We start from the raw sequence: 287,791 nt of genomic DNA, 5'->3' as shown, positions 1-287,791 counted from the left end.
GCAATGGCCCACTCCTACAGACACACATGCAACACACACAGACATGCACTGAAGGGTCATTCTGATAATGGTTGACATAGGTTTTTAAGTGGTTGATAATATGTGAATGATCATGAATTACATTAACAAACTCATTAAACTCATTTCCATAACTTTTCATGACCTTACAAACCCGAATTTGACCATTTGGAACAGCGCTTCATGCGCATTCAGGCTGGAACCTTTTCAATGTGTGCAATCTTGAACAGCCTACTGTCACGCATAGATTCACAGACTAGCGGCAAATAAACTTGAACAAAGCAGAATCAGGAAATGAATGCCCACTCTCCATTGCTATTCAATGCAGATCCCACCTTCATTCCGCTTTGATCAACTTTTTTTGTCTCTGTGTGTGAACCTGGGCCGGCAATAGGCTACTTTGTTTTATAGAGGAGCCGGCATGCACCTCAAAACATTTGAGATGCCGGTCCGACGCTCCGGACAGCTCCGGCCCAAGTCAAGCACTGGTTACGAATTCCAATTTGTTGTGGCTAGTGTTAGCTAGGTGGCTAGGTGTCTAATGCTAACGTTAACTAGGTGGTTAACGTTAGCTAGGTTACAGGTTAGGGGTTAAGGTTAGGGTTAAAGTTGCTAATTAGCTAAAATACTAACGTTGTCCGTGATGAGATTCATGTTGTATGGCCACCCACCCATCCAACCACACAATACCTTAAACCAAGTCTAAGCCGTTGGGGGGGTACTAAGCTAACATATGGAATTGTTTTAAGATGGTCATACTGTGGATCATTTAGTTATTTGATTTAGATTTTATGACCCCTTTAGGTATCCGCCCCAAAAATCACAAAATTATTTGATAAAAATATTGAGTTTAGCCTTTACTACTATAGCCCATAGAAACATATTGTTTAATACATTCATAAATGGCAAAAAATACAGTAAAAAATACATCATAAGGAATATGGTTTTGAAGTGTCTGTCCCTTTCCAGTACACGACACACTGGCGTTAGGCGAGACTCTAGGCTACAGTAAGAAAGCCATTGCCATCTGCACCCATTCAACATAGCCTAGATTTAAGTTTTTATTACTTGTAAACAAAATAACTTTTTGGTGTTCTCATACGCTTACAATGATGTTCTGATTATTGCATGAACAGTCGCTAAGATTATATTTGGTTGTGATCTTTGCAAAATAACTATTTTGGATGCAGCAGTTGTTAGCTAGAATGCTAACACTCATTGACATAGATGTAGCAAAAGCTAGCCAAGAGACATTTTACTGGTTGAAGTTGAAGTGTTTTCTAAGTATAATGCAGTTGATTTGCGATGATAACAAAAACATTATATTAAGCAGAACATTCATATGAGCCTTAAAATCCAATTATAATCCAAAAGTAGTGTGAAATGCACTCATAAGCAACATGTAAATAGAGGCTTTTTCTGCTGGCGTTTTATAAGAACTCCCCTGTGTTCTTCCACCAACTTGCATGCATCCCCCTCATGCGGCAATGTTTGCAAACACAGAAAGAGGTCTATATCTAGGAGATATAAGAAAGCCCAGGAAATATATATATATTTTCTTATATTTTTGTGGGGGACACATATTTAACCCTTTATTTTTGTTGGCACAAAACTACTGTACCTCCATACTTCCATTTGTTTGTATGGGCTACCTTCAGACAAGTCCTGTGACACTTGTGGGGGACGTAGAATAAAACGGAGAACACCATCTTGTTATTGAGTCATTTGTTGGCCGCTCGGATGCTACAGACGTTTTCGTGAGAAGACCGATTTGCGGGATGTCTCATGTTCTGACAAACACCGCTGTAGCTCAGCCACCTCCCACCGTACAGTAGATGCAGAAGGCCGACATAAGTGGATGCAATGGATTGAGCTGCAGCCCATATAAAAAAAAACTTGATATCTCTAGTTTAAACTGACAGATTTTGATGGGGATTTTAAAAATTGTTAGTTAGATTCACGGTCAATAGACTCAAGATTTCTTAAGTAACCTTCTGTCTTCTGTAACCATACCAAACGTAACATATCATACTAATTTGAGACCAGGCTGTGCGTTTGTGTACTGCATCATCCCGGATTTACATTTACTATGTTACATCTGGTCTGAGACCAGGCTGTGCGTTTGTGTACTACATCATCGCATCTGCGCGACAGGACTCCCTTTGCAGGGGACAGTAACAAGCCGAAGAAGCGGTGCATACACTGATACGATGGATTTCAATCTCAAAAAGCTTACTTCTGATGCAGGAGTCTTCTTCACCCGTGCAGTCCAGGTATTTAGTAAATGTGTTATTTGAAATCCCATGAATAATAGTTTTTGTCGTGCTCTGACCGAGGTGCGTAGTCTGTAATTATCTTATTCCGAGGCGGATTGTAATGGGTCGTCTTTCTCATAACGCTGCAAACACCAAATATAAACGGTTACTTCAAAAATATTTAAGAATAGGGAATGTTTTTCGTTTAGGTTTTTCTCACCGTTAACGTCATTGTAAACCGATAATTCTGGTTAAGCCCTTCTCCATTATTTATGTCTGTTTTCGACCGTAGCGCCGAGGGGTGCATGTGACGGTCACCAGGATACGGGGCGGCGACTCCTCTAACCGCTACTTTCCACTCCTGTTAGAGAATTGTAGGGCTAGGTTACTAGACCTGTCTGCTATACATTTCTATGCACCATGCCACTGGTTGTCATTGCAGTCCTCACTGAAAAAAGGCGACATTTTTGTATTATGCTGTATTGAGTGGGGACTAATAATGGTGTGTGTAGCAGCCTATGTCTTATTTCTCAGTCATTGGTCCAATTCTAATCATAGGATTGACCTGTTTCCCTGTCAGCCGGCAGGTACAGTAGCTTAGCGATTAGAGGCGCGAGCCCGGAGGCTTGCCAGTTTGAATCCCAGGACCGACGGGAAAAATCTGTTGGGAAGTGAGCTGGCAACCGGAGGGTTGCTGGTATCAAATCCTAGATGCAATTGCCTGCTATTGTGCCCTTGACCAAGGCACTTAACCCCCCCACAACAACAGCCCCCTCTCCAAAACCTGTATGAATGTGTGTGCATTCGGTAGTTATTCAGACCCTTTCCATTTTTCCTCATTTTGTTACATTACAGCCTTATTCTAAATGGATTTCCCTCACCAATCTACACATAGTACCACATAATGACAAAGCAAAACATTGTTTTTTTGTTGTTGCAAATTTATTAAAAAGAACACAGAAATACCTTATTTACATAAGTATTCAGACCCTTTGCTATGAGACTCGAAATTGAGCTCAGCTGCATCCTGTTTTCAATGATCATCCTTGAGATGTTTATACAACTTTATTGGAGTCCACATGTGGTAAATTCAATTGATTGGACATGATTTGAAAAGGCACATACCTGTCTATATAAGGTCCCACAGTTGACAGTGCATGTCAGAGCAAACACCAAGCCATGAGGTCGAAGGAATTGTCCGTAGAGCGCCGAGACAGAATTGTGTCGGCACAGATCTGGGGAAGGGTACCAAAATATTTATGCAGCATTGAAGGTCCCCAAGAACACAGAGACCTCCATCATTCTTAAATTGTAGAAGTTTGGAACCGCCAAGACTCTTCCTAGAGCTGGCCGCCAGGCCAAACTGAGCAATCGGGGGGGGAGAAGGGTGACCAAGAACCTGATAGTCACTCTAATAAAGCTCCAGAGTTCCTCTGCGGAGATGGCAGAACCTTCCAGAAGGACAACCATCTGTGCAGTACTCCACCAATCAGGCCTTTTATGGTAGAGACTGAAACCACTCCTCAGTAAAAGGCATTATGGGGCATTGTGTGTAGAATGATGAGGAAAAGCAACAATTTAATCCATTTTAGAGTAAGGCTGTAATGTAACAAAATGTGGAAAAGTCAAGGTGTCTGAATACTTTCTGAATGCACTGTATATATACACTGAGTGTACAAAACATTAAGGAAGCCTGCTCTTTCCATGACATAGACTGACCATGTGAATTCAATGATCCCTTATTGATGTCAATTGTTAAATCCACTTCAATCAGTCTATGTGAGGGGGAGGAGACGGGTTAAAAAACTTTTTTTTTTTTAGGCTTGAGCGTTGTTCACGCTCAACAGTTTTCCATGTGTGTGCCAGCATCCCTGTGTGGAATGTTTTCAGCACATTACTTTGTTTAGTCCATGCCCTGACGAATTGAGGCTGTTCTGGGGGCAAAAGGGGGAGGGGGTGCAACTCAACATTAGGAAGGTGTTCTTAATGTTTAGTACACTGTGTATGTGTGTCTTTCAGAGAGGTTGGGTTAAGTCAAATTTCAGTTGGACCTTGTGTGCAATTGACCATTAAACCGATCCCACTGTGTTGCTCAGTTGGTAGAGCATGGCTGTTGCAGCGCCAGGGTTGTGAGTTAGATTATAAAAAAGTCAAAAAAATGTCTCTGTTAAATGACAAAGAATGTAAAATATATTATCATTAGGCCTATCAACAACGGGACTAGTATGCTACCACTCTCAGTACTTTTTCAACTTGGAGTGGTATAAAGTAGGCCTATTTGGAATTTAGTGTTTCTCTGGCTTCTAGGAATTGGATGTTTTCACAGGGCTTACATGGCTGCCAATGGATTGAATAGCCTGCAATGTAGGCCTTCAATGGTCAAACAAGTCCACACTGTACAGGTTTTGGTAAAGCACGTGAACAATACAGCATCATGTGACCGTATACCACAAGTATGAGAAAACAACATTTATTTTTACTGCTCTAATTACAATGGTAACCAGTTTATAATAGCAATAAGGCACCTCAGGGTTGTGGTATATGGCCAATATACCACGCTAAGAACTGTATCCAGGTACTCTTAGCTGTGGTATATTGGCCATATATCACCCCCCCCCCCCCCCCCCCCCCCCCCCCCATTTCTGCTTCTGTAACTTTCTCTCTTATCATTATCCACGATTCACTCAGGACTATCCATAATCATGGTAGCATCCACATTAATGTAGAATCCACGATTCATTCAGGACTATCCATAATCATGGTAGCATCCACATTAATGTAGAATCCACGATTCATTCAGGACTATCCATAATCATGGTAGCATCCACATTAATGTAGAATCCACGATTCATTCAGGACTATCCATAATCATGGTAGCATCCACATTAATGTAGAAGTGTTTAGAAACATATTATATTCTTATTTACAATAAAAGTGACTCCAAAATAACACAATACATTATTTACCATTCATTTCTGTTGGACACAAACTAATCTGTAACGCAACCAAAACAAACAGCAAATGCATCCAACAAGTTTGTAGAGTCACAAGCTTGATGTAGTCATTGCATGCTAGGAATATGGGACTAAATACTAAACTTTGGACTACTTTAATACACATATAAGTTAATTGGTCCCAAAACTTTTTGTCCCCTGAAATGAGGGGACTATGTACAAAAAGGGCTGTAATTTCTAAACGTTTTGCACGATATGGATGAAAAAACCCTCAAATTAAAGCTGACAGTCTTCACTTCATAGTCATTGTTTCATTTCAAATCCAAAGTGCTGGAGTACAGAGCCAAAACAACTATGTCACAATACTTTTAGAGCTCACTTTAGATGGCTAGTAGTAGTATTGTCTTTTTACTGTGTGAAATGCTAGGGGCAGGCTTTCTCCACGAATCAGTAACTGTGATTCAACCTAAAGTGCAGGGTCACTCGAGAGGAAACAGATGTTTCGCTCCCACCAGTCCTCTGTTGACGACCACATGTGATCCAAAAACAGGAAAATATGGCCAAATATTACCATTCCGTTAGAATGGTAATCACTGAAGCATTTTCCAGTGTTCGGATGGTTTGGATTTGGGTTACCAGGAACAGTCATTTTAACAGCCCTTTTATACCATTTCCAGCTCCTATCTTCACATCCTAAAATCCCCCTGTGAGAATAAACCTTACCGCATCACTGCATAGAAAGAAAGTCTGATGTAGTCCTACTGTGCTGCGAGACTAGCTCTGTGGCTGATAGCAAACCACATTATGCGCTTAGTAGCCAAAAAAAATATCGATTTTGAAATGGCTTGATATTGTCAGCACATTATTAGGGATGTGGTTGTAGTACTTTTTAGGAGTAGATATGGCATGTATTTCAATGTACTGCGTATGAAATGGGTTGGGTGTTATATTCACGCCAGATAAGGTGGTATTTCAAGCAAAGGTACATTTATTATAGCCTTATGATAGGCTTCTTCTTGTTGCCATTTTTCAGTGGAGCAGAAGGGAAAGTCCTCAAGTGATTGGTTAATCATGAGTCATAATGAGGGAGCTCAAGATGTCTTGTGATGCCAGATGGAATGAGGGAGCTCAAGACATGTTGTGATGCCGGATGGACTACCAGTGTGGCTGCTGCACAATTATACAGCAGTCACTCAGGGAGCTTCTGCGCTCTGCTATCCTCACAGTTCTCTGTCTGTCTGTCTGTTCCGCTCTCCCTCCCTCCCTCCCTCCCTCCCTCCCTCCCTCCCTCCCTCCCTCCCTCCCTCCCTCCCTCCCTCCCTCCCTCCCTCCCTCCCTCCCTCCCTCCACAGACACAACGTGGTGGTTGAGCTTAGGTTCATTTTGTAGCTTAGCTTTGTGTTGTAGTTCGAGAGGTTAGGCTTAGAGGGCCTTAGCAGTCACAAGCTGCTCAAAATGGGCCTTTCACGGAAACATTTCAGAGCCAGACAGAACCGTTTCGGCTGGTCACAATTTGCCCAGCTGCCACTGACTTACAGAACAATGTTGTTTTTTGCCAGTCATAACGTATGCTGTCTTAGCCTACATTATTTAGGTGTATGTTTTTGTCAGTAAATATGATTTATTCCTTTTTGTCTCCAAGTTCACAGAAGAGAAGTTGGGCTCTGCGGAGAAGACTGAGCTTGATGCCCACTTGGAGAATCTGATCGCCCGGGCCGACTGCACCAAGAACTGGACTGAGAAGATCTTCAGGCAAACAGAGGTCTTGTTGCAGCCCAATCCAAGTAAGACCCAGTCCTAAAGCAACCTATAGCTGGGTCCCAAACCTGTTTGTGCTGTCCTGTCAACTCCCATGGTCATTGCCAATGCCAAACAAGACAGCACAAACAGATCTGGGACCAGGCTGAAAGGAGCCTTCATGGTTATGCCATTCTGTTTGTGTTTTGGGTTCTGTGCCCTAGCTAGCGTTTTTCTCTGGCTGTGTTTTGCCTACATGCATATGTCCAAAGAAGTACTATTGAAGTATACAGTACATTGTGCCATTGGTCCCTTTGAGAGAAAGAAACCTAGTATGTTAGAAAACTAACCATTGACTTTCTGACCCTCCATGCTACAGTTGACCACACTGGTAAGTCTGTCTCCACTCTCAGTATGCAGTAGTAGCAGTAGAAGCAGTAGTAGCAGTAGTAGCAGTAGTAGCAGTAGTAGTAGCAGTAGTAGTAGTAGTAGCAGTAGCAGCAGTAGTAGCAGTAGTAGCAGTAGTAGCAGTAGTAGCAGTAGCAGCAGTAGTAGCAGCAGTAGCAGCAGTCTTAGTAGCAGTGTACTTGCGGCTCCCCACCCCCATAAGACTTCCTATGGGGGTCAGTTGGAACGTGTGGGATGATTATATTTTGGACCTAAACCCTTAACATACTGCACCCCCCCAGTGATCACAGATCTGAAGGAGCTGGATAGGTCAATGCCATGCTCTACTTTATCATATGGTTCACAACTTTTGCTTAGTCGTTTAGCATCTTTGAACTGTGAAGAGGAAGGGACTAGGTGCTGAAATAGGACTAGGCCCTTGTACTCACATGATTGCCCATGATGGCTGGTTATAGATAGCTAATAACTCCATTGGTCCTTCTTTCTCTGCAAAATTTCACTCCGTAAGGGACTTTCATTCTTAAGGTGACTTTCCATGCAAGGCCAAGTCCAACGCCTGTTTGATTGCTCTGACTTGAGATATGCATACACAAGGGAAACTTCAGCATAAATCATGTCATCAATGTCAAATTCAGTTGAGGTGTTGCATGAAAGTTAGTTGAGTAATCTCTCATGGACAGATTAAACGGGAAGTTACAACTTTTGCAAGAATTTTACTTCTGGGTAACCAAGATTAATTGAAGAGACTTATGTGTTCAAATCAGATTTGCGACGGTAATGATTTAGGCAAGGTAAACTGGAGTAGGAGGGCAATTGTGTTTAGTGCCCATCTGTGCAGAGGAGGATGGGCCCAAATGGCACCCTATTTCCTACAAAGTGCACTACTTTTTTTTTACCAGAGACCTACGAGTAGACACAGTGTACAAAACATTAGGAACACCTTCCTAATATTGGGTTGCCCTCAGAACAGCCTCAATTCTTCAGGGCATGGCCTCTACAAGGTGTCAAAAGCTTTCCACAGGGATGCTGGCCCATGTCAACTCCAATGCTTCCCACAGTTGTGTCAAGTTGGCTGGTACACACAGGAAACTGTTGCGAGCGTGAATCCCAGCAGCGTTGCAGCTCTTGACACACTCAAACCGGTGCGCCTGGCACCTACTACCAATACCCCGCTCAAAGGTACTTAAATATTTTGTCTTGCCCATTAACCCTCTGAATGGCAGACATACAAAATACATGTCTCAAGGCTTAAAAATGGATTTAACAAGTGACATCAATAAGGGATCATAGCTTTCACCTGGATTGATCTGGTCAGTCCATGTCATGGAAGAGCAGGTGTTCCTAGTGTTTTGTACAATCAGTGTATAGGGAATAGGGTGCCATTTGGGACAAATCTGTGAAGGAACCACCAACCTCTCCTCTACCCTTATTCTCATCAAGAAGCACATACACAAAGGAGTGTGTGTCATCGTGTGTGTGTACTTGTTGATGTGCTTTTCCCGTTGTGTATCCTGTAAAAGTGTTTGGATGGGGTAAAAAAGAAGCCTTTGTTTATCTGCTAAATGTTGTGTGTAGAAAGCTGGATAGGTTCCAGAGAGAACTGCTACCCCCTCCATTTCACCCCCATGCTGTCTTCTTCTGTAGTGCATTGATCAATGTTGCCTTTCACTTCCCAACGACTAGCAGTATAACATTGTAGATAGCAATTGTCAACTGTTAAGTCTTGTTATTCATTGTCTGTCCATATGTACGTTATTACGTTCATAATCAATAACTCGTACATTTCGGAATTGTTATGGCTCAGTAGTTGTTTTGGTGTATGGTTTTGAAACTCAGCGCTTTGAAAATGGAAGAGACATTTAGGTCATTTCATTGTACCTGAAGGGCTTTTCTCTACTGATAAATTATGTAGGCTAATTATTGAATGCCTCTGTTGAAAGGGCATAGATAAAAGCTGAGAAGACAGGTGATTCATGTTTTTCGAGGGGGTTGGGTTGAGGTGTTACATCATATTACTTGTGCCTATTTGTACCTTGTAATTGGTCGTTTTTTCTAGCATCTTTTTTTATTTATTGGGTTTTTGGCACAAAGGAAAAGCACTACATTTACTGATTGCGGTACCTAATTGCTGTCGTGTGTGAACTATCTTATTCTTTACTTTTACACAGGTGCGCGTATAGAGGAGTTTTTCTATGAGAAGTTAGATAAGAAGATCCCATCCAGGACAACCAATGGAGAGCTGCTGGGACAATATATGCTGGATGCTGCTAAAGACTTTGGCCCAGGGACCCCATATGGTAGGTGGAACTAGTGGAGGTCTGGGTCTTTTGCCATTTTGTCACTTGCGTTTGACGGCCGCAGGAGGTGCCGTAACACTCTATTCTGCTATTTGTTCTGCAACATTCTCTTGTTTTTGAAAGTCATTATTCCTGAACCTTAGTATTCATTGAAATCTACATAATGTATTGATGCCAATGTGTCTGGGCGGGCTGGCAATGCTGCCCACACTGTACCAGGTGCTCAGCTGTCTGTGTGTGGTTGGCACAGAAACAAACAACATGGCAGTACTCAGTGTTCTAACTGCCATCAGCCTCCATCAGCTGCCCAGGCCTCCATTTTATTCAGAACATAATGGCCGCGTTTCAGGCCCACTATATTGCAGTCGCTTGCCAGATCTCATAACGCCTGAATAGGTGTTTAGTATATCAGATATCCTCATCTATGACATAGCAATCTGATGCCCAACTGCAATGTATGATGTGGGCCATGGCCAAAGTGACTCAAGTTGTCTAAATGTGTTCAGCCTGAACACGATATGAGCATTCTTGCAGTGAAGTGGAATCTCTTAATGGTTCTCTTTCTAGGCACATTTTTAAGGGATTTTCTCTCAACAATCTAAGTAATGGTTGGACACATTGTACTGTATGTTAGAGTAGGGTTTCTTAAACTCTGCTCTAGGCATGTGAGATGTGGGTCGTGAGTTATGAGAATACAATATAATCACACACTATTTCTTCTTAATTTGGGTCTTTGGAGAAGGAATTTGGTCACGGAAGGACGCTCATTTTGTAATTTGTTTCTTTAGCTGAAAAGGTTTAAGAACCCCTGACAGAGCATTGTGGGTCAGTATATCAATGAGGATCTTTGGGTGCTGCAGCCCAGGAGTAATCCAACTTGAATGGAAATGCAGCTTGCGACTGTGAGCCAGTGTCAGGGGCCTAGACAGAGTTTTATAGCTCTGATGCTGACTTTGATTACCTAGGAAGCTGGTGGGATACCCACTCCTCTCACAACCAATCTGACTCTTTACACAGCGGTTTGATGATACCATGCCTCATGACTTAGCAGCTTGGCTTAGCACGCTGTGTGTGTGTGTGTGCGTGTGTGTGTGTGTGTGTGTGCGTGCGTGCGTGGTCCCCAGAAATTCCCTCCAGCAGCAGTTTCTTACTGAAAATCCCCAGTCTCTCAAAACGATTATATGTCCGTCTATCTATCCATCCATCCATCCTTTATAACAGCAGTAAAGATGGAGAGATGATGAGTTCTGACTTGTAAATATCCTTATTCATGTCACTGCGGGAGAGAGGGGAATGCAGAACGTTTACATTCTGTCAGAACATGTTCATGTTAGACATCAGGTATCCTATGGAAAGGAGAAGGGCCACAGTCTGGTTTCAGTTGTTGGGTTGTAATTTGAAATACTTGCTCCACCAGAAGTTAATGGCTATCTGTAGGAGTAATGTATATGGTGGGGTCAGTTAAGGTTGCATATGAGCCAGGGGCTTGGAATGTTACTGAGTAAGGGAAAGGCAATCAGATGGTTGCGGTCACTGATAAGGGTGGATAGCTGTGGATTAGTGAGGAATGGGAGCCGAGGTCAGGTCAGGTCACTGATAAGGGTGGATAGCTGTGGATTAGTGAGGAATGGGGGCCGAGGTCAGGTCACTGATAAGGGTGGAGAGCTGTGGATTAGTGAGGAATGGGGGCCGAGGTCAGGTCAGGTCACTGATAAGGGTGGAGAGCTGTGGATTAGTGAGGAATGGGGGCCGAGGTCAGGTCAGGTCACTGATAAGGGTGCATAGCTGTGGATTAGTGAGGAATGGGGGCCGAGGTCAGGTCAGGTCACTGATAAGGGTGGAGAGCTGTGGATTAGTGAGGAATGGGGGCCGAGGTCAGGTCAGGTCACTGATAAGGGTGGATAGCTGTGGATTAGTGAGGAATGGGGGCCGAGGTCAGGTCAGGTCACTGATAAGGGTGGAGAGCTGTGGATTAGTGAGGAATGGGGGCCGAGGTCAGGCCAGGTCACTGATAAGGGTGGAGAGCTGTGGATTAGTGAGGAATGGGGGCCGAGGTCAGGTCAGGTCACTGATAAGGGTGGATAGCTGTGGATTAGTGAGGAATGGGGGCCGAGGTCAGGTCACTGATAAGGGTGGAGAGCTGTGGATTAGTGAGGAATGGGGGCCGAGGTCAGGTCAGGTCACTGATAAGGGTGGAGAAGCTGTGGATTAGTGAGAAATGGGGGCCGAGGTCAGGTCACTGATAAGGGTGGAGAGCTGTGGATTAGTGAGGAATGGGGGCCGAGGTCAGGTCAGGTCACTGATAAGGGTGGAGAGCTGTGGATTAGTGAGGAATGGGGGCCGAGGTCAGGTCAGGTCACTGATAAGGGTGGAGAGCTGTGGATTAGTGAGGAATGGGGGCCGAGGTCAGGTCAGGTCACTGATAAGGGTGGAGAGCTGTGGATTAGTGAGGAATGGGGGCCGAGGTCAGGTCACATTAAGGGAGAAGGAACAATTTATTACTACTTCCTGCCTAACAATAAAGATGTAATGTTTAGAGAAAAGGAGGAGACTTCTTCTTAAGTGGGGTATATATACTTGTGATGGTGGGAACATGTCTTTGTCTGTTCAGCTGTCTGACCCATTGGGTGAATAAACTTGGTTTGAGCTTGTCCTAGTTGTCTGGTATTTTTTACTCTGTTTATTTAAAACCTAACAAGGGGGAAGGTTGATATAATGCATGGCTATAATGATTTATGTTTATACCATTGTAATGTTTATACCATTGTTGAGTACTTGTTTCTGATTGGCTTGAAGGGCATTCTAGAGTGTACATTATATCCCTATAACGTACAGTATATCAGCACGGTAGAATTCAATGGCTGTTGTTCATTCTTACATGTTCTATGTTTGTGTTGCTTTTGAAAGCAAAAGTTGAATTGAAAACATTATTATTGGCATTGTTGAATTTCATTACTGTACTGGAAGGTTTTTTTCACTGAGAGTGGAGGGGACGGAGTCACTGACCTGGCTCCCTCTCTCTCTCTCCTCCTCCTTCCACTGAGTCAATGGCTGGGCAGTTCTGATCTGATGAGTTGGGCTCAGTTTCATTCTAACTCCCTGGTAATTTAGGAAACTGAACGAATGTCATGGAATTCAATGTCCCGGTCCGGTATGTCCCTTTGTCTCCTGAATGGACTGGAACTAAAAAGGAATTGGCCATATTATTAATGCCCAGTCATGCATATTCACTGTCATCAACCTAATCATCCACTTCTGTCATCAACCTAAGTGTGTGTGTGTGTGTGTGTGTGTGTGTGTGTGTGTGTGTGTGTGTGTGTGTGTGTGTGTGTGTGTGTGTGTGTGTGTGTGTGTGTGTGTGTGTGTGTGTGTGTGTGTGTGTGTGTGTGTGTGTGTGTGTGTGTGTGTGTGTGTGTGTGTGTGTGTGAGACAGGCAGTACCCTGATCACGGTCGGGGAGTACCAGAGTAGACTGGGTGGGGCGGAGCGGGAGTTCCTCCAGACCTCGGCTATCAACTTCCTCACTCCTCTCCGCAACTTCCTGGAGGGAGACTGGAGAACCATATCTGTGAGTATACTGTGAAATCCTAAATCAACTCCTAGCCCCTCATCCCTAGCCCCTACCCCTTAGGCACTTCAAGCTGAAGATAAGTGTAAGTGTTCGCGGAGTTAAGAACGTACCTTAACCCTTAGCCTACAGTGGTCATCCACCGCAGAAATCTAATTAACATTTTAAAAAATCCCCATCGAAATCTGTCTGTTTTAGCTAGAGATATTTGTTTTTTGCATGGACTGCGCCTCAATCAACCGCATCTGCAGATATCGCCCTTCCGCATTTGCGGTGAAAGGTGGCAGAGCTAGAGCGGTGTTTGTCAGACCATGAGACATCCCGAAAATTGGTCTTCTCACAAAATCGTATGTAGCGTCCGAACGGTTTGGCCTCTGTTTTGCTCTAGGACGCTCACAAGACTCGTCTGAAGTTGCTACAGCCTCTTCTGCCAACTTCTGTCTGTAGCGTCCGAACGGTTTGGGCTACACACTAATATGAACCAAGAGGAAAGCTGAGTCACTCACGAACACGATGGTGTTTTACGTTTTGCTTTAGGACGCTCACAAGACTCATCTGAGGGTCCCCGGTACCAGTTTTAAAAATGAATAGAAGTATATATTGAGATAGTTTAGTGCCTAAAATAAGGGGATAAATACATTATCTTTCTTATATCGCTCAGATATAGGACAGACACTTCAGAACAAACTTTCTTAGATTTTTTGGGGGACAAAATCTGATATTCAATGCATTTCTGTTGGCTAATAGCAGTAAGGGGTCTTAAAATTCAAAGTCAAATAGCTAAATAATCCTTGGTATGATCATCTTAAAACAATTCCATATGTTAGCAACCCTCCCATTAGCCCACCCCCTGGCTTAGACAGGGCTTAGAGTCTAGATGGTTAAGCTCACTCCACAGCTAGCTTGAAATATTGAGGTGGACAGTGGCGTGTATTCATGGAAGCCAGGCTTCCCCAAATATTTGACCAATAAAAAATTATAATATATAAAATCATTTCGCTTTCGTCTCTGTGTTTTCATAATTTTCTGTCAATTCGCAAGGGGCTGAATCTCACCAAAGAAATCATCCGAGCGAGAGAAACAGCGCCCCTCTGTCTCAGTGTGTGGAGCCCATGTATCTGATGCTGTCTGGAACAAAAGAGTATTACATGTTGCAGCCGTAGCATTTGATTGATTGATGCCAACAAGCATTTCAAATCAAATCAGATTTTATCTGTCACATGTGCCTAATTCAACAGGTATTACACCTTGAAATGCTTACTATCAAGCCCTTAACCAACAATGCAGTTTTAAGAAAATACCCCCCAAAACGTAAACGATAAGAATAGCAAATAATTAATGAGCAGCAGTAAATAACAATAGCGAGGCTATATACAAGTGGTACCTGTACAGAGTCAATGTGCGGGGGCACCGGTGTCGAGGTAATTGAGGTAATATGTACATGTAGGCAGAGTTATTAAAGTGACGATACATAGATAATAACAGAGTAGTAGCAGCGTCGAAGAGGGGGTTAAGGGGCGGCAATGCAAATAGTCTGGGTAGTCATTTGATTAGAGAGAACAGTCTATGACTGGGGTGGCTGGAGTCTCTGACAATGTTTAGGGCCTTCCTCTGACACCGCCTGGTATAGAGGTCCTGGATGGCAGGAAGCTTGGCTCCGGTGATGTACTGGGCCGTACGCGTTACCCTCTGTAGTGCCTTGCGGTCGGAGGCCGAGCAGTTGCCATACCAGGCAGTGATGCAACCCGTCAGGATGCTCTCGATGGTGCAGCTGTAAAACCTTTTGAGAATCTGAGGACCCATGCCAAATCTTTTCAGTCTCCTGAGGGGGAATAGGTTTTGTTGTGCCTTCTTCACGACTGTCTTGGTGTGCTTGGACCATGTTAGTTTGTTGGTGATGTGGACACCAAGGAACTTGAAGCTCTCAACCTGCTCCACTCCAGCCCGTCGATGAGAATGGGGGTGTGCTCGGTTCTCCTTTTCCTGTAGTCCACAATCATCTCCTTTGTCTTTATCACGTTGCACCACACTGCCAGGTCTCTGACTTTCTCCTTATAGGCTGTCTCATCGTTGTCGGTGATCAGACATACCACTGTTGTGTTATCGGCAAACTTAATGACGGTGTTGGAGTTGTGCCTGGCCATGCAGTCATGAGTGATCAGGGAGTACAGGAGGGGACCGAGAACGCACCCCTGAGGGGCCCCTGTGTTGTTACCTACCCTTACCACCTGGGGGTGGCCCACCAGGAATTCCATGATGCAGTTGCAGAGGGAGGTGTTTAGTCCCAGGGTCCTTAGCTTAGTGATGACCTTTGATGGCACTAAGGTGTTGAATGCTGAGCTGTAATCAATGAATAGCATTCTCACATAGGTGTTCCTTTTGTCCAGGTGGGAAAGGGCAGTGTGGAGTGCAATAGAGAGTGCATCATCTGTGGATCTGTTGGGGCGGTATGCAAATTGGAGGGGGTCTAGGGTTTCTGGGATAATTGTGTTAATGTGAGCCATGACCAGCCTTTCAGAGCATTTCATGGCTACAGACGTGAGTGCTATGGATCGGTAGTCATTTAGGCAGGTGTGGTAAACCGTGGGGTGTTGGGTTGAGTGTGCAGAGATTGACACAGAGACAGGGAGGCTTTAGTCCGAAAAACAACTTTACTTAAACTGTTGGGGATAGGGGGCAGTATTGACACGGCTGGATAAAAAAGGTACCCTATTTAATCTGGTTACTACTCCTGCCCAGTAACTAGAATATGCATATAATTATTGGCTTTGGATAGAAAACACCCTAAAGTTTCTAAAACTGTTTGAATGGTGTCTGTGAGTATAACAGAACTCCTATGGCAGGCCAAAACCTGAGAAGATTTCAAGCAGGAAGTGGCCTGTCTGAGAAGTAGTGTTTCATCTTGGCTCTTTTTATTGAAGACTCAGGATCTGTGCAATAACGTGACACTTCCTACGTCTTCCATAGGGTCTCAGAGCCTGGGAAAACGTTGAACGATATCGAGGCAGGCTCTGGCTGAAATACTTTATCGCTTTTGGCAAGTGGCCACTCAGAGTACTATGGGCTTAGGCGCGTGCCCGCCATTCGACCGAATGCTTTGTTTTCCTTTGTCTGTTTATCTAAACGCAGATTCCCGGTCGGAATATTATCGCTTTTTTATGAGAAAAATTGCATAAAAATTGATTTTAAACAGCGGTTGACATGCTTCGAAGTACGGTAATGGAATATTTAGAATTCTTTTGTCACGAATTGCGCCATGCTCGTCACCCTTATTTAGCCTTTAGGATAGTGTCTAGAACGCACGAACAAAACGCCGCTGTTTGGATATAACGATGGATTATTTTGGACCAAACCAACATTTGTTATTGAAGTAGAAGTCCTGGGAGTGCATTCTGACGAAGACAACAAAGGTAAGAACATTTTTCTTATAGTAAATCTGACTTTGATGAGTGCTAAACCTGCTGGGTGTCTAAATAGCTAGCCCTGTGATGCCGGGCTATCTACTGAGAATATTGCAAAATGTGCTTTCACCGAAAAGCTATTTTAAAATCGGACATATCGAGTGCATAGAGGAGTTCTGTATCTATAATTCTTAAAATAATTGTTATGCTTTTTGTGAACGTTTATCGTGAGTAATTTAGTAAATTCACCGGCAGTGTTCGGTGGGAATGCTAGTCACATGCTAGTCACATGCTAATGTAAAAAGCTGGTTTTTGATATAAATATGAACTTGATTGAACAAAACATGCATGTATTGTATAACATAATGTCCTAGGGTTGTCATCTGATGAAGATCATCAAAGGTTAGTGCTACATTTAGCTGTGGTTTGGGTTTATGTGACATTATATGCTATCTTGAAAAATGGGTGTCTGATTATTTCTGGCTCGGTACTCTGCTGACATAATCTAATGTTTTGCTTTCGTTGTAAAGCGTCCCACCTAGCCCATAGAGGTTAAGACAGAAAATAAATATATCAAAGAAATAACTTTAGGTTTTGCTCGGTCTTCCTTCGCTCTCATGGGCAGGTGGGACGGTAGCGTCCCACCTGGCCAACATCCGGTGAAATTGCAGAGCGCGAAATTCAAACTACAGAATTATAAATATTTAATTTTCATAAAATCACAAGTGTAATACATCAAAATAAAGCTTAACTTCTTGTTAATCCAGCCGCTGTGTCAGATTTCAAAAAGCCTTTACGGTGAAAGCACACCATGCGATTATTTGAGGACAGCGCCCTGCATACAAAAGCATGAAAACATATTTCAACCAGGCAGGTGCGCCACGAAAGTCAGAAATAGCGATATAATAAATGCCTTACCTTTGATGATCTTTTTCTGTTGGCACTCCAAAAGGTCCCAGATACATCACAAATGGTCCTTTTGGTCGATAATGTCCTTTATATACATAAAAAATCTGTTTCGCTGGCGCGCTTCAGTCAATAATCCACCCAGTTTCCCTCCATCAAAATGCATACAAAATGCATCCCAAACGTTACTAATAAACTCTTCCAAACAAGTCAAACAACGTTTATAATCAAACCTTAGGTACCCTAATACTTAAATAAACAATGAAATTTAAGACGGAGAATCATTATTGTCTTTACTGGAGAAAAATACCAAAGAACGCGCTCTCTTCCACTCGCTTGGAAACACTACGGCCAAAATGGGAGCCACCAAGAAAAACTACAATTTCTGGCTAATTTTTCCAAAAACCAGCATGAAACTCTTTCTAAAGACTGTTGTCATCTAGTGGAAGCCCTAGGAACTGTAATCTGGGAGGATCTTGCACTTATAATAAAAGTGACAGCCATTTTTTTGGGGGGGGGTGGTTTTCCTCGGGGTTTCGCCTGCCATATCAGTTCTGTTATACTCACAGACATAATTTTAACAGTTTTTTCTATATAGTGTTGTCTATCCAAATCTACCAATTATGTGCATATCCTAGCTTCTGGGCCTGAGTAACAGGCAGTTTACTTTGGGCACGCTTTTCATCCGGATGTGAAAATACTGCCCCCTACCCAAGAGAGGTTAACTGGTGTCCGTCTCTCTCCCTTCTCTCCCGCGGTGTTCCATCGTGCTCCTTTTATTTAGCCTCCACGGCTGGTTGGCACTTTCCTCTAATTACCTCCACTTAGCTGTCCGTGTCGGGTGCCCAGCTCCCTTATTCCCAGCAGAGGGAGCCAACGTTGCCTCATGTACCTCCCCTTTATTACCATCCCCCGGGGTAGACATCCTGGGATACCACACAGGTTACATGGTGTTCTTGGGCACAGGGACGGTGGTCTGCTTGAAACATGTTGGTATTACAGACTCAATCAGGGACATGTTGAAAATGTCAGTGAAGACACTTGCCAGTTGGACAGCGCATGCTCGGAGTACACGTCCTGGTAATCCGTCTGGCCCTGCAGCCTTGTGAATGTTGACCGGTTCCAAGGTCTTACTCACATCGGCTGCGGGGAGCGTGATCACACAGTCGTCCTGAATAGCTGATGCTCTCATGCATGTTTCAGTGTTACTTGCCCTGAAGTGAGCATAGAAGGGATTTAGCTCGTCTGGTAGGCTCGTGTCACTGGGCAGCTCTCGGCTGTTTTTCCCTTTGTAGTCTGTAATAGTTTGCAAGCCCTGCCACATCCGACGAGCGTCAGAGTCGGTGTAGTACGATTCGATCTTAGTCCTGTATTGACGCTTTGCCTGTTTGATGGTTCGTCGGAGGGCATAGTGGGATTTCTTATTAGCTTCCGGGTTAGAGTCCCGCTCCTTGAAGCGGCAGCTCTACCCTTTAGCTCAGTGCGAATATTGCCTGTAATCCATGGCTTCTGGTTGGGGTATGTACGTACAGTCACTGTGGGGACGATGTCATCGATGCACTTATTGATGAAGTCAGTGACTGATGTGGTGTACTCCTCAATGCCATCGGAAGAATCCCGGAACATATTCCAGTCTGTGCTAGCAAAACAGTGTTATGTTGTGCCACTGGCCTCAGATGATTGAAGTTCAATATGTAGCCTAGTAAGCTCACATTAACTAACGTTAGCTAGCTAACTTATCTGGTTCATTGTTGCCCATACGAGGAAGTTAAGCTAGCAAGCATTTTAGCTAGGGAGCCAATGAAAACAAAAACTAAAAGCGTACTGTTTGACAGGACCATATACTGTTTTGCCAACATGAAAGAGCGAAGGATGGCATTGGCGTTCAACTAGTCTACAGTTATTCTCTAAAACAACATTGGGAGGTGGCTTATCGTAGAGAAATTAAGATGTCTCAACTTGAGACATCTGTCATTGTCTTGTGACAAAACTGTACATTTTAGGGTGGCCTTTTATTGTCCCCAGCACAAGGTGCGCCTGTGTAATGCTCATGCTGTTTAATCAGCTTCTTGATATGCCACACCTGTCAGGTGGATGGATTATCTTGGCAAAGGAGAAATGCTCACTAACAGGGATGTAACATTTGAGAGAAATACGATTTTTGTGCGTATGGAACATTTCTGGGATCTTTTATTTCAACTCATAAAACATGGGACCAACACTTTACATGTTGCATTTATATTTTTGTTCAGTGTATATCAATAGAAGTTTAGTAAACTGTCAAACATTAACTTGCTTGACCATGCTGCAGGTCATATAACTATTTGCTTTGAGGTTTTCACAGGACAGATGTTGCTCTTGGGTTTGTGATGACACAAACGTATGTGTAGTTCAATTTATTCCGCCGCTGTTACTGTCTTTTTGTTGTGACGGCCTTAATGTACAGTACCAGTCAAAGTTTTGGACACACCTACTCATTCAAGGGTTTTTCTTAATTTTTTACTATTTTCTACATTGTAGAATAATAGTGAAGACATCAAAACGATGAAATAACACATATGGAATCATGTAATAACCAACAAAGTGTCAAACAAATCAAAATATATTTGAGATTCTTCAAAGTAGCCACCCTTTGCCTTGATGACAGCTTTGCACACTCTTGGCATTCTCTAAACCATCTTTATGAGGTAGTCACCTGGAATGCATTTCAATTAACAGGTGTGCCTTGTTAAAAGTTCATTTGTGGAATTGCAGCACAACTAAATGCTTCAGAGTTCAAGTAACAGACACATCTCGTCATCAACTGTTCAGAGGAGACTGCTTGAATCAGGCCTTCATGGTCGAATTGCTGCAAAGAAACCACTACTAAAGGACTCCAATAAGAAGAAGAGACTTGCTTGGGCCAAGAAACACGAGCAATGGACATTAGACCGGTGGAAATCTGTTCTTTGGTCTGATGAGTCCAAATTTGAGGTTGTTGGTTCCAACCGTCTTTATGAGACGCAGAGTAAGTGAACGGATGATCTCTGCATGTGTGGAGGAGGGGGTGTGATGATGTGGGGTTGCTTTGCTTGTGACACTGACACTGATTTATTTAGAATTCAAGGCACACTTAACCAGCATGGCTACCACAGCATTCTGCATTCTGCTGTGGTAGCCATCCCATGTGGTTTGCTCCATCCCATGTGGTTTGCGCTTAGTGGGACTATCATTTGTTTTTCAACAGTACCCAAAACACACCTCCAGGCTGTGTAAGGGCTATTTGACCAAAAAGGAGAGTGATGGCGTGCTGCATCAGATGTCCTGGCCTCCACAATCACCCGACCTCAACCCAATTGAGATGGTTTGGGATGAGTTGGACCGCGGAGTGAAGGAAAAGCAGCCAACAAGTGCTCAGCGTATGTGGGAAGTCCTTCAAGACTCTTGGAAAAGCATTCCAGGTGAAGCTGGTTAAGAGAATGCCAAGAGCATGCAAAGGTGTCATCAAGGCAAAGAAGGGTGGCAACTTTGAAAAATCTAAATATATTTTGATTTGTTTAACACTTTTTTTGTCAATATATGATTCCATATGTGTTATTTTATAGGCTCAAACTGTTGTAATGTTGTCAAGGAGGGCGGTCACATGCTGAGTTCAAGCCAGGCATGAGCCCAATTGGTGGGGGGGTACTCGCTAAGCAAGCAACATGACGTCCGTAATACAAGCAACAGGGCAAAAATGTCACCCAGCAATATCAGAGGGCAAAGTGGAGCTGTTACCAAGTGGATACAAGTGGCTCTGGGGTAGCACAGAGGAGAAGTATTGGGAGAGTGGTGGTGGTCTGGTTTTGTGTCACTCACTTCCTCCTTGTCTTCCTCCCCTGTGCAGAAAGAGAGACGTCTCCTGGAGAACCGGCGGTTGGACCTGGACATCTGTAAAGCACGTGTCAAGAAAGCCAAGCAGGCCGAGGCTAAAGCGGCGGTGAGTCTTCCTCATCCTCAGACACCCCGCCCCTTATGACTGGTGGTCCCAGTTTGATTGATTTCAGGCCTGACATGGGACATACAATTCCTGACATACAGTTCTAGAGTTGATGAAAATGATTTGAGTTCTCTTGGCTCTGTTTACTTCCCTGTCTACTTCCCTGTCTATCTATTGACTGTATTACTGGGGGGGGGTTACTTTGACTCAAAGGTGATTGTAAAGCAGTTTAGTTATTCAACAGCTACTACCTCCAATCACTGTATGCTTTTGATTAGATACTCTGGTCTATAAGTGGAGAATGAACACAACACAGTTTAACTCACATAATATGAGCTCACTGTTTGTCCTTCCCCCAAGCTTTCTTAAATGTGCTGTCAACTTAGATCAACTCCAACTGGGACATCAACAGAAATCCATAGACCATTAAGACAGCTACACCAATAGAAATGGCCATAGGGGTGGGCAGGGGTGGAGGATTTTCATCAATGTCTAGGGGTCTACCTTTGACTCACCTTCTCTGCAAACCTTACATGGGGCATGGCAATTGTCTCTCCCAAACTAGAATCCCCCTTCACCCTCCAACCTCTCTCATGCTCTTCAGTTTTGCACCTGGAGACCAACGGTGCCCTCTGTTGACTAACTTTGGACTAACATGTTTCTCTGTTATCATTTGCGCAGTGTGAGGGAGATGTAAGTATTGACGAGTGTTGTATTTTCAGCGATCTCGCTTGCCTCTTTTTCTCCCATTTTATTTTTGTCATTGAGTGCTGTTCGGGGCATCCTCCCTCTCTTCTTTCAGACCATCCATGCACCACAATATACTGTGTAGTCCCAAAGAAAAGTTGAATGGGATTGTTTCAGTAATGACATCTAGAGATGGTCATATGAGAGGTGGAACATTTTTTTATTTATTTTTCAGTTGACTTCACCAAACAAAATGTTTTGGATGGTACACTGGTGCAACAAAGTTGATGATGTGGAACTGAGACTGTACATTTTTATACTGTTGTTTTAAGTGGCCTCAGTGTTTCCACTACCATCTCCAAGGTCTACCCGCCTCATTGTCTGGGGCCCTGAAAGCTGATTCAGGGGCCTCTGGACCCTTTGAACAATACTCCATTGTCCCCTCAGTTGGAAAGCCCTGCTCATTCCCACATTCATACATCCTGAAGACTGATGGGGGGTATCCAGCCAGTCTGCTGTCCATTCCACAGGTTCAATGGTCAGGTTTGAACAGAAGACAATGCAAAACCAAGATGTCTGCCACCATTATAATGATACCTGAATATTGGACCTTGACTTTGAAAACGTGCATGGCGCTTGATGCAAATAAATATTTGTCTAAGCTCTTCTAATCCATTCATGCCTCATGGTGTGGAGGTAGTATTTTATTCTCATCACTGGCTCTGCGTGACAAAAGACAAGTTAATCATACCATCCAAGTTCCTCTTAACATCATAAAACACAAATAGGCTGCGCACCGCACTGCTACTTGCACTGCACAGTCCTGGGCCAATATCCACAAAGCATCTCAGAGTAGAAGTGCTGATCTAGGATCTGTCCATATAATCATATTCATTATGATCTAAAATGATAAACTGATCCTAGATCAGCACTCCTACTCTGAGACACTTTATGTATATAGGCCCTGAGCTGAGGCCTTCTGTATGGGAGAACGCTCATGCCCTCAAGTGGATGCTACTGTCAGAGCCAGGTCTGTAGAACTCTGGGAGCAGCTGTATGTAGCCATAATTAGCTTAGCATGCTAAGGCAGCTTCTGTCTGTATAGAGGACACATTGGAGCCCCCCATATTCCATGAACTGCAGCTTTGCTTCTCCATCTCAGACTCCTGTGGGAACTGACCGTTTGCTTCTTCTTCTCATTTCTTCTCCCTTTCATTCTTCTTCTTCCTCAGTGTGCTGTTTGTTGGAGCTGCTTGTGTTAATGCGATGCATGACTGTATGACTTTGTTACCCCCTCCTCTGCCTGTAGGCCGAGCCCGATTTTCAGGAGACTAGGCCTCGAAATTATGTTCTGTCTGCGAGCGCATCTGCGGTAAGACGCCCACAGACGAAGGAGACTCATGTTGAGAGATGCATACACACAAAAACACACAGGCTACACTCCATAGAATATGTACAATGGCGCGCGCACACAAACACACAGCATTAGATGTACAAATTCTGGTTTAGTTGAGTCTTTCAACACAAGTTTAGTGCACTTCATGGACTACGTCACAAGTTAGCTTTTCTGAATATATCTAGTCTTTGTGGATAATAACTTGGGTGAGACTGTTAGGAAGAGACAGACATGTAGAAGGAGACAGAGACTAAGCTATCCTCAAACTAATTCTCTATCAGATACAGAGGTACCATACTCTGGAATTCTTATCTTCACATTGCCAAAACTCCATCGTCCCTCAATAACTTCAAGCGAAGACTGGGGGTCAGCCTGATGAACCAAACTATTCAGTAATCTCCTCCATATAGTTAAATAATATATATATATACATATATATTTTTTTTAAATATAGCCCATCTCTCTCACACTCACATCCACACACATGTTTAAACAAAACATATACTGTTTATTATTTTTTGTGATTTCTGATCAGTTAATTTGTACTTTTATGGTTAGGTTTTGTTATCTGTTTTAACAAACTTTTAAAAATATTTTTTAGACTTGTATATATTTTTTTGTGGTATTGTTTTTATATAAGCCCTTGGTCTTCCAACCTGCACACTGTTTTTTATTTATTTGGTTTTATCTGTATTGTTGTCTATCACTTATTTTCTTTGGTGCAAATAAATGAAACCCTAAAATGTAACTTAAAAACAGCAAAGCAGTGGTGGCTGGGATAGTTGGGATCTGGAAGATTCCAAAGAGTCGGCCAATGTGATGGATCAGAGGAAGGTATATATAAATAGGTTTACACTGTTCATAGCCTATATCAACAATACTAGATGGGATACAACCTCCGCCCTACACTGCTAGAAGAAATGGTGCTATACAGAACCAAAAAGCGTTCCATGGCTTGCTTCATACAGATCAGTGTGGTTCAGTTGGTAGAGCTTGGCACTTGCAACACCAAGGGTATTGGGTTTAATCCCTGCTGGAGCCACCCATACATAAAATGTATGCACGCATGACTGTAAGTCGCTTTGGATAAAAGCGTCTGCTAAATGGCTTATATTATTATATATGGCTATATAAAACCGCAATGAAGCACCTTTTATTTTCAGCAGTATAGGTACTAGCTCAATGGTACTGTGGTATAGTAGGGCGTTACTTGCCCCATCGCCTGTTCTCGAGGCCCTTACAGGGTGTGTATGTATTGGAGCCCCTCCCCCTCCAAATGTGACAGATCCCCCCCCCCCCCCAATCACCTCAACGCTCTGATGGAATCCAGCCAAACTTCAGCACCTGATTTGACTGACCACAGACTTGATTAATTAGTTCAATCATGGAGAGGCCTAACTGAATGAACAATAGACTGAATGCAAATACAAAGTTTTATTTAATTAGAATTGGGGGATGGCCTCGTCTCTGAGGGATGCCCCCCGGAGACAGATATCAGGATAGCAGGTAGCCCTTTGGTGGACAACTGACCAGAAGATGGCAGGTGTTAGGATCTCTTATCTACCTCATTTTTGCCACCATGCAGTTAGCCAAACAAAAATAATGGTCCCTTGTTACACTTTCATAGGTCTGTTTTGCTCCTGATGTTGTCACTGTCTTTGTTATCGCTACTGGCTAGGTAACTCTGTCACGTTCGTCAGTCTGTATTGGAGGAGAAGGGTTTGTTCGTGGTAGTCGTGTTTAGGCTGAATGCAAGCGCGAAGACGTGCCTGGCCATGCTCTTTTCAGTCCAACACGTTGGACTATATTATTTGTTTTGTCAGTTGTTGTGTCACATAGTTGTGTGTCTGTCTATAATGAGAGATTCTGTTGTTGTAATTGTCAAACAGATGGTTGTGTATAGTAGGCCGTTGTTGTTGAAAAAGCAAAAAATGTGAATCCTCTTCGTGACCTAAACGCTGTGTGTTCACATCCTCCCACGTTTGCCCTTATTGAGATTTGTATTTCTCCTTCGAGAATCAATTCCTTAGCTGCTTAGAATTCCAGGGGCATGTTTCCCATAGAAATATAATCTAATGAATTATATTCCTATGATGTTTCCCGTCAGTTTGGCTGAACCCTCAATAGAGCACTTCCCAGGGCTTTGTCATGCCGTCTGTGTACTGTCCACACAAACTACGTGTCCTCCTATCATTTTAATTCTGCCAGTCCCACAGAAATGTCATTTGGCTATACTTATCGTAGAGTAAGGAGCAGTCTAATACCATGTGTAATAAATACCCTGTAACAGGACTATTACAGTTGATAAGTACATGCAGTTAGGGAATAGCTAGTTACTAATGCCTGTGTCCAGTGTGAACTGCTGCGCTACATTTAAAAGTGACTCTTGACTCACATCACCTACCTAACAGTGGTTTCAACAAAATAATCTGATTACTTACTCATGTTTTTAAGTCATTGGCCTCTTCCAGACATGACTAGACTTTTATTGTTATAGGGGGATTCCTCCCATCTTACTACATGGCTAGTGTTTCATCATATCAATGAGTCAGAAAGGCAATGGGGCCATTGCCCCTGAGACAGACTCATGAGACTGCTCTGGGGAGATATGATTATGTGGATGTAGAACCCCACAAGGTCTGTTGTGTGCTGTCATTGTTGTTCTGAGAATTGCTCTTATCTCCCTTGTTGTCATGCTGCTTATTCTAGCTGTGGAGTGAGGAAGTAGACAAAGTAAGTATCACTTAGTAAGATTGGTGTTTAATAACACAGCCTAAAAATGTCATAGACTGCTTTAGGTGTGTGTGTGTCCGTGTGTGTGTCCGTGTCCATGTCCGTCCAGTGAACTCAAAGTATTTGGACAGTGAAACATGTTTTGGTTTGTTTTGGCTCTGTCAACTAAAACACTTTGGATTTGAAATAATACAATGACGGAGGTTAAAGTACAGACTGTCAGCTTTCATTTGAGGGTATTATCATCCATATAGGTTTAAATGAATGTTAAATAATGTATTGGGTCATTTTGGAGTGACTTTTATTGTAAATCAGAATAGAGTGTTTAGAAACATATTCTATTTTTATTTACAATAAAAGTGACTCCAATGCATTATCTACCATTAATTAATATTGGGCACAAAATCTGAAACACAACCAAAACAAACAGCAAATGCATCCAACAAATGTGTAGAGTCACAAGCTTAATGTAGTCATTGCGTGCTATGAATATGGGACCAAATACATAACTTTTTACTACTTTAGTACACATTAGTGAATTTGTCCCAATGCTTTTGGTCCCCTAAAATGGGGGGACTATGTACAAAAAGTGCTGTAGTTTCTAAACGGTTCACCTGATATGGATGAAAATACCCTGAAATTAAAGCTGGAGTACAGACCCAAAAACTTAATAAATGTAATTGTTCCAATACTTTTGGAGCTCACTGTACATGCATGTGTGTGCATATACACTGAGTGGACAAAACATTAAGAACATCTGCCCTTTTCATGTCGTAGACTGACAAGGTGAATCCAGGTGAAAGCTATGGTCCCTTTATTGAAGTATCTTGTTAAATCCACTTCAATCAGTAGATGAAGGGGAGGAGACGGGTTAAAGAAGGATTTTTAAGCCTTGAGACAATTGATATATGGATTGTGTATGTGTGCCATTCAGAGGGTGAATGGGCAAGACAAAAGATGTAGGTTCCTTTGAACGGGTAATGATAGTAGGTCAAATTTATTTCAATCAATCAAATTTATTTATAAAGCCCTTCTTACATCAGCTGATGTCACAAAGTGCTGTACAGAAACCCAGCCTAAAACCCCAAACAGCAAGCAATGCTGGTGTAGAAGCACGGTGGCTAGGAAAAACTCCCTAGAAAGGCCGAGAACCTAGGAAGAAACCTAGAGAGGAACCAGACTATGAGGGGTGGCCAATCCTCTTCTGGCTGTGCCGGGTGGAGATTATAACAGATAATGGCCAAGATGTTCAAATGTTCATAGGTGACCAGCAAGGTCAAATAATAATAATCACAGTAGTTGTCGAGGGTGCAACAGGTCAGCACCTCAGGAGTAAATGTCAGTTGGCTTTTCATAGCTGATCATTCAGAGTATCTCTACCGCTCTTGCTGTCTCTAGAGAGTTGAAAACAGCAGGTCTGGGACAGGTAGCACGTCCGGTGAACAGGTCGGTGTTCCATAGCCGCAGGCAGAACAGTTGAAACTGGAGCAGCAGCACGGCCAGGTGGACTGGGGACAGCAAGGAGTCATCAGGCCAGGTAGTCCTGAGGCATGGTCCTAGGGCTCAGGTCGAGAGAGAGAGAGAGAGAGAGAGGGGTCGAGAGAGAGGGGTCGAGAGAGAGAGGGGTCGAGAGAGAGAGGGGTCGAGAGAGAGAGGGGTCGAGAGAGAGAGGTCGAGAGGGAGAGGTCGAGAGAGGGAGAGGTCGAGAGAGGGAGAGGTCGAGAGAGGGAGAGGTCGAGAGAGGGAGAGGTCGAGAGAGGGAGAGGTCGAGAGAGGGAGAGGTCGAGAGAGGGAGAGGTCGAGAGAGGGAGAGGTCGAGAGAGGGAGAGGTCGAGAGAGGGAGAGGTCGAGAGAGGGAGAGGTCGAGAGAGGGAGAGGTCGAGAGAGGGAGAGGTCGAGAGAGGGAGAGGTCGAGAGAGGGAGAGGTCGAGAGAGGGAGAGGTCGAGAGAGGGAGAGAGGTCGAGAGAGAGAGGTCGAGAGAGAGGTCGAGAGAGAGGAGAGGTAGAGAGAGGTAGAGAGAGAGAGAGGTAGAGAGAGAGAGAGGTAGAGAGAGAGAGAGGTAGAGAGAGAGAGAGGTCGAGGTAGAGAGAGGTCGAGGTAGAGAGAGAGGTAGAGAGAGAGGTAGAGAGAGAGAGAGGTAGAGAGAGAGAGGTAGAGAGAGAGAGAGAGAGAGAGAGAGAGAGAGAGAGAGACTTAAATTCACACAGGACATCGGATAAGACAGGAGAAATACTCCAGATATAACAGACTGACCCTAGCCCTCCGACACAAACTACTGCAGCATAAATACTGGAGGTTGAGACAGGACGGGTCGGGAGACACTGTGGCCCCGTCCGACGATACCCCCGGACAGGGCCAAACAGGAAGGATATAACCCCACCCACTTTGCCAAAGCACAGAAGATCTCTTTGTTTCTTGGGACCTAGAACAAGCATCTTCGTTTTGTCCGAGTTTAAAAGTAGAACATTTGCAGCCATCCACTTCCTTATGTCTGAAACACTTACAGGGAAGGCAATTTTGGGGCTTCACTATGTTTCATCGAAATGTACAGCTGTGTCATCCGCATAGCAGTGAAAGTTAACATTATGTTCCCAAATGACATCACCAAAAATATATAGTGAAAACAATAGTGGTCCTAAAACGGAACCTTGAGGAACACCAAAATGTACAGTTGATTTGTCAGAGGACAAACCATCCACAGAGACAAACTGATATCTTTCCAACAGATAAGATCTAAACCAGGCCAGAACTTGTCCGTGTAGACCAATTTGGGTTTCCAATCTCTCCAAAAGAATGTGGTCATCGATGGTATCAAAAGCAGCACTAAGGTCTAGGAGCACGAGGACAGATGCAGAGCCTCAGTCTGACGCCATTAAAAGGTAATTTACCACCTTCACAAGTGCAGTCTCAGTGCTATGATGGGGTCTAAAACCAGACTGAAGTGTTTCGTATACATTGTTTGTCTTCAGGAAGGCAGTGAGTTGCTGCGCAACAGCTTTTTCTAACATTTTTGTAGAAGAATGGGAGATTCGATATAGGCTGATAGTATTTTGGATATTTTCTGGGTCAAGGTTTGGCTTTTTCAAGAGAGGCTTTATTACTGCCACTTTTAGTGAGTTTGGTACACATCCGGTGGATAGAGAGCCGTTTATTATGTTCAACATAGGAGGGCCAAGCACAGGAAGCAGCTCTTCAGGTAGTTTAGTTGGAATAGGGTCCAGAATGCAGCTTGAAGGTTTAGAGGCCATGATTATTTTCATTATTGTGTCAAGAGATATAGTACTAAAACACTTGAGTGTCTCCCTTGATCCTAGGTCCTGGCAGAGTTGTGCAGACTCAGGACAACTGAGCTTTGGAGGAATATGCAGATTTAAAGAGGAGTCCGTAATTTGCTTTCTAATGATCATGATCTTTTCCTCAAAGAAGTTCATGAATTTATCACTGCTGAAATGAAAGCCATCCTTTCTTGGGGAATGCTGCTTTTTAGTTAGCTTTACAACAGTATCAAAAATAAATTTTGAATTGTTCTTAATTTCCTCAATTAAGTTGGAAAAATAGGGTGATCGAGCAGCAGTGAGGGCTCTTCGATACTGCACGGTATTGTCTTTCCATGCTAGTCGGAATATTTCCAGTTTGGTGTGGCACCATTGCCGTTCCAATTTTCTGGAAGCTTGCTTCTTAGCTCGGGTATTTTCTGTATACCAGGGAGCTAGTTTCTCATGACAAATGTTTTTGTTTTTAGGGGTGCAACTGCATCTAGGGTATTGCGCAAGGTTAAATTGAGTTCCTCAGTTAGGTGGTTAACTGATTTTTGTACTCTGGCGTCCTTGGGTAGGCGGAGGGTGTCTGGAAGGGCATCTAGGAATCTTTGGGTTGTCAGAGAATTTATAGCACGACTTTTGATGATTCTTGGTTGGGGTCTGAGCAGATTATTTGTTGCGATTGCAAATGTAATAAAATGGTGGTCCGATAGTCCAGGATTATGAGGAAAAACATTAAGATCCACAACATTTATTCCACAGGACAAAACTAGGTCCAGAGTATGACTGTGGCAGTGAGTAGGTCCGGAGACATGTTGGACAAAACCCACTGAGTCGATGATGGCTCCGAAAGCCTTTTGGAGTGGGTCTGTGGACTTTTCCATGTGAATATTAAAGTCACCAAAAATTTGAATATTGTCTGCCATGACTACAAGGTCCGATAGGAATTCAGGGAACTCAGTGAGGAACGCTGTATATGGCCCAGGAGGCCTGTAAACAGTAGCTATAAAAAGTGATTGAGTAGGCTGCATAGATTTCATGACTAGAAGCTCAAAAGACGAAAACGTCTTTTTTTTTTTGTAAATTGACATTTGTTATCATAAACGTTAGCAACACCTCCACCTTTGCGGGATGCGCGGGAGATATGGTCACTAGTGTAACCAGGAGGTGAGGCCTCATTTAACACAGTAAATTCATCAGGCTTAAGCCATGTTTCAGTCAGGCCAATCACATCAAAATTATGATCAGTGATTTAGTTCATTGACTATAACTGCCTTGGAAGTGAGGGATCTAACATTAAGTAGCCCTATTTGGAGATAGGGCTACTTTCAATAATGGCAGGAATGGAGGAGGTCTTTATTCCAGTGAGATTGCTAAGGCGAACACCGCCATGTTTAGTTTTGCCAAACCTAGGTCGAGGCACAGACACGGTCTCAATGGGGATAGCTGAGCTGACTACACTGACTGTGCTAGTGGCAGACTCCACTAAGCTGGCAGGCTGGTTAACAGCCTGCTGCCTGGTGCAGTAGGTGCCAGGTGCACCGGTTTGTGTCAAGAACTGCAACGCTGCTGGGCTTTTCACGCTCTGTTTCCCATGTGTATCAAGAATGGTCCACCACCCAATGAACATCAAGCCTACTTGACACAACTGTGGGAAGCATTGGAGTCAACATGGGCCAGCATCCCTGTGGAGTCAACATGGGCCAGTAGTTTCCTGTGTGTATCAAGAATCCAGCCAACTTGACACAACTGTGGGATGCATTGGAGCTAACATGGGCCAGCATCCCTGTGGAACACTTTCGACACCTTGTAGAGTCCACGCCCTGACGAATTGAGGCTGTTCTGAGGTCAAAAGGGGGTGCAACTCAATATTAGGAAGGTGTTCCTAATGTTTTGTACACTGTCTACTGTAGGACTCCGGTAAAAAGTAGTGCACATCGTAGGAAATAGGGTGCCATTTGGGTCCCTCCTCCTCTGCACAGATGGGCACTAAACACAATTAGCCCTCCTACCCCAGTTTACCTTTCCTAAATCATTACCGTCCCATATATGATTTGAGACGTGCAGACAAGTCTCTTCAACTAATCTTGGTTACTCAGAAGTAAAATTATTGTAAAAAGTTGTCACTTCCAGTTTAATCTGTCCGAGAGATTACTCAACTAACCTTCGTGCAACACCTCAATTGAATATGACATCAATGACATCAATGACCTTTTGTTCAATCATTTGCTTCTTTATATCCCCAAAATGTCCATTTATTTGGCACGTTTGATTCAGAAAAACACCGGTTCCATCTCGCCCAACATGCCTACAAAGTATCTAATAAGTTACCTGTAAACTTTGTCCAAACATTTCAAACAACGTTCAATTTTATGTATCCTAAAACGTAAATAATCGATACAATTAAAGACGGGAAATACTGTGCTCAATACCGGATGAAAACAAAGTGAAGCACATTCCAGGTCATGCGCACCAAAACATTAGTGACACATGAAAATAACAGGGCTACTTCTTCATTTCTCAAAGGGAAAACATCAACCAATTTCTAAAGACTGTTGACATCTAGTGGAAGCCATAGGAAATGCACGCGTATTTCTATTGAAAAGGGATTGCCATAGAAAACTAATGGAAAACAGATTGAGCTCAAAATAAATTTTCCCTGGGTGGATTGTGCTCGGGGTTTCGCCTGCCAAATCAGTTCTGTTATACTCACAGACATTATTCAAACAGTTTTAGAAACTTCAGTGTTTTCTCTTTTCCAAATCTACTAATAATATGGATATCCTAGCTTCTGGGCCTGAGTAGCAGGCAGTTTACTTTGGGCACACTTTTCATCCGGATGTGAAAATACTGCCCCCTAGCCCAAAGAGGTTTAATGTTTTGTACACTCAGTGTATGTGGGTGTTCATGTGGTCTCTCCCCCCTTCTCTTATAGGCGGAGCAGGAGCTGCGTGTGGCTCAGACAGAGTTTGACAGACAGGCCGAGGTCACCCGACTGCTACTGGAGGGCATCAGCAGTACACACGTGAGTCCAGAGACATCACACACACACTAGTCACGGAAAGCCCAGACCTAGGGAAACAGCACTAGGTCTGGGGAGGATGCTGGATCGGGGTAGAGATCAGGGGTAGCACTACTCCATTAAAGCAGTCAAACAAACAAAAAAGCATGTTCTAACCAGTTCTCACAACCTATGTGTCTAAGATGGGTGAGTGATTAGATCTTTAGAGCCTAAACAGATGGGAGAAGTATTCAGACAATTTTGCTCCAACAAATATAAACTGTAACGTTGCGGTTTAGTAACAATCATTGTGAAAACCATTGAATGTGTGAAACCAGGCTTTTGGAGGTACAACTTGTTTCTTGTCTTTCACCCTGTCCCCCCTTTCCCTGGTAGGTCAACCACCTTCGCTGCCTGCATGAGTTTGTGGAGGCCCAGGCGACATACTATGCCCAGTGCCACCAGTACATGCAGGAGCTGCAGAAAGAACTGAGCAGGTGAGCACTTTACTACGGAGGTATAGTTGGATGAATCATCACCCTTATGAGTGTGTTAAAGTGGCTTTGTTTACATACATGGGAAAATTCTTCAACATTTCTCTTTTTTCTCTCTGCTGGCAGTGCTAACAGCGATACGTAAGTAACTAGTGTTGTTGTTGATGATAGTGTTTGTAGTGTTGAGTTTGTGTTTTAAGAGTGATTTGTGCGTATTTGTGTATACAGTGCCTTCAGAAAGTATTCACACCCCTTGATTTTTTTCTACAAATTTGTTGTGTTACAGCCTGAATTTAAAATGATTACATTTTTTTTATTTTTATGTGTCACTAGCCTACATACAATACCCCCATAATGTCAAAGTGGAATTATATTTTTCAACATTTTTACAAATTAATTAAAAATGAAAAGCTGAAATGTCTTTAGTCTAAGTATTCAACCCCTTTGTTATAGCAAGCGTAAATAAGTTCAGGAGTAAAAATGTCACATAATAAATTGCATGGACACACTCTGTGTGCAATAATAGTGTTTAATATGATTTTGACTACCTCATCTCTGTACACCACACATACAATTGTCTGTAAGGTCCCCAAGTCAAGCAGTGAATTTCAAACACAGATTTAGCCACAAAGATCAGGGAGGTTTTCCAAAGCCACGCAATGAAGGGCACTTTTTGGTAGATGGGGAAAAAATACAAAAATAAACAGACATTGAATATCCCTTTGAGCATGGTGAAGTTATTAATTACACTTTGGCTGGTGTATTAACACACCCAGTCACTACAAAGATACAGGCGTCTTTCCTATCTCCGTTGCCTGAGAAGAAGAAACTGCTCAGGAATTTCCCCATGAGGCCATGGTGACTTTAAAACAGTTAGTGTTCAATGGCTGTGATAGGAGAAAACTGAGGATGGCTCAACACCATTGTAGTTACTCCACAATACTAACCTAATTAACAGAGGGAAAAGAAGGAAGCTTATTCAGAATAAAAATATTCCAAAACATGCATCCTGTTTGCAACAAGGCACTAAAGTAATAATGAAAAAAATGTGGCAAATCAATTAACTTTTTGTCCTGAATACAAAATGTTATGTTTCGGGCAAATCCAATACAACACTTTACTAAGTACCAGTGGCGGTCGGTGCCGTTTAAGATGAGGGAGGACAATCATTTTTTTAATGAGCATGGCCTTATTTCTATTACAGCATATTGGATTATGGTCATTCATATTCCATTCACCCAGATCAATGTAACATCTATAGGTTTAGGCTACTACCTGTATAAAATGGCGCCGGGAAGAAATGGCAGCAGTTTTACGGGCACCTAACCAATTGTGCTATTATGTGTATTTATTTGCGTTATTTGTAACTTATTTTGTACAAAATGTTTCTGCCACCGTATCTCACGACAGAAAAGAGCTAATGGATATCAGGACAGCGATCACTCACCTCGGATTAGACAAAGATTTTTTTCTTCAACAAGCAGGACACACAGGATGTACTTCAAACAACCGATAAGTCCAACATCCCTGTCATTGGCAAGAGATAGAGATGCAGATACAGAGGACACAGAGCGGGGTGCCTCGTAAGGATCCGCAGACGGCTAGTGGGAAAGCTGCCGTTACCGTCAGTATTACTTGGACAATAAGTTAGACGAGGTACGATCACGAATATCCTATCAACGGGACATCAGAAACTGTAACATGTTTCATGGAATCGTGACTGAATGATGACATGGATATTCAGCTAGTGGGATATATGCTGCACCGGCAAGATGGAACAGCACACTCCATCAAGAGGAGGGGGGCAGTCTGTGCATATTTATGAACAACAGCTGGTGCATGAAATCTAAGGAAGTCTCTAGAGAGTATTTATGATAAGTTGTAGACCACACTATTTGCCAAGAGTTTTCATCTATACTTTTTGTGGCTGTTTATTTACCACCACAGACGGATGCTGGCACTAAGACCTCACTCAGCTGTATAAGGATATAAGCAAACAGGAAACCACTTACCCAGAGGCGGCGCTCCTAGTGGCCGGGGACTTTAATGCAGGGAAACTTAAATCAGCTTTACCTAACCTTCTATCAACATGTTAAATGCGCAACCAGAGGGAAAACAATTCTAGATCATCAGTAATCCACACACAGGGACGCATACAAGCTCTCCCTCGCCCTCCATTTGGTAAATCTGACCACAATTCTATCCTCCTGATTCCTGCTTACAAGCAAAAATGAAAGCAGGAAGCACCAGTGACTCAGTCTATAAAAGAAAGTGGTCAGATGAAGCAGATGCTAAACTACAGGACTGTTTTGCTAGCACAGACTGGAACATGTTCTGGGATTCTTCCCATGGCATTGAGAAGTACACCACATCAGTCACTGGCTTTATCAATAAGTGCATCGAGGACGTCGTTCCCACAGTGACTGTACGTACATACCCCAACCAGAAACCATGGATTACAGGCAACATTCGCACTGAGCTAAAGGGTAGAGCTGCTGCTTTCAAGGTGCGGGACTCTAACCCAGAAGCTAATAAGAAATCCTGCTATGCCCTCCAACGAACCATCAAACAGGCAAAGCGACAATACCGGGCTATGATTGAATCATACTACATCGGCTCCGACGCTCGTCTTATGTGGCAGGGCTTGCAAACTATTACAGACTACAAAAGGAAGCACAGCCGTGAGCTGCCCAGTGACACGAGCCTACCACAGGAGCTAAATCACTTTTATGCTCACTTCGATGCAAGTAACACTGAAACATGCATGAGAGCATCAGCTGTTCCGGACGACTGTGTGATCACACTCTCCGTAGCTGACGTGAGTAAGACCTTTAAACTGGTCAACAATCACAAGGCCGCGGGGCCAGACGGATCACCAGGACGTGTGCTCCGGGCATGTGCTGACCAACTGGCAGGTGTCTTCACTGACATTTTCAACATGTCCCTGATTGAGTCTGTAATACCAACATGTTTCAAGCAGACCACCATAGTCCCTGTGCTCAAGAACACTAAGGCAACCTGTCTAAATGACTACCGACCCGGGGCACTCACGTTTGTAGCCATGAAGTGCCACTCCAATTTGCATACCGCCCAAACAGATCCACAGATGATGGAATCTCTATTGAACTCCACACTGCCCTTTCCCACCTGGACAAAAAGAACACCTACGTGAGAATGCTATTCAATGACTACAGCTCAGCGTTCAACACCATAGTACCATCAAAGCTCATCACTAAGCTAAGGACCCTGGGAGTAAACACCTCCCTCTGCAACTGGATCCTGGACTTTCTGACGGACCGCCCCCAGGTGGTAAGGGTAGGTAGCAACACATCCACCACGGAGATCGTCAACACTGGAGCCCCTCAGGGGTGCGTGCTCAGTCCCCTCCTGTACTCCCTGTTCACCCATGACTGCATGGCCAGGCACGACTCCAACACCATCATTAAGTTTGCAGACGAGACAGCATGTAGGGAGGTCCGAGACCTGGCTGGGTGGGGCCAGAATAACAACCTATCCCTCAACGTAATCAAGACAAAGGAGATGATTGTGGACTACAGGAAAAGGAGGACCAAGCACGCCCCCATTCTCATCGATGGGGCTGTAGTGGAGCAGGTTGATGTCCACATCACCAACAAACTAGAATGGTCCAAACACACCAAGACAGTTGTGAAGAGGGCCCGACAAAGCCTATTCCCCCTCAGGAAACTAAAAAGATTTGGCATGGGTCCTCTAGATCCTCAAAAGGTTCTACAGCTGCAACATCGAGAGCATCCTGACTGGTTGCATCACCGCCTGGAATGGCAACTGCTTGGCCTCCGACTGCAAGGCACTACAGAGGGTAGTGAGTACAGCCCAGTACATCACTGGGGCTAAGCTGCCTGCCATCCAGGACCTCTACACCAGGTGGTGTCAGAGGAAGGCCCGAAAAATTGTCAAAGACCCCAGCCATCCCAGTCATAGACTGTTCTCTCTACTACCGCATGGCAAGCGGTACCGGAGCGCCAAGTCTAGGACCAAAAGGCTTCTCAACAGCTTTTACCCCCAAGCCATAAGACTCCTGAACAGGCAATCAAGTGTTTACCCGGACTATTTGCGTTGTCCTGCACCCCCCCCCCCCCCCCCAACCCCTCTTTTACGCTGCTGCTGCTCTCTGTTTATCATATATGCGTAGTCACTTTAACCATACCTACATGTACATACTACATCAATTAGCATGACTAACTGGTGCCCACGCACTTTGGCTACCCGGACTATCTGCATTGTGTCCCGCCACCCGCCAACCCCTCTTTTACGCTACTGCTACTCTCTGTTTATCATATATGCATAGTCAATTTAACCATACCTACATGTACATACTACCTCAATTAGCCCGACTAACCGGTGTCTGTATATAGCTTCGCTACTGTTATTTTTCACTGTCTTTTTACTATTGTTTTTATTTCTTTACTTATCTATTGTTCACCTAATACCTTTTTTTTACTTAAAAATTGCACTGGTGGTTAGGGCCTGTAAGTAAGCATTTCACTGTAAGGTCTACGTCGTATTCGGCGCACGTGAAAAATAAACTTTTGATTTGATTTACTTGATACAAAAATGTTCCCTATACCCATCATGAGGTTGCTGAAACCTAGCCTATCAATGAAAGTTTACAACGTAGATGCACAGGTCGAGAGACATTTTTGTAATCAAGGTGACACACATTCAATACCGCCTTGCACAATATTGCCTGCATCTAGCTGATCTAGGGTGTAATCATTAGTCCAACAGTTGCAAAATTAGAGTTTCTATTGGACACATTCAGTTATGTTTATCCCCATTTCGTTCCGTTTGCTTCCATTTTAGAAAGGTTTTTCAACAGAATCGGGGGAATGAATACACCCCTGATCACACGCAAACACTGTTCACTTTCATAGCAGCCATATACAAACAGCATGATCCCTTTGATCATTGGATAATTCCTGCTCGCATCTATGCGCTCTCCTCCGATCACCTTTTCCATTCACTTATGGACTTCAGTGCACAACACATAAGCTGTCTGTGGCCAAACTTTCATATCATAACGGCTAACTGTTACACACAGCCTACATCGTTGTCACAATATTAGCTAAGGTTAAGTCAACATAGCTACTAGAACTAACGTGTTAGTAAACCCGTTACAATCATGCAGTACAGTGTATAGTTAGCAAGCAGTTTAGCAGTTACACCGGCGGGCACCGGTGGCAATAAATTAATAAAACCAAAAGGTTACCTTGACTTGGAAGAGTTCCAGTGTTGGATAACCATAGCCAGCTAGGTAACATAGCATGACCTTTATTACAAATCAGTGCGTTTTCATCAATTATTTGGTGACGTGAATATATTTAGCATAGTTTTATCTAAAATGCATATTTTGTTTTATGTTTCACTATTTAAAAATTTCTGAAATTCACTGAGGAGGAACCTCCACTCCTGAGTACCACTCTCCTTATTTTCAAGCATAGTGGTGGCTGCATCATGTAATGGGTATGCTTGTAATCGTTAAGGACAGGGGAGTTTTTCAGGATAAAAAAGAAATTGAATGTTGAGTTAAGAGCTAAGCACAGGCAAAATCCTAGAGGAAAAGTCAGTCTGGATCAGTCTGCTTTCCACCAGACACTGGGAGATGAATTGACCTTTCAGTAGGACAATATTCTAAAACACAAGGACAAATCTACACTTGAGTTTCTTACTAAGAAGATAGTGAATGTTCCTGAGTGGCTGAGTTACAGTTTTGACTTAAATCTACTTGAAAATCTATGGCAATACCTGAAAATGGTTGTCTAGCAACAATCAACAACCAATTTGACAAAGCTTGAATAATTTGTTTAAGAATAATGGCAAATGTTGCACAATCCAGGTTTGGAAAGCTCTTAGACCTACCCAGAAAGACTCACAGCTGTAATCGCTGCCAAAGGTGCTTCTAAAAAGTATTTACACAGGGGGTTGAATACTTAGGTAAATTAGATATTTCTGTATTTCATTTTCAAAACATTTGCTAAGATTTCAACAACAAAAAGTGTAACTTTGCAATTATGGGCTATTGTGTATAGATGGGTAAAACAAAACATCCTTAATCCAATTTGAATTCAGGCTGTAAGACAAATTGTGGAATAAGTGAAGGGGTATGAATACTTTCTGGAGGTATTGTACATTCTAAATATGTACATGCTTGGGAAATAATATTCCTTTATCACCTTAGCACCCTAATTTATCATTTATGACCCCCTCTTCTTCCCCTCTCCTGTAACCCGACCGCAGGTACCCAAACTCTTTTGCCTCGAATGCCAACCCCTCTACCTCTGCCACATGCCCCTCCCCCGTCTCCTCTGCCACCCTGCCAGGGGTTTCACCCCCATGCCTGGCCTCCTCCTCCACCCCTGGCATTGCTCAGGAGCCTTCTGGCCCGCTGAAAATCCCGGATGTGCAGCAGCCTTCCACAGGCCACCGCAAGGCCAAGGTCCTGTATGACTACGACGCCCACGACACTAGTGAGCTCTCCCTACTGGCCGACGAGGTAGGAGCAGCCATGGGTCACCACATCTGCTATGGGGAACCATTTGGAACATGCTGTATTATGTAAAAAATATAAATTCCGTGCCACAAAATACAAACATTGCAATCTTTTGTCTACAAAATGCCAATTGGTAATGGTATGAAATTGGGGAGAAAAAAGGGGTAAAAAGTAAATAATCAAATTAAAATAAAGGTCTAAACTGGTGTTTTTGGTTTGAGTCATTAGACCATGCCATTTTCAAGCTTATCTTTCTAAGTAATAAAAAAGTTATTTCAGAATATTTAGGCAAGTTAGCTGGATAACTACTTGATCCTACTTTGTAGTATTACCCCTCTGATGTAATGCCTGCTCTGTTTCAGCTCATCACTGTCTACACAGTGCCAGGCATGGACCCAGACTGGCTCGTGGGAGAGCGGGGCAACCAGAAGGGAAAGGTGCCCGTCACCTACCTGGAGTTGCTGAGCTAGATGGACCCATGTAGGGACACACACATGTACACACACGTCCTCAAACGCGCACACACACACACACACACGCACACATGCCTCTACTCTATGGTCTCATGGCACAGGAGGTTGGTGGCACCTTAACTGAGGAGGATGGGCTTGTGGTAATGGCTGGAGTGGAGTAAGTAGAATGGTATCAAACATGGAAAGATGCCATTCCATTTAGTCCATTCCAACCATTATTATGAGCCGTCTTCCCCTCAGCAGCCTCTGCTGTCTCATGGTGCGCAACACACTTATTTGGTCTCTGGCCAATTCAAACGCATATGCAAAAGGATTCAAAAGCTAAATGAGTATGGATCTATAGCGCATCAGAAGGGGAACAGTCGTAAAAATACAGTGAATAGTCTATATTCTAGCTCTATAGTTGCTCTTTTCCACTAGCTATTTGGAATCCATCCACCTTGCATGCTCTATCTTTCTCATTGAGAAATGACAGGAGCTGCTCGAATAAGGTGGCATATCTGGGTATATAGTTGTAACGGCTGTCTATGGAAGAAGTGGACCAAAATGCGGCGGAGTTAGGGTTCGTCATATTTCATTAAACGAACACTACGCAATTTACAAAAACAACAAAACTGACAGCCAACACAGTCCTGTCAGGTGCAACCACAGTGACAAGCACAATTACCCACGAAACACAAAGGAAACGTAGGCAACTTATGTGTGACTCCCAATCAACCACAACCCTCTACAGCTGTGCCTGATTGGAAGTCACACGGCCAAAATCAATGAAACAATAAAACACACACTCCCTTCTGCCACGTCCTGACCCAACTACACCCTCTACTGGTCAGGACGTGACAATAGTGTATATAATAGACCGGGTTTGGACTCTCAATATATAGAGGAAAGGTCCTTCTTGTTTTATTTAGTTTTTCAACCAAGCTAATTTAGTCATAGTTAGTCACCATTACTTTGACATTTCAAAGCCATGAAAAAAAGAAGTTAAATAGCCAATAAAATCCCCCAGCTGTAGGCCTGTAATGCAAACATAATCCAGGGTGTTATTAGCCATTAGCTATCACAACATAAAAAATGAATCTTGATAGAAAGAGACCGCTGTACAGTATGCTAACAGAAGGTGACTCATATTGACTGAGTCATAAACGGGTGATGAAAGACTAGAGGAATAGTTGAATTTCAGTTCTTATGTTTTCTGACTGGTTGCATTCTGTTTATGTACATACTGTGGCTTTTTTTTCTTAGGTATCACTGTTTTACTTTTTTGAGAGTGTTTCCCCCATATTTTGCCCTATTTGTGAGGAAAAGGACAAAACCATGGTAACTTTATTAAACTAACAAAGGTTTATGCAAATCAAAGAATTGAGTTGCTCTCTCAGTGGGTTGGTCTGTTGTTGATGTTTGCGTGTCATTTTTGTTTTTGTTTATCCACTCTGGTTGCTGAAAAATGTGTATTTTTCTCCAGGATGTTTGTCGAGTTTCGGGTGTGTTTTACTAGCTATCAGGTCTTAATGTTTGTCTTTTTGAATTTGTAGATGTTTTGAAATGGGTGTAGTTGTATGTAATAAGTTCAGACCTGTGGTTTCCTTTCCTCCCTGATCTCCCTTTACCCCTGTGTGGGTCGCCATCTCTCCCTGAACCCCTCAACATTTCCTCCTGTCAGTGTGACCAATATGCTGTTGTATGATTATTGTATGAATGGAACTTGAAGAAAATAAACGACAGCTTGTTTAAACTGATAAAAAAATAAGCACTGGATAATCTGACTCATTAAAACAAAACAACTTTTTATTTATAACATCGTACAACTGAATAAAAATGTACATTTCAACATTGTTTTTTTTGTGATGAGGCAGACCCACTCCTCTGATATTTTGTGTTTATTGGATAGATGTAGGAAAGAGTATACTGAAATAGAAGTGGACCAGATTCAAACCCATGTTTCAGCGGAGGCAGGGGCTTAGACTGCTAGACCAACCTAGGTCACATGTAATGTTTTTAAAAGACAGTGGGATGATCTGTGACTCACTGGAACCTTACCCAGATTGAGGAATTAATGCAGCCTCAGAGTTACACACAGACAGGGTAATACATAGGGATAGACAGTGTCTGCCCTGAGATTGGCACGTTGGGGGTCAGATTCCCGGTCGAGTCGTACCAAAGACTCTAAAAATGGGACCTGATACCGCTAGAGAAACAGGGCCGTGCTGGCTGGTTACTCCATCCTACATGTGTAACAGTTTTATTTCATTAAACAAAAGGGTTTAACAATAAAAAATTACTAATTCGAGGCTGTAAGGATTTGAAGCCCACAACAAAAGTGATGAATTTCTTATTTGCTCACTTTAATCCATTGGATAAATACAAACCAGAAACCTTTGGGTACTAGCCCAATGCTCTAACCCCCCCTCCACAAAACCTATTTTCAGTTACTCGTGTTTCATTTTCCGTCTACAACACATTCTGAAGCATAAACACCTGATGAAAGCAACAGTAGTCAGCAGAATCCGTAGCACAGAAGCTAGAAGGAACGTCATGACATCCAGAGAGTGGTAGGAGTACCAGGGCATTCTGTAGGACTCTGTACGCAGGTGAGCAGTACCTTTGTGTCTCATGACATACTCGATCCAGAACATGGCGAGGTCCAGGGGGTTCATTGGCTGATCCCTGTGCAGCTTGGAGAGCCTCTGCATGTTCTCCCTGTAGGACGGCTCCTGAAGAACTTCCTGTAAGGCCTTGAGGAAGTCATTGTCTAATGTGGCTATGGTCACAATCTTTGCTCCTCCTCTTGCTTGCAGACGAAGGAGGTTGTCATATTGGTCGAAAAACAGAGGTAGGCCCACAACGGGGACTCCATGGTAGATGGCCTCTTGAACTCCATTGGTTCCTCCATGAGCTACAAACAGCCTCATCTTAGGATGTCCTAGTAGGTCATTCTGCGGCATCCAGTCAACTAGTAAGGTGTTGTTGCCCAGAGTCGCTGGCCTGTCCCCAATGTGCCTCCAGATGATCTTCTGAGGCAATTGGGCAAAAGCAGTCGCTATCTCATCTGTTATGTCACTCGGGAGTTCCTTGACAAAAGTCCCCAAAGACATGATAATGACACCGTGTTCTCCAGAACTCTGAATAAAGTCCTCCAGGTCTTGGGGAAGGGGCTTGGCCGGTTTGCACTGAAACCCTCCCATGTAGATAACGTTAGGCATGGTGGGACGAGGGAACTCAAACACAAAGTCGACTCTCATGAGCCATAAGTCAGCCCCCTGTATTAACTCATTAAAGTCCACACCCGGTTGGAAATACTCATCACAAACTGCTTGGTAATAGGGTCGCACTAAGAACCTGTCCTGAACTTGTCCAAGCAATTTAATAAGCATATTCTTCACTCTCTCTGTGAAGGTAATTTTGTCCGTCAGCCCAGATCCAGTCATTGGAATGTAAGACATGGGGGATGGTGCGATGACCTGATGTCCCTCTCCAAAGGTGACCCAGTGGTCATACTGGGTTTCCTTTATGTCCTTCATTAACTCCTTGTCTTCAATTATATTGTTCACCATTTCAGCCATCATCTTAGGAACTTTAGACATGAATGGCAAGGCCTCCACCTGCAAACTGAAGAAATTTAAAGCTGAACTTTTACCTCTTTCTATATCGAGGACTTTGTTGAGAATTGGCTTCACAAAGCCCTCGTCTACTCCATCAGTGACGTGTACTGTAATAGAGCTGTAATACGAAGACTCTTCTTTAATGTACCAGCTTTTGTTTGTTCGTACCACGGTCACGGAGTGTCCTTGAGCGTGAAGGGCCTTGATCAGAATGTCCATGTGAAGCCAATGGCTTCCTTCCAGAGGAAAGACCAGCACCTTCCCACTATGGCAAGCTGGCAAAGACACCATGAAGCATGTCACAAGAAGACATGAGAATATGCTCCAAAGATGGTACGCCATCCTTCTGAAGGAGAAGGAAAACATTATCAAATGTATATTTCATATTTAAAGCTAGAATCTGTATTTGGTGAAACCGACATGATTGTTTGGGGTATTACAACAACAAAGAAGTTACTTTAAACTAAGATCACTGTTCTTTTCCCCTCGGACATCATTGCACGCCCGATAGAACAGCAGAATATGTACTGCAATTTTGTTTTACCACGCTGCCGGATGCTTCTCCTCTGTTTCATCATGAAAAATAATAACAAAGGAGCTGGGGAAAACAGTGGTGCTATTTCACCAAATGTGGATTGTTGCTTTAAGACAACATAATTAAAAGCTTCCCTTATTTGGCCTTACGATAAGAACTAGGCCAGGATTCAATCTGATCGCGTTTTGTCTGATATGCACCTTTTTAAAGGCAATGTAATCACATTTGTGGAGACTGTATTCACGGTAAATGCTGTATATATTGTCTCAATCTCAAATTAGCTTTAAATATCATATAAAGCTGATCTACCACTGATCGGATTGAATCCCGGAACTGAAGTGGTCTATAGGATTGTGGTTGAATATTGATCATTTTGGATAGAGGGTCACCGGGCATTAAATGTCACAGAAACACTTCAGTCCATAGAAGAAAACTTCAGATTTACTCATAGACAAATCCGCCAATGTTTGAAAATATATCCGTTTCATTGAACTTGAATGAATCCTAATGTGTAAAATGTGTTTGGAGGAAAAAGGGGGAGGCTTGTAAGCTGAAGAACACCATCCCAACCGTGAAGCACAGGGGTGGCAGCATCATGTTGTGGGGGTGCTTTGCTGCAGGAAGGACTGGTGAACTTCACAAAATAGATGGTCTCATGAGTAAGGAAAATAGTGGATATAGAGGCAACATCTCAAGACATCAGTCAGGAAGTTAAAGCTTGATCGCAAATGGGTCTTCCAAATGGACAATGACCCCAAGCATACTTCCAAAGTTGTGGCAAAATGGCTTAAGGACAACAAAGTCAAGGTATTGGACTGGCCATCACAAAACCCTGACTTCAATCCTATAGAACATTTTTGGGCAGAACTGAAAAAGCGTGTGTGAGCAAGTAGGCCTACAAACCTGACTCAGTTACAACAGATCTGTCAGGAAGAATGGGCCAAATTTCACCCAGCCTATTGTGGGAAGCTTGTGGAAGGCTACCCAAAACGTTTGACCCAAGTTAAACAATTTAAAAGCAATGCTACCAAATACTAATTGAGTGTAAGTAAACTTCTGACCCACTGGGAATGTGATGAAAGAAATAACAGCTGAAATAAATAATTCTCTCGACTATTTTTCTGACATTTCACATTCTTAAAATGAAGTGGTGATCCTAACTGATCTAAGACAGGGAATTGTTACTGGGATTAAATGTCAGGAATTGTGAAAAACTGAGTTTACATGTATTTGGCCAAGGTGTATGTAAACATCCAACTTCAACTGTTGTTCCTGAGTTCTTTAAAATGTCTGTAATTATACCATGTTTAAAGAAACCAAACCTCAATCCCCTTTCCAACATACTAGAGAATAATGTAGCCCAGTAGATAACATTATTTTAAAATTCAAACAATATCTCTGAAACATTCCAGTATGGTTTTAGACCGTGTCACAGCACTGACACTGCACTTGTCAAGGTATTAAATGACCTACTGCTGTCCTAAGACCGTGGTCGTGTCTCTATTCTCGTTCTTTTAGAACTAAGTTCTCCCTTTTACACTATTGATCATACTATTCTTATTAAGGGACCAGAAGGCTTAGTTGTTCTGCGAAGACAGGTTCTTAACTGGTTTAAATCATACCTCTATGAGCACTATTAATTAGTTCAGCTGGGTAACAAATCATCGGAACGTTCCAAGGTTGAATTTGGCATTCCTCACGGTTCTGCGGTAGAACCCTTTTTATTTTCCTTATACATGCTACCCTGGCCTTGGTTATGTCATCCGTAAGCACAGACATACTCCACTATTAAAAACCTACAACTGCAGCCCACATTTTAACCAACTCTATAAGGTACATCACTCCATTTTTATCTGCACTACACTGCCAGCATGTAAAGTATCAGTCAGATTTTTTAAATATTCATGTAATATAATCAGCCCTCATAACACCCACATATCAGCAGTGCATCACTGGCTGATGCTGTTAAAACTAGTTTTTTTCTATCAGGTTTCCTCTCTTTGCGTCACTCAAAACCAATGGATTTCTATTTAAGAACCACGTGCCATACCCTGGAGAGAATCCCTGTCACTCAAACTCTTTCATCATGAACATAAATCACCGGCTGATACTGTTAAAACCTGTTTTTTTCTGTCAGGTTTCCTCTCTTTGCGTCACTCAAAACCAATGGATTTCTATTTCAGAACCATGTGTCATACCCTGGAGAGGATCCCTCTCACTCAAACGCTTTCATCATAAACATCCCACGGTCTTTCCTCAAGATTCCAAAAAGGTCAGAGCAATTTCACTTCGCCCCCACATTACTCATGTCTGGGCTAGTCCTGCCAACTGTTGTGCAAGCAAGATAATGTGCAAGCAAGAAATTCCCTGCATTCCCTTGTGGAATACTGGGGATTGAGAAAAAAAAACGATGGCTGTAGTTAATGTGCTACAGGCATCGCTATGCTTGCAACCAGATCAAATGATGAAAATATTACAACCAAAATATGCCATCATTTCCAGTCTAGTCTGATGGAAAAACACCTTTGGCTGAAGTTTGTCATGCGAAATTGTTCGCTTGAAAATACTTCCACCAATTGATGTAACCTAACATATTCTTAGACGTTAACTGTGAACTGTAAGCAGTTGTTTCCCATTGTTTTCTCTCTAGTTTTAAATTGTCACACCTCAAGAAAAAGATGTGACCTCTACCAATCTACAGTATATTGAAATCCCATTCCCCTTACATATGTTGTTTTTTGAATTATTGGAATTGTTAGAGACATGTAAAAATGTGCTGAATTCAAGGATTGTACTTGGGAACGTCTCATTTTTTCCACCCCTGAGTAGATTGGTGACAATCACAGTGACAGACTCTATCTCTGTTGACTAAGACGATTGACTTTGTGTTGTGTAGAAAGTTGCTAGTTTGATCCCCACTCAGGGCAGAAAATAAAGCCTTCTGTTACAATGGAACCAGTTTTAGAATCCCTGGCCAACTGTCAGCTAAAAACAGTTTAACTTCTCACTCTGTTTCTAATGTGCACCAATAGAGTTTTAGACCTGGAAATAGTACAGTTTCAGCTGCCACACAACTTCTGACCACACAACTACTGAACACAACCACACAACTTCTGTCCACACAACTACTGACCACAATTACTGACCACAACCACACAACTTCCGACGACACAACTAGTGACCACACAACTACTGACCACAACCACACAACTACACTACCGTTCAAAAGTTTGGGGTCACTTAGAAATGTCCTTGTTTTTGAAAGAAAAGCAAGTTTTTTGTCCCTTCAAATAAATTGTAATTGATCAGAAATACAGTGTAGACATTGTTAATGTTGTAAATGACTATTCTAGCTGTTTAATGGAATATCTACATATGCGTACGGAGGCCCATTATCAGCAACCATCACTCCTGTGTTCCAATGGCACATTGTGTTAGCTAATCCAAGTTTATCAATTTAAAAGGCTAATTGATCATTAGAAAACCCTTTTGCAATTATGTTAGCACAGCTACAAACTGTTGTTCTGATTAAAGAAGCAATAAAACTGGCCTTCTTTAGACTAGTTGAGTATCTGGAGCATCAGCATTTGTGGGTTCGATTACAGGTTCAAAATGGCCAGAAACAAAGAACTTTCTTCTGAAACTCATCAGTCTATTCTTGTTCTGAGAAATGAAGGCTATTCCATGCAAGAAATTTCCAAGAAACTGAAGATCTTGTACAACCCTGTGTACTACTCCCTTCACAGAACAGCGCAAACTGGCTTTAACCAGAATAGAAAGAGGAGTGGGAGGCCCCGGTCTCAACGTCAACCGTGAAGAGGCGACTCCGGGATGCTGGCCAATAAAAATAAAATATTAAGATGGGCAAAAGAACACAGACACTGAACAGAGGAACTCTGCCTAGAAGGCCAGCATCCCGGCGTCACCTCTTCACTGTTGACTACTGACCACAACCACACAACTACAGACAAAAACCACACAACTACTGACCAAAACCACACAACTTCTGACCACAACCACACAACTTCTGACCACAACCACACAACTACAGACAAAAACCACACGACTACTGACCAAAACCACACAACTACTGACCTCAACCACATAACTTCTGACCACAACCACACAACTTCTGACCATGGCACACAACTACTGACCACAGCTACTAACCATAACACAACTAGACCACAACCACAGAACTACTGACCACACAACTCTTTGTCCCCATGTGCAGTTGTAAACTGTAGGGGGGGGGGGTCACACCCAGTGTAAATCTTAAGGCAGCAGACTAATCCTTTGTCCTCTCAGTGTGGAGGATTGGAATGTTTGTGTGGGCCTATGGATAATCTACCTCAGAACAGTAACATGCACTAAATGGACTTTGGGACAATATATTTCATTAGCCAAAATGGTGGTAATAACGATAGATGTAATATGAAAATTTTTGTCATTTTTGTTATGTTATTAAAAGTTAAATGACAATGTTATAACGAAAACATTGTAACTTGAAGAGTTTTCATAATATTTACTTGACGTTTGCATACTGTGCATTGTGTGGAAAATGTCCAGATCAAAGAGAATGTTTTTGTAAAAGTGAACTGTGAAATTTTGTTGTCTATTGAGATCAAAGTACATTGTGATACCTTGCCTCGTAACTAGATACACCCCAGAGAACTTGCCATGAAGAAAGAAATGGCCCTTTCTGACCCGAGGGTATAAAACTTGTGAGTTGTGGTTGCTAATTTCTGTATTACCAAATGAGGAGAGACAAACTTCACACACCAGTCAGAGTTATACTTAAACTACATCTTTAATTATAAGAGTTTTGCATTAGCACTTGACTTTCAACAATTCACCATTTCTAATGAACCGTTGAGAGTGTCAACACAATGGCTACTGAGATCTTTTATAGCAAAGATCCACCCCCCTTTGACATGACAAACCACAGTGTAACGGCCGTCGTTCAAATGAGACCAAGGTGCAGCGGAGGATGTGTTCATCTTCAGGAATATATTAAAGAAAGAACACGTTAGACAAAAACAAGAAACCGACAGCCAAACAGTCCTGTCAGGTGCAAACACTAAACAGAAACAATTACCCACAAAACCCAAAGGAAAAACATGCTCCTTATGTGTGACTCCCAATCAGCAACAACGAGCTTCAGCTGTGCCTGATTGGGAGCCACACACGGCCCAAAACAAAGAAATACAAAAACATAGAGAAAGGAACATAGAACGCCCACCCAATGTAACACCCTGGCCTAACCAAAATAAAGAACAAAAAACCCCTCTCTATGGCCAGGGCGTTACAGTACCCCCCCAAAGGTGCGGACTCCGGCCGCAAAACCTGACTCTGAAGGGGAGGGTCCGGGTGGGCCTTCTTACGGCGGCGGCTCAGGTGCGGGACGTGGCCTCTGCTCCGCCCTTGGCGTCACCCTCTTAGGTGGCGCACCTGGCCGCGCCAAAGGTCTGGTGGGCGACCCTGACTGCGCCCGGCTGGCGGGCGGCGATGGCTGCGCCCGGCTGGCGGGCGACCCTGGTTGCGCCCGGCTGGCGGGCAGTGATGGTTGCGCCTGGCTGGCGGGCGACCCTGGTTGCGCCCAGCTGGCGGGCGGTGATGGTTGCGCCTGGCTGGCGGGCGACCCTGGTTGCGCCCGGCTGGCGGGCGGCGATGGCTGCGCCCGGCTGGCGGGCGTCCCTGGCGGCTCCGGCGGCACTGACCCAGGATTCACCAGGCTGGGGAGATATGAAGGAGGCCTGGCCCTGGGCGCAGGCACAGGACTCACCAGGCTGGGGAGACATTGGGCGAACTGGTCTCCCAGCGCTCTGGAGACACAGTGCGCAACGCCGGCGCAGGATAACCTGGACCGAGGAGGCGCACTGGAGACCAGACGCACTGAGCTGGCACCATCCGCCCTGGCTCGATGCCTGCACTCGCATGGCACTTGCGGGGGGCTTGTATGTAGCGCACCGGGCTTTGAACGCGCACTGGGGACACCGTGCGCTCCACAGCATAACACGGTGTCTTACCAGTACCACACTGCTTCCGGTAAGCACGGGGAGTTGGCTCAGGTCTACCGCCTGACTCCGCCAATCTCCCCGTGTGCCCCCCCCAAAAAATGTTTTGGGGCTGCCTCGTGTCTGCTGCGCTCCCTTTTCTCATACCAGCGCCTCTCAGCTCTCACCGCCTCGATCTCCCACTGCGGGCGGCGATAATCCCCAGCTTGAGCCCATGGTCTTTCCGTCCGGGATATCCTCCCAAGTCCATGAATCCTGAACGCTCCTCTCCTGGCGCTTCTCCTTCCTCCGCTGCTTGGTCCGTTGTTGGTGGGTAATTCTGTAATGGCTGTCGTCGCAAGAAAACCAAGATGCAGCGGAGGTTGTGGATTCATTATAAATATTGAATTAAATGAACCACTATAAACAAAACATCAAACAGCAACGATAGCTAACAGTCACAGCCAGGTTCCCCATTAATCACGCCATCCCTTCACATGGTTTAAGAATAGGTAAAGACACATTCACATATGAAGACAATGTTCCATTCTGACCTCTCCCCTCTCTGGGCCCCAAGTGACTGAGCCCCAGCTGAGGGAAGAAGTACAACTGCCAACACCAAAGTCCAAAGGGATACATTCTAATGACAAGTATCTCACATAAGCATATTATACAAATAAATCATCTTAATTATCTATGTTACCAAACTAATTCTGATTCATCCGCCACAGAGTTAAGAATTTACAATTCAGACTAGATGACCACGCGCTGCAGACAAGGTGTACGATTAGTCGCAACCCCAAAACGCAACACGAGGTTGAAGAAGACAAAGGAACCTCTTAACAATCAATGCTACGGTTGAGTAGATGTATCTGTATCTAAGAAGGTTGAGTAGATGTATCTGTATCTAAGAAGATGAATTCAAGCAGGACCACCCGGTTATTCTCTCCAAGGAATCTTGTGTCTACACTGCTTTCATTCCCACGCTGGAACCATTTACATGGCTGATTAGCCGTCCTCAGAAGACCCCTCTTACAGAACAAGGGCGAGGAAACAGACCACGAAGAGACAGGACACTGACATCGTGTGGACAATCAAAGACTTACACCCGGTGACAAAAGATGTGCCGCCATTAGAGGAGAAAAGAGACCCCAACGGAGACCTTCGACAAGTAATTATATCATTATATTCTGACCCATAAGAGCGACATTTCGGGGCAAGGTGTTAGGGCTAAACTAAGCAAAGTTTACAAATGTATCCAAGTATGCTTTTCTCTCGTGCACTCTCTCTTTCTAAATCCCCATTTTGTGTAACACGTGTCATAATGTGTTGGCCCACTAGGGACCTGTTTCATTGTACTAAGTTCTAATCAATAGCCTAGACTGTATGTTTGTGTATGGGTGTCTTATATTATCATTTAGCTTGTTAGTAAATAAATAATCAACTCAATTGGTGTGGTATGGAATTATTTAGTGAGACCCGAGTTTGTGCAGATTTATGAATTATGCGACTTTCAGGATGAGACTGTAGAGGAAATAAATTAATTAGTGACTGCTGTAAAATCGATATTCTGATATTCTTTGAGTTCATTTGGGAAATGGAAACTCATTAAAACAAACTTTACCCATGGTGCCCCAGGTTACTGAGTTAATTATTACCTGATTAATTGAATCACTTAATTATAAACATGGTTCATTATTTGATAAACCTTTGGATGCCGTCTACCATAGCGCCCTTCACTTTATCACAGGTGACAGTTTTAATACTCGTCACTGCATCCTGTATCAAAAGGTTGGTTAGTCCTCATTAAAGTCCCGTAGATCACGTCACTATTCCCTTTTTGTTTACAACGCTCTACTACACAAGCTTCCTATTTACCTATCTTCATTGTTGAAGTATAAAAATAGAGTTGGTTAACTCTTGAGGATCCTCAGGTCCCCACTGAATTAGGTAAATCCGTATTTAGTTTTAATGTGCCTCACTGCTGGAACAATTTGCAGGACTCATTACAATTAGATGTTCTGGTGCCACTCGGGCAGTTAACCTGTTTAGGATAGGGGGCAGTATTTTCACGGCCGGATAAAAAACGTACCCGATTTAATCTGGTTATTACTCCTGCCCAGAAACTAGAATATGCATATAATTATTTTATTTGGATAGAAAACACCCTAAAGTTTCTAAAACTGTTTGAATGGTGTCTGTAAGTATAACAGAACTCATATGGCAGGCCAAAACCTGAGAAGATTCCATACAGGAAGTGCCCTGTCTGACCATTTCTTGTCCTTCTATAGCCTCTTTATCGAAAATAGAGGATCTCTGCTGTAACGTGACATTTTCTAAGGCTCCCATAGGCTCTCAGAAGGCGCCAGAATGGGGAATGATGACTCTGCAGTCCCTGGCTGAAAAACAGTAGGGGTTTTGGAAAGTGGTCGATCTGAGAACAATGACACGGGTGCACGCGTGCATGTGAAGACTCCATTTTCTATTTTCAGTGTTTGAACGAAAACAAGGTCTCCCGGTCGGAATATTATCGCTATTTTATGAGAAAAATCGCATAAAAATTGATTTTAAACAGCGTTTGACATGCTTCGAAGTACGGTAATGGAATATTTGGAAATTTTTTGTCACGATACGCGCCGGCGCGTCACCCTTCGGATAGTGTCTTGAACGCAAGAACAAAACGCAGCTATTTGGATATAACTATGGATTATTTGGAACCAAAACAACATTGGGTGTTGAAGTAGAAGTCCTGGGAGTGCATTCTGACGAAGAACAGCAAAGGTAATCCAATTTTTCTTATAGTAAATCTGAGTTTGGTGAGTGCCAAACTTGGTGGGTGTCAAAATAGCTAGCCATGATGGCCGGGCTATCTACTCAGAATATTGCAAAATGTGCTTTCACCGAAAAACTATTTTAAAATCGGACACCGCGATTGCATAAAGGAGTTCTGTATCTATAATTCTTAAAATAATTGTTTTGTTTTTTGTGAACGTTTATCGTGAGTAATTTAGTAAATTCACCGGAAGTTTTCAGTGGGTATGCTAGTTCTGAACGTCACATGCTAATGTAAAAAGCTGGTTTTTGATATAAATATGAACTTGATTGAACAAAACATGCATGTATTGTATAACATAATGTCCTAGGAGTGTCATCTGATGAAGATCATCAAAGGTTAGTGCTGCATTTAGCTGTGGTTTTGGTTTTTGTGACATTATATGCTAGCTTGAAAAATGGGTGTATGATTATTTCTGGCTGGGTACTCTCCTAACATAATCTAATGTTTTGCTTTCGTTGTAAAGCCTTTTTAAAATCGGACAATGTGGTTAGATAAAGGAGAGTCTTGTCTTTAAAATTGTGTAAAATAGTCATATGTTTGAAAAATTGAAGTTTGGGGATTTTTGAGGTGTTTGTAATTCGCGCCACGCCCTATCATTGGATATTGGAGCAGGTGTTCTGCTAGCGGAACATCTAGATGTAAGAGGTTTTAAGGGTGTTAATTGAGGACCTAGTAGCTGTGGACTGTAAATGTTTTTCATAAATGTTGTTGTTTTGTTTTACATTGTATTGTTGTGATCAGGGCACCCTTTGGAATAAGACCATGCTCTCAATGTTGTTGTCCCCTGATTAAATAAAGAATAATAAAAAACACCAACAATTAAGACCCTGCCCGGCCGCGGAGGTTCAGAGGAATAGGAGGACGTCAAAGAGCGGTGAATGTAGTGGAGGTGAAACAATAGCGTGTTGGCTAGAGTACATCAGTGATATCAACTTCCCTGAGATCTTAAGCCAACTGTCGTTCGCGGCATTGAGTTGCAGTGTTATTGCAGAAAGTTGTTAGTCTAGCTTTCTCTATAAGACTAATAGTCACAAGGTGCTGCTGACATTCTTAACTGTGCATATATCAAACCATTATGTCAGCAATGACTGATGAGAATTAAGAGATGATGTTGTCTGTAGCGACCTAGTGTGCTGTACACCAGAGGGGAACACCCTTTTCCATGCTGGAGTAGAGACACAGGCAGACATACCTGCCCACCAGCGTGTCTTCACCCACGCAACCCTGTTATAACCACACTGGGCTATTTTTAACAACAAGGCTCTTCATTTGCCTTCCGTGTTAATTATTTAACACTGGGAAAGGTATAATGGTCAGATGTCAGCCAACTGTCACTTCCTTTGGACAACTGTGGCTAAGTTAATTAAACAGTATTTTTCCATCACACTACGATCATTAATAACAATCACCTCTGACGTTGTCCACTTCAACTGGTCCTTAGGGTGTAGTTAAGATTCACGTTTGGAACGGCAAGTGCTGTTTGTATTTCCATTGTACAAGTGATGTCATTAGTTCAAATTCCCTTTTGACATACAGAGTTATTATTAAAGTGAAATATACAGATAGATACATGTATTTACTGTATGTTTTTCTTTGCTACTATGACCCAGATAAAGATATATGATCTGATACCCAGCCAGCTGGCCCAGGCAAAACTCAATATGCAACCGATTTAGCAAAACTCTAGTCTAGAATATAACTGGCTTACAGAAAAAGATGTACAAAATTAAACATGTTTTTAGATAACTTTAGATAACACATAAAAAATGCAACCCATTTTAGTTTGACAATCCTGTGACAAGGATATGGATTTCATAGCATAGGGGTCCAAAATGGGTCACCTTTGTCTATAAATGGTTTTTCATACAGGTCTAAAAATCACATTCACATGAACCATTTCTCTACACATTAAATGTTTTTAAAATGAACAGGGGTTGTGTGGGAATGTGGCTCAGTGGTAGCTAGCACTGTAGTCCAATAAGCACACATTGTTATTCTCCTTAAAGTCTAAATGATCCTTTTTTGCATACAGAATGGAATGACCCTGGCCAGCAGCATCCCACCCTGCATCCCACTGCTGGCTTGCTTCTGAAGCTAAGCAGGGTTGGTCCTGGTCAGTCACTGGATGGGAGACTAGATGCTGCTGGAAGTGGTGTTGGAGGGCCAGAAGGAGGCAACCTTTTCTCTAGTCTAAAAATAATATCCCAAAGCCCCAGGTCAGTGATTGGGATATTGCCCTGTGTATGGTGCTGTCTTTTGGATGGGATGTTAAATGGGTGTCCTGACTCTCTGTGGTTACTAAAGATCCCATGTCACTTATTGTAAGAGTAGGGGTGTTAACCCTGGTGTCCTGGCTAAATTCCTGATCTGGCTTTCATGCTATTGCATCATCCCCAGCTTACAATTGGCTCTTTCCTCTCCTCTCACCTGTAACTATTCCCCAGGTTGTTGCTGTAAATGAGAATGTGTTCTCAGTCAACTTACCAGGTTAAATAAAAGACCCTACAGCAAACTAAACAGCAAGGAACCTACTAAAAAGAACAACATTTGAATCACACTGATACAAAAGCTGGAAAACATAAGTGACATAAAATGTTAATACTAAATCAAATAGCATAAACCAGGATGACACCTTTGGCTATTGCGTCACCCATTCCCTAACGTAGGAGTTAAACAAATTCCCAAACCGGTACTAGGTAGCTGTTTAAACAGATATCTTTCTCCCACACAACCTCCTTATAACCACAAACAGAAGATATTCATTGACACAACATGCAGGCTACATTCACACCCACATAAAACCTCCATGTAAACACTTTCTCTTGCCATGGGTACTGTGATCAGTAGGTGGAGGAAATCAGTTATTTGCTTGTGTCTCAGGAGCTGTCATCGAACAAAACATGAAATATATTGAGTTGCCATGTGTGTATATTTCCCTTACGAAACAGCCCAACGATTTACTTCTGTTTTCTATACCCAATTACCTTAGTAGACCACTAACCTTTTTGCTCCTAGTATTCAACGACACTGATCAGAAATATTGATAAAATGTTGCACAGTGCAATAACATACAATTAGGTTAAACCCAGTAGCTCTTTTGCCATGGTCAAATAAAATCCCAGTTGGTTTTGGGTACTGTAAAAACCTGACAAAAAACGGATTGCAACTTGCAAAACATGCGCGAAGAAAATGACAGACTTCCAATTTTGTTCGACATTTGAAGCTGCACAAAGAATGGTAAATCGTGGCTAATACAGCCGAGAGCTATATAATTTATATATTTGCTAGTGTAGCATGTAGGCTAACGTAACGTTAAATCAATGAGCCTCCACACAGTCAGTCAGTGCGGGAACGTGAACATTGCACCCAAGATTGAGCTACAAAATTGGAAGCCGGTCATTTTCTTCGCGCATGTTTTGCAAGTTGCAATCCGTTTTTTTGTTTATAAAGCGTAGTCTTTATATCCGAAAATAATCATTTGGGGTATCATCTTTCCAAGGGCTCCATCTGAATTCACCCTATTTTTTAATAACATCATTTTTAATATCTGGGCTTGGGGAGGGTATCAAGTCAGTTCGAGTCAAAAGGCTCAAGTCCAAGTTAAGTCGCGAGTTATTGATGTTAAAGTTGAGTTGCAAGTCATCATATTTGTGACTGAGTTCACACCTCTGTGTATATGCGACTTGCATCCTTGGCACAAAGTTATATTACATTCTACTCAATCCATAGGCTTCATTAATGTCATTCAGACTGTTTTGAAGTTGATACAACTGGCTATGATAGCTGAGGTTCATAGCTAGGTTCTGAACTAATATGTATATCAAACGTTTAGGGTCCTACACAGATCGGCTACATAGCTAGCTACGCATCCATAGGCATACAGGTATTTTTATCAGGAAACTCTCTATTAATAGAAGATAAAAGAGCGTCATTCATCTTTTGTCTACATTGAACTGCCTTCATTTGCGCATGATAAAATACTACCTTCACACCCACAGCTCTGTCGATTAATTTGAGAGTGGTCATTTATACCAGCATGAGGGATAGTCTGTTAATGCAAGACTGGGATTTTCCCGGGGCACATGTGCAGGGAAAGGCACTGAGAGCCGAGTCGCGTAGGCGGTAGCAGAACTATAAATTCGGATGTATTTCATTAAGAAGATAAAACGTTACTTTAGACTTCGTAGTGGTGGTTTGATATGGATAAGTGCGCAAGGAACAGCGAGATTCCTCACGATACCGTGATTTCAATGGCGCAGCAAGAGTCTGTTGTTCTTTTGGTCAAACACTGTCAAGAAATGAAGCGACAGGAGAGTCGCTTGCGTCTTGTCACGTTATTCTTGGTTCTGGGTTGTGCAGCTGTATTTGTCTTTACCCAGCGTGTGAATAGAGACTGTAATGAGAAGGTAAGCAATGCGACATCCATATGTTTTTAACGGGGCAGACAGATGCCGGAGAGCTTTAGCATTAGATTTTAATGGAACTTTAACTTTCATTACTGTGGGTGACCATTAATAATTAACTTGTGTTTGTAGCATTCACTCAAACCTGCAGAATACTCACGACAGCAAGCTATAGGTATGTAACTATTTCGTATGATATGTCTTCCATAGTACATTCCTTTGATTTCATGATTTAAGCCTCGAGAGGCGCGTCTATCAGCAGCGTAAAGCAAGCATGCGCTGATCGTTTTTTTCTTTTTCCTACCAGATCGGCAAGGACAGAACCTGAAGCCAAGCGCTCACCTGACAAGTATGTCTTAGTAAAGCCTGTTTTTATATATATATATATATATATATATATATATATATATATATATATATATATATATATATATATATATATATATATATATATATATGCCTGCGTGTGAATGGACCGGATGTGTAGGTTTGCAACTTTGTAAAAAGAAATGTTATATTGTTATACAATTGTATTATCTCATGTAGCCTAGATGTGCCTTTATGATTCTCTTTAAGGAACCACATGCTTTTTGGATATCACTGAGAAATCCCAAGTGTATGGGTATGGTGTTATTCACATGCCTAATCAAACTTCCTGCTTAGTTTGCAAATAGGCTATATTGTGCACATTGAGCTGTGGTAATATTGTGCAAGGGCAGCTGTCAGGAATGTTGGCTTTTTGTGTGTTGAATATCAAGTGGATATATTTCCTCTGATCCTCTCCATCTTCTCCTACCTCCAGCATCATCAAGGTGCAACTCAGTGCCTGAAGATTACATCCAATGGGAACACAAGGCCATTGGCTTGGTGCACATGCAAAATTTCACCTATGATGAGAAAAAGCATGCTCTGGTTGTCCCTCAGGGAGGCCGATACTTTGTCTACGTAGGGGTCAACTTTCGAATGCCGGATAAAGACAAGGTATCTGGCGAGATCCATTTTCTTAGCCTGAAAGTCCTGAAATTCTCCAATAGCTACCAAGATAATTGTCTTATCATGGAAGTCAAGGATAGCATACCAGACAATAGGAGAGGAGCGAGGACTGTGTACACGGGACAGGTGGTTGCTCTGGAGGAAGGGGACCTCCTGAGGGTGTCCATTAATGAAGACAATTATGAACTGATTGACTGTTCAACAGAGACTACCATGTATATTGGTGCTTTTCTCCTCTAGACAAGGAGTACGTGTCTATTCCAAAAATATGCAGTCTGTGTGGATTTATATTATTTATTTCCATGCTTACTTTTAGTAGGACCAGTGCATGTTTCAAGGCACATTTTAAAATCCTTGTGGATACAATACTCCTGTAACATGCAGGTATTAGTTAAGGCTTTCCTTCTGACAAAGCTGACCTTATTTCAGGGTGGCAGGTAGCCTAGTGGTTAGACCATTGGACCAGTAACTGAAAGGTTGCTAGATCAAATCCCAAAGCTGTCAAGGTAAAAATCTGTTGTTCTGCTCCTGAACAAGGCAGTTAACCCACTGTTCGTAGGCTGTCATTGTAAGTAAGAATTTGTTCTTAGCTGACTTGCCTAGTTAAATAAAGGTACAATATGAATGTATTCATACATTAATTTCATAGTATGTACTGTTTGCTACACATTCCTTTCTTGATCAAAATGAATTCAATTGTTGTTCAATAATTGTTGTTAAATGAAATAACTTATTATGATTTTATAGAGTGGGGTCAATTCCTAACTCAAACATTTGCCTAATTCTTTAACGCATGAGTTTTGTGCAAGAGTCAAGGTAGGATTTGACTGTCACGTCCTGACCATTGAGTGCTCTTATTTTCTATGGTAGAGTAGGTCAGGTCATGACTGGGGGGGTTTTATCTACTTACATTTTTCTATGTTGGGTTCTAGTTTCTTTTTTCTATGTTGGTTTTTTTGTATAATGCCCAATTAGAAGCAGCTGGTCATCGTTGTCTCTAATTGGGGATCATATTTAAGTACTTGTTTTCCCCACCTGTGTTGGTGGGAGATTATTTTGAGTTAGTGCATGGTGCACCGCTTTTGTTGTGGTTTGTTTGTAATTTATTGTTTGTTTGGATAAGTTTCACAATATAATAAAGATGTGGAATGATACGCACACTGTGCTTTGGTCTCCTTCCTACGACGTACGTGACATTGACCCTTGGGCTACAGCCGCTACAGGCATATGTTGTTTTTATTTTTGTGTCCCTCAAAAACTCAAGTAAATAATTTTCAGACGAGTTGCATACACTTCTCTGTTGTCCATCACCTGTCAATGGATTACTCCCATACAAACCCATTGGCTCAATAAGCAATTTTCTAACACAAAATCTCTGTGTGGCCGTAGCCCTAGGGAAAGGTATTACACTCCATTTACTGTATGTTATTCTGTCTGGAAGCACCACTTCATAGGTTTTATGTTATTCTGTCTGGATGCACCATTTGGTAGATTTTATGTTAAAACTGCTCCTCAAAGGGATAGTTCACCCAAATTACAAAATTGCACATTCGTTTCCTTCCCCTGTAGGCAATCTTACCTTGTCCATAGACTGCTTACATGGTAAGGACACCAATATGTCATTTTGTAATTTAGGTGAACTATCCTTTTAAATATGTTACCAAGTAACATATACTTTATATTGGCCTTTCTGTGAATAAAGTATTTAATTTCTGTAAAAAACAGATTTCTACTTTGGGATTCTTCCTTGAATGAAAGAGAAACCTGAGGTAAAGCAGTGAAAGTTGGATAGATGACAATTGAACTATCCCTGTGCGTGGGTTCCTAAGTGTGAATCCTGGCCTAAAAAGGTTGTGTCATTATCCCTGGAAGTTTTCTATTTCTTTGTCAGTGGATGTGGTCACAGTGTGTGTAATGGAAAGATGTTTCTACACTGCAGTTAAATGGATTACTCTTTCCCCTCTGATCTTAAACATAATGAATCACTCCACATGGTTTACCTAACTACTGAGGGGTATATTACAAAGCATGATCAACAAGTTAGCCAGCTAACTTTGATAAGCAACCAGAAATAACTATAGATTTTCTGGTTCATTAAAACAGCTAGACTTCGGTATGTGTTCTTGCTTGTTGAAACAATTAGACTATGCCCATTTCAAGCTTATCTTTAAAGTTATATCAGAATATTTAGGCAAGTTAGCTGGCAAACTCCTTTATCCTGCTTTGTAGTATACCCCTCTGGTCTCCCCTTGATGATAAGCTCTAAAATGGGAAATCTGCTATTGCTTCATCCATTTTTGGACTTTTAAATTAGTGATATATACCCATTGAGTCTTGTAGAATATAACGGTTGAGTGTTCGAATCTCATCACGGACAACCTTGTCATTTTAGCTAATTAGCAACTACTTACTACTTTTTAGTTACTTTGCAACTACTTAACATGTTAGCTAAACCTTTCCCCAACTCTAACCTTAACCTATCTCCTAAGCCTAACCTTAACCTAGCTAACGTTAGCCACAACAAATTGGAATTCGTAACATATCAAACGCTTTGTAAATTCGGAACATAATGTATGAAATGTAATTCGGAACATATCATATGAAATGGATGATGGACATCCACAAATGAATGCATACCTTACCAAACGTAACATATTCTAATTGGAGTGTCCCGGATTTATGTTTACTATGTTATGTCTACCCCTGAGTCCAGGTTGTGGTGGTAGGTTTTTACAGTACCCAAAACCAACTGGGATTTTATTTGACCATGGCAAAAGAGCTACTGGGTTTAACCTAATTGTATGTTATTGCACTGTGCAACATTTTATCAATATTTCTGATCAGTGGCGTTGAATACTAGGAGCAAAAAGGTTAGTGGTCTACTAAGGTAATTGGGTATAGAAAACAGAAGTAAATCGTTGGGCTGTTTCGTAAGGGAAATGTACACACATGGCAACTCAATATATTTCATGTTTTGTTCGATGACAGCTCCTGAGACACAAGCAAATAACTGATTTCCTCCACCTACTGATCACAGTACCCATGGCAAGAGAAAGTGTTTACATGGAGGTTTTATGTGGGTGTGAATGTAGCCTGCATGTTGTGTCAATGAATATCTTCTGTTTGTGGTTATAAGGAGAGTGTGTGGTTGTGTGGGAGAAAGATATCTGTTTAAACAGCTACCTAGTACCGGTTTGGGAATTTGTTTAACTCCTACGTTAGGGAATGGGTGACGCAATAGCCAAAGGTGTCATCCTGGTTTATGCTATTTGATTTAGTATTAACATTTTATGTCACTTATGTTTTCCAGCTTTTGTATCGGTGTGATTCAAATGTTGTTCTTTTTAGTAGGTTCCTTGCTGTTTAGTTTGCTGTAGGGTCTTTTATTTAACCTGGTAAGTTGACTGAGAACACATTCTCATTTACAGCAACAACCTGGGGAATAGTTACAGGTGAGAGGAGAGGAAAGAGCCAATTGTAAGCTGGGGATGATGCAGTAGCATGAAAGCCAGATCAGGAATTTAGCCAGGACACCAGGGTTAACACCCCTACTCTTACAATAAGTGACATGGGATCTTTAGTAACCACAGAGAGTCAGGACACCCATTTAACATCCCATCCAAAAGACAGCACCATACACAGGGCAATATCCCAATCACTGACCTGGGGCTTTGGGATATTATTTTTAGACTAGAGAAAAGGTTGCCTCCTTCTGGCCCTCCAACACCACTTCCAGCAGCATCTAGTCTCCCATCCAGTGACTGACCAGGACCAACCCTGCTTAGCTTCAGAAGCAAGCCAGCAGTGGGATGCAGGGTGGGATGCTGCTGGCCAGGGTCATTGCATTCTGTATGCAAAAAAGGATAATTTAGACTTTAAGGAGAATAACAATGTGTGCTTATTGGACTATAGTGCTAGCTACCACTGAGCCACATTCCCACACAACCCCTTTTCATTTTAAAAACATTTCATGTGTAGAGAAATGGTTCATGTGAATGTGATTTTTAGACCTGTATGAAAAACCATTTATAGACAAAGGTGACCCATTTTGGACCCCTATGCTATGAAATCCATATCCTTGTCACAGGATTGTCAAACTAAAATGGGTTTCATTTTTTATGTGTTATCTAAAGTTATCTAAAAACATGTTTAATTTTGTACATCTATTTCTGTAAGCCAGTTATATTCTAGACTAGAGTTTTGCTAAATCGGTTGCATATTGAGTTTTGCCTGGGCCAGCTGGCTGGGTATCAGATCATATATCTTTATCTGGATCATAGTAGCAAAGAAAAACATACAGTAAATATATGTATCTATCTGTATATTTCACTTTAATAATAACTCTGTATGTCAAAAGGGAATTTGAACTAATGACATCACTTGTACAATGGAAATACAAACAGCACTTGCCGTTCCAAACGTGAATCTTAACTACACCCTAAGGACCAGTTGAAGTGGACAACGTCAGAGGTGATTGTTATTAATGATCGTAGTGTGATGGAAAAATACTGTTTAATTAACTTAGCCACAGTTGTCCAAAGGAAGTGACAGTTGGCTGACATCTGACCATCATACCTTTCCCAGTGTTAAATAATTAACGCGGAAGGCAAATGAAGAGCCTTGTTGTTAAAAATAGCCCAGTGTGGTTATAACAGGGTTGCGTGGGTGAAGACACGCTGGTGGGCAGGTATGTCTGCCTGTGTCTCTACTCCAGCATGGAAAAGGGTGTTCCCCTCTGGTGTACAGCACACTAGGTCGCTACAGACAACATCATCTCTTAATTCTCATCAGTCATTGCTGACATAATGGTTTGATATATGCACAGTTAAGAATGTCAGCAGCACCTTGTGACTATTAGTCTTATAGAGAAAGCTAGACTAACAACTTTCTGCAATAACACTGCAACTCAATGCCGCGAACGACAGTTGGCTTAAGATCTCAGGGAAGTTGATATCACTGATGTACTCTAGCCAACACGCTATTGTTTCACCTCCACTACATTCACCGCTCTTTGACGTCCTCCTATTCCTCTGAACCTCCGCGGCCGGGCAGGGTCTTAATTGTTGGTGTTTTTTATTATTCTTTATTTATTCAGGGGACAACAACATTGAGAGCATGGTCTTATTCCAAAGGGTGCCCTGATCACAACAATACAATGTAAAACAAAACAACAACATTTATGAAAAACATTTACAGTCCACAGCTACTAGGTCCTCAATTAACACCCTTAAAACCTCTTACATCTAGATGTTCCGCTAGCAGAACACCTGCTCCAATATCCAATGATAGGGCGTGGCGCGAATTACAAACACCTCAAAAATCCCCAAACTTCAATTTTTCAAACATATGACTATTTTACACCATTTTAAAGACAAGACTCTCCTTTATCTAACCACATTGTCCGATTTCAAAAAGGCTTTACAACGAAAGCAAAACATTAGATTATGTTAGGAGAGTACCCAGCCAGAAATAATCATACACCCATTTTTCAAGCTAGCATATAATGTCACAAAAACCAAAACCACAGCTAAATGCAGCACTAACCTTTGATGATCTTCATCAGATGACACTCCTAGGACATTATGTTATACAATACATGCATGTTTTGTTCAATCAAGTTCATATTTATATCAAAAACCAGCTTTTTACATTAGCATGTGACGTTCAGAACTAGCATACCCACTGAAAACTTCCGGTGAATTTACTAAATTACTCACGATAAACGTTCACAAAAAACAAAACAATTATTTTAAGAATTATAGATACAGAACTCCTTTATGCAATCGCGGTGTCCGATTTTAAAATAGTTTTTCGGTGAAAGCACATTTTGCAATATTCTGAGTAGATAGCCCGGCCATCATGGCTAGCTATTTTGACACCCACCAAGTTTGGCACTCACCAAACTCAGATTTACTATAAGAAAAATTGGATTACCTTTGCTGTTCTTCGTCAGAATGCACTCCCAGGACTTCTACTTCAACACCCAATGTTGTTTTGGTTCCAAATAATCCATAGTTATATCCAAATAGCTGCGTTTTGTTCTTGCGTTCAAGACACTATCCGAAGGGTGACGCGCCGGCGCGTATCGTGACAAAAAATTTCCAAATATTCCATTACCGTACTTCGAAGCATGTCAAACGCTGTTTAAAATCAATTTTTATGCGATTTTTCTCATAAAATAGCGATAATATTCCGACCGGGAGACCTTGTTTTCGTTCAAACACTGAAAATAGAAAATGGAGTCTTCACATGCACGCGTGCACCCGTGTCATTGTTCTCAGATCGACCACTTTCCAAAACCCCTACTGTTTTTCGGCCAGGGACTGCAGAGTCATCATTCCCCATTCTGGCGCCTTCTGGGAGCCTATGGGAGCCTTAGAAAATGTCACGTTACAGCAGAGATCCTCTATTTTCGATAAAGAGGCTATAGAAGGACAAGAAATGGTCAGACAGGGCACTTCCTGTATGGAATCTTCTCAGGTTTTGGCCTGCCATATGAGTTCTGTTATACTTACAGACACCATTCAAACAGTTTTAGAAACTTTAGGGTGTTTTCTATCCAAATAAAATAATTATATGCATATTCTAGTTTCTGGGCAGGAGTAATAACCAGATTAAATCGGGTACGTTTTTTATCCGGCCGTGAAAATACTGCCCCCTATCCTAAACAGGTTAACTGCCCGAGTGGCACCAGAACATCTAATTGTAATGAGTCCTGCAAATTGTTCCAGCAGTGAGGCACATTAAAACTAAATACGGATTTACCTAATTCAGTGGGGACCTGAGGATCCTCAAGAGTTAACCAACTCTATTTTTATACTTCAACAATGAAGATAGGTAAATAGGAAGCTTGTGTAGTAGAGCGTTGTAAACAAAAAGGAAATAGTGACGTGATCTACGGGACTTTAATGAGGATTAACCAACCTTTTGATACAGGATGCAGTGACGAGTATTAAAACTGTCACCTGTGATAAAGCGAAGGGCGCTATGGTAGACGGCATCCAAAGGTTTAAGAGTAGTGGCCGCTGCATTCTGGTAAATTGTGTCACCATAGTCAAGAACTGGCAGGAAAGTTGACTGTACAATCTGCTTCCTGCTGTTCAGGGAGAGGCAAGACCTATTTCTAAAAAAGCCCACTTTAAATCATATCTTTTTAAGTAGCTCATCAGTATGTTTAAAAAAAAGTTAAATCCTTGTCAATCCAAAAGCCCAGATATTTATAGACTGGAACCCAATTGATTGGAGAACCATTCAATTAATAAATAGGTAGTCCATCAACAATTTTGCCAGAATTTGAGAACATATATTTAGTCTTGCCCACTGTCGTAATGTTGGTATCATTAATGTGACGACTGCTGTTTATCAAATAATGAACCATGTTTATAATTAAGTGATTCAATTAATCAGGTAATAATTAACTCAGTAACCTGGGGCACCATGGGTAAAGTTTGTTTTAATCTTTTGTCACCGGGTGTAAGTCTTTGATTGTCCACACGATGTCAGTGTCCTGTCTCTTCGTGGTCTGTTTCCTCGCCCTTGTTCTGTAAGAGGGGTCTTCTGAGGACGGCTAATCAGCCATGTAAATGGTTCCAGCGTGGGAATGAAAGCAGTGTAGACACAAGATTCCTTGGAGAGAATAACCGGGTGGTCCTGCTTGAATTCATCTTCTTAGATACAGATACATCTACTCAACCTTCTTAGATACAGATACATCTACTCAACCGTAGCATTGATTGTTAAGAGGTTCCTTTGTCTTCTTCAACCTCGTGTTGCGTTTTGGGGTTGCTACTAATCGTAGACCTTGCCTGCAGCGCGTGGTCATCTAGTCTGAATTGTAAATTCTTAACTCACAAGTTTTATACCTTCGGGTCAGAAAGGGCCTTTTCTTTCTTCATGGCAAGTTCTCTGGGGTGTATCTAGTTACGAGGCAAGGTATCACAATGTACTTTGATCTCAATAGACAACAAAATTTCACAGTTCACTTTTACAAAAACATTCTCTTTGATCTGGACATTTTCCACACAATGCACAGTATGCAAACGTCAAGTAAATATTATGAAAACTCTTGAAGTTACAATGTTTACGTTATAACATTGTCATTTAACTTTTAATAACATAACAAACATGACAAAAATGTTCATATTACATCTATCGTTATTACCACCATTTTGGCTAATGAAATATATTGTCCCAAAGTCCATTTAATGCATGTTACTGTTCTGAGGTAGATTCTCCATAGGCTCAAACAAACATTCCAATCCTCCACACTGAGAGGACAAAGGATTCGTCTGCTGCCTTAAGATTTACAATGGGTGTGACCCCCCCCCCCCCCCTACAGTTTACAACTGCACATGGGGACAAAGAGTTGTGTGGTCAGTAGTTCTGTGGTTGTGGTCTAGTTGTGTTATGGTTAGTAGCTGTGGTCAGTAGTTGTGTGCCATGGTCAGAAGTTGTGTGGTTGTGGTCAGAAGTTGTGTGGTTTTGGTCAGTGGTTGTGTGGTTTTTGTCTGTAGTTGTGTGGTTGTGGTCAGTAGTCAACAGTGAAGAGGCGATGCCGGGATGCTGGCCTTCTAGGCAGAGTTCCTCTGTTCAGTGTCTGTGTACTTTTGCCCATCTTAATATTTTATTTTTATTGGCCAGGATCGCGGAGTCGCCTCTTCACGGTTGACGTTGAGACTGGTGTTTTGTGGGTACTGTTTAATGAAGCTGCCAGTTGAGGAATTGTGAGGCGTCCATTTCTCAAACTAGACACTCTAATGTACTTGTCCTCTTGCTCAGTTGTGCACCGGGGCCTCCCACTCCTTTTTCTATTCTGGTTAAAGCCAGATTGCGCTGTTCTGTGAAGGGAGTAGTACACAGCGTTGTACAAGATCTTCAGTTTCTTGGAAATTTCTCGCATGGAATAGCCTTCATTTCTCAGAACAAGAATAGACTGATGAGTTTCAGAAGAAAGTTCTTTGTTTCTGGCCATTTTGAACCTGTAATCGAACCCACAAATGCTGATGCTCCAGATACTCAACTAGTCTAAAGAAGGCCAGTTTTATTGCTTCTTCAATCAGAACAACAGTTTTTAGCTGTGCTAACATAATTGCAAAAGGGTTTTTTAATGATCAATTAGCCTTTTAAATTGATAAACTTGGATTAGCTAACACAACATGCCATTGGAACACAGGAGTGATGGTTGCTGATAATGGGCCTCCGTACGCATATGTAGATATTCCATTAAACAGCTAGAATAGTCATTTACAACATTAACAAGAAATTTGTGGAGTGGTTGAAAAACGAGTTTTAATGACTCCAACCTAAGTGTATGTAACCTTCCAACTTCAACTGTACATTGGCACATGGTTAACAGTGCATCTGTATCGTTCAGTGCACTCAGACTGTTGTTACATTGGCGTCGGTTCAGCTAAACCCTAGGGTATGGCAAAGTGGAGTGTGTAGAAATATTGCCACTAGTTGTAGCTCACTGTTGAAGCTCACTGTAAACAAACACAATGCCAAGAGTGCAAAGCTTTCATCAAGGCAAAGGGTGGCTACTTTGAAGAATCTCAAATATAAAATATATTTTGATTTATGTAACTTTTTTTAGTTACTACATGATTCCATATGTGTTATTTCATAGTTTTGATCTATTCACTATTATTCTACAATGTAGAAAATAGTACAAATAAAGAAAAACCCTGGAATGAGTAGGTGTGTCAAAACTTTTAACTGGTACTGTATACCCAATTGATTCTTGAAGAATATCACTTATCGATGCCTCATGAGCCTACCCCATCAGAATCTAAAATATAAGCTTGTTTTACTGTTTTGTAAACAAACACTATAGCCTCAAATCCTAGTTAAAACTATAAATGTTATATCATTGATGGTCTGTCCTTGTATCCATAGCTCTGTCCATGAGTTTGGGAGTGGTTACATTTCTCCAGCCCCATCCCTCAGCTGTTTACCAAATCAGTGGTGGGGTGTTCACTTTGTTATTGTTCGAACTGCTGATTTCCCTTTTAATGGAAATTGAATTGTTTCAGAAAACAAATGAATGTGATTTAAATTCAATAAGAACATATGAAAACCCTGAACTCGTTACAGCCCTGTCGATCTCTGTAGCATATGATATCTAAGGAGTTGTGTGTTGGTGAGTGATTTGTTGTAAGTGTGTGCACATGAGGCCTTGCCCAGGCCTGAGGGTTATACTACAAAGCAGGTTCACTGAGTTAGCTAGCGAACTTCGATAACTGTTGATTTTCTTACTCCATAAGAAGTCTAAACTGAGCCTCCCGGGTGGCGCAGTGGTCTAAGGCACTGCATCGCAGTGCTAGCTGTGCCACCAGAGATTCTGGGTTTGAGCCCAGGCTCTGTCGCAGCCGGCCACGACTGGGAGGCCCATGGGGCGGCGCACAATTGGCCCAGCTTCATCCGGGTTAGGGAGGGTTATCCTTGTCTCATCGCGCACTAGCGACTCCTGTGGCGGGCCAGGCGCAGTGCATGCTGACCAGGTCGCCAGGTGTACGGTGTTTCCTCTGACACATTGGTGCGGCTGGCTTCTGGGTTGAATGTGCATTGTGTCAAGAAGCAGTGCGACTAGGTTTGAATGTGTTTCGGAGGACGCATGGCTCTCGACTTTTGCCTCTCCCGAGTCCATACAGGAGTTGCAGTGATGAGACAAGACTAACTACTACCAATTGGATACCATGAAATTGGGGAGAAAAAAGGGGTAAAAAAATCTAATTAAAATAAAGGTCTAAACTGGTGTTTTTGGTTTGAGTCATTAGACCATGCCATTTTCAAGCTTATCTTTCTAAGTAATAAAAAAGTTATTTCAGAATATTTAGGCAAGTTAGCTGGCTAACTACTTGATCCTACTTTGTAGTATTACCCCTCTGATGTGATGCCTGCTCTGTTTCAGCTCATCACTGTCTACACAGTGCCAGGCATGGACCCAGACTGGCTCGTGGGAGAGCGGGGCAACCAGAAGGGCAAGGTGCCCGTCACCTACCTGGAGTTGCTGAGCTAGATGGACCCATGTAGGGACACACACGTCCTCAAACGCGCACACACACACACACACACGCACACATGCCTCTACTCTATGGTCTCATGGCACAGGAGGTTGGTGGCACCTTAACTGAGGAGGATGGGCTTGTGGTAATGGCTGGAGTGGAGTAAGTAGAATGGTATCAAACATGGAAAGATGCCATTCCATTTAGTCCATTCCAACCATTATTATGAGCCATCTTCCCCTCAGCAGCCTCTGCTGTCTCATGGTGCGCAACACACTTATTTGGTCTCTGGCCAATTCAAACGCATATGCAAAAGGATTCAAAAGCTAAATGAGTATGGATCTATAGCGCATCAGAAGGGGAACAGTCGTAAAAATACAGTGAATAGTCTATATTCTAGCTCTATAGTTGCTCTTTTCCACTAGCTATTTGGAATCCATCCACCTTGCATGCTCTATCTTTCTCATTGAGAAATGACAGGAGCTGCTCGAATAAGGTGGCATATCTGGGTATATAGTTGTAACGGCTGTCTATGGAAGAAGTGGACCAAAATGCAGCGGAGTTAGGGTTCGTCATATTTCATTAAACGAACACTACGCAATTTACAAAAACAACAAAACTGACAGCCAACACAGTCCTGTCAGGTGCAACCACAGTGACAAGCACAATTACCCACGAAACACAAAGGAAACGTAGGCAACTTATGTGTGACTCCCAATCAACCACAACCCTCTACAGCTGTGCCTGATTGGAAGTCACACGGCCAAAATCAATGAAACAATAAAACACACACTCCCTTCTGCCACGTCCTGACCCAACTACACCCTCTACTGGTCAGGACGTGACAATAGTGTATATAATAGACCGGGTTTGGACTCTCAATATATAGAGGAAAGGTCCTTCTTGTTTTATTTAGTTTTTCAACCAAGCTAATTTAGTCATAGTTAGTCACCATTACTTTGACATTTCAAAGCCATGAAAAAAAGAAGTTAAATAGCCAATAAAATCCCCCAGCTGTAGGCCTGTAATGCAAACATAATCCAGGGTGTTATTAGCCATTAGCTATCACAACATAAAAAATGAATCTTGATAGAAAGAGACCGCTGTACAGTATGCTAACAGAAGGTGACTCATATTGACTGAGTCATAAACGGGTGATGAAAGACTAGAGGAATAGTTGAATTTCAGTTCTTATGTTTTCTGACTGGTTGCATTCTGTTTATGTACATACTGTGGCTTTTTTTTCTTAGGTATCACTGTTTTACTTTTTTGAGAGTGTTTCCCCCATATTTTGCCCTATTTGTGAGGAAAAGGACAAAACCATGGTAACTTTATTAAACTAACAAAGGTTTATGCAAATCAAAGAATTGAGTTGCTCTCTCAGTGGGTTGGTCTGTTGTTGATGTTTGCGTGTCATTTTTGTTTTTGTTTATCCACTCTGGTTGCTGAAAAATGTGTATTTTTCTCCAGGATGTTTGTCGAGTTTCGGGTGTGTTTTACTAGCTATCAGGTCTTAATGTTTGTCTTTTTGAATTTGTAGATGTTTTGAAATGGGTGTAGTTGTATGTAATAAGTTCAGACCTGTGGTTTCCTTTCCTCCCTGATCTCCCTTTACCCCTGTGTGGGTCGCCATCTCTCCCTGAACCCCTCAACATTTCCTCCTGTCAGTGTGACCAATATGCTGTTGTATGATTATTGTATGAATGGAACTTGAAGAAAATAAACGACAGCTTGTTTAAACTGATAAAAAAATAAGCACTGGATAATCTGACTCATTAAAACAAAACAACTTTTTATTTATAACATCGTACAACTGAATAAAAATGTACATTTCAACATTGTTTTTTTTGTGATGAGGCAGACCCACTCCTCTGATATTTTGTGTTTATTGGATAGATGTAGGAAAGAGTATACTGAAATAGAAGTGGACCAGATTCAAACCCATGTTTCAGCGGAGGCAGGGGCTTAGACTGCTAGACCAACCTAGGTCACATGTAATGTTTTTAAAAGACAGTGGGATGATCTGTGACTCACTGGAACCTTACCCAGATTGAGGAATTAATGCAGCCTCAGAGTTACACACAGACAGGGTAATACATAGGGATAGACAGTGTCTGCCCTGAGATTGGCACGTTGGGGGTCAGATTCCCGGTCGAGTCGTACCAAAGACTCTAAAAATGGGACCTGATACCGCTAGAGAAACAGGGCCGTGCTGGCTGGTTACTCCATCCTACATGTGTAACAGTTTTATTTCATTAAACAAAAGGGTTTAACAATAAAAAATTACTAATTCGAGGCTGTAAGGATTTGAAGCCCACAACAAAAGTGATGAATTTCTTATTTGCTCACTTTAATCCATTGGATAAATACAAACCAGAAACCTTTGGGTACTAGCCCAATGCTCTAACCCCCCCTCCACAAAACCTATTTTCAGTTACTCGTGTTTCATTTTCCGTCTACAACACATTCTGAAGCATAAACACCTGATGAAAGCAACAGTAGTCAGCAGAATCAGTAGCACAGAAGCTAGAAGGAACGTCATGACATCCAGAGAGTGGTAGGAGTACCAGGGCATTCTGTAGGACTCTGTACGCAGGTGAGCAGTACCTTTGTGTCTCATGACATACTCGATCCAGAACATGGCGAGGTCCAGGGGGTTCATTGGCTGATCCCTGTGCAGCTTGGAGAGCCTCTGCATGTTCTCCCTGTAGGACGGCTCCTGAAGAGCTTCCTGTAAGGCCTTGAGGAAGTCATTGTCTAACGTGGCTATGGTCACAATCTTTGCTCCTCCTCTTGCTTGCAGACGAAGGAGGTTGTCATATTGGTCGAAAAACAGAGGTAGGCCCACAACGGGGACTCCATGGTAGATGGCCTCTTGAACTCCATTGGTTCCTCCATGAGCTACAAACAGCCTCATCTTAGGATGTCCTAGTAGGTCATTCTGCGGCATCCAGTCAACTAGTAAGGTGTTGTTGCCCAGAGTCGCTGGCCTGTCCCCAATGTGCCTCCAGATGATCTTCTGAGGCAATTGGGCAAAAGCAGTCGCTATCTCGTCTGTTATGTCACTCGGGAGTTCCTTGACAAAAGTCCCCAAAGACATGATAATGACACCGTGTTCTCCAGAACTCTGAATAAAGTCCTCCAGGTCTTGGGGAAGGGGCTTGGCCGGTTTGCACTGAAACCCTCCCATGTAGATAACGTTAGGCATGGTGGGACGAGGGAACTCAAACACAAAGTCGACTCTCATGAGCCATAAGTCAGCCCCCTGTATTAACTCATTAAAGTCCACACCCGGTTGGAAATACTCATCACAAACTGCTTGGTAATAGGGTCGCACTAAGAACCTGTCCTGAACTTGTCCAAGCAATTTAATAAGCATATTCTTTACTCTCTCTGTGAAGGTCATTTTGTCCGTCAGCCCAGATCCAGTCATTGGAATGTAAGGCATGGGGGATGGTGCGATGACCTGATGTCCCTCTCCAAAGGTGACCCAGCGGACATTGTAGACGAGAGGTAGCTGAAGATAGTGGGCCATCAGAACACCTGCTCCCCAGGCCGGGTCAGTCAAGACAAGGTCATACTGGGTTTCCTTTATGTCCTTCATTAACTCCTTGTCTTCAATTATATTGGTCACCATTTCAGCCATCATCTTAGGAACTTTAGACATGAATGACAAGGCCTCCACCTGCAAACTGAAGAAATTTAAAGCTGAACTTTTACCTCTTTCTATATCGAGGACTTTGTTGAGAATTGGCTTTACAAAGCCCTCGTCTACTCCATCAGTGATGTGTACTGTAATAGAGCTGTAATACGAAGACTCTTCTTTAATGTACCAGCTTTTGTTTGTTCGTACCACGGTCACGGAGTGTCCTTGAGCGTGAAGGGCCTTGATCAGAATGTCCATGTGAAGCCAATGGCTTCCTTCCAGAGGAAAGACCAGCACCTTCCCACTGTGGCAAGCTGGCAAAGACACCATGAAGCATGTCACAAGAAGACATGAGAATATGCTCCAAAGATGGTACGCCATCCTTCTGAAGGAGAAGGAAAACATTATCAAATGTATATTTCATATTTAAAGCTAGAATCTGTATTTGGTGAAACCGACATGATTGTTTGGGATATTACAACAACAAAGAAGTTACTTTAAACTAAGATCACTGTTCTTTTCCCCTCGGACATCATTGCACGCCCGATAGAACAGCAGAATATGTACTGCAATTTTGTTTTACCACGCTGCCGGATGCTTCTCATCTGTTTCATCATGAAAAATAATAACAAAGGAGCTGGGGAAAACAGTGATGCTATTTCACCAAATGTGGATTGTTGCTTTAAGACAACATAATTAAAAACTTCCCTTATTTGGCCTTACGATAAGACCTAGGCCAGGATTCAATCTGATCGCGTTTTGTCTGATATGCACCTTTTTAAAGGCAATGTAATCACATTTGTGGAGACTGTATTCACGGGAAAATGCTGTATATATTGTCTCAATCAGAAATTAGCTTTAAATATCATATAAAGCTGATCTACCACTGATCGGATTGAATCCCGGGACTGAAGTGGCCTATAGGATTGTGGTTGAATATTGATCATTTTTGGATAGAGGGTCACCGGGCATTAAATGTCACAGAAACACTTCAGTCCATAGAAGAAAACTTCAGATTTACTCACAGACAAATCCGCCAATGTTTGAAAAGAAATCCGTTTGATTGAACTTGAATGAATCCTAATGTATAAACTGAGTCTGAGCTTGTGTGTGTGGTTCTTATCTCTTTTTAGTACAGTAAGTTCAAAGTCCTTCCCCAGTCAGGACCTTGTCATTCTGTTAAAGTGACAGGCCTGTTTTGCATAATTATATCAAGTACCTGTCCTGTTAGTCTAAGATTCAGACCATGTGGTACAATGCGACTATTACTTAACCAATGGTCTGACAAAGCTTGGCCATAATGACCATCATTATGTTTGGAGGAAAAAAGGGGAGGCTTGTAAGCTGAAGAACACCATCCCAACTGTGAAGCACGGGGGTGGCAGCATCATGTTGTGGGGGTGCTTTGCTGCAGGATGGACTGGTGAACTTCACAAAATAGATGGTCTCATGAGTAAGGACAATTGTGGATATATTGAAGCAACATCTCAAGACATCAGTCAGGAAGTTAAAGCTTGATCGCAAATGGGTCTTCCAAATGGACAATGACCCCAAGCATACTTCCAAAGTTGTGGCAAAATGGCTTAAGGACAACAAAGTCAAGGTATTGGAGTGGCCATCACAAAGCCCTGACTTCAACCCTATAGAAAATTTGTGGGCAGAACTGAAAAAGCGTGTGCGAGCAAGTAGGCCTACAAACCTGACTCAGTTACAACAGTTCTGTCAGAAGGAATGGGCCAAATTTCACCAAACTTATTGTGGGAAGCTTGTGGAAGGCTACCCAAAAAGTTTTGAGTGTAAGTAAACTTCTGACCCACTGGGAATGTGATGAAAGAAATAACAGCTGAAATAAATAATTCTCTCGACTATTTTTCTGACATTTCACATTCTTAAAATGAAGTGGTGATCCTAACTGATCTAAGACAGGGAATTGTTACTGGGATTAAATGTCAGGAATTGTGAAAAACTGAGTTTACATGTATTTGGCCAAGGTGTATGTAAACATCCAACTTCAACTGTTGTTCCTGAGTTCTTTAAAATGTCTGTAATTATACCATGTTTAAAGAAACCAAACCTCAATCCCCTTTCCAACATACTAGAGAATAATGTAGCCCAGTAGATAACATTATTTTAAAATTCAAACAATATCTCTGAAACATTCCAGTATGGTTTTAGACCGTGTCACAGCACTGACACTGCACTTGTCAAGGTATTAAATGACCTACTGCTGTCCTAAGACCGTGGTCGTGTCTCTATTCTCGTTCTTTTAGAACTAAGTTCTCCCTTTTACACTATTGATCATACTATTCTTATTAAGGGACCAGAAGGCTTAGTTGTTCTGCGAAGACAGGTTCTTAACTGGTTTAAATCATACCTCTATGAGCACTATTAATTAGTTCAGCTGGGTAACAAATCATCGGAACGTTCCAAGGTTGAATTTGGCATTCCTCACGGTTCTGTGGTAGAACCCCTTTTATTTTCCTTATACATGCTACCCTGGCCTTGGTTATGTCATCCGTAAGCACAGACATACTCCACTATTAAAAACCTACAACTGCAGCCCACATTTTAACCAACTCTAAAAGGTACATCACTCCATTTTTATCTGCACTGCCAGCCTGTAAAGTATCAGTCAGATTATAATCAGCCCTCATAACACCCACATATCAGCAGTGCATCACTGGCTGATGCTTTTAAAACTTGTTTTTTTTCTGTCAGGTTTCCTCTCTGCGTCACTCAAAACCAATGGATTTCTATTTCAGAACCACGTGTCATACCCTGGAGAGAATCCCTGTGACTCAAACTCTTTCATCATGAACATAAATCACTGGCTGATGCTGTTAAAACTTGTTTTTTTTCTGTCAGGTTTCCTCTCTGCGTCACTCAAAACCAATGGATTTCTATTTCAGAACCATGTGCCATACCCTGGAGAGAATCCCTCTCACTCAAACTCTTTCATCACAAACATCCCACCGTCTTTCCTCAAGATTCCAAAAAGGTCAAATCAATTTCACTTCGCCCCCACATTACTCATGTCTGGGCTAGTCCTGCCAACTGTTGTGTAAGCAAGATAATGTGCAAGCAAGAACTTCCCTGCATTCCCTTGTGGAATACTGGGGATTGAGAGAAAAAAAACGATGGCTGTGTTGATGATTAGTTATTTGAGAAGGAGACCAAGTCAAGACGCTGGACCGGGTGGATTCAGTTTATAGTAAGGCAGTTTATTATGAGACAAAGATATTTGGCAAAGCGTTCACGGACTCCTTCGTTTAGCTCATAGGGAACTAGCAGAAGAGAGCGCCGAAACATAGTGTACATCCAATTTATACAATGAAATAACAGTGTGTTGACGTTGAGTCTAGTAGGTTCGCTCTCCTGACTGGTCGATGAGTGGAGGGACGGTCCATTCTCCAGGTGGTGTCGACTTCCCATTGGCCCTTGGCAGTGTCCTTTGTCCTCGGAGTCCAACACACCTAAGTGTGTGTGTGTGTGTGTGTGTGTGTGTGTGTGTGTGTGTGTGTGTGTGTGTGTGTGTGTGTATTTCTGGTAATTCGTGTCTGGGTGCTTGCGATATTCATGGAATGTTGTTCTTTACACCAGTGGTCTGTTCGTGTGGCTAGGGTGCTTTCATGTCTTGACATTTTTGTGTGAGTGCTTAGTCCGCCATCAGTCTCTGGGTGTGGTCGTGATTGGTATCAGTTGGTTGCTCAATATGTCTCTGGAATTTTGTTGTGTGCTGTTGTGAAACATGTTGTGCAAATGCCCTCCTTATATATCATTAGGTAAAACGTTAGATTATCTTTATTACAGCTGTAGTTAATGTGCTACAGGCATCGCTATGCTTGCAACCAGATCAAATGATGAAAATATTACTGTCACGAAGTCTACCGAAGGTGGCTCCTCTCCCTGTTCGGGCGGCGCTCGGCGGTCGTCGTCGCCGGCCTACTAGCTGCCACCGATCCTCTTTTCCTTTGGTTTTGTCTGGTTTTGTGTTACACCTGTTTTGAGTTAGGTAATTAGCGGGGTATTTAGTCTTGCTGCCTGGGTTTAGGTTTTTGTGCGGGATTGTTCGTTTGTTGCTTTTCGTGGGGTTTATGTGGGGTGTTTTAGTTTTCTACAGTATTTTTGTAGAGGACGTGATTTCTGTTACTGGACTGCGCTCCAACCGCTTTATGTGGACATTGTTATTTTTGTCGTACGGTTTTTCCTTGTTTATTTTTCACATTTGGATTTTTGTGTGGAATTAGGCAAATAAACACCCTACTCCGTATATGTGGTCTCCTGCGCCTGACTTCACCCCCATCACTCTAGTGAGCCGTGACAATTACAACCAAAATATGCCATCATTTCCAGTCTAGTCTGATGGAAAAACACCTTTGGCTGAAGTTTGTCATGCGAAATTGTTCGCTTGAAAATACTTCCACAAATAGATGTAACCTAACATATTCTTAGACGTTAACTGTGAACTGTAAGCAGTTGTTTCCCATTGTTTTCTCTCTAGTTTTAAATTGTCACACCTCAAGAAAAAGATGTGACCTCTACCAATCTACAGTATATTGAAATCCCATTCCCCTTACATATGTTGTTTTTTGAATTATTGGAATTGTTAGAGACATGTAAAAATGTGCTGAATTCAAGGATTGTACTTGGGAACGTCTCATTTTTTCCACCCCTGAGTAGATTGGTGACAATCACAGTGACAGACTCTATCTCTGTTGACTAAGACGATTGACTTTGTGTTGTGTAGAAAGTTGCTAGTTTGATCCCCACTCAGGGCAGAAAATAAAGCCTTCTGTTACAATGGAACCAGTTTTAGAATCCCTGGCCAACTGTCAGCTAAAAACTGTTTAACTTCTCACTCTGTTTCTAATGTGCACCAATAGAGTTTTAGACCTGGAAATAGTACAGTTTCAGCTGCCACGCTTGTTTTAGATTTAGTTTGGTATTTTTTTGTGTATTTTATTTGGATCCCCGTAAGCTGTTGCAAAAGCAGCAGCTACTCTTCCTGTAGTCCACACAAAACATGAAACATGACATAATACAGAACATTAATAGACAAGAACAGCTCAAGGACAGAACTACATATAATAATAAAAAACTACTGACACCATAACTACTGACCACAACCACACAACTTCTGACCACACAACTACTGAACACAACTACTGACCACAACCACACAACTTCTGACCACACAACTACTGACCACAACCACACAACTTCTGACCACACAACTACTGAACACAACTAATGACCACAACCACACAACTTCTGACCAGACAACTACTGAACACAACTACTGACCACAACCACACAACTTCTGACCACACAACTACTGAACACAACTAATGACCACAACCACACAACTTCTGACCAGACAACTATTGAAGACAACCACACAACCTCTGACCAGACAACTACTGAACACAACTACTGACCACAACCACACAACTTCTGTCCACACAACTACTGAACACAACTACTGACCAGAACCACACAACTTCTGACCACACAACTACTGAACACAACTACTGAACACAGCCACACAGCTTCCGACCAGACAACTACTGAACACAACTACTGACCACAACCACACAACTTCTGACCACACAACTACTGACCACAACCACACAACTTCTGACCAGACAACTACTGAACACAACTACTGACCACCACACAACTTCTGACCACACAACTACTGAACACAACCACACAACTTCTGACCACACAACTACTGAACACAACCACACAACTTCTGACCACACAACTACTGACCACAACCACACAACTACACTACCGTTCAAAAGTTTGGGGTCACTTAGAAATGTCCTTGTTTTTGAAAGAAAAGCACGTTTTTTGTCCCTTCAAATAAATTATAATTGATCAGAAATACAGTGTAGACATTGTTAACAAACTATAGTTTTGGCAAGTCAGTTAGGACATCTACTTTGTGCATGACAAGTAATTTTTCCAACAATTGTTTACAGACAGATTATTTCACTTATAATTCACTGTATCACAATTCCAGTGGGTCAGAAGTTTACGGAAGCTAAGTTGACTGTGCCTTTAAACAGCTTGGAAAATTCCAGAAAATGATGTCATGGCTTTAGAAGCTTCTGATAGGCTAATTGACATCATTTTAGTCAATTGGAGGTGTACCTGTGGATGTATTTCAAGGCCTACCTTCAAACTCAGTGCCTCTTTGCTTGACATCATGGGAAAATCAAAAGAAATCAGCCAAGAGCTCAGAAAAGAATTGTTCATCCTTGGGAGAAATTTCCAAACGCCTGAAGGTACTACATTCATCTGTACAAACATTAGTACGCAAGTATAAACACCATGGGACCAAGCAGCAGTCATACCGCTCAGGAAGGAGACGCATTCTGTCTCCTAGAGATGAACGTACTTTGGTGCGAAAAGTGCAAATCAATCCCAGAACAACGAGTCTCCCCCTGGTGGCTGACCTGCTGTACGCCACACAATATACAGTTGAAGTCGGAAATATATATATATATATATATATATATATATATATATAGGTGTGTGTGTATGTATGTATGTGTGTCATGGCATCCGAGCGAGTGGCACAGCGCTCTAAGGCACTGCATCTCTCGGTGCAAGAGGCTTTACTACAGTCCCTGGTTCGAATTCTGGCTGTATCACATCCGACCGTGATTGGGAGTGCCATAGGGCGGCGCACAATTGGCCCAGCGTCGTCCGGGTTTGGCCGGGGTAGGCCGTCATTGTGAATAAGAATTTGTTCTTAAGGTTACACACACACACACTGGCCAAAAGGTTATTTTGTTGGCATTTACGTATGTCCCCATTACCAGTAAAACATAATCAAAACCTATTTCTTTCACTTACTTGCTGTGCTGTTTCGTTGTTCATTTGTTCATTCGTTTCATTCTCAAACAGGATTTCATGGAACGCCGTTTGGGTCTTTGCTATGGAACGCCGTTTGGGTCTTTGCTATGGAACGCCGTTTGGGTCTTTGCTATGGAACGCCGTTTGGGTCTTTGCTATGGAACGCCGTTTGGGTCTTTGCTATGGAACGCCGTTTGGGTCTTTGCTATGGAACGCCGTTTGGGTCTTTGCTATGGAACGCCGTTTGGGTCTTTGCGTGTCAAAAAGTATGCAGTTTAACACTATTTGACATGTCAAATAAGCTTGTTAACCAATCAGGACCTGAATATGACTACACGTCACATAATAATTTAACGCGTTCATGAATGTTTTACATAGTTACTACACATTGATTACACTATCACTCGTATTTTATATGTCACAATGATTCATCGATATGTATGCTATGATGCTGGTAAAGTTGTCGCGCGCAGCTACAGTGCTGATCATAAAAAAAAGCTAAACATAGCAAAACTACTATCTTTTTCAGTAGCTATATAGTTAGCTAACTATATAGCTAGGTGTCATCTAAAATAACCCTAATTTATAAGACAGTTCTTATTTGTTTAATGGTCTGACCCATCTATGTGAAGCTAGCCACAATAGTGGACTTTGCGGTTAGCCTTCAAAATAAAAGTATGGCATAATTCAACTATTTGGATTCATTTGCATCACTTTTATTTAATTTTTATATCACCTTTATTTAACCAGGTAGGCCAGTTAAGAACAAGTTCTCATTTACAACTGCGACCTGGCCAAGATAAAGCAAAGCAGTGCGACAAAAAACAACACAGAGTTACACGTGGGATAAACAAAAGTACAGTCAATAACACAATAGAAACATCTATATACAGTGTGTGCAAATGGCGTAAGGAGGTAAGGCAATAAATATGCCATAGTAGTGAAGTAATTACAATTTAGCAAATTAACACTGGAGTGATAGATGAGCAGATGATGATGTGCAAGTAGAAATACTGGCGTGCAAAAGAGCAAAAAAAGTAAATAAAAACAATATGGGGATGAGGTAGGTAGTTGGATGGGCTATTTACAGTTGGGCTGTGTACAGCTGCAGCTATCGGTAAGCTGCTCAGATAGCTGATGCTTAAAGTTAGTGAGTGAGATAAATCTCCAACTTCAGCGATTTTTGCTGAGTAGAGTGCTGGAGGCTATTTTGTAAATGACATTGCCGAAGTCGAGGATTGGTAGGATAGTCAGTTTTACGAGGGTATGTTTGGCAGCGTGAGCGAAGGAGGCTTTGTTGCAAAATAGGAAGCCGATTCCAAATTTAATTTTGGATTGGAGATGCTTAATATGAGTCTGGAAGGAGAGTTGAGTCTAGCCAGACACCTAGGTATTTGTAGTTGTCCACATATTCTAAGTCAGAACCATCCAGAGTAGTGATGCTAGTCGGGTGGGCGGGTCGTGCAGCGATCGGTTGAAAAGCATGCATTTAGTTTTACTAGTGTTTAAGAGCAGTTGGAGGCCACTGAAGGAGTGTTGTATAGCATCGAAGCTCATTTGGAGGTTTGTTAACAGTGTCCAAAGAAAGGCCAGATGTATACAGAATGGTGTCGTCTGTGTAGAGGTGGATCAAGGAATCACCCGCAGCAAGAGCGACATCATTGATATATACAGATCAAAAGAGTCGGCCCGAGAATTGAACCCTGTGGTACCCCCATAGAGACTGCCAGAGATCCGGACAACAGGCCCTCCAATTTGACTCACTGAACTCTATCTGAGAAGTAGTTGGTGAACCAGGCGAGGCAGTCATTTGAGAAACCAAGGCTGTTGAGTCTGCCGATAAGAATATGGTGATTGACAGAGTCGAAAGCCTTGGCCAGGTCAATGAAGACGGCTGCACAGTACTGTCTTTTATCGATGGTGGTTATGATATTGTTTAGTACCTTGAGTGTGGCTGAGGTGCACCCATGACCAGCTCGGAAACCGAATTGAACAGCGGAGAAGGTACGGTGGGATGGTACGAAATGGTCAGTGATCTGTTTGTTAACTTGGCTTTCGAAGACTTTAGAAAGGCAGGGCAGGAAGGATATAGGTCTGTAACAGTTTGGGTTTAGAGTGTCACCCCCGTTGAAGAGGGGGATGACCACGGCAGCTTTCCACTCTTTAGGAATCTCGGACGATATGAAAGAGAGGTGAACAGACTAGTAATAGGGGTTGCAAAATTGGCGGATAATTTTAGAAAGAGAGGGTCCAGATTGTCTAGTCCAGCTGATTTGTACGTGTCCAGGTTTTGCAGCTCTTTCAGAACATCTGCTATCCTGATTTGGGTGAAGGAGAAGCTGGGGAGGCTTGGGCAAATAGCTGCAGGGGGTGCGGAGTTGTTGGCCGGGGTTGGGGTAGCCAGGAGGAAAGCATGGCCAGTCGTAGAGAAATGCTTATTGAAATTCTCAATTATCGTGGAAATTCTTGATTATCGTGGATTTATCGGTAGTGACAGTGTTTCCTAGCCTCAGTGCAGTGGGCAGCTGGGAGGAGGTCCTCTTATTCTCCATGGACTTTACAGTGTCCCAAAATGTTTTGGAGTGAGAGCTACAGGATGCACATTTCTGTTTGAAAAAGCTAGCCTTTGCTGTCCTAACTGACTGTGTGTATTGGTTCCTGACTTCCCTGAAAAGTTGCATATCGTGGGGACTATTCCATGCTAGTGCAGTACGCCACAGGATGTTTTTGTGCTGGTTGAGGTCAGACAGGTCTGGAGTGAACCAAGGGCTATATCTGTTCTTAGTTCTACAATTTTTGAAAGGGGCATGCTTATTTAAGATGGTGAGCAAATTACTTTTAAAGAACAACCAGGCATTCTCTACTGACGGGATGAGGTCAATATCCTTCCAGGATACCCGGGCCAGGTCGATTAGAAAGGCCTGCTCGCAGACGTGTTTTAGGGAGCGTTTGACAGTGATGAGGGCTGGTCGTTTGACCGCGGACCCATAATGGATGCAGGGAACGAGGCAGTGACCGCTGAGATCCTGATTGAAAACAGCAGAGGTATATTTGGAGGGCAAGTTGGTCAGGATAATACCTATGAGGGTGCCCATGTTTACGGATTTAGGGTTGTACCTGGTGGGTTCCTTGATAATTTGTGTGAGATTGAGGGCATCTAGTTTAGATTGTAGGACGGCCGGGGTGTTAAGCATACCCCAGTTTAGGTCACATAACAGAGGGGGGGGGGGGGGGTCTATAACAGGCGGCAACAGTGAGAGACTTATTTATGGAGAGATTACATTTTAAAATTAGACGCTTGAACTGTTTGGACATAGACCTGGAAAGTATGACAGAACTGCAGTAGACTGCAACTCCTCCCCTTTTGGCAGTTCTATCTTGACGCAAAATGTAGTTGGGGATGGAAATCTCAGAATTTTTGGTGGCCTTTCTAAGCCAGGATTCAGACATGGCAAGGACATCAAGGTTGGCGGAGTGTGCTAAAGCAGTGAGTAAAACAAACTTAGGGAGGAGGCTTCTGATGTTAACATGCATGAAACCAAGGCTTTTACAGTTACAGAAGTCAACAAATGAGAGCACCTGGGGACACACAGGGCCTGGGTTAACCTCTCCATCACCCGAGGAAGAGAGGAGGAGTAGGATGAGGGTACGGCTAAAGGCTATCAAAACTGGTCGTCTAGTGCATTGGGGACAGAGAATAAAAGGAGCAGATTTCTGGGAGAATAGATTCAGGACATAATGTACAGACGGGTATGGTAGGGTGCGGGTACAGTGGAGGAAAAAAGTATTTGATCCCCTGCTGATTTTGTACGTTTGCCCACTTACAAAGAAATTATCCGTCTTTAATTTTAATGGTAGGTTTATATGAACAGTGAGAGACAGAATAACAACAAAAAAATCCAGAAAAACGCATGTCAAAAATGTTATAAAATGATTTCCATTTTAATGAGGGAAATAAGTATTTGACCCCTCTGAAAAACATGACTTAGTACTTGGTGGCAAAACCCTTGTTGGCAATCACAGAGGTCAGACGTTTCTTGTATTTGGCCACCAGGTTTGCACACATCTCAGTAGGGATTTTTTCCCACTCCTGTTTGCAGATCTTCTCCAAGTCATTAAGGTTTCGAGGCTGACGTTTGGCAACTCGAACCTTCAACTCCCTCCACAGATTATCTATGGGATTAAGGTCTGGAGACTGGCTAGGCCACTCCAGGACCTTAATGTGCTTCTTCTTGAGCTACTCTTTTGTTGCCTTGGCTGTGTGTTTTGGGTCATTGTCATGCTGGAATACCCATCCACGACCCATTTTCAATGCCCTGGCTGAGGGAAGGAGGTTCTCACCCAAGATTTGACAGTACATGGCCCCGTCAAATTATGCGGTGAAGTTGTCCTGTCCCCTTAGCAGAAAAACACCCCCAAAGCATAATGTTTCCACCTCCATGTTTGACGGTGGAGATGGTGTTCTTGGGGTCATAGGCAGCATTCGTCCTCCTCCAAACACGGCGAGTTGAGTTGATGCCAAAGAGCTCCATTTTGGTCTCATCTAACCACAACACTTTCACCAATTGTCCTCTGAATCATTCAGATGTTCATTGGCAAACTTCAGATGGGCATGTATATGTATTCTTGAGCAGGGAGGACCTTGCAGGCGTCCTTCACGGCGTAGTGTGTTACCAATTGTTTTCATGGTGACAATGGTGCCAGCTGCCTTGAGATCATTGACAAGATCCTCCCATGTAGTTCTGGGCTGATTCCTCACTGTTCTCATGATCATTGCAACTCCACGAGGTGAGATCTTGCATGGAGCCCCAGGCCGAGGGAGATTGACAGATATTTTGTGTTTCTTCCATTTGCGAATAATCGCACCAACTGTTGTCACCTTCTCACCAAGCTGCTTGGCGATGGTCTTGTAGCCCATTCCAGCCTTGTGTAGGTCTACAATCTTGTCCCTGACATCCTTGGAGAGCTCTTTGGTCTTGGCCATGGTGGAGAGTTTGGAATCTGATTGATTGATTGCTTCTGTGGACAGGTGTCTTTTTTACAGGTAACAAGCTGCGGTTAGGAGCACTCCCTTTAAGAGTGTGCTCCTAATCTCAGCTCGTTACCTGTATAAAAGACAACTGGGAGCCAGAAATCTTTCTGATTGAGAGGGGGTCAAATACTTATTTCCCTCATTAAAATGCAAATCAATTTATAACATTTTTGACATGCGTTTTTCTGCATTTTTTTGTTGTTATTCGGTCTCTCACTGTTCAATAAACCTACCATTAAAATTATAGACTGATCATTTCTTTGTCAGTGGGCAAACGAACAAAATCAGCAGGGGATGAAATACTTTTTCCCCCCTCACTGTATATATACATAAATACTTCCAACTTAAACTGTATATATATACACTGCTCCAAAAAATAAAGGGAACACTTAAACAACACAATGTAACTCCAAGTCAATCACACTTCTGTGAAATCAAACTGTCCATTTAGGAAGCAACACTGATTGACAATAAATGTCACATGCTGTTGTGCAAATGGAATAGACAACAGGTGGAAATTATAGGCAATAAGCAAGACACCCCCAATAAAGGAGTGGTTCTGCAGGTGGAGACCACAGACCACTTCTCAGTTCCTATGCTTCCTGGCTGATGTTTTGGTCACTTTTGAATGCTGGCGGTGCTTTCACTCTAGTGGTAGCATGAGACGGAGTCTACAACCCACACAAGTGGCTCAGGTAGTGCAGCTCATCCAGGATGGCACATCAATGCGAGCTGTGGCAAGAAGGTTTGCTGTGTCTGTCAGCGTAGTGTCCAGAGCATGGAGGCGCTACCAGGAGACAGGCCAGTACATCAGGAGACGTGGAGGAGGCCGTAGGAGGGCAACAACCCAGCAGCAGGACTGCTACCTCCGCCTTTGTGCAAGGAGGAGCAGGAGAAGCACTGCCAGAGCCCTGCAAAATGACCTCCAGCAGGCCACAAATGTGCATGTGTCTGCTCAAACGGTCAGAAACAGACTCCATGAGGGTGGTATGAGTGCCCGACGTCCACAGGTGGGGGTTGTGCTTACAGCCCAACACCGTGCAGGACGTTTGGCATTTGCCAGAGAACACCAAGATTGGCAAATTCGCCACTGGTGCCCTGTGCTCTTCACAGATGAAAGCAGGTTCACACTGAGCACGTGACAGACGTGACAGAGTCTGGAGACGCCGTGGAGAACGTTCGGCTGCCTGCAACATCCTCCAGCATGACCGGTTTGGCGGTGGGTCAGTCATGGTGTGGGGTGGCATTTATTTGGGGGGCCGCACAGCCCTCCATGTGCTCGCCAGAGGTAGCCTGACTGCCATTAGGTACCGAGATGAGATCCTCAGACCCCTTGTGAGACCATATGCTGGTGCGGTTGGCCCTGGGTTCCTCCTAATGCAAGACAATGCTAGACCTCATGTGGCTGGAGTGTGTCAGCAGTTTCTGCAAGAGGAAGGCATTGATGCTATGGACTGGCCCGCCCGTTCCCCAGACCTGAATCCAATTGAGCACATCATGTCTCGCTCCATCCACCAACGCCACATTGCACCACAGACTGTCCAGGAGTTGGCGGATGCTTTAGTCCAGGTCTGGGAGGAGATCCCTCAGGAGACCATCCGCCACCTCATCAGGAGCATGCCCTGATGGGAGGTCATACAGGCACGTGGAGGCCACACACACTACTGAGCCTCATTTTGACTTGTTTTAAGGACATTCCATCAAAGTTGGATCAGCCTGTAGTGTGGTTTTCCACTTTAATTATGAGTGTGACTCCAAATCCAGACCTCCATGGGTTGATAAATTGGATTTCCATTGATTATTTTTGTGTGATTTTGTTGTCAGCACATTCAACTATGTAAAGAAAAAAGTATTTAATAAGATTATTTCTTTCATTGAGATCTAGGATGTGTTGTTTAAGTGTTCCCTTTATTTTTTGAGCAGTATATATATATACATATACATATACACATATATGCATACACACATACATGCATATACATACACACATACACACACACACACACACACAGTTGAAGTCGGAAGTTTACATACACCTTAGCCAACTACATTTAAACTCAGTTTTTCACAAAAATTCCCTGTCTTAGGTCAGTTAGGATCACCACTATATTTTAAGAATGTGAAATGTCAGAATAATAGTAGAGAGAATTATTTATTTCAGCTTTTATTTCTTTCATTACATTCCCAGTGAGTCAGAAGTTTACATACGCTCAATTAGTATTTGGTAGCATTGCCTTTAAATTGTTTTACTTGGGTCAAATGTTTCAGGTAGCCTTCCACAAGCTTCTCACAATAAGTTGGGTGAATTTTGGCCCATTCCTCCAGACAGAGCTGGTGTAACTGAGTCAGATTTGTAGGCCTCCTTGCTCGCACACACTTTTTCAGTTCTGCCTACAAATTTTATATAGGATTGAGGTTAGGGCTTTGTGATGGCCACTCCCATACCTTGACTTTGTTGTCCTTACGCCATTTTGTATGGCTTAAGTATGCTTGGGGTCATTGTCCATTTGGAAGACCCATTTGCGACCAAGCTTTAACTTCCTGACTGATGTCTTGAGATGTTGCTTCAATATATCCACACAATTTTCCTTTTTGTGAAGTGCACCCTCACAACATGATGCTGCCACCCCCGTGCTTCACGGTTGGGATGGTGTTCTCCGGCTTGCAAGCCTCCCCCTTTTTCCTCCAAACATAACGATGTTCATTATGGCCAAACAGTTCTATTTTTTTTTCATCAGACCAGAGGACATTTCTCCAAAAAGTATGATCTTTGTCCCCATGTGCAGTTGCAAAACATAGTGTGGCTTTTTTATGACGGTTTTGGAGCAGAGGCTTCTTCATTTCTGAGCGGCCTTTCAGGTTATGTCGATGTAGGACTTGTTTTACTGTGGATATAGATACTTTTGTACCTATTTCCTTCAGCATCTTCACAAGGTCCTTTGCTGTTGTTCTGGGATTGATTTGCACATTTCGCACCAAAATACGTTAATCTCTAGGAGACAGAACACATCTCCTTCCTGAGCGGCATGACAGCTGCGTGGTCCCATGGTGTTTATACTTGCGTACAATTGTTTGTACAGATGAACGCGGTACCTTCAGGCGTTTGGAAATTGCTCCCAAGGATGAACCAGACTTGTGGAGGTCTACAATTTTTTCTGAGGTCTTGGCTGATTTCTTTTGATTTTCCCATGATGTCAAGCAAAGAGGCACTGAGTTTGAAGGTAGGCCTTGAAATACATCCACAGGTACACCTCCAATTGACTGAAATGATGTCAGTTAGCCTATCAGAAGTTTCTAAAGCCATGACATTATTTCCGGAATTTTCCAAGCTGTTTAAAGGCACAGTCAACTTAGTGTATGTAAACTTCTGACTCACTGGAATTGTGATACAGTGAATTATAAGTGAAATAATCTGTCTAAACAATTGATGGGAAAATGACTTGTCATGCACAGAGTAGATGTCCTAACCGACTTGCCAAAACTATAGTTTGTTAACAAGAGTTTTGTGGAGTGGTTGAAAAACGAGTTTTAATGACTCCAACCTACAGAGTAGATGTCCTAACCGACTTGCCAAAACTATAGTTTGTTAACAAGAAATTTGTGGAGTGGTTGAAAAACGAGTTTGAATGACTTTAATGACCTAAGTGTATGTAAACTTCCGTCTCCAACTGTAAATAAGAGATAGAATTTTTGTATTTAACCTTTATTTAACTAGGCAAGTCAGTTAAGAACAAATTCTTATTTACAATGACGGCCTAGGAACAGTGGACTAACTGCCTTGTTCAGGGGCAGAACGACAGATTTTTACCTTGTCAGCTCGGGGATTCGATCAAGCAACCTTTCAGTTACTGGCCCAACGCTCTAACCACTAGGCTACCTGCCGCCCCAAAGAAGCAACACGTTCAAGTGACCAAGCCATTCCACATTTCTTGATCATTATATTACTCAGGTGATTCAAATACAACAGTCGATCATTAATGAATTAAACCCTAAAGCAGGGTGTCTTAACTCATTTTGTCCCGGGTCCGCATTCGGTCTTCAACGAAGCCCGTAGGGCTGCACTGTGTGTTATACAGTGCATTTGTAAAGTATTCAAACCCCTTGACTTTTTCCACTTTGTTACATTACAGCCTTATTCTGAAATGGACCAAAAAAAAGTTTTTCCTCAATCTGCACACAGTACCGATAATGACAAAGCGAAAACAGGTTTTTCGAAAATGTTGCTAATTTATTAAAAAAAACACAGAAATACCTTATTTAAATAAGTATTCAGACCCTTTGTTATGAGACTCGATATTGTGCTCCATTGATCCTCCTTGAGATGTTTCTACAACTTGTTTGGAGTCCACCTGTGGTAAATTCAATTGATTGGACATTATTTGGAAAGGCACACAGCTGTCTATATAAGGTCCCATATGTCAGAGCAAAAACCAAGCCGTGAGGTCGAAGGAATTGTCCAATTCTGCAGAGCTCCGAGATAGGACTGTGTCGAGGCACAGATTGGGGGAAGGGTACCAAAACATTTCTGCAGCATTGAAGGTCCCCAAGAACATGGTGGCCTCCGTCATTCTTAAATGGAAGACGTTTGAAACGACCAAGACTCTTCTACATGGGCTCCCAAGTGGCCCAGCTGTCTAAGGCACTGCATCTCAGTGGTAGAGGCGTCACAACAGACCCTGGTTCGATTCCAGGCTGTATCACAACCGACTGTGATTGGGAGTCCCATAGGGCGGCTCACAATTGTCCCAGCGTTGTCCAGGTTAGGGTTTGGCCGGGGTAGGCCGTCATTGTAAATAAGTATTTGTTCTTAACTGACTTGCCTAGTTAAATAAAGGTTAATTAAAATGTATTAAATTCCTAGAGCTGGCCACCTTGCCAAACTGAGCAATCGGGGGAGAAGGGCCTTAGTCAGGGAGGTGACCAAGAACCTGATGGTCACTCTGACAGAGCTCCAGAGTTCCTCTGAGAAGGGGGGACCTTCCAGAAGGACAACCACCTCTGCAGCACTCCACCAATCAGTAAAAGGCACATGACAGCCCGCTTAGAGTTTGCCAAAAGGCACCTAAAGACTCTCAGACCATGAGAAACAAGATCCTCTGGTCTGATGAAACCAATATTGAACTCTTTGGCCTGAATGCCAAGCGTCACGTCTAGAGGAAATCTGGCACCATCCCTACGGTGAAGCATGGTATTGGCATTATCATGCTGTGTGGATGTTCTTTAGCGGCTGGAACTGGGAGACTAGTCATGATCGAGGGAAAGATGAACAGAGCAAAGTACAGAGAGATCCTTGATGAAAACCTGCTCCAGAGCACTCAGGACCTCAGACTGGGGTGAAAATTCACCTTCCAACAGGACAATAACCCTACGCATACAGCCAAGACAACGTAGGAGTGGCTTCAGGACAAGTCTCTGAATGTACTTGAGGGGCCCAGCCAGAGCCCGGAACATCTCTGGAGAGACCTCAAATTGCTGTGTAGCGACACTCCCCCTCCAACCTGACAGAGCTTGAGAAGATCTGCAGAGAAGAATGGGAGAAATTTCCCAAATACAGGTGTACCAAGCTTGTAGCGTCATACCCAATAAGACTTAAGGCTATAATCACTTTCAAAGGTGCTGAATACTTATGTAAATGTGCAAAGTTTTTTTTATTTTCAATACATTTGCAAAAAGGTCTAAACCTGTTTTTGCTTTGTCATTATGGGGTATTGTGTGTAGATTGATGAGGGGGGAAAAAAATCATGAATTTTAGAATAAGGCTGTAACGTAACAAAATGTGGAAAAAGTAAAGGGGTCTGAATACTTTCCGAATACACTTTATATCCACTCCATCAAAAATAGTCCTCTATCCATAGTTTAGGGATTTTTTAAAGCTCCCTGAATGTCTAGTATAATTTCTACGGTTTCAATTTGGTTTTAGTCATTTTACAGTACATTGAGCTTGTTTTACACAAACCACCCACAGGCAGGATGTTGGACACCCCTGGCCTAAAGTGACCTGATTGACCAAGTCCACTAAGATCACTCTGCTGAAGTACCCCTAACCTACCAGTCCACATTTTGTTTCATGTATTCCAGAACTAATGGACTTGACGATTTGGTGATCATTAGAATCAGGTTTGCTTTGTACCTGAAATTAAAGAAGTAATCATTCCCATAGATCAGTGGTTCTCAATCCTGGTCCTGGGGACCCAAAGGGGTGCACATTTTTGTGTTTGCCCTAGCACTACACACCTGATTCAAATCCTCCAAATCCTGATGAGGTGTATAGTGCGAGGGCAAAAACAAAAATGTGCACCCCTTTGGGTCCCCAGGACCAGGATTGAGAACCACTGCCATAGATGGTCAGCAGAGGGTGCTATGAACCCAGGTAAAACCATCATGACCAAACTCCCCCACTCATGCCAGGCAACAACCAAAGTCAGCTATAATCTGTGGAGGCATCAAATGTCACAACATTAGAATATGAGATTAGTAAACCTAAAATTTGAACATTGAGTAAATTTAGCTACCACAGGGGAAATACATCAATATTTTAAAACTGTTTGTGATAACACTACCACAGGACTTTATAGGACATGTTTTGTAAGGGAGCAGAGACGACAAGAGGAATCAAGGAGAACTAGAAAAGAAAAGCCATAAACGTTATTTCAGTTGTATAACATCACTGGTGGTGTCATTATGAAAAAGTGTCCATCCATGGTCAAATATAATGTAAGAAATAATTGTTAACTCAATTTTTATTTTAAAAATAAGAAAAGAAAGAATAAGGTTTCATTTTCCAAGTATTTGCGTACCAAAAAACTAGGCCAGCTTCATACACACACATTATTTATATATAAATACACACACACACACACACACACCACACACACACACACACACACACACACACTACATTTTTCATGAGCATCCCCACCAATCATTGGGAAAAGTGTATTTGTTTTGACCAATCGGACACTGCGCGCCTGCTTTTGGGCTCCACCCTAAAATTTCCAAGGTTGCACACGAGGTGGCATTGGGGTGTATTCATTACACCTCTTCTGTTGCAAAAGTTCTGCAACAGAAAACGTTTACTCCAAACGAAAACGTTTTCCAACGAAAACCAGAGTTTCTATTGGACAAATTCAAGTACGTCCCTCACCGGTTCGTTTGGTTATTTAAAATGTTAAACGGCTTCCGTTGCAAGTCATGAATACACCCATAATGACGTTAAATCAAAATGGCGGTAGTAACGACTTCTTTGAATTTTATACCCGTGTCATATTGAGGTTTACGCGTAAATATTGATATTAATTAGAAGGGAATACCATTTCAGGATGGACTCCGTCGTTGGAGATGATCAGACGCTTCCCTTTGACATCAATGGAAGGTACGTGATTTGCCTGCCAATAACGTTAAATCTAGCTAGCATATCTAGCTAACGTTATTCAACTAAAGTTAGTTCAAAATTGATGATAAACGTTATTAGCTTACTAAGATTAAAGCTAACTAGCTCACTAATATTAAAGCTAACTAGCTCAAGTGGTCTGTGGCATTTGTTTCAGACGGGTAAGACAATAGGGCTGCAACTAATAGCTAGCTTCCCACGTATTGTAACTCCTCACTTGACTTTGCACAAGCTAGCTAACGTGTTTCCGTTAACTTAGTTATTGTTACAAATCTTATGGTAGCTGTTTGCCAACTGGTTATCTGGCTAGTTAGCCTCTGTTCTTGCCAGTGTTGTCATTAACGTTCATTCAAACCAAATATTGTCTTCTAAACAATACTACTAAATAGCTAGTCAAATGACTACCCGAGCCTGCACTGACTGCACACAGGAATCTGACACACCAACATGTGCATACTGACGACTCACAACATACACTGCTGCTGCTACGGTCTTATCTATCCTTTTGCCTAGTCACTTTACCCCTAACTTACATAGCTAGTTACCTCAATTTCTAGGGGGTACGGTAATGGTACTTCCTCTATATTATAGCCATGTTATTTTCAACTGTACTCACTATAGCCATGTCATTTGTTTAACTTCGTTATTCCTCGTGTCATTTATTTTTAACTGCATTGTTGGAAATGGACCCTTAAGTAAGCATTTCACTGATGGTCTACACCTGTTGTCTGCGAAGCAGGTGCCATAAAATTTGATTTAAGCCACCACAGTTGCGCAACTCATGCACTCGGTTGTGGTGAAATATTCATAGCTACTTAATGTTAACTAACTAAACAACCAACAAGGCAGTTGAGTATTGTGCCTTCCAATAACTAACTAACCCCGACGTTCCTATGCTGTCCCTTGGACAACAGTCACGTTCATTTGTATTGATGAGATCCAATACGTCTCCTCTGACGCGAATGTAGAATCAAATTCAATTTGAATTTACTCTACCTGTTGTCCGCTAATTTGGACTTTTTTGTGGGTTTAAATGAGACAACATATCCACAGGAAAGTATTATTAAAACGACTTAAACACTGGTCTGTGTGTGGCTATCACGATTTGTTTGCTCATCACCTGAAGCAGACGGAAGAACATGCACACATACTAACCAGTGTTTTCCCGCTCCATATGCTGTGGTGCAGCGCCAGGGCAAAAATAATATCCGCCATGCAACAATAAAACAAAAATATGGAACATTTAAACATATTTCTGCTTGGGCGCACTTTGAAGATGATAGAAGAGTCCACGTTTACTTTTCCTGGTCAAACAAAACAAGTAATTAATAGAAAAATCCGAAAACCCCATAGTAGAATAGTTGACCTATTTACCTGAATCGGCTTGTTTGTTCTATGCAAGATAAATATTCCTCTCGTTGCCTATTCTAGTTATGTGAGCCATGGGGAGGAAAAATTCCTTCTGACATACACAGTCAATGCACAACATTTCTCGCAATCGCCAGAACAGCAGTTTTAATGGCCTTTGTTAAAAAAAGGGATTCCAGCTTACGATTCTTACTTTATTTCTCAAGTCCTAAATCTGCACGAACTGCACTAGAGGTCGACCGATTATTCCTTTTCGACGCCGATGCCGATTATTGGCGTGCCGATTATCGGAGGACCAAAAAAGACGGTACCGATTAATCGGCCACGGTTTTTTAAAATGTATTTTTTATTGAATCATTTTTTTTTTATTCAAAGAAATATATATTTTTTTAAACTTTTTTTTAACATTTGTAATAATGACAATTCCAACAATACTGAATGAACACTTATTTTAACTTAATATAATACATCAATAAAATCAATTTAGCCTCAAATAAATCATGAAACATGTTCAATTTGGTTTAAATAATGCAAAAACAAAGTGTTGTAGAATAAAGTAAAAGTGCAATATGTGCCATTTAAGAAAGCTAACGTTTAAGTTCCTTGCTCAGAACATGAGAACATATGAAAGCTAGTGGTTCCTTTTAACATGAGTCTTAAATATTCCCAGGTAAGAAGTTTTAGGTTGTAGTTATTATAGGAATTATAGGACTAGTTATTATAGGAATTATAGGACTATTTCTCTATACGATTTGTATTTCATATACCTTTGACTATTGGATGTTCTTATAGGCACTTTAGTATTGCCAGTGTAACAGTAGGGCTTCCGTCCCTCTCCTCGCCCCTACCTGGGCTCAAACCAGGAACACATCAACAACAGCCACCCTCGAAGCATCGTTACCCATCGCTCCACAAAAGCCGCGGCCCTTGCTGAGCAAGGGGAACAACTACTTCAAGGTCTCAGAGCGAGTGACGTCACCGATTGAAACGCTATTAGCGCGCACCCCGCTAACTAGCTAGCCATTTCACATCGGTTACACCAGCCTAATCTCGGGAGTTGATAGGCTTGAAGTCATAAACAGCTCAATGCTTGAAGCACAGCGAAGAGCTGCTGGCAAACGCACGAAAGTGCTGTTTGAATGAATGCTTACGAGCCTGCTGTTACCTACCACCGCTCAGTCAGACTGCTCTATCAAATATGAAATCATAGACTTAATTATAACATAATAACACACAGAAATACGAGCCTTAGGTCATTAATATGGTAAAATCTGGAAAATATCATTTAGAAAACAAAACGTTTATTCTTTCAGTGAAATACGGAACCGTTCCGTATTTTATCTAATGGGTGCCATCCCTAAGTCTAAATATTTCAGTTACATTGCACAACCTTCAATGTTATGTCATAATTACGTACAATTCTGGCAAATTAATTATGGTCTTTGTTAGGAATAAATGGTCTTCACACAGTTCGCAACGAGGTAGGCACTGCTGCATATACCCTGACTGCTTGCACGGAACGCAAGAGAAGTAACACAATTTCCCTAGTTAAAAGAAATTCATGTTAGCAGGCAATATTAACTAAATATGCAGGTTTAAAAATATATACTTGTGTATTGATTTTAAGAAGGGCATTGATGTTTATGGTTCGGTACACATTGGTGCAACGACAGTGCTTTTTTTCGCGAATGCGCTTGTTAAATCATCACCCGTTTGTCGAAGTAGGCTGTGATTCAATGAGAAATTAACAGGCACCGCATTGATTATATGCAACGCAGGACAAGCTAGATGAACTAGTAATATCATCAACCATGTGTAGTTAACTAGTGACTATGTTAAGATTGATTGTTTTTTATAAGATAAGTTTAATGCTAGCTAGCAACTTACCTTGGCATCTTGCTGCACTCGGTAACAGGTAGTCAGCCTGCCATGCAGGCTCCTTGTGGAGTGCAATGTAATCGGCCGCAATCTGTGTCCAAAAATGCCGATTACCGATTATGAAAACTTGAAATCGGCCCTAATTAATCGGTCGACCTCTAGTCTCAAGTTTTGAGGGAGCGTGCAATTGGCATGCTGACTACAGAATTCTACACCAGAGCTGTTGCCAGATAATTTAATGTACATTTTTCTACCATAACTGCCTCTGTCCTTTTATAGGATGTGGCATTATGTCCAACCGGCCTCATAACCGCAGACCGCATGTAACTGGTAGAGTAAATTGAAATGATATTATATTCAACATTCTGGCTTGGGTAGAGAACATTTCCAAACAAATGTATGACGTTAACCTTCGACTGTAACCAGAGGTATCTGGTAATTGTATGAAATGTATGCATTCACTACTGTAAGTTGCTCTGGATAAGAGCGTCTGCTAAATGACTAAAATGTAAAAAAAAAAAAAAAAAAAAATGTAAAAAATGTATCGGTCTGTCAGGCAAACTAGCCCCATTTGTTCTTTCATATTTAGCTACACTAGCTAGCTCTATTATTGAGTACAGTTGGTCATGGATTTACTGGCAAGGTCATGTGGTTTATTGCTGTCTGTGCTTGTGATACTAGCCTATTTTTAAACACCACGGATGATGACTTCACATGTGGCTGAGTCGTTCCCTGTCACAACAAATCAGCAAAGTCCTCCCCTCTAATAATTTTCGGAGAGCTCACGTGAAAAGCGGAAACCATGCATGTGGTTGTGAAATTGCTTCTTCCTTGCAACTATGTAATGTTTAGGCTAGCCAATACGGATATTTTTTTCTTCCTGTATGCTTGCCATGAAGTGAGTCACCGTCTAATATTGGTAGGTGAGCCTCTCATTTTACCCCATTGTAAGCTAGAGGGAGTCTAGTTGTAGATGAACCTACTTGTTTGGTTTTAGTTGTAATTTGTTGGACATATTGCTATCCTTAGACTCCTGGCCAAGGTTAAAATAGTAGCTGTGTGAGCTTCAATGTGTTCCAGTGAATCGTTTAACTATGTATCCCACCAATAAATAAGGTGGGTGCGTGTGTTGAATGGGATCATCCAGGTGGTAAGTCTCCACAGTAATTCAAGACATAAGCAACAGGAGTGGTGTAAATGACTTCATTCTGAAACCTGACTTGCTTAAATCAGCCATTAAACAGTGCAATTTGGTTACTCTAGAGCAAAGATCTCTACAACTATTCTTACTCGTTATGTAATATTAGGCTTTGTAACTGGCATTGGAATGCTAAACAGGAAAATTAAAATGTACAAACAGGAAGTCGATGTTTACTGGCTGCCTCATTCCGACTCATAGTACGCTGAGTAGCAGAGTTGGCATGTGTCAAGTCATTGGTACTGTTACTCTACAATGCTTTATTTTCATAGACACTGAGCTATAACTGTACATGTCACACACACCCATCACACAGTGAACAAGACGACAACATAGCTATATCCTATGCCAGCCCGTTAGTCCTCTTCCTACTTTTGGTAAGCACTGACTTTGTGATTAAATAGTGCTCAGTGACACACGAAGGCTGTGTCTGTCTGTGTGGTGATTCCTGCCACAGTGTTGTCAGATCAGTTATCAAAACACTGAACCGTGCCAATTGTTCTCTGCTGTGGTGGTGTCCCTGAGTTGTTTGCGTCATTGCTGCTGTGACTGAGTTTATGAGTGCCCTGTGGTTAACACTTGTAATTTGTCTGTCTTAGTTCAAACCTGTTGACAAGTATTATACAATCTTGCTCCTGCGCAGTAGGCATCCAGGGTGTGTAGACCATGCAACTGCTGTGGACATGAGTTTTTGCTGGGCTCTGGGATCAGCGGCACTGCCAGGGGAAGAGAGGGAAGGAAGTCATACAGAACTGGTCATATTGTTAGAGCCAAAAGTCAGGGCAGCTTAAATGGCTGAGAGAGTGTGGACACTCTTTAACAGTGTGTTAGACATGGTTTCTCTCTCCAAATTGTTGGGTAGTATTCACTTGGGTTAGGAAGGCCTGAGAGATGTTGGTGCCGATCGTAGGGGCAGCTATCGAATATTGGTTAGTTGTGAGCTTAGCTTAGTGGTAGCAGAGCTTCCCCATCACTGGCTTTGACAGCACTGTTTTCATCGCAATCTTATTATTTCCCCAATGTCATCAGCCTTGTCCAGATGTGTGCATTGTGTTGTGTGCCTCACTGTGTGACTCCACTGTGTTCCCTTCTTGTCTGAGTGATGTTTGGCTGAGCAGGTCCACAGTAGCTGCTTGTTTAGCAATGAAAGCCCTCTAAGTCTGTCCCCTCTGCTCTGGACCTGAGAGCCAGCCTGCCGTTGGCACATGGTCTTCTCCAGTCCAGTCTACTCTGCATGGCACACTGAGGAATAACCTAAACAATGACCTGGGAGAGAAAAGCATTGCACTGTCATAGTGAATCAAAAGAACCAGAGACTAATTCTCCTGCTATTTATGGAGCTTCCTTAGGGGCTAGGGAGCAGGCGAGCCAAGCATGAGTAATGCCTAAACTACATCAGGAAATTTTTTGTATTTGTATTTTTTATCTTTTTGCAGTGCATTTGATTGCACAATTTTGCATTGGCTGTGCTAGAGAGGAGGTTTTCTGTGTTTTTGATTGTGGTATTGACTGATACTTTGGCTGTGTGTTACAGCCTATTACCTACAATGTTGAGTCTTCACATGTTGGATCCAGACTCGGATTGGCTGTTTGTTTTTTTCCCTAATGGATTCATTTTGTCCTCAGTTGTAGCATGTCCAAACTCCCAGACTCCATAGACGTCGGGGATTTCTCCATGGACAACATGACAGGTACAGTACATTCTTCCGTGTGCTCCTCTAGGGTACCACTACCTAGGTTACCTACCCTTGAGTGTTGTGACTTTGAAAGTGAGAGAATAATACCCCTAAATGGTTTCACCATGTGCTTGATTTTTGTATGGAGTTATTTTCAGTTGAACAAACAATCACAGAGTATGTGCAGAGCAACTGCTTTTTACAATCAATTGATTTACTGACTCCAGGTAAGAATCTGCATTTTTTTTTTTTTTTTTTTTTTTTTTGCCAGCTGATCCAGACACCTTTTTAGCAGGGCTTTCCGTCAGGCGCAGCTGTGCTAAACCCCTAGGTAACCAGACACCTGAGACAATTATAGCGTCTCTGCAGCCTGTAGCTGACACGCCACCGTGACTCCAAGCTGCAGACTGGACTCTCCTCTGGGACTGGGGGCGACGGGGACGCTGAACTACCCATCTGAATATGAGATTGAACATGTCCGCTGGTCATTTTTGAGAAGCAAAATAAACTGTAAAACTGAAGAGAGTTCCAATGTTAAGCAGTGGGGCTGTGAACGGGTTATTAGTGTAGTGTAAAAATGTGTTAATTTATTTAGTGTTATATGAGCAGTGGTGCAGTCAGTCAGTCTGTGGTTGGCTTGGCTCACTGACCTCAGGAGTGCTAAACGGGGCAGCTTTCCAAGATAACACTCTGTCTCTTTCACCTCTGATCTGTGTGTGTGTTTATCATCACTATGATTTACCCTGGTGTTTTTCAGAATAAAAGTTTGGTACTGTACCAAAGGTTTTAAGATGAACTATGTCATTATCATATAAATAAGAAGGAATAGAACGGGCTTGGAAGCTCTAACCCTGGCAATTCACTGGCAAATTCATGGGTACACTTGCAATGGCTGCCTGGTATTGTGATGCAATAATTTCCAGGGTATTTTGGAATGTTCTGTCAACTGATTAATGTAGAATATTAATTCAAATGATGCTAACTGATATTGCTCATGCAGTGGAATGTATTTTTTGTAATGTAAGTTAAGCTGACTCAACAAATTACAGCACAGGGTGCACTTCCTCCTTTTACTTCATGGCATGAGTACACTCAAAATGGCTGCCAGTCCACCCATTATGCCATCATTGACTTGAATGTAGACAGCCTTTCATTCTTATTTCCCTGTGGCTCAGTTGGTAGAGCATGGTGTGTGCAACGCCAGCATGGTGTGTGCAACGCCAGCATGGTGTGTGCAACGCCAGGGTTGTGGGTTCGATTCCCACGGGGGGCCAGTGCAAAAAAATAAAATGTAAAAAAAAATGCATGAAATGAAAATGAAATGTATGTATTTTCACTACTGTAAGTCGCTCTGGAAAAGAGCGTCTGTTAAATGACTAAAATGTAAATGTTATTTCTATGGTCATTACCGTATGTGAACTGAACTAATGTCAATTCTCCCTCTTGTTCTTCTACAGCCCCTACGTTTCCAGATAAGATGTCCCCCGTCAAGGCCGCTCTCACCCTAAAAGACTACGAGAATGTGAGGGATTTTCATCACTTCAATCCCTATTATGGAGATGTTTTCTGCCTTACCTGACAAGGTCTCCAACTGTTGTAGATACAATTTCAAGAGGGCTGTTCATTTGTCAGGATCCCAAATGGTGCAGCGGTCTAAGGCACTGCATCTGTGCTAGCGGTGTCACTACAGACCCTGGTTCGATTCCGGGCTGTATCACAACCGGCCGTAATTGGGAGTCCCAAAGGGTGGCGCACAATTGGCCCAGCATCGTTAAGGTTTGGCCGGTGTAGGCCGTCATTGTAAATAAGAATTTGTTCTTAACTGACTTGCCAAGTTAAATAAAGGTTAAATAAAAAGGATCCTCTGAGACTCTAACCAGCGTTGTCTGTCTCACACTTGTTATTTATCCTAATATGTTCTATTTAAAATGGTAATCATTTCATGGTAAACCATTGAATGGAAATATAGACCACTGCAGCATGCATGTAGGCTAAGCACTATGGAGCCAAGCCTTATCCCAGTATCAGAGACAGACATGTTGGATATTATGGTTTTTAATAAGCCTGATCCAGTGTCTAGTCAAACCAAGGAGAACAGGACAACCACTTAGCCGTGGTCCAAGCATGGAGGGAGAGCCTACAGTAGGGGAAGCCTGCTGAAATTCAGTGGTTTACGCTCATTTCTCTTTTCTCCCTATGCTGGATGATTAGAGGTTGGTAGAGTGGTCATCTGGACTCCATCTCCCGCTCCAGATGTGTGCAGTTAAAGGCCCTGTAGCACAATGATGCACAGTCTGCCGAAGCTGAATACCTCTCTCCCCTTTCCCAGACCACATAAACTCTCAAACATGGCTTATTACACTACCCCCACCCCCAGTCCTCTTTCTCTGTTTCTCTGTCTTTCTGTGTGTGTGCTTCTCCACTGGACCATGTGAAATCACTGCTTTTTCTCCGGGGATAAATTGCTCAGCTGCTATGTTATTTTGACCTCATTTACTGTATTTGCAGTAGCCTTGTTATAGACTGTATAGGCAGTTATACATCGGCTGGTTATACAGTGGTTTGATTTTCAAGAATGTAGTAGCTTTAATGGTCATAACGTTTAGTTTTCATTGTCCTACAGTGTCTCCTTTTCAAATCAAATGAAGTCCGAGGTTACATAAGTCTGTATTTCTTTCTGTATCTCCTTCTATTCTCAGCAAATCATGACTCTGAAGAAGGAGAACTTCAACCTGAAGCTGCGTATTTATTTCATGGAGGAGCGCATGCAGCAGAAATGCGACGACTCCACAGAGGACATCTACAAAACGGTGTGTTACGTCATTCACACCCGTCAGTGCCATGATAATGTAATATGTGACTCAGTCATTCATAATTAGGAACGATGACCACATGGCCCCAGCAGCCATGAATACAACAGGCCGTTGTTCCACCTGGGGCTGGGAGGTATACTGTATTTTATTATATACCGGTATTGATGTATAGACTGGTTTGAGTTTTTACTTTACCCTCTATAATGGTATTTCAATGTTTGGTTTGTTAAATGTGATCCGCAACTCAACAAATCCGCTTATTTGGTCATTTTTATAGTTTACTCTGTTTGATACTTTAGTCATCTCCCTCTCCTCCTGCATGCTACTAAACACACCAAGCCACGCCCCCTGTCACTCAAGGAGAGATTAGTTGCCCGACCACAGAGTTACAAGCACTTTCTTCCTGTTCACTCTGCATGGTCAGATGGATGCAACAAGATGTTGGTGTCATGCTGCTTTCCACAAGCATTCTAGAATTACACTATTAGTTTATTTTCAAACTAGCAAACTACTGTCTGCTAGTTTGTCTTAGCAAGTTGTTGCTAAAATAATTTGTGTTAGCTGCTAATGCTAATCACTAGTTAACTGGCTATTTAGCTTGATAAATGTAATACGAGTCAGCAAACCTAGCTAGCTAATACTGCGTGGTACCAATGCTGGTGTAGGCCTAGATGAGCATGTTTGTGCAACGGTATCTTATCAGAGAGGAGTAGGTGAAGCATGAATATTTTGGCTAGCTAGCTACATGAAGTAAGAAAACAACATGTAATGTAACATCTAATTAGGGACCCATGGAAACACTGACTCAAATCAAATCAAGCTTTATTTATACAGCACATTTCAAACATGGAATGTGCTTTACAGGAAAAACTAAACAATAAAAATAAAAGCAGAAATATTTACTACACAACAAACATAAGATAAAACAACTAAAGAACAACACAAACTAAACTAAAAAGCACCCTAAGGAAAAGCAAAGATAAAAAATGTTTTAAGATCTCTCTTTAATATATCTACAGTTTCTGCCCCCCTCAGGTTCTCTCTCAGGCTATTCCAGAGGCTGGGGGCATAAAGGCTGCCGCGCCATGCCTCTTGGTCCTAGGCTTTGTGCCAGAGGACTTGAGGGACCTACTGGGTACATCACTTAAAAGCATGTCTGACATGTATTGGTGTGCACAATCGTGGATTGATTTTAAAAAAACAATAGAATAAGCTCCAAATGAATTCTTAAACTCATAGGCAGCCCGTGTGGAGACCTTAAAACCGGTGTAATGTGTGCTCTCCGTCTGGTCCTGGTCAGTACCTGTGCTGCAGTATTCTGTATGTTTTGCAGTTGACCAATGGCTTTCTTGGGTAGACCAGAGAGGAGAGCATTACAGTAGTCAAGCCTGCTTGTAATAAAAGCATGGCAGTGTTTCAGGTGGTAAAAAGCTATTTTGGTCACATTCCTAATGTGTAATTCAAAATTTAGTTCAGGGTCTAAAATAACACCTAAGTTTTTAACATGGTGTTTTATCTTTATTGCTCGTGAATTGAAATGTGCGGCTAGATTCACTCTCTGATCAACACTGGTTCCTACCCTGTCAATAATTCCTCCGTGGCATATCCACTTACTCTGTAAACATTGACTGTCATTGATCCGTGTGTGTGTGTGTGTTAGAGGGCCAGTTGTGTATTTTTGCCCTTTACTTGTCAAATAACTTTAGTTTATTCTGTCAAATATTGAAAATTCAATGTATTCAAGGTGCTGCCCACCAGTGGAGGCTGCTGAGGGGAGGATGGCTGCTTTTTCTCCGGGGATATGAACAGAGTCATGAATAATGGCTGGAATGGAGCGAATGGCATCAAACACAAGCAAACCATATGTTTTGACGTATTTGATACCATTCCACTTACTCCGCTCATTCCACTTACCACAAGACCGTCCTCCCCAATTAAAGTGCCACCAACCTCCAGTGCTGCCCACTATATTCCAACTATAGAATTAGAATAGTCATTATATATCATGACTCCAACAGTTCACCAATGAACTAGGCCTAGATTTTTTTTGCCTCATCATACTGCGTGGCACAGTGTCGAAATGATGATAAAAGTGCAGGAAATGTATGAAAATGCTGGCCATTAGTTTTGTTTGGAGTTGGATCGAACAGTATAAATGGAGAACGCCTATAATGTGTGTGTTACCACCCTGGGGTCAGGAACTACTTAGAAAGCATATTTATAACTTTTTTATTATTCCAAAACATAAAATGTCGTCAAATACCGTCATACTGTAAAAAAATTGAAATATATTGATATGATATTTTGTCCATATCTCCCAGCCCTAGTTCCACCCAAAAAACACAGCTAACCCCCACCAGAGTTTAGCCCACTGTTCTCAGACCAGTCTCACTACTTTACTAAATACTCATCCACCATGTCTTAGGGTTCTCCCCAAAGAATGTAAGAGTGGCGCTGCTCCACCTTGTGAGTCTCCCACTGCCGTACGCAGCAGCAGCACCACCACCACCTTGTTTAAAACTCCTTTGGAGAACCTGGTGTCTTACATTTAGCCCACTGATCTCAGACCAGTTTCACTACTTTACTAAATGCACAACTAACATATCTCACATTTAGTCCACTGATCTCGGAGACAAGTCTCTGTCTTCCTCATAGAAAAATATTGTCTTATTCTATTTTGCGATGACCCACCTGCATTTGAGTACACACCTACTCATTGTTACGATATGAACACATAGCTTCCAGTGCCAAAGCGAATTACATTGTTGAAGTATGCAGTTGAGGACCATACTCAACATATTCTCAGAGCATACTTGGAGTGCTTTAGGAACCACTCCAAACAAAATACAATGCAGGAATGAACCATTGGATCTAAGCTACGGTGTGGCAGGTTTTTCCATGTAAAACATCTGTGTTAAAGTGAATGGAATTTGACTGAATGATTGTCCTCCTCAGAACATTGAGCTGAAGGTGGAGGTGGAGTCTATGAAGAGAGATCTGGCAGAGAAGCATGAGCTACTGGTGTCTGCATCGTGAGTACAGCCTTCTGATACTGAGTACCGACTACTGACGCTATCGGTCTGTGAGTACAGACTGCTGACGCTTTCGGTCTGTGAGTACAGACTGCTGACGCTATCGGTCTGTGAGTACAGACTGCTGACGCTATCGGTCTGTGAGTACAGACTGCTGACGCTATCGCTCTGTGAGTACAGACTGCTGACGCTATCGCTCTGTGAGTACAGACTGCTGACGCTATCGCTCTGTGAGTACAGACTGCTGACGCTATCGCTCTGTGAGTACAGACTGCTGACGCTATCGCTCTGTGAGTACAGACTGCTGACGCTATCGCTCTGTGAGTACAGACTGCTGACGCTATCGCTCTGTGAGTACAGACTGCTGACGCTATCGGTCTGTGAGTACAGACTGCTGACGCTATCGGTCTGTGAGTACAGGCGGCGGCTGACGCTGTCGGTCTGTGAGTACAGGCGGCGGCTGACGCTGTCGGTCTGTGAGTACAGGCGGCGGCTGACGCTGTCGGTCTGTGAGTACAGGCGGCGGCTGACGCTGTCGGTCTGTGAGTACAGGCGGCGGCTGACGCTGTCGGTCTGTGAGTACAGGCGGCGGCTGACGGTCATTTCAGTCATCAATAGTCATGACTGGTATTCAAATATGACTGTCCTAAACATCACTGACTCACTTTTCACTCTTTGATTAATCACTAGTTCATTAGTTGGTAAACATTGACTGTCATTGATCCGTGTGTGTGTGTGTGTTAGAGGGCCAGTTGTGTATTTTTGCCCTTTACTTGTCAAATAACTTTTGTTTATTCTGTCAAATATTGAAAATCCAAATAATAAATAAACTTTATTATGTCTTGTTATCAGGAAAGCGTTGGAGAGCCTGGCAGGTAGAGAGTCCGGTGACTCCCTGCGTGTGAGAGAGCGAGCCCACAGAGAGATGGATGCACTCCGAGACACTCTCAACAAGCGCATCGCTGAGCTGGAGCAGGTGAGCACTGGGCTACGGCATTACTGCACTAATATGAACACTGACTGCAGAGCACCTTAATTGGGGAGGACGGGCTTGTGGTAATGGCTGTAGCGGAATCAGTGGAATGGTATCAAATATATCAAACACATGGTTTCCAGGTGTATGATGCCATTCCATTTGCTCCGTTCCAGCCGTTATTATGAGCCGTCCTCCCCTCAGGAGCCTCCACTGGTCTTACCATGTGTCTAAGAGACTTTAGTCAAAGTTAGGTGATAATGAAAAGGCACATTATTGGAAAAGGTCAGTGACTAGTCTTGGAACATTCCCATCAATTTTCTCTTCAATGTCAGGGTCTGAGAGTGGCCGAGAAGGAAGTCGACAAGATGGCCGCCATTGCTGAGCAAGAGAAGGTGAGAAGCATTGGTATGGAGAAGCAGCTCTTGTCCCTGAGCCGGTCGGGAACCCCTGTCCATGTTCCCAGCCACGACCTGCAGCAGGCTCTACTGGAGAAAAACGGGTAAGGACAGATACAAAGGGGTTTTTCAACAAAGTGTAAAACCTAGGCTGTGTCCGAAATGGCTCCCTATTCCCTATATGGTGCAATACTTTTGACCGTTCAAAAGTAGTTCACTATATAGGGAATAGGGTTCCATTTCAATAGCAGCCCATGTACTTAATTTAATATCTGCTGTGATATTCTACACTGACACCAACATGTTGATCATGGAGAAATGAGATGATTATGTAGCTCTGATGTACTCTGTCTCTTCCATTTCACCTGCCTTGAGTACGAAACCTAATACCTTTGTGTTATCCAATGACACCTAAATGTAAGGACAATATGCCATTTGTTTATAATGGGGATAAATGTTTTGATAATGTGATCATAACGTAGCCTACTTTTTGTCCCTCCAGTGTCATAGATCAACTGAGGATATCTGTGATGAACCAGGAAGCTGTGATCCAACAGCTACAAAGTACTGGCAGAGACCAGGGGACGGACGCACCAACCACAGAGCACACCCTACAACTCTCTGCTCTCATTGGCCAGAAAGACAAGGAACTGCAGACTCTGAGGGCTGAGCTGGGCCGTGAGAAGGGCAGGACGGAGAAGGACCATCAGGTGGGTTTTTTCTCAATTTCTGTCGCCATATTGCCTAACGTATATCAGCTCAATATCTCAATCTACCAACTTTACCCTCTTACATCATGTGATGACAGACCGACCCCGGATTATATGATTCCTTCCCATCCAGTATTTCCTAGGCTCCTTCTCGACCGTATTGAAGGAAAAAGCCCAAGGTTGTTTCTGGATGGGGCCATGGGGAAGATCTCAATAATGCATACTCCTCCCATCTTCTTCCTCATCTCCTTCTCAAAACCCATTGGATGAGAAAGCCAGTGGTCCCTCCCCTCTGACCTTTTCCTCCAATGGGTTTTGAGGAGGGGGAGAGAGGAGACGGGATGTGGGGACTTGGGGAGATCTTCCCATAGTGTCTGACTGTGCATACACTGTGTATTAGACTTCTCTGACCTGAGTCTCCAACTAGAGTGCACTTGCTTGTGATTGTCTGTTTTGTTGGGTTGTATGACACTCCTTTTGTTGTCTAATTCTGTGGCGGCTCTTTTATTTAGTGACAGGTCACGGTATGCCCACCAGGCATTAGCTACCCTCTCTTAGCTGTCTCCTGCATTCATGAAATTCAAGTGTATACACACACACACACACACACACACACACACACACACACACACACACACACACACACACACACACACACACACGTCCTCTGGCCATATATCTCTGTGTGCGACATGGAACAGACACAATCTGTCAGGCGGTTTGACTCTGAATCTGCTCCATGAGAGGAAATGCGTTCTGAAATGATTGTCTATTTTGTTGCCCTTTTTACGTCCGTATACCTCCTCTTCTGTTCTTTGTTGTTTTACAGTGCTGTTGGTTTCTGTTTGTTTCTCTGTGTGTGTTCTGCTTTGTTGTGGCAGGCAAGAGCTTTGTAGTTTATAGAAGTTGCCGTCATCAGAGGAAGCTGACGTCATTGGTTCCCCAGGAAGAGAAGTAGAGTTGTTAGATCTGTTCTATTCTTCTCAACCATCTACGAGCTAACACTGTAATCTACTGCTAGAATCTGTCTACTTTATTAACCTATATGATGTAAAATGATTGTGATGTATGGTTGTCTTAACTAGCTACAATAAGTTGAATGCACTGACTGTCAGTCGCACTGGATAAGAGCGTCTGCTAAATTACCTAAATCAAATGTAATTTGTTGCATACGCATGTTTAGCAGATGTTATTGCGAGTGTAGTTAGATGCCTGTTCCTAGCTCCAACAGTGCAGTAATATCTGACAATACATAATGCGCACAAATCCAAAGTAAAATAATGGAATTAAGAAATATATTAGGATGCGCAATGTCGGAATCCGGAGTATAAGTGTGATGTATAGACATTATGGACAGTATGGGGATAGAATATATACTATATCTGAAGAATACGTGGATAGTGTATGTACAGCAATAGTTGAATAGTATGGACTTGACTACTGCAGTATGTGAACGTTGTTAAAGTGACCAGTGTTCCACATCTATGTACATAGGGCCTCTAAGGTGCAGGGATGAGTAACCGGGTGGCATCTGAATTAAAAAAATTCCATCATTAGCCTAGGTGTGTGGAGAGACAGATATTGTACATTTATGAGGAGGAAATTAGTCCTGAAAAAGCTTTCTGGTTTCACTGACTCACCCAATGATGCACAGCTCCCTCACTGGTGATGGCTGATGTGCTCGTGCCAGAAGCCTCTTTTTTCATTTTTACATTTTTTTTTTTTACTTTGTAAAACAATGCTGTTCGATCAATAGGCCTATTTGCAAGTTGATAACATATTTGGTAGCCTACAGACAGATTAGTCTTCTTCTTTCCATTTTCTTTCCGATCGGTGTTTTCCCACGATTGCATATGAAATATTGCGAAAGGCCTGTTTTGGCTGCATGCCTTTCGCTGACAGATTTGCCTTGTGTTCCCAGCTGTAGGCATGCCTTGTGATTGGACTACACACCATCCACAGCTAGGCTGTGAAGAAAAAAAAGCTAATGATCCTCTGTGGCTAAATTATAGGCCTACTCCTGATGTAGTATTCCGAATTATTACATTTCTTTTCCCGAACCGACAGAAGTAATTCTATCATTTTGACAAATGTATTTCAATTTATCAGAGGAGATGCGGCACCTCCAGCACCCTTCCCGCAGCTATGATTCTATAAGGAAATAGATGAAGTGCAACGCTGGAGAGATCAGTTGCGGGCTCATGTCTATTAGAGCGGAGAGCGATCCAGGAAAGTTAATATCATTCTAGACTACAATGTTGTGCACACCATAAACCCGGGTCAGCCCACTAAACTTTTCACGTTACAGTTTTTAGGGGGCAGGAGAATTTCAGGGGAGGCTAAATTGAATGAACTGTGATTAGAATGTTTACATTGCATATGGTGAGAATACTTTTTCATGCCAGGAGAGGTACCGCCTCCTGGCAAATGGGTTCCGGAATGAAACAGTCCAAAATTGAGAGGTGCCAGATCCTGTTCCGCCAGGATCCAGCTCAAATGAAGCACTGTTGATAGCAGATCAGAAGATGGATTTCATCTGCAAGATGGACAAATATAGTATTATTATTTAGTCCTGTCCGACAGTAGCGGAAGCTGTCAGTGCCCATGTTTCCTCCTCTCTCTTGGTCCAGGTTTCTGTGTTAATACAGGATTAGCATCCCGGCAGGAGAGAGTTGCCCTTAAGGTTATTTATGGACAACTTTATATTAAAAACCACAACCCCTATAGGTTTCTATTGGATTCTGTCTGGGCTGTCTGTCAGATTACATGGTGTAAAAGGGGTAAAGCTGGGTAAAAAGAGTCCAGTCTCTGGGTTGTTAGGTCAGTAGTGTGTATCAGAGAGCCACACGCACATAGAGGTCTAAGGGGCCAGGCAGTTCATCACTGTAGCTCTATCATGTTTTCTGAGGTGAGGCAGATGGTGGCATTGAGGACCAGGTGAGGCCATCTCTTAATCTTAAATCAGATTTACCTTAGCCTTGCCAAGGAGACCAACACACCTTAACCAGCCCTCGGTCAATGTCACCTCACCTGTGTAGACCCCAGGCCCTGCTGTCCTTGTTGGGGCAGCCAGGATGAGTAGATAGTCCTGGGTTCAGATGGGGCTGGATTATGAGGCCAGCAGTCAGCCGTAACAGGAGATCACCGCGGGTCCAGTCCAGGGGATTTGGTCTAATTGAATGTGTGGGACAGCGGAGGAGGGATTAGAAGATGGGGCTTAACGCTTACGCTGCTCTCACCAGGAAGAGCTTTCAGTCTCTCCTCTTCAATCAGAGCGGGAGAGTCTGCTGTATGCCATGGCTGGCAGACTGACGACCATGGGAAAGCGGAGAGTTTTTTGTGTTTAGGGTCTGTAAGGAGCATTTTTGAGTGTTGGACTAAACTGTGAGCTTACTGCACTGTTCCTGTCACAGAAATGGAGAGAGCATTTTCTCTGTGCCATGGCTGGCAAGCTGACGACTGCGGGAGATTGGAGCGTTTATACACGGAGCCTATCTGAGTGTTTCTCTGTTGGACCGAACCATCATCTCTAGTCATCACCATGAAGGACCCATGCCGCGTATGCAGATTACGCCTCATTGGCAGCCAGTGCCGCTGGATCTTCAACCCGTCGGGCAAACGGCAGCTCCAGGTCATCCTGTCCCACGTGCTGGGGCGCCAGGTCGACCGCGACCCCGATGGCCAGGCGTCAGAGTTCCTGTGCGGCAAGTGTGTGTTCACGCTGGAGCGCATAGTGCAGTGCGACGTGCAGATCGGCAGGCTGCAGGAGGAGCATGCTGCCCAGGTGCAGCGGTTGCAGCAGGAAAGGGAGAATCTGAAGCAGTGTGTGGCCCACGTCTATGGACGCCACAACCCCCTGCCGGAGAGGCCCGACGTGGGGGAGGTAAGCACCATTATGACCCCCCTCTGGAGGTCCTCTGAAGGTGGAAGTCCCGACGAGTGCGGGGGAGAACAGTTTACGTCAGAAGGGCAGAGGAAGGAAGATGAAGGGGTGAGGCACTCTGCGAGTATGGACCTCCTGGGTGGTCCAGTGGGAGCCGCAGGTCGGTCAAGCTCAGCCCCCAGGAGGGTGCAGTCCAGTGGGGATCCCTGCCCGGAGAAGAACCCTGGGCTCCGCTCCCGGAGCATGATGTACCAGGACCTGGTCTACCGCAAAGGCACCCTCTCCTCCCCCAGTTCCAGGTTCCGCTCGGCCTCGCTTCAGTCCCTCAACCCTGACTACCCTCACCAGACAGAACCACTGGGCCCCCTGTCACAGAGACCGTGCAGAGAGTCAAAGATATCGGTGAGGGAATGCTCTCCTTCAGTGGGCCATACTACCACCAGAAACCAGAGGGGGCACTCCCCAGCCCAGCCTCCCATCTCCGACCTGCTGCAGCTGCTGCGCTCCATCCCCAGACGACCAATCCCAGGGTCCCCCGGGAGCCGCATCCCTGTCCTGCGGAGGAAGCCCAGGGTGGGACAGCAACTCCCCCCAGGATGCAGCATCACCCCTGGGGCCCGACGCAGACGGAAGGAGGCTGAGTGGAAGTCCCTCCAGGACCTCACAGAGGAGTTTAATGATGGTTACATTCCTCTCAGAGCTGAGGTAGTCCAGTCATCTCACCTCAGACCGATCCTCTGTAGAGAACTTGGAAGGCCAAGTTTGTAGCTTTAGACTGAATTTGGATAATTATTTGACTAAAAAAGATCAACCAGTTGTGAGGTTGGATATCGTCGCAGTAAAAGGATCCATTTCCGTTAATAATGGGAAATAAAGTACATGTGAATAAATAATCAATAAAAGGGATTCACAGGCGTTCTCTGCCCCTGTGACAGTGTTTCCTTCCCCTTGATGTCCTCTTTTCCTTTCTTAGCCAACTCATTCTCTTTGTTGACTAATTTCCAAGAATTCTGTTTCCCTTCCCCAGGGTTTCACTGAGCAGCTGAATGAGGTGAGCAGGCTGGAGACAGCCCAGAGGCAGCTGAGTGAGGAGCTGAACCAGTTCAGAGCAACGAACCAGAACCTCTCCAAGACCCTGGAGGACATCCAGAATAACAACAAGGTGATTTGGGGGAAAAAGAAAATGTGTAGCAAATAGTTTTTGTTATATACACACACACACACACACACACACACACACACACACACACACATACACACATACTACTACTACTACTAGTCAAATGTTTGGACTCCCCTACGCATTCCAGGGTTTTTCTTAATTTTTTTGATATTTTCTACATTGTAGAATAATAGTGAAAATATATACATACCGGTAAATGTTTTCATAGTGGAATTTTCACTATTTGGAAATGAATACACCTAGGCAATCCTTTCAGTTCTACAGAAATGCCTATGGGGTAGGAGCACATATTTAGGGTGAATTCAAAATGTACCATTGTGATTAATCAAACATGTTGGAGGAAGATGAATTTACTCTCTTGTTTTGGCTACTTAATTATATGCAATTTAGCAGAGGCTTTTATCTAAAGTGACTGTCAGTCATGTGTGAATACATTTCACATACGAGTGGCCCTGGGAATCAAACCCACAATCTTGGCGATGCAAGTGCCATTCTCTCACGACCTTAGCTATAGAGGACCACAAGTGACCACTTGACGACAACTTTTTTAACAGGTGCTGTCTGGTAAGCTGGAGGAGACTGAGAACGAGCTGAGCTCGGAGAAGAAGAACGCTCTGAAACGAGACAAAACCATCCAGGGACTCAGTCTGGTGCTCAAAGAAAAGGAAAAAGAGGTTGAGTAGATAATATTCACACTGTAATAAATGTTGAGGGTGATAACCTCATTTGATAAAATACTGCTGTAACCAACTATTGTTGGCCACCCAAAAATATATCGCCTCATATGCTATACCATCTCTGCTACGTAGACTGAGGGCTTATGTAACATTGTCACACCAACACGTCTGTCTCTGTCTGTGTGTTCCAGATTGAAGAGCTGTGCCATGAGATTGAGGACAGGGACGAGGCATTAGCCAAAGCCAGGGAGGCAGCGCACAAAGCCCAGCTCCAGAAATACCAGGCAAGTGAGATCAGACACAGCATTGGCTGCGTTCCAGGCCCAATACATCAGTCGCGCTGCATGCATCAACCAATGGCTGTGTGCCACGTCATTCACTGCGCAGTCGGGCATGGAAGTGCTATGTCATATGAGGGCATTCGCTAAACACCGTTAAAGGTATTGTGAGATCTGGCAGGCAGCTGCAGTGTGTGTATCTACTCTGCTTTAGGGCTGTAATGTCTATCTGTGCGTGTTTGCCAGAGGTCACATCAATACAGACTTCTGCGTTGCACACACATGCACTCAAAATACAAAAATAAGTCTCCTGTTTTTCAAACTCCATCCATATTCATGATTTCCCCCCAGGGTGCGGAGGAGCACCAGTCTCTGCTGATGGAGAAGCAGGCGGAGCTGTCCCAGCTCCAGGGGGAGCACCACACCAAGCGGCTGGAGGCGCAGAAGCTGCAGCGCTCCCTGGGCAGGAGGGAGCAGGAGCTGGCTGATCTGCAGCAGGCCAAGGAGCAGCTGGAGCAGGAGCTAGAGGAGCTGCAGCAGCAGAAGAAGAAGGGAGACAAAGCTCTCAATGTAAGGCCACAGGAGGAATATCTATTGTTGTCCTGGGAATTGCCAGGAACCTAACGATACGGTATTATCACGATACTTAGGTGCTGATAATATATCTATTGTGATTCTCAAGATTCTATCCATTTTGCGATTTGAAACAGATTTTATTGTGATTTGATGTTCCAAACATATTGTTCACTATATGTCTGCTGCAGAGAGACAAGAGAGCATGAGAAAACAAGTTTTGATCAGTCAGGGAAATAAAAGTGCTGAAAAACATGTTGGCTCACTATTTAAAAAGGAAATGGAGAACAAGCTATAGCAGGGGTTCCCAACTGGTGGCCCCCGGGGGGGTTTTATTTGGCCCCCCAAGTAAAATTTAAATAAATGTTCATTGTTGGACATAAGAGTGTAAAAACACCTCCAAGTGATATTAATTTATGAAATCTGTTCCCAAGTATTTCCAGACATAATAGAGACACGTGATCATATACAAATGAAAGCAAGATTTGAAATGATTATGTTTTAGTCAAATATTATCTGTTTGGGCTTCTTGCGGTCAACAAATGATTTGTAATTATGTTCTGGCCCCCCGACCATCTGCTCAATAAAAAATGGGCCCACAGCTGAATCTACTTGATGAAAAATACAGGAGTTCTGGCTCATATACAGCCGACTAACACTACCTTCAGTAGCAATAATAAATAAAAACAATATACCAGTATCCATTCACGGACCGGTTTGGATTTTTACTTCACCTTCTATAGCAGTATTTTAATGTTTGATTAGTTACATTAAATAATTCAGTAATTACTCAAAGTTATGGTTATTGCTTGCACAGCAAGTTAACAATTTCGGAAGGGCAACCTTGCCAAATAAACTCCCGGAAATCGTCTGTGGCGAAAGTAAGAACTGCAATTAAATCTGAAATTGCACAATGAAAAAGGATAATTATTCTGTCAAGGACTAAACAGGCATACTAAGATGGGGGGGAAAATGTGACGCAGTGTGTAAATAATAACAAATTAATGAAGGAAATGAAGAAATGTATTAAAATGCTGGAAGTGAGTGTTGGAATTCAAACAAATAACTTTGCAAATGGCAACCATTGGTCGAGTACCAGAGTTGGAGGCTACAGAATGATTTTGATTCCTATGCAATGTTCTACAAATAAGACCACTGTCAGTTTTGTCCTATTATTTTTGGTTGAAGTTTGGTTGAACAGTATAAAGCAATGCAATCAGAATGGAGAAAGCCCATTTAATAAAACCAATTAGGATTAATTGGCTGCTATCCTAGGGTCATACACTACCCATGAAGCATATTGAGAACTTTTGTTATTCAGAAGTGTCAAAAATGAGAAAATACTGTGATATGATATTTTGGCCATATTGCCCAGCCCTACTTCGTTGTGTGGAAAAGCTTTGATATGGGCAAACTGGGAGCAGGTATAAAAGCTGTCCTATTTAACCCATTCTGTAGGTTTACTACAGCTGCTTGTTTTACTACCATGTAACTATGTGGTTTTACCCGTGCATAATAGAATGCAGAATATATTCCCTAAAGCCATTCATTTTCCTAAAGTTGAGGGCAACTTATTTTTTGGGCATTTGCTAAACCGCACGACCCAACCAGGAATGAACTCTTGACCCTTTTTGGTTGAATGGACGTCTTTTTGGTTGAGAAGACGTTGAGAAGATGTATTTTCAACGTATTGTGCTTACTGGGTAAACTATCTACGCCATGCAGGAGATGCAGAACCAGCTAAAGAAGCTTAACGGGGAGCTGGGCGAGAGGGAAAGCAGTCTGGAGCAGCAGTACCAGGAGCAGCTGGAGCAGACAAAGAGGAGGCTGCAGAGTCACGAGGTCACCATCCAGCGCCTTACCACCTGCCTGGCCGACAAGGAGCAGCAGCTACAGGTAGATAGTCTGAGAGCTCGAGAAACTAAAAGTGAAACCATAGAAATATAATCTATAGAAGGGGGCTTAGAGTATCAAACACTAGCAATTTGGTGAGGCCTGTTCTATATATTCCTTTTCTATGGAACTAGGTAAATATGGTGTACTAGCACCATATTGTGGTGATAGTACACCACAATACGGTAGTCCCGTGTGGCTCAGTTGGTAGAATGTGGCGCTTGCTAGTTCTTGTGCAGTTCTGTGAAGGGAGTAATACACAGCGTTGTATGAGATCTTCAGTTTCTTGGCAATTTCTCGCATGGAATAGTCTTCATTTCTCAGAACAAGAATAGACTGACGAGTTTCAGAAGAAAGATCTTTGTTTCTGGCCATTTTGAGCCTGTAATCGAACCCAGAAATGCTGATGCTCCAGATACTCAACTAGTCTAAAGAAGCCCAGTTTTATTGCTTTTTTTTAATCAGCACAGCAGTTTTCAGCTGTGCTAACATAATTGCAAAAGGGTTTTCTAATGATCAATTATCCTTTTAAAATTATCAACTTGGATTAGCTAACACAACGTGCCATTGGAACACAGGAGTGATGGTTGCTGATAATGGGCCTCTGTACGCCCATGTACATATTCCATAAAAAATCTGCCGTTTCCAGCTACAATATCTACACTGTATTTCTGATCAAGTTGATGATATTTTAATGGTTTAAAAAAAATGCTTTTCTTTCAACAACAAGGACATTTTTAAGTGACCCCAAACTTTTGAACGGTAGTGTGTATATATGAAAATGTATGCGCTCTACTATAGTTCACTGGATAAGAGGTGTCTGTTAAATGACTAAAATGTAAAAATGTAGCACGGGAACTGGGAAAAACTGTTTGTTCTTTCACACTTTTTTTCCCTTTCTGTCCCTCTATTCGATCTTGTTCTTTCTCTTGCTGTTGCTTTCTTCCCTCTTCTCTATTCTCCCTCTATCAGGAGTACATGAACATGATGAGAGACATGGAGCAGAGCAGAAGTCCTGAGGAAAGCGACACCATGCTGTCGAAGCTGCGAGAACGACTGAAAGAAAAAGAAAAGGCTCTGGAGGTGGGCTTTCTATCAATGTTTGAAATGTAAACTATTTGTCTCTCTCAATTCAATTGCTTTATTGGCATGATGTAAAAATGTACATATTGCCGAAGTGTACTTTGGAAATGGAATGATTTAATGAACAACGTCATTAAAAATGAAGATTGTCACAAACAGGATGTCGATCTTTCTCGCTCGCTCCGATCTGATGAAGAACATTGTATGCCTTTGGTCTTTTAATTTCAATATTCTGCATGGCTCCTCCACAGCAAGCACTGGATGAGAAGTTTTCAGCGCTAGAAGAGAAAGACAACGAGATCCACCAGCTGCATCTGTCACTCAGGGAGAAGGAGAGGGACCTGGAGAGACTCAACAACCTGCTGTCTCACAATGAGGAAACCATCAACGTAAGGGACCATGATCACCACACCAGCGTTGGAGTCAATTCCATTTCAATTCAGTCAGTTTAGTTAGTCAACAAAAATGTAAACTCCTCAAATTTCCCTCATTGCTTTTCAATGAGGAGAATTGGAATTTCAATTTACTTACTAAATTGACTGAATTGAAATGGAATTGACACCAACCCTGCATATCATATTTAATTAAGTCACACACTACCTCCTAGTTGTTGCAAGGACTGCTAGGGTAAACATCATGTTGAATGGAGAGTCTACAACACTGGTCTCTCACTCTCCATCGCTCCCTGCAGAGTTTTGACACGTTGATCAAGGAGAAGGACGTGGAGCTGCAGCACCTGGCCAACACCCTGAAGAACTTGCAGCGTGCCAAGCAGGATGTGGAGGACAACCTGAACCGAGCCTGCAGGGAAAAGGACTCCATCATCAGTCAGCTGCAGCTGTCCCTGGAGGGCAAGACCAAGGACATGGAGGTAGGAAGACGCATAAGGAGAAAGTAATCCCATGTATTACTAGCTGACACTCACAAAATATTACCTGAACATAAAGACTCTTACAACACAGGCATCAATACTAACAAAACAGTGACATCATTCACCAAACACGCTGTCGTTCAATGCTATACTGATTTGATATTATATTGACCTAGTATATCTTGGAAAAGAGGTTAATCCCAGAAGGATAAAGTTGGATAAGTAAAGATTTATTTTTCTTTTGTTCGGTCTCTCTCTGCCTCTCTCTGTATGTGTGTAGGCGATGGTAAGTGCCCTGCTGAGCCAGTCCCAGTCTCAGGCCCGTGACCTTGCAGAGCAGATGGGTCAGAGGTTAAAGGTGGCAGAGGCCATGCTGGTGGATGCGGTCAAGGCCCGTGAGAGGCTGGTGGCGGACAACGAGAGCGCCGTGGAGGGCCTGCTGGCCACTATCAGCAGCAAGGACCAGCTTCTCAAGGTACACACACGCGCGCACACACGCACACTGGAGGCATTTTTACTGGTTGATTTATTGTGATGAGAAAGCCTTTGTCTAATAACATCCACACTCACATTTTATTTGTCTTAACCTTGTAATATTTTTACAGGAGGGTTAGTGTTTATGATCTCATGTTTTCTCTCCTGTCCCTCCAGGAGTCAGCGGAGCACTATAACAGGACACTGTCTGAGCGCATCCAGGAGATCGAGGAGCTGAGGCGACAGCTGTGTACCCGGCAGCAGCAGCTGGCCTCTGCTGAGAAACTTAGTTCCACTGCAACACAGGAGGGTTACCTGGAGACTGCCAAGCTCAGGGCCCTGCTGACCGAGAAGGAATCCATCATCATTGTGAGTTTGGACAGAGTTTTTTGGATAGGTGCAGAGTACACTACTATTTTGTGTTTTTGATAGTTTAGGATTTAAATCATGGCTGGCTACAATATGTGCAGCATTTTGCTCCTGCCTAGCTCTAACGCACCTCACAAGTAAATAAAATTAACAAAACATTATAAAATTTTTTTTAATGTTGGGCTAGAACAAAACCTGCACGTTGGCCATCCTTGATTTGTCTTGGTAGAATAACGTTGAATTTAGTTAATGGCAAGGTTATGAGCTCCGCTGTGTTTAACTTTTGATTTCCTCTGCCAGAAACTTCTGGAGCGAGGCCGGGAGAGGGACCAGTTCCTGGCTGACTTGAGGCAGAAGGAACCTGCACCGTCCCAGGTGCTGGAGCTCAGACAGACCATCCAGTTGCTGCAGGAGAGACTGGAGGAGAAGGAAGGTGAGAGGCTTTACCTCTTAAAGTTGCAAGCTGTGCTAAACAGTTTGGCATGCCAATGAACAAAACAGCAGTTGGCTGAAGTACAAACTGTCAAACTGTCTTTGTCCATCAGCACCCTGACCCCACTAATGTCCTCTACTGGTTTTGTTCCCTCTGTAGGTGACCTCTCCAAGAGGAACAACAATGAAGACACCTTGGAGAAGGTCCCTCTCATCAAGAAGACAGTGGTCATCCTGAAGAAGGAGTTGGCTCAGAAGACTGAGGCTCTCAACAAGGCTCTGAAGAGGGAGAATGAGCTCAAGGTGAGAACAGTACATACTGCAGCTGATTCAAATCCCTGAGCCGGCAAGGTGGGAAAGAAATCTGCTGTTCTGCCCTTGAGCAAGGCAGTTAACCCCCAACAACAACTGCTTCCCGGGCGCCGATGACATGGATGTCGATTTAAAGCACCCCCTCTCGACCTCTGATTCAGAGGAGTCGGGTTAAATGCGGAAGACACATTTCGGTTGAATGCATTCAGTTGTGCAACTGACTAGGTATCCACCTTTACTCTGGTCAAAGAATACACTATTTTTGACTGAGGAATAAGAAAGTGATTCACTTTCTTGATCCTTTGTTGGTTTGTCATTGAGTTAACGTCGTTTTTTTCCTTTGCTCTTGGTAAAAATAACCTCTGGGTACAGATCAGAATCATTAGATTACCCTCCACAAGTCTAAATCCTGACTATTAGGTGGATAATAGAAAATGGACCATGGGTCAATGTCTTCATTCTATCCCATTGTTCTCCTGTGTTCCAGATGTCCCTGGCTGATCTCCAGTCAGTGTTGTCTGAGCTGGAGGGGCGTATCGAGGGCCAGGCGGCCAGCATAGACTCCCTCACCACCACCCTGGAGACCAAGGACGAGATTCTAAACGTGAGTGGATGGCCAGTGGTCTCCTCACACACTGTTACTAATCTACACAGACACTCATACACACATTCAAACAGGCTCAGGAGGTTACCTGGTGCCATTTGGTTTCATGTGTAGCTTGCACCGGGTTAATCCACCTGGCTGACCTTGAACTGATTTTGGCCATCTCCACCTGTGCTACCTCTTGAGCATGGCTCAGTTATATATAATCTATTGCAGTCATTGTAAATTCTGAAAGGAAATGAACACATCTGAGCGATACTTTCACTTCAATACATTCATTTTTTTTAACCCCTTCGAGGGCACTTGTTTCATTTGCTGTAACTAGTTTGACCTCAGTCTCTCTGCTGTGTATGTGCTGACAGGACCTCCACCAGCGTCTGAGCCAGAGAGAGGACAGTCAGACCCGGGAGCCCCAGGATCAGGCTGCTGAAGCCGGGGTGGAGCACTCGCTCCCTGGCCTCCCTCAGCGGGAGAGGACCATCATCGGTGGTGACAGCCAGCAAGAGGTAGCACCACGCAAAAGCAAGCCCTGCCTGAAACGTATTTATGAGCTGTAGTGTGCCATCTATCTTCAGAAGAATGGCCATGTCTGAATGTACCATAGTCGAGTGTTACATCAAAAATCAATAAAGTCACAACCTTTTGTGATGTCTGGTTTAATTGTGTGAAAATAAAGTGTTCAACAACACAAAGTCACAATTTGAAAAGGCTCACTCTTTGGTCTGCATGTCAAAAACAGTCAAGCATGAGAATAAACCCACCGTGACCTGGGTCCTGTTCATAAGGCACCAAAACTGACTGACACAAGGCGGGACTACCTGGACCTGTCCAATAACGATCACTAATTTTCGTTTTCCATTGAGAAATGTTTTAAAACAACTCCCATTGCATGCACAATGAATATGACCCTTGTATAGCAACTGATTGAGTGGCATCTGACCTTTGACCTGTGCCCCCCTCCCTCCCCAGGTCCTGCCCTTGTTGGCTGACCTGCAGGTGGAGCACCGCTCTTTGAACCGAGCCCTGAGGGCCGAGCAGCAGCTCTACTCCAGCTTGGTTCGCACCGTCAAAGAACAGGACAGGTATCTGGACCATTAGCACAGATTGGATTTATTCCACATCATATTCTATTGCCATGTAATTGAAATAGTCTTACCAAAGTCCTTTTTTATATGCTTTGGTTGGTGTGGCATTCAAAAGGGTTTATTTTTTGTTGTTGCAATACCCAGTGTCTCCATAGACAGATATTGTCTACTGGTACACTGTGTACATAGCCACGCTATCGTTACTCATTGTGTATTTATTCCTCATGTTATTTTTCAAATATTTAAAAATAATTCTCTATTGTTGAGAAGGGTCCATAAGTAAGCATTTCACTGTTAGTCTACACCTGTTTACGAAGCATGTGACAAATACAATGAGGTGTGTGTGTGTGTGTGTGCGTGGGGAATAGTAATTCATACATTGTGTGCTTTGCAGTGTCCAGCGTCTTCACGCCCTCCAGATGGAGCTGACAGCGGTGACGCTCCTCAGACAGCAGCTGGAAGAAGGGATCCGGAGCAACGAGGAGCTCAGAGAAGACCTGGAAAGAGAGATCGCCAGAGCCAAGCTCTCAAGAGAAGGTGCAGTAGTAGTACACAGAAGAGGAGGGGGAGACTAGAGAGAGAGGAAGGGACCTAGGAAGGGCACAGAGGAGGGGGAGACCTAGGAAGGGCACAAAGGAGGGGGAGACTAGAGAGAGGAAGGGACCTAGGAAGGGCACAGAGGAGGGGGAGACCTAGGAAGGGCACAGAGGAGGGGGAGACTAGAGAGAGGAAGGGACCTAGGAAGGGCACAGAGGGGGAGACTAGAGAGAGGAAGGGACCTAGGAAGGGCACAGAGGGGGAGACTAGAGAGAGGAAGGGCACAGAGGAGGAGGGGTTCTGATCCTTTGTTTCCTGAACTAGACAGCTGGCTGAAGCTCAGCTGTGAATGAACAATGTCTATATTGAGTTAAGGAAGTAGAGACCCACTATATTATTTTAAAATGTCCAACACTAACATTTTATTCATGGTACTTTAATAGGAAGTTATACTCTCTTAAGGAGAGGCACACACACGCATGCATGCTATCAACCATGGTCAGTTTGGTCGCTACATGTTCTAACACTGCCTGGTGTTGCCAAGCCTGCTGTCCACCTGGTCATTTTTTCATCTGTTTGCTGTCTTCTGTTCACTGTCATCTTCATCATTAGCATCCTCCCCATCTGCATGTCTAAAACAAGACCGCAATAGCCTACGTTGTTTTCTCTACTCTGTTCATGTCCCCACTGGCACCTCCTATAAACTCATCCTCTCACCTGGAAAGTAATTTCCTTTGTCCTGGTTATGAGCTGCTCTGCACAATAAAACATAATGCATGTGTCTGTCTGTCTGTCTTCCTCACTTACAGCTTACCTTTACTCATTTACTTATATTCTACTTTTGTTTTGTTTATCCATTAAAAAGCCATGTCTGTCTCGTTGCATCACTTCACTCGCATATCACATGAAATCATTGTCACTTATCCAATGTCTGCTCTATTAGAAACATAGCAGTTAGTACACACACTCTTATCAAGCCATCTGTAAGCTGATTCAATTACAGCCTACATGGTTGGGGCTGTGGCTGCTTCCCTGTTCTCTACCCTTCTTCCAAAGTGTGCACTTGCTTGTGAAGCGTGCATTCGTTTCAAGCATATTACCCAAGTTGTTTACAAAACATAAACAGGTCGATAAAATCATCCTACATGCTGAATTCTATGACAGAGAGTGATGGAATGTCACTGTTTAGTAGTGCAAGGCTTCAGTGGATGCAGTGTTAGGACACATGCCAACATACAACCTTGATTGATGAGGCCAGGTGCCAGTGAGAGAGCTCTGTATAGGTGTGACAGTCTGAACCTGATGATTTAGTCATCTATGGTGCAACCTGTGTGTGCGTGCGCCCATCTGCCATCCAGTTCATACCATTCCTCCACAATAAAGAGAGCCAGCTATATAAATATAGGTAAGATGCCTTGGGCTCGTATTCAATGCTGCTTAGTAGAGGGAATTGCTCTTTATAGTGGCTTTATATTTATACGAGGTGGCAGGTAGCCTAGTGGTTAGAGCAGTAACCGAAGGGCTGCTAGATCGAATCCCCGAGCTGACAAGGAAAAATCTGTTTTTCTGCCCATGAACAAGGCAGTTAACCCACTGTTCTAGGTGTCATTGTAAATAAGAATTTGTTCTTAACTGACTTGCCTAGTTAAATAAAAAAATAAACAATTTCATTGATTTTTTACGGGGTTACAGTTCATATGAGGAAATCAGTCGATTGAAATAAATGAATTGGGCCCTAATCTATGGATCTCGCATGACTGGGCTACAGATATGCATCTGTTGGTCACAAAAAATGGCCCTCAGGAACTTGTCATGGTGCATTCGAATTGCCATCGATAAAATACAATTGTTTTTGTTGTCCGTAGCTTATGCCTGCCCATACCGTAACCCCACCGCCACGGCACTCTGTTCGCATCGTTGAAATCATCAAACTGCCCACACGACGCCCTACACGTGGTCTGCGGTTGTGAGGCCGGTTGGATGTACTGCCAAATTCTCTAAAACAAATGAACATTCACTTATCTGCCAACAGCTCTAGTGGACATTCCTGTAGTCAGCATGCCAATTGCACTCTCCATCAACATGAGACATCTGTGACCTTGTGTTGTGACAAAACTGCATGTTTTAGTGGCCTTTTATTGTCCCCAGCACAAGGTGCACCGGTGTAATGATCATGCTGTTTAATCAGCTTCTTGATATGCCACACCTGTCAGATGGGATGTAAACAAATTTGCTCAATTTGAGAGAAATAAGCTTTTTGTCTATATGGAACATTTCTGGGATCTTTTATTTCAGCTCATGAAACATGGGACCAACACTTTACCTATTGCGTTTATATTTTTGTTCAGTATACGATACATTTTATTTTGGTCATTATTTATATTTTATACAACAGCATTGTTGAATAATAATTTCTTATTGGCTAGAAGGGCATTCTAGAATGGAAAAGATATCGGGACACCTTGAAATCATGACATGATAGGCACCTACACATGCAGACCGTACTTGCTACAAAGTTACAGAAAGCTAAAGCAACAACTACACAAACTGAAATTGGATACATTGTAAGAGTGAATGTACAAAACATTAAGAACACCTGCTCTGTCCATGAGACTGAACAGGTAAATCCAGGTTTTTCACCTGGATGGTCCTTTTATTGATGTCACTTGTTAATCCACTTTAAGTCAGTGTAGATGAAGGGGAGGAGACAGGTTAAAGAAGGGTGTTCAAGCCTTGAGACAATTGAGACCTGGATTGTGTATGTGTGCCATTCAGAGGGTGAATGGGCAAGACCAAAGATTTAAGTGCCTTTGAACAGGGTATGGTAGTAGGTGCCAGGCGCACCGGTTTGTTAAGAACTGCAACGCTGCTGTGCTTTTCACGCTCAACAGTTTTCCGTGTGTATCAAGAATGGTCCACCACCCAAAGGACATCCAGCCAACTGGACACAACTGTGGGAAGCATTAGAGTCAACATGGGCCAGCATCCCTGTGGAACGATCCGACATCTTGTAGAGTCTATGCTCCGACGAATTGAGGCTGTTCTGAGGGCAAAAGGGAGGGGTGCAACTCAATATTAGGAAGGTGTTCCTAATGTTAGATATACACTGAGTATTCCAATCTAGGTGGTTGAATTCAGTACAGCATGTAGAATGATTTTGAATGAACCTGTGTGTATAACAGAATGTAAACAACATGGGTGTGCTTGAAGCGTTATTCCACTGACTCTTTCCTTATGTAACTCTACATGCAGTGACCCAAACCCCAGGCTGTTGAGTGTTGATATTTCTGTTCTATGCGTACTTCACCTGTGCATAAGGTTTCTATTCGTGCTCGATTATGTGATCTTGATAAACACAAACTAAATATACACTTCCAAATGTAACATAGGAACTGGAAAGGGCTGAAGCTAATGTGTGTTGCTCCCAGAGGTGATCTTAAATGACGTGTGGTGACCCAACATACAAGAAGAACAGAAGCTTTACTAAAGATCACATTTTGGAGTAGCAAACAGTGAACATACATTTTCAAGTGTTTCACCCCACCTTTCTGAGAGTAGATTCAGTAGATAGTGTTTTATTCATCTGTCTTGGTCTCTCGAACTAGGAATCATGGGTTGGTGGGTTGCAGCCAGTCACTCTTACTTTGCAGTTAAATAAAGACTAGGTTATGGTTAGAAATAGGACTTTTAGTGGACCAGGAACATTCACATTGTTTTAAGATGGGACACATTGTAAAACCATCTGCGGTGTATTCATTAGCACACACCGTAGAAAAACGTTTTAAGATGTTGTAAAGTCCAGGCAATCCCTGCCTGTTTTAGTCCTTATTCTTCCGTTTGGTGCCTAAACACCCTTAGCAGAGTTGCCAACTACCGGATGTATCCGGTTTACATGAATACAGCTAATTCAACCTAGCTTCCTTTTCCACCTAAAACTGGATGTGGGAACTCCGCTCAGGCATTTTCTTTTACGCCTGCTACGTTAGTGCCTAAAGAACACCCTGGTCCTCCGTCTCTCTCTCTAACCCAATCATGTCTCTGCAGGGCGCGAGGACCAGGGCCACGTTGACCCCAGAGAGCTGCAGAGTGTCAGGCATCAGCTGGAGGACGCCCAGCGTTGGAACGCCTCCCTGCAGGCCCGCCTCGGAGCCATCAAGAACCGCGGGGGAGGGGTGGGTGCCAACAATGACACCGGTGAGAACCAGGATACTGTACTATCACATCACAAACCCTGACGATGTCTCAGCACATTTACAAGGACAGTAGAGCCGGGATGGGAAACTCGAGGAGACGCTTGAACTGCAGGGTCTCTTTAGAGTGCCTGGGTTCCTTGGTGTTAGTCAGTCACAGACTTAAAGGAGTGTTCCTTTAAATATAAAGTGGCGCATACCTGAAGTTAAAGTGCAGTCTGTATATTGGTAGTAAGTAAGTCCTCTGTTCCAGCTGACACCCTGGGTAGTTTCATGGCCGACCAGACGTCCTACATGAGTATCTGTGTAGGAGAGGGGGAGGGCCTGGACCATCTGTCTGTAGAGGAGCTCCGACAGAAGGTCAGCTTTTACTTGCATTATCATACTTCATATGTCATATTTGATTCATACATGGTCATATTTAATGTTATTTTATTTATACATTATCATACCTCTTTCCTGTAAATAATGTAGTTTTATTCTGGCATCGAGCCGAAGAGCTAAACTGGAGGGAAACACAGTTTTTGTTTCTAAGTATTCAATGCTAGTGGTTAATGCAAGGTGTACATCACTACTGATGAGTTGCTAACGTCATTGTATCGCCTGTAGGTGATGGAGCTGCAGGACTATGTCAGTAGACTGCAGGCTGTGAATGAGGACCTGCAGAGGACGCTGTCATTGACCGAGGGCTCAGACCACAACCTATCACAAAGCAGCTCTGGGAAAGAGGTATGTTCAATTTCAAATCAACCCATTTGGCAGTTACCTTGGCACTTCTGTAGATCATAAATGATTGGGAAAGTGCATTTAATATGGTGGAAATTCTATCAGAGAGGAAGGTTAAGTTATTACTGTATTGTTTCTAGCTGACAGATCCGTGTAGATCTATATGTAGATCTATATGTAGGCTCTTGTGCTTAGTGCCAGTGGTAGATTTGGAATTCGGAGGTGTGTTCAGTTCGCTTGAATGTTTGCTACGTTGCGGAACGGTTTATACTGAACAACATATTTCAAACATTCTTGAACAGACCGGTACATTTGCTCCTATTTGCTGGTGTGGCGAGGTGTGGCTTGAAGAAATGAGTGACCTATTTAAAGGGCATTAGCCATACTGACAGCGTTCCCCAAACCCTACCCATTTTTTAAAGTGGTTGTTCAGTACAGCACCGTTTCCATTCAATTGAACATTCCAGAATGTAAAAATGTACTGAATGCAGACCAGAAGTAGTCCTGATGCTCTGGGCAGGGCTTTAAAGTGTGATATACAAAGAAATATTTTGCTGTGAGACCATGAGTTTAATTTTGGGAGCACTGTGCGACTATGAAAAAAATCTCCCAGGTTATAATTGTTGTAATGAGGCTTCGCTGTACAGTTGTTTCCGAGTGCCTAAGAGATTCATTAGCGTCATGGTTGTACCATTACTACAGCGAAAACGTCTGGCTTCTAGCCCAACCAGGTCAAAATATCTGACCCACATTTCAGTGGGTCGCTGGGATCTCATTTTACATTCAAAAACCATGTTGTGGGCCGTTCAAAAGCTACTTGCGCGTCGAGCCTCGCTACCATTTGTTTACACTTTGTTCAAGCATGTTAGCCCTTTGACTAACTAGCTAACAACCAGGTAACTTCAGCAGTATAACCAAACATCTGGTGGCACAGAAGGAAAGGAAAGGAAAGGGGATATCTTCTTCAGGAGATCAATGATCACAGCAGTGAATGAACTACAGATCTCTTGCATGTCTTCATCACAAACCTGACGTTTTTAAAGAGACTGTTTAAAATGTTCAAAGAAATGCATCTCAATAGGAAAATAGTGCTTTGTAGAAATCTAATATTCCACAAATGACTGTAAATTCAATGACCGGGTATTCGTATTCACATTTTAGCTTTTATAATAAACATATTTACAGCGTTACATATTAGTTTCTAGGGCGATATGTGCTTTAAAAGTAGCTAGAATGCATCCAGGCCCAATACAGGCTGTATCTCAATCAATAAAACAATTCTGGTGCTCCTACATTTCATGTGGCACATTTTAATTTAGAGCCCTGGGCACAGCTTCATTCTAATCCTCCCCCTAACCTCTTACTGATCTAACCTTTGACCCTGAACCCTCAGATGTATGTTAGTTTGTTCTGTCTCCTTACCAAACACTTTTACATCTGCAGTACTGTGTCCTATATCTGTTTTACCTCTTAACTAATGCATTATGTCTCTGTAGTATACAGCATTTACCATCTCTTTCCACCCCTCCTAACTCCGTCCCTGTTCTTTCTTATGTGTCCCATGAAACAGTCTTTTCTTACCCCATGCCACATTAGACACGTCGCTGTCACGCCATTCTGCCTTTGCTGTGGTGCCGTGTTGTCTTATGGATTCTGTTCCCTCATTGCATTTTTTTTCCGTTACAAAGCCATGTGTCACATACGCCTCCCATCCCATTACTATAGCAGCATCTAGAGCGGAGACAGGAGAAAAAGTCACCGCACAGTGACAGAGTCCACAGTGACTCTGGCCAGGACAAAGGGAGCCAGACGGACAGCGGCCTTGGACAGGTAAGCAGGGCTGATTTAAAGATGGGTGATAAGGAAAATAAATGTTTAGTTGTTTTTATGAATCTTAAAGAACCATAGCAATTAGAGCACATTAAATATGTGTTGTGGGTATGTTTTTCCTAATCTGCGGAGTTCCTTGGAATTTTGACATGAGAAAGTATACATTGAGCATTATGCCCCATACCACGTATAGTACTTCTCATACCCTCTGACAAATTCCCCTTTCAGGTGGTAGATGGAAGGCTGAATGACGGCCACCAATCTGCTGATGTGACTGTGAGCAGTACCCTGGCCCAGATCCAGAGAGGGATATGGCCTCCCTGGTCTTCCAAAGCCACCAGTGAGAGCCAGTCACAGAGCAGCCAGCAGGGAGAGGTGGAGCAGGACAGAGACTGGGAGCAGCTTTGTTCTCTTCTGTCTGACTGTGGGGCCTTATCGGTCAACCACCTCAGGTGAGTCACCTTCATCTTCTATCTAATTCCTGTGTTTTAAGGGGGTGGGAACATTTTCACAAGGAGGAGGAGGAAAGCAATTGTGCTTTTCCACTAATAATTATGTGGGTTTAGGGAGGAGCTACAGAGGTTGCGGTCAGAGAATGTGGACCTGAGGGGTCAATTAAAGGAGGAGAAATCCACAGAGTCCAAGGAGAGCGCCGACACCTCGGGCGACATCGATGACGCACAGGGCGACCTCCGCAAGACATTGGAGAGGCTGAGGTCAGAGGCCAAAGGTCACCGCAAGATTATCCAGTTGCTGAAGGAGCAGCTGGAGAGGACTGAAGCGGTGGTGGACGTAGAGGCCCGGTCGGATAGTCAGCCGGACATGATGGTGACGATGACCCGGGAGATGGAGAGGCTGCGTTTGGAGCAGGAGGGAGGAGCTCATGGTAGAGAGAAACTGCTTGAAGGAGAAGAGAGAGGGAAAGCACATGGAGATGGTCATGCCACACAGGGGAACAGCCACACACAGCCTGCCAAGGGACATTCATATCGCATCGCAAGACATGGGGTAAGTACTGTCATTGAAATGAGAAAGAAACATGAAGTAAAGAGGAGACTTGCACACATTTTAATATTCCTGCTCTGCTGTTTGTTTCTGTATTGCAGGCTGGTGTCAAATCTCGCCTGCCCGTCCCCGTGCGACACAACAAAACAGACACTGCTGGCAGCAGGCAGTCGGTAAACCAGGCATCAGACGAGTTCTCTGAACATCTGAGAGGAGACGTACTACATCAACTAGGCCTGGACCACCACCATGACCAGCAAACCTCAGACTCCCACAGCTCTCCAAGAGCCTCCCAGCACTGCAGCCCAGGCTCTAACCACAGCAGCACCACTAGGGGGACCACCAGACAGGGCCTGGAGACGGAGTTCCTCCGAGCTCAGGCCCCCACTGACGCCGAACTCCTATCTCAGTTGGAGCTCCTCCACCAGGAGTGCCAGGACAAGGAGCAGCTGATAGACCGTCTGGAGGAGCAGATGGCCGAGTGGGACGAACTTCAGGCCCAGCTCCGGGAGAAAGACCGGCTCAACCGTCATTATATGGAAGCCCTGCAGGCCGCCGAGTCCACCATCACTTATCTTACAGCCTGCAACCTGGACAGAAACAGCCAGGGTGGAGTACTAGGCTCTGGGTCCCCTGGTTCAGAGTACAAACTTCAGAGACAGTGCATTGAGCTCCAGAAAGCCCTTGAGGAGAAAGAGAGACTCAACACCCAGCTGGTAGAGTGTCTCAACATGGTCAAGGCGGCCATTGCCTCGCTCCCCGGCACTTCGTCATCCGCCAACGCTCTGGACGGTCATTTGGACCCCCAGGAGCTGTGCACGAGGCTGGAGGCGGCCTTACGGCAGGTCAGTGCTTCTCTTGACCCTCTGGTCCTGAAAACCTCGGTTCCAGGGCCTTCGGGGTGCCCCCTGGGCCTCGACGCGGAGCTGCAGCAGCAAGCGGACTCCCTGCAGGAGGCGGTGTGGGAGCAGAGCCGGCTGAACGAGCTGCAGGAGAGGCTGAGGTCAGCTGAGGAGGCTGTCGCAGCACCGCAGGGCACTGCCAACACTGCCCCCGCAGGCCTGGAGGGCAATTACGGCAGGCAGCCAGAAGAAGATCTAAATGAGTTTCCGAGAGGGAATGAAACAAAGGGACAGAGAGGTTGGGGAAAACATCATGGAAGAAGCAAGTTTGCGTCCGATGAGAAGAGCAGCCTAGGCTCTGAACAGGTTGCCAAGCATCTCTCCGAGTGTCTCAGAGCAGCCGAGTCGGCAATAGGCTCACTCACAGCTCACTGTATCAACACGAGCACTAGCACCTCTACCACGACCAGAGCAGCTCAAACCAGCTCTGACTTACAACAGCAGCTAGACAGACTACAGAGAGCTCTACAGGAGAGAGAAGCGCTGGACGACCTGGGCTCTACCGAACCCACCCACCAACAGACCAGTAGGACCCCCACACGACACACCACTCCTGGGGCTGAAACCCCCTCTCCCCTAGAGCTCCACCATAACATCTGCCTCCTCCAGAAGGCCTTCTACGACCTGCAGGAGGAGAGGGGACGCAGGGAGAGGGAAGCCCAGACAATGGAGCCTGGAGCTTGGGTACCACCACGAGATGTCCAGGCCCAGCTGGAGAGCCTTCAGAAGGCTTTGAAGGAGAGGAAGAGGGCCTGTAAGAGCCTGGAGGAGAAGCTGGCCACGGCTCAGTCCATCATAGCTCTGCAGAACTCCTCCAAGAAGACCAGTCATGTAGCAACACAGAGAGGTAAGGGAACAATAATTGAGGTGAAATTGTTGATAAGATTCATACATACATTTAAAAATTACATTCCTTCCTACTATTTCTTATATGGCCCTTCGAGCCGGATCTGTTGGCTACTTTGTTTTTCAAGATTCATTTAAAGCCCAGATCTAGACAGAACAACACAACGTCAGGAATTTGGAATCAGCTTTTTGTTTGAAAATGTTTGTCTTGACATACGTTCTTAGAGGAATGTGTGCAACCTGCACTTTGCTGAGCTGTGTTTTTATAAATGTGCATAGACCTCTATTGCAAGAAGTGCATGTACTGGTGTGTCGAGCATGACAGCCAAGCCTTTCGGTTACTGTTTTTGATGCACTAAAGGGAGCTTCGCATAGCATGACAACGAATGACAGTGACTGGCTCTGTGTAGAATTAAACTACTTCCTGTGTGATTCAATTGTTACATCAAATATCAACGTTTGACGACACAATCCAATGATGACATCACGTCCTAAAGTGAGAGAACCTGAACCTTCTCTTGTTAACCCCCACCTGCCTGCGTGTTGCCTCTAGCGCCCCCTCTGGAGCAGGAAGACAAGGGCGTGCAGGTGGACCTGCAAGACCTGGGTTACGAAACCAGTGGCAAGAGTGAGGCCGAGGTGGATAGGGAGGAAAGCAGTAGCACAGGTAGACGACCACGTCTAGACGGAGCATGTCTGTCTGTCTGTCGAGTGGACACTAATAATCACAGTGGTGGAATGGCGTCTGCTGCATGAGGAATGAAAACACTGGGCTGTAAGACTGTTTGATGATAACACCACTGTGCTTTTCTGGTCTGATAGTCACACATCGTCCGAGTGCGTCTCGAAAGTCTGACGTGGCTTCCTTTCCTCTCCTTCATCTGCTCTGACATAAAAAGGACTGGACAGGTGAAAGCAGCTCCCGGGCATCCGCCATTTTGTTTTCCTCTAGCCTGTGTTTTCAGGTCAGTGCAGATAGAGGTAAGGAGAAAAGGAGAGGAAGCGACTTTAGACTATTGAGACTCAGCCCTAAAGACTGCATGGGGAATGAACACTGGCCTGGAACATTGTGGTGGTAACTCCACTGTGTTGTATGGGTCTGATAGTCACACAACTTCTCCTATGTGGATTAACCAGGGCACTGACTTGTACAGCACACTTGTGTCTCTGCCTGTCTGTCTCTCGCTGCCTGTATCTCTCCTGCATGTGTGCACTCTGGTTGTTGTACTCTGGAATGGCTTGCTCTAAGGGACACTAACTCCTCCTTATTTGACCACGGTCAACTGTAAAACAACTGATCCTCTCTCCTTTCACATTGTACCATCTTCGTCAGACTTGCTTATTTTAGGTATATACTGTAGACCCCTGTTTGATCCTTTTGTGTGTCTGTGTGGTTGGGGATGATCCCTCCAGATATGCAGCTTGTCCTTGGCAGTGCTAACAGCAGCCTGCCCTGCCTGCTGAAGCAGGACCAGGAGGAGCCCTCGTTCTCCTCCACAGAGAACCTTGACACGGCCTCCAGTGCCTCCTACCCCAGCTCCCCCACTCTCAGCTCCCCCAAGGTACTGCCGCCCTTGTTACTGCTTTTCACATTTTTATTGGACATTGTCCTCGTCCTGTGTTTTGATTTGATTATTGTCTCTCTTAATCCCTCACCTTTATGCGCTTTCTTTCTCTTTATCCTCCCTCACTTTTGTGCTTTCTTGTTCTATCTCCTCCCCATCCCCCATCTCTCACTAGGTGAGTCTGAAGAGCCTCCAGACGTTTGACTCCTACGGTCTGTGTGAAGACCCAGCCCAGCTCAAGGCCCAGGTGAGGGAGCTGAAGACCCAGCTAGAGAGCCAACACCAGGTCATCCTCCACCTGCAGACCATGCTACGCCGCCGCGCCTCCCTGTCCAGCGAAATGTTGACCGCCACATCTGACTCCCACACTGCCACGGGAGGTCACACGGGCTCCGAGAGGGGGGAGGAGGGTGGGAAGGAGGAGAGGAGCCTGGAGGGAGAGGGGGAGGTGACGAAGGAGAAGATGAAGAGTATGAGCATGGAGCTGGAGAGGGAGAGGAGCGTGAACAGGAGTATGAGCGAGCAGCTGTTGCAGGCCCAGCAGCGGAGTCGATCAGCCTCACCTGCCAGGTTGCTAAGTAGTTGTTTCTTAACTTTCTTCATTATAAAGTACTAAGGATGTTTTTTTGACATGGTCAAAAGTTGAACTCTGAATGGCTGTTCAGTTACTATTTCATTGTATTATTATGGACCCAAATTAATGTTTGTTTACAGTTTTTTCTTTTTTATTTCACCTTCATTTAACCAGAGAGCCCTGGGGTCTAATTTGTGAGGGCAGCTCTCTGCAGTGTATTTGTTTAGAAATTTCCGATAAATCTGTCTATTGTCATCACCAGTAAACCCCTCTGTTTGGTTAAAAAGTATTTTTTTAAATGATCCCATCTGTTCCCTATAGGATCGACTCCCTGGTGCAGTCGCAGGCGAGGGAACTGTCCCAGCTGCGTCGTCAGATCCAGGAGAGCCGGGGCCTGGGGGCACTGCATCGGATGCAGCTGGAGAAGCTGTCGCAGGCCTTCGAGGAGTTGCTACAGGCCAGCGACGTGGACTACTACGTGGAAGAGGTGTTCCGAGAGCAGCTGGACAAGAGCCTGGGCGTCTTGGAGAGGCTGGAGGGCCGGCTGGAGAAAGGTAAGCACAACAATCATTGTATGTAGACATTGATGATAGTCATAGTTGACATTGATGATAGTAATAGGATTTTAAAAGCAGCTATACAAACATGTACTAAGGACTCTTAAAACCTCTCTGGGAAATGTGGGACGCTAGCAAAAATCTCATTCAAATTTCTCACACATACAAGTATTATACACCATTTTAAAGATAGACTTCTCGTTAATCCAACCACAATGTCCGATTTCAAAGATTAGATTATGTTAGGACAGCACCTAGACAAGAAAAATCACACAGCCATTTTCCAAGCAAGGAGAGGCGTCATAAAAACCAGAAATGCAGCTAAAATTAATCACTAACCTTTGATGATCTTCATCAGATGGCACTCATAGGACTTCATGTTACACAATACATATATGTTTTGCTCGATAAAGTTGATATTTATATCCAAAAACCCCATTTTTACATTGGCGTGTAATGTTCAGAAATGTTTTGCCTCCCAAAACCTCTGGTGAATGAGCACATCAATTTACAGAAATACTCATCATAAACGTTGATAAAATATTCAACTGTTATTCAAAGAATTATAGATACACTTCTCCTTAATGCAACCGCTGTGTCAGATTTCAAAAAAGCTTTACAGCGAAAGCAAACTTTGCAATAATCTGAGTACAGCGCTCAGATATCATAACAAGCCATACAGATACCTGCCATTTTGGAGTCAACAGAAATGACAAAAATTACATTATAAATATTCACTTACCTTTGATGATCTTCATCGGAATGCACTCCCAGGAATCCCAGTTCCAGAATAAATGTTTGTTTTGTTCGATAAAGTTCATCTTTATGTCCAAATACCTCCATTTTGTTCGCGCGTTCAGTCGAGTAATCCAAATCCACTGTGCTCACGCAGTGAGTTCAGATGAAAAGTCAAAAAAGTTATATTACAGTTCGTAGAAACATGTCAAACGATGTATAGAATCAATCTTTAGGATGTTTTTATCATAAATCTTCCATAATATTCCAACCGGACGATTCCTTTGTCTTCAGAAATGAAAAGGAACACACCTAACTCTCACGGGAGCTCATGTCATTTTCTCAGTCATCTGACTCCATATGCTCTTATTCTCTCCCCATTCACAGTAGAAGCATGAAACAACGTTCTAAAGACTGTTGACATCTAGTGGAAGCCTTAGGAAGTGCAAAATGACCCCATTGACACTGTATGAGATAGGCAATCACTTGAAAAACTACAAACCTCAGATTTCCACACTTCCTGGTTGGATTTTTTTCTCAGGTTTTTGCCTGCCATATGAGTTCTGTTATACTCACAGACATCATTCAAACAGTTTTAGAAACTTCAGAGTGTTTTCTATACAAATCTACTAATAATATGCATATCCTACCTTCTGGGCCTGAGTAGCAGGCAGTTTACTACAGGCACGCTTTTCATCCGGACGTCAAAATACTGCCCCCTACCCCGATGAAGTTAATGCAACCGCTGTGTCAGATTTCAAAAAAGCTTTACGGCGAAAGCAAACTTTGCAATAATCTGAGTACAGCGCTCAGACACCAAAACAAGCCATACAGATACCCGCCATGTTGTGGAGTCAACAGAAGTCAGAAATAGCATTATAAATATTCACTTACCTTTGATCTTCATCGGAATGCACTCCTAGGAATCCCAGTTCCACAATAAATGTTTGTTTTGTTCGATAAAGTTCATCTTTATGTCTAAATACCTACATTTTGTTTGCACGTTTAGTCCAGCACTCCAAATTCACTAAGCGCGCAAGTTTATTCCAGACGAAAAGTCAAAATAGTTACATTACAGTTCGTAGAAACATGTCAAACGATGTATAGAATCAATCTTTAGGATGTTTCTATCATAAATCTTCAATAATATTCCAACCGGACAATTCCTTTGTCTTTAGAATTGAAAGGGAAGGCAGCTCGCTCTCACGGCCGCGCGCATGATTGAGCTCATGCCAATTTTCCAGACGCCTGATACAATCAGCTCTTATTCTCTCCCCATTCACAGTAGAAGCCTGAAACAACATTCTAAAGACTGTTGACATCTGGTGGATACCTTAGGAAGTGCAATATGACCCCACAGACACTGTATATTGAATAGGCAATCACTTGAAAAACTACAAACCTCAGATTTCCCACTTCCTGGTTGGATTTTCTTCTCAGCTTTTTGCCTGCCATATGAGTTCTGTTATACTCACAGACATCATTCAAACAGTTTTATAAACTTCAGAGTGTTTTCTATCCAAATCTACTAATTATATGCATATTCTAGCTTTTGGGCCTGAGTAGCAGGCATTTTACTTTGGGCATGATTTTCATCCAAGTTACTCAATACTGCCCCCATTTCCCAGAGAGGTTAAAGAGCCCATGGCCTCTACAGAAAGTAGTCTATTGAGACTGTTCTGAGATGCTCCATTCACCAACCTATTCTGAAATTGTATATACTTTCATAACTTACTCACCAATGCAGAGATGCGATGTTGGGATTGCGAACATCTGTGAGGGTCTCGTTTTCCTAAAATGAAAAATCAAAGTTGCACTACTTTTGTAGTGTAATACACGTTCTAGCCAAACCACACATCATCATCCAATACCAGATACCCCACACACAGGCCTCTCACCACTTGGCAAGCACGAGAATACAGGCCTCTCACCACTTGGCAAGCACGAGAATACAGGCCTCTCACCACTTGGCAAGCACGAGAATACAGGCCTCTCACCACTTGGCAAGCACGAGAATATTATATTACGGTATTTAAAAAAAGAAATGTTTACGTTATGACGATATTTTACGGTACTTGAGTAAAAGTAAAGATACGTTAATAGAAAATGACTCAAGTAAAAGTGAATGTCACCCAGTAAAATACTACTTGAGTAAAAGACAAAGTATTTGGTTTTAAATATGCTTAAGTATTAAAAGTAAATGTAAATGATAAAATGTACTTAAGTATCAAAAGTAAAAGTATAAATAATTTCAAATTCCTTATATTAAGAAAACCAGGTGGCACCATTTTCTTGTTTTTTTATTTTATTTACAGATAGCCAGGGGCACACTCCAACACTCAGACATGATTTACAAACAAAGCATTTCTATTTAGTGAGTCCTCCAGATCAGAGACAGTAGATGACCAGGGATGTTCTCTTGACAAGTGCGTGAATTGGACCATTTTCCTGTCCTGCTCAAGCATTCAAAATGTAACAAGTACTTTTTGGTGTCAGGGAAAATGTTCCAATTCATGTAAAGTACAGTATTTTCTTTAGGAATGTAGTAAAGTAAAAGTTGTCAAAAATAGTAAAGTACAGATACAACAAACCCCGACTTAAGTTGTACTTGAAAGTATTTTTAAGGGGGACCCTATAAGCTTTGGCTACAGTGCATGTTCTCTCTTAGCTACTTCATGTAGCTAATATATTCTTGCTTTGCATATTCGTCTTTGATTAAGAAGATACTGTTGCACAAACAACATGCTGATTTAGGTCTACACCATCACTGATATTATCAGGCTGTATTAGCTAGCTACGTTTGCTCTTACTCAGTACATTTATTAGCTAGCTGTTAGCATTAGCGGCTAACAATTAGCATCTCACAAGATTTAGGTCCACTTGTTAAGAAAAGACAAACTAGCTGTTTGCTGATGTAAGAAAGAAACTGATAGTGTCATTATAGAACGCTAGTGGATTTATATTAAGAAGCAAAGTGAAAACAGCATTGTTATCATCAACATTGTTGCATGTGCTACATTGACCATGCAGACTGAACGCAAGTGTGAAAGGGGGCGTGGCTAGGTCTGTGTGGAAAGTGGCACACGGAGAAAGAGCGGAGCAAGATGACTCCAGTAGCCAAGGAAACTATAAAAATGGACATTACACTTGGCATATCACGTTTAACAAACCAAACATTCAAATACCGGTATAGAAGGTAAAGTAAAAACCCAAACCGGTCACGGCATTAATACTGGTATATCATAAAATATCATAAAATATGATATGCCCTAACAGACTGTCCAAAATGTTGTCAAGTGTAAGGTGGCTTCTGAATAGCAGCTGTGTTTAGTTAAATAAACAATCTGCAATTGCTAGTGATACATACATTTAAAAAAAAAATGTAATTATATGTACCCATTGATTGTTGAAGAATTTAACTTATAAATGGCTCATGAGCTTCAGAACCAAAGATATAAGCTTGTTTTACTCCCATTGTTTGTAAATCAACACTATTTAGATCACCATAAGGACACAGCACATAGTCTACCTGAAGAGGTTAGGAGAGAAAAGAGGGGGCTGAAATAGACAGAAGAGTGAGGTGTGATCGACTGAAAGAGTCAAGCCTTTCACCATCCCTCTCTCTCCCTGTCTCTAGGAGACGCTCAACTGGATAACGAGGACGGGGCAGCACTGGAGCTGGCGCAAAGGTGTGTGTGTGTGTGTGTGTCTCCCTTCCCACACAAACACCCTCCATCACAAATGGATCCTTTTTAGCCTTTTTATGTGAGATGTATGTTTTCCAGCCAACCAAGTTCTAGTGACCTGCTTAGACAGCCCTGACTGTCACGTATCTGTTCATTTTTACCTTTATTTAACTAGGCAAGTCGGTTATGAACAAATTCTTATTTTCAATGACAGCCTAGGAACAGTGGGTTAACTACCTTGTTCAGGGGCAGAACGACAGATTTTTACCTTGTCAGCTCGGGGATTCGATCTTGCAACCTTTCGGTTACAAGTTCAACACTCTAACCACTAGGCTACCTGCCACCCCAAGAGAGTCCGTTTCTTCTACCTCAGCTGCTTAAAACACTCACATTTCACGGACATCCATAGGCTTACAGCTGTCTTACTCAACACTGTGTGGTTGTGTCAACTTTGTCGACATTTAGAGGAATATTGTCTCTTAACATTATTACTGGACAGCCACACCGTGCTCCATCAGGAGTTGCAGTACCTGCGCTCCCAGCTAGAGGGCGAAAGTGACAGGGAGCTACAGCAGCCAGACAGCCCCGCCGCTACCAGGCTGAAGCAGGGGATAGAGTACTTGCGGCTGCAGCTAGAGGGCGAGAGAGAGCTGCTGCAGCAGCAGGTCTGCTTCCTGGTCCAACAGAACCAGAGTTTGGCCGAGTGTGCCAGGGAGCAGCTAGATTTGTGAGTGGCCGGTCACCAAGAGGGATTCTGCGAGGTTGGAAGCATGAGTTTGCTGTGAACTCTTCTTGACTTATGACTCTTTCGACATGTCTTCCTTCAGCTGGTTATTTCTTTTGGAATGTTTCGAGACCTGTCAAAATAGACCCTTTCTAGATAGTAGGCTTTTCGTTCTTGGTATGTTGTGTTTTGGGTCCTCTGTGTGTGTTTTTCTGAGTTTGCTGTTCTCTCAACAGACATCTACAGTCATGTGAAAGAAACACTTCTCTCTGAGGCACTCACCCCCCTCTTTCTGACAGTAATTTTTAAGTGTTTTTTCACTATTTTGGACTTTGTTTCGGACTACTTCAGACTGTCTGGAAGAGGCCTCCCCTGTGGCCTTATAACCTGCTCTAACTCTCCCTTTCTCTCTCTCCCCGCTCTGGCTCTCTCTTTCCCCGCTCTGGCTCTCTTTCTCGCCCGCTCTCTCTTATTTCCTCTCCCAGGCTGTCTAAAGAGTTACAGGAGAAGACCCGTCTGGTCCAGAGTCTACAGATTCAGCTGCGAGGCCAAACTCCTAGCAGCCACCACAGCTCAGACTCGGACCTGTCGGACAGGGTCTCTAACCAGGCCACAGCCTCCTACCACAACAGCCCCACCCTGCCAGCCTGCAGCAAACTCCATGGCAACCAGGACTATCATGGTAAGAGATCATCAAGCTACTAGTTATGACATGCTGAACAGACAAAATAACTTCATGCTGTTGTATTATGCCACGTGTAGCTGAAAACCCAGACAGTTTTCAGTTCATCATCAAAGTTGTATGAAATGGACAATGTCAAGAGTTGTCAGTTGTTCAGAATGAGCTCAACCGATGTCCCCAGGCTTGCTATCGGGTGCAGGGAAGCAGAGAAAGGTCCATGCTAAAGAGAAGCCACTCTTTGAATGTCACCCAGGTCCGGTCACTGTCCCCGAGTCTCTCCTTCTTCCTCTAAGTTTTTTGCCAGGGTCGCATTCATTACACAACGGAAAACGTTTAACAACTTTGTTGCAATGGAAAATGAAAATGAGCACTACTAGTCCAACTAGTCCCTCCCTGTTTCAGATTGTTTTCTTCCATTCGGTGCCTAATGAATACGAACCAGGTGTGGTATGTGAGTAGTGCAGAGTAGAGGTCGACCGACGATGATTTTTCAACGCCGATACCGATTATTGGAGGCCCACAAAAAGCCGCTACCGATTATTGGAGGACCAAAAAAGCCGATACCGATTAATCACCTGTTTTTGTGTTTTTTATTTATTTATTTATTTATTTGTATTAATGACAATTACAACAATACTGAATGAACACTTATTTTAACTTAATATAATACTTCAATAAAATCAATTTAGCCTCAAATAAATAATGAAACATGTTCAGTTTGGTTTAAATAATGCAAAAACAAAGTGTTGGAGAAGAAAGTAAAGTGCAATATGTGCCATGTAAGAAAGCTAACGTTTAAGTTCCTTGCTTAGAACATGAGAACATATGAAAGCTGGTGGTTCCTTTTAACATGAGTCTTCAATATTCCCAGGTAAGAAGTTTTAGGTTGTAGTTATTATAGGAATTATAGGACTATTTCTCTATACGATTTGTATCTCATATACCTTTGACTATTGGATGTTCTTATAGGTACTTTAGTATTGCCAGTGTAACAATATAGCTTCTGTCCCTCTCCTCGCTCCTACCTGGGCTCAAACCAGGAACACATCGACAACAGCCACCCTCGAAGCAGGGTTACCCATGCAGAGCAAGGGGAACAACTACTCCAAGTCTCAGAGCGAGTGACGTTTGAAACGCTATTAGCGCGCACCCTGCTAACTAGCTAGCCATTTCACATCGGTTACACCAGCCTAATCTTGGGAGTTGATAGGCTTGAAGTCATAAACGGCGCAATGCTTGAAGCACTGCGAAGAGCTGCTGGCAAAACGCACGAAAGTGCTGTTTGAATGAATGCTTACGAACCTGCTGCTGCCTACCACCGCTCAGTCAGACTGCTCTATCAAATCATAGACTTAATTATAATATAATAAACACACAGAAATACGAGCCTTAGTTTCCAGATTCGACCATATTAATGACCTATCATCTCGAAAACAAAACGTTTATTATTTCAGTGAAATACGGAACCGTTCCGTATTTTATCTAACGGGTGGCATCCCTAAGTCTAAATATTCCTGTTACGTTGCACAACCTTCAATGTTATGTCATAATTACGTAAAATTCTGGCAAATTAGTTCGCAACGAGCCAGGCGGCCCAAACTGTTGCATATACCCTGACTCTGCGTGCAATGAACGCAAGAGAAGTGACACAATTTCACCTGGTTAATATTGCCTGCTAACCTGGATTTCTTTTAGCTAAATATGCAGGTTTAAAAATATATACTTCTGTGTGTTGATTTTTAGAAAGGCATTGATGTTTATGGTTAGGTACAGTCGTGCAACAATTGTGCTTTTTTTTTGCAAATGCGCTTTTGTTAAATTGTCCCCCGTTTTGGCGAAGTAGGCTGTCTTTGTTAGGAAGAAATAGTCTTCACAGTTTGCAACGAGCCAGGCGTCCGAAACTGCTACATATACCCTGACTCTATTGCAAGAGAAGTGACACATTTTCCCTAGTTAAAAGAAATTCATGTTAGCAGGCAATATTAAATAAATATGCAGGTTTAAAAATATATACTTGTGTATTGATTTTAAGAAAGGCATTGATGTTTAAGGTTGGAGCAACGTGTACCTACGCGATTATATGCAACGCAGGACAGGCTAGATAAACTAGTAATATCATCAACCATGTGTAGTTAACTAGTGATTATGATTGATTGATTATTAGTTTTTTATAAGATAAGTTTAATGCTAGCTAGCAACTTACCTTGGCTTCTTACCGCATTCGCGTAACAGGCAGGCTCCGTGGAGTGCAATGTAAAGCAGGTGGTTAGAGCGTTAGACTAGTTAACCGTAAGGTTGCAAGATTAAATCCCCGAGCTGACAAGTTAAAAATCTGTCGTTCTGCCCCTGAACAAGGCAGTTAACCTTTTAGGGACAGACGTTCCGCTAGCGGAACACCTCACCAATATCCAATGGTAGAGCGTGGCGCGAAATACAAATACCTCAAATGCAATAACTTAAATTTCTCAAACATATGACTATTTTACACCATTTTAAAGACTAGACTCTCGTTAATCTAACCACATTGTCCGATTTCAAAAAGGCTTTACAGCGAAAGCAAAACATTAGATTATGTCAGGAGAGTACCCTGCCAAAAATAATCACACAGCCATTTTCAAAGCAAGCATAGACATTTTTTTTTTAGACATTTTAGTCATTTAGCAGACGCTCTTATCCAGAGCGACTTACAGTAATGAATGCATACATTTCATTTCATGCATTTTTTTGTACTGGCCCCCCGTGGGAATCGAACCCACAACCCTGGCGTTGCAAACTTCCGGTGAATTTACTAAATTACTCATGATAAACGTTCACAAAAAACATAATTATTTTAAGAATTATAGATACAGAACTCCTTTATGCAATCGCGGTGTCAGATTTTAAAATAGCTTTTCGGCGAAAGCACATTTTGCAATATTCTGAGTAGATAGCTCGGCCATCACAGGCTAGCTAATTTGACACCTACCAAGTTTGGTGCTCACTAAACTCAGAATTACTATAAAAACAATTGGATTACCTTTGCTGTTCTTCGTCAGAATGCACTCCCAGGACTTCTACTTCAACAACAAATGTTGTTTTGGTTCCAAATAATCCATAGTTATATTGAAATAGGTCCGTTTTGTTCGTGCGTTGAGGTCACTATCCGAAGGGTGACGCGTGAGCGCATTTCGTGACAAAAAAAAATCGAAATATTCCATTACCGTACTTCGAAGCATGTCAAACGCTGTTTAAAATCAATTTTTATGCTATTTTTCTCGTAAAATAGCGATAATATTCCAACCGGGCGACGTTGTATTCATTCAAAGGCTGAAAGAAAAAAATGGAGTAGTCTCGTGGACGCGCATCTCCAGTGTCACTTTTCCCAGCCTGACCACTCACAAATTCTCCTGCTGTTTTTCGCCCAGAGACTGGAGACACCCCATTACACTTTCTGGCACCTTCTGAGAGCCAATAGAAGCCTTAGAAAATGTCACGTTACAGCACAGATGCTGTATTTTCGATAGAGATGCTACAGAAGGACAATAAATTGTCAGACAGGGCACTTCCTGTATGGAATCTTCTCAGGTTTTGGCCTGCCATATGAGTTCTGTTATACTCACAGACACCATTCAAACAGTTTTAGAAACTTTAGTGTTTTCTATCCAAATCTACTAATTATATGCATATTCTAGTTTCTGGGCAGGAGTAGTAACCAGATTAAATCGGGTACGTTTTTTATCCGGCCGTGAAAATACTGCCCCCTATCCCAAACAGGTTAACCCACCGTTCCTAGGCCGTCATTGAAAATAAGAATGTGTTGTTAACTGACTTGCCTAGTTAAATAAAGGTGTAAAAAAAAAACGGCCAAATATACCGATTTCCGATTGTTATGAAAACTTGAAATCGGCCCAAATTAATCGGTCGACCTCTAGTGCAGAGTTAAGCTATTCTGGGCTGGTGCCAGATTAACTTTTAGCTCTCCATTAAATATGGATATTGTTCCCCTCTGGGGGCCCAGCTGGGTCCGTGGCGTTGAGATTGCCTTTGAATCCCAGTCAGTCTAATGGTACTTATTTTCCACTCAGGCCCATTGTGGACCAGTCAGGGATCTCGAAAGGACGAAGAGGGCCAGCCAAGGGCAGTACGGGTGTCCGATTACACCCATTACTGTTTTCTCCCCCCTCCTCTCCCTCCATCCCCTCCCCTCTCTCCACTTAGACCTGCATTATTTAGTAGTACCATCTATCTGGTTTAATCTTCAAATTGTGTTTCGCTTTGAGTGTGGACAAAGAGGGCTATTACAAAGATAGATGATGTGTTGTGGGAGGACAGGTGAGAGGAGGGCTACTGAAGAAGAACTCTCTTTTAGCTTAGTCCTGCGGCACTGCAGATGCTAGCGTGTTGCAGTTTTTTACTCATAGGGCTCCTTCCTGAGTGTTGGGCGAAGTGTTCATAGGCTAGGCTAACTTAGCGACAAGTTTGTTGTGCATGGAGTCTAAGCTAACGGGGAGCATTCTATAGTATTAGTTTGAAGGGGCTAGGCTAACCATCAGAGCTGTCATTCAGCCAGTCAGTATAGGTAGCAAGGCTAACCATCAGAGCTGTCATTAAGCCAGTCTGTAGGTAGCAAGGCTAACCATCAGAGCTGTCATTAAGCCAGTCTGTAGGTAGCGAGGCCAACTCTGATACCATGGATGTAAAGGAGGAGAAAATGGAACCAAATGACATAATTCGAGGCTGGTGGAAAATGGCACTTGATGCTACCAAAGATGAATGCATGGGTACATAGGGATATTGTGTGGACTGAGATTATAGTTTTTCTCTCTAGGATTTTGTTTGAGAAATATTTAGGCTACGTCGCACAAAGAAAAATGTTGTAAATAACTTGTTCAAATTTCCTCTAATCCTATACTTCATCCATTCAGCAATGAAAGAGTCCAATGGGGGCTCAACGTCGGCTCCAGAGTCTACAGCCCAGCAGACTGGGGGCGTGGCTAAGGATGGGGGTGTGTCTGTCCCTGGGGTAGTTTCTGGACATAAAGGGAGAGCCAGGCAGCTCCAGGGCCTGCAGAGAGAGAATGGGCGCCTGGTGGAGCAGCTGAGGAGCAGCGAGGAGCTTAACGCTACGCTGCGCAGCGAGCTGGACCTCCACCGCTCTATCCTGGTCCAGGGGATCTCCACGCCACTACACACCCAGGGAGAGGGGCTGGGGCAGAGCCAGGGACTGGCTGGGGGGTCACCACAGAACAGGGAGGACCAGAGGGGAGAGGGACACCCAGCCTCACAGCAGGATCCTACCCAGCTACGCAGCATGAACCCAGGTACAGAGCCAGGAGTGGGTGGTGATCGTCATGTCTGAGTGGGGATTATAGGCCTGTAGTTGTTTCTAATGGTATGTTCATTGGATCTGTATGTGTTAGTGACACTTGTCCTCACAAGGTTAGAAAAACGTGTGTGTATTTTGACTGACATTGTTGTCAGACCTGTTAGCAGAGCACCTGTTGGAGATCAGAGCCCTGAGACAGCGTCTGGAGGAGACCATCTACAACAACGACCGGCTCAGAGAACAGCTGGAGAGAAGACTGGGCGAGGTGGAGAGAGACCCAGGTACACACACCTCTACCTCGCTCTCTCTATGTTCATATTTGCATAGTCACACTGACTGGCTGAGATGGATACTCACACAGAGCATATTGTGTTTGACTTCCTCCTCAATGATGAACTTAGCAGCCACCAACATCTTCATCCACGGTACGGAGGAGCAGGGCCAGCTGACCAGCGAGCTGCGGTTCCTCTGGGGACAGAACCAGGCCCTGAAGGAGCAGCTCAACCTGGGCTCCAGAGGTACCACTAACGAGTAGCTGCTTTCCCCACATACTAGTGTGTTTGTGATTCCTGAATTGATTGATCCCACAACCTGGGCATTGCTAGCCTCATGCTCTTACCAACTGAGCCACAAAATGTCCCCAATATAGCAGAGGGAGAATAATAGCCCATTTTGTTGTCTATCCTATTAATGTTATATTTAAATATTATTATGATCTCTCCAGACAAGCAGAAGGAGAACGAGAAGCTGCGTGAGGCGCTGGCCAGACGGACGGCCAAGCTGGAGCAGAGCAGGAAGGAGTGTGAGGTCCTGAGACAGGAACACGCACGTCTTCAGGACCGCCTGGACAGGAGCATCCTGGAACACACGCACCTCCAGGACACACTGCAATACAGCCGCCAGGAGATCCACAGGTAATATACAGAAACACACACACACACACACACACACACACACACACACACACACACACACACACACACACAGGCAAAGCACGTTTGTGGTGATTCATATGTTGATGTAAATAATATTTTCTGGTCTGTGGTGTGTAATTTTATTTAACCTTAATTTAACCAGGCAAGTCAGTTAAGAACAAATTGTTATTTACAATGACGCCCTACCAAAAGGCCTTCTGCAAGGACAGGGCCTGGGATTAAAATAAATAAATAAATGCAATATAAATATAAGACAAAACACACATCACAACAAGAGAGACAACACTACATAAAGAGACACCTAAGACAACAACATAGCAAGGCAGCAGCACATGACAACACAGCATGGTAGCAACATAACAACAACATGGTAGCAACACATGGTAGTAGCACAAAACATGGTACAAACATTATTGGGCACAGACAACAGCACAAAGGGCAAGAAGGTAGAGACAACAATACATCACACAATGAGGAGCAACCAGAAGCAACACTTGACACATTTATGAAATTGCTTATTCCAGTTACTAATAAGCACGCACCCATTAAGAACATGACTGTAAAAACTGTTAAATCCCATTGGATTGTTGAGGAATTGAACAATTGTAAGGTTGAGAGGGATGAGGCAAAAGGTATGGCAAATAAGTCTGGCAGCCCAACTGATTGGAAAACGTACTGCAAATTAAGAAATAGAGTGACTAAACTCAATAAAAATGAACTATACTATGAAATAAAGATCAATTATATAAAGAATGATAGTAAAAAGCTACGGGCACCTTAAATGAAATCTTGGGGGGAAAAGCCAACTCGGCTCCATCGTTCATTGAATCAGATGGCTCATTCATCACAAAGCCCACTGATATTGCCAACTACTTTAATGATTCTTTTCATTGGCAAGATGAGCAAACTTAGGGATGACATGCCAGCAACAAACGCTGACACTACACATCCAAGTACATCAGACCAAATTATGAAAGACAAGAATTGTACTTTTGAATTCTGTGAAGTCAGTGTGGAAGAGTTGACAAAATGATTCTTGTCTATCAACATTGACAAGCCACCGGGGTCTGACAATCTGGATGGAAAATTAGTGAGGATAATAACAGACAATATTGCCACTCCTATTTGCCACATCTTCAATTTAAGCCTACTAGAAAGTGTAGGTCATTCCGCTACCCAAGAATGGTAAGCCACCTTTTACTGGCTCAAATAGCCGATCAATCAGCCTGTTACCAACCCTTAGTAAACTTCTGGATTTTTTGGGGGGACCAGATACAATGCTATTTCACAGTAAACAAATTGACAACAGACTTTAAGCGCGCTTATAGGGAAGGGCACTCAACAAGCACAGCACTAACATAAATGACTGATTGGCTGAGAGAAATTGATGATACAATTGTGGGGGCTGTTTTGTTAGACTTCAGTGCAGTTTTTGACATTATCGATCATAGTCTGCTGCTGGAAAAACGTATGTGTTATGGCTTTACACCCCCTGCTAAAATGTGGATAAAGAGTTACTTGTCTAACAGAACACAGAGGGTGTTGTTTAATGGAAGTCTATCAAATATAATCCAGTTAGAATCAGGAATTCCCCAGGGTAGCTGTTTAGGCCCCTTTGCTTTTTCAATTTTTACTAACGACATGCCACTGACTTTGAGTAAAGCCAGAGTGTCTATGTATGCGGATGACTCAACACTATACACGTCAGCTACTACAGCGACTGAAATGACTGCAACACTTAAAAAGAGCTGCAGTTAATTTCAGAGTGGGTGGCAAGGAGTTCACTCTAAATATTTCTAAAACTAAAAGCATTGTATTAGGAACAAATCACTCATTAAACCCTAAACCTCAACTAAAACTTATAATGAATAATGTGGAAATTGAGCAAGTTGAGATGACTAAACTGCTTGGAGTAACCCTAGATTGTCATGGTCAAAACATATTGATACAGTAGTAGCTAAGTTGGGGGAAAGTCTGTCCGTAATAAAGCGATGCTCTGCCTTCTTAACAACACTATCAACAAGACACGTCCTACAGGCCCTAGTTTTGTTGCAAATTGACAACTGTTCAGTCGTGTGGTCAGGTGCCACATAAAAGGACTTAAGAAAATTGCAATTGGATGTACACAGAGCTAATATTAATAATATGCATGTCAATCTCTCTTGGCTCAAAGTGGAGGAGAGATTGACTTCATCACTACTTGTATTTATGAGCGGTATTGCATGTTGAATGCATCGAGCTGTCTGTCTAAACTACTGGCACACAGCTCGGACACCCATGCATACCCCACAAGACATGCCACGAGGTCTCTTCACAGTCCCCAAGTCCAGCACAGACTATGGGAGGCACACAGTACTACATAGATCCATGACTACATGGAACTCTATTCCACATCAAGTAACTGATGCAAGCAGTAAAATTAGATTAAAAAACACCTTATTGAACAGCGGGGACTGTGAAGCAACACAGACGCATGCATACACACACACACGATAACATACGCACTATATACACACATAAACATGGCTTTAGTACTGTAGATATGTGGTAGTGGTGGAGTAGGGGCTTGAGGGCACACAGTGTGTTGTGAATGTATTGTAATGTTTTTAAAATTGTATAAACTGCCTTAATTTTGTTGGACCCCAGGAAGAGTAGCTGCCGCTTTGGCAGCAGCTAATGGGTATCCATAATAAATACAAATACAAACTCCTAAATACACACACACATACACACAGGGTGCATAAACACACACTCACACAGGGCACACCATACTCAACACACACACAAACCCCAGGTGGAAATGGAGAGGAGAGGTGATACTGCTGTGGAGAAGTAGACTCCTGGTATTGGGTGTCATCCTCACTCAACTGTGTCACTGGGAGACCAAGGTCGTGAGTCACCAAGGTCATGTAAGCCAGGTATTCCCAAACTGGGGTAGTGTTTTTTTTTTTCTTCCCATTTTCAAACAGGACATTTATATTTTCCAACGGGGCTATACATTTGGGTGATTTTTGTAATTTTTTTTCTTGCCTGTGTACCCTCGTTTCACTGCCAAAAATAAAGTTAAACCATCTAGTGTTCAGTTAAATAACAACACAATGTCAAATACAGGTAGCCTAGTCAAATAATTAACATCCAATCACATTAACTGTTACTCTCTCGTAGGAAACCTTCACTCTTGCGCAGACATTTAGAAACTAAACATGACAATTTGAAAAAAATAAGCCACAGGTGTTTTTGGAGCGAGAATAAAGACGACTTTCGAGTAGTAAGACATGTACAAAAGCAACAGATACCATTAATAAGAAGGGGCTAGAAGCGTCTTATATGGTGAGCTATCGAGTGGCTAGGACAGGCAAGCCCCATACTATTGTGGAGGACGTAATTCTTGGAGGATATGGCTGGGACAATGTTTGGGGGTAAAAGGCCAAAAAAACTATACAGACAATGCCTTCATCAAACACTTTCACGACGCATCGGTGACATGACAGGAGATGTTTTGAAACAATTACTGCTTCGCATACAAGCCAATGAATTATATGCATTACAGCTGGATGAGTCAACAGACGTGGCGGGCCTGGCACAGCTCCTGGTATATGTCGGTTATGTTTATGGGGGTTCAATTAAGGAAGACATCCTCTTCTGGAAACCAGGACAACATGAGGATATTTTTAAAGTACTGGACAGCTTTGTGACATCAAATGGACTTTGGTGGTCAAGATGTGTTGGTATCTGTACTGATGGTGCAAAAGCCATGACAGGGAGACATCATGGAGTGGTAACGCGCGTGCAAGCAGTTGCTCCCGACGCCACTTGGGTACACTGCAGCATCCACCGAGAGGCTCTTGCTGCCAAGGGAATGCCTGACATCTTGAAAGACGTTTTGGACACTACAGTGAAAATGGTTAACTTTTTTTAAAGCAAGGCCCCTGAACTCTTGTGTATTTTCTGCATTATGCAATGATATGGGCAGCGACCATGTACAGTGAGGGGAGAAAAAAGTATTTGATCCCCTGCTGATTTTGTACGTTTTCCCACTGACAAAGAAAGGATCAGTCTATAATTTTAATGGTAGGTTTATTTGAACAGTGAGAGACAGAATAACAACAAAAAATCCAGAAAAACACATGTCAAAAATGTTATAAATTGATTTGCAGGTTAATGAGGGAAATAAGTATTTGACCCCTCTGCAAAACATGACTTAGTACTTGGTGGCAAAACCCTTGTTGGCAATCACAGAAGTCAGACGTTTCTTGGAGTTGGCCACCAGGTTTGCACACATCTCAGGAGGGATTTTGTCCCACTCCTCTTTGCAGATCTTCTCCAAGTCATTAAGGTTTCGAGGCTGACGTTTGGTAACTCGAACGTTCAGCTACCCCCCACAGATTTTCTATGGGATTAAGGTCTGGAGACTGGCTAGGCCACTCCAGGACCTTAATGTACTTCTTCTTGAGCCACTCCTTTGTTGCCTTGGCCATGTGTTTTGGGTCATTGTCATGCTGGAATACACATTTTCAATGCCCTAGCTGAGGGAAGGAGGTTCTCACCCAAGATTTGACGGGACACGGCCCCGTCCATCGTCCCTTTGATGCGGTGAAGTTGTCCTGTCCCCTTAGCAGAAAAACACGAGATGGCTAAATAAAGAGCAAAATTATTGATTATTATTTGTGCCCTGGTCCTATAAGAGCTCTTCCCATGAGCCGGGTTGTAACAAAAACTCACATTCATTCTTATGTTTAATAAATGTATCGTATTGTGTGTGTGTGTGTGTGTGTGTGTGTGTGTGTGTGTGTGTGTGTGGCAGGCTTACAGTGATGGCAAAAACAATATTTGAGAATGTGCAGAACCTGGTGCATTTCTATTGGGCACAAAATGATCTAGAGGGGGTACGTAGCTGGAGGTTAAATGTTTGAAGGGGTACGGGACTATAAAAAGTTTGGGAACCACAGATGTAAGGGATACCACATTAGTGTGTTCTCAGGTTGCAGAGTGTAATGGTGTCAGTAATGATGAACGTACAATGTCATGCAATTGGTTAATTTGTGTACTTTCAAGTTGCATGGCAAGATTGAAGTGCTGATTTTCTCAGTGTATACTGTGACTGGTCTCTGTCTTGTCTCCACTAATGCAGTGTAGATGTGATGTGTTAGTCACTGGTGCAGTGTAGATGTGATGGTAAATGTGGGTGTTTCGTTGGGTTGCTACTGGGGCGGCAGGTAGCCTAGTGGTTAGAGCGTTGGGCCAGTAACCGAACGGTTGCTGGATCGAATCCCCGAGCTGACAAGGTAAAAATCTGTCTTTCTGCCCCTGAGCAAGGCAGTTAACTCACTGTTTCCCGGGCGTTGAAGACGTGGATGACGATTAAGGCAGCCCCCCGCAGCTCTCTGATTCAGAGGGGTTGGGTTAAATGTGGAAGACACATTTCAGTTGTACAACTGACTAGGTATCCCCAATTCCCTATACTGTGTGTGTGCAACTTGCTTGTATACCCGTCCTAAACGTGTGTTCCTCTAGGTTGCAGTGTGAGGTGAAGATGCAGAGACAGCAGCTGTCAGACAGTCAACACCTCCTCCAGTCTCTACGTGTGGAGCTGCAGGTCTACGAACAGATCAACACCAGCACTGGGACACACAAGCACACAGGTAGTGTCCTACAAGCACACAGGTAGTGTCCTACAAGCACACAGGTAGTGTCTTACAAGCACACAGGTAGTGTCTTACAAGCACACAGGTAGTGTCTTACAAGCACACAGGTAGTGTCTTACAAGCACACAGGTAGTGTCCTACAAGCACACAGGTAGTGTCTTACAAGCACACAGGTAGTGTCTTACAAGCACACAGGTAGTGTCCTACAAGCACACAGGTAGTGTCCTACAAGCACACAGGTAGTGTCCTACAAGCACACAGGTAGTGTCCTACAAGCACACAGGTAGTGTCCTACAAGCACACAGGTAGTGTCCTACAAGCACACAGGTAGTGTCCTACAAGCACACAGGTAGTGTCTTACAAGCACACAGGTAGTGTCCTACAAGCACACAGGTAGTGTCCTACAAGCACACAGGTAGTGTCTTACAAGCACACAGGTAGTGTCCTACAAGCACACAGGTAGTGTCTTACAAGCACACAGGTAGTGTCCTACAAGCACACAGGTAGTGTCCTACAAGCACACAGGTAGTGTCCTACAAGCACACAGGTAGTGTCCTACAAGCACACAGGTAGTGTCTTACAAGCACACAGGTAGTGTCCTACAAGCACACAGGTAGTGTCCTACAAGCACACAGGTAGTGTCCTACAAGCACACAGGTAGTGTCCTACAAGCACACAGGTAGTGTCCTACAAGCACACAGGTAGTGTCCTACAAGCACACAGGTAGTGTCCTACAAGCACACAGGTAGTGTCCTACAAGCACACAGGTAGTGTCCTACAAGCACACAGGTAGTGTCCTACAAGCACACAGGTAGTGTCCTACAAGCACACAGGTAGTGTCTTACAAGCACACAGGTAGTGTCCTACAAGCACACAGGTAGTGTCCTACAAGCACACAGGTAGTGTCTTACAAGCACACAGGTAGTGTCCTACAAGCACACAGGTAGTGTCTTACAAGCACACAGGTAGTGTCCTACAAGCACACAGGTAGTGTCCTACAAGCACACAGGTAGTGTCCTACAAGCACACAGGTAGTGTCCTACAAGCACACAGGTAGTGTCTTACAAGCACACAGGTAGTGTCCTACAAGCACACAGGTAGTGTCCTACAAGCACACAGGTAGTGTCTTACAAGCACACAGGTAGTGTCCTACAAGCACACAGGTAGTGTCCTACAAGCACACAGGTAGTGTCCTACAAGCACACAGGTAGTGTCTTACAAGCACACAGGTAGTGTCCTACAAGCACACAGGTAGTGTCTTACAAGCACACAGGTAGTGTCCTACAAGCACACAGGTAGTGTCCTACAAGCACACAGGTAGTGTCCTACAAGCACACAGGTAGTGTCCTACAAGCACACAGGTAGTGTCTTACAAGCACACAGGTAGTGTCTTACAAGCACACAGGTAGTGTCTTACAAGCACACAGGTAGTGTCTTACAAGCACACAGGTAGTGTCTTACAAGCACACAGGTAGTGTCTTACAAGCACACAGGTAGTGTCTTACAAGCACACAGGTAGTGTCTTACAAGCACACAGGTAGTGTCTTACAAGCACACAGGTAGTGTCTTACAAGCACACAGGTAGTGTCTTACAAGCACACAGGTAGTGTCTTACAAGCACACAGGTAGTGTCTTACAAGCACACAGGTAGTGTCTTACAAGCACACAGGTAGTGTCTTACAAGCACACAGGTAGTGTCTTACAAGCACACAGGTAGTGTCTTACAAGCACACAGGTAGTGTCTTACAAGCACACAGGTAGTGTCTTACAAGCACACAGGTAGTGTCTTACAAGCACACAGGTAGTGTCTTACAAGCACACAGGTAGTGTCTTACAAGCACACAGGTAGTGTCCTACAAGCACACAGGTAGTGTCCTACAAGCGCGTGCACACACACACTTGTCGCTTAGTTGTTTCTGACATTCCCTCTCTAGAGTCCAGTGGTACAGCCCAACAGTCTGGTCCTGGTTCAGGGTCTGGGTCGAACCAAGTGGACCTGGGGGAGCTGCTGTCAGAGATCCGCCACCTGAGGCTGCAGCTGGAGAGGAGCATCCAGACCAACACATCCCTGAGGCAGAGACTGGAGGAACAGCTGCTCAGAGGTCCCAACCGCCCAGATACCATCAATATCAACTATCTACTGGCTACTTCAGGTACAGTGAGCTCCAGAAGTATTGGGACAGTGACAATATTTTTGTTGTTTTGGCTCTGTACTCCCGCACTTTGGATTTGAAATGAAACAATGACTGAGGTTAAAGTGCAGACTGTCAGGGTATTTTTATCCATATCAAGGGAACTCTTTAAGAAAGAACAGCACTTTTTGTAGATGTGCCCAATATAAATGTTTTGTCATAGAAATGAATGGTAAATTATGTATTGTGTCATTTTGGAGTCACTTGTATTGTAAATAAGAATATAATATATTTCCAAACACTTCTACATTAATATGAATGCTACCATGATTAAGGATAGTCCTGAATGAATCGTGAATAATTATGAATGAGAAGGTTAGAGGCATAAATATCATACCCCCCCATGTTATTGTAATGGTGAGAGGTTAGCATGTCTTGGGAGTATGCTAACCTCCCATGTTATTGTAATGGTGAGAGGTTAGCATGTCTTCGGGGTATGCTAACCTCCCATGTTATTGTAATGGTGAGAGGTTAGCATGTCTTGGGAGTATGCTAACCTCCCATGTTATTGTAATGGTGAGAGGTTAGCATGTCTTGGGAGTATGCTAACCTCCCATGTTATTGTAATGGTGAGAGGTTAGCATGTCTTGGGAGTATGCTAACCTCCCATGTTATTGTAATGGTGAGAGGTTAGCATGTCTTGGGGGATTTATTTTGGCTTTTATTTCTTTCATCACATTCCCAGTGGGTCAGAAGTTTACATATACCTTGACTTTGTTGTCCTTAAGCCATTTTGCCACAACTTTGGAAGTATGCTTGGGGTCATTGTCCATTTGGAAGACCCATTTGCGACCAAGCTTTAACTTCCTGACTGATGTCTTGAGATGTTGCTTCAATATGTCCACATCATTTTCCATCCTCATGATGCCATCTATTTTGTGAAGTGAACCTGTCCCTCCTGCAGCAAAGCACCCCCACAACATGATACTGCCACCCCCGTGCTTCAGTTGGGATGGTGTTCTTCAGCTTGCAAGCGTCCCCCTTTTTCCTCCAAACATAACGATGGCCAAACAGTTCTATTTTTGTTTCATCAGACCAGAGGACATTTCTCCAAAAAGTATGATCTTTGTCCCCATGTGGAGTTGCAAACCATAGTCTAGCTTTTTTTATGGCAGTTTTGGAGCAGTGGCTACTTCCTTGCTGATCAGCCTTTTAGGTTATGTCGATTTAGGACTCGTTTTACTGTGGATATAGATACTTTTGTACCTGTTTCCTCCAGCATCTTCACAAGGTCCTTTGCTGTTGTTCTGGGATTGATTTGCACTTTTCGGACCAAAATACGTTCATCTCTAGGAGACAGAACACATCTCCTTCCTGAGCGGTATGACGGCTGCTTGGTCCCATGGTGTTTATACTTGCGTACTATTGTTTGTACCGATGAACGTGGTACCTTCAGGCATTTGGAAATTGCTCCCAAGGATGAACCAGACTTGTGGAGGTCTCCAATTTTTTTTTCTGAGGTCTTGGTTGATTTCTTTTGATTTTCCCATGATGTCAAGCAAATAGGCATTGAGTTTGAAGGTAGGCCTTGAAATACATCCACAGGTACACCTCCAATTGACTCAAATTATGTCAGTTAGCCTATAAGAAGCTTCTAAAGCCAACTTAGGCACAGTCAACTTAGTGTATGTAAGCTTCTCACCCACTGAAATTGTGATACAGTGAATAAGTGAAATAATCTGTCTGTAAACAATTGTTGGACAGATTACGTGTCATGCACACAGTAGATGTCCTAACCGACTTGCCAAAACTATAGTTTGTTAACAAGAAATTTGTGGAGTGGTTGAAAAACGAGTTTTAATGACTCCAACCTAAGTGTATGTAAACTTCGACTTCAACTGTACTCACCCTCTGATTGGCACACATACACAATCCATGTCTCAATTGTCTCAAGGCTTAAAAGTCCTTCTTTAACAAGTACCACAAATAAGGGATCATAGCATTCACCTCGTCAGTCTGTCATGGAAAGAGCAGAGTTCCTAATGTTTAGTGCACTCTGTATGTACAAAAAGTGCTGCCATTTCTAAACAGTTCACCCGATAGGGATACAAATACCCTCTGACAGTCTGCACTTTAACCTCACAGACGTTGTTTCATTTCAAATCCAAAGTGCTGGAGTACAGAGCCAAAACATGTGTCACTGTCCCAATACTTTTGGAGCTAAACACAAGTATGTGGACACCCATTCAAATGAGTGAATTCGGCTATTTCAGCCACACCCGTTGCTGACAGGTGTATAAAATCGAGCACACGGCCAAGCAATCTCCATTCACAAACATTGGCAGTAGAATGGCCTTACTGAAGAACTCAGTGACTTTCAATGTGGCACCATCATAGGATTCCGCCTTTTCAACAAATTTGTCAAATTGCTGCCCTGCTAGAGCTGCCCCGGTCAACTGGAAGTGATGTTATTGTGAAGTGAAAACATCTAGGCGCAACAACGACTCAACCTCGAAGTGGTAGCCACACAAGCTCACAGAACAGGGCCCCCGAGTACTGAAGTGCGTAGTGTGTAAAAATCTTATGTCCTCGGATGCAACACTCACTACCAAGTTCCAAACTGCCTCTGGAAGCAACGTCAGCACAAGAACTGTTAGTCGGGAGCTTCATGAAATGGGTTTCCATGGCCGAGCAGCTGCACATAAGCCTAAGATCACCATACTCAATGCCAAGCGTCGGCTGGAGTGGTGTAAAGCTCGCCGCCATTGGACTCTGGAGCAGTGGAAACACGTGAATCGAGCTTCACCCTCTGGCAGTCCTACGGACGAATCTGGGTTTGGTGTATGCCAGGAGAACGCTACCTGCCCCAATGCATAGTGCCAACTAAAGATTGGTGGAGGAGGAATAATGGTCTGGGGCTGTTTTTAATGGTTCGGGCCCCTTAGTTCCAGTGAAGGGAAATCTTAATGACATTCTAGACGATTTGGTGCTTCCAACTTTGTGGCAACAGTTTGGGGAAGGCCCTTTTTTGTTTCAACATGACAATGCCCCTGTGCACAAAGTGAGGTCCATACAGAAATGGTTTGAGGTCGGTATGGAAGAACTTCACTGGCCTGCACACAGCCCTGACCTCAACCCCATCAAACACCTTTGGGATGAATTGGAACAACAACTGCGAGCCAGACCTAATCGGTCAACATCAGTGCCTGACCTCACTAATGTCCCAGTAGCAATGTTCCAACATCTAGTGGAAAGCCTTCCCATAAGAGTGGAGGCTGTTATAGCAGCATAGGTGGGACCAAGTCCTTATTAATGCCAATGATTTTGGAATGAGATGTTCGACAGGCAGGTGCCCACATACTTTTGGTCATGGAGTGTATATAGTATAGAGGTAGAAATCCATACACACTATCATGTACTACCCACGTCAGGTAGGATATATATATATGTACTCGCTCTCTCACTGAACGCACGCACACCCAGATTCAACCATAAAGTCCCGTGGCATAAACATTTGTCCTATGTTGTGTGTTCCAGAGGATATAGGCTGTGATCCTCCCCGCCACTCCTCCTCTCATGGTGAGAACCCACAGCACACCCAATCCACAATGTACTGTATGTTACTGGCCTGTAGCTACACCACAACAAATGTCACATTTGTATAATGTCAATAAGTTAGAGGTGAGTAACTGTGTATAACATCAATGAACGTCTGTCAGATAGTTACCAGTCATTAACGGTGTGTGTGTGTGTGTGTGTGTGTTCTCTCTGCCAGATCTGAAGCGTCAAGCCCAGTCGGAGATGGACGCCATGTCACAGTGTAGTAACAGTTCTGGGGACAGTGTCTCTGGCTCGGCTCCCCCTCCATCCCGCCTGGTGCCCGGCCACCGCTTGTGGGCCAACCGCCAAGGGCGCCATATCCTGGGTCTTATCGAGGACCACAATGCCCTGCGGAAGCAGATCTCCGAGGGAAGGCGGCTCACCCGCACCATGGACACACACCTGCAGGAGTGTGTCTGCACACTCAGCCAGCAGGGGACTGACAGGAGGGTAAATACAACCGTCTCTTTTGAGCACATTCCCTTGTTTAATACATGTTAGACTTTCCTGTTTCCTGCTCAGGTGAAGTCCAGCCAACTGCATGTAGTATTTGAAAGTCATTCGTACAGTAAATTGCTGTAATAATTCATTACATTTTCTATGTGTTCGACTGTGTATATTGAGCCAGTGTTGTGTGTTATTGTCCAGGTGGTGGAGCAGGGTCCCCTGAAGGCTCTGTCCAGCAGTGTGAACACCATGCAGCGGGTCCTGGAGGAGGCTGGCCAGCTGCTCAAACTGGTCTGGAGGGTATCCCTGCCCTCTCGCACCGCGACCAGCAACCAGCAGGTACACACTCGCACACACACACACCCTCTCAACTCAGTCTTCAGTGCACACACAACAAGACTCTCTACATGATAAGTAAACACATTTTTCCCACAAATTATAAATAGATATATTAATACTGTCCACACAGTCTATACACAAAGGTTAAAAAGTAAACATTAGTGGAGACACCTTATCAGTTAAGGAGACTGCATGCATAATGTTTGCTGGCGCTACACTTTTGCTAACTATATGTCTCCAGGGTGTCTCAGTCGTGTTTACGTTTGACTAATTGTGACGTAATCCACTTTCCATACTAATTGGGGGTACTGATAAGACCAGTGTAAATGTTGTGGGTGACTCAGTCATGAAGTAACAATTCTTCCTCCCTCCACCCTTCCCTCTCCCAGGATGAGCTGTTGAAGAATGAGATAGCGAGTCTGAAGAGCCGTCTGTCCCAGCAGGAGCGGATGCTGAGCGGTGCAGTCAAACGGCTGCGGACCACCAACCAGCTCAAAGAGGGCATGGAGAGGGTCATTATTGACCAGCGTAAGAACTCACTTCACCTCCCATGCTTGAGAGAATAATGATAATGCATTTGATTGAGAATTAATGCAACGCTTTCATATTATACTGAAGCAAATATAAACAATTTCAAAGATTTTACTGAGTTACAGTTCATGTAAGGAAATCAGTCGATTGAAGACCCTCATCTATGGATTCACATGACTGGGAATACAGATGTGCATCTGTTGGTCACAGATACCTTAAAAACAAAAAAGTAGGGGCATGGATCAGAAAACTAGTCAGTATCTGGTGTGACCACCATTTGCCTCATGCAGTGTGACACATCTCCTTCACATAGAGTTGATCAGGCTGTTGATTGTGGCCTGTGGAATGTTGTCCCACTCCTCTTCAATGGCTGTGCGAAGTTTCTGGATATTGGCAGGAACTGGAAAACGCTGTTTTACGTCGATTGAGAGCATCCCAAACATGCTCAATGGGTGACATGTCGGGTGAATATGCAGACCATGGAAGAACTGGGACATTTTCAGCTTCTAGGAATTGTGTACAGATCCTTGCGACATGTGGCCGTGCATTATCATGCTGAAACATGAGGTGATGACGGCGGATGAATGGCACGACAATGGGCCTCAGGATCTCATCACGGTGTCTCTGTGCATTCAAATGCAATTGTTTGTTGTCTGTAGCTTATGCCTGCCCATACCATAACCCCACTGCCACCATGGGGCACTCTGTTCACAATGTTGACATAAGCAAACCGCTCACCCACACATGCCATCTGCCCAGTACAGTCGAAACCAGGATTCAATGAAAAGCACACCTCCTGCGTGCCAGTGGCCATCAAAGGTGAGCATTTGCCCACTGAAGTTGGTTAGTCGTCAAACTGCAGTCAGGCCTAGACTCTGGTGAGGACGACAAGCACGCAGATGAGCTTCCCTGAGAAGCTCTTCGGTTGTGCAAACCCACAGTTTCATCAGCTGTCCAGGTGGCTGGTCTCAGACGATCCCGCAGGTGAAGAAGCCGAATGTGGAGGTCCTGGGCTGGTCTGTGGTAGTGAGGCCGGTTGGACGTACTGCCAAATTCTCTAAAATGACGGAGGTGGCTTATGGTTGATAAACTAACATTCAGTTCTCTGGCGGACATTCCTGCAGTCAGCATGCCAATTGCACACTCCCTGAAGTTGAGAGATTTGTGACATTTTAGTGGCCTTTTATGGTCCCCAGCACAAGGTGCACCTGTGTAATGATCATACTGTTTAATATGCCACACCTGTCAGTTGGATGGATTATTTTAGCAAAGGAGAAATGCTCACTAACAGGGATGTACATTTGTGCACAACATTAGAGAATAATCTTTTTGTCCATATGGAAAATGTCTCTAGGATCTTTTATTTCAGCTCATGAAACATGGGACCAACACTTTACATGTTGCGTTTTATATTTTAGTTTAGTAACTCATTCAGATCCTATTCTGAGAATAATTAATGCATTTGATTGAGATCAAATGTATTTATAAAGCCTTTCTTACATCAGTTGATGTACAGAAACCCAGCCTAAAACCCCAAACAGCAAGCGTAGAAGCAGATCCAAACATTTTAATTGACATGATTTGTTATTCTTTCAAACCAGTGTCGTTAACCCACGGAGTGCTGAAGAAGGCCAGAGGGAATCTAGAGGTGAGTCAAAGAATCAGTTTAGACAGACACCAACTCCTTAGCCTTTTCTCTCTAATGTGCCATCTCTTATCGGTCTTTCTTCTCACTCTGTCTAAAAATGTGGACAAATCTCAGACAAATTATTATACCGTCTTTGGGCTGAAAGGCCTGTCTGGAGGACCAGAGGAAGGTAAGTGTGTGAGGGGACAGGGTTTAAGTGTTCTGATGCATGACTTGGTTTGTTCTGTGACCTGGTTTGCTTGCACTGTACTTCACTATTAAAAGTAATAATGACACTTGAGCCGACATCTGCTGCCAACCCAATACTTGGACTGCCTTTAAAAATCAGGTGTGCAGCCTTAGCGTTGCATGAAAAGAAAGACCGGACCAAATGCATGCTGGTCATGCTAGCTCAGCCATCAAGGCTGTTTTGAGTGATATTTCTCTGGTTGGTCTTTGGATTCATATATTGCATGTTGTGTTGTCATCTAAGATTTACCACATTCATTTACATGGGGAAATGTTGATCCACTGGATTTTCAGACCTCAATTTAAAAGCAGATTTAAAGCTATCTGCATGGATCATAATGAGAAGAGACACATTGATCAGCTATTGTATGTATGGTTGGTTAACTGATGTATCCTTGCCTCTACAGGAGGTCCCGGTCAATGGTCAGTGACCATCGGTCCTTCAGGATCCTCCAAGGGAGTGAGTGTCCTCAGCCCCGCCAGACACACTGAATCCCCAGAGGAGAGGAACAGTGACGCCTCATCCCACTGCAGCTACTAGAGCTGCCAGTTCAATAGTCTACGGTGCCTTCCTCTCGTCACCTTTGCTTTGTCTGCACTGATGTGTTATACAGTTCAGCAAAAGCATTACTGGTTTTCCCCTAATCTGTTCAAATTAAGGAAAAGGGGACAAGGAAGCCACTTTACACCTCACTATTGATGTACCCCAACTGTCAGACGCACTGCCTTCAGGCCCCTCCCCTTCATCCCTGCTCTAATGCTTTTTGAGTAACCTTACCCTGAGCTATGCAAATAGTACTGTACTTGCACACCTGACTATCTTGACCTGTTTGGTACAAAAGTTGTAAAAGGAAATGTAACATTCTATCCCTCTTGTAAAATGTCTCCTCCCCCTTAATTTCTTAAGATTGTAATATCCTTTTTATATAATGGATGAAGTCTTTCCTGCGACATTTGACTTGTGGATTCTTGTTTGTATATTGTCCTGGGCGTTGTAGTTTAATGTACAAATGCATAAGTCAATGTCCTCAAAACATGATAAACACATTAACTATACATGAAGACACAAAATGTCATGTTCTACCTAAAAGGTATTTTATTAGCAAACCTGTTTTAATGTAGCAGTACAAATGATAAGTCAGAAAATCCAAGCAGATGCAAATAACATTTTTAAAAGGAGAAAACATCCCTCAGTCCAAGCGTTAAAGTCAAAATTATTTAGAAAACAGCAGATAAAGTAACTAGGCAGCTCATTACAAATGTATAAATTGATTAAATGTGGCTTCACAATTTGATATACGGGGTTGATTTCTTCGATACCAAAAGGTCTGTTGTCAGCAATGGCCTATAAAACTAGGCCGGTGGAAAGACTGGACACTGTCAACAAGACTGATGTTCAATAGCACCAAGATCTGCTACTAATGATTCCCTTACACGTAAATGTCTACAGTATCTCAAAATTGACTTGTTTTTAGCTAGCCCTTGTAAGCAGCTGTATCCTCTGTTTTGACATTCCCACTGAGGTATAGTAGGCTATAAGCATGACCAAGTGGAGATTTTCTGAACACCCAAATGGCTTTGGCACAAAGCCCGATTGTTAGAATCTGGCACGTCAGGACATTGTCAAGCCAGTCACTTTCACAATCTGCTGTACAAACATCACTTCAGCTGAAGAGAATAAACCGACACTGTTGCACCGCGAAAAGTATAATTCAGAAGAGAACGGTTATGGTTCCGTATGAGCATGTGTGCCAAGAGTTTTTCAGGCCCATAATTTCTTAACAGGAAAACCACGTGGTGGGTCTACCTCTGTATGTGGCGTACAAAGGCCTGCACCAGCTGGATGAAAGGCTCCTGACCCTCGTGGCTGGACTTGGCGCCTGGGGGCTGGGGAGATGGCAGCAGGCTGCTGGACGGGGACGAGGGGGCGCCACGGCGGAAATGACGGGACAGGCTGGAGAGGAGGGTGCTCTGGAGGGGAGAGACAGGCATCACATCAAGCAATATTTTAAATATATATGAATTGCAGTCTACTAGAAACAAGACACTGAGCTGAAAAGAACAGATGGGACTAGAGTGGAATGGTAAAATAGGACAAAGAATTAGTCTGGTGGTACTTTAATGATGCTTCGAGTTTGAATGACTCACCAGTTCAGAGCCAAGCTCCTGTTTGAGTCTCTGTTTGTCTCTGGGGGCGATGCTGGGGTCCTTCAGACAGCGGACAGCCTGGGAGATGAGCACGTAGAAACAGTTCTCCATGGTGAACATCAGCAGAGACCTGGAAGGACAGTCACACATACCAGTTAGAAATGACCAATATTACCGTCAGTGAGAACAACTTTCTCTCGGTCTCCTTACTTGAGGGCTTGGGTTTCCTCTGACGAGGCCAGGGAGGCCACACTCAGAGAAGCTGGCTCCTTTTTCTCTACCTAAATACGGACAGAACACATAGTCAAATGTACAGTACAATTTATATTTCTCCATTTGCAAGAAATAAAATAATTTCAATGTGATCATAGTTTGACTTGGATCGGACTGAATAGATTTGAAATGATTGGGGGGTGGACAACCTCTCCCAGCATGCTTAGGGCCACGTTGATGGTTGCCAGCAGGGTTCCAAAAGAGGGCGCCACGTCAGCGTCAAAGGCCGAGGTGGTGAAGCTCAGCACAAACAAGGTCCTGTACTCAGCCAGGTCCATACACTGTCACACACACAATCTCAGTCAGTGAACATATGCTAACACATTTCAACTCAAAAAGGCAGTTCAAACATATTCTTTAGGTGTATGGAAACTATGTAGAGGCTGATGGTGCAGGACGTCAGTGTTTGGTAAGTTGTTAGATTGAGCTAACGGAGTCGTGAGTATGACAGGAGTCACGGTTCAAAGTGTGTTATTCTCACCTGGTCCAGTATTATCTGGCAGCAGTCGGGAGTGAAGTGCTGCAGCGTGGCCAGAGTCTTACTGAGGATCTTCAGCAGGCTGCACTGCACCACCAGCAGGGCCTTCTGCTCCGCCTCCTCCCTCTCCCCGCCCCCTCCTTCGGCTGCCGCTTTGGAGGGCGTCTGAGGATCTCTCTGGGCACGGGGGCCGGAGGCCAGCGCCTCCCCATTCTTGGCCTTGGGGACAATGACAGAGGTCCGGTAAAATAAATGAAAATAATGAGTTCTTTAGACATTAATTCAACCTGGGATAACAAATTTTACTTTCTAATCCCAGTAACACCATGGTAATGTCTGTCTGACCTGGAGGTAGTGATGAAGCATGTTCCTGCTGTGGAGGAGGTAGGTGCACGTCTGGCACAGGTAACACAGATTGATCTGCAGGTTGACAAAAAGTAAAAACCTGAGTCTATTGCTGTAAGCTAAAAACATATACTTTGGGGAAAAATAAAACAAATCATTTCATTCATTATTAGAGTTGAAGTGTACATTTGGTGCTGCTCAGTGCTGACTGACCTGTACATCTCGGAGCAGATGGGGCAGGTGGAACTGCCACTCCTTACAGAACCTGGACAGCTGCAGCAGGAAGCCCACTGTGTGGTCAGCCTCATCCAGACACACCAGACTCTGGACCGTCCGCACCGCATTCAGGCACTGACAGAAACAGAGAAAGAGACTTTAGGTTCCATATACAGAAAAGAAGAGATGGTGTACACACACACACACACACACACACACACACACACACACACACCCTGCAGTATGCGTTCCTGGTGCACTCCGACAAAGTCAAGGGCCTCGTTGATGAAGTTGTAGCGCAGCGTCTTGAGCAAGATCTCCATGAGGGACATAGAGAGGCGGTACACCCCCGGCCAGCAGGGAGCATCCTGGGACTTACGGGAGAAACCCTGACCAGGGAGATGAAGAGAAACTAAAGTTATAATAACACAGAGAGAACGCCTAACGTTAGGGAGAGAGCGCGAGCGCCTAACATTAGAATAACACTACAACAATTCTTCAATGCAGTGTCAATTAATGATTGGTTTAGTATTCGATCCCAATGGCACCCTATTCCCTACGTGGTGCCCTACTTTTGACCAGACATAAGCCCTGGTCAAACATAGTGTACTATACAGGGAATAGGGTGCCCTTTGGGACGTACCATGTTGTGCTTGTGTGTTACCTGTGAGGCTCCGTTAGAGGGCACTTCGTAGACACTGAGCAGAGGGAGACAGATACTCTGGATGACGCCGGCCCCGGCTACTGCTGCTGCACCCTGGAGGACAGGAGGGATGAAATATCCTTTATTACTAATGTGGTTGATAAAGCATTTAGTTATTTTTGTTTTTGTATTAGAAATCATGTCTAATATATCTGTCTTAGTAATTTATATGGCAATGTTGTAGTAGTGTGTGTGTACCTGTGGTGTGCGGGCTAGCGTGAGCAGCAGGTGCAGGGCAGCCTCGGTGAAGTAGAGGTTCTGTTTGGAGCGCAGGCTGAGTTCTAGAGCGCTGAGAATAGAGTGGAGAGCTGGAATCTTCCTCATCACTAGAACCCAGTGTTCCCCGTCCTCATCGGCACGACACAGCTCCTTGGCCAGGTGTAAGGCCAGCACACACACCTGAGACAGAGATGAAGAGGGAGAGGAAGAGGGGTGTGAATATGAATCCCCTCATCACTCAATGAATTACCAAGAAATCATGCAAATCTCTTTAAATCAAAACTTCTGATTCCACTCTTGCTTTACATAAACCAAAGCTAGAGATGGTCCACCACAGACATGCTGAGCTGCCCTGACCGAGATCAAAGATTAGAATTTATTCAGCACATGCACAGGTAATTCATTGCAGCTTACTATTTGGTTGGATGTGCCCTTTTTCAAAACACTTGGAGCAACCGTTATGCACTGTGTGTGTTTAGAAGAGTACAATTATTCTAGTGTTGCTTAAGCTCTGTTTTTATGCGGTTAAGCTGAAGAGAAATGTCCACATTACGTGAATAATAAAGTTAATCTCATTCTAAATTGCCGGCGCTGTGTGACTCACCCCGTCTCTCTGGTCCTTCTGGACGCTGCGGACGGCGTCAGTCTCCATGCTGTCTTTATCATCCGGGACATCCCTCACCTGAGCCGCGTGACGAGTGCTGTCAATCAGTGCCAGCGCCTCATCCTGCACCGTCTCACACACACACAGCAGCAGCTGGGGCAGCTGGGAGATCTCCCCACCTGATCAATGTAATGAGCAATACTGTTAGAGTACTCCACAAGTCATGTACAATGAGTGTACAAAACATTAAAACACCTTCCTAATATTGAGTTGCATACACAGCGATTAGCCCCCCTCACCGTTGAGTCCCTGTATCTGCAGTGCAGAGATGAGGGCAGAGAACACCTTGGCCTTGGTACTCTCCATCAGCTGCTGGTCGGCCTGCAGGACACTCTCCAGGATCAGAGAGAGGGGGGCCAGGACGTCAGGGGCCGTGGCCACCACACTGCAGGGGTAAACAGGACAGGGGGAAACAGGACAGGGGGACAGACGACAAAGGTGTTAGTACTAAGATGTGCAGAAAGAGTTTGATTATTAACAACCAATGTACTACCTCACTGAATTAGAACAGCTTTGAGATGATTTTCATTATCCTGATATTTCAATGTGTGTGGACACAATGTACATCAATTCACGCATGTGGGCACACACACAAACCTTCTCCACTGTTTAAGCAGGATCAGCAGAAGAGTAGCCATCATGGATCCCAGACGTAGACAGGGCACAGACATGGGCACCAGCAACTAGAGAGAGAGGGAGAGAGAGAAGGGGGAGGTGATAGCTAGTGAGTGAGAAGAGGACAGAGATGAAATAGAGATGAGAGCAGTTGTCATTTTGACTAACTCACAGCAGCTTTGGTCCCATCCAGTACGTCCATGAAGAGCTTAAGTCTGGCAGAGTCCTCCTTTAACTGCATCACATGCGACTGTAAACATCAGAACACATCAATGAATCAAGCAACCAGTCACACTGATCAGCATAGGATCTTTTTTTTACCTCCCATATATTTATGGGGTATTGTTTATCGCTTATGCATGTATTCATCATGGAATTCATAGGACGACTTCCTCTGCCATGTTTGACAGAATTCTAGGGAATTTTTTTTAAACGCCACAGTGACGAGTGGAGTGGTGTGTGACATACATGACTGGTGGAGAGGATGAGCAGCATCCGCCAGGCTGAGATGACCATCTGGGTCTCGGAGAACGAGTGCACGCCCTCTTCCTCCTCCGTCTCTGCCACGTGGACCACCAGGGACTTAACATACTGGGACCAGTACTCGTAGCGCCGCCCGCTGGAGAACTTCTGCAGTGCATCCTTCAGAGAGCGCTCCAGAGAGCCACTGGGGAAAAGAGAGGGCCATTCAGATAGAAGTATACTGTGTGGAACAGATATGAATGTCCGTCAGGTAGAATAGGGAATCGTGTCTGATCTATCCATTACATTTAAAAAAATCTACTCAAATCAATCTCATTTAGACTAGTTTATTTCATATCTCAATGTATATTTTATTCATTTATTGTCACAGGAATTTGTTTAGCATTTTGCACCATCAATTCACACCAGCCTGGTCTCAGACTAGACATAATAAATGGAAATCTGGGACACTCAAATGAGTATGATATGTTACGGTTACTTAAGGCAAAACCGAAAGGAGGGTGGTTGATCGGGGTGGGCGAATAATGCGAATGTCTAGCAACCCAAAGGTTGTGTCCCTGAATCGCATCACGGACAACTTCAGCATTTTAGCTAATTAACATCTTTTCAAATACTTTTTAGCTACTTTGCAACTACTTAGCATGTTGGCTAACCCTTCCCCTAACGCCAAACCTTAACCCAATATATTCTCCAGTGGGCTCCCGAGTGGCGCAGTGGTCTAAGGCACTGCATCTCAGTGCTAGAGGCGTCACTACAGACACCCTGGTTCGAATCCTGGCTGTATTACAACTGGCCGTGATTGGCCCATAGGGCGGCACACAATTGGCCCAGCGTCGTCCGGGTTAGGGTTTGGCCGGTGTAGGCCGTCATTGTAAATAAGAATTTGTTCTTAACTGACTTCCCTACTTAAATAAAAGGTTAAATAAAAATAAAACCTTAACCCCTAACCTAGCTAACGTTAGCCAGCTAGCTCATGATAGCCACCGAGCCAACATTAGCAACAAATTGTAATTTGAAACATATTGTATATTTAGCAAGTTCGTAACATATCATACAAAATGGATGATGGACATCCACAAATTAATACATAACAATTAAAATGGAGTGTCCCGGATTTACACACAGAATAATAGGTAATGCAGACAGCTTGACACATATCATATGCAGTTTGGTAGATAAAGCCAGTGATACCAGTAACAACTCAATCCACCAAATATACTGGCTTGAATTGCTGTATGTAGCTATAGAAACATGTAGCCTAGTTACCTGACCACATAGTAGATCTCAAGGCCGATGATTTTCATGACGAAGGCACAGGTCTCCAGAACACAAGGCTCAGTGATGTCTGAGGGGGAGGGAAGGATTCCAAACAGCGGCGTGGTCAGGTTTTCCCAAAACCTCTCTCTGTGGGAGGAAACGTCATACATTTAATACAATCATTTATTAGGATGCCCATCAGCCAACACCGATGGCGACAATTAGTCTTACTGGGGTCCGACAGATAATGTAAAAGACAAGACATAATTTACATACATATAATAACAAAAACGTGTGTGTGTGTGTGTGTGTGTGTGTATCTATCAGTTACACATACATGTCAATACATGCACACCAAAAGTAGGTAACAAAGGGGAGAGGCATTGTGCCATGAGGTGTTACTTGAAACACACAACAAAAAAACAATGTTACGGCATAATCTCTGGCTGTGTGTGTGTACGTGCATGTTCAAGCGTGCATCTCTGGCTGTGTGTGTGTACGTGCATGTTCAAGCGTGCATCTCTGGCTGTGTGTGTGTACGTGCATGTTCAAGCGTGCATCTCTGGCTGTGTGTGTGTACGTGCATGTTCAAGCGTGCATCTCTGGCTGTGTGTGTGTACGTGCATGTTCAAGCGTGCATCTCTGGCTGTGTGTGTGTACGTGCATGTTCAAGCGTGCATCTCTGGCTGTGTGTGTGTACGTGCATGTTCAAGCGTGCATCTCTGGCTGTGTGTGTGTACGTGCATGTTCAAGCGTGCATCTCTGGCTGTGTGTGTGTGTACGTGCATGTTCAAGCGTGCATCTCTGGCTGTGTGTGTGTACGTGCATGTTCAAGCGTGCATCTCCGGCTGTGTGTGTGTGTACGTGCATGTTCAAGCGTGCATCTCTGGCTGTGTGTGTGTGTACGTGCATGTTCAAGCGTGTATCTCTGGCTGTGTGTGTGTACGTGCATGTTCAAGCATGTATCTCTGGCTGTGTGTGTGTGTGTACGTGCATGTTCAAGCGTGTATCTCTGGCTGTGTGTGTGTACGTGCATGTTCAAGCGTGTATCTCTGGCTGTGTGTGTGTACGTGCATGTTCAAGCGTGTATCTCTGGCTGTGTGTGTGTGTACGTGCATGTTCAAGCGTGTATCTCTGGCTGTGTGTGTGTACGTGCATGTTCAAGCGTGTATCTCTGGCTGTGTGTGTGTGTACGTGCATGTTCAAGCGTGTATCTCTGACTGTGTGTGTGTGTACGTGCATGTTCAAGCGTGTATCTCTGGCTGTGTGTGTGTGTACGTGCATGTTCAAGCGTGTATCTCTGGCTGTGTGTGTGTACGTGCATGTTCAAGCGTGTATCTCTGGCTGTGTGTGTGTGTACGTGCATGTTCAAGCGTGTATCTCTGGCTGTGTGTGTGTACGTGCATGTTCAAGCGTGTATCTCTGGCTGTGTGTGTGTACGTGCATGTTCAAGCGTGTATCTCTGGCTGTGTGTGAGAGTCAGGTCACTCACTTGGTGCGTAGGACAGAGATTGCGCTATCCCGTCGGTCCTGCCACAGGGCGTGGAGGAAGGCCAGGGCGGCGCGGTGCAGCAGGGGGGGACACCAATACTTCCCCTGCTGCCTGGAGTCAATCAGGTCCAACACAACCTGCAGACAGCTCCACTCACCCAACAGAAACTCCTGGGAGGGACAGAGGGAAAATAAGAAAGACTTGTCCTTTAAATGACTAAACCGAGTCTGGTATAAAGATTCAGAAACTCAAAGAAAATCTAACTATACGTATTAAACATCAACACACAAGTCCTAACATGTTCCTGTCCTACGCTTAGACTGCCTGCCCCGCCCAGCTCTTACCTTTGACCCCTCTGCGCCGTCCTTGACCTCCAGGTTGAGGAAGAGCTCGATGAGGCCCGGTTGGGTCTCCACAGCCACGGTGAGGAACTCCAGGATCATCACCTTGATCCTCATGTCCTCCGTCCTGCTCTGTAGCCGCGTCAGAAAGGCATCCCTGATGGCAGCCGCATCACCGCCCAGGCAGGCGTACACCGACATGGGAGCCACCTGGAAACCAGAAGGTTACGTAAATATTACACAAGATCTTGAGAGACTAGTACTGTAGTCTTGTCCCCATTTCTGTTGACATCTACTTCAACAGTGTCTCACTGCATTCTCTTGCCCTCTACTTTTAAGCCCTGTAACAACTGCTGATGTAAAAAAGGCAATACATTTGATTGATTCGTGTTTTTGCTCGCTAACCTCCAAACACTACCCAACAGAATGCTCGCTAACCTCCAAACACTACCCAACAGAATGCTCGCTAACCTCCAAACACTACCCAACAGATGCTCGCTAACCTCCAAACACTACCCAACAGAATGCTCGCTAACCTCCAAACACTACCCAACAGAATGCTCGCTAACCTCCAAACACTACCCAACAGAATGCTCGCTAACCTCCAAACACTACCCAACAGAATGCTCGCTAACCTCCAAACACTACCCAACAGAATGCTCGCTAACCTCCAAACACTACCCAACAGATGCTCGCTAACCTCCAAACACTACCCAACAGAATGCTCGCTAACCTCCAAACACTACCCAACAGAATGCTCGCTAACCTCCAAACACTACCCAACAGATGCTCGCTAACCTCCAAACACTACCCAACAGATGCTCGCTAACCTCCAAACACTACCCAACAGATGCTCGCTAACCTCCAAACACTACCCAACAGATGCTCGCTAACCTCCAAACACTACCCAACAGATGCTCGCTAACCTCCAAACACTACCCAACAGAATGCTCGCTAACCTCCAAACACTACCCAACAGAATGCTCGCTAACCTCCAAACACTACCCAACAGAATGCTCGCTAACCTCCAAACACTACCCAACAGAATGCTCGCTAACCTCCAAACACTACCCAACAGATGCTCGCTAACCTCCAAACACTACCCAACAGAATGCTCGCTAACCTCCAAACACTACCCAACAGAATGCTCGCTAACCTCCAAACACTACCCAACAGATGCTCGCTAACCTCCAAACACTACCCAACAGATGCTCGCTAACCTCCAAACACTACCCAACAGATGCTCGCTAACCTCCAAACACTACCCAACAGAATGCTCGCTAACCTCCAAACACTACCCAACAGATGCTCGCTAACCTCCAAACACTACCCAACAGATGCTCGCTAACCTCCAAACACTACCCAACAGATGCTCGCTAACCTCCAAACACTACCCAACAGAATGTGGCAAGTGTAACTTATGATGCTGCTAGAACTATGTCAGGATTTTCACTACCTTAGTTGATTGCTCTGATCATCATATGTGCAATGTGTATTGAGTTACCGTGGCGAGCCTCTTAAGCAGCTGGATGGCGAGGCGCGGTAGGGCCGGGTCGTGTTTGTGGTAGATGTACTTGGCAAGCACGGCGATTAGGTTGCTGCCGTGGCCACCGTGCTGCGTCAGCGCCTGCTCCAGGGGCGAAACGGCGCTCGACGGTGGCTTGAGGCGAATCACGTTGTTGGTGACGGAGAAGGCCAGCTTGACCGTCTGGATAAGGATCTGACCTGGGCCCTCCGAGCCACCACTAGAGGGAGACAGAAAAGTTTCAATTCACATGGAAATCATCAGTTTCCAATTCACAAACAATAGAACATACAATAGGGCCCATGTGCTTACTCAGTTATATAAACAGAATTCATTGTAAGTGGTCTAGGGTGGTCAAGCGGTCTAAGCAGCACGGGTTTGAATCCGTCCCACTGCATTTCATTAAACGCTCCATCTTTCCTCTGTACTTCTGTCCTCTCCAATAAACAAAAAAACACTTGAGTGGGACTGCCCCACTCTTAAAAAAAAAGAAAGCTGTGGCAACTATATCCACTGCTTTTCTATCAACATGCAATGTTCTGAACCGGTCTCCCCCTCCTGAGACACTATGATAGAAAGACCACTGGTGTAGCAGAGTGGTCAGCTGTAGAGGTCAGCTGTAGAGGTCAGCTGTAGAGGTGTAGAGTGACACGTTACCTGCTGGGCTGAGCAGCCAGGACCACGTCTATGGTGTCCACTCCCACCCCCATGATGTTAACCACCGCCTGGCCAGCCTCGGTGTTAGCCAGACTGTAGATACACAGAGACTGGAGGGTTGGTGTGCTGGGGGAGAGATAGAGAAAGGTTATAGTAATACTATGGGGTTAGGCTCCATCTACAGAGTCCTGTCAGTCTGCAACGCACTATTCAGATGTGCGTTTTACTTAGGCCCAAATTCAATAACCAGCCATTCAGACGGACGAGAAGCATTTTGTTTCTTAGTGATTTAATGTCTGTTTAGGTAGAATAAGGAATGTTGTTTTTATATGCACAGCAGCCCTACCTGCCACTAGCCTCTCCCTCTGGACTGAGGTTCAGGATGGCATGGACCAACTCCAGGATCAGACAACCTAGAGGGATTAAAGAAAGTAGTGAGAAAGAGGATTCAGAATGTTTTCCAGTCTGACAGTAGTTTTACAGTCAGCCCTTTCAATACGGCTAAGGCCACCCTCAACTGTGGGCCCTGGTCAAAAGTAGTGCACTATAAAACGGGAACAGAGTGCAATTTGAGACAGACACACACTGCACATATTCTAAAAGGGATATCACTGATGTAGTTGACCACCATAGACTTGTGAAGGTACTCACCGATCCTCTCTCTGACTCCGTGGGTGTTGTAGCGCCACTTGTGGTAGGTGGGCAGCATCTCCTTCAGCACCAGCAGCACACAGGGGATGAGGCCCTTGTCCTGGGTGCTGCCCAGCTGGCCCTGAGGGCAGGGGACACACACCGGCATTACAACTACGGATAGTCAGTCAGTCAGCCGCACAATGACAAATAAACTCCTAGCCCCTAAACACAAGACCTTTGTGGAGATTGAGGCATGGAGAAGTGTTACGATAATGTATTGACCGTTTTTGTCTCGTCTGTCTGTATGCTTATTTTATTTTTCCCCTTTAAAAACAGATTTACTTGAAACGGCTATATAATGCCCCATGTAAAAGAAAGACATTGAGATGGCATACATGTAAGCTGTTTTTTGGGGGGTTGATGAGCCATTACTAGACTTTTAATAGAATAGAGAGATACCTTGACCAGGGTGGTGACGAGACGCAGGAAGGCGATGGTCACAGCGTACTCCCCTCTGGGCTGCTCTATCAGGACCAGCAGGTTGCCGTAGTTACCTGCCTTCATCCCCTCAGCACTGGAAATATACAAATACATAATATTAACTATGACGAAACAAGACCCCTCAAAGACTTCCCCACTGTGAATATGATATGGCTTGACACAACCTACCTGATGGACTGTGCCATATTGGTCAGAGGGGAGGAGGCGAATGGCAGAAAACCAGTGTGGTGCAAGCTGGACCAAACCTACTCAGAAAGTAGAGGGGGCATAACAATACACACACATTAAGGAATGGTAAAGGTCCATTTTTATCTCAATATGAAATTATTTCTTGTTAACAATTAAGTACCTGTGATTGTTTTCAATTAAATGATCAAAAAATTGCTTCTTATCAAAGAGCAATTTCTCAAGCAATAATTTTGCTAAGATTGTCTGGGAATGGTTAGGAGGAGATAACTGGTAACAGCTGTTATTGGCAGAGAGGATTGGAACTCTTTCCTATTGGTCTATTAACAAAACGTACCACCTAGTGATGTCACCAGGCAGGCCAAAACTCCATCCCACCAAAACAGGATGACATTTCAGGTGGTCTTTTCAAACAGCTCTTACCAATAAAAAAAGGCCTCATCTTAATTTTCACAGTATTATTCCAACCTCAGTGTGGAAATATATATAAAACACATGGGAATTCATGTTTTGGCTGCACAGGTCCTTTAAGTCTGTTGGAGGCTATGAGGCCCTTCAGAGCCACGTAGAGCAGGGTTTCCCAAACTCAGTCCTGGGCCCCCCTACACAGCTGATTCAAATAACCAACTCACCATCAAGCTTTGATTATTTAAAATCAGCTGTGTCGTTCTAGGGCAAAAACCAAAAGGTGGACCCAGGGGTAGCCTCAGGACTGCATTTGGGAAACCCTGCTCAACCAGACCATCTGTAACCCACCTTGCCAGGCATCCTAGCAGCCAGGACGATTAGGCAGTTCGCACAGGACGCTATCACATCCACTGGAGGGTTGATGACTGACGTCAACCTAACTCAAAGACACCACAATATTCTCAAATAATCCATGAATACAAAGTACCAACAAATACAAAATACTTAGAAATCAACTTTGATGGGAGCCCAAACAAGCTTATCATTATTCCATGTGAAATATCTGATTACTGTCCATGACAGAGTGATAAAGAGATGTGTGTGTGTGTGTTGAGTCTCACCTCTGCAGTAACATGTAGATGCGTGAGGTGAGGGGCAGCAGACAGTCAGACACGGTCCAGTCTGTGCTGATCATCTTATGGACCAGGTCCAGGATGGGCTTCACACGCTCACAGTGTAAGATCACATCTGGACCAGGGAGAGAATCACACACACATATTCACATACTCTGAATCAAAAACTATTGTATTGAAGGATCTCTGCTGATAGAGAAATGATTTGAGTGTGTGTACTGTATGTTTGAGGATGCATTTGGGTATACAATATGACTTGACCTGTGTAATTATGTGTGTGGGTCTGTAAATGTGCCTGCATTTATCTAGTTACCTGCAGTAGAGACAACGTGGAGCAGCATCTCTATCTCACAGGTGAACAGGATCCAGGCACTGTAGGAGTAGTCCCAGCGCACCACGTAGCCCTGCTCCCCCACAGCCACCTGACCCAGCACACCCTGAGGCATCCGCAGGTTTGTCTGACCCAGGCCTGACGGACAGAGGGAGAGATCTCAATCAGAAATATAATGAAAGACAATTACTTAAAGACTATAACATCACAAAAAGACTAATGTGCACCCACTAGAAGAAACAGACTAACAAGCAGCCTAAACACACCGAGAGGGTAGAGGAGTTTTGGTGCTTGTCTCCTCCACAGTGTCTCGTCGTCTCTAGAGATGACATCATTGGGCTTCGTTTTGTAGACCTCGGTGTAGAATGACATCTTGTCCAGGAAAATGTACACCTAACACACATGAATCAAGTGTAACATGAGTCAAGTGTAACCACAGACACATGAATCAAGTGTAACCACAGACACATGAATCAAGTATAACCACAGACACACGAATCAAGTGTAACCACAGACCAGTGTGTGTAATCAATACCTTCTTTGCAGTGGACTTATCTGACAGGAGCGCAGTGAGGAGCTGCAACAGCAGACCAGTCTTGTGTGGGAACATTCCCATTGCGCTATCCAGGATCATTCCCAATCCCATAGTGGGCTTCTGGGAAAAGCATTCAAAAAACCATATATTAGGAAATTTAGCTAGAGACATATTCTTGGAGTGATTTCACATCCTTCATGAAGCAGAATTGGTTTAATTAATTTCTCCTCACCGTTTCCCAGAAGAGCTCAGCCAGACTGGGCGCAGAGAGGACTTCACACGCTGCATTTATCAGATGCTATGGGGGGGACCATTCAATCATTAATCTGCGATATTATTTATCAGCATCATTAGGAATGTAAAACTATGCAAATTTCTCAAGTCATGAATCTGTGATATTACTGATCAGTCTGTGCTACAACTCAACATTATCGTTACTTGTCTGAGCCTCAAGGTGAGATAGCAAGGCCTGGTACCTGTTGGCTGCCCAGCGTCTCCTCTTCAAAGGAGGTCATGACAAAGGAGAGGAGGCCGTAGATACACATCCTGGCTGTACTGGCTGTGCACTGTGGGAGGAGGAAACATAACATGGTGGCAGGTGTGGTTAGAGCATTGGGCCAGTAACCGAAAGGTTGCTGGATTGAATCTCCGAGCTGACAAGTTAAAAATCTGTTGTTCTGCCCCTGAACAAGGCAGTTAACCCACTGTTCCTAAGACGTCATTGCAAATAAGAATTTGTTCTTAACTGACTAGCCTAGTTAAATAAATACAAATTGAAAGCAGCATATTTCTGAAACATTGTGTGAATATTCTTGCAGGTTGTGCGTGTTGTGCTATATGCGTATGTAAAATATGTGTTTGTGTGTGCTGTCCTGTGCTAGGTGAGCGTTTTGTGTGTGTGTGTATTTTTGTTATAATGTGTGTGTTCTTACATTATTCCCAGTGCCTCCCAGACCTTGCAGCATGGTGGTGAGGTACTGGAACACCCCCAGCTGTAGGGAGGTGTTCCCGATGCGTCTGATGACAGGGCTGGACTCATCTGGGCTCAGAGTGTGTCTCAGCAGGACCCAGGCCAGCAGCACTGGCCCGTGGTGAGGGATGTCACCAAACGTCAGCAGCATCTGGTCCATCTCCTGGTGGGTGACAAAGTTGACAATGAGTCACTTATTGATCAATTGCAAAGTATTCCCCCATCGAACTGATCATCAAAACAACTACTTTCAGAACATTTCAATCTGAACTTGCTCATTCTGATGACTTGATAACAAAAGCGGGAGTGTATACATGTCAATTCCAACAGAACATGTAAAAGTGCTCAGTGTTTACCTTGCTGATGGCAGGGGTGTTGGAGAACTGGTGCTGCTCCGTGCGGTCCTCTAGGGCACACTTGTGGAGGAAGTCTATGTCCATGCCTTCCACCAGGATCAGACAGCTGAAGTACCTGCAAGACAGAAGGAGAGATATATTAACAAGAGGGAATACCTTTAGAAAAGAGTATTGTTCTTTAATTAAGCTGAATCCCTTGCCCAAGCCAAAGCAACAAATGTAGCAATTATCCTGAAAATGTAACCTACTTAAATCTGTCTGACCAATAAATATGCCATTAGGAAGTAGCTAGCTGGCTATGTAGACTTACATCCAGTACAGTGCATTCGCTAGTGCTCTGCCATTCTGTTTACAAATGAATTGCTAAAGGAAACAAATGTAGCTTGCAATCTTCTAAATTTTAGGCCATGTCCCTAACCCCAGATCAATATAGAGGCCAACAATTAGTAGCTAGCTATGATTATTTCCATCCACTCCAGTGTATTAGTGCTGTGACTGACCCGATGCGGTCGACCAGGGCGTCCATGCTCTTGTCTACCAGGTGTCTGTTGGTCTGGCGGAGGCCGAAGCCCTGCTCCTTGAACATCTTGGTGAAGCTGAGCAGGTCTCCGGGACCCATCTCAAAGTAGGCATAGTACAGGAACAGGATCTCCAGCAGCAGGGACTGCTCCCTCAGACACTGCAGGAACCAGCGGGACACCTGCCTCTCCGTCTGACCAGAGAGAAACATGATTGATTAAGAAAGATGCACATAATAGAAATAAGATTCAATATATAACTGATAAAAACCTTTGATTTCCTTGATTTTCTGGTTTAAATACAATACCAGTCAAAAGTTTGGACACACACACACCTACTGATTCCAGGGTTTTTCTTTAGTTTTACTATTTTCTACATTGTAGAATAATAGTGAAGACATCAAAACTATGAAATAACATGTGGAATCATGTAGTAACCAAACAAGTGTTAAACAAATGGCAGAGAGGTTTGGCATTCTCTCAACCAGCTTCATGAGGTAGTCACCTGGAATGCATTTCAATTAACAGGTGTGCCTTGTTAAAAGTTCATTTGTGGAATTTCTTTCCTTCTTAATGCGTTTGAGCCAATGAGTTGTGTTGTGACAAGGCAGGGGTAAAATATCAAGTCCCTATTATGGCAAGAACAGCTCAAATAAGCAAAGAGAAACGACAGTCCGGCATTAGTTTAAGACATGAAGGTCAGTCAACCCGGAAAATGTCAAGAACTTAAATTTCTTTAAGTGCAGTCACAAAAACCATCAAGTACTATGATGTAACTCGTGTTCATGAGGACCGCCACAGGAAAGGAAGACCCAGAGTTACCTTTGCTGCAGAGGATAAGTTCATTAGAGTTAACTGCACCTCAGATTGCAGCCCAAATAAATGCTACAGAGTTCAAGTAACAGACCCATCTCAACATCAACTGTTCAGAGGAGACCGCGTAAATCAGGCCTTCATGGTCAAATTGCTGCAAAGAAACCACTACTAAAGGACACCAATAAGAAGAACAGACTTGATTGGGCCAAGAAACACGAGCAATAGACATTAGACCGGTGGAAATCTGTCCTTTCGTCTGATGAGTCCAAATGTGAGATTTTTGGTTCAAACCGTGGTGCCTTTATGAGACGCAGAGTAGGTGAACAGATGATCTCTGCATGTGTGGTTCCCACCGTGAAGCATGGAAGAGGTGGTGTGATGGTGCGTTGGAGGTGACACTGTCAGTTATTTAATTAGAATTCAAAAAGGTACACTTAACCAGCATGGCTACCTCAGCATTCTGCAGCGATACACCATCCCATCTGGTTTGTGCTTAGTAGAAATATCATTTGTTTTTCAACAGGATAATGACCCAACCCACCTCCAGGCTGTGTAAGGGCTATTTGACCAAGAAGCAGAGTGATGCAGTGCTGCATCAGATGACCTGGCCTCCACAATCACCCGACCACAAACCAATTGAGATGGTTTGAGATGAGTTAAACCGCAGAGGGAAGGAAAAGCAGCCAACAAGTGCTCAGCATATGTTGAAACTCCTTCAAGGCTGTTGGAAAAGCATTCCAGGTGCTGCTGGTTGAGAGAATGCCAAGAGTGTGTAAAGCTGTCATGAAGGTAAAGGGTGGCTACTTTGAAGAATCTCAAATATATTTTAATTTGTTTAACACTTTTTTGGTTACTACATGATTCCACATGTTATTTCATTGTTTTAATGGTCTTCACTATTATTCTACAATGTAGAAAATAGTAAAAATAAAGAAAAACCCTTGAATGAGTAGGTGTCCAAACTTTTGACTGGTACTGTAGGTAGAAAGAAAGTCCACAAGATAATGTTGAAAACATTAGGATAAGAACTTATGGAGAGTTTGAGATACCCATATTGACTTCAAGCACTGAGTCGTCAATCAGATCCTAAACTCAATGTGTAAGAATATGGTAGTAAAGAATGTAGTTCTAACCATGAGGTTGCCATGAGTCTCCCATGTCGGGGATTCAGCTTTGAACAGGGTCTCAAACTGCTTCTGGTAGTTGGTGACCAGGTCCTTCTCCAGCTTGTTCACACAGTTGGAGTACTCCACCTGCACCCAAAGCAAACAAAAAAAAACTAAATTGATTCAAAGTTGTCATTCCTTTTTTTTTTATGTTTACACACTTCCATGTCTAAACTGTACTATTTGTAACCTGTACCATTGTATGCTTCACTGTTGTTTCCCATAATTGGTATCAATAAATGTAAACATAAGTTACAATGTGTTAGATATACTGTAAAAGATCATAGCTACAACAAATAGCCAACATTGGCCTGTACTGTATTAGCATGAGCATCAAATGAACTTACCAGCAAATGAGCTTACCAGCCTGACCCAACCCCCCATTACCCATACATACAGATGGGTCTAGTGTAACATTGGACCACAGTGTAAGTCCTAGCAGACAGAAGGGAGCTCCTTACCCTGTACGGGTGTCTCTCATCCTGGAAGTACGTCAGCAGGAGGAGGACGCATCGCAGATGACACACACGCTCCTCGTAGTAATAGTCAGCGATCTGAACACACACACTCAAAGAATCAGTGCATAAGCCTATCAATTGACCTGATTATGCTTTATGAGCTGGTGAAATAGAATACCAGCAAACTTAGTTAGCTTTTGGGAGCTTGTACTAACCTTCAGAAGTAGGGCTTGGCTCGGTCTCTCATCCTGCAGAACATCCTATGAGGGCAGATAAGATATCTCTAGTCAAGGTACATGTGTCTAGACTGAAAATATTTAGTAGTATAGATTTCCTTCACAGCCAGGCATCTGATATTTTTTCCGAACCTAGTATCACCACACAGAGCGAGAGAGAGCGAGGTAGAGAGACTACCTTCAGTGTGTTGCGGGTCCCTCTGTAATCTTCTTGAAGGTAACATTGTAAAATCTGTACACTCTGCTGTTGATCCAGACCCTGAAAAAAAGAAGTGTGTTAATAAATTCCACAAAGGAAAGGAATTACAACTGTTAATCATACCCTGTCCATATACTGTATTCAAGTTAATTGGTGTTGTGTCTCCATGCATCATTACACTATATACAGTGCCTTGCAAAAGTATTCATCCCCCTTGGCGTTTTCCTATTTGTTGCATTACAACCTGTAATTTAAATAGATTTTTATTTGGATTTCATGTAACGGACATAGACAAAATAGTCCAAATTGGTGAAGTGAAAGAAAATACTTGTTTCAAAAACTTAAAAATAAACGTAAAAGTGGTTCATGCATGTGTATTCACCCCCTTTGCTATGAAGCCCCTAAATAAGATCTGGTGCAACCAATTACCTTCAGAAGACACATAATTAGTAAAATAAAGCCCACCTGTGTGCAATCTAAGTGTCACATGATCTCAGTATACACACACAACTGTTCTGAAAGGCCCCAGAGTCTGCAACACCACTATGAAGACCAAGGAGCTCTCCAAACAGGTCAGGGACAAAGTTGTGGAGAAGTACAGGTTGGGGTTATAAAATAAATATCAGAAACTTTGAAGATCCCACAGAGCACCATTAAATCCTTTATTAAAAAACATGGAAAGAATATGGCACCACAACAAACCTGCTAAGAGAGGGCCACCCACCAAAACTCACAGACCAGGCAAGGAGGGCATTAATCAGAGATGCAACAAAGAGACCAAAGATAACCCTGAAGGAGCTGCAAAGCTCCCCAGCAGAGATTGGAGTATCTGTCCATAGGACCACTTTAAGCCGTACACTCAAGAGCTGGGCTTTACGGAAGAGTGGCCAGAAAAGAATAAGCAAACAAGTTTGGTGTTCCCCAAAAGGCATGTGGGAGACTCCCCAAACATATGGAAGAAGATACTCTGGTCAGATGAGACAAATTGAGCTTTTTGGCCATCAAGGAAAACACTATGTCTGGCGCAAACCCAACACCTCATCACTCCGAGAACACCATCCCCACAGTGAAGCAGCATCATGCTGTGGGTATGTTTTTCATCAGGGACTGGGAAACTAGTCAGATTTGAAGGAATGATGGATGGTGCTAAATTCAGTGAGATTCTTGAGGGAAACCTGTTTCAGTCTTCAAGAGATTTGAGACTGGGACGGAGGTTCACCTTCCAGCACGACAATGACCCTAAGCATACTGCTAAAGCAACACTCGAGTGGTTTAAGGCGAGACATTTAAATGTCTTGGAATGGCCTAGTCAAAGCCCAGACCTCAATCCAATTGAGAATCTGTGGTATGACTTAAAGATTGTTGTACACCAACGGAACCCATCCAACTTGATAGAGCTGGAGCAGTTTTGCATTGAAGAATGGGCAAAAATCCCACTGGCTAGATGTGCCAAGCTTATAGAGACATACCCCAAGAGACTTGCAGCTGTAAAAGGTGGCTCTACAAAGTATTGACTTAGGGGGGGGGTGAATAGTTATGCATGCTCAAGTTCTGTTTTTTTTGTCTTGTTTCACAAAAAAATAATTTGCATCTCAAAGTGGTAGACATGTTGTGCAAATCAAATAATACAAGCCCCCCCTCCCAAAAATGAATTTTAATTCCAGGGTGTAAGGCAACAAAATAGGAAAAATGCCAAAGGGGTGAATACTTTCGCAAGCCACTGTAGTATTCAAAATAATACCTGTTTTTGCCATGCATCATTACAGAATCAGTATATCTGATTTAATTCACTATCCCGTCAGATCATTTCAGCATTCCTTACCAGCAGTTTACTGATCCTCAGCCCAAAGTCCTTCAATGGTTGGGCCACACCTTTGTCCGCTTTCAGTTTTTCCGCCGCTGATGAACTAAAACAAGGAAAAATTTCAAATAATTTGGTCTCAACAAGCTTAAGTATTTCATATTGGATAATTTAAATAGTTATATTGCACAGCATACCTGGGTGTTTTGTAGTAACACAGTCCTTGAAGTAATCGTTCCCAATTTCGATCTAGTTCTTCCTCTATTTGAGCCTTCATCCATCAAGGATGGATGTAATATTGAAGAAAAAAAAGCACAGTGGCAGACATTGTAAGACTTTGTTGAATTATAAAATATATATGATAGGTGAGGAAATAAAGGTTACATACCGGTTCCCTCAATGCAGATCTCCCCAGTAAGATAGTCCACAACTCTCGGCTGCTCCTGCAAAAGCAAAACAATTCCATAGTTCCCTAGATAGTATTTTTCAGGTGGTTAAACTCAGTTAACTGTTGAAATCAGAGTTATGGCTTTAGTGGCATAATGGCAAATATGGTTAAGTTAGACATGGCTATTAAAACGTAGCTTCATAAAAGTGCCGTGAGTGGCCACAGTTAGAACAAAGCTAACTAATAACAAGTGTGCTATGATGTTTGTTATTGTGAACCAGCTGTCAACTCCCTCCAGCTGACAGGCTAGCTAATTAGCTGTACCAGACAGTTTAATACGCAAAATCAGCTTCAACGTTAAGTTAGTTCGCTAAATTATCAAATACATGTTTTTATTAGGAATACATGTCTGAAAGTGTATTCCCAGACAAATGCCAGTTGTACGCTAACTAAGCTTACTAGTTCAGGTCTCGTTGATGCATGCTGCTGTCGTCATGCGTTTGGAACTGTGTAACAGACCGCGCTAGTATGCCATTCAAATGTAGTTAGCAAGCATGTTAACGAGCTAGCAGCTTGCTACTACTAGCAAATAGTTCCCTCCAAGGGAAGCTTTCACATTGCTGTGCAAATTTAAGTACAATTTCTAAATTAATGCACATCTTAAACTTTACCCATGAATTTGAACGCTATAATGGTCAAAATAGACATGTTGTATTTCATTTAGTTACCTCACATACATCTCCGAGTCCGCCATCTTCTCCCTGCAACGTGACGTAACTTGTCTGCGACATGGACCCCATCACGTGACCTGTGGATGTTATTTTTCTAGTTATGATTTTAAATGTATATAAATACCAAACATTTGCCATTCACATGAAATTAAATATATAATAAGAAAATATCGCACATCATGCATCATAAATAAAGGTTTCCATGTACCACGTGACTTGGCTGTCAATATGGCCAGCTCCTACTGGGTATGAGGAACGCCAGCTGATTGGGCAGAATATAATAGTCGAAAGATCGGATATCGCTTTACTCATTTAACCTGATATGTGCAGTATTTACCGGGTAAGTCTATTTATGATGCTTTCAATTCATTTTAAATAGCCGGTATTCGACCATTAAACGGTTATCTGAACGAGAACTCAACTCAGTACATTTGTCAGATAAATTTTTGCTAACGTTAACTAGGATGCGGAGTCGCTGCATCGGCTGAAATTGCATTCAAGCATTTCTCACTACAGTGAGAGGGATATGTAGCAAGGCCACGTTATGTAGCAGTTCATATGCATATAGCCAAAAAGCTATTTGATATCTCGAATGATCATGAATTAACGCTTGTTACCATACATCGTTCTTTTTAAAGATACCGTATAAATAATATCAACCCTCACCACCTCTTGTATGAGAAAAAGGTTGGAGTTAAGGCATTTCTACTTGTCTAGACTTGCCTTTTTTGTATTGTCATCTCTAGACTTTACTGTCTAGTACAATTTCTGGTAAATAATTCATCCATAGCAATTATTAGCCATGATCTCATTTAGCTACCTGCCAGTTAATTTGGGAGTGAATATTAAGTGTGGCAATCGGTCATGGGCATTATGCCGCGTTCACGCACTAGTCGAATCTAGGAAATTTCCGGTTGTAGTTACACACGTGTGGTGTTTAACCAGTTACATGTCGGACATTTCCGAGTTTCCTAATTCGACTGGCGACTGAACGCAGCATTAGTCAGTGGGCCAAGGTTCAGTGCTATTTCAAGTCGATGTGGGGTGTGGATCTTTTGAAATAAGTGTGAGTGTAATGTGAAAACAATGGTTTAATATGTCTAATATATTCAACGTTTGATTCTCATTAAATCGTTTTTCACTGTATTTTGCTTCAGCCATTTTGCTACTTTGTCTTCACAGATACAAGACAGGCCTAAGATTGTGGACTAAAATAATAACTAACCATGATGTGTGCCGCAGAAAGGAATTGACAGACCTTTTAAATAAGAGATTTGTATTCAAGCTGGAGTCCTCTGCTGTGAACCGCCCTCCCTCCCTGTCTTCTCCCCCGATTGCAACCATGCAGACCAACCCGGTACTGGTGGAGTCTGCGGTGGTCTTCTCTGTGGTGATGTGTGTCCACATGGCCGTGTGGAACCAGCACTCCTGGTGCTGCGTGGCCCTGGTCATCCAGGCCTTCTACGTGCAGCACAAGTGGGACCGCCTGCTCCGTAATGGCAACGCCGTCTTTCAGTGGCGCCTGTCAGCCAACAGTGGCATCGTCCCAGCCGTCATGGTGATGCCCCTGCTGGGTGTGGCGCTGCGGGAGAAGTGCGCCGCCTCGGGGAACGTCTACTTTGAGCGTTTCTCCATGGTGGTCACGGTGACGGGCATGATGCTGGCATTGTTCCTGTCGCTCCTCGCACTGGGCATCACAAGGCCCGTGCCCACCAACACATGCGTGATCGCGGGCGTGGCGAGCAGTGCCATCCTGTACACGGTGAAGCAGACCCTAACGGTGTCGGAGGTGATTGAGGTTCTGGAGGTGCTTCTGATATTCGTCTACCTGAGTCTGATTGTGCTCTACCTGCTACCGCGCTGCTTCACGCCCGGCGAGGCCCTCCTCATCGTCGGGGGCATCAGCTTCATCGTCAACCAGCTCATAAAGCGCTCACTCAACATGGCTGAGGTCAAAGGGGAGCCAGTCCACTACTTCCTGCCCGTGGTGGCGGTAGGATCTCTTCTCCTAGGGGTGTTTTTCGCCCTGCTCTTCTGCTTCATGGAGTCTGAGACGTGGGTGTCGTCGCTCTTCTTCCACATGATGACGGCTGTGCTGGGCCTGGGGATCCTCATGCCCTGGCTCTCCCTCCTCATCCGCCGCCACCCCATCATGTGGCTGCTGGACTTTGTGACTCTGAACGACAAGCGTCTGTGCCTACTGGGCTACTGGGTGCTGCTGGCCACTCTGGCCACCCTGGTTGTGCTGCACCAGAACTACCAGCGCCAGTCAGGCTCCAAGAAGCACCAGGCCTCTACAGTAGTCAGAAAGTACTTCCACCTCATTGTAGTAGCCACCTTCGTCCCAGGCCTGGTGTATGACCGCCAGCTCCTACACGTGGCTTCTGTGGGCTGCCTGGGGGCCTTCCTGCTCCTGGAGTATGTGCGCTACTTCCGCATCCGCCCGTTGGGGCAACTCCTCCGTCAGTTACTCACCCTGTTCCTAGACGAGCGTGACTCTGGACCTCTCATCCTCACTCACATCTATCTCCTCCTAGGCATGTCCCTGCCTATCTGGCTGTTCCCGGGGCCCTGCGCCCCCAAAGGCATCCTGCCCGGGGCGGGGGGCCTGGTGCCCTATGCTGGGGTGCTGGCGGTGGGTGTGGGGGACACGGTGGCGTCGGTGTTCGGCAGCAGCATGGGCGAGATCCGCTGGCCGGGCACCAAGAAGACAGTGGAGGGCACAGCCACGTCAGTATTCGCCCAGATCATCGCCGTGGCCATCTTCCTCATATTCGACCCCACCATCAATCTGAACTCCACCTACTCATGGATCGTGGGCTCCATCACCATGGTAGCCATGCTGGAAGCCTACACCTCGCAGATAGACAACCTGCTGCTGCCACTTTACCTCTTCATCCTGCTGCTGCTCTGATGACCCCCGTGGAGCACCGCACACAGGTCATGTTTGAGATCGACTACCTTGCAGTCGGCGGCGGCAGACTGACAGATCTGCAAATCATAGTGAGTATCCGTTTAGGATGCAAGGCGATTTGTAGATCAGTCGGTCTTCTCAGTCTGTGATCAGCGGCTGAGCAGATGCACTTAAACACAGCCACACGGTGACCTCTTGACCAGAGGTCAGAGTGGAAAGGCTAACCAATGTAATTGCTGAATTTTAAAGTCTAAGGGAATGTATGGAAATCCTCATTGGATGACTGTTGAGGATTTTTTTTGTTTTGTTGCTTTGTGAGAGTAATAGTTATGATCAGTTGTATTGATGTTGCATTGATAATCTCTCCACTAACATGATCGTGTGTGGGAAAATCAATATGGCTGGCACAAAGGATGAACTACAATCTGATAGCACTGATAGCTAGGGAATGAGCTTGCATACATTATGAGAAATACATGAAGATGGAACATACACTCCAGATTTCGCTCTTCATTTTGTGGGACAACAGAGCATGACAATAGAATCAGTGATGTTCAGCTAGAATACAACAAGTCGGTTCAACATGCACACTACTGTTTTTTTTTCTTCATATCAGTTGCTTGGTGAGGATAAGGGAGGTTAAATCATTTTGTTTGAGAGCAGGGTCGTATTCATTAGGGCACACCGTAGCAAAATGTCTGGCAACGGAAAATGAAAACGAGCATTCCTCATTGGACAAGTTTGGGGTAGTCCCGCCTTGTTTCAGTCTGTTTTCTTCTGTTTGGTGCCTAACCACTTGATAATGGCTGACCCTGGCCATGACTCCACTCTGCAAAGGTGTCTCAGAGTTGGGATATGCAAAAAAATTATACATTTCCAATTCACACATGCGTATTAACACACTTGTACATGAGTGAAATAGGACAAATAGAAGCACCCTTATTATTATTATTATTATTATTATTATTATTATTATTAGTGAATATGACCAGCTCTGTCTTGATGGGGAGGTGAGGGATTCCCCTGAGGGACAGAGGATGAATGTCACTGTAACACTCTGAAATCCAAACTCCTGAATTATACAACAGGAGATGGAGTTCAGTACATTGGACAAAATGTATTTTAGCCGGAATTAAGTTTCCCTGATCAGCTGTCATGGCAGACACTGGTAAATGGCACGTTTTAATAAATTGTGATGGGCTTTTTTTTTTTGCTAAAGGAAAGCTACCTTTGTACAGGCTTTTGAAGAACATAATTTGATCATTTGTTTTTCAGAGCATTTTTTGTTGTTGTTACAATTTCATCTGAATATAATTTATTTGCATTTCTTGTTGTGGCAATATTACGGACTGATTGCGGGACATATTTGCCTTAAAGAAGTATATTTTGTATCACACATTACCTAGTACTGTAGATACTCTAGCTGACAGCATGGTTTGTGTTGAAGTAGACTGGTTGATTCTTCAATATGGCAGCAGTTTATACACTATAGCATGACATTAAACATTTTGAAATCCTTTACTGTAACTTGTATACAGAAATGACCCTACAGTATCTTTTCAGTTTTGTATGAATCCTTTGTCTTTTATCCGGGTGTTTTGATAGGACCCTTTCCAAAATATACATGAATTTCCTTAACGTCCATCCCCCAAAAATCTGATTTGTATATTGGAAATAAATTGTAGAGATGATAACAGGGCCACATGTATCATGAACATATTGAATTCATGTTTTGTTAAATTTAGAAATGATTAAATTCATTTCCTGACAGTGTTTATAAGCTGCAGGAAGGTATGTATTTATGGAACAATGAAAGTAACTACATGTACCTTTTTTTTAATTAAATCAGCTAACATTAAGATGCTATACTAGTTATCTGTAGATGCATCTTTTCCTATCTGGCTGTGTTTAGACAGGCAGCCCAATTCTTCTGATCTTTTCCCACTAATTAGTCTTGACCAATCAGCTCTTTTGCCAATAATTGGGCAAAATATCAGAATTGATCTGCCTGTGTAAACGCCTCTGAGTCAGACATGTCACGTCAAACTACAACTGTCCATAGCAGTGGAGGCTGCTGAGGGGAGGATGACTCATAATGTCTGGAATGGAGCGAATGTAACGGCATCAAACACATGGAGACCATGTATTTGATACCATTCCGCTCCAGCCATTACCAGAAGCCCATCCTCCCCAAATAAGGTGCCACCAACCTCCTGTGGTCCATAGGAGCCTCTGCGTTCTCATAGCCTAGTTAAACTAGACTGAAATTGGCACTCAAACAATAGTGTACATTGAGTCTGGTAGAGCTCCAGTTTACTGTGCATTCTGGAGAGACCTTGTTTTTTCAGCATGGAACTGACAGTATTTGATGAATCTGTAATAAATAAGTAGTATTTTGTTTGTTGCCTTTTCCAATAATCCGTAATGATAACTTATGAGCTTGTTTTTGCCTTTGTTTTTGTCCCGTTTCTTGCCTTTGACGGGAAACACTTGTATTGCATGGCAGATTGTTGCATCATTAAAGGCCTTTTATGCTAGATGTTTGTCTGTTTTTCATCCATAGATAGCAGGGTAGATTTGTGGGCATAATGTCTCACATTGATCTATCAGGAAGACATACCTTGATGAGGCAAACCGTGTTTCTGATCAGATAGAAGATATGTTGGATACTTAAGGGAATCTGAATGAGATTAACTGCTAAAACACGTGATTTGAATTAACTGTTCCTCACACAAACACATTGGTTCATTGTTCACTTCAGTGTGCTACTACTAAATGTTCACTAATCTTATAAAGCCTAATTACATGTCTTCTGACTAATACCCTGAAGCACATGCGCACACACAGGCAGCCCAATTCTGATAATTGTTTTCACTGAAAGATCTGATGTGATCGGTAAAAAGATTAGAATTGTCTGTCTGTGTAAACATTGCCATGGTGATTCGTTGCTCACGACAGTGCCCCACTACGGCTGTGTTTAAGCAGCCCAATCTTTTTTCCACAAATTGGTCATTTGACCAATCACATCAGATCTTTTCACATAAGCTTTTTTTCAGAGCTGATCTGATTCGTCAAAAGACCAATTAGTGGGGAAAAAAATCAGAATCGGGCTGCCTGTGTAAACAACCCTAGATGCCCACTCATTTTATTATAGAAGCCTAATTGCAAGTCTTCTGACCAATGTCCTGGAGCGCAAGCGCACACACACACACACCTGGGAAATAACAGAGGTGTCTTTATATCCCTTGGTCCAAATGTAACCATATTTAGGTTGACTAAACCATGACCACATTTCAACAGCCCCTTTCTGACCCTCTACCACTGGCAACCTGGGCTCTGCTGGTCACTTTATCATGGCGTTAAGCCAGGATCAATCCGATTGCAGGTTATAGGCATTGCATATTTTAAAGCCATTGTTGTTCGATTCACGGTAAACACTGCATGTCATCTCGTAAATCTCCTTTTAAAAGCCGCAATGCGCGATCAGATTGAATCCCGGACCTAGTCAAGAAAGTTATTTTTTTTTCAGGAGTGAGGCTGAGATGCATAAGAAAAAACAATGCTGTCAAGTAGTAGAAAAGTTTATAATACCAGAAAAGAGAACGTCAAAAACATTTAATCTGGAGGGGATAATTTGTTTATTTAACAAATTATTCTGGTATTAAAATTCATACATTTGGGAGGGAGCATATGTAAAATCACATTTTCAACATCACATTTTGGTCCATTGCTATATAAAATCATCTATTCGCACAATGACTGTTGTCCTTCACTCAGTATCTCATGTCTTGTAGACCTCTTGTATTGGGTGACATAAGTATAGTATGTTAATGCATGATCATTTTTCACTGGTTGAATTCTGATAATGTGTTAGTCCTGTTTGACTGAAGATCTTCTCTAGGGACAAGTGAAGGTGTCTGCCTCGGTCCATCCATTCAGTGTAGTGGCAGACAGAGGGAACCAGGATTACTTGGTGTACAGGGCAGGGAAAGGAAGCTCCTCTGTGGGCTGTAACCTGTCAAAAAAGAGTGAGGAACACCTTTACCTCAACACCTTATATCCCCCCTAATCACTTACTGTATCTATTTCAATGTATCAGAAGTGTACAGCGTGCCGCGAATGCCTCGTGTGCTATTCTGTGAAAGACCTGACGAAGATCCATTTGGATCACTGTCACTAACCAATAAAAAGGTGTATATTTAAGCAATAAGGTCCGAGGTGGTGTGGTATATGGCCAATATACCACAGCTAAAGGCTGTTCTTACATGCAACGCGGAGTGCCTGGACACAGCCCTTAGCCATGGTATATTGGCCATTTCACAAACCCCAGAGGAGCCTTATTGCTATTATAAACTGGTTACCAATGTAATTAGAGCAGTAAAACTAAATATTTTGTCATACCCGTGGTATACGGTCTGATATACCATAGCCTTCAGAATTCAGGGCTCAAACCACCCAGTTTATAATTAAGCAATAAGGCCCGAGGGGGTGTGGTCTAAGGCCAATATACCCCGGCTAAGGGCCGTTCTTATGTATGATGCAACGCGGAGTGCCTGGCCATATTGCCCATATACCACAAACCCCCGAGGTGCCTTATTGCTATTATAAACTGGTTACCAACGTAATTAGAGCAGTAAAAATAAATGCTTTGTCCTACCCGTGGTATACAGTGCATTCGGAAAGTATTCAGACCCCTTCACTTTTTCCACATTACAGCCTTATTCTAAAATGGAATATATATACTGCTCAAAAAAATAAAGGGAACACTTAAACAACACATCCTAGATCTGAATGAAAGAAATAATCTTATTAAATACTTTTTTCTTTACATAGTTGAATGTGCTGACAACAAAATCACACAAAAATAATCAATGGAAATCCAATTCATCAACCCATGGAGGTCTGGAATTGGAGTCACACTCAAAATTAAAGTGGAAAACCACACTACAGGCTGATCCAACTTTGATGTAATGTCCTTAAAACAAGTCAAAATGAGGCTCAGTAGTGTGTGTGGCCTCCACGTGCCTGTATGACCTCCCTACAACGCCTGGGCATGCTCCTGATGAGATGGCGGATGGTCTCCTGAGTGTTCTCCTCCCAGACCTGGACTAAAGCATCTGCCAACTCCTGGACAGTCTGTGGTGCAATGTGGTGTTGGTGGATGGAGCGAGACATGATGTCCCAGATGTGCTCAATTGGATTCAGGTCTGGGGAACGGGCGGGCCAGTCCATAGCATCAATACCTACCTCTTGCAGGAACTGCTGACACACTCCAGCCTGAAAACCTGCTCCAGAGCACTCAGGACCTCAGACTGGGGCGACGGTTCACCTTCCAACAGGACAACAGCCCTAAGCACACAGCCCAGACAACGCAAGACTGACTTCGGGACAAGTCTCAATGTCCTTGAGTGGCCCATCCAGAGCCCGGACCTGAACCTGATCGAACATTTCTGGAGAAACCTGAAAATAGCTGTGCAGCAACACTCTCCATCCAACCTGACAGAGCTTGAGAGGATCTGCAGAGAAGAATGGGAGAAACTCCCCAAATACTGGTGTACCAAGCTTGTAGCATCATACCCAAGAAGACTTGAGGCTGTAATCGCTGTCAAAGGTGCTTCAACAAAGTACTGAGTAAAGGGTCTGAATACTTATGTAAATGTAATATTTAAGTTTTTTTTAATACACTTGCAAAAATGTCTAAACCTGTTTTTGATGTATCATGTGGTAGTGTGTGTAAATTGAGGGGGAAAAAAAACGATTTAATCAATTTTAGAATAAGACTGTAACGTAGCAAAATGTGGAAAAAGTTAAGGGGTCTGAATACTTTCCGAATGCACTGTATATGGGCTGATATACCACGGCTGTCAGCCAATAAGAAATTCAGGGTTCGAACCACCCAGTTCATAATTGAGCATTGACTATGCAGGACATACTCTATTACATATTTTCCTGGATTATGTGTGTTTGACTTCATAGGAAGGGAACATTGTCATACACTCACCAGTTCTCAGGGCTCCATTTTGTCTTCTGAGACTCCATGATGTGGAAAGTGTAGACATGGCGCGATTTTTCTGAAGTGTTCTGCTCACTTTTATGGACAACCTCTCCATCGATCAGCACCACCCCACCTGAGCAGAGACAAAATAGATAGAAAGTTACTTACTAACATGCTATCAATGTTTCTCTACGGAACAGTCATGAACCTGACAGACCAGTTTAAGTCAACTGTGCATGTTGATATTTTCTGATTAACGGTTACTAAAGACTCAAAAGTCAATGAAGTGTTAACTGGCTGTGTGCTTCAGTCTGTACCACTCAGTAACCTTTGATCCCCACTCCACCCTGCTCCCTCTAACACAGTGGAAAAGACAACAGTGCAGACACTACAAACTGAGGTCTGTTTTGCAGTTATTAACCAACCCTTTTGAGGTCAGTGTCCCTGATGTCAAGAGCGAGGCACACTTTGGTTTATTTTATGTAAATATTATGTGACCCACCATTACAGGCCAGTTGACAGTCAGCAGGAGAAATGAGCCACATACCTTTTTTGACAGGTGCAGGTATGAACAGCTTATCGTCATAGGTTGCCTCTCTCCCAACAAAGTCTGTCAGGGGATAGGTGCCTTCAGGGGTCCGCACCATACGTCGGGTGATACCATCTAGAGGGAAGGGGGAGATCATGGTTTGAATTACATGCTGACTCCTTAGTGGGGCACCCCTGTTATTCAAAACCTGGTTGAGACTGATGAAGGCAGTGGTTCTCAATTTACTTGAACTTGTTTTGAAATCTCAAAGGAGGAGCTGAGATAAATAACCAGTCCCGGGTCTTGGCACCAATGAATAATGAATGGACTTTTAACATGGGTCAAAGGTCATCATTAGTGCCTTACTGTTGTGTGAGCCGGGGATGAACCACAAGCAGCCATTGTCCAGGGTGGCATCCTCCAGGGCGATCCACACGCCCATCACCCTGCCCAGGGGCTCCGTGTGGAGGAATGTAGCGTCTTGGTGGGGCGTCACTGACAAACAGGTAGGCAAAGTGCCATATGGGCTTCAAAATACACACACACAATCACAGAAACTCTACAGTATTCGTAAACAGTTGTTTCAGTCATTTTCTTACCTTCTCCACCGATCCCTGGTTGCTGAAAAACACAACGGAGTAATGTCAGAACCAGTTACCACACTTTATAAAGAAAAAGTCAGACTAGTAAAATGTAAAAAGCTGGTGTGCACTGTACCTTGAAAATGTACATGCTTTGCAAAATCACAGGACTCTTCAGACCAAGCTTCTTGGCTATACCCTGGGAGAGAAACAGGGCAGTCAAATCAAATCAAATTTTATAAGTCACATGCGCCGAATACAACAGGTGTAGACCTTACCGTGAAATGCTTACTTACGAGCCCCTAACCGACAGTGCAGTTTCAAAAAAATACAGATAAGCAATAAGTCTGTATTCTTCAGTGTTAATCTAACTGTAACAGTTTATCTGTTGTGTCCTTTACTGACTAGCTGCTGAAGGAATTCTCACCTGAATCTTGGGTGAATGAGTGGCAGTTTTGTATAAAGGCTCATAGGCATGGAGTGCTATTGGAGACGAAATAGGATCATGAATACTGTAGATTACTGGATACTAGATCTATCTGATAGTCTTGGCAAAAAATGTTATCAAAACTTTTGAAAGATAAGCACAACATCTAATCAAAGATTTGAAACTCACCATGTCCAATTTTGTTGAGAGAGCGTTCTTTTGGCACGGTGAAATCTCCTATAAAGCAAGTGACACTTAGCTGTCAATCAATGTCAAATAAATCCAACACATTCTATATTGCATCACATTTCAGTGAGTTGAGAGATTAACCTTGATTCATAATAAGGCCTCACCTTTATCATCAAAAACTCCTTTCTCAAAGAAGAAGCGGATCTTATCTCCACTGGTGATGAAGTAGTCAGCGTTTCCCTGCAGATAGATAAGGATAAGGTATTCCAGCTATAAGAGCAAATCAACAAAAAAAAATTGTGCCTAATACAACAGGTGTAGACCTTACCGTGAAACGCTTACTTACAAGCCTTTAACCAACAATGCAGTTCAAGATTTACTAAATAATATTTACTTATTAAACTAAAGTAATCAATAAAATAAAAAGTAACAAAATAACGAGGCTATATACAGGGGGTACCGAGTCAATGTGCGGGGATACAGGTTAGTCGCGGTCATTTGTACATGTGGATAGGGGTAAAGTGACTATCCATAGATAAAACAGCGAGTAGCAGCAGTGTAAAAACAAAGGGGGGAGGGGGTCAATGTAAATAGTCCAGGTGGCCATTTGATTAATTGTTCCGCAGTCTTATGGCTTGGGGGTAGAAGCTGTTAAGGAGCCTTTTGGACCGAGACTTGGTGCTCCGGTACCGCATGCCGTGCGGTAGCAGAGAGAACAGTCTATGACTAGGGTGATTGGAGTCTTTGACAATTTTTTGGCCCTTCCTCCGACACCGCCTAGTATATAGGTCCTGGATGGCAGGAAGCTTGGCCCCAATGATGTACTGGGCCGTACCCACTACCCTCTGTAGCACCTTACAGTCGGCTGCCGAGCAGTTGCTATACCAGGCGGTGATGCAACCAATCAGGATGCTCGATGGTGCAGCTGTAGAACCTTTTGAAGTTCTGGGGACCCATGCCAAATCTTTTCAGTCTCCTGAGGGGGAAAATGTGTTGTCGTGCCCTCTTCACGACTGTCTTGGTGTGTTTGGAACATGATAGTTTCTTGGTAATGTGGACACCAAGGAACTTGAAACACTCAACCCACTCCACTACAGCCCCGCCGATGTGAACGGGGGCGTATTCGGCCCTCCTTTTCCTGTAGTCCACGATCAGCTCCTTTGTCTTGCTCACGTTGAGGGAAAGGTTGTTGTCCTGGTACCACACTGCCAGGTCTCTGACCTCTTCCCTATAGGCTGTCTCATTGTCGGTGATCAGGCCTACCACTGTTGTGTCGTCAGCAAACTTACTGATGGTGTTGGAGTCGTGCTTGGCCACGCAGTCGTGGGTGAACGTGGAGTACAGGAGGGGACTAAGCACGCACCCTTAAGGGGGCCCCGTGTTGAGGATCAGCGTGGCAAATGTGTTGTTGAACGCTTAAGTCAATGAACAGCATTCTCACATAGGTGTTAATTTTGTCCAGGTGGGGAAGGGCAGTGTGGAGTGTGACAATGTTACACAAGTGACAGCAAGGGTCACACATGAGCGTTGACAAAGGAATTATTATAAAGACAAGTCTAGAGGGAGGAAATGCATAGAAGGGAATAAAGAACCTTACCTGCATCTTTATAATTTTAATAGGTAGACATGGAGAAGACACATGGTTGGGTCAGAAAAGCAAACCAGAAAGCAAACCAGTTCACTCAATGTAGGCTACAGCAGACATAATCAATTCCTGTGCAATCCCACCAGGCACAGATGTCAGCTCAACATCTCATTTTGATTTACAGTTGGTTGAGTTGTCAACTAATGGAAATCCAACATGAACACCCCCCCCCCCCCCCTCAGAAAATAAATGACCCTTTCACCTTTCACTGGATATAGGTTCAACGTTGGGTGAGAAAAAATGTCCCTGACGTTGATTACATTTTGCAAATCGAAATCAGTTTCCCAAGTTGATTCAATGTCAACACATTTAATGTTTTTCTTGAAATAACGTGGAAGTAACGTTGAATCAACCAGTTGTGCCCAGTGGGATGTTAACCTGTGTTTTCAACTGCTCGTCGTGATTGGTGGAGAACTGGATCCGACAATGTTCTGGAACGTCCATCCGGTCCACGATCTCTCCCATCCTCTGCCGGAGCTCATCACACTCCGCCGGGCTGAGGAGCCCGTCCAGGATCATGTACCCGTCCTCCTGGTACTGTTGAAAAGGTCCAGAAAGTATTCACCACCACAGTATATGCACACTAGAGTCCTATAGAAATACATTTTTTGGCTGTAATTTGGATTTTCACAAAATGTGTTTAAGTTAGTTTCGTTTTTTAATTAGAATTGTAGCCGAGGTCTTGGCAGCAGCTGAAGTTATGCAAGGGTCGCTGATGGTCTACAATGGATTTAGTGAGTAGGCTACATGTGCTACATTGTAAATCACTTGAATCATGGGCATGCAAGTTGCATTTTCACTGTATGGACAAAAATGTCACATTGATGTTGCACAAAATGTAGCCTACAAATGAAATGCTTCTCATATCTGTGCAGCCTACAGGGTAAGTAACTAATTTACTGAAATTATATAAGTGACGATAGGCCATCGCTATGAGAGCCATTACTACGCAAGTTTGACAGTAAATACAATACAAAATAATAAATATATACGCTTAGGTCTACATTTTAGGCTGACCTTTTTCGCATCTTGATCTGTTAGAAAGTCCATGCTGAAAACTCAAAATTAAGCTCCGTATCTACTTTAACCGGGTTCTCCTGGTCTAAACTGCTTAGAAGTACCACGTGATGTAGACGTCTAACTCGATTAAAATGTAACAGTAGTGAAGTAATAGGATTTTCGATGTTAACCATGTCGATGCTGCTGCTCAGGACCTAGGCCTACCTGTATCTGCAATTCATCCCCAAACGCCATCCCATCCAAACGCTTGAACTGGATAGTGGGAATTATTTAAGACTGTTGTACATTGGCTGTTGCTGAGATTTTAAAGGCTGGTTTCCCAGATTAGGCCTATAGTTCTGGACTAAAAGGGTACTTTGAATGGAGATTCTCCATTGACAATTGTTTTGAATTGGGGTCGATATCAGTAGGCAAGTCATTAATGGAAATAAATACATGGAGACAGTGATAAGTGTTTTCCTTTATCATTTATATCAGAATAGTACAAATAAAAATAGGCACAGTAAAACAACTGTTGTGGTGTTGTCAAGGCTCAAATATTCCATTGTTGCAAGAGTCTGGGGCATTCATAATTTCTCCACTAAGAAAGCCAGTGTTCACTCATTTTGGCAACGAAGTGAAGACCTATCATTACATGGGCAAGACTGATGTAGTAGAGATACAGATTGTCATTTGCCCGTTAACTTTTGACAGGTCCATGTTATGTTTTAACACTTAAATGAAACAAGAGCAACATTATAGTGCCGCCCAATGTGGGTGGCGTACAGTATGTGAGCCTGGCATAAAATGTGTGGGTTGAGATGAAGACCAGACTGTCCAAGCAGATGGAAAGGAACCAAAACCTGACAGGAACAAAAGCCAGCACACATCAGGGCCCTTACAATGCCAGCCAGCAAAACATCAAAGAAAGAAAGATACAGGCTTGTACCAACTGATCTCATTCAGTTGGCTGACAGAAATATGTATCATTGTCCTGTTGACCACCCAATGTATGGCTTATAAGAAATAAAAACCATTGTTTGACAGACAGACAATGTGCACTTCCGTAGCCCTACCCAATATTGAGAGAGCATGCCATGTCCGTGTCAATTGTTAACGCTACGGAGATATCACAAAACTAAATTGTATTTGTCACATGCTTCGTAAACAGGTGTAGACTAACAGTGAAATGCTTACTTACGACCCTTCATAACATCGCAGAGGGAAAAATAACACGATGAATGAATACACAATGAATAAAGACGGCATTAGTTAGGTGATAACTTGGCTGTTATCATCAACTAAGCAAAGTACAATATGTAATAAGAAGCCTTTATCTCGGACTCCCTGAACTGTTTCCATAGGCTGTGTTTTTTAGACCAACTTTTGAACTCTATCATGAACCATATCGTGTAGTATCATGAACCCCCTATTAAAAAGTAGGTAGTTTGCCTATTTATGCATATGCAATAAGAGTTAACCTAGAAACTATCCCCCAAAACAGGTCAAATACATAATCATGAAAAGCATCAATGCTGCTTAGAGTATGTTTTGGTATGCTACCCAAATGATACACAATGTGGTTAAATGACTGGCCATTAAGAGTCAGAAAATTCTAATATTTTGATGGTAATACACACAACCTTACAGCATTTTTTTTACATTACAAAACGGAGAAAATGATAGTGAACACTTTCCTCTGTTACTCAGACCTCCCACAGGAGGGCGCTCCACCCACACTGGATACACAGGAGGACTATTGAAATAAAACGAGCATTGCATAGCTCATGAACACCATTTCTGACCAGTCTATGAGAACTTGAATGTTGCTTATGAAAACAAACATTAAGTAAATCTGGAAAAAAAAAAAACATTAAATAAAGAAATGTTGGGATACATACATGTAAAATGACATTCACAACAGTCACATTGCTGATGGGAGATAAAAGTGATGGGATGAAGATGAAATAGGATGTGTGCAGTGAAAGGTGTTTTACAGGGTCAGCCATAGTGATATGGTGCCTCTGGAGCACTTTACGGTTAAGTGCCTTGCTCAAGGGCACACAGATTTTTCACCTTGTCGGCTCAGGTCTTCAAACCAGTGACCTTCTGGTTACTGGCCCAATGCTCAAACCGCTTGGCTACCTGCTACCCTTGCGGTCAACTGTTGTGACCATGGCATGACTACCTAACCTAACATACTGGCACAGTCCTATATAGATCCTATACAGATGTTACATTATACCCTGATGAAGACAGCTTGTCTGTCGAAACGTTGGACATAAATACTTTAGCATCTGAGCTCCTCTCCTTTATTTAAGTGTTCCACTCCGCTGGCCAGCACCTCGCCTAAATAGGTGTGCATTTCTTTTGCCTCCAGATCTAACCGCTTGGCTACCTGCACCCTTACAGTCAACTGTTGTGACCATGGTATGACTACCTACAGTACCGAACATACTGGCAGTCCTATACAGATGGGGGGGGGGGGGGGGGGGGTTATGTACAGTAGAGGTTGTCTCCAACCACTGATACAGGATCAGATCTTATTTAATCTCCCTAACGACTAAGCTCATAATGAGGGTACTGCAATCTGACCCCAGAACATGCACCTTGAGCCGAACAGAAACCGTTCCTACAGTGACGTGATCGGGGGAAGCATTTTCTGTGGGTCACACACACTTCCGGTCACACTTTGTTAATAAGCAACTTCTTGCAAAGGTTACAGTAAGGGTTAGAATAAGGGTTAAAGTTAGGGCGGCAGGTAGCCTGGCAGTTAAGAGCGTTGGGCCAGTCGCTGGTTTGAATCCCCAAGCAGACTAGGTGAAAAATATGTTGATGTGCCCTTGAGTAAGGCACTTAACCCTATTTGCTCCTGTATGTAGATCTGGATATGAGCCTCTGCTAAATGACTAAAATATAATGTAATTGGTTAGGGCTAGTAGATAGCTGAAATGTAACTTAGTTCATATGTATATGTTCTACAGACTATCCAAATAAAATGTTACCACATTTCCTAGTTCCACTGCTCTGTAAACACTTTGCTGACCTCACCCTCCACCTGTTTCCTCCATGGCGACATACTAGAGGGGGAGGGGGGGTTGTGAAATAGAAGTTTGAAATCTCTCTGTGCTTTTTAGGGGGGGAATGCCTAATCTTGTGATTAAGGGAAGTGACAGTGTTCCCACTGTGTTGAAGGTCAGTACAAGTACAGGTCAGGATAAAAACAGATTTTTAATTTGTTGGGGAGGGCTATATGAAAAAGGATAAAAAGCTGGAGCATTAGATCTGGTTAGATACAAATAGTTCAGTGTCAAAACAATACATTTATAGAGTTAGATGTGATACAGAAGAATAGCATGTAACCGCTACCTCAGCTGAACAGAACGAGGCTTACACAAAGAGGGGGATTCTTTATGACACTATATGGCTTTTAAAGAATGACAGTAATTATATACAACAATATATTCTGAAATATATTATCCTATTCTATTATCAGAAACTCAATTTTCTTCTCCGATTCAGTCAGCGCTAACTGTTATCATATTTACCCCTTCAAACCTGTGCCACATTAAAGCTGTGAATCAATGAGCTCTCCAGTGAAGCCCTGAGATAGCTCAACCACATCAGTCATAACAGCCGTTTAAGGAGTGACCTGGGGTGTACCTGTTTGCAGTTGTTTTCAAATGTTTCAAACCGTTTGGAACATGTCAGAGAATAATACTTCAACATTAAAGTAGGTCTGAATTCAACCAGTCAAGTCTCGACCAGCGAGCCTCTGCTCTGGGATTGTTTGTTCTTCTGATGCACTCTTACTCTGTGAGCGTTGCTCCAACCTTTTAGAGCTGGGCTCTAGCCTTTACTAACAAATCCAAGACTGAGGCCTTTTCAGAACAGAACTGGACTCAAAACACCCATTGGTAACCTTGCAAAAAGGGCAGTTATGTATGTAGTTATTACATTTAAAAAAAATGTCAACAAAGATGAATTCATCTTACTTTCCTCCAAAGTGAGGCTTCCCTCTCCTTTTAAAATAACTTGGAACAGCTGGTGAGAATAATAATACCATGTAAATTCTTGAAACATAAATTTACAACATTATAAGATATACATTTGTCTGCATATTTAGAAAAATCATGAACATGATGGTTGTAATGACACACAGCGTGGGACATACATTACAGCACCCAAAAGGGAAGGCCATATTAGTAACAAGAGTTGCCTGGCTGGTCTTAAAGGAATCACCTTTGGTGGCAATTGACCTCTAATGTTGTCTACTCCAAGTCCATTCAATAAAAAAGTATCTCTGATATTCATGCAGAATATACCGCACAAATGTGTTCTGTATTAGCCAATGATGTATCCACAGTTACTGTGTTGGAGTGCAAATATCTGGGTTGTTTTCATTAGGGCACACGGTAACAAACATTTTGAAATGTTTTGCAGAAAACAAAAATTAGTGTTATTTTTGGACAAGTCCAGGTAGTTTCAGTCCATTTCCCACTATTTGGTGCCTAATAAAACAGGGCCCTGCTTTGGTTGCATCGGCCATAGTGTTTCATTAACCAGTCAGATCCTGTGTCATCTCACTGGCGTTTGGATAAACAGACTCGTGGACTGTATACTTCCAAGTGAAGATGGAAAACGGAGCACACACACACATATTGCTTTGTAGGCTACATGAACCTTCCACTCTCACACCAACTCTTTTATGTTGTCCTTCTGTGGCCACTGTCTATACCAGAAGTGTCAAAACATACTGCCTGCCGGTTGTTTGAGAAAAAAAAATATAGAAATATTGTTTTCCTTTTGGGGGGGAAACATACTCAATATAGTTTAAAATGACTAAAACCAAATGGAAATGGTTTAGAAATGATAATGGACTTACATTCATACAGTTTCTTGACTGTGTCCAACTCGCTATTAAATCACTGAAATGAAAGCTAGACAGTCCGGGAGGATTGACCTCAAAGACCAAATGCAGCCCCCTTGGCAAAATGAGTTTGACACCCCTGATCCATACTGAGATGACTCCGTACAAAAAAAAAATCCTCAATCTCACAAGCATTTAATTTCTGTCTCTCATCCTCTCCTAATCAGCATTCGACCACGATCGATTTTGCACTTCGTTTTATTTTTTTTTAAAAGGGGGAAAGAACCATAAAGTTGATGAGGAGAGGTCTCCATCTGGTTAGTCTGTTAATGAACATCTTGTGACCCTGTGTCTAGGGATTTGATGGTCATGGAATTTTGGATAACTGTAATTACCGCGGTCACCGTAATAAATGTTTGAATAGCAAAAAATGTATAATTTTTTGGTAGATTTACATTTTCTCCTCTCCTCCAGACGGCAAGTGCTGCCATAGAAATATAATGAATAGAACAGGCATCCCAATTCAAGTAAATTATGGCATAATGGGTGGTGGCGGCTATTGACAGTGTACCCATAGTTTCAAAGCAGGAAGTAATTTGTGCTGCGATTTGATTCAATCAACTCAACTGACATTACAAAAAAAATACATTGCATGAGCTACATCAGTTAACATAATTTGAATGAACATTCTACATTACCATGGAAATTATTGCGTCGCAATATCAGGCAGCCATTGCAAGTGTACCTACAAGTTTACCAGTCAAATTGCCAAGGTTAGATTTTCCTAGACTGTTCTATTTCTGTGTGCTGATGCTGCTGCATTGTGGTTATTCAGCCAGCTGTTTGTATTTTTTTTAAATGGTTATGACTGTCTTCATCGGTTACACGGTTATACTGTAATTGTGGCAGTCCTACCAGTGACCCTAAAAAAGAATAATTCAGCCAGGAGAGCCAAGACAACAACCAACCAACCATCCATCCCTCTCTGGATGCGTGTCCAGCAATATGGACACATCTCCCCCCTTTCTCCTACCCCATACTAGTGGAGGCTGGAAGGAGGGAGAAATTTGAGAATGGCCATCAATTGAAAGTGACATCAGCCTCCACTGCCCAATCCTCTCTCCCGCTTTCCTCCTCTCCTTAGGCTGCCTCCCTCTGGACTCTCTCCTCAGATCAGCTCCTTGTCGGCCCTCCACAGCTGTTCTTTGACCTCTGTGGGAAGTGTCTTGAACAGGTCCTCCTCCACCACCAGGCCGCTCCTCTTCAACTGCCTGCACTCCCCCAGCTCCACGGGCAGGCACTCTAGACGGTTACCCCGCAGCTCCAGCTGGGTCAGGCCTGTCAGCTCGCCGAAGCGCGACGGTAGAGTATGCAGGCAGTTGTTGCCCAGGTTCAGGGTGCGCAGCTTCTTGCACTGGAACAGCTCCGGCGGGAGCGACTCGATCTGACAGTGACAAGGAGAGAGATCAGAGAGGATGAACGTTGAAATAGGAGAAATGTTTGTCTGTTCTTGACTTCATAAAATATTATTTAATTGTATTTGTGCATAGGTTATGCATACTATAGTGTATGGTTTAAACAGGCATACTGTTTCTTGCTTTAGGCTGCGAAAGGTGCTTAAAGTTGAACTCCTCCCCAGTGAACAGCTATGTTCTCAAGAACAGACTTGGCAAAAGACGGAAGAAAGGAGAGTTCAGTACATACTGTTCCGACACTAACTACCCAATCGAAAAACAGTCACACCAGCCCATAGGACTTTAAGCCAATCAGAAACAAACCTAGACACTCTGCCCTAAAGAAGGGAGCCAATCGAGCCATAGAGATACAGACATACAGTTACAGTCTTAGAGTACCATACATATTTGTATAATTACTTATGCTCACACCAACACCTGTTATTAATAGTTCAGTCATATGTTGAGGCAACAGCACAATGAGTGCATTTTACATAGATGCTGCTAATTTAAGCCAAAATATGATCAGAGTAAGCTGATTCACTGAGCGTAGAATTGCCTTATCAAATTACAAATGCTTTTCTTAGCTTCAAAACACTGAAGATGTGAGGCAGCTGGAGCTACCCAGGCATTGTTCTTCAAGAGAAAAACAAAAACCTAGAACACTTTAGAACATTGGCGTACAGTGGTGAGCGTCGGGTCCTCGTTAGGGGCCCACCTGGGAATAACGTTTTACAAATTTCACAACTCATTTGGGTCGATAATGTACTAATGGCAAAGAGAAGATTCTGGAGAAGGGCGTAAAAACACAGAACACACCAGAGGGGTTCCTTGTAAACAGGGCTATTTTGAGCAGCACATCACCCTGTTTGTGGCCTATTCTCAGTATGGAACTACGTATATGGGTGAGTGAGTGCAGTAAAAAAAACAAAAAAAAAAACAACATAATAGTATTGTTTACTCAAACCATCTGATTCCACACAGCAGATGCCCACCAGTACGCAATGGGGAAAATGTTGTATAACCTCCCAGAATTCCTTGCAAGTCCTTATTTTTCACACTAAACTTGATTCTTAAATGTATTCGATGAACGGTGTGTTCAGTTAATGAACTGGCTCAGCATTAGACAATGTCCACCAAAATCAGGCAAATCCGTTGTAAGGAGAATTAAGTCAGCCTGTCTGTCAGGAATGTACAGGAAGTCACAATGGTCAGTGTCGTTCATGCAAAAATCGGCCAATGCAAAAACACAAAATGGCCATTGCTATAGCGGAGTCACTTCACATTTACATGATTAAACGATATGAAATCCTATAATGCATTTACATATGATATTACACAAATGATATTTTACATGATACATTCCACTAAAGTGTTACACTTTCACTTATAAGCTTTACACTTACAAGAGTTAGACTACACTTACATTATTCTCAAAACTCTAGAAGTCAGCACTCAGACAAGAATTCACATAAGTCAAAGTTCATGTTAATGATCTCAGACTCAGTTGGGAGTTTTGTGAATTGTTTGTAAGATTGCATCTCCCTGAGGTATTCTGTACAGGACACACTAAACCTTTTCCAGCCATCTGCTTAACAAAGATGAATTGCATCTAACAGGGTGGGGAATAGTACAAATAAAACCAAACAAATAATACAGAATGAAACCAGTTTGCCATGAAAAATCACCCCAGGGACAGGACCGCTTGATCTGCAGCCAGAAGTGTGACAAACTCATTAGCATAACATAACTGCTCGTCTGTACTTTTAGAACTCTGGCACATTGTCTCAGTTAACCAACGGTGTGTAGTAGGTCCAGCAGGTTCCCCTATTTTAACTAATTTGAAACATTATTAGCAGGGTAGGCTGTTACTTTTCAGAATATTTAACTATTCAAGTGAACAGTTTCTCAATGGCACTGACTATGTAGACATTCCAGTCTACTACACAACTCTACAATAGGTACACAAGGTCATTAGGTCTATGTCTGACAAGTAGTATGGAGCTGCGGCTTGGAGTATTGTTTCTTCATCCTATGTAATATATTCCCTGTGAATCTGGTGTTTTCCAGCCTTTATGAAAAATTTGCCATTAAAGTCACAGTCAAGATTTACCATATATTACTCTGAAAGTACCATGTTTTGCACAATAGATGCTGCTGTTCCTGCTACACCATTTTATCAATTTTGATGGGCTCTTGAGTTTTTAAATGCATCAACTACAAAAAAAACAATAGCTTTTGCTCATGATGAAAATACATTGTGTGATCACTCACAAGTCAAGACAGTCCTCCATGAAAGCAATTCAGTTTGTACTTCCAGCAACCTAATGCTTCAATCCAACTCTCCTTGAACAGTTTAAGAAATGGCAGCTTTATGAGATGGCTATCCCGATGGTGCAAATTCCATATGAAGACTTTCCCTACAAGCACAACACTTTGATGGAGGAATGGGCTAGTGACTAAAACTGTTGCGACAAACCTAATAAAGTAATACAATTATGAATCACTGCAAGGAAGTCAAAGGTTTTTCAATAAAATCATTAAAAACAGCTCTATATGTAGTGTGATTAGTGACATTTACCATTAAATACAACACCATTACAAAAACACTGTAGCCATGTCCTCATGCTCCTAGACCTTAGTGCTGCTTTTGACACCATCGATCATGACATTTTTTTGGAGAGATTGGAAACCCAAATTGGTCTATAAGGAAAGAAATCAGTTTGTATCTGTGGATGGTTTATCCTCTGACAAATCAACAAATTTTCGCACTTCCTCAAGGTTCCGTTTTAGGAACACTATTGTTTTCACTATACATTTTACCTCTTGGTGATGTCATTCAAAACAATGTTAACTTTCACTGCTATGTGGAGGATTCGCAGCTCTACATTTCAATGAAACATGGTGAAGCCCCAAAATGGCCCTCCCTGAAAGCCTGTGTTTCAGACATAAGGAAGTTGATGGCGGCAAATGTTTTACTTTTAAAAACTCAGACAAAACAGAGATGCTTGTTCTAGGTCCCAAGAAACAAAGAGATCTTCTGTTGGATCTGACAATTAATCTTGATGGTTGTACAGTCGTCTCAAATAAAACTGAAGGACCTAGGCGTTACTCTGGACCCTGATCTCTCTTTTGACGAACACATCAAGACTATTTCAAGGACAGCTTTTTTCCATCTTCGTAACATTGCAAAAATCAGAAACTTTGTCCAAAAATGATGCAGAAAAGTTAATCCAAGCTTTTGTCACTTCTAGACAACTGCAATGCTCTACTTTGCGCCTACCCGGATAAAGCACTAAATAAACTTCAGTTAGTGCTAAACACAGCTGCTAGAATCTTGACTAGAACCAAAAACTGATCATATTACTCCAGTGCTAGACTCCCTATACTGGCTTCCTGTAAAGGCTAGGGCTGATTTAAAGGTTTTACTGCTAACCTACAAAGCATTACATGGGCTTGCTCCTACCTATCTTTCCGATTTGGTCCTGCCGTACATACCTACACGTATGCTACGGTCACAAGACGCAGGCCTCCTTATTGTCCCTAGAATTTCTAAGCAAACAGCAGGAGGCAGGGCTTTCTCCTAATGAGCTCCATTTTTATGGAATGGTCTGCCTGTCCATGTGAGAGACGCAGACTTCGTCTCAACCTTTAAGTCTTTATTTTAGACTCATCTCTTCAGTAGCCCCTATGACTGAGTGTAGTCTGGCCCAGGGGTGTGAAGGTGAACGGAAAGGCACTGGAGCCACGAACCTCCCTTGCTGTCTCTGCCTGGCCGGTTCCCTTCTCTCCACCGGGATTCTCTGCCTTAAACCCTATTACGGGGGCTGAGTCATTGGCTTACTGGTGCTCTTGCATGCCGTCCCTAGGAGGGGTGAGTCACTTACGTGATCTTCCTGTCCGGGTTTGGCACCCCCCTCAGGTTCATGCCATGGGGGAGATCTTTGTGGGCTATACTCAGCCTCGTCTCAGGGTAGTAAGTTGGTGGTTGAAGATATCCCTCTAGTGGTGTGGGAGCTGTGCTTTGGAAAAGTGGGTGGGGTTATATCCTGCCTGATTGGCCCTGTCCGGGGGTATCAGCAGATGGGGCCACAAGTGTCTCCCGGAGTATTTCTCACGTCTTATCCGGTGTCCTGTGTGAATTTAAGTATGCTCCTCTGATTCGCTCTCTCCCCCAGAGGACCTGAGCCTTGGGACCATGCCTCAGGAATACCTGGCCTGATAACTCGTTGCTGTCCCCAGTCCACCTGGTCATGCTGCTGCTCCAGTTTCAACTGTTCTGCCTGCGGCAATGGAGCCCTGACCTGTTCACCGGACATGCCATTTTTGATTCGCGCTCTCCCTCTACCGCACCTGCTGTCTCGACCTCTGAATGCTCGGCTATGAAAAGCCAACTGACATTTACTCCTGAGGTGCTGACCTGTTGCACACTCTACAACCACTGTGATGATGATGATGATAATAATAATAATAATAATAATTTGACCCTGCTGGTCATTATGAACATTTGAACACCTTGGCCATGTGCTGTCATAATCTCATCCCGGGACAGCCAGAAGAGGACTAGCCACCCCCCAGAGCCTGGTTCCTCTAGTTTCTTCCTAGGTTCCAGCCTTTCTAGAGAGTTTTTCCTAGCCACCGTGCTTGTAGATTTGCATTGCTTGCTGTTTGGGGTTTTAGGCTGGGTTTCTGTATAGCACTTTGTGACATCGGCTGATGTAAAAAGGGCTTTATAAATGCATTTGATTGATTGAATTAATGAATGAATGAATGAATGAACACCCATAGTAGTGTACTACATATTTAAACTGCATATGCTAATTTCAGGGTTTGATCTAGTGTAATTCACTCGTCTTTTCCGACTCATGTGTTTTACAACAGCTGATAAATTGATGCACTGTACCAAAATGAACAAATGGCAGGAGTCAACGCAATAGTGCATTAGATGACACAGTTGGAGTACTATTTTAGAAATTAGACATAATATAAAAAAAAATATTTAAAAAAATAATATTTAGTGGCTAGTATGGGTATTTGGACACGGCCACTGCGTGTTTGGGACGTTTACCATTAAAGACCATAACATTGAGGTCATTAGAACTGCTCGGTTTACCAGGAATGGTCTAACTAATACAGACCTTTTTTTTTAAAGGGATAAACCACACACAGAGGAGCCGTTTCCTGGACACAGATTAAGGATAAGAGAAGGACAAACTGAAATGCTGTCATGGATGACGGACTGGCTTGAATTGTGACCACATAAGTAAAAGCTATTGGGGTCCATTGGTGGATTTTCACCATGTTATTGGATTCCTCATGTCTCACTCATTGTTAGGAAGGATTATGGTCCAAATCGGATGTTCGGTACTATATTTATTGACGATTATATGAATCCAATAAATTAAAATAGACAATTTTGGTGCAATCAATTAGCTTAATTTCACAGAGATCAAATTATATTTCAACACAATAATGTTTCAGGAATGCTGATCTTATCTGTTTAACTACAGACAATTTCAGCTCAATCTCAGATGGTGGGTTTCAAAATCCTCTTTCTTGTGCTTTGAAGTGGAACAACCCTAGGACCATTAACCCCAACATAACGGTCTTCATAATGCTAACTCCTACCTTCCTGTTACCCAGTGTGACCTTTGACCCCATTCACATGTCCAAGAGGAAGAAAGAAGGGCGTTTCAAGAAAAATGTCAAAAATGTTCCTGTGACACATAGATAAAGGCCTTAACAAGTGTTTGGTGACCATTTGACCTGACCATGAAATAGCTAGATAGAGGAAAGAAGAAAAAGTTTGTTAGTTCTAGGTGTATAGCACAAGAGGCTGGCGGCACCTTTATTGGGGAGAAAGTGCTTGTGGTAATGGCTGAAGCGGAATACGTGGAATGGTATCAAATACATCAAACATGGTTCCGATGCGTTTAATGCCATTCCATTTGCTCCATTTCAGCCATTATTACGAGCCGTCCTCTCCTCCGCAGCCTCCACTGGTGTGTAGCAAACATTTTCTCAGGGACACTCAAATACTAGATCTCGACTCACCCTGTTGGCCGTCACAGCAAAGTACTGCAGGTTCTGGAGGAAGCCCACATCGGCATGTATACTGGTAAGGTTGTTGTGACTCAGGTCCAGGAAGCGCAGTTTGCGGCAGTAGAAGAGCTGGCCCGGGATCTTCTCGATCTTGTTGCGGTTTAGGTAGAGCCTCTCCATGTTCGTCAAGGTGCCGATCTGGATGGGGATGTAGGCGATCTGGTTGTACCACAGCTTCAGGCTTACCAGCCGGTGCAGGTGCTGGAAGCTGATGATCTCCTCAATGGTCTTGAGATTGTTGTCCTTCAGGTCGATCTCCTGCAGGTTGTGCAGACTGAAGATGGAGTGCGGGATTCGTTCCAAGTCACAGCGCAACAGCTCCAGCTCTGTCAGGTTCATCATCTTCTTCAGGCTGTTGAGCACCATTAGCTTGGTGCCCTCGTTGTTGATGGACAGCTTTTGGAGGTGGACCCCGACGTCCGTCACCACCTGAGGTAGCTTGGTCAGGTTGCTCTTCAGACGGAGCACTTTGAGCCTCTTGAGCTCCCGTAGCCCGTCGATTACGATGAAGCGGTTGTTCTCTGCGCTCAGGTTCCCTGTGAGGTGCAGCTCACTCAGGTTCTTCAGGCTGTAGATCCACAGAGGGATCTCCTTGATGTCTGTGAACTTGATGTGGAGGGACTTCAGGTTCTCCCTCAGGAAGGCCAAAGCTGGGGCCTCGATTTTGGCTGGTGTGTGGTAGAGCCACATCTCTCTCAGGCTGACCAGCTGGGCAATGATGGGGGGGATGGTGACATCAGGGATGAGCTCCAGCTTGAGCACCTCCAGTTCTAGAAGGTCAAACACTGTGTCAGGGATTCCGCTAAGCATGAACAGGTGCAGCTCCAGTTTCTCCTGGGAGTTCTTGGTGATGCGTTGCCTCAGCTTGTCCAGCGTCCACTCGTTGTTGAGGTTCAGCTGACGCAGTTTGTTCTCACTCACCTCCGATAGGAAAACAGCAAAGCGTTTGGAATAGAGCGGGTCATACTGGTCAATCATGTGCAGCATGAAGGCAAAGTCATTCTTCACATCGGGTATGTCGCTGTAGTGGCTCTCCTCACGGATCGACTCAAAAGAGTAGCGCTTGAGGGAGCGGCTGAGCATCCAGCAGAGGGTGTACATGCAGATGAGACCGTAAATCCCCACCAGACTGATATAGAAACAGGCCAGAATCTTGAAGAGGGTGGCCAGGGGGTGAGCACAGTGGTACATCCTATAGCCTGTCAGCTTCTCAATGTCAACCTTGCAGATCACACTGAACTTGATGTAGTGCACATAGTAGGCCGTGTAGCAGATGATCAGGATGAACTTGAGGACTTTGATGATGGTTTGGCGGATGTAGAGCCGGTAAACAATGTCCCCTTCTTCAACGTGCATCCGGAACTTCTTCACCTTCTCAAACAGAGCTTTGGCCTGCTCGCCTTCCTTCTTGTCCAGGACGCCAGTGTCGGAGCGGTCCACTATGCCCTGTTCGATGCGGGACCTAGTCCTTTGGAGCATCGGAATGCTGGCCTCCACATCCTCGCTGACACAAGATGCCTTCTTGTCCACCAAACCGTTCATCTTCCCCAGGGGCTTGGGGTCGCTTTCCTCCACTACCGTCTCGGACAGAGCCCTGGTGGTCCAGGGCGAGTCAAAACACTTGAGCAGGATGGACACAAAGTGCTCCAATTTGGAGCTAGTCCGGGGGAACTTGAACCAAAAGTTACTGCAGGCCAGGAAGATGAGGGTGTGCAGTAGCACCAGGTAGGGGAAGTACTTGGCGAACCAGTGCAGCTTGTTCTCGTAGCAGACCGCGTCAATGTAGTTGTACTGGTGCCGATCGAGTTCATACTTGATGCCTTTGGGCTCAGAGGCAAATGGGTCTGGGAAGCTCACATTGAGGTACTCACAGGACTTGTTGACTACCCACTTGCAGGGCAGGCAAATCATCTTGTCCTGGGTGACCTGCAGCGTTCCCCCGAATACGGCGATCATAAGCATGACGATGGAGATATAGTCTGTGAAGACGTCCCACCATGGCTTCAGGATGCGGTACGCCGGCTGGGTGTCAACAAAGTACCGGAGCTCTGTGATGGGGATCATGATAGTTTACCTATGGAGAGAAAGAGAGAGAGACTAAACGTAATGCAAGACATTCACATTGAAATATACTTGTGGCAAAGTTCATTAGAGCAAAATATTTACAGGTTTTCTCCAACATGCTTTATCTTGAACTACAAACATAGCTCATCAAACCTTCAGACACTGCTCATCAGATACTCTGACTCATGGGGAGACACGTCATGTCAGCATGCGTTCTCAATTAACTTAGAAGCTTTCCTCAACCACTGATTTTTCAGCACAAGTGCAGACAGTTAAACACAAACCCAACTGGATGTGTGTGGTTACTTTATTCCAGTGAACTAAACCACAGACCTATGTATATTAAATGTGACTTCCTTTGCAATGTTATGAGTCAGCTAATCTCAGCTCCCAGAACCAAATCAGTTACCTGCGCCTCAAACAGAGCATTTTTTACATTCAACTCCACAATTGCTTCAATTATTATATATTCTCATCTGTAACACAACATCTTATTTATATCAGAATGCAAAACCCCAGGAAGCTTATTATGGGAAATATGATCAGAACTCTGTACCCATTCCCAGATGACTAGGGGCATTATGTCTGTGGGTTCCCAGGTTGGTGCAGGGAAAGCAGTTATTATGTTTCCCAGCTATGGAGAGTCTGCTACTCATCAGGGACAACCCAGACATCCTGTGAGCAGACAGAACACTGTGTGGCTCAGAGAATGCAGAGCAAGCTGGATACAGAAGGGCACAGAACCTGACACAGCACGCATGCACACACTAAAGTTAGTAACATCTCTGACTCAATGTTCTGTGAGAAGACCCCTCACAAAAATGTGAAATCAAAGTAAAAAAAAAAGGACAAACCCACCATGTAGGAGGACTTGACATTAAGGAAAGAGAGCTTTCCATTACTTTGGCATTTAAAAGTCCATTAAGAAAACAGTGACTCGCTGCAAGTGTGAACATGTTTCTTCCTGTTTACGTTCTGAAGAAATATTACTCAATGCGTGAGGTTTAATGATGGTATTCAATGGGGCAACAGCGAAATGTCACAGATTATAATAAAACCAAAGAGGAAACCATTAACACGGCTGCAAAGTTGTTTTGCCAGAAAAGGCTTGCATCGTCATGGTGTTTAACCTGTTATGTCTAGCTCTATCACCACCAGTGATCTCTCAGACACGGGAAAACAACCCATTTATTAGGACATTGTTGGGGCCGGGAGTTTTTTCTGATCAAGTGATCTGACCAGGAAAAACTCTTAGCTGTAGTTATAGCCTATTACTAAGGACTTGTAGTTTTTTCTGGTCAAGAAAACCTTCAAGCCTGAGAATTTACTACTACTTGGCAATTCCACGGTAACAGACTTACGTTGAGACCATTGATTTAAAAAGTTTAACAAAATTCTGTGACCGTGGAATTGCCCTACTACTACGGTGTATGGGGAAAACCACCCATTTAAAAAGGACATAACTTGGGAAATGAACCAGTCAAGTACACAAAGTCCTCTGCATTTGTACCGTTTCAGTGTTTCCCCTAGTATTTTTTTAAGCAGCGTTAGGGGCGTGGCCAATGGCACAGTTTTAGGGGCCCGCCTCTTGGCCGCAGAGACAACATTTTGTTGTTTTAAAGCAAATTTCCTGCAATTACACACATTTTGCCAAGGCTTATGCCCAGTGTTCAATGTTCCCTCTAAGCTGTGCGCGGGCGTGCATCTCCCCTGGGACTGCCGCAATATCAGCCCGTGCAGAGAAGCATAAGATTGAACTTCACTCAACTTTAGAGTTTTCCCCGTTAGATTTAACTATCAACGTTTCTCTTTACTGAGGGAATTGTGATCGAATCAACGCAATATTTAACCCCTTTCAAGGTAACATAACAAAAACGAACTATGCAAGAGATTTTGTGGTAGGCAGAACACATCGGAGTAGGATTCTATTGCATTGACAAGCACGACTCAGGCCTATACTCTACACAGACCGGTGCACCATAATCAAATCAGAGCTGCAGTAGGCCTACAGTGCATTCGGAAAGTGTTCAGACCCCTTGACTTTTTCCATATTTTGATACGTTACAGCCATATTCTAAAATGTATTAAATAGTCCCCCCCCCCCAAAAAAAAGAATCTATACACAATACCCAATAATGACAAAGGATAAGCAGGTTGAGAAATGTTTGCAAATGTAAAAAAAAACTGAAATATTACATTCACGTAAGTATTCAGACCCTTTACTCAGTACTTTGTTGAAGAACCTTTGGCAGCGATTACAGCTTCAAGTTTTCTAGGGTTTGACGCTACAAGCTTGGCACACCTGTATTTGGGGAGTTTCTCCCATTCTTCTCTGCAGATCCCTCAAGCTCCGTCAGTGTGGATGGGGAGCGTCACTGCACCGCAATTTTCAGTTCTCTCTAGAGATGTTCGAACGGGTTCAAGTCCGGGCTCTGGCTGGGCTACTCAAGGACATTGAGACGTGTCCCAAAGCCACTCCTGCGTTCTCTTGGCTGTGTGCTTAGGGTCATTGTCCTGTTGGAAGTGAACCTTTGCCCCAGTCTGAGGTCCTCAGCTCCCTGGGGCAGGTTGTCAAGGATCTCTGTACTTTGTTTCATTCATCTTTCCCTCAATCCTGAGTCTCCCAGTCCCTATCACTGAAAAACATCCTCCCCACAGCATGATGCTGTCAACACTATGCTTCACTGTAAGGATTGTGCCAGGTTGTTTCTCATGGTCTGAGAGTCCTTTAGGTGCCTTTTGGCAAACTCCAAGCGGGTTGTCATGTGCCTTTTACTGAGAAGTGGCTTACGTCTGGCCACTCTGCCATAAAAAGGCCTGATTGGTGGTGTGCTGCAGAGATTGGAGAAACTTCCAGAAATACAACCATCTCCACAGAGGAAACTCTGGAGCTCTGTCAGAGTGACAATCGGTTTCTTGGTCACCTCCCTGACCAAGGCCCTTCTCCCCCGATTGCTCAGTTTGGCCGGGCAGCCAGCTCTAGGAAGAGTCTTGGTGGTTCCAAACTTCTTCAATTGAAGAATAATGGAGGCCATTGTGTTCTTGGGGATCTTCAATGCTGCAGAAATGTTTTGGTACCCTTCCCCAGATCTGTGCCTCGACACAATCCTGTCTCGGAGCTGTACGGACAATTCCTTCGACCTAATGTTGTTGTTTTTTTGTAATGGGGTATTGTGTGTAGATTGAGAAAAAAAACTATTGAATCAATTTTAGAATAAGGTTGTAACAATTTTTTTTGAAAAAGTCAAGGGGTCTGAATACTTTCTGAATGCACTGTATATGCAAATAGACAATTGCCATATGGATGTGCCATTCACTTTGAACTAGACTGTTTTTACAGCATGAGTGGTCGTGAGTCAATGCGCTTGTTTTGGGATCAAAGTGAGAGCTACATGTAGTGACGTGTGCACATGTGTAATTTTGTTCTTATCCTTTGTAAAAGTTAGTGAGTTATTAGCCCAACTTTAGATCATTTGTAGTCAGCAATGGGGGAGTAATTGCTTCCTACAAGAGCACAAAACATGTATATTTCTATACATCGTTGAAAAGCAAGTCAGGCAAAATAGCTTTTTTTTGTCTTAAAGGGGCAGTATTTTGAGCCAGGCTTGAATAAGTCAAGTAACCAATTGGCAGAGGGTAGAATAATTTATTTGATTCTCTGGAATAAGGGTATGGAAATAATGATGCATTTTCTTTTGTAAAGTGGTTTATTGCATCAAACAACAATTTCAGTCCCGTCCTTGTCTGAATGACCAATGGATAAACAGGTTTATGTCAAGCCCTGCATGTTTTTTTAGTTAAGACTCATGGAGTGTAGGCCTACATTGAACACCACACATTGGCCGCTACTGTAGGCTGAACCATACAACAGCTATTTCAATGTTAAAATGTTATGGGATGCATTTTCTCCAGTTTTTCTTTTTCTCCCCAATTTCGTGGTATCCAATTGGTAGTTACAGTCTTGTCCCATCGCTGCAACTCCCGTACGGACTCAGGAGAGGCAAAGGTCGAGAGCCGTGCGTCCTCCGAAACAACCCAACCAAGCCGCACTGCTTCTTGACACAATGCCCGCTTAACCCGGAAGCCAGCCGCACCAATGTGTCGGAGGAAACACTGTGCACCTGGCGACCGTGTCAGCGTGCATTGCGCCCATCCCACCACAGGAGTTGCTAGTGCGTGATGGGACAAGAACATCCCTGCCGGCCAAACCCTCCCCGGACGACGCTGGGCCAATCTCCCGGTAGCGGCTCCCGGTAGAGCCTGAACCAGGATCTCTAGTGGCACAGCGCCACAGTGCCTTAGACCGCTACGCCACGCAGGAGTTGTCCATTGTTTGATGGTAGGCCACACTGGCAGGCCTACATTATGATCAAATAGCCACAGTAGCTTACTTGACCACTTAAAACTAACTTAAAGTGGATACAGCCTCAGTGTTCACAGTAAACGCGTGCCGGAAGTTGCACAGAAATATCACAATGTTCAAGTTTGCACTCAGCAGACCTGAAATTTGAGGCAATAATGCTTAGCCTTGTTTTTATACAATCTAGAGGCGCCGGAGGAGATGGATGCTGTTTTACGGGCTCCTAACCAATTGTGCTATTGTGTGTGTTTTTTCACGTTATTTGTAGCTTGTTTTGTACATAATGTTTCTGGATATCAGAATAACGACTAGTCTCCTCATACTGGAAAAATATTTTTTTTCCTTTAACGAGTCGGACATGAAGGATTTACAGACTTGACAAGGAACAAATCCCAGTCATTCGCATGAAGAGAAGGATATATAGGGGACGTAAGTCAGGGTGCCTTGTAAGAATCCGACTGCGAGTGGGTAACCAGTCTCTTACCTTCCGTACTTTTAGCCAACGTGCAATCATTGGTTAATAATCTGGATGAGTGCCGATTAAGACTATCCTACCAACGGGACATTAAAAATGGTAATATCTTATGTTTCACAGAGTCGTTGCTGAACGACGACATGGATAACATACAGCTGGCTAGGTTTTCCGTGCATCAGCAAGATAAAAACAGCTGCCTCCGATAAGACAAGTGGCGGCGGTCTGTGTCTTTGTTAATAACAGCTGGTGCACGAAATCTAATATTAAGGAAGTCTCAAGGTTTCGCTCGCCTGAGGTAGAGTATCTCATGATAAGCTGTAGACCACACTATTTACCAAAAGAGATTATCTATATTTTTAGAAGCCATCTAGGAGGTCGACCGATTATAATATTTCAACACCGATACCGATTATTGGAGGACCAAAAAAAAGCCGATCCGGATTAATTGATCGGCAGATTAATCAGTATTGTGTTTTTTGGTCCTCCAATAAATCGGTTATTACAAATATATATTGGTTTAATAATGCAAAAACACAGTGTTGGAGAAGAAAGTAAAAGTGCAATATGTGCCATGTTAAAAAGCCAATCTTTAAGTTCCTTGCTCAGAACATATGAAAGCTTGTGGTTCAATGTTCCCAGTTCTTCAATATTCCTAGTTAAGAAGTTTTAGGTTGTAGTTATAGGAATTATGACGCGTTGACCATTTCTCACTATACCATTTGTATTTCATATAACTTTGACTATTGGAAGTTCTAATAGGCACTTTAGTATTGCCAGCCTAATCTCAAGAGTTGATAGGCTTGAAGTCATAAACAGCGCTGTGATTCAAGCATTGCTAAGAGCTGCTGGCAAATGCAGTAAAGTTTGAATGAACGCTTACGAGCCTGCTGGTGCCTACCACTGCTCAGTCGGACTGCTCTATCAAATAATAGACTTAATTATAATAAACACGAGCCTTTGGTAATTAATATGGTCAAATCCAGAAACTATAATTTCGAAAACAAAACATTTATTCTTTCAGTGAAATACGTAACCGTATTTTATCAAACAGGTGGCAACCCTAAGTCTAAATATTGCTGTTACATTGCACAACCTTCAATGTTATGTCATAATTATGTAAAATTCTGGCAAATTAGTTCGCAATGAGCCAAGCGGCCCAAACTGTTGCATTTACCCTGACACTGCATGCAATGAACGCAAGAGAAGTGACACAATTTCCCTAGTTAATTGTGCCTGCTAACATGAATTTATTTTAACTAAATATGTAGTTTTTTTTAAAAAAAGATACTTCTGTGTATTGATTTTAAGAAAGGCATCGATGTTTATGGTTAGGTACATTCGTGCAACGATTGTGCCTTTTTCAAAATTGTGCTTTTGTTAAATCATCCCCCGTTTGGCGAAGTAGGCTTGATTGGATGACAAATTAACAGGTACCGCATTGATTATATGCAACACAGGACACGCTAGTTAACCTAGTAATATCATCAACCAAGTGTAGTTAACTAGTGATGTGAAGATTTATCTTTAAAAAAAAAAGTTTAATGCTAGCTAGCAACTTACCTTGGCTCCTTACTGCACTCGCGTAACAGGTGGTCAAGCCTGCCACACAGTTCTCGTGGAATGCAATGTAATCGGCCATAATTGGCATCCAAAAATGCATATTACCGATTTATGAAAACTTGAAATCGGCCCTAATTAATTGGCTATGCCGATTAATCTGTCGACCTCTACTATTTACCACCACAACCCGATGCTAGCACTAAGACTTCACTCAACAAAATGTACAGTACCAGTCAAAAGTTTGGACACACCTACTCACCACACTACTTTTTAAAAAAGGGTTAAATATTTGAGATTCTTCAAAGTAGCCACCCTATGCCTTAATGACAGCATTGCACACTCGTGGCATTCTCTCAACCAGCTTCATGAGGAATGCTCAAGTGCTGAGCACTTGTTGGAATGCTGTGGTAGTGATGCTGGTTTAGCGTGCCTTGAACACTAAATAAAAATCAGACAGTGTCACCAGCAAAGCAACCCCACACCTCCTCCATGCTTCACGGTGGGAACCACACATGCGGAGATCATCCGTTCACCTACTCTGAGTCTCACAAAGACACAGCGGTTGGAACCAAAAATCTCACATTTCGACTCAGAGGAAAGGACAGATTTCCACCAGTTTAATGTCTGTTGCTCGTGTTTCTTGGCCCAAGCAAGTCTTCTTATTATTCGTGTCCTTTAGTAGTGGTTTCTTTGCAGCAATTCAACCATGAAGGACTGATTCAGTCTCCTCTGAACAGTTGATGTTGAGATGTGTCTGCTACTTGAACTCTGAAGCATTTATTTGGACTGCAATTTCTGAGGCTGATAGCTCTAATTAACTTATCCTCTGCAGCAGAGGTAACTCCAGGTCTTCCTTTCCTGTGGCAGTTCTCATGAGAGCCAGTTTCATCATAGCAATTGATGGTTTTTGCGACTACACTTGAAGAAACTTTCAAAGTTCTTAATTTTCCGGATTGACTGACCTTCATGTATTATAGTAATGGACTGTTGCTTCTCTGCTTATTTGAGCTGTTCTTGCCATAATATGGACTTGGTCTTTTACCAAATAGGGCTATCAACACAACTGATTGGCTCAAACACTTTAAGGAAAGAAATTCTACAAATTAACTTTTAACAAAGCACACCTGTAAATTGAAATGCATTCCAGGTGACTACCTCATGAAGCTGGTTGAGAGAATGCCAAGAGTGTGCAAAGCTGTCATCAAGGCAAAGCGTGGCTACTTTGAAGAATTCAAAATATATTTTATATTTGACATTGTGTAACACTTTTTTGGTTACTACGTGATTCCATGTGTTATTTCACAGTTTTGATGTCTTCACTATTATTCTACATGGTAGAAAATAGTAAAGAATAAGATAAAATCCCTTGAATGAGTAGGTGTTCAAACTTTTGACTGGTACTGTATAAAAACATACACCAAAAAATCTGTGGTTGCCACAATTTTATTTATATATATATTTTATTTTATTTATTTCACCTTTATTTAACCAGGTAGGCAAGTTGAGAACAAGTTTTCATTTACAATTGCGACCTGGCCAAGATAAAGCAAGCAGTTTGGCACATACAACAGAGTTACACATGGAGTAAAACAACATGCACATGGAGTAAAACAACATACAATCAATGATACAGTAGAAAAATAAGTCTATATACAAAGTGAGCAAATGAGGTGTGATAAGGGAGGTAAAGGCAAAAAAGGCCATGGTGGCGAAGTAAATACAATATAGCAAGTAAAACACCGGAATGGTAGATTTGCAGTGGAAGAAAGCGCAAAGTAGAAATAATGGGGTGCAAAGGAGCAAAATAAATAAATAAATAAATGCAGTAGGGGAGGAGGTAGTTTGGGCTAAATTATAGATGGACTATGTACAGGAACAGTAATCTGTGAGCTGCTCTGACAGCTGGTGCTTAAAGCTAGTGCTTAAAGCTAGTGAGGGAGATGTGTTTCCAGTTTCAGAGATTTTTGTAGTTCGTTCCAGTCATTGGCAGCAGAGAACTGGAAGGAGAGGCGGCCGAAGGAGGAATTGGCTTTGGGGGTGACCAGAGAGATATAGCTGCTGGAGTGCGTGCTACAGGTGGGTGCTGCTATGGTGACCAGCGAGCTGAGATAATGGGGAACTTTACCTAGCAGGGTCTTGTAGATGACCTGGAGCCAGTGGGATTGGCGACGAGTATGAAGCGAGGGCCAGCCAACGAGAGCGTACAGGTCGCAGTGGTGGGTAGTATATGGGGCTTTGGTGACAAAACGGATGGCACTGTGATAGACTGCATCCAATTTATTGATTAGAGTGTTGGAGGCTATTTTATAGATGACATCGCCGAAGTCGAGGATCGGTAGGATGGTCAGTTTTACGAGGGTATGTTTGGCAGCATGAGTGAAAGATGCTTTGTTGTGAAATAGGAAGCCAATTCTAGATTTAACTTTAGATTGGAGATGTTTGATGTGAGTCTGGAAGGAGAGTTTACAGTCTAACCAGACACCTAGGTATTTGTAGTTGTCCACATACTCTAAGTCAGAACCGTCCAGAGTAGTGATGCTGGACGGGCAGGCAGGTGCATGCAGCGATCGGTTGAAGAGCATGCATTTAGTTTTACTTGTATTTAAGAGCAGTTGGAGGCCACGGAAGGAGAGTTGTATGGCATTGAAGCTCGTCTGGAGGGTGGTTAACAGTGTCCAAAGAAGGGCCAGAAGTATACAGAATGGTGTCGTCTGCGTAGAGGTGGATCAGAGACTCACCAGCAGCAAGAGCGACATCATTGATGTATACAGAGAAAAGAGTCAGCCCAAGAATTGAACCCTGTGGCACCCCCATAGAGACTGCCAGAGGCCCGGACAACAGGCCCTCCGATTTGACACACTGAACTCTATCAGAGAAGTAGTTGGTGAACCAGTTGAGGCAATCATTTGAGAAACCAAGGCTGTTAAGTCTGCCGATGAGGATGTGGTGATTGACAGAGTCGAAAGCCTTGGCCAGGTCAATGAATACGGCTGCACAGTATTGTTTCTTATCGATGGCGGTTAAGATATCGTTTAGGACCTTGAGCCTGGCTGAGGTGCACCCATGACCAGCTCTGAAACCAGATTGCATAGCGGAGAAGGTGCGGTGGGATTCGAAATGGTCGGTAATCTGTTTGTTGACTTAGCTTTCGAAGACTTTAGAGAGGCAGGGTAGGATAGGTCTGTAGCAGTTTGGGTCAAGAGTGTCCCCCCTCTTTGAAGAGGGGGATGACCGCAGCTGCTTTCCAAGGTATAACAGGCTAGTAATAGGGGTTGCAACAATTTCGGCAGATAATTTTAGAAAGAAAGGGTCCAGATTGTCTAGCCCAGCTGATTTGTAGGGGTCCAGATTTTGCAGCTCTTTCAGAACATCAGCTGACAGGATTTGGGAGAAGGAGAAATTGAGAAATTGTTTACGGCTTTGGGGTGGTACCTGGTAGGTTTATTGATAATTTGTGAGATTGAGGGCATCAAGCTTAGATTGTAGGATGGTTGGGGTGTTAACCTCTATGGGACCGGCGGGACGAATTCGTCCCACCTACGTAACATCCACTGCCAGCCTGTGGCGCGATTTTCAAAATCTTCAAAATCCTATTACTTCAATTTCTCAAACATATGACTATTTTACAGCCATTTAAAGATAAGACTCTCGTTAATCTAACCACACTGTCCGATTTCAAAAAGGCTGTACAACGAAAGCAAAACATTAGATTATGTCAGCAGAGTACCAAGCCAGAAATAATCAGACACCCATTTTTCAAGCCAGCATATAATGTCACCAAAACCCAGAAGACAGCTAAATGCAGCACTCACCTTTGATGATCTTCATCAGATGACAACCCTAGGACATTATGTTATACAATACATGCATGTTTTGTTCAATCAAGTTCATATTTATATCAAAAACCAGCTTTTTACATTAGCATGTGACGTTCAGAACTAGCATACCCCCCGCAAACTTACGGGGAATTCGCTAACATTTTACTAAATTACTCACGATAAACGTTCACAAAAAGCATAACAATTATTTTAAGAATTATAGATACAGACCTCCTCTATGCACTCGATATGTCCGATTTTAAAATAGCTTTTTGGTGAAAGCACATTTTGCAATATTCTAAGTACATAGCCCAGGCATCACGGGCTCGCTATTTAGACACCCGGCAAGTTTAGCACTCACCATAATCATATTTACTATTATAAAAATGTCATTACCTTTTGTTGTCTTCGTCAGAATGCACACCCAGGACGTCTACTTCAATAACAAATGTTGGTTTGGTCCAAAATAATCCATCGTTATATCCGAATAGCGGCGTTTTGTTCGTGCGTTCCAGACACTATCCGAAATAGTAAAGAAGTGTCGCGCGCTTGGCGCAATTCCTGACAATAAAATTCAAAGTATTCCATTGCCGTACGTCGAAGCATGTCAACCGCTGTTTAAAATCAATTTTTACGTCATTTTTCTCGTAGAAAAGCGATAAAATTCCGACAGGGAATCTCCTTTTCGGCAAACAGAGGAAAAAATCCCAAAGGCGGGGGCGGTCGGGGTCACGCGCATAAGCTAGTGTCTCTTGATGGGCCACTTGAGAAAGGCGATAATGTGTTTCAGCCTGGGGCTGGAATGACGACATTCTCTTTTTTCCCGGGCTATGAGAGCCTATGGACGACGTGGGAAGTGTCACGTTAGAGCAGAGATCCTTAGTAAATGATAGAGATGGCAAAGAAGTTCCAGAAATGGTCAGACAGGCCACTTCCTGTAAAGGAATCTCTCAGGTTTTGACCTGCCATTTGAGTTCTGTTATACTCACAGACACCATTCAAACAGTTTTAGAAAATTTAGGGTGTTTTCTATCCATATGTAATAAGTATATGCATATTCTAGTTACTGAGTAGGAGTGGTAACCAGATTAAATCGGGTATGTTTTTTATCCAGCCGTGTCAATGCTGCCCCCTAGCCCTAACAGGTTAAGCATGTCCCAGTTTAGGTCACCTAGCAGCACAAACTCTGAAGATAGATGGGGGGGCAATCAGTTCACATATGTTGTCCAGAGCACAGCTGGGAGCAGAGGGTGGTCTATAGCAGGCAGCAACGGTGAGAGACTTGTTTTTAGAGAGGTGGATTTTTAAAAGAAGAAGTTCAAATTGTTTGGGTACAGACCTGGATAGTAGGACAGAACTCTGCAGGCTATCTCTGCAGTAGATTGCAACACCACCCCCTTTGGCCGTTCTATCATGTCTGAAAATGTTGTAGTTAGGGATGGAGATTTCAGAGTTTTTGGTGGTCTTCCTAAGCCAGGATTCAGACACGGCTAGGACATCCGGGTTGGCAGAGTGTGCTAAAGCAGTGAATAAAACAAACTTAGGGAGGAGGTTTCTAATGTTAACATGCATGAAACCAAGGCTATTACGGTTACAGAAGTCACCAAAAGAGAGCGCCTGGGGAATAGGAGTGGAGCTAGGCACTGCAGGGCCTGGATTGACCTCTACATCGCCAGAGTAACAGAGGAGGAGTAGGATAAGGGTACGGTTGAAAGCTATGAGAATTGGTTGTCTAGGACGTCCGGAACAGAGAGTAAAAGGAGCAGATTTCTGGGGGCGATAAAATAGCTTCAAGGTATAATGTACTGACAAAGATATGGTAGGATGTGAATACAGTGGAGGTAAACCTAGACATTGAGTGATGAGAGAGATATTGTCTCTAGAAACATAATTGAAACCAGGTGATGTCATCGCATGTGTGGGTGGTGGAACTGAGAGGTTGGATAAGGTATAATGAGCAGGGCTAGAGGCTCTACAGTGAAATAAGCCAATAAACACTAACCAGAACAGCAATGGACAAGGCATATTGACATTAACCTCTATGGGCTAGGTGGGACGCTTGCGTCCCACCTACTCAACAGCCAGTTGAATCCTGTGGCGCGTTATTCAAATACCTTAGATATGATATTACTTCAATTTTTCAAAAATATGACTATTTTACACCATTTTAAAGATAAGACTCTCATTAATCTAACCACACTGTCCGATTTCAAAAAGGCTTTACAACGAAAGCAAAACATTAGATTATGTCAGCAGAGTACCGAGCCAGAAATAATCAGACACCCATTTTTCAAGCTAGCATATAATGTCACATAAACCCAAACCACAGCTAAATGTAGCACTAACCTTTGATGATCTTCATCAGATGACAACCCTAGGACATTATGTTATACAATACATGCATGTTTTGTTCAATCAAGTTCATATTTATATCAAAAACCAGCTTTTTACATTAGCATGTGACGTTCAGAACTAGCATACCCCCCGCAAACTTCCGGTGAATTTACTCAATTACTCACGATAAACGTTCACAAAAAGCATAACAATTATTTTAAGAATTATAGATACAGAACTCCTCTATGCACTCGATATGTCCGATTTTAAAATAGCTTTTCGGTGAAAGCACATTTTGCAATATTCTCAGTAGATAGCCCGGCATCACAGGGCTAGCTATTTAGACACCCAGCAAGTTTAGCACTCAGTCAGATTTACTATAAGAAAAATGTTATTACCTTTGGTGTTCTTTGTCAGAATGCACTCCCAGGACTTCTACTTCAATAACCAATGTTAGTTTGGTTCAAAATAATCCATAGTTATATCCAAATAGCGGCGTTTTGTTCGTGCGTTCAAGACACTATCCGAAAGGGTAAATAAGGGTTACGAGCATGGCGCATTTTGTGACAAAAAAATTCTAAATATTCCATTACCGTACTTCGAAGCATGTCAACTGCTGTTTAAAATCCATTTTTATGCAATTTTTCTCGTAAAAAAGCGATAATATTCCGACCGGGAATCTGCGTTTAGGTAAACAGACGAAAGAAAATAAAGCATGGGGTCGACTCGGGCACGCGCCTAAGCCCATAGTACTCTGATCAGCCACTTGCCAAAAGCGATAATGTGTTTCAGCCAGAGGCTGCCTCGATATCGTTCAGCTTTTTCCCGGGCTCTGAGAGCCTATGGGAGCCGTAGGAAGTGTCACGTTAGAGCAAAGATCCTCAGTCTTCAATAAAAAGAGCCCAGATGAACAACAACTTGTCAGACAGGCCACTTCCCATATAGAATCCTCTCAGGTTTTTGCCTGCCATATGAGTTCTGTTATACTCACAGACACCATTCAAACAGTTTTAGAAACTTTAGGGTGTTTTCTATCCAAAGCCAATAATTATATGCATATTCGAGTTACTGGGCAGGAGTAGTAACCAGATTAAATCGGGTACGTTTTTTTATCCGGCCGTGTCAATACTGCCCCCTAGCCCTAACAGGTTAACTGGCTAGCCTCTCATCTTTGTCAGTACATTATACCTTGAAGCTATTTTAGCCTCTGGCTAGCCTCTGGCTAGCCTCTCTGGCTAGCCTAGCCTCTCTGGCTAGGCTATGGCTAGCCTAGCCTCTCTGGCTAGGCCATGGCTAGGCTAGCCTCTCTGGCTAGGCCATGGCTAGGCTAGCCTCTCTGGCTAGGCCATGGCTAGGCTAGCCTCTCTGGCTAGGCCATGGCTAGGCTAGCCTCTCTGGCTAGGCCATGGCTAGGCTAGCCTCTCTGGCTAGCCTCTCTGGCTAGGCTATGGCTAGCCTCTCTGGCTAGGCTAGCCTCTCTGGCTAGGCTAGCCTCTCTGGCTAGGCTAGCCTCTCTGGCTAGGCTAGCCTCTCTGGCTAGGCTAGCCTCTCTGGCTAGGCTAGCCTCTCTAATACTTTTATTTTTAAATTGGTGAGGCGGGTTGCAGAAGAGTGTTTTGAAGTTGAGTTTCTAGAAAAAAATATATAAAAAGATATGCGAAGATGTAAATATATATATATATATAATATATATATACGGGACACGACAAGACGAGGTCTTCTGACTGCTATGCCATCTTGGATTGGATTTAGCAGCGGCGTAAATGCATATAGGGGAAACAATGCGGTTTAACCCCGACACGCTACTTAATGAAAACATCCCAAAATTGAGAATATACTGAAGCTTAGAGTGCCCACCCTCAGCAGAGCCTGTGATACTGCTGATTAGATAACCCTCGCAGTAAGATATTTCCTGTTTCCTCTTTGTATGCTTGAGGTCAGATGTGGTGGAGTGGGTGGTGTAGACAGTTTATAACTTCTTCAGTTCTGTCTCTCCCGCTCTCCATGTGCCCCTCCCCATGCAATGTGGTTGATGGACGCTAACAGAGGCTCATCCAGTCCAAATCAGTATGCCAGGCAGGAGCCTGAGCCATGTAGCCATCTTAAGTCTGCCTCTCTCTCTCTCTTTGGATCGCTGCCCTCTCATGCAGCAACTCCCAGTTTGTCAGAAATAAGTCTAGTTAAAACACTGACTGGAGACCGAACAAAAACTAGTCTGTTTCCCTCTACTCTTATTTTTTTTTAATTTTCAGAATCAAGTTGCCTAGAAAGTGACATTTTAGTTCTCATATTTCCAGTCGTAGACTTCTACGTTTGCGTCAGAGCGCATAAATTACTGATAGTGTGTGCGAGCCCGGGTGACTCAAACACCCCGTCACACAGCCTTTCAGTTCACGTACGGTAGCTTCACAGTGAGCACTATCAGGCAGATCTGACACTTTAAGGGTACTAAGGGCACGTCACTCAGATCATTATGTAGCAGCTTGATAAATATTTTCTGTTTGCCCGTGTGGGTCAGAGTAAACTAGATGTGTCCAGTCTGCTCAGGTTCAGACAGTATAAAACATATGGAGATCTGCCCAACAACGGTACACCCAATATCCCTCCTCTCTGTCTTCCCCATCTGTCTGGTCCCCGGCACACCTACTTAATTAACCTCCCAAGAATGTCTGATAGAACTGCAACTGCATTTCAAAGTTTCCCTGACAGTTGCCCGACATGGAATTGGGTTAGTATTCAAGTTTAGGCAGGTACTGTAGAATCTTAACTAAAGTTATTCCCCAGGTGGATTGATCGAGGTAATCTGATCCTCTTGGCTGCAGCAAGCTGAAGGCAAACTAACAGAAGGGCCCTTGTGTAAAAATGGGGGTACAGGGGATAAATCCCGGGACACAATTTTCACAGCACTTTGTGATCCAACATGTGATTTGTGATCCAACACAAAGTGATCCAACATGCATAAAAAGTATTTACATGCAACAGAAATTATTAACCCAAAAATAGATTAGAAAACAATGATTTTAGTCGATGTGACTGTAAAACTATTTTTTTTTTAATCATGTTAGCCAGCTAACTAGCTAGCAAGAGTGGCAAGCTTAGCTAGCTGACATGTACGTGCTGATGTATCACCGCCCAGGATATGTTCTCTTGAGCATGGTGGAATGTGAATGCACCTCAACCAATGAAAACATGCCCCCCACAGCAACTCCACCCCGTTCCATGTGCGGCAGCCTGGGTTACTTGCTGTGACTTGGAAAAGCATGCACAGTTTAGGCAACAGGGTGGTGAAAGTGCACAGTCATGAGCTTGATACGCCTTTCCAATAACTATCAAGGGTCTTAAATTTGTATGCTAGGGACAAGATGATCGGTGATTAGCTGCCACATCCATCTCATCAAATAATCTGTCCAATGTCCACTTAATCAGCGAACTGCTGTCGAAAGAGTATGCGCGAAAACCAGATTGGGCAAGTTTGCCATTTATCGCAACAGTTTGTCTGAGAAAACTATCAGAGTGGAAAATTAAATGGAAACACATTCAACTCATGTTTTATATTCAGTACATGAAAACTTAAGCGCAAAAGTGTTTTATGTGCACTACGTCATCACGCACAGCCGCAACAAAGTCAGTCTGGTGGAAACACCTCTGGTGTGGAAATCCGCATATGTTTTAAAGCAGATTTTATAATATTTGCATGAAAATCTGGGATAAATTCGATGGACCAACTAGGTTTCTATTTAATGTGGACGCATTCAAAAAGCCTGCCCCCAGTGTCCGGTCTGGAGAGCGAAGTCATGAGCTCTGCTGGTGGGTTACTGCATAGCAACCTAGCAGTGCCAAAAGCCCTGGTCTGCCCTAGAAAGCCTATGTAAATTACAAATCGGCATGAAGGTCAAACCAAAAATGCAGACGGACGCTTTGGGCTCAAAAATGTGTTTATTATGATCAAGTTCCATCCCCACAGTGAATTATTTTAAAGTTTGCTACAAATCTAAATATTTCATTAAATTGTGATCCATTCTGAATACTACATTTGTCTTCACACAGGACCACGTGCTGACACAGACCAATCACAGGCCGGCAGGCTACAAGTCAGCTCCCGGTTAACATGTCGGTTAATAAACTGGACGTGATAACTTGTGAGAATTTTAATTCTGGTTAACCAAGATTAGCTACCGGTTGACTCTCAGGCAGGATGAAAATGACTACATTGACCATGATCCTTTGCTAGTTACGTCCATTTTCACCATGATCCTTAGCAAAAAAAAAATTATGCCAGTCAGCCCCATTCAGCAATATGTAACGCTTCAAATTCAAATACTTCCAGCTTCGTAAGCGATCTTGAGTTTTCAATAGGAATACCTAGATGACATCAGCGCTATCACTATCTACTGGTTTTAATGTCTATGGAAAAATGTCACAACCGGCTGATGGAAACAGGAAATACCGGTACAATTTTATAAATGCAGACAGACAATTTGTTCATTCGACATGGTGGGATCTTTTTGTGTTGGTAAAATAAATTAACCGAAAAACAGAAGTGTAAATGCCTTCATGAGCAAACATTCACATATCATATTGAAGTAAACTTGGAGTCAAACTTCACAAGGTGGTGAAAGTGCACGGTGATGAGCTTGATGATCCTTTCCAATAAAAGAGAGTATTTTATTCTGGTGACATGACGATTTACGCTTGGACAAATAAAAACGTTTTATCCATAATGTTCTCATCATGTAGGTAGCCTACCCACACTGTATCGAGCTGTTGGCTCGCACACACCAAGACCAGAGTGGGCACATTTGCTATAATAACACTTTTTGTAACAGTTGTGACAAAACCATCAGTAGAGTTGGAAATGATATGGAAACCCATTTAACTTGCATTTTTTATTTGTTACATGGGAATTTAACCACAAGACGTGTATGTGCACTATGTCACCGCCCACAACCTTTTATCCGCAATAAGTCAGTTTGATGGAAAGGCATCTCTGGTTAGTCTGAACAGCCGCTTGTGGCCGCTTTTCTCCACTAACGTCTGGACTTAATGCACTCGTATCCCCCAGCGACCTGTCCTTAACTCGATTTATTGACCCGTAGTGGAAAATAAAGCCACCTCTATTTTCAGATAACTTCCGGATGTTGCACACTGCGGAAGTTTACCCCTGGCTGAACACAGTGGGCGACATCTAGGTTGAAAAAATACAAGTTGGCCTCCCGAGTGGCGCAGCAGTCTAAGGCACTGCATCACAGTGTTGCGCCGTCACTATAGCCTGGGGTTTGATCACAGGCTGTGTCATTGCCGGCCGTGAACGGGAGTCCCAGAGGGCTGCGCACAATTGGCCCAGTGTCGTCCAGGTTAGGGGAGGGGGGGGGTTTAACTTGGCTCATCGTACTCTAGCGACTCCTTGAGACGGGTCGGGTGCCTGCAGGCTGACCCCAGTCGCCAGTTGAACAGTGATTCCTCCGACACATTGGTGCGGCTGGCTTCCAGGTTAAGCAGGCGGGTGTTTTAAGGAGTGTGGTTTGGCGGGTCATGTGTCAGGACACATGACTCGACCTTCGCCTCTCCCGTGCCCGTTGGGGAGTTGCAGGGATGAGACAAGATCGTAAACACGAAATTGGGGAAAAAAGGGGAGGAAAAAAATACACACAAGTTAAGACAATGTGAAATATTTATAGGACCAGCGCCGTTGCAGATTCTACAGGATTAGCATTTAAAACACGACCGGCGGTCGGAAAAGCAAGTAATAAAGTGGCTGTAGATCATTTGAAAAAATGTTAAATGAATAGAATGACTAAAACTGGTAGGCACAAGTTTGTTGAGTAGTTCGCTGAAATTCACTATGATTGTGTTAATTTTCCACTTTGATGGTGAACTTTCTGTACTGCTAACATTCACTTCGTTTTTAAGTCCGGCACTGGTCCAATGAATTTGTTTATTTTCGAACACTTCTGCATGTAATTATTTTGTTATCTTCAACCTAGGGCAACAACAGGAAAAACCATTAGCCACCCAAGCATGGTGGTGGAACATTTTGTTTTAATAAAGACAGTACACATATTTTCCAGATTTTCTTTTCCACCGAAGGGCCATTAAATCGAGTTAAAGAAAGAAACCGACGCCTTTGCAGCCTGAATAAAGGATGTTTTATGTATGAACCGGTCGCCAGGGTACACGAGTGTATTACCGGCTGTGCAGCAAATGACAAACGACGTAAGGAATAATAGCAGCAGGGCTAACCTCTGGTAGGAAAATGCTCATTTGTTTTATGCAGATTTTAGAATATTTTCATTAATACTAGCTAGTTTCTCACCCAGTGGCATATGGGCTATTTAGTTGAACGCTGATGCCGCCCCATGATAAGCAGTACCAACTTTGTCAAATATTGTCCATGTCTGCATGTCTCTCCAGGATGCTGTTGGAGAGAAGCACCACTGCTGTGCTCCACCAATGTTCAAAAAAAATGATCAAACCAAGATCATGTAGCCAATAGCCCAGGGGTTCTCAAAGTGGGGTCCGTGGACAGATCTCGAATTATAAAGAAACAATCATTTGTAAATGAATGTTACTAACAGATTAAACAAATTTAGGCCAAGGTATCCATGGAATAAGTTCAGTAATACAATATTATTAATCTACAATTTATGTTCTTAACCATGGGAAACTTGGGCCTGTGAGGATTACAGGGATATTGGAATCCACAGTACTCCCCCAGTTATACATTTTAACGCAATACTTTCTGTATTCCCACAATTATTATTATTTTTATTTATTATTTTTATACATAATGCACTGTAATTTAAGGTAACTGTCCAGTGAAAGTCTTACTTAAAAGTTCATATTCTGTTAACTCATACCCAAATAATATTGTTGGCTCATCCTATACTTAGTGGTCAAATCATAAATTGGAGAATTATTATTTTTACATCTCTAACTTATCTCAAACAGACTTTTTCAAAAATGCTTTCCATTTCCTAATTGAGGATGATGCTGGCCAATCAGCAGTGTACCTGCATGAATATTTTGAATGACTGATATATGCTCACACCATTCTGTTGTTGGGGTACACCCACACCATTCCAAGACAGAAAATATATTTTTTTTATCATACTTAATTGCATTTTTTTTGTGCAGAAAACTATTTCAATCATTTTATAACTAATTATAGGTCATATTTCATGGACACTGGAAACACTGGACAGTTACTTTAACCTTTAAAACTGCAAAATTCTCTCTGCTTCATGGCAAAATGTGTAGAATTGCAGGAAATTTGCTTAAAAACTGCAACATTTTCTCTCCAATGCCTACAAGCTGGCCTTTAAAAATGTTCTTCCCAGGGCCCGAGAGACTTGGTTCTTCCTGCCATGCACTCCCTTCCCTGTATGTTAATCTTTTCTCACTCGAGTTGTGCTGATGAGGTTTATGAATTTGCCATCACAAATGGGGTCCCAAAAAGTTTGAAAACCCCTACTAGCCTACGGTAGAAAGAGTGTCGTTTTCTGTAGCCTACTGGCTGGAGAATTACATTTAATCACAATATCATGAGATACACATTTTACGTTAATCCGATCAAATAGCCTAACCTAAATGGCGCCCAATCAATTAAACAAAAATGCGCTTAGTTGTGAATATGACATGTTACCAAACAATATTGGCCTATCCTAAAAACAGGACAAATCAAAGTAATATTGCCAATATCTGGAAAAATAAATAAAGTCAGGATACTCACAACGGCTAAACTGTCCAGGAAATTCGCCCCGTGTGCTAAATTGTCATGTTAATCAGTGATTTCAGGTTTGTAGACCCATTTATCCATTTGAGGAACTGCATCATAGCGAGAAAAAAAGACCTCTGCATGTCTCGCTGTGTAAAGACATTGATTTCATGGATTCTCAGGATAAATCTTGATAAAGTTGGGTAGTTGATATTCAGAGCCAAAATGATTAGTCTCGGAAATCAGGATTAATAAAGCCAATGAAGCTCCCGATTTGAACGATAGGCCTACTACATTGATGTGTATTCATAAAATGCCATTGCGGGCCACACCGTAGGCTTCACTATTCTAGTTTTGCGGGGCAGGGTGGCACATTTTTTGTCTCGCCTAGGGCGGCAGAAACGATGTATATACACAAGAGTCGACATTTCTCTATGAACATGCTGCGATATGGACTGTCGTAATGTAGCATTTTAAAGTTCGTACTCACCTAATTTGTTACAATAACTGTCTTTCGCCTCTAACGCACATAAGTGATACATTTCTTAATGTTTCACAGAATGGACATATTTACGTTCACACACCATTCGCAGCAACAGAAAATACTCGGGAGGCAGCTGTCTCCACCCAGGAAGTTGGATCATAATAACATGGTACCAGAGGGTTTCCACTGGGCTCGTTTGAGTGGTAAGTCTAAAGCAACCGACTGTAGACGAATGTCGAGGAGTGTAGTCAGGGGAGGTGTATCTGCGACAACCGACAGTAGGATACTAATGTGGTTTTCCAACAGCAAGCCTCAGATCAACATGACAGTGTTGCTTATAAAAAAAAAATCGTTATAATGTCGATATTAACATGTCTTTAAACCCTGTATCACACCCTCACAAACTGAAATCATGTGCCTACATTGCACAATCATTTAGTGAGAGCACGCCCGCGTGGGTCAAACAAAATCTCCCATAATGATTGAGGGGATCCAATTAATCTGGCCCCGGGTGTGAGCCAGGTGCCCGTTCAAAGCACACAGCAAAGTAGACTCAACACAAAACTGACGTAATTAAGCACGTGGAAAATGAATAGGATTTCACATGCAAAGTGATTGCTTTTGATAAAAACGCTTTATTATGAAAACTATTTTGAAAATTGAAACATATTTTATGGAAAAGAGATGTTGTACGTTTCTGGACGATGCACCATGCTGCCTTGTTGACAACATGAGCGAGCAGTGCACATTACTGTTAGATTTGAGAAGGCGCTCCTCCCCCACCGTGTTTGCCCGTTCATGTAAGGGGCCATAGACCGGTACCCCGTAGCGCTGCATAAGTGAATCCGCTCATTTGTTGCCAGTAGAGCCTCCCACAATGCAGGTGATGGTTGCAGGATATAGTTGGTGAAGAGCCACTTGCAGAAATTTGCAGTAGACTGCAGTCACTTCATGACCTTTGATCACATGGTTTTTGTAGTTCATGCAGTCATCATGTAGGTGAAAGTCAGACATTTGTATCCTCATAATGCATCACATTTTGGAAGGCGTTGACTAACGATTGTCACCAACTTGACAAAAGTTATCCGCTCGAACGCGCCCATCCACATGCTCCCTGAAAAGCTGTAGTAATAAAGCAAATAATTCACTAGAAGGGAAATGAGTTGATTGAAGTTATTGATGATGCCAATTATTCATGACAATCAGGCTGAGCAAGCTAATGTGCTTATTATCTGATTTCGAAATAACCACGTATCTGAACTGAGTGGAGACTAGAGTATTTGGAGTGAACCTCCTCTGTGCAGTCAATACTTAAAAAATGTAAATGTTTAAACCTTACTGTGGACCTACCTATTTTTCTCCACTGTTGATGCATGCCTTTCTTTGTTTTATTAAAAAGTATGGATTTCAGCTAACAATCAAATACAAGCACATTTTTCCTCCATGCTGTTGCCAGGGGCGTCATGCACATTATTCCAAGAGGGGGCACGAAGTACATGTGGATGGATGAGGGGGGTGACGATGACAGCTATTTATTGCAATCTGAAAACATGTGATGGCAGTAAATGAATTGCATGACAATGGGCCTCAGGATCATCACGGTAACTCTGTGCATTCAAATTGCCATCGATAAAATGTAATTGTGTTTATCTTTAGCTTATGCATGCCCATACCATAACCCCCCTGCCACCATGGGGAACTCTGTTCACAACGTTGACATCAGCAAACCACTCTCCCACATGATGCCATACACACTGTCTGCCATTTGCCCGGGACAGTTGAAACCTGGATGCCAGTGGCCATTCTCCAGCGTGCCAGTGGTCATCAAAGGTGAGCATTTGCCCACTGAAGTCGGTTATGACACCGAACTGCAGTCAGTTCAAGTCCCTGGTCAGGACGACGAGCACTCAGATGAGCTTCCCTGAGACTGTTTCTGACAGTTTGTGAAGAAATTCTTCGGTTGTGCAAAACCCACAGTTTCATCAGCTGTACGGGTGGCTGGTCTCAGATGATCTTGCAGGTGAAGAAGCCAGATGTGGAGGTCCTGGGCTGGCGTGGTTACACGTGGCCTGCGGTTGTGAGGCTGGTTGGACGTACTGCCAAATTCTCTAAAATGACATTGGAGATGGCTTATGCTAGAGAAATTAACATTAAATTCTCTGGCAACAGATCCCCTAGGGGTCCACGGCCCTGCAGCGCCCCAACCCAACACACCCCATGCAGCTTTAGGATCTTAGTGAAACATTCATTATTGGTTTCAGGTGTGTTAGGCCAAGGCCAGAGTGACATCCAACAGCACGGCAGACTCCCAGGGCCAGGTCTAAGCAGCCCAGCAGGGATTGCCTAAAAAGATTTCTCCCATGACGTGGGCATGTTTTCAATACAGACTCCTTTGTTGTACAGTATTCCATATAAGGCATCCAGACCTTATGAAAGTTGCACAGTGTGCCCTTAATCTTGTAATGAATCAAATCTAGTGATACATAACTTGACATTTATTCCATCCATTGTGGGAGGATAACCAACCTTCCAATTAATGGCAATGCATTTCTTAGCTGCTATAAATGCTAGGTTACACAATTTATTTTGATAAGTCTCCAGTATCAACATTTCCAAGCAAACAAAAATAGGGAGAAGTGAGAATCTGTAGACATGCTGAGATAAAAGAACATACTCTTTGTCAGAATTCAGCCAGCCTTCACAAGACGGTAACATATGCAAATATGTCCCCTTTTGTGTTTTACACCTCCAGCAGAATAATTCAATTTCTGAGTGCATGATGTTCAGTTTCACTGGCATGCAGGGGCGAAAATCTGATATCAACTTTGGGGGGGACAATTACATGACATTTTCTCAAGAGCAATTCCTGAGGGGGACACCAAAAGTAGTGCTGTAACACATAGCCTACATTGTAATATGGTAAATGTATATTGAGGAACCAAAGAAATAAGGTGTTTGCCGTACTCCTAACTACCGGTACCCAAAACTACACAACTATTCACAACAGCAATACCATTGCCTTTAACAAATCTTAGTTCAGTCACCAGTTTAAGTTGAGTGGGGGTATCCATGGCATTTTCCAATTATGTTCCTATTTTACAAGTAAAAAAAATGGAGAACCTTTCATAATGTTGCCAAACAAAGACTCAACAAACTTACCTGAGACTCCCTGTCTATGCCAGTCTGTCCCTGCATATCTGTCCCCAACTCGGCTGTCTGTGTGCAATCTGTTGCCTGCTCTGCCTAATGACATCATTGTGAAACATTTCCATTAGAATTTCATTTCTTTCTTATGAACATTTTATCAACTAGTCTTTGAGATATTAGGCTACTAGGATTCTTACTTTGCGTTTTGGTGTAGTGAAAAATACTCTGATGTCCGTCTTTTATTTTTCTGCCATTTTTCTACCTGGCTGGCTGGCAACACACACACACAGTGTGTAGGTTATTTACAGTAGGAGATGGGCTTCTATCATCTTATCTTTTATCATTCTATTTGGGCTTCGATCTAAAAGGTAGCTAGCAAATGTGAAACGGATTAAAATGACAAGAGTTGACAGCTGTATGAGTTCACCATTTACATAACATATGCTGCAACCTTTTGTAATTTTAATAGTTTGTTTCATATTGGCTGGCTTCCAACAATAGCTGAATTTGCAAAGCTAGCGAGCACCAATTCAGTTTCAGTGGTGTTTGCTATAATCTTTGCTACCTGGGTTAAATCAGTTTATCGCTAACCTTATCACAGGGACTTTGAAGCACTAACTTACGTCATCTGCATGCTGATCTCGGAATAAATTAACCATAGCAAAGATTCCATCTTTGACGAGGCCACATAAATGGAATAGGTACTAGCTAGCTTAATAGTTAATATTTGCGCGCTAGCTGTGCATATTCAGCTAGTGTGTGTGCGCGATTGACTGGATTAACCTCACGTCAGTTACGTTCATTGAGTGCCTTTCAGACAGTGGCTACGACCCCTCTGTTACCTTGCCAGTGGATCAAACCATTGTGAGGAAAAGGGTGGGGGGGTCGCAATCTTTTGAAACTTAAAAACGAGCTGTTAAGTGTCTATAATCAGCACAATTGCTTTCATTGCGTATTATTAATATTATTTAAATTACATAGTTATGTTTCAGTGATATATTGGGGGGGACAAATCATATTTTTCCCAGGATGGGGGGGTCGTGTCCCCCCCGTCCCCCCCGCGATTTCCGCCCCTGCTGGCATGTACAGTGTCTTGCAAAAATATTCACGCCCTTGGCATTTTTCCTATTTTGTTGCATTACAACCTGTAATTGAAATAGATTTTTATTTGGATTTCATGTAATGGACATACACAAAGTAATCCAAATTGGTGGAGTGAAATCAAAAAAATAACTTGTTTAAATTTTTTTTTTTTATATAAATAAACGGCAAAGTGGTGGGTGCATATGTATTCACCCCCTTTGCTATGATGTAAATAAATAAGATCTGGTGCAACCAATTACCTTCAGAAGTCACATAAGTAGTTAGATTGCACACAGGTGGACTTTAAGTGTCACATGATCTGTCACATTATCTCAGTATATATACACCTGTTCTGAAAGGCCCCAGAGTCTGCAACACCACTAAGCAAGGGGCACCACCAAGCAAACGGCACCATGAAGACCAAGGAGCTCGCCAAACTGGCCAGGGACAAAGTTGTGATGAAGTGCAGATCAAGGTTGGGTTATAAAAAAATATTAGAAACTTTGAACATCCCACAGAGCACCATTAAATCCATTATTAAAAAATGGAAAGAATATGGCACCACAACAAACCTGCCAAGAGAGGGCCACCCACCAAAACTCACAGACCAGGCAAGGAGGGCATTAATCAGAGATGCAACAAAGAGACCAAAGATAACCCAGAAGGAGCTGCAAAGCTCCACAGCGGAGATTGGAGTATCTGTCCATAGGACCACTTTAAGCCGTACACTCCACAGAGCTGGGCTTTAAGGAAGAGTGGCCAGAAAAAAAGCCATTACTTAAAGTAAAAAATGGTGTTCGCTAAAAGGCATGTGGGAGACTCCCCAAACATATGGAAGAAGGTACTCTGGTCAGATGAGACTAAAATTGAGCTTTTTGGCCAAAACGCTATGTCTTGCGCAAACCCAACACCTCATCACCCCAAGAACACCATCCCCACAGTGAAGCATGGTGGTAGCAGCATCATGCTGTGGGTATGTTTTTCATCAGGGACTGGGAAACTAGTCAGAATTGAAGGAATGACGGATGGCGCTAAACACAGTGAGATTCTTGAGGGAAATCTGTTTCAGTCTTCAAGAGATTTGAGACTGGGACGGAGGTTCACCTTACAGCACGACAATGACCCTAAGCATACTGCTAAAGCAACACTCGAGTGGTTTAAGGCGAAACGTTTAAATGTCTTGGAATGGCCTAGTCAAAGCCCAGACCTCAATCCAATTGAGAATCTGTGGTATGACTTAAAGATTGCTGTACACCAGCAGAACCCATCCAACTTGAAGGAGCTGGAGCAGTTTTGCATTGAAGAATGGGCAAAAATCCCACTGGCTAGATGTGCCAAGCTTATAGAGACATACCCCAAGAGACTTGCAGCTGTAAAAGGTGGCTCTACAAAGTATTGACTTAGGGGGGTGAATAGTTATGCACGCTCAAGTTTAATTTTTTTGGTCTTATTTCTTGTTTGTTTCACAAATATTCTTCAAAGTGGTAGGCATGTTGTGTAAACAAATGATACAAACCCCCCCAAAATGAATTTTAATTCCAGGTTGTAAGGCAACAAAATAGAAAAATGCCAATGTGGGTGAATACTTTCGCAAGCCACTGTAGTACGTTCTATGGATGGTCTTAAACTGCAGTAATTTATGTCTGAGATTATATGAACATGACTGGGCATTCTAACATCTCTGTATCCATTCTTCATCAATAAGGTCTCCCAGGTCTTCTTCAATTTTGTTTTACATGTTTTGTACCATTGAGAAAAGCCTCTAACCTGAAGTTGATTTCCAAAATGTATCAAGGGATACATTTTGGAAATCAACTTTAGAGGTTTGTCAGACTGCCTTAACATAGTTTCAATCAATGAAGCTTCTTGCTTGTCCAGTGTTTACTGCACAGAGAGAATAAAGTGTTGTATCTGGAAATGTTCACCTCTGCGCCATCAGACTGGTCTTCCCTGGCTGCCTGAGCCTGATGAGACCCCTGTCCCCATCTGATCCTGCTCAGAGGAGGCATGACAAAGAATTACCTTGGTGTACACTTATACATTATATTATCCAAGAATAGAAGTAGTTCAATAATTGAAATGACCATTATTCCCAGATCCCAGACAGTACCCATAACTCAAGATGGAACTTTGTATCCATTCACTGATTGTTATAACATACTACAAAATTCACCTGAGCTCCATAGACTGGTCTTCCCTGGCTGTCTGACCCTGCAGGGAACCCTGTCACCACCTGATCCATTTGGTATGATCAGAGTAGTGTTGTGTACTGACTGTGCACCATGACAGTGAAGCATGTAAAGCTGTTTATACCATGTCAGTGTGAAAAGTAGGGAATTAGCTAAGGAAAAGGACAGATCAATAACATTACGCTGCTATACTGACTAATTAAACATTATATCGGTTTTCAATGGTTTGGCCACTGGTTTCATCGTTTGATTCAAGTCTAGGGTAATTGAGACAAAACTAATAGCTAAAGTTAGTGAGCTAGCAAGCTAACATTAGCCAACTTTTGGCTAGCTGTAGCTAATGGTACATTATCAAATGTACTTCTGTTGAAACGGGACAAACAAAGGATACAAAACATTACCAAACACACTACAGCTGTTAGATACTGCTACCTGACAGATAGCTAGAGGCTAGCTAGAGCTGAACTGGTCATGGTAGCTACTAGCTAGCTACCTAGCTGCTAGTAGTTCATTCACTTCATTCGAGAGGGGATGAAGCATTAGCGAACGTAACATGACAGTTACACTACTAGCTCAGCACTAGGAATAAATACTTTAAACTTGTTTTCTTTGAAACAACAGTTACCTTGCCAGCTAGATCAGTCAACTAAAGAGTTGCCAGTTTCTGCCCTGCTCTGCTTATAACTCTGAGAAAATGAGCGACACAGACAGCAGCTGCCTCTGATCATCTCTCCCATGCTGGTCCTATACGCCAGCCTTTCAGAAGCCTACCCTTAACACAGCCTTTCCGCACGCTCGGTGGTGTCCGTGTGGTCCTAAATCCAGCCTGCTGAAACCGGAAAACAGCCTACCCGACAGCTCTGATGCGTCCACATGGTCCGAAAGCACACGGAGTCTGCGTTTTGTATTATGATATAACTGAGGGGGGCAAAAAATGTAATTTCAGAATGTGAGGGTGGGGGGTCATGTCCCCCCGTCCCCAGTGAAAGTTGCGCCCCTGTATTTTTGTTCAGTGTAGTATCATAACCCAAGAATTTAATCAATTTTAATCAATTGTGGATCTATTTATTGCCAGTCTGTCAATCTTTGCATAGCTCTGTCTATGAATTTCCCAGTGGAAAATGTCTATGAATTCCACAGTGGAAAATATCTATGAATTCAGTGAATTTGAATTCGCTATCTATGAATGTCCAACTTCATAACATTTCTTGGAGGCTAGTATTACAGAGAAAAAAAACATTTTTGTTCTATTTATCAAGAATGAATTATTAGGCTCATAGCTTGATCAAATTAGTTTACATACATACCTCCTCCTGCCCATCACCAGCAGCTAAAATAAAATCAAACGACGTGTGTCACTCTACACCAGGGTTCTCCATGTCGTCCAAAAAGTTATACTTTTGAATCATATGTGCATAGAACAACAGATGTGGCAGGACTTGAAACGAGCAGTTCATGCTTAAAAACACACAAAAAGTCCAGACCTAATCCCAATTGAGATGTTGTGGCAGGACTTGAAACAAGCAGTTCATGATTGACAACCCACAAATGTCGCGTACGTAGGTGTACAGAGGCCCATTATCAGCAACCATCACTCCTGTGTTCCAATGGTACGTTGTGTTAGCTAATCCAAGATGATCATTTTAAAAGGCTAATTGATCATTAGAAAACCCTTTTGCAATTATGTTAGCACAGCTGAAAACTGTTCTGATTAAAGAAGCAATAAAACTGTCTTTCTTTAGACTAGTTGAGTATTTGGAGCATCAGCATTTGTGGGTTTGATTACAGGCTCAAAATGGCCAGAAACAAAGCCCTTTCTTCTGAAACTCGTCAGTCTGTTCTGAGAAATGAAGGCTATTCCATGCAAGAAATTGCCAAGAAACTGAAGATCTCGTACAACGCTGTGTACTACTCCCTTCACAGAACAGCGCAAACTGGCCCTAACTAGAATAGAAAGAGGAGTGGGAGGCCCCAGTGCACAACTGAGCAAGAGGACAAGTACATTAGAGTGTCTAGTTTGAGAAACAGATACCTCACAAGTCCTCAACTGGCAGCTTCATTAAATAGTACCCACAACCACCAGTCTCAACGCCAACAGTGAAGCACGCACCCCTGAGGGGCCCCAGTGTTGAGGATCAGCGTGGCAGATGTGGTGTTGCCTACCCTTACCACCTGGGGGCGGCCCCCTAGGAAGTCCAGAATCCAGTTGCAGAGGGAGGTGTTTAGTCCCAGGGTCCTTAGCTAAGTTATGAGCTTTGTGGGCATTATTGTGTTTAACGCTGAGCTGTAGTTAATGAACAGCATTCTCACATAGGATTTATTTTTGTCCAGGTGGGAAAGGACAGTGTGGAGTGCGATTGCGTCATCTGTGGATCTGTTAGGGTATGCAAATCGGTATGCGAATTGGAGTGGGTCTAGGGTATCCAGGAGGAGGTTGTTGATGTGAGCCATGACCTGCGTTTCAAAACACTTCATGGCTACCGACGTGAGTGCTACGGCGCGGTAATAATTTCGGCAGGTTACCTTCACTTCCTTGGGCACAGGGATTATGGTGGTCTGCTTGAAACATGTAGGTATTACAGACTCCGTCAGGGAGAGGTTGAAAATGTCAGAAGACACTTGCCAGTTGGTCCACGCATGCTTTGAGTACACATCCTGGTAATCTGTCACGGCCTGCGACTTTGTGAATGTTGACCTGTTTTAAAGGTCTTGCTCACATCGGCTACCAAGACCGTTATCACAGTCGTCTGGACCAGCTGGTGCTCTCATGCATGCTTCAGTGTTGCTTGCCTCGAAGCGAGCATAAAAGGCATTTAGCTCATCTGGTAGGCTTGCATCACTGGGAAACTGGCGGCTGGGTTTCCCTTTAGGATTCAATCTTAATCCTGTATTGACACTTTGCCTGTTTGATGGTTCGTAGCGGGATTTCTTACAAGTGTTCAGAATAGTGTCCCGCTCCTTGAAAGCGGCAGCTCTAGCCTTTAGCTTGATGCAGATGTTGCCTGTAATCCATGGCTTCTGGTTGGGATATGTATGTACTAGCGATGCACCGATATTACATTTTTGGCCGATACCGATAACCAATATTTTCCTTGACAAAGAAAGCGATACCGATAACCGATATTAAACATTTTTGCAGCCTTTTAAGCGTTCTTGTACAGTTAAATAGTTAACACACACACACGGATGCAGTGGTCTAAGGCACTGCATCTCAGTGCAAGAGGCGTCACTACAGTCCCTTATTCGAATCCAGGCTGTATCACATTCAGCCGTGATTGGGAGTCCCAATAAATCACTGACAGTGTCACCAGCAGAGCACTCACACCATCACACCTCCTCCTTCATGCTTCACAATGGGAACCACACATGCAGAGATCATCTGTTCACCTGCTCTGCGTCTCACAAGGACACAGGGGTTGGAACCAAAAATCTCAAATTTGGAATCATCAGACCAAAGGACAGATTTCCACCGGTCTAATGTCCATTGCTCATGTTTATAGACCCAATCAAGTCTCTTTTTCTCATTGGTGTCCTTTAGTAGTGTTTTCTTTGCAGCAATTCAACCATGAAGGACTGATTCACACAATCTCCTCTGAACAGTGGATGTTGAGCTGTGTCTGTTACTTGAACTCCGTGAAGCATTTATTTGGGCTGCAATTTCTGAGGCTGGTAACTCTAATGAACTTATCTCCTGCAGCAGAGGTAACTCTGGGTCTTTCTTTCCTGTGGCGGTCCTCATGAGAGCCAGTTTCATCATAGCACTTGATGGTTTTTGCGACTGCCCTTGAAGAAACGTTCAAAGTTCTTGACATTTTCCGGATTGACTGACCATGTCTTAAAGTAATGATGGACTGTCATTTCTCTTTGCTTATTTGAGCTGTTCTTACCATAATATGGACTTGGTCTTTTACCAAATAGGGCTATCTTCTGTATACCAACCCTACCTTGTCACAACACAACTGATTGTTTCAAATGCATTAAGAAGGAAAGAAATTCCACAAATGAACTTTTAACAAGGCACACCTGTTAATTGAAATGCATTCCAGGTGACTACCTGTGCTGCATCAGATGACTTGGCCTCCACAATCCCCCGACCTCAACCCAATTGAGATGGTTTGGGATGAGTTGGACCGCAGAGTGAAGGAAAATCAGCCAACAAGTGCTCAAGACTGTTGGAAAAGCATTCCAGGTGAAGCTGGTTGAGAGAATGCCAAGAGTGTGCAAAGCTGTCATCAAGGCAAAGGGTGGCTACTTTGAAATAATGTCAAATATAAAATATATTTTGATTTGTTTAACACTTTTTTGGTTACATGATTCCATATGTGTTTTTTCATAGCTTTGATGTCTTCACTATTATTCTACAATCTAGAAAATAGTACAAATTAAAAAAAACTCTTGAATGAGTAGGTGTGTCCAAACTTTGGAATGGTATTGTGTGTGTGTGTGTGTATGTATGTATGTATATATATATTTCATTGTTGGACATTAAAGGCTGTAAAATCACCAGGAAATTGGCCTCCCGAGTGGTGCAGCGGTCTAAGGCATTGCAGTGTTTGAGGCGTCACTACAGATCCGGGTTCGATCCCGGACTGTGTCGCAGCCAGCCGCGACCGGGAGACTCATAAGACGACGCACAATTGACCTAGCATTGTCCGGGTTCGGGGAGGGTTTGGCCGGCCAGAATGTCCTTGTCCCATCGCGCTCTAGCATCTCCTGTGGCGGGCCGGGCACATGCACACTGACACAGTCGCCAGTTGTACAGTGTTTCCTTCGACACATTGGTGCGGCTGGCTTCCGGATTAAGCGAGCAGTGTGTCAGAAAGCAGTGCGGCTTGGCAGGGTGTTGTTCCGGAATATGCATGGCTCTCAACCTTCACCTCTCCCGAGTCCGTACCGGAGTTGCAGCGATGGGACAAGACTGTAACTACCAATTAAATATCACGAAATTGGGGTGAAAAAGTGATATAAAAAAATAAATCACCAGGAAATCAGCTCAAAGTGATTTTAATTTATATATCTATTTCTCAATGTAATCAAGGTTTGAAATTATTATGTTTTTGTGAAATACTATATTTGTGGTTTTCTTGCTGTCAATTTGCAATGTACAAATTATTTATAATTATGTTCCGGCCGCCTGACCATCCGCTCAAGAAAAAATCTGCCTGCGGCTGAAGGTAATTCTGTACTCCTGCCCTACACCAATGACTGTATTTATGAATGGACAAATCCTTTGATCATGTGACACCATTCATTCCTAAGTGAAGCCTCAATAGCACATTGAAGCCAAATTAAGTCGGTTAAAACAGTGTCTCATGGAGAAATAACGTTACAGAGTTTCTAAACCCAGTGGCGCAACATCCCCAGACTTCTGGGAAGGCTTGCAAAAAAGACCAAGCAGACCAGGCCGGGGTATGGGGTTTGATAACTAAATGAGAGAAGTGAAAAATGATTCCTTAGTTGTTCCTTTTCTCTAAATCTAAAGGCACAATCTAGATTCCAGACAATATCTTAAGTAGTTGAAGAAGTTATTACTCCAACCTCGTGAAAATGACAAACTGCATACGTCAACATTTTTCCAAAAACACTGTATATGGAAGGAGCGCCTTTGATATGAAGGCCTGCACGACGGTTAGAACCGATGACTGTTTCTGCGCATGAGCTTAGCTAGCCAACGTCGCCATGACATCGTCTACAAGCGTTATCGGGGGATTTATATTGAAGCAGTTTCTGCTTACTGTACTGTATTTGATAACATGCACAGTTTGAACTACTCCAGGAAGTGACGTTGCAGGCTAGCTCAATGCTGACCCTTCTCATTGAGTAACTCAATGAGAAGGGTCAGTTGAAGGCCGACCAGGGTACATCTGATGTATTAGAAGCAATTATTGATACCATGATTGTCCTTGAAAAACAATTATTTACACAATGATTCACCACAAAGACTGCCATTTTTGCATTCACGATAACGGTGATCCTTTTTTCTGCTAACAGCGCCTGCAGTACCGCGGTCGGCCTTGAACTTCTGAGAGCAGGTCGTTGTCCACTGCTGTACGCTCTCTTTCCTCCTCTACTGATGATACTGCATGCACTACAGTATCTTGTGTCCTGCCTAGGCATCTCTTTGCTTTGTGCACCTTGGAATCACACACTTACTAGGGAGAAGGGAGGAAGGGGGTATTCTTTGCCTGGTCCATTCAGTGTGCTCCCGAAGCAAAATACCACTGACAGATCTTTTTATAAATAATTATGATAAAACGTGGGCTTAAAACTGAAGTTTCGTTTTTAATAAAAATAAATAAAAAGGAAAAATCTGAGGGGCCACGTGCTTTTGTGCCCCCTATGGGCATGATGCCACTAGCTGTTGCTCTAACATGGCAACTCAGCGCAAATATGCCAAATGAATTTCAACGAGGAAACAGTCAATGGTTGTATTCGATTAACTTTTTATTTAAAAGGTATGGATTTCAGCAAACAAAGAAAGCCAGAGAGGACAAAAATAGGTACACGGTAAGGGTAAGGGTTTAAGAATTTACAATTTTGAAGTATCGATTGTACAGCGACTCGAAGAAAGTTGGAGCTTCACTCCAAAACCTCTAGGCTCCACTCAACTCCGCAGAAGAAATAAGCGTGGAGTTGAGATACTTGGCTAATTTCTAAATAGTCTGGACTGTGCAATATAACTGATTTATTAATTTGTTATGGAAAGGTTTGTGATCGTGCGCAGCGCCTTACATCAAGCTGACCCTTGTGAACAAGCATCCAAACACTTTCTAGAACTGGATACAACGTGATAACATCCTAACAAAGAGTTATTTGTACATCACCCAAGAAATAAGAGCGACAACCTGATTAATACCGTACTTTATTTTCCCTCTTTAGAAAAAAGCTATTTCTGAACATTTTCTACATCAACCCGGGAGAGCACTTTGATGCGTTTGGGCATGGCCACGATAATCTCCACCCCTGCCCTTTTTCTCTTCCCCTTCGAGGTGAGAACTGTTTTGACGCTGGCGTCCTTCTGAACCACCATGGCCTCACTCTGAGCCTGGAGAACGTCCAGTTTCTGCCTGAGCTCCTGTAGGTGGTCAATGTCGTTGATCCCACTCACATTCTCCATGATGGATTTGAGTTTGGCCACACACTCCCTCTGCAGTTCCTCCTTTTGCAGTTCCTCCCTCTCCCGCAGGCCCTGTGAAGCCTGTGGGGCCACCCACTGTGTGTGTATGCTATGCAGTTGTAACTGTGGAGTTTGAGGAGTTTGCACCAGTGGCACTGTTTCTTCAGGCCCATCCCACTGAAGAGAGACTGGGGAAGCTGGGGAGAGATGCATTAGACCATTGAGGGCTTCCTCTATCTCCTCTGTTGTGGTGTGAGTGGTCTGTGAATGCAGCCTGAGCAGAGGGTGGTCCCTGTATTTGGGACACAGGTGCTCCCAGGTCCAGTTAGGCTCAGACCTGAAGACGTGACAGAAGTGTTCACAGGGCAGGCGCTGGTCCCTCCACACCTCACACTCACAGGAGGGCCAGGTGGACTCTGAACCGAAGCTGACCGTGTAGGACCGTGCTGCCGTGGTCTCTGCCCGACTCTTCACCCAGAAGGTGCCATCGGCGGCGTCGCTGGCCTGCTCCACCACGATGTCGGGGTCTTGCAGGGCCGCAGACATGTTGTCCATCACCAGGGCCACCACACTCCAAGGGCGATGCCACAGGAACGGAGGCACAGTGGGGTTGAGGCTGTACTCGCCAGAGGACTGGCTGTTGAGGTCTGTGTACCTGGAGGTTCAGGGAGTGTAGCAGGTTTAGACTGACCAAACATCAAAGCACTTACATTAAAGGGGAATTACACTCCAAAATAAAAGTTTACAAAAGTAGTCAAATGTCAAGATGAGTCCACATTCTACATCTTAACCCCAATGGAGAAGATAAGCACTGTAAATTATATGGTGTTTATTTTCCATAAATTTTGCAGATATGTCAACAGAAGACCACTTGACAGCGAATACTATTCTAAATGACATTGAATCCTATTCCAAAACGAACTTACCTTTGGTGCATCTGTGGGAAGTAGTCGTCAACAAGAAACTGCAGCATTTGGCTCAGGGTGTCTTTTTTATGGACCTTCATGTTATTATGTGTGAAGAAGTCGCTCTGCATCTCCAGACCTCCGTTTACCATAGACACAAAGTTGACAATATCAACCCTCACAGCGTTCGCCCATCTCTAAATGAACAAAAACAAGAGCATGTAGCTAACCTCTGTATGCGCCATCATTAGACTAGGATGCACATTATGGACCTATAGTTAGCATTATGGATCTATATCTAGATACCGTATCATGGATTCAGCTAGCAAAAACGTTCTACAGACTGTCTACATACAGTAGGTGTGGTTTAAACATGCTGTCTGCTTCAGGATGAAAGCACCTCTAAGCACAGGTCTGAGAACTGCTTTCCATCTAACCACCCTGACCTTCATTAATACGCAGGTGAAGACACAGCAGGTCCAGGACCTGACCCCATTGCCCCTGTGATTTCATTCATTGACATGTGCACTACAAACCTTCTCCTCTGACAGCCACTTGTTAGTGAACCAGTTCTTGAAAAGTTGTCTCTTTTCCAACCAGATGGGGCTCTGCTGTAGTAGTTCTACTGCCTCCTGGTGTTGCTTTCTCGTAAGGGATCCAGCAATGGCCTTCATCATATCAAAGATCCCCTCCTGGTTGGTGATGGCTCGGGACCGGTTGCTCAGCCACTTGGTCCAGGTCCTCTCCCGCAGGTGATCGCTGAAGACTGCCTGAGCACCTGAGATTGGAATGAGAAACAGTCCGTAATTAGCAAACTCTAACCCCCTCATCCTCTAGAATTTAGAGATTGTAACAGATTAACCTCTCTTGGGTAGGGGGCAGTATTTTCACAGCCGGACGAAAAACGAAACCCAGATTGAACGGCCTACTACTCGGGCCCAGGAACTAGAATAGTAGATTTGGATAGAAAACACTCTGAAGTTTCTAAAACTGTTTGAATGATGTCTGTGAGTATAACAGAACTCATATGGCAGGCAAAAACCTGAGAAAAATCTAACCAGGAAGTGGGAAATCTGGTGCTTGTAGTCCTTTCAAGTCATTGCCTATCGAACACACAGTGACTTAGGGTTAATTTTGCACTTCCTAAGGCTTCCACTAGATGTCAACAGTCTTTAGAAAGTTGTTTGAGGCGTCTATGGTGAACAGAGAGCGAACAGAGGAAGTTGGAAGTTGTTGACTCAGGAAAGCACATGAGTTCATTGGCGCGCGTTCACGTGAGGGGTAGCTGTGTTCCAAAACGTTTTTCAAGACACTGGAATCGTCCGGTTGGAATATTATTGAAGTTCTAAGTTAAAAAGGCCCTAAAGATTGATGCAATACAACGTTTGACATGTTTGAAGGAACATAAATTATGGACTTTATCGAACAAAACAACATTTATTGTGGACCTGGGATTCCTGGAAGTGCCTTCTGATGCAGATCATCAAAGGTAAGTGAATATTTCTAATGCTATTTATGATTTTAGATGACTCCAAAATGGCGGGTATCTGTATTGCTTGATGTCTTTTTCTGAGCGCAGTACTCCGATTATTGCAAAGTGTGCTTTCCCCGTGAAGCTTTTTTGAAATCTGTCACAGCGGTTGCATAAAGGAGATGTTCATCTATAATTCTTTGAATAACAGTTTAATATTTTATCAACGTTTATGATGAGTATTTTTGTAAATTGTTGTGCTGATTCACCGGCAGTATTGGAGGCAAAATATTTTCTGAACATCACGCGGCAATGTAAAATGCTGTTTTTGGATATAAATATGAACTTGATCAAACAAAAAATGCATGTATTGTGTAACATGATGTCCTAGGAGTGTCATCTGATGAAAATGGTCAAAGGTTAGTGCATAATTTTAGCTGGTTTTCTGGTTTTTGTGACGCCTGTCCTTGCTAGGAAAATGGCTGTGTGGTTTTTCTTGTCTTGGAACTGTCCTAACATAATCTAACTTTATGCTTTCGCCGTAAAGCCTTTTTGAAATCGGATAATGTCGTTACATTAAGGAGACGTGTATCTTTAAAATGGTGTAAAAATAGTCGTATGTTTGAGAACTTTGAATTATGACATTTTGTGGTTTTGAATTTGGCGCTCTGATTTTTCACTGGGTGTTGAATAGTGTGAACCGTGGGTGGGACGCTCCCCAAGAGAGGTTAAACATTTTCTTGACCAACAGGTCTTTTCAAAAGAAAATCCTGAAACTCACAGCCAACAGTGTTGAGAGCACATTTTGAAGCTAACTTGCTTTTCCCACCTCATAGCTAACATTAAAACCTCACCACTGTTCACCTGTGAATGCTGCCTCCACCGCCTTCATCTCCACAGGGCAGTGTTCAGTGAGGATGTAGGCTGGGCTCCAGCCCCGGTTCCACTGCCTGAACACCCCCAGCGCCTCCCCCAAGGCTTCGGCGTTCCTCGACTGCACCACAAACAGGCCCACCGGCACCACGCTCACATTGGTGCGCACGCACAGGAAGAAGAGTGGCAGGGGGAAGCGCGTCCTCTTATAGGCCGCGTCCAGGAAGCACACCTCCTTGCCATACTGCCGAAGCAGCCGCCGCTGCCAGTCCGTCTGGTAGCAGAGCAACAGGTTCTCGCTCTCTGATTGAACCCTAAGCAGGAAGTTGATTCTAGGAGCTTCCGCCTTCCAATTCTCTGCCAAGGTCTAAGAGGGGGGAGTTATGGTTAATAGCTGAGGTGAAACTTTTGCGTCCTTTCAATTATTTCAGTGCTAACCAAACTCCTTTTTGCGCCAGCGTGAGCTTTATATATGGTTGTGCACCTTGACTTTTGCTATAACATGTCTGTCTTATTCTAAACCACAGCAGTGATATTCCCATGGCCTTAAACAACCCCAATGACGTGTCATGGAGTAATATTTATCTGTGCTCTGTTACATCACACACAGTCCTTAGTTGTCAAAATGTTCCACTGAGGACACCTGTTAAAGTTCCCATGTATTAATTCACCATACCCAGTGTGTAGAAGTTTCAGACTACATACTTTCTAAAAAGGAGTTCCAGAATGAGGGGTGCTTTAGCTCTGCTGGTGTTGCTGTTCTGTCTGTTTGGGGAATGGGCTCAGGGAGAGAGTGGTGGGGTCTGAGAGAATGACATCACTCAACCCAGTTGTTGTTGTTGTAGATTTACATAATAATGGCCAGCATCTACTGTCAACAAGTAGGGCGGCAGGTAGCCTAGCAGTTAAGAGCGTTGGGCCAGTAATAGAAAGGTTGCCGGTTAGAATCAGCCGACTAGGTGAAAAATCTGTCTGTGCCCTTTGAGCAAGGCACTTTACCCTAATTGCTCATGTAGGTCACTCTGGATGAGAACGTCTGTTAATTACTAAAATATAAATACAATCGCAATGGAGGCAATGACTATGTATCCAATTCAGTGACTCTGGCTGCGTTTAGACAGGCAGCCTAATTCTGATCTTTTTTTCACAAGTTGGTCTTTTGACCAATCAGATCAGTTCTGAAAAAGATCTGATGTGAAAAGACCAATTAGTAAACACAGCCTTTGTTGGTGGAGAAAGGAGTCTCTGGAAAGACTCCAGGCTCTGGCCTGATGACAAACATTTTCAGTGGCTTTCTGCTCTTCCCATGTAAGGATAATGCACCACAAAGCTGTTATGAATTTTCATTTTTCTTGAATCCGTGGAAAACTCTGCATGTGCGTTCCTGAATTGTATAATAAAGGCTTGTCAAATCTCTTTCTATCATGCACAGAAACAGGCACTAACACACAATCCAAACTGAAAGCTACAGACTGGGATTTGGGAAGCTATTCAATTAATTTCAATTCTTGATTTTACCCATTGATTCTAGAAGAATATAACGTATTAATGCCTTATGTGCTCAGCACAACTGTCGGCTTATCCTTACCCAACATATTCACTTGCTTGATTTTGGGCATCAGGAGACTGAAAGCAATATATACTGAAAGCATGAATGTTGACATGCAGAATGTTTTGGGACTATATCAAAAAGTAGACTAATGAAACAATAGTGAGTAAAATGCCCCGTTAAACAAGTGTTTCAAAGAGGGTGGGTGACATGCATACAAACTATTCATAAATTGCATTGAAAACATACAGCTAACACCACAAGCCCCAATGGCCTTATCTCAGAAGACAATCCAAATATCTGATGAATAGGTGGGAATGATGGAGTGCAGCACAGCCTTCTCACCAGCAGGTTGACCAGGTCTATTTTGCTGTAGTGTTCCTCCGCAATGACCTGAGCCATGACGGCATGGATGGTTTTCTCTGTGGGGAAGAAGCGCCTCAGCGGCGGCGGGGTCGTGTCTCGGAACAGCTCCGTCCGCACGTACTGGACCATCTGGTTCTTTACCTCCTTCACCTTCCTCACCCCCTGCTGCACCAACGCTCGGATGTAACCTTTGACCCTGTCGTCCATCTGATCTGCACCCTGAGGGAACGAGAAGAGTGGCGTTAAGTAGAGAAAATACCCCTAACCACTGTTACAGGGTCAGATACTTGTATTCCACTGGGAATTTTAAGAGATCAAGGTTTTATTACATCTGTGTACTGAATAGACATACAGATACTAGTTATGTAGCCTAAAGAGAGTCCAATGCAATATATCCCATGGTCATAGTATAGTAATAACATAGTAATACCTTTCCAATAGGGTGGCCCTTGTGGTCAGTGACACTGGGTATTTTGAGGAAATACTGTATCTTCCACTGCACCGAGGCTGGGTCTGTCTGGAGAGCTTGTTTGATGGAAATAGACATGACCCTCCTCAACCGTGATGTGTCCTTCTCCAACTGATGCAGTGTGAAGCGAACACACACACACACACACACACACACAGATCTAATTATGTATATTAGTCTGATGTGCATCCTACTGTTGACTGTGGTGCACGGTCACTGGAGTTACATAATAAACATATATAAACAAACAGTATTTAACCCGTACCTTGAATCCGGGGAACTTGACAATGCGGCTGATAGTGAACACAGCAGGGCATGCTACCTTCTTGGTTTTCAGCAACAGGTTTCTTTTTTCCTTGCCATCTTTTGCCTGAAAGACCAAAATGAGTGGCAGGTGAGAATGGAATTGTTGAGATTGGTTGTGAACCCCACAACTACCTTGAAGCATTGATGAAACCAGGGACATATTCATTATCATCAAGGACCATAACCACCCGACATCAACCACCTGAGCCACTGCCTGTTCACCCCGCTATCATCCAGAAGGCAAGGTCAGTACAGGTCCATCAAAGCTGTGACCAAGAGACTGAAAAACAGCTCCTATCTCAAGGCTATCAGACTGTTAAATAGCCATAACTTGCTGGCCTCCACCCAGTACCCTGACCTGAACTTAGTCACTGTCACTAGCCAGCTACCACACAGTTACTCAACCCTGCACCTTAGAGGCTGCTGTCCTATGTACATAGACATGGAATTACTGGTCACTTTAATAATGGAACACTGGTCACTAATAATGTTTAAATGCCGTTTTACTCATTTCATATGTAAACTCAGCAAAAAAAGAAACATCCCTTTTTCAGGACCCTGTCTTTCAAAGATAATTCGTAAAAATCCAAATAACTTCACAGATCTTCATTGTAAAGGGTTTAAACACTGTTTCCCATGCTTGTTCAATGAACCATAAACAATTAATGAACATGCACCTGTGGAACGGTCGTTAAGACACTAACAGCTTACAGACGGTAGGCAATTAAGGTCACAGTTATGAAAACTTGGGACACTAAAGAGGCCTTTCTACTGACTCTGAAAAACACAAAAAGAAAGATGCCCAGGGTCCCTGCTCATCTGCGTGAACGTGCCTTAGGCATGCTGCAAGGAGGCATGAGGACTGCAGATGTGGCCAGGGCAATAAATGATCATGTCCGTACTGCGAGACTCCTAAGACATCGCTACAGGGAGACAGGACGGACAGCTGATCATCCTCGCAGTGGCACACCATGTGTAACAACACCTGCACAGGATCGGTACATCCGAACATCACACTTGCGGGACAGGTACAGGATTGCAACAACTGCCCGAGTTACACCAGGAACGCACAATCCCTCCATCAGTGCTCAGACTGTCCGCAATATGCTGAGAGAGGCTGGACTGAGGGCTTGTAGGCCTGTTGTAAGGCAGGTCCTCAACAGACATCACCGGCAACAACGTTGCCTATGGGCACAAATCCACCGTCGCTGGACCAGACAGGACAGGCAAAAATTGCTCTTCACTGACGAGTTGCGGTATTGTCTCACCAGGGGTGAGGGTCGGATTCGCGTTTATCGTCGAAGGAATGAGCGTTACACCGAGGCCTGTACTCTGGAGCGGGATCGATTCACAGCATCATGCTGTTTGTCACAGCATCATCGGACTGAGCTTGTTGTCATTGCAGGCAATCTCAATGCTGTGTGTTACAGGGAAGACATCCTCCTCCCTCATGTGGTACCCTTCCTGCAGGCTCATCCTGACATGACCCTCCAGCATGACAAAGCCACCAGCCATACTGCTCATTCTGTGCGTGATTTCCTGCAAGACAGGAATGTCACTGCTCTATCATGGCCAGCGAATAGCCTGGATCTCAATCCCATTGAGCACGTCTGGGACCTGTTGGATCGGATGGGTGAGGGCTAGGGCCATTCCCCCCAGAAATGTCCGGGAACTTGCAGGTGCCTTGGTGGAAGAGTGGGGTAACATCTCACAGCAAGAACTGGCAAATCTGGTGCACTCCATGAGGAGGAGATGCACTGTAGTACTTAATGCAGCTGGTGGCCACACCAGATACTGACTGTTACTTTTGATTTTGACCCCCCCCTTTGTTCAGGGACACATTATTCAATTTCTGTTAGACACATGTCTGTGGAACTTGTTCAGTTTATATCTCAGTTGTTATTTGTTATGTTCATACAAATATTTACACATGTTAAGTCTGCTGAAAATAAACGCAGTTGACAGTGAGAATGTTTCTTTTTTTGCTGAGTTTATGTACTGTATTCTAGTCAGTGCCATCCTATTCAACTTTTGCTGTATATATACACTATTCTATCCTACGTATTCTACAGATACACTAAATATTCTATCCACATATTGTCCATAATGTCTATACATCACATACACACACACACACACACACACACACACACACACACACACACATATAAATATACACAGTACCAGTGAAAAGTGTGGACACACCTACTCATTCCATGGGTTTTCTTTATTTTTGCTATTTTCTACCATGTAGAATAATAGTGAAGACATCAAAACTATGAAATAACACATATGGAATCATGTAGTAACCAAAAAAGTATTAAACAAATTAAAATATAGTTTATATTTGAGGTTCTTCAAAGTAGTCACCCTTTGCCTTGATGATAGCTTTGCACACTCTTGGCATTCTCTCCATCAACTTTACCTGGAATGCTTTTCCAACAGTCTTGAAGGAGCACCCCCACACCATCACACCTCCTCCTCCATGCTTCACAGTGGGAACTACACATGCGGAGATCATCCGTTCACCTACTCTGCATCTCACAAAGACACGGCGGTTGGAACCAAAAATCTCAAATTTGGACTCATCAGACCAAAGGACAGATTTCCACGGGTCTAATGTCCATTGCCCGTATTTCTTGGCCAAAGCAACTCTCTTCTTATTGGTGTCCTTTAGTAGTGGTTTCTTTGAAGCAATTCGACCATAAAGGCCTGATTCACACAGTCTCCTCTGAACAGTTGATGTTGAGATCTGTCTTTTGAACTCTGTGAAGCATATATTTGGGCTGCAATTTCTGAGGCTGGTAACTCTGATGAAGTTATCCTCTGCAGCAGAGGTAACTCTGGGTCTTCCTTTCTTGTGGCAGTCCTCATGAATGCCAAGAGTGTGCAAAGCTGTCATCAAGGGAAAGGGTGGCTACTTTGAAGAATTACCAATATAAAATATATTTTGATTTGTTTAACACTTTTTTGGTTACTACATGATTCAATGTGTTATTTCATAGGTTTGATGTCTTCACTATTATTCTACAATGTAGAAAATAGTCAAACTAAAGCAAAACCCTTGAATGAGTAGGTGTTTCCAAACTTCTGACTGGTACCATATATATATATATATATATATATATATATATATATATATATATATATATATATATATATATATATACACTGCTCAAAAAAATAAAGGGAACACTTAAACAACACAATGTAACTCCAAGTCAATCACACTTCTGTGAAATCAAACTGTCCACTTAGGAAGCAACACTGATTGACAATAAATTTCACATGCTGTTGTGCAAATGGAATAGACAACAGGTGGAAATTATAGGCAATTAGCAAGACACCCCCAATAAAGGAGTGGTTCTGCAGGTGGTAACCACAGACCACTTCTCAGTTCCTATGCTTCCTGGCTGATGTTTTGGTCACTTTTGAATGCTGGCGGTGCTTTCACTCTAGTGGTAGCATGAGACGGAGTCTACAACCCACACAAGTGGCTCAGGTAGTGCAGCTCATCCAGGATGGCACATCAATGCGAGCTGTGGCAAGAAGGTTTGCTGTGTCTGTCAGCGTAGTGTCCAGAGCATGGAGGCGCTACCAGGAGACAGGCCAGTACATCAGGAGACGTGGAGGAGGCCGTAGGAGGGCAACAACCCAGCAGCAGGACCGCTACCTCCGCCTTTGTGCAAGGAGGAGCAGGAGAAGCACTGCCAGAGCCCTGCAAAATGACCTCCAGCAGCCCACAAATGTGCATGTGTCTGCTCAAACGGTCAGAAACAGACTCCATGAGGGTGGTATGAGGGCCCGATGTCCACATGTGGGGGTTGTGCTTACAGCCCAACACCGTGCAGGACGTTTGGCATTTGCCAGAGAACACCAAGATTGGCAAATTTGCCACTGGCGCCCTTGGCTCTTCACAGATGAAAGCAGGTTCACACTGAGCATGTGACAGACGTGACAGAGTCTGGAGACGCCGTGGAGAACGTTCTGCTGCCTGCAACATCCTCCAGCATGACCGGTTTGGCGGTGGGTCAGTCATGGTGTGGGGTGGCATTTCTTTGGGGGGCCGCACAGCCCTCCATGTGCTCGCCAGAGGTAGCCTGACTGCCATTAGGTACCGAGATGAGATCCTCAGACCCCTTGTGAGACCATATGCTGGTGCGGTTGGCCCTGGGTTCCTCCTAATGCAAGACAATGCTAGACCTCATGTGGCTGGAGTGTGTCAGCAGTTCCTGCAAGAGGAAGGCATTGATGCTATGGACTGGCCCGCCCGTTCCCCAGACCTGAATCCAATTGAGCACATCTGAGACATCATGTCTCGCTCCATCCACCAACGTTGCACCACAGACTGTCCAGGAGTTGGTGGATGCTTTAGTCCAGGTCTGGGAGGAGATCCCTCAGGAGACCATCCGCCACCTCATCAGGAGCATGCCCAGGCGTTGTAGGGAGGTCATACAGGCACGTGGAGACCACACACACTACTGAGCCTCATTTTGACTTGTTTTAAGGACATTACATCAAAGTTGGATCAGCCTGTAGTGTGGTTTTCCACTTTAATTTTGAGTGTGACTCCAAATCCAAACCTCCATGGGTTGATAAATTGGATTTCCATTGATTATTTTTGTGTGATTTTGTTGTCAGCACATTCAACTATGTAAAGAAAAAAGTATTTATTAAGATGATTTCTTTCATTCAGATCTAGGATGTGTTGTTTAAGTGTTCCCTTTATTTTTTTGAGCAGTATATATATATATATATATATATATATATATATATATATATATATATATATATACACACACACACATGTTTGGGGTCACTTAGAAATGTCCTTGTTTTTGAAGGAAAAGCAAAAATGTTTGTCCATTAACATAACATCAAATTGATCAGAATATAGTGTAGACATTGTTATGTTGTAAATGACTATTGTAGCTGGAAACAGCAGATTTTTTAATAGTACCCGCAAAACACCAGTCTCATCGTCAACAGTGAATAGGCAACTCCGGGATGCTGGCCTTCTAGGCAGAGTTGCAAAGAAAAAGCCATATCTCAGACTGGCCAATAAAAAGAAAAGATTAAGATGGGCAAAAGAACACAGACACTGGACAGAGGAACTCTGCCTAGAAGGCCAGCATCCCGGAGTTGCCTCTTCACTGTTGACGTTGAGACTGGTGTTTTGTGGGTACTATTTAATGAAGCTGACAGTTGAGGACTTGCGAGGCATCTGTTTCTCAAACTAAACACTATAATGTACTTGTCCACTTGCTCAGTTGTACAGCGGGGCCTCCCACTCCTCTTTCTATTCTGGTTAGGGACAGTTTGCGCTGTTCTGTGAAGGGAGTAGTACACAGCGTTGTACAAGATCTTCAGTTTCTTGGCAATTTTTCACATGGAATAGCCTTCATTTCTCAGAACAAGAATAGACTGACGAGTTTCAGAAGAAAGTTCTTTGTTTCTGGCCATTTTAAGCCTGTAATCGAACCCACAAATGCTGATGCTCCAGATACCTAACTAGTCTAAAGGACAGTTTTATTGCTTCTTTAATCAGTACAACAGTTTTCAGCTGTGCTAACATAATTGCAAAAGGGTTTTCTAATGATCAACTAGCCTTTTAAAATGATACACTTGGATTAGCTAACACAACGTGCCATTGGAACACAGGAGTGATGGTTGCTGATAATGGGCCTCTGTACGCCTACGTAGATATTCCATAAGAAAATCTGCCGTTTCCAGCTACAATAGTCATTTACAACATTAACAATGTCTACACTGTATTTCTAATCAATTTCATGTTACTTTAATGGACAAAAAAAGTGCTTTTCTTTCAAAAACAAGGACATATCTAAGTGACCCCAAACTTTTGAATGGAAGTGTGTGTATATATATATATATATACACACACACACACACACACACACTCCGGACTCCCGACATTGCTGGTCCTAATATTTATATATTTCTTAATTCCATGCTTTTACTTTTAGATTTGTGCGTATTGTTGTTAAATATTACTGCATTGTTGGAGCTAGGAACACAAGCATTTCGCTACACCTGCATTAACATCTGCTAAATATGTGTATTCGACCAATAAAATGTTATTTGATTAGGCACCATATGGAAGAACATTTACTGAAATAGGGTGGGCCAACCTGAACTCCAATAAGAAAAGCTCCTTTCCTTTTTCCGTTGCACAATGTTTTGAAAGGTTTTGCTATGATGTGTCCTAATAAATTTGATCCAGTCTCAGATGCACAATACGTCCTAATCATTTACATGGAACACTTAAAAGCCGTTTCAGAATATCATAGATATCAGCACCCTTTGATCCTCAAGCTCCTGCCTCTTCTTGATTCCACACTTTGCCCGGCCCCTGTGGCATCCCATTAGCTTGTGTCCGATGAACACAAAGGGTATGCCGTCAAAGGGGATAGAGGGAGTACCCTTGCCGTACTTCCATTCCCAGTATAGCCTGTTCTTGTGGTCCTGTGGTTTCCAACCTGTTTAGCAGAACACATTGAAAGAGCCATGAGTCCAGGGGTGTATTTATTAGTCGGATTCTGTTACAAACCGTTTTGCAATGTAAATCGTCTACTGTCTAGGTACCAAACAGAAGCTAACAGAGCAAACGGAACAAAACGGGGAGGGACCGACCTGAACGTCATATAGAAACTTGTTTTTTTTTGCAAAACATTTTATGTATGGAGTAAACGGTTTCTGACTAATGAATACACCCCAGTAATTTGCAGAATATACATCACTAGCTACATAAGAATAATAATCAATCAATGGCTACTTAGTATAATAGTATCAGTAGCTAAATAGTATAGAAGGGCTAAAAGATAGCAGTAGCTTGATCAATGCAAGTTTGCTCCAGAACACTCTCAAAGATTTTTTATAACTAACCCAAGATAGACTAGAGCCTGTCGTTTCCAATAGGAGCAAATTAATCATAGTGAGCAGAACACGCAAGGAGGTGGGCAGAGCCAAGCACGAGCGACTGAGATCCTATTGGAGCGTTCTATCATTGATTTGCATATCTCCTTTAGGGAACGACAACTCTGTGAAGTGCGCTTGTGCAATAACTCAATTCGCACTTGCACGCCTTCTAAACAACGTTTTTTTTTTTTTTTAAACCTTGGCAAAGGGTGAAGTCTACAAAACACAGTCCACTCTGATATAGATTATACTTTTGAAAAAACTGTATGGAGATCAAATGTTTCATCGATGAGGACATTTGCAGAATGTTGGCGAAAATCCATCTCGCTCCATCTTCACTCACTGCCGGCCACTGGGATTCCTCTCATCACCATATTTGGTAGAGAAGAAACGCCAACAGGATGCATCACATTTATCCATCCGGTGAAATGTCTGTCTCATTGTTATATCTGTGACCCTCTTTAGCTTGCTAGCTAACTTACCTTGGTCATTGAATCGCTTGTCCACACGGTAAGAAATATATTTCACACAGGTTGACTCTTCGACGTGTGAGATATGCTTATTGACCTCTTCAATTGTTTCAAAGACCGCTTCGTTGCTCATTTTTGATTATTATCAGCTACCAACGCAGAGAAACAGTCATGTAAACATTCAAATAATGTAGCTCGCTAGCTAAGTTCCAACACAGAGTTTCTAAACCCAGAGGTACAACATCGCGAGACTTCTGGTATCGTTTGCGAGACCGACCAGGCCGGGGGTTGTGGTTTGAGATGTCAATGCGTAGTTCGGCGCGAGACGACTTTTAGACCTGCAGACGTTTTTTTTACAATAGAGAATGATAGAGGCCAACAAGCCATTTTAGCATGGGCATGCTGTCGCTATAATGGCACAGATATAAAGCTGAGTCCTATTTATCTCTATGCTTTCTACCAATTTATATATATACACATTTGATTTTAAAAAAAAGTAAATGGCACCTTTAACTAGGCAAGTCAGTTAAGAACAAATTCTTATTTACAATGCGCCACGCTATGGGACTCCCAATCACGGCCGGATGTGATGCAGCCTGGATTCGAACCGTTGCAAAATGTAGTGATAGCCTTCCATCTTCAAGATCGCTTTTACCCTGTACAAATCTCCCACTTTACCACCACCAAAGCACCCCCAGACCATCACATTGCCTCCACCATGCTTGACAGATGGTGTCAAGCACTCTTCCAGCATCTTTACATTGTCTCACGAATGTTCTTTGTCATCCAAACACCTCAAACTTAGATTAGTCTTTCCATAACACTTTTTTCCAATCTTCCTCTGTCCAGTGTCTGTGTTCTTTTGCCCATCTTAATCTTTTCATTGGCCAGTCTGAGATATGGATTTTTCTTTGCAACTCTGCCAAGATGGCCAACATACCAGTCACCTCTTTACTGTTGATGTTGAGACTGGTGTTTTGCGGGTACTATATAATGAAGCTGCCAGTTGAGGACTTGTGAGGCATCCGTTTCTGAAACTAGACACTCTAATGTACTTGTCGTCTTGCTCAGTTGTGCACCAGGGCCTCCCACTCCTCTTTCTATTCTGGTTAGGGACAGTTTGCACTGTTCTGTGAAGGGAGAATTACAAGATCTTCAGTTTCTTGGCAATTTCTCACCTGGAATAGCCTTCATTTCTAAGAACAAGAATAGACTGACGAATTTCAGAAGAAAGTTCTTTGTTTCTGTCCATTTTGAGTCTGTAATTGAACCCAAATGCTGATGCTCCAGATACTCAACTAGTCTAAAGGCCAGTTTTATTGCTTCTTTAATCAGGACAACAGTTTTCAGCTGTGCTAACATAATTGCAAAAGGGTTTTCTAATGATCAATTAGCCTTTTAAAATGATAAACTTGGCTTAGATAACACAACGTGCCATTGGAACACAGGAGTGATGGTTGCTGATAATGGGCCTCTGTACGCCTACGTAGATATTCCATAAAAAAAATCTGCCGTTTCCAGCTACAATAGTCATTTACAACATTAACAATGTCTACACTGTATTTCTGATCAATTTGATGTTATTTTAATGGACAATTTATTTAGCTTTTCTTTCAAAACAAGGACATTAAAGTGACCCCAAACTTTTATATATATATATAAACATATGTTCCTCAATGTATAACTTTTAGAGATTACTAATGTTACTGTCCCCACTACAACAACGAAATACATGTAATCTTTTCCTTGAAACATGTTATTGAAATACTGTAGAATTCCATTAATTACTATGGAGGATTGCCCCTACTACGGAGTGCCAATATGGCCGACCGGAGGCTTCAAAGCCTCTCAACGACCACCACATAGCAGCAGCAATCCAGGGGTTTGTATTGGTTTCTACGAGGTTTGGCTTGCGAACGTTGCCATGACATCGCCTACAAGTGTGATCGGGGATTTCTATTGGATAAGTATTTTCTGGCTATATTCACACTGCCGTCTCTGGGCACAGCTAGCTAAACTATTGGGAGCCACTGCACATATAGAGGCGTTTGAGGTCAATCCATACAATTTTGTAATGTCGAAATGATGTGCACGCGCATTTGTGTATACGCCCATCACAAAATCCGGTGCTAGCTGAGACAGCTCTGCGTCATCGTACACACTTGAGCTCCTGGAAAGCTGAAATAACGCAATTAATTCACTTAAAGGAAATGCGTTGATTGATGCCAATTACTCAATCAGGTTAAGCAAGCTAATGTGCGTATTATCCGATCACAAAATAACCTTAACTTCCAAACCACTGTGCAATAACTGATTTATTAATTTGTTATCGATAGATTTGTGAACCTGCGCAGTGCCTTAATCAAGCTGATGCAGAACTGGATACAATGTCACCACATCCTAACAAAGAGACCTTTGTTAGATGAAGACAACCAGAGTTACATATAGCAGGGAGTTCACATATGATCAGAAAACTACATACGGGTTATATAGACGAATGAAAATGACAGACTAAATATTTTATTAGTCATCTCAAGGATCTTACTTAACCGAAAATTGCTTGACTGACGTTTTTGCTCCTCACTAAGAGGCAAACATGAAAAAAAAAAAAAAAAGTATACAAATTGTGTAGGACAACACTAAATACTACATAAAAACAACCCACAAGTTAAAAGTGGCAGAGTTGCCTTTTAATACTGTACATCATTTATTTTCCATCTTTAGAAAAAGCTATTTCTGAACATTTTCTACATCAACCCGGGAGAGCACTTTGATGCGTTTGGGCATGGCCACGATAATCTCCATCCCTGCCCTTTTTCTCTTCCCCTTGGAGGTGGGAACTGTTTTGACGCTAGCGTCCTTCTGAACCACCATGGCCTCACTCTGAGCCTGGAGAACGTCCAGTTTCTGCCTGAGCTCCTGTAGGTGGTCAATGTCGTTGATCCCACTCACATTCTCCATGATGGATTTGAGTTTGGCCACACACTCCCTCTGCAGTTCCTCCTTTTGCAGTTCCTCCCTCTCCCGCAGGCCCTGTGAAGCCTGTGGGGCCACCCACTGTGTGTGTATGCTATGCAGTTGTAACTGTGGAGTTTGAGGAGTTTGCACCAGTGGCACTGTTTCTTCAGGCCCATCCCACTGAAGAGAGACTGGGGAAGCTGGGGAGAGATGCATTAGACCATTGAGGGTTTCCTCCATCTCCTCTGTTGTGGTGTGAGTGGTCTGTGAATGCAGCCTGAGCAGAGGGTGGTCCCTGTATTTGGGACACAGGTGCTCCCAGGTCCAGTTAGGCTCAGACCTGAAGACGTGACAGAAGTGTTCACAGGGCAGGCGCTGGTCCCTCCACACCTCACACTCACAGGAGGGCCAGGTGGACTCTGAACCGAAGCTGACCGTGTAGGACCGTGCTGCCGTGGTCTCTGCCCGACTCTTTACCCGGAAGGTGCCGTCGGCGGCGTCGCTGGCCTGCTCCACCACGATGTCGGGGTCTTGCAGGGCCGCAGACATGTTGTCCATCACCAGGGCCACCACACTCCAAGGGCGATGCCACAGGAACGGAGGCACAGTGGGGTTGAGGCTGTACTCGCCAGAGGACTGGCTGTTGAGGTCTGTGTACCTGGAGGTTCAGGGAGTGTAGCAGGTTTAGACTGACCAAACATCACAGCACTTACATTAAAGGGGAATTACACTCCAAAATAAAAGTTTACAAAAGTAGTCAAATGTCAAGATGAGTCCACATCCTACAGCTTAACCCCAATGGAGAAGATAAACACCATATAATTTACAGTGCTTATCTTCCATACATTTTGCAGATATCGCAACAGAAGACCACTTGACAGCGAATCCTATTCTAAATGACATTGAATCCTATTCTAAAACGAACTTACCTTTGGTGCATCTGTGGGAAGTAGTCGTCAACAAGAAACTGCAGCATTTGGCTCAGGGTGTCTTTTTTATGGACCTTCATGTTATTATGTGTGAAGAAGTCGCTCTGCATCTCCAGACCTCCGTTTACCATAGACACAAAGTTGACAATATCAACCCTCACAGCGTTCGCCCATCTCTAAATGAACAAAAACAAGAGCATGTAGCTAACCTCTGTATGCGCCATCATTAGACTAGGATGCACATTATGGACCTATAGTTAGCATTATGGATCTATATCTAGATACCGTATCATGGATTCAGCTAGCAAAAACGTTCTACAGACTGTCTACATACAGTAGGTGTGGTTTAAACATGCTGTCTGCTTCAGGATGAAAGCACCTCTAAGCACAGGTCTGAGAACTGCTTTCCATCTAACCACCCTGACCTTCATTAATACGCAGGTGAAGACACAGCAGGTCCAGGACCTGACCCCATTGCCCCTGTGATTTCATTCATTGACATGTGCACTACAAACCTTCTCCTCTGACAGCCACTTGTTAGTGAACCAGTTCTTGAAAAGTTGTCTCTTTTCCAACCAGATGGGGCTCTGCTGTAGTAGTTCTACTGCCTCCTGGTGTTGCTTTCTCGTAAGGGATCCAGCAATGGCCTTCATCATATCAAAGATCCCCTCCTGGTTGGTGATGGCTCGGGACCGGTTGCTCAGCCACTTGGTCCAGGTCCTCTCCCGCAGGTGATCGCTGAAGACTGCCTGAGCACCTGAGATTGGAATGAGAAACAGTCCGTAATTAGCAAACTCTAACCCCCTCATCCTCTAGAATTTAGAGATTGTAACAGATTAAACATTTTCTTGACCAACAGGTCTTTTCAAAAGAAAATCCTGAAACTCACAGCCAACAGTGTTGAGAGCACATTATGAAGCTAACTTGCTTTTCCCACCTCATAGCTAACATTAAAACCTCACCACTGTTCACCTGTGAATGCTGCCTCCACCGCCTTCATCTCCACAGGGCAGTGTTCAGTGAGGATGTAGGCTGGGCTCCAGCCCCGGTGCCACTGCCTGAACACCCCCAGCGCCTCCCCCAAGGCTTCGGCGTTCCTCGACTGCACCACAAACAGGCCCACCGGCACCACGCTCACATTGGTGCGCACGCACAGGAAGAAGAGTGGCAGGGGGAAGCGCGTCCTCTTATAGGCCGCGTCCAGGAAGCACACCTCCTTGCCATACTGCCGAAGCAGCCGCCGCTGCCAGTCCGTCTGGTAGCAGAGCAACAGGTTCTCGCTCTCTGATTGAACCCTAAGCAGGAAGTTGATTCTAGGAGCTTCCGCCTTCCAATTCTCTGCCAAGGTCTAAGAGGGGGGAGTTATGGTTAATAGCTGAGGTGAAACTTTTGCGTCCTTTCAATTATTTCAGTGCTAACCAAACTCCTTTTTGCGCCAGCGTGAGCTTTATATATGGTTGTGCACCTTGACTTTTGCTATAACATGTCTGTCTTATTCTAAACCACAGCAGTGATATTCCCATGGCCTTAAACAACCCCAATGACGTGTCATGGAGTAATATTTATCTGTGCTCTGTTACATCACACACAGTCCTTAGTTGTCAAAATGTTCCACTGAGGACACCTGTTAAAGTTCCCATGTATTAATTCACCATACCCAGTGTGTAGAAGTTTCAGACTACATACTTTCTAAAAAGGAGTTCCAGAATGAGGGGTGCTTTAGCTCTGCTGGTGTTGCTGTTCTGTCTGTTTGGGGAATGGGCTCAGGGAGAGAGTGGTGGGGTCTGAGAGAATGACATCACTCAACCCAGTTGTTGTTGTTGTAGATTTACATAATAATGGCCAGCATCTACTGTCAACAAGTAGGGCGGCAGGTAGCCTAGCAGTTAAGAGCGTTGGGCCAGTAATAGAAAGGTTGCCGGTTAGAATCAGCCGACTAGGTGAAAAATCTGCCTGTGCCCTTTGAGCAAGGCACTTTACCCTAATTGCTCATGTAGGTCACTCTGGATGAGAACGTCTGTTAATTACTAAAATATAAATACAATCGCAATGGAGGCAATGACTATGTATCCAATTCAGTGACTCTGGCTGCGTTTAGACAGGCAGCCTAATTCTGATCTTTTTTTCACAAGTTGGTCTTTTGACCAATCAGATCAGTTCTGAAAAAGATCTGATGTGAAAAGACCAATTAGTAAACACAGCCTTTGTTGGTGGAGAAAGGAGTCTCTGGAAAGACTCCAGGCTCTGGCCTGATGACAAACATTTTCAGTGGCTTTCTGCTCTTCCCATGTAAGGATAATGCACCACAAAGCTGTTATGAATTTTCATTTTTCTTGAATCCGTGGAAAACTCTGCATGTGCGTTCCTGAATTGTATAATAAAGGCTTGTCAAATCTCTTTCTATCATGCACAGAAACAGGCACTAACACACAATCCAAACTGAAAGCTACAGACTGGGATTTGGGAAGCTATTCAATTAATTTCAATTCTTGATTTTACCCATTGATTCTAGAAGAATATAACGTATTAATGCCTTATGTGCTCAGCACAACTGTCGGCTTATCCTTACCCAACATATTCACTTGCTTGATTTTGGGCATCAGGAGACTGAAAGCAATATATACTGAAAGCATGAATGTTGACATGCAGAATGTTTTGGGACTATATCAAAAAGTAGACTAATGAAACAATAGTGAGTAAAATGCCCCGTTAAACAAGTGTTTCAAAGAGGGTGGGTGACATGCATACAAACTATTCATAAATTGCATTGAAAACATACAGCTAACACCACAAGCCCCAATGGCCTTATCTCAGAAGACAATCCAAATATCTGATGAATAGGTGGGAATGATGGAGTGCAGCACAGCCTTCTCACCAGCAGGTTGACCAGGTCTATTTTGCTGTAGTGTTCCTCCGCAATGACCTGAGCCATGACGGCATGGATGGTTTTCTCTGTGGGGAAGAAGCGCCTCAGCGGCGGCGGGGTCGTGTCTCGGAACAGCTCCGTCCGCACGTACTGGACCATCTGGTTCTTTACCTCCTTCACCTTCCTCACCCCCTGCTGCACCAACGCTCGGATGTAACCTTTGACCCTGTCGTCCATCTGATCTGCACCCTGAGGGAACGAGAAGAGTGGCGTTAAGTAGAGAAAATACCCCTAACCACTGTTACAGGGTCAGATACTTGTATTCCACTGGGAATTTTAAGAGATCAAGGTTTTATTACATCTGTGTACTTAATAGACATACAGATACTAGTTATGTAGCCTAAAGAGAGTCCAATGCAATATATCCCATGGTCATAGTATAGTAATAACATAGTAATACCTTTCCAATAGGGTGGCCCTTGTGGTCAGTGACACTGGGTATTTTGAGGAAATACTGTATCTTCCACTGCACCGAGGCTGGGTCTGTCTGGAGAGCTTGTTTGATGGAAATAGACATGACCCTCCTCAACCGTGATGTGTCCTTCTCCAACTGATGCAGTGTGGAGCAAACACACACACACACACACACACACACACACACACACACACACGATGTGCATCCTACCGTTGACTGTGTTGCACGGTCACTGGAGTTACATAATAAACATATATAAACAAACAGTATTTAACCCGTACCTTGAATCCAGGGAACTTGACAATGCGGCTGATAGTGAACACAGCAGGGCATGCTACCTTCTTGGTTTTCAGCAACAGGTTTCTTTTTTCCTTGCCATCTTTTTCCTGAAATATCAAAATCAAATGTTATTTGTCACATGCTTAGTAAACAACTGGTGTAAACCAACAGCGACATGCTTACAGGCCCTTCCCAACAAAGTAAAATAACAGAAAAGCAATAACAAGGAATGAATACACAATAAGTAACAATAACTTTGCTATATACACGTTGTACCTGTACTGAGTCGATGTGCAAGGGTACGAGGTTATTGAGGTAGATATGTACATATAGGTAGGGGTAAAGTGACTAGACTACAGGACAGATAATAAACAGTAGCAGCAGCGTATGTGATGAGTCAAAGGAGTTAGTGCAAAAAGGGTCAATGCAGATAGACCGGGTAGCTATTTGATTAACTATTTAGCAGTCTTAAGGCTTGGGGGTAGACGCGGTTCAGGGTCCTGTTGATTCAAGACTTGTTGCATCGGTACCGCTTGTCGTGCTGTAGCAGAGAGAACAGTCTATTACATGGGTGGCTGGAGTCTGATCATTTTTAGGGGCTTCTTCTGACACCGCCAGGTATAGAGGTCCTGGATGGCAGGTAGCACTGCTCCAGTAATGTACTGGGCCGTATGCACTACCCTCTGTAGCGCCTTGCAGTCGGATATAAAGCTGTGATGCAGCCAGTCAGGATGCTCTCAATGGTGCAGCTGTAGAACTTTGAGGATTTTGGATTAAATTAGTGGTAGGTAAGAATGGAATTGTTGAGATTAGTTGTGAACCTCAACTACCTAGAAGCATTGATGGAACCAGGGTCGTATTCATTAGGCACAATATGGAAGAAAATGTAATGAAATAGGGAGGGACAACCTCTACTCCAATAAGAAAATACATCCTAGCTACACACTGTTACACCTGATAATGTGATCTAACCAAAGATTCAAGGATGAAGACAGCATTGCCAATCTAAGGTTGGTGGAAAATTCTCTTTGCTACACCAAACGGTATCTAACTTGTAACTCCCAGTAATGGATACCAAAAATATTTTGTTAGATCACATTATCTGGTGTAACAAACTGTAGCTACATGGAACACTTAAAAACCATTTCAGAATATCATAGATAGTAGTACCCTTTGATCCTCAAGTTCCTGCCTCTTCTTGAATCCACACTTTGCCCGGCCCCTGTGGCATCCCATCAGTTTGTGTCCGATGAACATGAAGGGTATGCCGTCAAAGGGGATAGAGGGAGTACCCTTGCCGTACTTCCATTCCCAGTATAACCGGTTCTTGTGGTCCTGTGGTTTCCAACCTGTTTAGCAGAACACATTGAAAGAGCCATGAGTCCAGAGGGGTATTCATTAGTCTGATTTGCAGCAAAACATTTTCTGTTGCAAAACGTTTTGTCAACGGAAGCCATTTACTTTCTAGGAACCAAACGGAACTAAAACGGGGAGGGACCTACATGAATGTGTCCAATAGAAAACTACGTTTTCGTTGCAAAGCGTTATATGTTTGGAGTAAACTGTTTCCGTTGCAAAATGCAACGGAATCCGACTAATGAATACACCAGTAGTTTGTGGAGGTTTCATCACTACATAAGAATATTAATCAATCAATGTAGGTAGCTAAATAGTATGGAACTGCTGAAAGATAGCCATGTCACTCGTGATTGTTTGCACTGTCTGCAGCTTGATCAATGCACGTTCCCTACACGCAACACACTCTTTGGCTAACGTCGATAGCTAGTTTACCTTGGTCATTGAAGCGCTTGTCCACACGGTAAGAAATATATTTCACACAGGTTGACTCTTCGACGTGTGAGATATGCTTATTGACCTCTTCAATTGTTTCAAAGACAGCTTCGTCGCTCATTTTTGTTTATAATCTGCTACCAATGCATATAAACATTCAAAAAATGTCGCTTGCTAAACTAAAGCGGTAATGTTTGCGATTATTTAATTGGTTCACGTGCGGATCAATAGACCCGCCTTCTTCAAATTGTGGTTTCTCATTGGTGTAACGTGAGATCCGTCACCAAAATGGTAACAAACGATTGGCTTCCAATCGAAACCAATCAACTATTTTCTTTCACGTCATTACATTGCGACTCAACCACGCTGACGACAACAGAAGCTTGACCTTACGGAATTTAAAAGCTTTTCGTAGCAATTTTCCTCAATGTTTCAACAGAATACAATTCGGGTTACGAATCGTATATTTTGGCACTGGCATAGAAGTTATACTTTGTTGACATCATGGACTCGGTTATCAAGGACAAGACTACTGCACGTACAACCGCTTGCATCAGGGACCAGTCAATGGTCCACTTCACAGTCAAGACACAGCAGTGGTCCGACTTTGCCAGTTGCTTTCAGGCAGTATCGAAGAGATGTACCTCTAGATAAACAATTCTCTACCACAACACACGTCTGCAGCGATTCCATTGGGAAGATTCATTCAACACATTACCACTTGGTTTACACATGCAAGGTAATGGATGAGATTTGAAATGGAAGATCAGTTCTTTTTCACATCATGTTTCTACAGTGACAGTCATAGCATGATTTGTCAATCAAGATTTGGTTGGTGAGGTGATCAAAACACTGGTACTCAGGGCCGTATCCACAAAGCATCTCAGAGTAGGAGTGTGATGGATTTAAAAAAATATATATTTTAACTTTTATTTAACTAGGCAAGTCAGTTAAGAACAAATTCTTATTTACAATGACAGCCTACCAAATTTGCAAAATACCTTCTGCTGGGATAAAAAATATATATAATGTCTATGTATTGTGTGTTTTGTCATATATATATATATATATATATATATATATATAGTAATGAAACGGGCAGGGAGCAGGACTCGAACCCTCGACCTTCTAGCCCAAAGTCCAGCGTACTATCGACTGTGCCGCAAAAGCATGCTCGTGCGGCACAGTCGATAGCGCGCTGGACTTCGGGCTAGAAGGTCGAGGGTTTGAAACCTGCTCCCTGCCTGTTTCATTACAATACAGTGGGGGGGGGAAAAGTATTTGATCCCCTGCTGATTTTGTACGTTTGCCCACTTACAAAGAAATGATCAGTTTATAATTTTAATAGTAGGTTTATTTGAACAGTGAGAGACAGAATAACAACAACAAAAAAATCAAGAAAAACGCATGTCAAAAATTTTATAAAATGATTTCCATTTTAATGAGGGAAATAAGTATTTGACCCCTCTGCAAAACATGACTTAGTACTTGGTGGCAAAACCCTTGTTGGCAATCACAGAGGTCAGACGTTTCTTGTAGTTGGCCACCAGGTTTGCACACATCTCAGGAGGGATTTTGTTTCGAGGCTGACGTTTGGCAACTCGAACCTTCAGCTCCCTCCAGATTTTCTATGGGATTAAGGTCTGGTGTCTGGCTAGGCCACTCCAGGACCTTAATGTGCTTCTTCTTGAGCCACTCCTTTGTTGCCTTGGCCGTGTGTTTTGGGTCATTGTCATGCTGGAATACCCATCCACGACCCATTTTCAATGCCCTGGCTGAGGGAAGGAGGTTCTCACCCAAGATTTGACGGTACATGGCCCCGTTCATCGTCCCTTTGATGCGGTGAAGTTGTCCTGTCCCCTTAGCAGAAAAACACCCCCAAAGCATAATGTTTCCACCTCCATATTTGACAGGGTGTTCTTGGGGTCATAGGCAGCATTCCTCCTCCTCCAAACACGGCGATTTGAGTTGATATCAAAGAGCTCGATTTTGGTCTCATCTGACCACAACACTTTCACCAATTGTCCTCTGAGTCATTCAGATGTTCATTGGCAAACTTCAGACGGGCATGTATATGTGCTTTCTTGAGCAGGGGGACCTTGCGGGCGCTGCAGGATTTCAGTCCTTCACGGCGTAGTGTGTTACCAATTGTTTTCTTGGTGACTATGGTCCCAGCTGCCTTGAGATCATTGACAAGATCCTCCCGTGTAGTTCTGGGCTGATTCCTCACCGTTCTCATGATCATTGCAACTGCACGAGGTGAGATCTTGCATGGAGCCCCAGGCCGAGGGATATTGACAGTTCTTTTGTGTTTCTTCCATTTGCGAATAATCGCACCAAATGTTGTCACCAAGCTGCTTGGCGATGGTCTTGTAGCCCATTCCAGCCTTGTGTAGGTCTACAATCTTGTCCCTGACATCCTTGGAGAGCTCTTTGGTCTTGGCCATGGTGGAGAGTTTAGAATCTGATTGATTGATTGCTTCTGTGGACGGGTGTCTTTTTTACAGGTAACAAGCTGCGTATAGGAGCACTCCCTTTAAGAGTGTGCTCCTAATCTCAGCTTGTTACCTGTATAAAAGACACCTGGGAGCCAGAAATCTTTCTGATTGAGAGGGGGTCAAATACTTATTTCCCTCATTAAAATGCAAATCAATTTATAACATTTCTGACATGCGTTTTTCTGGATATTTTTGTTGTTATTCTGTCTCTCACTGTTCAAATAAACCTACCATTAAAATTATAGACTGATCCTTTCTTTGTCAGTGGGCAAATGTACAAAATCAGCAGGGGATCAAATACTTTTCCCCCCACTGTATATATAAAGGACAAAACACACATCACGACAACAATACATCATGCAAAGCAGCCACAACTGTCAGTAAGAGTGTCCATGATTGAGTCTTTGAATGAAGAGATTGAGATAAAACTGTCCAGGTTGAGTGTTTATTTGCAGCTTGTTTCTGTCTCTAGCTGCAGCGAACTGAAAAGATCTGTTTTGCCTTTTAGATAATAATGAATACGATTATATGGATAGTTTATAAAGTTCAGATTCACCCTGACTCTTCTAATAAACTGTATCATTATTTGACTGTAAATTATCTGTATGCAGGTGTGCTCAACCAGGTCAACAAAGAGGATATCCAAGGTAGCCTATCATAAAGGTGTTGTCCTAGTGACCTGCCCAGGATGTGAAAAACACCACATTATTGCTGACAACTTGGGTTGGTTCTCTGACCTGAAGGGAAAGAGGTTGGTGGCCAAGTTAATATAGGTCTGAACATTTTACATGCATGCATTCTAGAGTCGTGGCCAAAAGTTTTGAGAATGACACAAATATTAATTTTCACAAAGTCTGCTGCCTCAGTTTGTATGATGGCAATTTGCATATACTCCAGAATGTTATGAAGAGTGATTAGATGAATTGCAATGAATTGCAAAGTCCCTCTGCCATGCAAATTAACTGAATCCCCCAAAAACATTTCCACTGCATTTCAGCCCTGCCACAAAAGGACCATCTGACATCATGTCAGCTATTTTCTCGTTAACACAGGTGTGAGTATTGAAGAGGACAAGGCTGGAGATCACTCTGTCTTGCTCATTGAGTTCGAATAACAGACTGGAAGCTTCAAAAGGAGGGTGGTGCTTGGAATCATTGTTCTCCCTCTGTCAACCATTGTTACCTGCAAGGAAACACGTGCCGTCATCATTGCTTTGCACAAAAAGGGCTTCGCAGGCAAGGATATTGCTGCCAGTAAGATTGCACCTAAATCAACCATTTATCGCATCATCAAGAACTTCAAGGAGAGCGGATCAATTGTTGTGAAGAAGGCTTCAGGGCGCCCAAGAAAGTCCAGCAAGCACCAGGACCGTCTCCTTAAGCTGATTCAGCTGCGGGATCGGGGAACCACCAGTACAGAGCTTTCTCAGGAATAGCAGCAGGCAGGTGTGAGTGCATCTGCACGCACAGTGAGGCGAAGACTTTTGGAGGATGGCCTGGTGTCAAAAAGGGCAGCAAAGAAGCCACTTCTCTCCAGGAAAAACATCAGGGACAGACTGATATTCTGCAAAAGGTACAGGGATTGGACTGCTGAGGACTGGGGTAAAGTAATTTTCTCTGATCAATCCCCTTTCCGATTGTTTGGGGCATCCGGAAAAAAGCTTGTCCGGAGAAGAAGAGGTGAGCGCTACCATCAGTCCTGTGTCATGCCAACAGTAAAGCATCCTGAGACCATTCATGTGTGGGGTTGCTTCTCAGCCAAGGTAGTGGGCTCACTCACAATTTTGCCTAAGAACACAGCCATGAATAAAGAATGGTACCAACACATCCTCCGAGTGCAACTTCTCCCAACCATCCAGGAACAGTTTGCTGACGAACAATGCCTTTTCCAGCATAATGGAGCACCTTGCCATAAGGCAAAAGTGATAACTAAGTGGCTCGGGGAACAAAACATTGATATTTTGGGTCCATAGCCAGGAAACTCCCCAGACCTTAATCCCATTGGGAACTTGTGGTCAATCCTCAAGAGGCGGGTGGACAAACAAAACACTACAAATTATGACAAACTCCAAGCATTGATTATGTAAGAATTGGCTGCCATCAGTCAGGATATGGCCCAGAAGTTCATTGACAGCATGCCAGGGCGGATTGCAGAGGTCTTGAAAAAGAAGGGTCAATACTGCAAATATTGACTCTTTGCATCAACTTGAATGTAATTGTGAATAAAAGCCTTTGACACTTATGAAATGCTTGTAATTATACTTCAGTATTCCATAGTAACATCCGACAAAAATATCTAAAGACACTGAAGCAGCAAACTTTGGAAATTAATATTTGTGTCATTCTCTCAACTTTTGGCCACGACTGTACAGTATTACAAGGATATGTGTTATCCCTATTGATAGTGATATGCACAGAAGAGAAATGGAACTGCAGTCATAGTGAATCATAAGTGAATCCCATATTAATAGGCTGTAATGTTTTTGTGGACTAAAGGGCCCTACACACTTCACGCAAATGCAGCATCATTTTCACACATAGTTCTAGGTACTTTAGTTTGGAACAAACTATATACGATGCTCCTTCGCTCGGTCTGCATGAAGTGTGTAGCCTCCTTAAGACTGGAGTATTATTCCTGAATCATTTTGTTTTTTATTATTCATGTTTTTTTTCTTTTTTCTTACAGGAACATTGAGGAAATCCTTGCAGCGAAAGGGGAGAAGGTGAAGAGGGTAGAAGAAGAGGCGGCCTTCGAGATTGTTATAGACGAGTCTGGCAAGGATACAACACAGACTGCTCAAGATGCAAAGAAACCTTCACCAGAGTCTGACTCAGGGAAATCATGACTAACTCTCTGTGGGTGTGTGTGCGCACATACATGCATTTGTCGATGGACTGATCACAACAAGGACACCATTCTCTATGAGGGAGAAATGGCTATTACTAAGTAAATGCAACACTTCTTTTGATATTTCTATCTCCATATTGTTTTCATAAGATTATCATTTCTTCTAAAACTATTTTATAACAACTGAACACTAGTGCCTGAATATTCCTTGGGTTTACACCAATCTTACTACTACTGCACTGATCACACTCAAACAGAAAAGGCTGATGCTTGCAATTCATTTTTATTGTAAAGTTGTATGATATAAAGCAGGAAGAATTAACACCCAAACGCCCATTTATGGCCCATGGCAAACTGCCTATCATAGACCCTCTCCCTCTTCTTCCAGGGTGTCCTCCAGCAGCTCCTGAAAGCAAAGTTGTCAATCCACATGGAAGCAGAACATAGAGTGCTCCTGTAAAACAATTATCCCGTCAGGAATTCATCAAATAGTCATTGAACGAATGGGATTCACAGTAATACATTTGTCTGAGAATTTTCAATCATAAACCCCAGTTCTGGAGCCCCGATCCTCTCATCACAAGCCCAAGCACTTACCTCATCTGCTCTAATGTGTTTTCCTCTTCCTGCCTGCCTCCCTCCCTTTCATCCTTTCCTATTGATGCTTCAACAGATAAAGTGACCTCATATGCCACAATCTGTTTCAAGAAAAAAACATCCGAAAGCCCGCTCACATGAGGTGAATAATCACATGAGATCAGGAATTGTAGTGTTTGAGTTGAAAGACATTGCATAAATTAACTTCTATCAACACTAATACAGTTGTCTACAGAGAACAGGCTTTGATAGTAAACACTTACCTAATGTAGTCATGGAGCTGTGCTCCTCCTCCAACCCTCCCATCCTTTCCAATTGATGCTTCAACAGATCTGTTTCTTTGGCTGCTCTTCTCATCTATCTCAGACTTGAACAGGCTTAGAAAGAGGACAAAAGGAAACCAAAGCAACTTTAAAAGAGAAGTAGAAGAGGCAGACTTCATTTCTTTTTGACATGTTTGTTGGCTCTTTTTCCTGTGCTCTTGGTCTTCTCCTTTTCTGCTCATCCTTAGTTATTTAGATAGTTATTTTGGCCATTCGTACATTGGAATTCTAGTTCCATCTCCACTCTATTACTCCTATAAAATGTTTTCACCTCTTTTCTCTGGGTCTCTGTTTATCTTGCCACCCCTTGTGTTTTCCATAACTTTCTTTTGATCCACTCAGCTCTCCTTTACTGCTGATCTCATTTACCTTTTATCCCATGGTCCTTCCCGATTCTGTCCTCAGAACTTGAATTCTATATATCCTACTTCCCTCCTGATAAACCACTCTGGTCTCCCTTCCTCCTCTCTCATGTTTCCTCCTCTTCACCCTCATGCCTGGCTTCCTTATGATTTTTTCCTGCTTTTGCTCATTTTCTCGTTTTGTTGTTTGTTTTTTCTCTTTAAAAAATCGAATTTGTTTTTGTTTATTTACATCTATTAACATACCTAGGAGCATTGACTTGTACATTTCTTCTTTTGTCTGCTCCCTTTCTTTTATAATCTACTCAAAAGTTGTCATTGACTCGTCCGCCAATTTCTTCTGCTTCTTCCTTGTTCTTCTCTTCGCAGAGCGGTCTCTGGACGCTGCTCCCTCTCTTCCCTCCGCACAGAGGCGTCAGATGTAGACGATGTGACCTCGTATGCCACCACCTGTTTTGCTCTCTGTGTCTGCCCTTTTTTCTGACACAGCGCACGCCTCTTTTCTCTTTCAATCTGTGCATTCCTCTCTTCTCTCTCATACAGTTTCTCCATCTCCATCTTGAACCTGGCCTCGTGATCTTTTATTTTTTGAAGCTCTGCTCTCTTCTTATCCTCGTCTCGTATCCTTGTCTGCCTTTTCTGTTCCTCCTTCTCTTGTTCCTGCTGTATCTTCAATCTTCTTTTCTGTTCCACTTTCCTCCTCTTCTCTTCTTTCTCTCGTGCCTTTTGCTGCATCTCCAACACCTTCATTCTCTCCTTTTCCCTGTTCCTCTCCTCCTCCATCCTCTGTTTCTCAATCTTTTTCAACTTCTCTTCCCTCTTTTTCTCCATCTTTTTCTCTTCCTCTGCCCTCTTTTTCTCTTCTTTTTCACGGGCCTTCTGTTGCATCTCCTGCTTCTTTCTTTCTTTTTTCTCTCTCTTTTTCTCTTGTTCTCGTCTCTTTTTCTCATGTTCGATCTTTAGTTTCATCTCTGCATTCTCCCTTTTCCTCTGCTCCTCAAACTAGTTTTTTTCCATATTTTCTGTCCTTTTCCTTTCCTCCTCATTCAATTTCTTCTGTCTCTTTTCCCACTTCTTGAGCTCTTCAACCCTGGCTTTTTCCTTCCTCCTTTCGATCTTCATCATCTCTTCATTTCTCTTAGCCTCATCCTTGAAATATTTGATCCTGTCTGCGTAGCTCATGGCATTAAGTTCTTCTTTCCCTCGGCTCGCCATCATAGACATTGCATTGGCGGTTGCATATCTCCCTTCCATTTTACCACTATCAATCTCCTTCCTGTCCCTCTCACCATAAGGATCCCTGTGTAGACATCTCTGCTGTTGTCCACTCATGCTCTCCTCACTTTCACTACTCCCCTCCTGACTTGTGTCCTCACTCACACATCATCCTCAGACGAGCACGAGGGAGTCACAGCCTTCTCAGTGATGACGCGGAGCACCTTGATGTAGTCAGCTTCTGTGTTCACCCTGTGAGCGAGCGGGCACAGCTCCTCGTAAATGGATTTCCATGTGAGTGACTCCTCACGTACGTCGTCAGGCAGGTATAGATCAGATGATTGCCTCTTGAGCACATTCACAACCTCTACCAGGTCCTGCTGGGTGTCCCCCTGAGTGTCCTCTCGGGCGGCCACTGGCGTGGCGTCTGGGCTGGCTGGGCGCTCGGGGGCTGTGGCAGGGGTATTGGATTGTTCTACTGCAGAGGAGCAGGAGGCCTCAGTGTCATCGTTCTTGTCATCGTTGTTTACCCTTTTCTTCAGAATCTCTTCCTTTCTCTTTTGGGCCATCCTCTCAATCAGCTGTGCTTTATACATATTCGCAATTTCTGCACCTCTCCGTTGAACTTCCTCAGACAATTCCTCAGACGATGCAATCTCTGGCCTCTTGACCTCATCCTTGACCTTTGCCTGGCCAGTCAATGGGGACCTGGGGTGGGCATGCGGATGGGTCTGTCTCATCCGGGCAGGAGGGCCGGAAACCAGGGGGTGGGATGGGACAGCAAATCGGTGTGAAGCGTGTGGGTGTGACGTCTTGGACGTTGAATGAGGCCATCTTTCAGGGGAGGTGCAGCTCTGTGTGTCCAGAGGGGGAAAGATTGAATGTTTCTTAGATGGGTCCTTCTGGGTGCCGGCAGCATGCTGGTCTGGCTCCGAATGGCTGTTGGCGAGGAACCTGTGGAGGTTGTACCAGGGGAAAGCTGGCAGTGTCGGGGAGACGGGACAAAGAATGGAGGTGGAGCGCTGCTTGATCACCCCTTTATCCACCCCAATCTGTATGATGACAGACACATTTTTATTACTTAATAGCTTGATGGTCATTGTTATTACTATCTTAAAACAATTACATGTGTATGGGTAATAAATATCATAAAGAAAACACGTTTTATTACTGTATATTAGCCTATTAGGAAAATGGGAACACTTTTGGAATCATTCCAATTCAGAAATTCCTCCATTCTCTTTCAACTTTATTCTAAGAATGCAAACCTTCCTAAGAATACTACCATTGCAGAATGCAGACCTTCCTCAGAATACTACCAGTGCAGAACGCAGGCCTTCCTCAGAATACTATCAGTTCAGAATACAGACCTTCCTCAGAATACTACCAGAGCATAATGCCGACAGAACTCATAATACTACCAGTGCAGAATGCAGACCTTCCTCAGAATGCTACCAGTGCAGATTCTAGACCTTAAGAATACTACCAGTGCAGAACGCAGACCTTCCTCAGAACACTATCAGTGCAGAATGCAGACCCTTCCTCAGAATACTACCATTGCAGAATGCAGACCTTCTTAAGAATACTACCAGTGCAGAATGCAGGCCTTCCTCAGAATACTATCAGTTCAGAATACAGAACTTCCTCAGAATACTACCAGAGTATAATGCCGACAGAACTCATAATACTACCAGTGCAGAACGCAGACCTTCCTCAGAACACTATCAGTGCAGAATGCAGACCTTCTTAAGAATACAACCAGTGCAAAACGCAGACGTTCCTCAGAACACTATCAGTGCAGAATGCAGACCTTCTTAAGAATACTACCAGTGAAGACGCAGGACTTCCTTAGAATACTACCAGTGCAGAATGCAGACCTTCTTAATAATACTACAAGTGAAGACGCAGGACTTCCTTAGAACACTATCAGTGCAGAATGCAGACCTTCTTAAGAATACTACCAGTGAAGACGCAGGACTTCCTTAGAACACTATCAGTGCAGAATGCAGACCTTCTTAAGAATACAACCAGTGCAAAACGCAGACGTTCCTCAGAACACTATCAGTGCAGAATACAGACCTTCTTAAGAATACTACCAGTGAAGACGCAGGACTTCCTTAGAATACTACCAGTGCAGAATGCAGACCTTCCTCAGAATACTACCAGTGCAAAACGCAGACGTTCCTCAGAACACTATCAGTGCAGAATGCAGACCTTAAGAATACTACCAGTGCATAATGCAGACCTTCTTAATAATACTACCAGTGCAGAATGCAAACCTTCCTCAGAATACTAGAAGTGCAGATTCTAGACCTTCTTAAGAATACTACCAGTGCATAATGCAGGCCTTCTTAAGAATACTACCAGTGCAAAACGCAGACCTTCCTCAGAATCAAATCAAATCAAATTTATTTTTATATAGCCCTTCGTACATCAGCTGATATTCTCAAAGTGCTGTACAGAAACCCAGCCTAAAACCCCAAACAGCAAACAAAGCATGTGAAAGAAGCACGGTGGCTAGGAAAATCTCCCTAGGAAAAACTCCCTAAAAAGGCCAAAAACCTAGGAAGAAACCTAGAGAGGAACCAGGCTATGAGGGGTGGCCAGTCCTCTTCTGGCTGTGCAGGGTGGATATTATAACAGAACATGGTCAAGATGTTAAAATGTTAAAATGTTCATAAATGACCAGCATGGTCAAATAATAATAATCATAGTAGTTGTCGAGGGTGCAACAAGCACGTCCGGTGAACAGGTCAGGGTTCCATAGCCGCAGGCAGAACAGTTGAAACTGGAGCAGCAGCACGGCCAGGTGGACTGGGGACAGCAAGGAGAACACTATCAGTGCAGAATGCAGACCTTCTTAATAATACTACCAGTGCAGAATTCAGAGCTTCCTGAGAATACTACCAGTGCAGAATGCAGACCTTCCTCAGAATACTACCAGTGCAGATTCTAGACCTTCTTAAGAATACTACCAGTGCAGAATGCAGAACTTCTTAAGAATACTACCAGTGAAGACGCAGGACTTCCTTAGAATACTACCAGTGCAGAATGCAGACCTTCCTCAGAATACTACCAGTGCAAAACGCAGACTTTCCTCAGAACACTATCAGTGCAGAATGCAGACCTTCTTAAGAATACTACCAGTACATAATGCAGACCTTCTTAATAATACTACCAGTGCAGAATGCAGACCTTCCTCAGAATACTAGAAGTGCAGATTCTAGACCTTATTAAGAATACTACCAGTGCAAAACGCAGACCTTCCTCAGAACACTATCAGTGCAGAATGCAGACCTTCCTCAGAACACTATCAGTGCAGAATGCAGACCTTCCTCAGAATACTACCAGTGCAACACGCAGACGTTCCTCAGAACACTATCAGTGCAGAATGCAGACCTTAAGAATACTACCAGTGCATAATGCAGACCTTCTTAATAATACTACCAGTGCAGAATGCAGACTTTCCTCAGAATACTAGAAGTGCAGATTCTAGACCTTCTTAAGAATACTACCAGTGCAGAATGCAGACCTTCTTAAGAATACTACCAGTGCAAAACGCAGACCTTCCTCAGAACACTATCAGTGCAGAATGCAGACCTTCTTAATAATACTACCAGTGCAGAATTCAGAGTTTCCTGAGAATACAACCAGTGCAGAATGCTGACCTTCCTCAGAATACTACCAGTGCAGATTGCAGACCTTCCTCAGAATACTTCCAATGTGCAGTTTTTTTCTTGCCTTCTTATTTCACTATTCTATCTATTTAGATCTAATTTCTGTTTATCAGGATTGGGAACATCTAAAGCAACTACAGTATACCTACTGATATGAAAGTCTGATTATAGAAAACTGCTCTTGTTACCTCCTCCAAGAGTTGGTGCAGCCTAAATATTTCTCCATACAGCGCCTTAATCTCCCTCATGTTTCCTCGCTCAGTTCTCCATGTCTCTCTAGCCAATCTCCAATGGGCGCGGTCAAGGTCATGGATATCCTCCCGCATGCCTAGTTCAACCTGGGTTCCCTTCTCATTTAGCCTCTTCTTTTTCCTCTTCTTCTGGGTTGAATCGATGTCCTCCTTGCCCTGCCTACACACCTTTGGGGCAGTAGGGATATTGAGAATAGAACATGGTATATCATTCCGGAACTCCAATTTGAGCAGCAGCAGTTGAAAAATGAGCTCCTACAAATATTGAAATTTACATGGTTTTTAGAGTGAAGTACATCGGAAAAAAGCAAAAGAAAACTGCAAGACTGAATAGGAGAAAAAACAAGCAACAAACAAAGAAGATAGGCTTTTGAAAAATAACTATTTTTCATAAAATTGTGGTTATCTTAGCTAGCTGAATTGTTTACCAGTTGCTAAGCAGTTGCTAGGGACTCTTTTGGAAGAAGCTAGCTAGCTAACGAAGAACAACAAAGAATATCTAGTTAACAGAAGAAAAGAAAGAGAAAATCAGGACAGAAGAAAAAGGATATCAAAGTGAAACAGTTCTCTAAAGACACAAGAGACAATAATACAAGAAACAACACTTCTGTAGCTTGTCAACTATGTGTCTGTCTATCCCTGTTCTCTCCCCTCTGCACAGGCCATACAAATGCTTCACACCGTGTGGCCGCTGCCACTCTAACCTGGTGGTCCCAGCACGCACGACCCACGTGGAGTTCCAGGTCTCCGGCAGCCTCTGGAACTGCCGGGCTGCAGCCAACAAGGCTGAGTTCATCTCAGCCTATGCTACCCTCCAGTCCCTAGACTTCCTGGCGCTGACGGAAACATGGATTACCACAGATAACACTGCTACTCCTACTGCTCTCTCTTCGTCTGCCCACGTGTTCTCGCATACCCCTAGAGCATCGAGCCAGCGGGGTGGTGGCACTGGAATCCTCATCTCTCCCAAGTGGACATTCTCTCTTTCTCCCCTGACCCATCTGTCTATCTCCTCATTTGAATTCCATGCTGTCACAGTTACCAGCCCTTTCAAGCTTAACATCCTTATCATTTATCGCCCTCCAGGTTCCCTTGGAGAGTTCATCAATGAGCTTGACGCCTTCATAAGTTCCTTTCCTGAGGATGGCTCACCTCTCACAGTTCTGGGTGACTTTAACCTCCCCACGTCTACCTTTGACTCATTCCTCTCTGCCTCCATCTTTCCACTCCTCTCCACTTTTGACCTCACCCTCTCACCTTCCCCCCCTACTCACAAGGCAGGCAATACGCTTGACCTCATCTTTACTAGATGCTGTTCTTCCACTAATCTCATTGCAACTCCCCTCCAAATCTCCGACCACTACCTTGTATCCTTTTCCCTCTTGCTCTCATCCAACACTTCTCACTCTGCCCCTACTCGGATGGTATTGCGCCGTCCCAACCTTCGCTCTCTCTCTCCCGCTACTCTCTCCTCTTCCATCCTATCATCTCTTCCCTCTGCTCAAACCTTCTTCAACCTATCTCCTGATTCTGCCTCCTCAACCCTCCTCTCCTCCCTTTCTGCATCCTTTGATTTTCTCTGTCCCCTATCCTCCAGGCCGGCTCGGTCCTCCCCTCCTGCTCCGTGGCTCGACGACTCACTACGAGCTCACAGAACAGGGCTCCGGGCAGCCGAGCGGAAATGGAGGAAAACTCGCCTCCCTGCGGACCTGGCATCCTTTCACTCCCTCCTCTCTACATTCTCCTCTTCTGTCTCTGCTGCTAAAGCCACTTTATACCACTCTAAATTCCAAGCATCTGCCTCTAACCTTAGGAAGCTCTTTGCTACCTTCTCCTCCCTCCTGAATCCTCCTCCCCCTCCCCCCCCCTCCTCCCTCTCTGCGGATGACTTCGTCAACCATTTTGAAAAGAAGGTTGACGATATCCGATCCTCGTTTGCTAAGTCAAACGACACCGCTGGTCCTGCTCACACTGCCCTACCCTGTGCTTTGACCTCTTTCTCCCCTCTCTCACCAGATGAAATCTCGCGTCTTGTGACGGCCGGCCACCCAACAACCTGCCCACTTGACCCTATCCCCTCCTCTCTTCTCCAGACCATTTCCGGAGACCTTCTCCCCTACCTCACCTCGCTCATCAACTCATCCTTGACCGCTGGCTACGTCCCTTCCGTCTTCAAGAGAGCGAGAGTTGCACCCCTTCTGAAAAAACCTACACTCGATCCCTCCGATGTCAACAACTACAGACCAGTATCCCTTCTTTCTTTTCTCTCCAAAACTCTTGAACGTGCCGTCCTTGGCCAGCTCTCCTGCTATCTCTCTCAGAATGACCTTCTTGATCCTAATCAGTCAGGTTTCAAGACTGGGCATTCAACTGAGACTGCTCTTCTCTGTGTCACGGAGGCTCTCCGCACTGCTAAAGCTAACTCTCTCTCCTCTGCTCTCATCCTTCTAGACCTATCTGCTGCCTTTGATACTGTGAACCATCAGATCCTCCTCTCCACCCTCTCCGAGTTGGGCATCTCCGGCGCGGCCCACGCTTGGATTGCGTCCTACCTGACAGGTCGCTCCTACCAGGTGGCGTGGCGAGAATCTGTCTCCGCACCATGCGCTCTCACCACTGGTGTCCCCCAGGGCTCTGTTCTAGGCCCTCTCCTATTCTCGCTATACACCAAGTCACTTGGCTCTGTCATATCCTCACATGGTCTCTCCTATCATTGCTATGCAGACGACACACAATTAATCTTCTCCTTTCCCCCTTCTGATAACCAGGCGGCGAATCGCATCTCTACATGTCTGTCAGACATATCAGTGTGGATGACGGATCACCACCTCAAGCTGAACCTCGGCAATTCGGAGCTGCTCTTCCTCCCGGGGAAGGACTGCCCATTCCATGATCTCGCCATCACGGTTGACAACTCCCTTGTGTCCTCCTCCCAGAGTGCTAAGAAACTTGGCGTGATCCTGGACAACACCCTGTCGTTCTCCACTAACATCAAGGCGGTGGCCCGATCCTGTAGGTTCATGCTCTACAACATTCGCAGAGTACGACCCTGCCTCACACAGGAAGCGGCGCAGGTCCTAATCCAGGCACTTGTCATCTCCCGTCTAGATTACTGCAACTCGCTGTTGGCTGGGCTCCCTGCCTGTGCCATTAAACCCCTACAACTCATCCAGAACGCCGCAGCCCGTCTGGTGTTCAACCTTCCCAAGTTCTCTCACGTCACCCCGCTCCTCCGCTCTCTCCACTGGCTTCCAGTTGAAGCTCGCATCCGCTACAAGACCATGGTGATTGCCTACGGAGCTGTGAAGGGAACGGCACCTCCATACCTTCAGGCTCTGATCAGGCCCTACACCCAAACAAGGGCACTGCGTTCATCCACCTCTGGCCTGCTGGCCCCCCTACCTCTGAGGAAGCACAGTTCCCGCTCAGCCCAATCAAAACTGTTCGCTGCTCTGGTACCCCAATAGTGGAACAAGCTCCCTCACGACGCCAGGAAAGCGGAGTCAATCACCACCTTCCGGAGACACCTGAAACCCCACCTCTTTAAGGAATACCAAGGATAGGATCAAGTAATCCTTCTAACCCCCCCCCTTAAAAGATTTAGATGCACTATTGTAAAGTGGTTGTTCCACTGGATATCATAAGGTGAATGCACCAATTTGTAAGTCGCTCTGGGAAAGAGCGTCTGCTAAATGACTTAAATGTAATGTAATGTAATGTATATTTTATTTTACGCATTGGATTATTACGTACCTTCCATTGTATTTCATTGATATAGAATATCAATAAGGTATAATGTTGACACTAGATCAAGCTGTAGTTAGTACAACGTTTACACTGATTGTCCATACATGATTAGTCTGGACCACTTTAGTGGGTCGTAGATTTAGCCTGCAGATGGGACTTACATTAAGGCTGGGGAGTTGTGAGGAGTTGTGAGGCTGGTGTGTTCTGGGCCTGTGGAGTTCAGTAGTTCCTGTGCAGAAATCGTCCTGTGCAGTCCGATTTGCCCATGGCTAGAAATGAAAATGATGACAAACATGCAGTTAGTAATGAGGTTATTGTTATTTTCAATCTTAGAAAAGCTCATAGACCTGTATGTCAAAGTGATGATTTTAAATCACTGGAGTTTTGACTATGAGGGTGGTGAGAGAAAAGAGATTCTAACCATTCTTATGATGAGCCTTGGGAAGGAGAACTTTCCCATAGTTCCTTCAATTACAGTAATCCTGAAAAAGGTACAATATGGCTTAAAAATATTATTATATTATTTAAATCATCACAATTAAATTGTGTCACAAAGTAGGCCTTTTCACACTAAATCACAAGTGGTCACAACTACTTACCACCAATCAATCAGTTCAAAAATAACCATCCAAAATATAGCAATGATTTTGACCCTGAATTGAACTTGTAAGTGTTGCCGTAAATGGCAAACCATTTAGGCTGTCATCAGAATACAATTATTTATGACATCACAATTGTGATGTAATGTGGTGCCATGGGAGACCACACCCACCCTGACAGACAACAAATCACCAGAGCCACATAGGCCTATTAACCAATTAATCCACTTCTATTTTTGAAATACAGTATTTTTAGTACTAGTAAGCTCATAAACATAGTAAAAACCACACTGTAGCAATGTGTATCACTTCACAGCTACTGTCCATGATGCATCATGAGTGTTTGTCCTCTGATGGGACCCTATTCCCTACATAGTGTACTACTTTTGAACATGGCTGATAATGTACTTTATAGGGTTGATTTGGGATGCACATAGGACTATGTAAAAAAGTACCTTTGTTCGTCCTCACAATCAGTTTCGCGTTGACATTAACTCTTTTTGCTAAGTGAAAATCATGGGACAACAAGAAAGAAATGTATTCATAATAAAAACTGTACGTGTTGTAATTTCAATGTAGATTCCAGTTGTAAATGGTAGACATTGTACAACAAGGTAACTCTTCAGGATGTGGCAGAGTATGAAAATCTTTGCACTGTCTCTGATGCAGGTGTTTTTTCCCCCCACTCATTATGACATCACTGTGACGTCATATGGGGGACACTTTGCCCGAGTTTGGCATCTCCGGGGATAATGTGCTGTGTGCAGACCACTTTCACGCATATGCACTAGTGCAATCATTGTATTTCCCCCTGCATGAATGTACAATTGCAACATTACAGATTTTTTTACAATTGTGCGTCACCCTATGGGACTCCCCAATCATGGCCGAATGTGATACAGCCTGGATTCAAACCAGGGACTGTAGGGACGCCTCTTGCACTGAGATGCAGTGCTTCAGACCGCTTCGCCACTCGGAAGGCCAATATAAATGCAACTTCAAAGAATTTACTGAGTTACAGTCAATATAAGGAGGTCAATTGAAATGAATTCATTAGTCTGGATTTCATTAGTATGGATTTCACATGACTGTACAGGGTGGGCCTTGGAGGGCGCACCCACTTGCAGCCAGGCCCAGCCAATCAGAATGAGTTTGTCCCCACAAAAGGCATTATTATATGCAAATACTTGTCAGCCTCCCTCCCAGCGTGGCTACAAATTCTCTAAAAAAATGTTCGAGGAACCTTATGGTTGAAAAATTAACATTCAATTGTCTAGCAACAGCTCTGGTGGACATTCCTGCAGTCAGCATGCCAATTGCACACTCCCTCAAAACTTGAGGCATCTGTGGCATTGTATTGTGACAAAACTGCGTATTTTAGGGGATTTTTATTGTCCCCAGCACAAGGTGCACCTGTGTAATGATCATGCTATTTAATCAGCTTCTTGATATGCCACACCTGTCAGGTGGATGGATTACCTTGGCAAAGGAGAAACACTCACTAACAGCGATGTAAACAAATTTGTGCACAAAATGAGAGAAATAAGCTTTTTTTGCATATGGAATATTTTTCAGATTTTTTATTTCAGCTCATGAAACATGGGACCAACACTTTACATGTGTGTATATTTCTGTTCAGTGTACATTTCCAAGGCAACGAATCCTCTAAAACGAACCTTCTCTGGGGTAGGCTAACTCGGAGCTTTCTCATATATCCTGAATGAAGTGTCTGATTTGCGAGGATAAACGAAATCAGATCGATAGGAGTGGGGGAGGAAGGGGCTTGTGTATTGATAAGCATATCAAAGTCGTTAACAATAGATAATAAAATATGGCACTTTTGCCCATAAGATGGCTCTAATTTGGACTATTTTACACCATAGCCTGATAAAATTTGCAATAACTATTCTAGAGTAAAGACGTCCCCATACATAGGTTCAGTTTGCTCCTAGCAGAACTCGGCTAGGCGATGCAAACTTCTGTGCTCACACTTCTAAAGACCTTGGCTTGAAAAACTAGGAGAAAGAGGCAATATTACTGTTTGTCTCTCTTGAGCCACCGTAGTAACAATATAGCCAGAAACACTTCCTCAAAGTAGATACATCAAGAAATCTGTATTGAATTTTTTATGTTTTTGCAGAGGAGGTCTTAGACGCGCAATTACACATCAGTTTAGTGCAGTAATTCTCAAGTGAATGATAGCAAACACTTCATTGAAGAATCCCGTCCATAGTTCCCACCCCTACTGTGAACCAATCACTGATGAAGGAGTGTAGACTTTGACTACCAAACTTCGACTTGCCTCAACAAAAGAATTGGTGTATGCAAACAGCTGAAAAAAAACCTACCAAACACCAAAATGAACAAAAACTTCACAAAATGTATAAGCTTAAACTGTTTCGACTGGGAAGCATGTGACAGCCTTTTGCGGCAGGTGGACCAGCAAAATCCACCATCGTAGTACGGATGAAGCCTGAGCTGGAATGTGAAGCTAACTGAAGCTGGCTAGATTTAAAAGACCCTGAGTAGATCTAGCTTGCTTCTTGGTATACCACTCTGGGAACACTCTGGACATACGACATGGGCTCTATGCTACATTATGGACAGTACTGTTCACTACTCTATACTATGGATGCACATTACCACTGTCTATACTGCACTATACATGAACACTAACACTGTCTACACGGTTTCCCACAGCAGATATTTATTTTCTGTCAATAGGGAGCCCACCATCATAGCCAGATCCACGACAAGATATCAGAGATTGGCCAGAGAACACATAGGACTGAACTAAACATCCAGAAAGTCTGACCGCTCTACAACTGTGGCTGTATGACATGCTATATGCTTTTTGACCAGACGGCATCAGATACATGGCCTACACATACTAAGACAGAGGAGCGCTGTTTTGCTGTCTCGGATGCTTTATCTGAGGTTGATGTGTCTTTCTGTCAATAGTGTGCAACTGCAGCCCACATTTCGGGGTGTTCCTGCATGAGGGCATTCCTGCATCTGCTACATTACGCACAGTACTGCTCACTATATACTATGGATGCACATTAACACTGTCTATACTGGTCAAGGGAGGAGGATTGGAGGGAAAGAGAGAGGAGGTTGAAAAGACTGAGGGAGGCAGAGGATGGGTTTGTATCTGTTGAAGATAGCAATGACAAGGGAGAGAGTGTGTCGAGGAAGATTGCTATCAAGTTCAAACAGAGTGGGCCGGACACCAGTTTGAGTTCTGTAGGTGAAATGGAAGGGGTAGAAGTTGTTGTGAGGAGCTTGGAGCCCAATTCTTCCATTGATGGGCATGGTTATGATAAAGATACGATTGGTTCAGTGGGAGTAAGATTTTTGAAGAAGGTGGAACCAGGCCTTTTGTCTGATCCATGGTCGGTTTCAAGTTGGGTGGAAAAGATGGTGGGTGCCGTTGAGTCGGTGAAGGTAACCCTAAGTGGAGGTGTCTGGTGCGAGAGAGGCAGGTTTAGGTGGCCAGGGTCATTGTAGTGCAGAAGATGTTGTATGCGGAGGAAGTGAAGAAGGTAGTGGAGGGTGAGGGATTCAGAGAGAATCCCTGTGAATAGTAGATCTTTGCCAGAACAGAGGGATAGGCCAATGAGTGATATATGTTTCAGTGAGGTTGGCTTAGCATTCATAGCAATTGTTATCTGCTGTACCGTAGAGATGACACGTAAGTCATAGAAAATAGATGTTGTGGTGGCAGCTGCAGAGAAGTACTTGGGGGTACGAGAGAAGAGTTACAGGGTGTGTTGAGTGGTAGTGTCTCGTCCTCTCGGGTCGTTGGCCCGGGGTAGGTTAAGATAGGGTTAAAGCAGTGGAATAAGGTGATGGGTTTTAATGAGTGTAGGGTTAGTTAGTAGAGTCATTAAATATATATATTTTTTTAAATTTTCACGTTTCCCCTTTTCCCATTTTGTATCACAAAGGTAATGGATTCATACGATAGTTCAGTAGAGGGCGATAATGCAACATATTGGATGCCAACCGTCTTTAAACCTCACCGAAGAAGGAGAAGGAGAACACACCTGTTCTTTTGTGATTGCTGCCCTACCCACTATTTGACTGGAAGGAGAGCTATTGAACACATTTGTTTGTGCTGTTTCTCTGGTTGTTTTTTTTCTCCCAAATCTTGGGGGACAATCGTTGTTTCAACATGGTTTGGTTTCTGATTCTCATCTGGGTTGTCCAAGGTAGGACCAGTCATTTTGTTTTCGTGACATCCTACTTTTGAGTGTTTTCCATTTGAGTTAGGCCAGGCCAGTTCCACTGTAGACGCCAATTGGTTCACCATGTTATTATGTAACATGTATTATGTTACCCTTGTGTATTTCAGTGGGCAGTGTTCCCATCACCAATTTGACAAATGCTACTACTTCAAATTCTACTTTCCCTGCCACAGGTAAGCAGGCCTGCATTGGGGACCACTCATTTCGTAAGGTTACAGGCTGAAAACTAGGCCTGTTTACCATTTTTAGTTCATGTAGGCCAGCCCCACTGCAAAACTGTTGTTCTGTTCCTCTTTATATTTTCTTTCTGTTTTTCAGTGGACAATTCTACAAACCCCATCAACAATTCTACAAATGTGACTTTCACTGCCACAGGTAGGCCTCTACTGTGATTCTCAAGTCAATCTCTTGGTGTGATGGGCCTAAAGAAACAATTCCATTGGTTTTCTTCAAGTTCATGGCTTATCTATCAAAAATAAAATATTGCAAAATGTGTTTAATGTTAACAATTGCCTTTAGGTTCTACTGCCTCAATGGGACCACGCCACAGACAAAATGATTGGGTTAAAATGCCTGAAACCAGAGAAGGTAACGCATTCATTAGATGAAGCGCACAATCCTGGACCTCTACTGCGAGGTCTGGACTTTAATGGCACTGGAGGTAGTGACTTGTAACTAGTACATGTTGTATCAGTGTGGTTGTTTCAGACCCTCTCTCTGTTACAGAGGACTTACAGTTCGACCTTGCTATCGTGGAGGGAGACATTCTGGTTTCGGTGAGTCTATTATCCCTGCTTTCTGTCCTGTTACTGCATATTTTTTTTTAGGCTGATGAATCAGATTGATACCACCTTCTGGTATACACAGCCTGAAGCTAATGACTGCAAAATCATTCAAGCCAGATTGTTGAACAGAATTACATTTGAACTTGCTCTACCGGT

At 43.4% G+C, this 287,791-nt stretch overlaps 11 protein-coding genes, 1 long non-coding RNA gene, 1 other non-coding gene and 1 pseudogene across 30 annotated transcripts in view; 6 read left to right on the top strand and 8 right to left on the bottom strand.

Annotated features, from left to right (window-relative positions):
* The first annotated feature begins 2,146 nt into the window (after nucleotides 1-2,146).
* sh3glb2b (SH3-domain GRB2-like endophilin B2b) lies at nucleotides 2,147-41,825 on the top strand. Of its 7 annotated transcripts, XM_014141973.3 has the most exons (12): nucleotides 2,147-2,291; nucleotides 6,870-7,011; nucleotides 9,541-9,669; nucleotides 13,103-13,236; nucleotides 21,409-21,501; nucleotides 23,498-23,560; nucleotides 26,294-26,317; nucleotides 32,514-32,603; nucleotides 32,976-33,076; nucleotides 33,200-33,214; nucleotides 39,350-39,605; nucleotides 39,965-41,825. In XM_014141973.3, exons 1-12 carry the CDS (start codon nucleotides 2,229-2,231, stop codon nucleotides 40,070-40,072), a joined length of 1,218 nt encoding a protein of 405 aa, XP_013997448.1. In that variant the 5' UTR covers nucleotides 2,147-2,228; the 3' UTR covers nucleotides 40,073-41,825. The 7 variants fall into 7 exon arrangements, with proteins under 7 accessions (XP_013997448.1, XP_045549082.1, XP_082812423.1 ...); XM_045693126.2 differs by lacking the exon at nucleotides 23,498-23,560; XM_082956297.1 differs by lacking the exon at nucleotides 26,294-26,317.
* A 17-nt stretch (nucleotides 41,826-41,842) lies between these two features.
* Nucleotides 41,843-44,060, bottom strand: LOC145858083 (UDP-glucuronosyltransferase 2B20 pseudogene; annotated as a pseudogene).
* A 12,856-nt stretch (nucleotides 44,061-56,916) lies between these two features.
* LOC106570078 (uncharacterized) lies at nucleotides 56,917-59,598 on the top strand. Its single transcript, XR_014378889.1, has 4 exons — nucleotides 56,917-57,450; nucleotides 57,580-57,622; nucleotides 57,755-57,796; nucleotides 58,250-59,598. It is a non-coding gene; the product is annotated as an uncharacterized LOC106570078 (transcript).
* An 11,617-nt stretch (nucleotides 59,599-71,215) lies between these two features.
* LOC106570023 (UDP-glucuronosyltransferase 2B20) lies at nucleotides 71,216-74,231 on the bottom strand. 2 transcript variants are annotated; one of them, XM_045693102.2, is made up of 2 exons: nucleotides 74,115-74,231; nucleotides 71,216-73,474 (listed from the first exon to the last, which is right to left on the bottom strand). In XM_045693102.2, the coding sequence occupies exon 2, from the start codon at nucleotides 73,468-73,470 to the stop codon at nucleotides 71,878-71,880; it is 1,593 nt and encodes a 530-aa protein (XP_045549058.1). In that variant the 5' UTR covers nucleotides 73,471-73,474; nucleotides 74,115-74,231; the 3' UTR covers nucleotides 71,216-71,877. The 2 variants fall into 2 exon arrangements, with proteins under 2 accessions (XP_045549058.1, XP_082812420.1); XM_082956294.1 differs by having other exon boundaries at nucleotides 71,216-73,471; nucleotides 74,115-74,213.
* Nucleotides 74,232-92,153: 17,922 nt separating this feature from the next.
* On the top strand, nucleotides 92,154-160,461 carry cdk5rap2 (CDK5 regulatory subunit associated protein 2). 7 transcript variants are annotated; one of them, XM_082956257.1, is made up of 50 exons: nucleotides 92,154-92,360; nucleotides 98,449-98,513; nucleotides 99,956-100,020; nucleotides 101,198-101,308; nucleotides 104,267-104,343; nucleotides 105,196-105,319; nucleotides 105,652-105,818; nucleotides 106,217-106,424; nucleotides 111,335-111,469; nucleotides 112,045-112,164; nucleotides 112,359-112,451; nucleotides 112,797-113,015; nucleotides 114,744-114,914; nucleotides 115,884-115,994; nucleotides 116,246-116,383; nucleotides 116,686-116,865; nucleotides 117,146-117,340; nucleotides 117,517-117,708; nucleotides 118,009-118,141; nucleotides 118,301-118,443; nucleotides 118,940-119,056; nucleotides 119,419-119,562; nucleotides 120,026-120,138; nucleotides 120,536-120,678; nucleotides 124,723-124,872; nucleotides 125,122-125,228; nucleotides 125,478-125,597; nucleotides 127,323-127,424; nucleotides 127,653-127,876; nucleotides 127,991-128,432; nucleotides 128,531-130,178; nucleotides 130,731-130,844; nucleotides 131,591-131,739; nucleotides 131,918-132,312; nucleotides 132,638-132,870; nucleotides 137,246-137,297; nucleotides 138,504-138,700; nucleotides 143,605-144,000; nucleotides 144,161-144,286; nucleotides 144,407-144,523; nucleotides 144,730-144,919; nucleotides 150,455-150,582; nucleotides 152,520-152,738; nucleotides 156,255-156,296; nucleotides 156,493-156,767; nucleotides 156,966-157,103; nucleotides 157,493-157,631; nucleotides 159,236-159,282; nucleotides 159,397-159,451; nucleotides 159,918-160,461. In XM_082956257.1, exons 1-50 carry the CDS (start codon nucleotides 92,308-92,310, stop codon nucleotides 160,049-160,051), a joined length of 9,156 nt encoding a protein of 3,051 aa, XP_082812383.1. In that variant the 5' UTR covers nucleotides 92,154-92,307; the 3' UTR covers nucleotides 160,052-160,461. The 7 variants fall into 7 exon arrangements, with proteins under 7 accessions (XP_082812383.1, XP_082812382.1, XP_013997583.3 ...); XM_082956256.1 differs by having other exon boundaries at nucleotides 127,320-127,424; nucleotides 144,410-144,523; XM_014142108.3 differs by having other exon boundaries at nucleotides 92,155-92,360; nucleotides 127,320-127,424.
* A 122-nt stretch (nucleotides 160,462-160,583) lies between these two features.
* nup188 (nucleoporin 188) lies at nucleotides 160,584-181,854 on the bottom strand. 2 transcript variants are annotated; one of them, XM_082956283.1, is made up of 42 exons: nucleotides 181,789-181,854; nucleotides 181,061-181,115; nucleotides 180,870-180,943; nucleotides 180,694-180,778; nucleotides 178,851-178,931; nucleotides 178,652-178,696; nucleotides 178,440-178,532; nucleotides 177,946-178,065; nucleotides 175,979-176,190; nucleotides 175,479-175,593; nucleotides 175,085-175,285; nucleotides 174,629-174,718; nucleotides 174,385-174,450; nucleotides 174,153-174,272; nucleotides 173,884-174,010; nucleotides 173,600-173,755; nucleotides 173,275-173,401; nucleotides 173,003-173,090; nucleotides 172,229-172,305; nucleotides 172,019-172,133; nucleotides 171,578-171,698; nucleotides 171,273-171,339; nucleotides 170,927-171,052; nucleotides 170,249-170,489; nucleotides 168,748-168,954; nucleotides 168,404-168,573; nucleotides 166,921-167,058; nucleotides 165,640-165,838; nucleotides 165,344-165,421; nucleotides 165,154-165,239; nucleotides 164,796-164,941; nucleotides 164,497-164,675; nucleotides 163,872-164,072; nucleotides 163,635-163,727; nucleotides 163,210-163,359; nucleotides 162,968-163,108; nucleotides 162,755-162,829; nucleotides 162,413-162,628; nucleotides 162,081-162,212; nucleotides 161,869-161,939; nucleotides 161,659-161,788; nucleotides 160,584-161,481 (listed from the first exon to the last, which is right to left on the bottom strand). In XM_082956283.1, the coding sequence occupies exons 1-42, from the start codon at nucleotides 181,812-181,814 to the stop codon at nucleotides 161,314-161,316; spliced, it is 5,208 nt and encodes a 1,735-aa protein (XP_082812409.1). In that variant the 5' UTR covers nucleotides 181,815-181,854; the 3' UTR covers nucleotides 160,584-161,313. The 2 variants fall into 2 exon arrangements, with proteins under 2 accessions (XP_082812409.1, XP_082812416.1); XM_082956290.1 differs by having other exon boundaries at nucleotides 181,798-181,832.
* A 155-nt stretch (nucleotides 181,855-182,009) lies between these two features.
* On the top strand, nucleotides 182,010-184,983 carry dolk (dolichol kinase). Of its 2 annotated transcripts, none has more exons than XM_014142170.3 (2): nucleotides 182,010-182,131; nucleotides 182,974-184,983. In XM_014142170.3, exon 2 carries the CDS (start codon nucleotides 183,134-183,136, stop codon nucleotides 184,703-184,705), a length of 1,572 nt encoding a protein of 523 aa, XP_013997645.1. In that variant the 5' UTR covers nucleotides 182,010-182,131; nucleotides 182,974-183,133; the 3' UTR covers nucleotides 184,706-184,983. The 2 variants fall into 2 exon arrangements, with proteins under 2 accessions (XP_013997645.1, XP_045549033.1); XM_045693077.2 differs by lacking the exon at nucleotides 182,010-182,131 and adding an exon at nucleotides 182,780-182,857.
* Nucleotides 184,984-188,478: 3,495 nt separating this feature from the next.
* phyhd1 (phytanoyl-CoA dioxygenase domain containing 1) lies at nucleotides 188,479-195,223 on the bottom strand. The gene is made up of 11 exons (XM_014142181.3): nucleotides 195,089-195,223; nucleotides 194,450-194,608; nucleotides 192,591-192,666; nucleotides 192,427-192,474; nucleotides 192,238-192,293; nucleotides 191,947-192,009; nucleotides 191,829-191,850; nucleotides 191,596-191,724; nucleotides 191,248-191,364; nucleotides 190,707-190,833; nucleotides 188,479-188,720 (listed from the first exon to the last, which is right to left on the bottom strand). Exons 1-11 carry the CDS (start codon nucleotides 195,119-195,121, stop codon nucleotides 188,672-188,674), a joined length of 879 nt encoding a protein of 292 aa, XP_013997656.1. The 5' UTR covers nucleotides 195,122-195,223; the 3' UTR covers nucleotides 188,479-188,671.
* Nucleotides 195,224-195,539: 316 nt separating this feature from the next.
* On the bottom strand, nucleotides 195,540-230,670 carry lrrc8aa (leucine rich repeat containing 8 VRAC subunit Aa). Of its 2 annotated transcripts, none has more exons than XM_014142187.3 (3): nucleotides 230,312-230,670; nucleotides 207,449-209,570; nucleotides 195,540-201,384 (listed from the first exon to the last, which is right to left on the bottom strand). In XM_014142187.3, the coding sequence occupies exons 2-3, from the start codon at nucleotides 209,558-209,560 to the stop codon at nucleotides 201,109-201,111; spliced, it is 2,388 nt and encodes a 795-aa protein (XP_013997662.1). In that variant the 5' UTR covers nucleotides 209,561-209,570; nucleotides 230,312-230,670; the 3' UTR covers nucleotides 195,540-201,108. The 2 variants fall into 2 exon arrangements, with proteins under 2 accessions (XP_013997662.1, XP_013997676.1); XM_014142201.3 differs by lacking the exon at nucleotides 230,312-230,670 and adding an exon at nucleotides 229,837-230,277.
* Nucleotides 230,671-243,145: 12,475 nt separating this feature from the next.
* Nucleotides 243,146-257,432, bottom strand: LOC106569972 (uncharacterized). Its single transcript, XM_082956238.1, has 9 exons — nucleotides 257,199-257,432; nucleotides 256,099-256,277; nucleotides 249,740-249,844; nucleotides 249,436-249,585; nucleotides 248,985-249,224; nucleotides 247,082-247,457; nucleotides 245,283-245,524; nucleotides 244,768-244,943; nucleotides 243,146-244,496 (listed from the first exon to the last, which is right to left on the bottom strand). The coding sequence occupies exons 1-9, from the start codon at nucleotides 257,317-257,319 to the stop codon at nucleotides 243,611-243,613; spliced, it is 2,475 nt and encodes an 824-aa protein (XP_082812364.1). The 5' UTR covers nucleotides 257,320-257,432; the 3' UTR covers nucleotides 243,146-243,610.
* Nucleotides 257,433-259,483: 2,051 nt separating this feature from the next.
* On the bottom strand, nucleotides 259,484-266,702 carry LOC106569977 (uncharacterized). 2 transcript variants are annotated; one of them, XM_045693061.2, is made up of 9 exons: nucleotides 266,485-266,702; nucleotides 265,864-266,042; nucleotides 264,696-264,800; nucleotides 264,400-264,549; nucleotides 263,949-264,188; nucleotides 262,046-262,421; nucleotides 261,589-261,830; nucleotides 261,074-261,249; nucleotides 259,484-260,802 (listed from the first exon to the last, which is right to left on the bottom strand). In XM_045693061.2, exons 1-9 carry the CDS (start codon nucleotides 266,603-266,605, stop codon nucleotides 259,917-259,919), a joined length of 2,475 nt encoding a protein of 824 aa, XP_045549017.1. In that variant the 5' UTR covers nucleotides 266,606-266,702; the 3' UTR covers nucleotides 259,484-259,916. The 2 variants fall into 2 exon arrangements, with proteins under 2 accessions (XP_045549017.1, XP_082812360.1); XM_082956234.1 differs by lacking the exon at nucleotides 264,400-264,549.
* On the top strand, nucleotides 266,684-275,484 carry dnlz (DNL-type zinc finger). The gene is made up of 3 exons (XM_014142224.3): nucleotides 266,684-267,223; nucleotides 269,594-269,733; nucleotides 271,668-275,484. Exons 1-3 carry the CDS (start codon nucleotides 266,912-266,914, stop codon nucleotides 271,825-271,827), a joined length of 612 nt encoding a protein of 203 aa, XP_013997699.1. The 5' UTR covers nucleotides 266,684-266,911; the 3' UTR covers nucleotides 271,828-275,484.
* Nucleotides 275,485-277,716: 2,232 nt separating this feature from the next.
* LOC106597599 (uncharacterized) lies at nucleotides 277,717-282,685 on the bottom strand. The gene is made up of 4 exons (XR_006758517.2): nucleotides 282,601-282,685; nucleotides 282,423-282,483; nucleotides 282,163-282,270; nucleotides 277,717-278,422 (listed from the first exon to the last, which is right to left on the bottom strand). It is a non-coding gene; the product is annotated as an uncharacterized LOC106597599 (long non-coding RNA).
* Nucleotides 282,686-286,683: 3,998 nt separating this feature from the next.
* The window catches only part of LOC145858076 (low choriolytic enzyme-like), a 9,546-nt gene continuing 8,438 nt past the window's right edge, over nucleotides 286,684-287,791 (top strand). The window contains exons 1-5 of the mRNA XM_082956230.1: nucleotides 286,684-286,814; nucleotides 286,958-287,023; nucleotides 287,169-287,225; nucleotides 287,370-287,438; nucleotides 287,577-287,626. Of these exons, the coding sequence (XP_082812356.1) occupies nucleotides 286,778-286,814; nucleotides 286,958-287,023; nucleotides 287,169-287,225; nucleotides 287,370-287,438; nucleotides 287,577-287,626 (279 nt within the window). The 5' untranslated portion in view covers nucleotides 286,684-286,777. The remainder of the gene's footprint in view (nucleotides 286,815-286,957; nucleotides 287,024-287,168; nucleotides 287,226-287,369; nucleotides 287,439-287,576; nucleotides 287,627-287,791) is intronic.

The sequence above is a fragment of the Salmo salar genome, chromosome 01, assembly GCF_965601325.2.
Source record: "Salmo salar chromosome 01, fSalSal1, whole genome shotgun sequence".
In the NCBI taxonomy this organism is placed as follows: domain Eukaryota; kingdom Metazoa; phylum Chordata; class Actinopteri; order Salmoniformes; family Salmonidae; genus Salmo; species Salmo salar.
Note: the sequence above shows the minus strand (reverse complement) of the source record. Positions and strands in the feature narration are given on the sequence as shown.

Bases quoted from the DNA above. Each gene is read 5' to 3' on its own strand.
- cdk5rap2 (XM_014142108.3), top strand. From the start codon at position 92,308: ATGGACTCCGTCGTTGGAGATGATCAGACGCTTCCCTTTGACATCAAT. The intron at 101,309-104,266 runs GTGTGTTACGTC...TGTCCTCCTCAG, and splicing joins CAGAGGACATCTACAAAACG to AACATTGAGCTGAAGGTGGA. The intron at 118,444-118,939 runs GTGAGAACAGTA...CCTGTGTTCCAG, and splicing joins AGAGGGAGAATGAGCTCAAG to ATGTCCCTGGCTGATCTCCA.
- LOC106570023 (XM_045693102.2), bottom strand. From the start codon at position 73,470: ATGGCGTACCATCTTTGGAGCATATTCTCATGTCTTCTTGTGACATGC.
- LOC106569977 (XM_045693061.2), bottom strand. From the start codon at position 266,605: ATGAGCGACGAAGCTGTCTTTGAAACAATTGAAGAGGTCAATAAGCAT. The intron at 266,043-266,484 runs GTAAACTAGCTA...TCTGCTAAACAG, and splicing joins CAAGCGCTTCAATGACCAAG to GTTGGAAACCACAGGACCAC. The intron at 264,189-264,399 runs GTATTACTATGT...TCGTTCCCTCAG, and splicing joins AGGGCCACCCTATTGGAAAG to GGTGCAGATCAGATGGACGA.
- sh3glb2b (XM_014141973.3), top strand. From the start codon at position 2,229: ATGGATTTCAATCTCAAAAAGCTTACTTCTGATGCAGGAGTCTTCTTC. The intron at 2,292-6,869 runs GTATTTAGTAAA...TTTGTCTCCAAG, and splicing joins TCTTCACCCGTGCAGTCCAG to TTCACAGAAGAGAAGTTGGG. The intron at 13,237-21,408 runs GTGAGTATACTG...TCCCCTGTGCAG, and splicing joins GAGACTGGAGAACCATATCT to AAAGAGAGACGTCTCCTGGA.
- phyhd1 (XM_014142181.3), bottom strand. From the start codon at position 195,121: ATGGACTTTCTAACAGATCAAGATGCGAAAAAG. The intron at 194,609-195,088 runs GTCAGCCTAAAA...CCTTTTCAACAG, and splicing joins CAGATCAAGATGCGAAAAAG to TACCAGGAGGACGGGTACAT. The intron at 188,721-190,706 runs GTGAGTGTATGA...CTTTTTTGACAG, and splicing joins AAATGGAGCCCTGAGAACTG to GTTACAGCCCACAGAGGAGC.
- LOC106569972 (XM_082956238.1), bottom strand. From the start codon at position 257,319: ATGAGCAACGAAGCGGTCTTTGAAACAATTGAAGAGGTCAATAAGCAT. The intron at 256,278-257,198 runs GTAAGTTAGCTA...TCTGCTAAACAG, and splicing joins CAAGCGATTCAATGACCAAG to GTTGGAAACCACAGGACCAC. The intron at 245,525-247,081 runs GTGAACAGTGGT...TTCCAATCTCAG, and splicing joins GGTGGAGGCAGCATTCACAG to GTGCTCAGGCAGTCTTCAGC.
- dnlz (XM_014142224.3), top strand. From the start codon at position 266,912: ATGTTTCAACAGAATACAATTCGGGTTACGAATCGTATATTTTGGCAC. The intron at 267,224-269,593 runs GTAATGGATGAG...ATCTGTATGCAG, and splicing joins ACTTGGTTTACACATGCAAG to GTGTGCTCAACCAGGTCAAC. The intron at 269,734-271,667 runs GTTGGTGGCCAA...TTTTTCTTACAG, and splicing joins TCTGACCTGAAGGGAAAGAG to GAACATTGAGGAAATCCTTG.
- dolk (XM_014142170.3), top strand. From the start codon at position 183,134: ATGCAGACCAACCCGGTACTGGTGGAGTCTGCGGTGGTCTTCTCTGTG.
- nup188 (XM_082956283.1), bottom strand. From the start codon at position 181,814: ATGGCGGACTCGGAGATGTATGTGAG. The intron at 170,490-170,926 runs GTAACGTGTCAC...GTCTCCCTCTAG, and splicing joins CTGGCTGCTCAGCCCAGCAG to TGGTGGCTCGGAGGGCCCAG. The intron at 161,482-161,658 runs GTGAGTCATTCA...TCTCCCCTCCAG, and splicing joins AGGAGCTTGGCTCTGAACTG to AGCACCCTCCTCTCCAGCCT.
- lrrc8aa (XM_014142187.3), bottom strand. From the start codon at position 209,560: ATGATCCCCATCACAGAGCTCCGGTACTTTGTTGACACCCAGCCGGCG. The intron at 201,385-207,448 runs GTGAGTCGAGAT...TGTCACTGTCAG, and splicing joins TTGCTGTGACGGCCAACAGG to ATCGAGTCGCTCCCGCCGGA.